The sequence below is a fragment of the Chamaea fasciata genome, unplaced genomic scaffold, assembly GCF_029207755.1.
Source record: "Chamaea fasciata isolate MVZ Bird 193981 ecotype frontalis unplaced genomic scaffold, bChaFas1.0.hap1 SCAF_5, whole genome shotgun sequence".
NCBI classification, from domain to species: domain Eukaryota; kingdom Metazoa; phylum Chordata; class Aves; order Passeriformes; family Sylviidae; genus Chamaea; species Chamaea fasciata.
In genome coordinates, this window is record NW_027094090.1 from 8144632 (window position 1) to 8432989 (window position 288358).

At 38.2% G+C, this 288358-nt stretch overlaps 2 protein-coding genes across 3 annotated transcripts; both read left to right on the forward strand.

Annotated features, from left to right (window-relative positions):
* The first annotated feature begins 35133 nt into the window (after positions 1-35133).
* On the forward strand, positions 35134-167974 carry SEMA3D (semaphorin 3D). Of its 2 annotated transcripts, XM_066182771.1 has the most exons (19): positions 35134-35308; positions 76350-76540; positions 91137-91297; positions 103542-103604; positions 105237-105356; positions 109737-109830; positions 113077-113205; positions 119144-119286; positions 131323-131437; positions 131864-131933; positions 133265-133409; positions 144287-144509; positions 147574-147662; positions 149479-149520; positions 150737-150894; positions 152923-152987; positions 155174-155313; positions 155425-155496; positions 164980-167974. In XM_066182771.1, the coding sequence occupies exons 2-19, from the start codon at positions 76426-76428 to the stop codon at positions 165391-165393; spliced, it is 2358 nt and encodes a 785-aa protein (XP_066038868.1). In that variant the 5' UTR covers positions 35134-35308; positions 76350-76425; the 3' UTR covers positions 165394-167974. The 2 variants fall into 2 exon arrangements, with proteins under 2 accessions (XP_066038868.1, XP_066038869.1); XM_066182772.1 differs by lacking the exon at positions 155425-155496.
* Positions 83274-85264, forward strand: LOC136290048 (inositol 1,4,5-trisphosphate receptor-interacting protein-like 1). The gene is made up of 2 exons (XM_066184491.1): positions 83274-83561; positions 83618-85264. The coding sequence occupies exons 1-2, from the start codon at positions 83274-83276 to the stop codon at positions 85262-85264; spliced, it is 1935 nt and encodes a 644-aa protein (XP_066040588.1).
* Positions 167975-288358: the final 120384 nt, after the last annotated feature.

Genomic DNA, 288358 nt, shown 5'->3' on the forward strand with positions numbered 1-288358 from the left:
GAACACCTCAAAAAAAGTGTGTGGGATAACCGGTGCTGATATTTTTATATGGAAAGATGTATATTAAATCAAAGTTCTCAAAGGAGAGACTGGAGAAACCTCCAACATTTCTGACATAAGATTGCCATACTCACTTGAGATCATTCTTTGTTTTATTGAACAGAGATTGAGAGTGATGAGAGGATTGCTGTGGAAGGAGAAAGACTTAAATTACTTTTTGTTGTTAGAAACAAAATTTGATCCTGTGTTTTCCAAATTCTGCATGAATTCTATTATTACTAAGTGAAAATGAAGACATTGTTTCTGTTTCTCTTTAAGGCAGACTTAAGAAACTAGTCTTTTTCTTTCCAAACTCATAAAATTTCCTGGACACAGAACTCAAGAGTGCTACCATTTCTCAAAAAAAAAAAAAAAAAAAAAAAATTACCCAGCTTTCAGAGTAAATCTTATTCTAGGATTTAATCTAACCCAAGCTAATCCAAGCTTCTCAATTTTCTCAGATGCACCACACAGTTCAGGGTCTTTTTCACACATCAGTATTTTGCCATTTATTTATTTTGAAAATTCTCTTCAGCTTCTAGTTCTTATTGTAGCTATTGATGTATGGGCTTCCTGATACAGAGACAATAATTCTTGATGGAAGGCACACAAGGATTTTTTGGGAATGCAAGAAGGGAGAAATCTGAAGAAGCCAAATCAGAGAGTTACAAAGTGTATATTGGGTAGAGGACATTTTTCTTACTGCCTGGTGAGATCACAGTCAGACTGTGTTCTGCACTGCAGACTGTGATATACCTTTTTTGAAGAAATACAACTCCCATGGTACATATTTCCTAAAGCCAAAATTGAATATACATGTAGAATTCACTTAGAGAGAAGCTGAACAAAAAAAATGACTTACAATAAGTAGGTGTTCCTAGATTAAATACTTGAATTGCTTATTTTGGAGATCACTTCTCAAAGTAACATACATGCAGGTCGTATTTTCCAAAGAGTAACAGTCTTGACCTTTGTTGGCTGGGTCATAAAATTGTTGTGGGAGGCTACTGTGCAGCACGTTCCTTAGGTGAGTGTGTTTCAATGTAGGTCAGTGGAGTCTGAGATAAAAATCTTTACTTTGGCATTTTTTAAAGGTTTGGGTTCCTCAGAAAGTCCATGAAACACCCACCCCCCAAACAAACAAACAAACAAACCAACCAGCCTGGGAAAAGGCATTGGGCATGGATTAAGAATCTCTTTTCCAACCAATTCTTTTATGAAGAGTAGAAGGGAAGGCTGGAGGCCGAGAGAGAGGGAAGCTTACTTGGGAGGAAGGGAGGCAACAGAGCTAAATGACTACTTATGAATAATCATTTCTTTTGTTGTCATGACATTTTATTGCATTTGGCACCAAATAGCTGTGTTGTTATAGGAATTTCTGTTCATGCCTCATTCAGATGGAAAAAAATAAATTAACAATTTGTTTCTAAAATAAAAAGAACGTGCAGGAGCATCTACAAGGAAAATGACCTCTTTCATTTAGTCCAGATTTAATAATGTGTAAAAGTAGGAACTTATGGTCCAGCTGGTTTGGTCAAATTTTGTTTCGTTGCACTTAGGCTTTACAGGTAGTCAAGAAAAGGAAGAAATCTGCTAGGCATGTTCAAAGCTGAAGAAACATGGATAAGATTTTAAAAGGTTGGTGTGCTTCCAGAGACTGTGTCACTCAAGTTTTTAGTTCTGGTTCTCAAATTAATTACAACAATTATCCATCCCTATCAGAATTTATCTAAAGACTCCCTGAGACTTGGACACTGGACAGACTATGTTAGGTTAGATACACAGACATGAAGAGCTCGTCAAGTGAAACCAGTGTCTGTGGAGGCTGGGGTGAAAAAACAAGATATCCCACCTCTGTCTAAACTGCACATTGTGTTTGCCTCTTTCCTGTCTTATCTCAGAGGTGGAGCTATCCAGTGCCTCCACATATTTCCTCTGAAGCTCCTAAATTGCTTTCAAAGCTGAGTGACAGCAACACTTGCACTAAAGGGAGCAGGAGTTGGGGTTTGCTGAACCAAAGTTCAGTGTCTGTGGGTGTTCTCCCAGTTAGACACTGGTGTGCCCATGGCAACTGACTTCTCATGATGTCCACTTTGTGGTGTTCTTGGATGGCTGAGAGAATGCTTTTACAGCTCTTTGCTTCGCTTGACTGAGGATGGAATGGTTCCAGTTGTGTAAACAGCTTCTGGTGCTCCTCCAGTTTTTCTCCTCACTAACCTCATGGAGATGTATTTGTTTAAGCAGGGCTTAGTAGGAGAAGAAGCTCTGCTGGATTCCTCCTCACAAACCTTCCAGTACATCTCAGGCCTGACCTACAGCATCTCTGTCAGTACAGCCTGTGACTTCTCCCTGAACAAAAAGAACCAGTCTTAACACATTAAGTCATGGTTCTGTCTAATAGCAAATTAACAGGGATAACTTAACCCATGTGACTCTTGGTAGGACTTGGGCCTCCAGAGACAACCAGTGAATATCCCAATCAACCACACAGTTGTCTATCCTTATATGAATCCCGTGAGATAACAGTTGCACAAAAAGAAATATTATCTAATTAACACATGGAGTTGGAATTTGATCTTCCATTTTCCTTTGGAATATCCCAGCTGAAACTGCACTCACATCACTACAGGATTTATGAGGATTACACAAAGTGCTTTTTCCCATACACGTGGTGAGTATGAGTTTCATCCATCAATGCAAGCTTGCATAAGCCTTGTGAATTAAGGGTTAGACATGACTTTGAAATCCTATCTCAAGTAGCAGAAAAAATGGAAAGTGCACAGAATATAACATACAATGTGTGGATATGAATTTTTTTCCCATGGATAGTTGTAATCTGTAGTTTATGAATGCTAAATTCAGGCTGGAAGGTATAACAACTTGCATAACATAGTTTTCCTTTGTTTGCTTGACAACTAAACAGCATGGGAATTTAAAAAATCATCTTTTGATATTCTGTGTTGGAGTAATAACATCTGAAAGTTACAGCTGATTTTAGAGGCTTTCTTGCCTTCGAATACCCACAGTTACAGAGAAGAGGAGTGAAAAACAGTACTTATAATCCCCTGGCTCCTAATTTTATAGCCACATCCCTAGATGCTTCCAGGAAAATGATGGAGAAGGGAAGATGCCTGAGTTCTGGTCTGATATAAATTCCTTAAGTTACATTTGTTCCTGGAGTTACGTTGTTGATGTCTTCTGAAGATATGACACACTGTAAAAAATGTATTTAACAAAAAGAATGAAAGTATTCACTGCTGACTCACAAAAATTACTCTCCTCCACAGGTACTGGAGTTGGTACAGAGTTGAACCTGAACAATCCAATCAGACAAAAAGTCCATCAACCTTTCCTATCCAGGGACTATTGTCTGAAACACATGAAAAAAAAAACCCCAAAACAGGCAGAGAAACAGTGAAAAATGAAGTGGTTTTTGTCCTTTCATGGCCTCTTAACTTTGCCAAGGTCTTATTCAGACCTTTGAAAGAAGTGGAAAATGCTGGAAGCTTTAGAGTAGAGACCATCTTTCCTTTTTCTTTCTTTCTCTTCATTAACTTTCTTCTCAAGCCATTCAGTATCCTTAAACCTTCTTCCTCCAGGAAGTAGCATAAGGAACAGAGAAAGTCCAGACAGAAAAAAAAAACCAACCCACTGTATTCCAGGGGCCATAGAGACAGGATAGACAGTAGAAGAATAAAAAATAGAAGACTATTCATGAAGAGCTGATCTTTAGAATCCTCTGGCATATCCAAAGAAGTGGAAATCATGCCAGTTCTTGGGTTCTGTTCAAAACAGTGCAAAAAAAGGGCCAGCAACATCCTCACTATCTTTAGAAGGGCTATCCTAATGCAGAAAAAGCTGCTAAAGTCAAGATCGCAAGAGAAAGAGGTTTTCAGACCAGCTTGTGTAATTTTAATGGAGACATAATTTGAAGGAGTGGTGAGTGCTGACCTGGAAAATCAGTTTCTAACTGAGATATCTAGGAGGTAGAACAAAAATCTTCAGTTAGTTTTAGCAGCTGAGCCTATAAAATGCAAATTCAATTGCTTAGAGAATTCCTAATAGTTAAAAAATATCTTGTCCTGTAGGTTAGATACTGATCAGGATGCTTTACTTGAATAATTTCTGAAAAACAAAACCCTATAAAACATGATATATTTGCTGGTAAAGAGATATTAATTGCATTTGTACCTCATTCTGTCCAGCTGGATTAAGTTCTTGCTGAGCACACAAGACAGCTTTTATTTACTTCTTGTCATGCTAAGTAAGAAGACATTTAATGCTAGAAAATAGCTTTAAAACTATATAAATCTTTGCAGCCGCAAAAGGACCCACTCAGACTGAAAATACTTGCTTTTTAAAACAAACTCGCTTTGTTAACATATTTTCAATCCAAATATTCAAAATAATGTTTAACCCCTGTTGTCTTTTCTCCTCTCTTACATGATACCCTTGTTTACTCACTGCAGTACACTTGATTTAGATACAGCTCTTCACTTTTTGCTCAATACACTGTACCTTAAGCATGGCAAAGTCTCATTAAAGCAAATAAATGTAAACTTCAGGTCACTCTCTTAGTAACTTTTTATGGCAAGAGAACTGATGCATGTCTTTCACTACGGAGTGATGTATAATAATAAAAATCCTGGGAAAGTTAAATGGACAAGCCTAGATCAGATATTCCCTCAAATATGTCATCATTCCATTAACCTGAGAAGCTCAACAGGACACTTTACATGCCAAAAATTTAATCTTTTAAAAGTGGGAGCACAGCCTAGATTTAGCCAAGTCCAGGCTTTAGAATTTAGCAACATACTACATGGCTTATAACAAGATACCTGACAGATATGGATTTTTATCTGTTCATATTTGCCATTTACAGATGTAGAATTGATATTTTATTTTGATAATTAAGTTTTCATAATGAAAATGTTTCTGGATCATATGAGTCACCTAGTTCAAATATCCTGTTGAAGAAATGTAACTCCCTAATTTAGAATATGGGAAAAAATTTGTGTCTAAAAAACTCATTAGTGCTAGAAATTTTTTAGACTATCCACAAATTGAATTACTGACTATATTTTGAAGAAAAAAACCATAATGAATTGTGATGGAAAAGGATTGATTTAGCAATTCACTCATACTTCATTAAATTAAAAAAGACAAGAGTGTGCTGTACCTGGAAACCATGTGTGTTAGAAAAGGATGCTCATTCCAACATAGTCCTCTGGCTTAGGCCTCTCTGTTTAGTTCTGTTTATCCTTGAGGTGTAACAGGTATCAGTTTCACTGTTAACTCCAAATTCAGACATTACCAGGATTCATATCATCTGTGGGAAAATTCTATTACCAAATGAGTTGGTTGCTCCACGCCTAGAAAATACTTGATTACCTGAGTTCTTGCATGCAGTGAATTCCCATTCTCTGTGTTAGCAGAGGTCCATGACAGCAGATTTCAAGTTGATTATCAGCCATCATCAGTTTTTCTCCATGAAGTCACAAATCAGTTTTTTCTGGCTGATATTAATCTGGGACATAGCTTTGAAGTAGGAGCCATGATAATACAACAATGTTCATGTTTGAATGCGAATTTAAGGAACTATTTGAAAGAACCTCACTAAAACAAATAAATGAAAAATATCGTGGGCACCTGTATGCAGTCTGAAAATTAACTACTCTGCCAGCTTCTTGCTGGATTGGCCTAAATATTCCAGTATCACCAATTGCTTTTTATATGAATATTTGGATTTCATTGTAGTGGTGTTGCAAGGTCATCTGCATAAATCTTTTTTCAAACAGTCTTCATTTAATGTGTACTTTGCTTGGTCAAGGCCTAGAAACAAAGAAGAATTCTCTAAAAATGAACAGGAATGAATTCCAAGGACAAGAAGATATCCCTCAGGAGTTTCAAAGGAACATATATTGACTAATATTATCAGGAGTTCTATAGGCTACATTAATAGTTACCATTCACAAACACTTGAAAAATCAATCACTGGCTTACATGAGACTCAAAATCTATAATATTTTCCAAGCACAGTTTTCAGAAATCTTCTATTCACTTTTTATTGCTGAAGTTGCTATGGTTTGAATTTCCAAGCTTTTCTCTGCCACAGCCTGTGAGCTGATGTTTTATCTCTGTTTAATGGAAACTGATCTTATATGAACATACAGCTTGGAGCTGAATTTTCAGAAATCTGTCAGCTATCTCCTAAATTCCAAGAATTAAAATTAGATTTCTGAGTCTTAAAATAATATGATAGACTAGGAGTTACAGAGCAGGTAAGAAACCACGTTATGGCATTTTCCTTCTGTGATTTGGAGATCCCTTGAGAGGTTCCCTTCCCAAAAGACCCAAATGTGTTGCTGTAAAACCTAAGACATGTCCTATAAAAGTCTTGCTCCGAAGAGGGGACCATACCAGTTTGTCAGGGCCCAAGAATTCATCCCTTGGGATCTTTTCATCACACCTGTGCAGTTCTTCATTTTGTGGTACAGTGAAGCTGACAGACAGCTCCACTTGCTGTGAAAGAAGAAATAAACCCCAGAGTGTGTGAGGGACCAGAGCACAGTACTGCAAGACTGATGCTTAAAAAGCTCATTATCTATGAAATGCATTGCATGTCCTTCATTAGATTGTAAGAACTGTGAATCTAAAGTTATTTTATGATGGCCTCCTTGCAACAGTCTTTTTGTATTTATTTTCTCAATAATTTCCAGGGAATTGGTATTAGACTTTCCTATAAACTGGGAGACAGGACACAGGGATAGATTACCTTGGACAAGTTTTCAAAAGAGTTGAACCTGGGCCACCACTAGACCACACACTTGTTCCTAAACCAAACAGGTGCAATTCACTCTTTGTTTCCCTTTCACAAAAATAGATCTCCTTATGATTATACTTGGAGTTTCAACTGCACTGTTACTTCCTCCCAGAGAAGACAGTAGGGTTGTAGCAGATTATTCTGCCTTTTATTTTGATCAGGCAAGTAGCTTGATTTTTTAACTGACCAGCTGTGATTTCTGAGTGGAGAAAAAACACAAAAGGTTTTTGATTAAAACCAAAATACTTACCTTTTTTGAAACACCCTACTTGGTATTTGCTTTCTACATGCAAAACCTGTTTTTCTTTTATCTCTCCAAAACATTTTGATGAAATGGATCCTAAAGCCTTACTCTTCAGCAATTGGGCCTTTAAAAACAAATTTTGGATGATATGAGTTTTTATAGCACATTTAAATATTTATTTCTTGGATTAGTGTATTTAAGGGGCCTTGAGCTGAGGGGACTTACTGCTTTTTCTAAACCACATGGGGTTCTTTTGGCATTAGAGAAGAAGCTGTTCTATGCCAGATAACTAAGGCTTATGAACAAAGCTACTTGATTTAAAAGTTCATGCACAGGTTACAGAAACACGGGTGGTTGTGAGCAGGTTTTCTTCCCCTCGCCTCTTCTAAACCCTTAAACACCTCTTTTCCCAGCAACAGTTAACTCCAGCTAAGGGGCTTAAACATGCCTGAAGAAAGCAAAATGTCTGTCCTTCTGCTCCTCCAGCAAACCTGGACACAGGTCCTGTGGTAAGCCCTCATTTACTGCCTAATTCTTTTTACAGGCAGCAGGTATTAAATGAGCTTCTTGGAGCAGCTGTTCTGGGAAACCCTGGCATGGCTGTAATTCCCCCTGGCTGAAATGCTCACAGGTATTTACTGACTCTGCTCAGCTGAAGAACCTTCAAGGCACTGGAGCCAGACTAACTCCGGGCTTCTGGTGTTAGTAGCCAAATGTAGAAACAAATCAAAATACATATCCAGGATCTGAATTTTAGGCTAAGTAGGAAAAGTGGCCAGATCAAAAAACCTCCACAGTGGGGTACCCAGGAAGGTTCTGTCTAGCTCTTGAGTCCTTTTCAAAACATGCTTTTCTTTAAAATTAATTCAACTTTTGAAATGTAGAATATGATTTCAAACTGGAATTAGAAACATATTTGCTTATGACTGAAATAGATAAATTGATGGGTTTTTTCCCCTCCAGTTTTTTGTTTAAGTTGAAACGACTTTTCAGATTTTTTTTTTTTTCCTAATTTGGTAACTCTGAAGTTTGGGGTTTTTAAAATTTTATTTATTTTTAAGAAATTTTAGAGATAAAGTATTTACTGAAAAGCCTCACCCAGCACTGGAAAATAACTTTGGAAGGAAATATAATGAAGAATGTTCTCAAAGAAAACACTGAAAAGGAACCACAAAATGTCCTACTGCAAGATGAACAAGAGTATGAAAAACAATATAGACTTCATTAGAAAGATCAATTCCTAATAATAGCATAATCTAATAATCAGGCTGACTAAGGGCTTTTTTTCTTTTAGTGAAAAGAAGGATGTAAGAAATGCTGAAGTCCTGGTTCACTGCCTTCTCTCAGACACTTAAGTTTTATATTACAGCCTCTGCTTTTTTTTTTTTTTTTTTTTTTTTTTTTTTTTTTTTTAATTTTTTATTTTTTTAATACTAGGCTACTTTAACTTCCTTATCCAGGGACTAGAGTTTTATGGATTGAACAGACAGTGTGCCAGCAGCTGAAGTTAAAATTATTCACTTCTTATATTATAGAAAAAACAGGTCATTTGGAATGGAAAGCTTTTATAGTCTCTGTAACTAAAATGGGCAAGGTGGTTCTCAACATGTTCCATCCACAGGATAACTAAGATACTTGGATTTGTCTGTCTGGTTGGGAATGAACTAGAAGCATTTCTAATAGGAGCATGGAAATGGTTGAGCTTTCAGGCAATACTGGAATGTACTGCTACCACATTAATTTACTCAATTTTATGGAATCAGATCGTAACAGAGCATGATGCTGTATATAGGAAACACACAGACACAACGAGGTTGTGAAGTAGCTTGTACAGCAAATCTCCCAGTGAAAGCTGTTTAAACACTAACATTATTTTTTCAGCCTCCCCTGCTTATTTTTCAGCACAATGTGGTATCTTTGAAGAAATATTAATGGTCAGGCTTTCTGTGCTACTGGAAGTGCTCTCTCCTGGCCATGGCTCTGTAGAGGCTGCAAGGCTAAACCACAGGACTTAGCTCTGCCATAGACAGCCACAATAAAAAACAAACCATATTTGTCTCTGTCCATGTCAGGGGGCTTGAAGCTAGATGATCTTCCAGAAAAATCTTTCAACCCAAACCTTTCCAAGATTCTATTATTCTATAACTAATACTTAGAAGTATTCAAATTACTTCCACATTATGGTGCTGCCTGGCATTTTCCCCCATTTTAATCCCTCTTTCTACTGTCTGAGTATCAGAATATAGGCACTGCACCAGATGAAGTCCAGGCCATGACCTTGCACCCAGGCATTTTTTTCCTCATTCTCCATGGATCCCATATGCCTCCACCCAGCTCTGCAACACCAGCAGCTCACAGTCATGCTGCAAGTTTCCACTCTGCAGTCTGCTTCTTTTCCTTGTTGCTTTCAAACCCTCAGCATCCAACCCCTCCAGCAGAAAGTTTTATTACTGCCTAAATGAGTCTTCTCGCTTTTCATGGCACGGAATTTTCTCCCATTTGTATCTTTTTAACAAAAGGCTTTCCAATTCTTTCTTTATGGTGTCCCCCTCTTTCACTACAGTGGCAATGACTTCAGATGCTGTATTGTCATGTTTTATTATCTCACTCCTGGGTTTCTGTGCCGAAGTCATAAGGAAAACATTACATTAAGTTGGTCCAGGTTTGATCCTCGAGAAATCCCACTGCAATGTCCATGTGATCCAAGGCTTCTCATTTAGGTACAGCTTGTCATCTTCCATCTAAACAATTCTTTAGCCAAGTTCCAGTTCTTGTATTAGTTGTCTCCAGCCCAAGAAATTTCCTGTGACCCAGTCCCAAATACTTCACTGAAGTCCGGATATTTACTGCATTTTTCCTCATGAGAAATTGAAGTGTTTTATCAAAGAGAGATTGAGTATCTTTAATAGAAACATCTGGGACAATCTGTGGTTTTGTCATAACTTCATTTGACTTCTTTGTCGTTAATGAATTTTGTTTTGAATTTATTACTCCTTTCCTTCAAAATTTTCTTCAAAATTTTCTTCAAGCCTTAAGTGATGCCATTAAGAGTATAATGGCCTTTTCTTCTCTTTTTAGAATTTTTTTTTTAACTGCAGAGAAAGACAGGATTCCCAGATAACTAGTTTGTTTTAAAAAGGAATCAATACAACAAATCTTAATGTGAAACCTTGCTGGAAAACAGGCTGTGTGATTCAGATTCCATTAGCTTCGGTGTATATCTGTTATAGGGCATTTCCAAATTTCCAATCTACATCTGGTATAAGTAAGACTAAAATGACATTATAAATTGACAAAACCCAAAAGACTACAGTTAGTGAATTTGAAGATGAAGGATTCTTGTCATATTAAATTGGAAATTGTGCAGTTAGCTATATCACAGGAGAGGTCTATAGATCACTGTCAGCAGTGATGCAAAAGATGGCATAAATTAGATGTAGGCTTTGGTGAAAATGCAAGATGAGCATAGATATTCTCTTTTTACAATACACTGTCTAAAGCCCACTTGTGGTATTTTTACTTTTGTTTACACAGATGGACCTCTGATGATTTAACTATGGAATTACTTTTGACCATCACCTCTGATGGATGCCCTAACCATGACAGGCTCTATTCTTGTAATCAGATACTTCACCTCCTTACAAATACATTACTGAAAATGATATATGTTCACAAGTATTCAGTATTAATGTAGAACCATTTCTTTTCCCTCAAAATATCCTAAATTATTTTCATAGAAAATTTCTGATTCAGGTATTTGAGCCTACTCAAAACCTTGAGGACAGATACAGATAAAACAACAGACCAGGGAGGCACCATCCAAGCCATCACAAGAGTAATTTTTATTTATTCATTTTTTTTTTTCTCCTGATGATGGCTCATCTGATCTGCTCAATGGAGCAGAGCACGTCTTGCACTGGGGAATCAGGAGCTGCAGCAAACTCTTGACTGTTTTAACTCCTGTTAAGTTGTTTGGATCCCAGAGCCTTCATTTCTGAACTGTTCATATGAAATAAGATTTGTTATAGAAGTCCATTTTAATAAAAGACAGAAAGGATTTAAGGACTCACCTTCACTGCCCTTGAAATGTGTGTGATGCCAGGTATGAGGTCACCTGGGTGGAATATATAGATACTTGGTTTCACAGGAGCCTGAACAAAACCACTGCTGCAGTGAAAATGAAATAATTATATTAATCTGCTTTATGGCAACTGGTGTTAGATTAGAGCTAATCAATTAGCCACGCAGAATACATAATAGCCACTATAATAGGACATCATACAGAGGCCGCAGATGGATTTTTGAAGAGTAACAAAGAGACTTAGACACCAGATACATTGACTTTCATTATCTCTTCACACTTTTTATAACCACAGAGCAACTCCCTTGACTGGCATACACTCAATTGGGTCAGTTGAGCTGAGTGGAACTAAAGAGATTTACAAGAGCTTACAGTCAATTCCTTACACCTTTTTTCCCCTCATCCTGCTAGCACAACTTAGCTTTACTTGCAATTTCAATCTTTTTGGACGGCCTCTACAACTTACAAGAGGAAAGTCTATGCAGAAGTAATTTACTAAAAATAAATCATTCCACTATAAAGGTTTTCGTGGTTGAATATCTCCTACCTCCCTTGCACTTGGTGATCTATGAATTTCTTCACATCTGACTATGTTGAGGAGGGGGCATTATTATTTTTGCATTTTCTCTTCGCATCAAAATATATAATTTTTAAAAACATTTTCTATGAATGCTTGCACATATGAATGGTTCTGCTGACTCTGTTATTATGTGGAAGCAAAAAATGTTGCAGAGAACCAGTCTTCTCTGAATAGCCAAAAATCCTTAAAAGTATATTATAGCCCCTTGACATAAGATTCAAAGTTCTAAAGAAGCAGCTTGAATTCCAGTGTGAGTTCCCATATTTCTCATCTAACTTTGATAATTTTAGCTGACATAACTACAATGACAGCTTGCACATTCAAATAGTTTTTATAGCCCACAAGATTGTTTTGGTTTTTTATGCTTTTTATCAAATCAAGCAAAGAGAAAGAAAAAGGATTTAAAATTATTGATTTATTTAATCTTTCCCAAAAGTCCTTTGCTATTTCTTTACATTTCAATCCATCACTAGGAAGAGTGAGAAAAGGTTTAAAAAATTGAAGGTGAAAGTCTTCATGGTAATGTACCTATCAGTTTTTATGTAGCTGTCAAAAAAGTACTGAGATGCAAAATTTCAGTATTACTCTAATAGCTTAAATGATTTTGTTATTTTTATTTTAACTCAAACACATTCTGGATTTACATATCTACCAAAAGAAAGGGAATGTCTAATATGCATTATAAGCAACAACACATAGTTGTATACATTTTTAAAAGAGGAAGGCATCTCATCCTCCAGTGTTTGATGATAGTAAGAAAACTACTGGACAGTGAAGGATTAATTCTGATGAGGACTGAATTCTTTGAACATTAAGCTGCCCCTGGTTTTTACAAAGTGGTTTGTTTTAATCGTTTTTAGCAAGTATGTCTGGATTGCTAAACATGACTTTAATTTATAATGGTATTAACACAGCAGTTTGTTGCATTGTCACTTTTGGGAAGCATAAAATGAGACATGAGAGTTACTGGATTTGCGTGTAGGCACATGGGAAAATTTCATCACAAAAAAATTCTCTTGGGACTGAACAGTTCATACTTGGATTTTTTAAATAAAACAGGACAGACACTAAATATTTCAGAAAAAATCTGTTTTATGTTGAAGCTTCTGTTGGAGGAAGAGCCTAGAGAGGGTGAATTTGAATTTAAGTTCTATGTTTGCTGTTTGTGTTGCTACAGAAAATCCCAAGTGTGCACTGGGATCCCACTGACAAACCCATATCCTCTTAGCAATCATTCTGTTTGTGAAATACTCTGACTTATATCTCCACCTTTGTGAATGGACTGAATAAATCAGGGAATTGCTTTAACTACATCATGAGTGTTGTGTGAAACTACAAATCTGATTGCAGCCTTTCCTGCAGCAGAGGGATGCATATCACAGGTGGGTCTGGCCTCGTGTTCTTGTTGCACATCTCCCTGTGGGGGTGATGACAATGTCCTCACACTCACACTGCTGGTGTGGAAGGTGGGTGTAGAACTGTTCCATGACCACCTGGACAGCCTTTCTCACCATCTTTGGATGCATCTCATGTTATCAGTGGAAAGGGAACAAAGCTTGAGGAAAGGCTGAGGGAGCTGGGCTTGTTCAGGCTGGAGGAGAGATGACTGAGACATGACCTCATCGATGTCTGTATCTGAAGGGATGAAGAGGATGGAGTCAGTCTCTCCTTAGTGGTTACAAACAATAGGACAAGAGGCAACAGGCAGAAACAGGAATGCAGAAAGTTCCACCTGAACATGACAAAGAACTTCTTTACTATGGCATCATTTCTCTGTGATAGAGACTTCCTAATATAAACCTGAATTTTATGATTTTTTTCACATTTATTTAATTCCTGTAGGCTTTTGACATCCATCACAACATGGCACAGTCCCACCACAGTTTAACTCAGCACTGTGTGAGCAGATGTTTTCCTGGGACCTGACACTGGGTAATTTTTTTGACACTGAACTCTTTCTTTCATCACAGAAAAAACCAAACAGCATTTCTCAATATTATGTGATCAGGAGTAGCAGAGATAAACTGTATGAAGTGCAGATGTGATAAAGAACCTAAAGGACAACTACTATCACAAAAGAAACTAACAAAGAACATTGGCTACCTCAATGCTTTCCTTTACACCAGCAACCTCTCCCAGAAACAGTGTTTGTTCAAACTATCCGGGGTTCTACGTCTTTATTCACGACCTCCACTTCCAGTTGCTCTGTGAGTACTTTCACTTGTCAGGAGAAGTCTGTTCTTTAGCATCATCACTCTAAAATTGCATCACAGTGGCCAAAAGAGCTGGAATCTTGGATCTTCTTCATGCTGAGAAGGAAAGTTCTGTAAAACACATGGAATGATTTTGAAGTGTGTAGCAGAGAAAAGGTAGGTGGATATTTTGGCAGTACCACCTGGATGGTGTCAGGGATAGGGCCTGGATATTCCACTCACAAAACCCCATGCCAGCTGGGTCAGCATGGCAGGCAAAGCACTCATTTCTATGGGTGTACACTCAGAATTTTTTCCAGATTGTCCTGCCTGGCAAAGAGATACTGAGTAGCATTCAGTCATAGCAAACATCCCCCTGCCATTTTCACTCCTGAGAGCCTGGCAACAGCCCTGCTGTTCCTCAGGTGAATGTGTCACACAGGTTTCTTGTGACAAATCTCCACATATGCTGCAATATGTAAACAGCAGCATTGGTTTTCTCTGGAAATGTTCAATATGCATCTGTTAATAGGATCAAATTCTCTTCACACGTTTTCCACTCTGTTTATTAATACAGTGCTCAGGCTAGTTTGGCAACAGTAGTGTTCTTGCTACTAAACAAGTACAAAACACCCTATCATTGTGAAACTTGCAGAGATGTCAGTTTGCCATGAGAATGGTTACAAAATGTTTTAGTTTGGCATTCTAGCCAAGAGCTAAACTATTATCTAACTGCTTGTTTCCTATTCCATGTTCTTGTTGAGTGCTGAGAACTTCACTGTTCTTTCCACTACAAATGAAACTCTCTCCTTCTGTAGCAGACAATTCAGTGGCAATTCTCTGTGATAAATAAAGGACGTGATCACTTATTGATTCTTATGTGCTATCTAAACTGTTGAGATGCATATTCAAAATCCTTACTTCATGTCCTATACTTCAGGATTTAGGATAATTGGGTGGTTATGTTTAAAAACTGGAAAATTTTGGATAAAATGTAGGCAAATCTAATTATTTTCTCTTTCAGAATGAGATTCAGGTCATGGACTAAACCTAAATTTGGACATTTATATGTATATCCCTACTCGTGAAATAATATGCTGAGGTTGCCACAGTAGTGGCACATGCAGATGCAGATGTGTATTAGAGCACCTCAGATAACACTAAATTTCTACATTTAAGCTACTGCTTTGAGTCCAGAGTACTAAAAAAAACCCCCAATATCCTAGAAGAGAGGCCCACATTTAATTTTAGAAAACTAATAAGCATGAAACTTGTCAGTTCAAATGAAAAAAGATTATTATGGTTAGCAAGAAGCATGAAAAACCCCCAATTACAGCTTGTTTACAGGATGGCAACACAATTTAAAAGAACATTTTAGGAAATAAGCATTGTTTCCCATTATTTTGATATTTCCATTAGCATCTGAAAATGCAGGTGTGCCAACACTGTGGTGCACTGGGACATAGCAACTCTCAGAGCATTTTAAGAACATTAAATTAAAAACACTAGGTTGAATTAGTAAAAACATGCCCTCCAATCTGTTTTGATAGTTTATTTTATAGCATTGCCAGACAACGCTATATATAGATGTCAAGCTTTTTGAGTGAAAAAGCTAACAAAGGTATGCTTCTTTCACAGAATAGTCCAGTTCCCTTTGCACACCAAAGTATGCTTTTTGTTGATGTGTGACACTGGAAAGGCAGTGAGTTGGGACACATAATCCTCTCCATGAAGACTTTCAGGCTGTAGTAATCGTCCTCACTGAATTAGATAACCCTCCCATGCTGCAGCATGACTTCTGCATTTCACAGCTTTATCTGCATTCTCCCTTTATCTGATGGAAACAGACATTTTTTACATAACAAAGCTGTTAATTAGTTCTTGAAAAGATTGATAGGGACTCATTTTGTAATAATTAGACTTAATGCCATTACTCCTGAGGCTAAGGCTGTGCTGGAACAGAGATTGACAAGCTTTGTAGTTAAACAGAGATTTAAAGGCACTCTATAAACAAACCTGTTTTATGAAGGTTTAATAGACATATGCATGCAAAAAACCTGTGCATACCAAGTGTGTTTTGCAAGAACACATTATGTGAAGGAAAAACAAATTTTCAGATGATATAGTGGAATATAATATAGTACAATAGTTGTATTTCTTACAGGCACCTGAATTTGTGGACTAAATTCTCTAGACTTTTGCATATCCAGTGCTAGAAATAAAACAATTTAGCTTTTCTGTGGAACTCCTCAAATAAACACTTTTCTAAGGCCAAGACTCTGCCTTCAAACCCCTGGGTTAAACTGTCATTTGCTTCACTGGGTTATTTGGATGACGAGCACATAACAGGAGGTATCAGTAGGTGAGTCAGAAAGAGGAGTAATGTTAAAACATAAAAATAAACCTTTAGACGCTTCCAATTTTTTTGTCAAGAATAAATGCAAGACAAGTTTTTATTTAGCACTTCTCTGAACCATTGCCTCTTCACTGGAGAAAACAGGGATTTCAGAATCACAGAATGGTTTGTGTTGGAAGTGACCTTAAAGATCATCTCATTCCAACCCCCCTGCCATGGGCAGGGACACCTTTCAGTAGACCAGGATGATCCTGGCCTCGAACACTTCCAGGATGATCCATCCACAACTTCTCTGGGCATCCTGTCATCATCATCTCAGGAGATAATTGCTTCTTAATATCTAGTCTATATCTACCCTCTTTCATCTTAAAGCCATTTCCCTTTATCCTGTCACCACATATCTGCGCCAAGGTTCTTCTAGAGTCTCTTCTTCTCCAGGCTGGACAGCCCCAGCCTTTCTTCCCAGGAGAGGTGCTCCATCCCTCTAACCATTTTCATGGCTCTCTTCTGGACCATTCCAGCAGGACCGTGTCTTTCTTGTTCTGAGAGCCCCAGAGCTGGGTGCAAAACTCCAGATGGAGTCTCACAAGAGCACCATAACTGTGAATTAAATACAGAGAAATCATGACCTCAGTATACACTTGCTAGATTAAATTTATATTACTTAAAAATAGATTCAGAGAGTAAAACCACTGTCTGAGTTTTAATCTGATAAAAATGTGTTCTTAAAAGTCTACACCAGAAGAATATATAATTAGGAATCTGGCCCAAACTTCACTGACTTAAGAGAAATAAGCATCACTGAAAGGTTTTACTGACATGACAATTTAATGTATTTCTCTACTCTGAAGGAAATAAATTTCTTTAATATTTAAAAGTATCTCTGTCTTAAATCCATCTGCAAAGTGCACATTCTGCACATTCTGCACATTCTAGATCCATTTGTCAACCTACCTCATCTGAAAAAAAATCTAGTTTTTTTAAGTTCTTTTTCCATGATTTCTGCTTACTTGCTCCTAGTCTCTGATATATTGTCTGCTTGAAAACGGCTACAAGAACGGTTTAAATCTGTAAGGCGTAATAAATACCATAAAACCAATTTCTTTCTTGGTGATACATACCTGCTACTCATACAGTTACTTAAAAACTGCAGAAAACCCCCAAAATAGAAGCAGTATGAGAAAAGGAGAACAGGGAGTGACTGCTGGCAAGTTCTCATGATACATGAGCTTCATGGTACATAGGCATGAAATACTATGCAAGATGAGTGCTCCAACAACCAAAGGGAGGTATCTATTAACATCTAACTAAACAATGGAACTTGTGAAATGTTGTGGACAATCAGATCAAAAGGCACAACTGACCAGTGTATGAAAGGAAAGGACCGTGGGAGGTTTTCTCACATGAAGACACCGCCTCAAACTTCAGGATGCCATTTTAGTTTCCAATGAAGTCTTTGGCAGGATTTGTTCAAGTGTGTTCCTGCATAAAAATACCACTTGCCTGCCTTTATTTCACTGTGATCAGCACTGTTGGAGACCAGATTCTGATACAGATGGGCCATTGGGCTCTTTCAGGACTGTTTGTTCCAAGGTCCTGTGAAGTTGTTTTTTTTTTTTACTTGGCCATGGTGTTCAATGTCTTAAATCAGAAGGTGGCTTCTTGTTCAGATAAGGTATGAAGGATGGGACTTAAGCCGGAAAAAATTCAAAAGCAGGCTTCAGATCCTGACTCCCTGGTATTTTATATGGTAGTTTAAGCCAGACTGTGAATTAAGCAGAACAAAGCCTGGGTGTGGACTCTTTGGGCAGACGTGTCCTTGGGAGCCAGACTGGACAGATGGCCACTGTGCATTGATGCCAGTGGAGGAAGCTGGTCATTTAGGAAAGTTTTCTCCTTTCCTTCCCAAACTTGCTAGCATGTGTCAAAGGGAGTAGGCCTTCTGAATTCCCATTTTTGCATCTCTGGAACAACTGGCTTGCTCTGACCACTGAACTATAATAGCTTATGGGTCCAGTGCTCCAGGATGAGCCACCTCATCTGGTGTTTGAATCTCAGTGCTATAACTGTGCTTTCAGCTTTGAAGACAAGAACAAAAAGAAAGTGTCTTGAGAGTGTGGAGGTATGAAGTAACCACATGTAACATTTCTGAAGTTAAACACATTTGTAAAGCTACAAACTGATCTCTTGCTAAAAACAGATTGCATTCTTGTACAAGCAGTATTCCCTTCTCCTTAAACTTGAGTTACAGCTGCCCCAGTCTTGACCTAATCCAGCTGTACAGAAAGTTTCTGTGTGATAAATATGACTTAACTTCAGATGTTAATAATTTCCCCTCTATTTTTTCCAAGTCTTATTTCTAACCACATATATGAACCATTCAAGCTTCAAAACTTTATACCAAAATTCTAAGAGTAGGTCATTTTATCATTAAATGAAAGCACATACTCAGATTGAAAATCTTTGCCAGGAAAGTGCCTTTGCTACTTGAAACAGGAAGAGTTTGCCTTAAATTAGTATTCACAGCAACAAAGAGTTGCCTGGGATCTGCATTAGAGATCCCAAGCCATCTTTTAGGTGCCACTGACTTTCATCAAAATGCCACCAGACACTGTAAGTAATTTAAGTGCCTAGATTAACAGATTAAGGTGTCAGTGACAAAACTACAGCATCACACTGCTTTTTCTCTTATTAATGGGCAGAAAATAACTCCTACAGGCTGAGTCCAAGTGGCTGCATCAGGCTTTTGCTCTGAAATGCCCTTCAGAGCAGACCATTTTTCTCAGCAGGGAATAAAAAGATGGACATTAGTTTCCCACATGTTATCCTTTGTGATTATTCCACATAACTCCCCATGTGACATCAAAACTGAGAAACTCCAGAGAGAAGGTTCCTGAACTGAATGTAAATCTTAGCCTGTCCTAACTCCACGTGAGAGTGGGATTTAAGCACCCCCCAGACATCTCCCAATCTTGTTTACTGGGGAAAGATAACTGAGGCCCAGGCTGACTGTCATCTATGGTGAACTGTCCAGGGGTCTTTGTTTGAAACACTGCAGTGTCTTCTGTGATGCAGAGCTGCAGGTCAGCTTAGGTTAGCTGCAGTCCACGAATTTGCAATTCTGTGTCAGGAAATGTCTGTTTTAAGGATATCCAGGAGCAAGGTGCTGAACTCATGCCTTCACCCTCCAGCATGATTTCATCCTCTTGTTTTGCCCACCTCACCTGCATGGTCTGACCCACCAGAGCTGCTTATAGCTTGTCTGACTCCGTAACAGAACAATAAGTGCAATACTGGTGTCTTCCCACACACTCCATATTTTTTAGGTTGCAAATTCCCTTCTTCTGAGATTAAAATTGATTTTGTATGAAATACTACACTATTCATTTGTGTAGCAAGTGGAATGTAATTTTCTGTACAACCTGTTCATGTTTTTGTCATAATTATCTATAAGCTTAATTAAATCATGGGGAGATGAATGTTTGAGGCTCTTCTTAAAGAAAATATGTTATCTTTCTAAATCAAACTGAAAGATTTCTTTTTAAAACTTCCTGCCAATTGGAAACACAGAGAAAGTTCTTCTAAAATTATTTTAGCAAAAGCTAGGGTCTTTTTAATAAATTTTTTCCCAAAACAGAGAAAGTTCCCTGAAATTCTGAAACTTCAATAAAAAATTAGAAGGGTCAAAACGTAGCAGCTAGCTCTCTCATTTCCCCTCACACTTTCCAGATGCCAGAGCTATTCCCACTACCCTCAAACCTCTCCCAAACACCTCCTCACAGAAATTCTCCAATCCTAAACCTGTTATTCCATCCAGAGACAGCTCCTGCTGTTACCAACCAAGTGCAAACCTGATGAGAAAAGAACTGAGCAATGCCACTAACATTGCTTGTTCTGAAAATGAAAAAATTATACTTACCTATTCAGCAAATAGAACAAGCAAAATCAATCCAAGAAATCACTTTGCAAAACATTTCACAGGGCAATTCATTCTCCTCCTTGACAGAGGAAAATGATGAAGATGATTTGCATATGAGAGCTGTTCATCACGTATAGAAATGCTGATAAAAAATGTTGTCAGCACCTTTTCATCTGAAAAAGGCTGTTTTAGCAAGAGTGAAATATTTAAATACTATGTTACACTGCTTCCAGCAGGAGATTCTTGGATCTGAAGAAAGAACATTTTATTTCTCAATGCATTAAAAAATGTCCTCTGTAAGCTGCTATGATTTTTCATCTTGCATGTTAGTTTTGGCATAGCATTTCACAGAATTTTTTAACTAGCACATATGCAATCACATAAACATAGTAATAAAAATGCAAAGAATCAGGAAACTGAATTCAGGGCTGCTCAAAGTTCTCTTCAGGTCCAGCAACACCCTTTAACACATTTAGAGCACATTTACCCTCATAAATATACCTATATACAGGAACATATACAGCTATCCTTATAATGGTAGCCAAGACTTCTACCATGGATTTTTCACCTTTCAGTTATTGCTTAAACCTTAAAATCTTCAGTTGAATTCATTTCTATCAGGTTTAAGTCATAAAAACAAACTTCCTGAAGAAGTTTATTCCACAGGGCATCAAGTCCTATAATTATAGTGATTTAAACTATATCTTTTATAGTTTTGTATATACAAAACTTCCTGCCTGATTTGCTCAGTTTCCCAAAGGTTGAAGAGCTTGCTTTGTCTTTTATCCCATAATTTTCCTACGGTTTATTTTAATTTAGTCAATATACTCAACAACTCAAGCCCTAGAGTAAAATCCCTTCACAGATTCCTTTTCATATGGAGGAATTACATGTTTTTTATGTGCATACATTTAAGCTATTCAAAAATCATCTTACAGGCTTACATTGAGAAATAGTAGTCTTTTCTTTTTCCCTTTCAAGGTAAAAAATAAACTTATCTTTTATTAGCAGTGAGCCAAGAACTTGTCCTGTTCTCATTGTGCTCACACATAATGAATATTTAAGGTTTTCAATAATAATCTTAATGAACAAGTCAGGGAATTAGTTGGCTGCATAAATGACTAGGATCAGGTCACTTTAAGGGTAAGACAATCTTAAAATTAGTGAGGCACTGGGGAGAGCTATATATAATATTTCAAAATGTATAGGTTGAGATAATCAAGAAACCTTTTTAACTCCATCTTTTGCTATAAAGAAAAGATCTTCTACTGGCTGAAAAATGACAAACCATCATATGTATTTTAATTTGTTTTGTACAATTTCACACATTATTTTATTTGGAATGAAAGACACAAGTTTGCAAGGTTTCTCAGCAAGTCTCTACTTGAATTTCTGCATTTTGGTAGCGCACAGCAGGATAAATATATGCAGTGTTTCTTTCATATGTCAAATAATGAAGACAGACAGTGGGATGGAAACATATATATCTATGAAAAATGCTTGGTGGAATTCCTTTGGTCAGGCAGGTCAGCAGCTGATAATACCTGGTTGTGATGACCATAAGGTGCATGGTGTGTTGTGTCTCTCTTTTCCTCTCACAACTGCCGAGTCCAATCAGGATTATCAATCAGGACAGTGGTTCAAGTGCCATAAAATATTTTAAAAAACTTTTGTTTGTTACATTGAATTTTTATTCTCATGAATGATGTCTTTTTATGTGACAATGTACATCAGAAATACTGAGTCTTACACACAGTGTCTGATAGTAGAAAAATAAAGTGACAAAAGGCAAAACTGAGGTGATGGTGTGGGTTTGTCTGACAAACAGAAGAAAAGCTAAGATAGGATCAAACTGGTATGGAACAAAAAAAACATTATGTCTGTGAACACTTCAGAAATGCTTTTATAGGAAGAAGTAATACGTTGTAAACACTGCTCATATTTCACAATTGATTGTCTCTGCTTATAGCTTCATGAGGGTCTGTGTAGAATTCCAGTTCCATAATGAGGACGAAAAGCCAAAGGCAAAAAAATCATCCTGGGGAAATTAATGTTTGTCAAGGTAAAAATGCTTTTGAAGTTCATGTTTTAATTTATTCTGAAAACACACCCCAAATGAACCTCAGCCAAAACCCCTCTCACTGCAAAATGTTGACACTTTTAAAGGATTTTACTGCTTTCACTTGACATGTCAAGTGGGGTCTGCCCACACCTAGCACAATTAGCCATTTTGCATTGAAACCAAGTTTCTGAAGTTATGGCTGCTATACATAGAAGACCAACATGTTTAATATACTTCAGCTGTAACCCACTCTTCCAAGGGAAAATGAGTAATTTATATTTTTATTTTAATAAATTATTTCACCACTTGTTCTTTTTTTGAGAAAACAGTCTGTATTACTTGGCCTAAGTGGTAGGAGATTGTGCAATTCACAACAGAGTTCATATTTTCAGTCCATTGCAGAGTTTCAGCACAGCTTCACCGAGGTCAGTGCCGCTGCATCAGCCAAGGATCTGCTATCAAACTGAGCTGCAAATTTAGTGTGTAACACACAGAGACAGGAAAAAAAAGGCCTATTCATAAAGAAAAAGCAGGAACAAAGGCTTGAGTCCTTAGTCAAAAAACCTCCTGTAATCAAAAAATGTTGCAGTTATTGTTAATTTTAATGGCTCACAATTCACACTTCACTAAGCCATACCAGTATTTGTTTTGGAGTGTTTTGCCATACCAGATATAGAAAATAACACAGCTTAAAAGTCATGGACAGGGCAAAGTGACATAATGAAACAAAGACATAGAGAAATCAGCAGAGCTACCTGGGATACCAAAACTACAACAAAAAGCCCTCTCTGAGAAGTCTATTGTTTTTGTCAGCAGAAAGACTTAAGATGAAAAAAGAGCGACAAATTACAAATATTTGCTTTTTTTTAAATGAAAAAGTATATTTGCTTTAATCAAAGATGAGAATCTAAAGCACCTACTTAAAATTCCTCATTCTAGTTTCAGAAATGAAAAAAGAGCACAATCATTCAAAGTAAAAAAAAAAAAAAAAAAGATATCTTCCTTTTCTCATCCTTGCTCCAGAAAATGCCACTTTTTTCAAGTGTCACAGAAAGGTGAAGATTCCTCTAAAGGACACATGCAAAATAATCTGCTAGAAGGGAAGATCTGCTTAGAAAAATATTTGCCATTTTTGAATGGTTCTGTCCCTGAAAAATGGTAGAACTGAACATTAAGTCTGCTTTTGCACATTATCTTTCAATATATTTATATAATATTTTAATGTATATGTATATATACCTCTCATATAAAACATGTTATGAAAAACGTTAGTGCCATTGTGGGGTATCAGTTCAGAAAAATACGGGAGGTTTTTGTACTACATTTTCCTTCACAAATTGGTGAGTTTATGTCTGCCAGAAGATTATCTGTTCTTTGGAGAACATATGTACTATGACAGTTGTAAATTCTATCACATTTTTCTTCTTGAGTGTTCATGGACAGGATGCTGCACTTTAAGGGAATTCTGTGAGACTAAAAATTTGAGGTCAGTGGGTCTAGATGACTGTAACTGAGTAGATATTCTACATTTAATTAACTGGCTGATCCTGAGAAAAGAATCTGCTGTTTCTCCAAACCTGAAGATGTGACTACTCGAAACTTGAAGAGTCATTCCCCAAAGTTGAGATTAGCAGTTGAAGAACCCATCCTGTGACTCATGGGATCTGAGATTCACAAGTCTTAAACCTCCCTTGTTTTTCAGGGGAGTAGTGAAATTTGTCTGGCTCTGGGAATTTTCCCTGGTGGTTTTGATCTTGCCTTAATTGCTTTGTAGACTTCGTATTTGCCTGTGTCCCTCTTTGAACTGGACTGGAATAAAGTGACATTCTGGGGTTATGGTGTTTCCTGCTTAAAAAAATAAAATCTTGAGGCCCTTTGCTGAGTGAGTGCCATGTAGAGGCCTTGGCACAGACAAAGAGGGGCTCATGGTGATTGCAGGTAGAAATTCCCACCTTCATCTCTGTCCTGCTGCTCCTTCCCACAGCTGGGCTCTTCAGTTGGTCCTTCTAAATTTGGCTGAGGTGTTCATGCATCTCCAGCGCACCTCCTTTTCACAGTTTGCTCTCCCACACATCTTCCTTCCTCACCTTTACTGCTATTTGTCACTTTCCCCATTGCAGCCTCTGCTGTAGCATAGATCTTTCAGAAATGGAGTTAAGAAAAAACTAACTCCATGCCCTAGACTGAAAAACTACAGAGTGCTAAAGACTGCATCTCTGTAATTGTTCTGGTTTTCTGGTGGTTTTTCCTGTGGATTAGGATGAAAATTTGGGTCTCCTGATTGTCTCCAGATGAAAGTAAGACATAAAATTCTGTTCCCAGAGGGATCTTCCTTTGTTATTTTTGTGCATGTTTGGTTTTGCATTGAAATATTATTATAATAACTCCTGCTACTTTTTTTTTTTTTTTTGTGTGTGTGTGTGTGTGTAGGGTTTGCAAAACCTCTCATTGTTCTATCCCAGAAATAAGTCTGACGTGCATGAGCTGCTTCTCTTGATGCACAGGACTTGATTCTGATGGCCACATATGACAGGAGTGGAACTAATGGGCATTGTCCATTACAAAAATACCATTTTGATTCATGGTTTGTATTTTGCCTTGTCAGTTGTGTGGTATCTCAAAACGAGGCTTAAATATTCTTCAGTGAGTTCCAAACTAACTGTTTTGGAATAAGAAGAATGTGTGCCTGCTTAGGCATCCAAAGATATGCCATAGAGCCATGAGCACAAGAACTCATTTCTGCTGCAAGCACCACAAAAACCGGGAGTGAGTTGCTTCAGATCACTCCAAAAACCACCTAGATCCCTGCCAAGTCTGTTTGCCTTTATAGTTTAATTCTAGAGTCAATAAACACAAAGAAAAGGCCATCAAATGAACAGTATGCATGTAATTTGCAATTAGAGCATGCAACTGGTATATCATAAAAATATGGATACAGTTATGTCTGGGCTGAATGGAAAGAACCACAAGTTTTGACAACTTGCACCTGCAATATAAATTTGCTGGATTTTTAGAAAAGTAAAATACTGCATTACGTGTACACAAAGTACATATTCCTCAGCTATGGTCCTCTTTTGAAACCGAGATCCTGAACAATGTTGCCAAAAGAAACAGCTTTTGTGCTTTCAGACAGCCAACATCTTATAAAACCAGGCAGATGAATGATGTTATGTGTAAGGGATGAATAAAAATATCAAAGACTGAAGTTCCAAACAGGCTTTGCAGGCCAAGAAAACTGTATTAAAATTCATTCCATAGAAAAATAAAAGCAAATAACATTGGGACCAACCTGGGCATTTAATTCTGCTCCAGAAGCTAAAGGTTTGTGAGTATTCCTGAGGCAGATTGATCCCTGTTTTTGCTGTGAAACTTTCTAAGGTTTTACACACATCACTACTCTGGGTTTCTTCACTGATAATAAAAGTGTGAGCCTATGGTTTATGCAAGTTCTTTGGTAAGTGGGTATCCTTATTGCTCTTTGATGTTGATAGTATTCAGGGTCATGCTCTTGTATTCTGGTTTTTGAATTTGGGATGAACCTTTTGCTATCAATGTCAGAAGACCAGATTTCATTCTACTAAAACCAGAAGAAAGATTTTAAAAAGTCAGACTGACAGCCTTCACAATTTAAATTACAGAATTGCATTAAAAATTCCCCCAACTTATGCTTGAGATAGCACCTAATAATGAGACAGTATGGATGTAATTTCTCAGTGATCTCCAAAGTTATATATCAGTGTACAATTTAAAAAAAAATTCCCTAATTTATGTTAATGAAAGAATTAAACGCAACATTAAGCAACAAAGGCACACACTACTTTTAAACTTTCTCATGCCAGTAAAACATGCAGGTGAAAATTTCCTCTCTGTTCTTCAAAGCAATTGCCAGTTCAATCTGCTTTCAGTTATTTATATGTAAAACATGATTATTAGTACCATAACTAAAGACTTCAGAAAGAATTAGATCTATTTATCAGATGTCATACAAATGCACAGAAAAATCCATTATTTTCTGGATTTTAATCAGAAACTAGCAACTGACCATCAGAGAAGATAAGAAGAAAGGCACTACAAAGAAAAACATCCCCTGTGGGTTAGTTATGGGTGAAAGTCACCTCACCTGACTTGACGTATCTGCAGATTAAAGTGCAGACAATGAACCAGTCACCATGCTCTGCCTTTGGGGGGCTTCTCCAAAGGAGAAATCATCTGACCTTTCTAGAGCAGGATCACATATTCTTTGGAGGTGCCTGTTTCCCTTCTTGGACTAATTGGGAGTCTCAGGTGACTGGATCATAATTAATGTCTTACTTTTGGCTTGTACTTGCATGGTTGATCTTTCTGCATGACCAAGGCATATCCCAAAGAGAGGAACAGAAGAGGTCACAAGCTGAAAAATAGGAAGTGAAGAAACAAAAGTGTACTTTCACCGGTATTTTTTAAATGCCTTATTTAATGAGAATATTCCTCCTTTATCTTATTTTTTGTCTTCTCTAGAAGAGGGCCGCTGTAATACAGAGGGATTCTGGCAGCAATCCTCAGTGTTACAAGATACATCTTGGAAGAATGTAGGAAGCTGGATCAGCCTATGTCCCTCGCTCACATAAGTTACAGCTCAGTTATATATTTGAGTTTTTATGGCCTTGCACATGCTTCTATTGTGACCAGCCACTTCATTTGTCTCTGTCATTCCATTTTGTTTGTGTTTTGTTATTTTCTATTGAAATACATTTTTAATCTGTTTTGGTTTTTTTATTATTTCTCAACTAAGAGCTTCACAAAGAGAACAGTGTGATTCTTTGATCCCTTATGCCATCCAAATATAGAATAGATGTAAGTATTCCCATGTAAATACTCCCAGGTAAACTCCAAAATTTTCAGGTATTTTTAGCCTGTTTAGACATAACCCAGAAATCCATAACATACATCTGGATCTGCTCTGCTTCTCAGTTTTGCCGACAATACATTAATGTCTGGTAAATAGTCTTTTGGGTCTCATGTATTCAGAGACCTTCACGTGCCAAAATAATTTGCTGTTGTACCTTTGCCTTCCAATAATCAGGATGATGAAACATACTGCTACAATGGGACTTGCTCTAACACTACCTAAAAATCTGTTATCTTGAAAATGATCATGGTTGTTAGCTATGGGAATGATTACTTCAGAGATTTATCTTCTTTCTTGTTACTTGGCTATTTCTCTTCCTCCCAGTTACTCAGCTCAGGACTGGCACTTTTTCTTATGTATCTGTTCTAGCTCAGCCTGAGGTTGAAGGTTGAACTCTGGGATCACCCACTGAAATTCCTAAGTCAAATCAGAGATAAGTGATCAAATCACAGTTTTGGCTTTAAAGTATTTCTCTACATAAATGAAGTCTTCTCATCTAACTGACATTAATGTGTAGCTGCCAAGTAGCTGAGACTGAAACAATTAGTGGATAATAATATATTATTGAATTTTGTCTAGTGATATCAATCAAAGAATATATAAGTTAAGATATTAGCTTAATTCTCTGTCTTTTTTCTGCTGCTTCCAATATAATTATTTAACTAGGAAAACATTAGGCTGATAATATTTTTCTGTGCTGAACAAAACTGTTGAAAAGCACCCAGTTTGTAGAAATTGCAGTCTTCCTTTTGAGATAAAGCTCTGGTTTATTTAAGTTTGTCAGTGACCTGAAAGTACCTGGAGCTTTACATTGACTTGGTAGATGCAGCATCTTTTCACATGTAAATACCCTTGGTGTAAATGCCTGTTTTCAAAAGCATTTTGTGAGTTCAGCAACTGCAGTGCCATGCTTCTTTTCTACAGCCTCAGGTTCTGCTCTCATTGCAATCAATGTCCCAAGTCTTTGTTTTCTGAAAGTAGAAAATTTGAAAGAGAAAATGTTAAAATCCAGCAAACCAAACCAGTCTATATTCCACATTGCAGTTCAATGTCTGCAGTTTGCTCAGACAGAAGTTATCTCTCCAAACCAAAGTATCAAATGCTGGCTCTTGAATGCACTGTGAGCCTTCCCATTTTGGGTCAAGTTACAATCTTCTCAGCTGATAGAACCACTGAATATATCAGCATTTTATATAGATGCACATGGTTTCAATGATGCTAAAGTTTTTAGATTTTTTGTTGTTATTTTTTTTTATTTTTTAAGCCCTGAAGACTGAATGGCAGCCAGGCATAGCCACATCTAGGAATGTTGCTGATGTAAACTGAATAAAATTTAGTATAAAGCTGAATAAATGATTTATACTGAAAGTAGAAATCTACAATATCAATTAATAATCTGTTAGTTTAGTTTGAATAAAATAACTTTCCATCAGACTCTGACAGTAATTTTGTTCAACAAGGAACACCAACATGTGGCAGCTCTGTTTCCAGGTTGTAATGCTGAGATGAATAGCACCTTTCATAACAGAGTCCTCAATAACCTCTGGACTTGATCCTGAAAACACTTTGTATGTAATTATGTTGGCTTCAGCTGTACTACTTCAGGGTGGGTTTCACGCATTTGACATTAGACATTTAGAAGCAGACATGGAGGCTCCCTCTGCAGTCAAGGGAGAGATATGGAAAACGCTAAGGAACAAGTTGTGTTCCTTGTCTGAAGTATTTTTAAGTTTTTTTTTAAATGATGGAGTACCTCATCACAGAGGGAGACTGGGACTGATCTCTGTTGACTGCACAAGGAGCAGCTACAATCCAAAACCTCGGTTTTATGCAATAAGCTTATTTGAAAATTTGAGTTCTTTTGTTGAGCAAAGTCTGGGGTCCTTACAGCAGTCAGCTGAGCTACTTGTGAAGAGACCCAATCAGTGCAAGATTCATCACTTTATTTAGTGCAAAGCATGTATGGGTAATGACTGATGTCTCCTGTGGCAGGAATGTGGTACTCTACAGGCCGTAGATGCTGCGGGACAATCAGACCTGGACGCAGTTTTGATGCAAATGGGAGTAGTGTGTAAGAAGAAAACATTTCATCAAATGGACCAGAACCATGATTAATGGGGTGATGGGGTCATCTCCTATAAATCTACATCTGGCCATGAGGGAAGAATGAGTTGTGCTCTCATAAAAAGTTCTATTGAATTGTAAACAAATTAAAAGAGAAAAAAAAAAATACTACTGGTGTTTCCACAACATCTCCCCACAAAATACTTTTCTAATTCAAAATGTGCTTGCTGTGGATGGTTCAGATACTCAAAATACGATGATGCAGGGAATTTGCTAAGCTTCTGGGATTTAGCTTCCATTCACTGGGATTCAGATGCCTCACTAACCTCTTTTGGCTAGGCTATGTCTTGTACAGACAAACTCAAACTTAAACTTTTGAAGTTCTCCTCCGGAGCTCTCAAAATCCACAGCTTCTATAAATATATGCCTGCCTACATCAGAAAGGGAGATCTTCAAGTTAAGAGCTCCTTTCCTTCAAACCTGTTGCAGATATTTCATGAAAGGATTTAAACAGAATACCAACGCAGAACAGAGGAAGCATGTAAACAAACCTGCTATACCAACTTTCTGTTTTCATCCTTCTGACAGTGCTGAAAATTCCCATCTTCCAGATAAATTTCATATTGACTTGGCCAGTAGCATACTGTCTTAAGCTCCTGACAACAATCTGTTCTCACTGAGGAGGCTATAACAAATTTAATGTGTAAGAGTTTAAGGGAGGCCATCTTATAATACAATCAAAATAGTTATTTATTGAGGACAGTGAACATGAGCCCACATAATGTATGCTGTAAATCACTAAGGCATGTGGTTCCATTTAACACTATTTTGCTTGAAAAGCGATCACTTAGAGGTAAGATTTGCCCTAAGTTGGGTAGGAAACAAAAATATGCAAGAATAAGTAATAAATAGGGTGTGTTTTGGACAAAGCTATCTTTTACAGCCATTTAGAGGAAAGAACATTTCTATCTATAGAACCATTGCTTGGATATTTGTCGTCTGTTAACCACAAATACATATTTTCACTGGAAAAATGCGACTTTCAGGCATTCACAAGGATTTTTTCATGCTAAGGATAAACAGAACTAGATATCCTGTGTTCTGAGATAAGAAAATACACCATTTCATGTAATAGCATTCATGTTTTATTAAAATCAGGGGGTTTTTATTCCTATTACTTCAGCCACTGCTGAGGGGAAGTGGAGTTCTCTGGACACAGCTCAGAGCTGATTTTATTCATACCCTCCCCTGCTTGGTGCTGAAGCCCATAAATCAATACAGCAGTCATTGCCATTTAGGGAGACGTGGATAATGCCTTAAAGCAATTAGTTCAGCAGCTGATTTCATCAGAAATAGAAATATCAAAGTTTAATTTATACAAAGCAGGAAAATGGGCTTCAGTCAATTTTTCATGGAAATATTAATTTCTACTCTGACTCATAAAATACATAGAACTGTAGGCTCTCAGAAGCTGATTTTCTTTCCTATCCTGGACATAAGTGGAAATGCAGCAAGCTTTTTTCTTGACATACTATTTATTTTAAAGACACTGAATTAATATCACAGACATGATCTATAGAAAAAATTTTTATTGTTCTCATCATATTTGAGCCAGGTCCCACATGTACTATACACCTGTCCAGGTCCTGGCCAGGACGTGGTTAATTTTTGCAGCAGTCAGGAGGGACATGGCCAGGACCCTGGGATTTCTGATACCACCTCAAAGCCTTGCTGAGAGATAAGGTGAGGTGTATTCCAGCCAGGGTGTTTTTTTTTTTTTGTTTTTGTTTTTGTTGTTGTTGTTGTTGTGGGTGTTTTTTTTTTTTGTTTTTTTTTTTTTTTTTTTTTTTTTTTTTTTTTTTTTCCCCCCGAGACATAAAATCAGTGTGCATTACTGTGCAGGTGTTGCATTATGATCACCAACACTGGAGTAAAGCAGATTTTCCTCTTCCCAAAATGGTGGGAGAGGGAGAGAGCAGAGTCCTTTGTCTTTCTTTGGAGACCCCCAAGGATCAGCCAAACTGCATGAGCACAGGGCAATGGACAAACTCTGGCTATTCCCATGCAGAAAGAGTGCAGGAAAAGTTCCTTTATCTCCTGATGGACTGCAAGGTGGAAATTCAATACCTTACTAGTACTACTCTTTTTCTTACTCATTCTCTTTAAAACACCTGCCTTCTATTAACTCTCTGGTATGTGTGTCTGCATGTATACATATATATACACACAGAGTCTTCTCTACACAGTCCATTAATCAATGTAGGTGCCATTACTGGAAGTGGAAATACAACTTATATCTTCAGAGAATATTGATCCAGATTCTTGGACACCATTTGATTTGAATTTGACTTTATTGCAAGTGTGGAATTCGGTCTGCCAATGTGCTTGAACATTAACTGTAGGAATTTAGTGACCGAAGCCTCCCCAGGGAAGTAGATCTGGTGGCTGAGTCACAAACACAGGCACTGGAGGCTGACTGGATGAGGTGATTTCTGTGCCCAGCTGATTGCTCCCTCTTCATCCCTACAAAGGCTTCCCCACTTCTGGATCCCTCACTGTTCATCTGGCTTTCCAGTAGATGAAGGTAAATCAGTTCTGGTCTTTAGTGGCTTTATTTATCATGTTTAACATTTTCTTGTTTTGCTGGAAGCAAATGTAGGGATGGATGGCTGGGAACAAGCAGTATAAATTGACACCTTATTTCTTGGGCTTGTAAAGAGTGGGCTCCTTTGAAAATTTTCAGAGTTGGAGATGAATTATGGGACCTTCTCATGAAGGGCCTCAGAGTCACCAAATGCATAGTGGTTCAACTTGAATCGATTGACTAGGCACAACTTAGCCCAACATTTGGAGAACAATCCCTCTCCTTATGAGATTTAAGCAACACCAATGCATTGCATCATGCTGCAGGCATTTCTGTCACTGCTTACAGAAGGAATAATAGTGCTCAGTATAAAGATAAACACTTACAGTGTGGCAGCAGGCTGCTGTCTCATGTTTCTCCTGTAGTCTTTGCTTAAGGACCATCTATTTTACCATGACATTTAATTTCACATGAAAATAGTTTTGCCTGAAACATGCCAGTTTGGCATTACAGTGTCTGGACATTGTTCACATTAATGATCAAGCAGAAAATCAAGCAAATGGTAAGTAACAAAAATAGCTGACATCTCTTCCTCATTTTAGTTATTTATCACAGATCTGCTTGGTCATTTAATTTGTGCTTGTGTTATTGCCCGATGAGAAAACAAAAATGCAGGTATCTGATGTTCAACTTCTGCTATTTCATGCGTCACTCAACTTTACAGGAAATTTGAACAGTTGCTCTGGGCACTGGGTGTGGAATTTTGCCTTAGGGAAGCCCCAGATTAGTTACTACAGAAAAAAAAAAAGAAAAAAAAGAGAGAAAAACTCCTCACTTTTGAAATTTGTGTTTAAAAGGACCTGTTGAATGCTTCTTCCATCCAATAGTCAGTGTCCTTTCTGCATGAAAAATAATGGCATCACCCTCACCATCATTATAAATCATCACATCTTCAAAACATGGGAAGGAAGCTTTCTCTTTCTGTGGAAACTTTAGACCATTTCTGTAAATTTGGCAGAAATTCCTGTTGCAGGGGGCATTTCCAACACCCTGTTAAGAGCAAACACAGTCCTGACCAAAAAGGTCACTCAAAGAGGTGGCATTAACACGGATGCTGAGACAGGTAAAATTCCTTCTGAGTCTCCCAGTAAAGCTGTACTTATCTGCTCTGGGAATTTCTGAGCCGTGGTTTAAAATACAATGCCAAGGAATGCATCGAGTGATCATTTACAATGATACTGTGCAGATGGCGAATGCCTGCTCAGCCTGTGTCCATGGCATGACCTCGTGTAACCTTGTCTGAGCGCCTTCCTAGGGAGGCACACACAAAAGCGCGCTCGTTCCCTGCTGTCTGCAGAGAAATGTCACTTTGTCAGCGTCCCTTTAGCCGACAGCCACAAGAGGGCAGGTTTTTTCCTGCTTTCCTCTACTTCATTAAGAGCTTCAATTTCACAAATTCGGTTTTATAACCACTGAATAATAAATCTTCTGCTATTTTTTCCAACCTCCTCCCCCCCAACTGCTAAAATAAAATCATTTCCAAAACATTTATTTCCCTCCCCCTACATTTCACAGTCTGTAGACTTGTTCCACAAATGAGAAAAGGAGACATTAATGATGATTTCTTTTCCACAGGAGTCTGAAACACCCCCAGAACATGAAACAAACAAAACTTTGTAGCACATTTTCTTTTTATCAGGATTCATGTTGTCAGAGTACCTCAAATCCCTATTCCATAGTTCTAATAAATGCTTGAAAAAAACCCAAAAAAACCCACAAGGATTTTACTTCCACCAACCTGCTCCTCATTTTCTATTTGTTGAGCTTCTGTTGCAGAAGGGGGTCATCAGTAGAGTGCCTGTGATTTTTAGTGAGCGGGAACAAGGTAAAGTGCAAGAATTATTCTGCAGAAATTCAAAACACAAACTGGGCTCAAATCTGCATCATACTGATCCCAATTATATTTGTATTAAGCAGTGCCATGTGGGATTAGAGCAATGGAAAGGTTTACCAGTGATAATGATAAAGTGTGGAAATCCAGTATAAAATCTCTTTTTATTTTTGAAGGCCTTAAACAGCAGAAGTCAACAGTCAACCTATCTCCAAATCGCTCTGTTTGTCCTTTGGGAATATAAAACACATGTAGGTAAGTGCAGTCTGTATTTGTGTGTGTAAAATTTATAAAAACAATGTTAGTTTGGTACTGTAGTAACAAACTGTTTAAAAACATAGGTAAAAGGTGTAAAGTTGACTATTGGTGAACCTAAAAAACTCCCCCTTTTTAGCTCCTGTCCTGTATACCCAGACCACCCATCTGAATTCTGTGTGAATGGTAGGTGAGGATGAAGTTCTGCTGAGGTGAGTTACATGGTGGAAACTCCAATACATTTTTCTGGACTTCTTTGGTTCTGCTGTTATTTTATGGGAGCAACAGTCGGGATCTGTTCCACAACTGTGACGCCAGCTGAAGGCTTTCAATCTGAGCCCTTCACTGAGGGAAGCACAGCTCTTGAAAGAACCCCAGTGTGTCTGGTCTGGAAGTGTCTGATACTGCCTGTGCCATGTGTGCAGCGGCTCTCAGCCTGTGGGCAGGAAGGCTCTTCCTCGGGCAGCCGCAGAAGGAAATATCTTGGAGAGAATGGTTTGGTGTGGGAGTGGGCTGGTCCAGGAGAGAAATTCTCCCTTAGGAAGTGGTCTGCAGCATGCGAAAGCCGGAGAACCACCAATGTAGCACATTCCGGGGACAAAACAAATAAATGCCAAGGCAGATGCGTCCCTGGCAGCTACAGCTCTGCACACAGGCAAACTCTTAAATGCGCACCAGCCCTGAGCTCCGGGCCACCTATCAGTGAGTGTAGCGAGCTGGCTTTTTACTCAAGTCAGTCTACAAGCCAGTGTCCTATAGAGGGAATTTATCATGAGAACACCGTGAACAGACCTGAGGCTGCTTTAGTCGTGAGGATGAGGAGCAGCAGCCGCGCACGGCGGTCCCAGAGATAGATCGGGATGCTCCTGTGCGAGCCCGCAGGTGTGTGATCCGGCAGTGCCGGAGAGGGCTGTGGTGCAGGCAAGGCACACGGGCTCAGGGTCCCCGAGTGGGCACATCGCCGCCACGGCGGGTGTTGGCGTGACCAGGCCGGCACTCCTCGGGAGCCGCCGTCCGGCGGACCAGCTGCGGGCGCGGCGGCGGAGCAGGGGGTGTGTGCCTGCGCCGGCTGACAGACACCCGGACACACAGGCGCACTCTCAGGCGGCAGCCCATTTGCTGGAGGGGTGTGCATGTGCGTGCGAGGGAGTGGAAAGGGGTGGCGGGATGGAGGGAGGGCGGCCGAAGGAAAGTCTGACACTCGGCGCAGAAGGAGCGAGACCCTCCGCTGCCGCCGCCGCCGGGGAGGAGCCGCCGCGCTCGCAACGCCTCCGACACCCCGGGCCGGGCCCGGCCCCGCTGCGCTCCGGCCGCTCGCCGGCCCCGGCAGGTACCGGCCGGCCCCGCGGCTCCGCGGCCGCTGCGGCACTTTCCGCCGCCGCGGAGAAGGGGTGGAGGGCGGTGTGGGAAGGTGCTTGGGGTGCCCTCTGCCTGCCCCGGACCCTCCGCTCGCCTCTGCCCCGAGCGCTGCCGGGGCTGCCCCGGCAGGAGCGGAGCGGTGCCGGCACCTGGCGGTCCCCGGGCCACCTGCCTCGCTGTCAGCGGGGAGATGGGGCTGGCTTAGGAAAGGGCTGGGATCTGCTAGGGCTGGGCTTGGGGCTGAAGGGGGAGAAGGAGTTAGTTTTTGGGAGCGGGGCGTAGGGGCTGTGAGATGGGAGAGGAGTTGGTGCGCTCAGCCCGGCACCCCTGCGCCTGCTCCTGCTCCGCAGAGGTGGCTCCGGGCTCTGGGAAGGGAGCAGGGCATGATCAGCCCATGCTGCTCAGCACAACTGTTGCTTGCTGGAGCGGTGGCAGAATTCCTTCCTTTTTACTCAGTCCTCCAGAATCGCCTTGAGCGCCGCTGCTGAGCGCGTCCATCCCTGGGAGCGCAGAGCACCTGGCTGGCCGCGGTGCTGGCTGAAGGATCATTCTCCTGCTCACGGGGACCACCTCCGCTTCACTTTGTGAAGGAACTCCCAGGGTGGAAAAGCTCCTTGTTTTGCAGCGAATATTGCAAAATGAAAGTTGTTGCTTGCAGAGGGGAAACATTCCTGAGCGCGTTAGGTAATCGGTGACGGTGCTGCGGGAGCACAAAGCAGCCACCTATGTTTCCTCAAGCAGAGCTTCACTTTGACTTGAACTGGGGCAACTTGCCCAAGAACAATAGAGATAAATGGCATCAGAAACTGAGAAAGCAGCAGTTCACGCTGTGTCTATGTTTCTGACAGAGGGCAGGAAGATGCAGGCAAGAACTTGGAAGAATTGTAGCATGTCACCTTCCCTCTTTTACTTTCAAATCTGGGGGACAGGAAAAGGGACTTGATTTGGCTGTTTACCATTTGGAGGCGTTTAATGCTAATGGCACAACCCTTCTATACTGTTTTTCAAGTCCTCATTAGTGCAATTGATGTGATTTTTCATCTTTGCCCTTTAATTAGTTTATTTAGGTTATTATGGGCTTGATCCAGAAAAGCACATCATCTACTGCAAAGTGTAAGGGCCAAAGTCTTCTGTGAAAGTTGGGTGTCTAAATAGTTTTCTAAAGAGGAATTGGGATATTTTAATCCATAATTGTAAACTTAGTGTCAAACAGAGGTATCCGAATTCTGCAGGTGCCACACCTCTTTTTCTTAAAATTTCCAAGACAAGTCCTGCTCTGAGATGTCTCATGAATTGAAGCATTTTCACCTTGATCAGGCTAAGCAGCTTGGCTTCACTTTTAGTTGAACTTTATTTTGGCTTAGACATCCAGACTAGCCTGAGATCCAGGAACTAAATTTGCTTTCCCTCCTTACGCCTGGATCGATCCAGCAGGGATTCTCAGGGTGTGGACAGCAGAACAGGCTCCCATTAGGTGCAGTGCTGAAGCACTGAGAGTTGTGCTCTAGACCAGGCAGAAGTGTTGTGAATCCTACACTGTGTGGGCTCTGCCCGTTGAGTGCTTTAGCCAGAAATGGAAATAGCAGCTTCACCAGTCTCTGCTGTGTCTGAAAATACAAGAATGACTTCTATTACAAAAGCTGGTAGGTGCTTTCAGGACAATAATCCCAAGAAGGGAGTAGTGCCTTTGAGTAGTACTGAGTAAAGTGACTAATAGGAGAAGGATATAATTTCGAGTTGTATTCCTGCCCTCAGCTTTGTCTTGGTGAGTAGCTGTGGTCAGATCCCCAGAAGACTGATACCTCTTTTTGATCCCACTACGAAGTACTGGCTCTGCCTGCTTCTTTCCACTGCAGGTTGTGCCATCAGCCAACCTTCCAAAACATTGTAATTGCTCTCATCTTACTCTGCTTCCCTTTTTTTCTTTTTTGTTTTATTGTTTTTGTTGTTTTTGTTGTTGTTTTGTTTTGTTGTTTTCTGGGAGGTGATGTTTTCACTGTAGATACCACTGTGTTCATTATGCAAATTGTGCTGCAGCCTGGACATTCTAGTGGGATTTGGCAATTGAATTAAATGAAACAAGGCCCTGGAGGAGGGGGCAAAGTTTTAATTAAGTTGGAGTGTTAAATGGAAATAGATGTTGTTCATTGGGAAAGAGCCCTTTAAAGTATTTGAGGATACTGCATCTTTTTTACTCAGAGATAAAGTAATGATAATTAAGCAGCTAGCCATGTAAACAGCAAGGTATTGAAAAGCAAAGGCAAAGGATGAAACACTCCCAACAGCACCTGTCCTTATTTTGATCCTAACAGAGGAATTATATATGCTCAGCCTCTCTCACATGTCACAAAACAAGCAGAGGAGCGAATGTCCCACACAGTCAGGATCTTTACAGTTTAATGGGCAGAAAGCTATAATCACTGAAGTCACCCTGTGAGCCTGCTGTTAGCTCAGGGTGGCCAAAATAATGATGTCTTTCTGGATTCTTTTCTAATCCCTGTTTTGCGTTTCCTCTCATTCTTTTTGCTGTTACAAGTCCAGCAGCTGTAATCTCGGATGTCACTTCATTGTGCCACTGCAGTGTAGACACGCCTGTAGTCACCTGTGGATCCAGAGAGGCTGATTCATCAGCTGGGAATCAGCTGAATTCCCAGCACATGCCAGGATTTCTTTGGCTAAAACCCCTGGTGCTGGAATTGGCCACTGAGCCACCTCTGTGCTCTTTGAGGTTTCCTCCATGAGGGAATCCTTTGGGGCTGGTTAAGGAGGCTTTCCCACCGCGCTCTCTTGGCAGGGCAGCCTGCGGGATTGCAGGACCTGTGTTTGGCCCTTTGTCTTTTTAACCCCTGGAAAGAGCCAAAGGTGTGTGCTAAATGCCATTAAATCAGACAGACGCAGGGAACGTGCCATGTGTTTGTTTTCTTTGCTTTCTGGATTTTCTCCAGCTGCAAACAAGCAACAGAGAAGCTCACAGTAAAGCCATGTGCTTGAGACATGAAGTGTAGTGGCTGTATTTATGTGTGAAGGAAATTTTGCTCCGTGGGTGTGCTATTTTTAACTTTTTTTTAGTGCTGCACCTCTGTCACACTTCTCAGCACAGTTTTCCCCTGCCCCAGCATTTCTGTCTGGGTTTTATATATTTTATAAACTTACCGATGGCAGTGAGTCATTATTTAAATAATCCCTGTACAAATCTTTAGCCCTTTTATCTTCTCCTTTCTATCCTTGTGTATTCAGGAAGGCCCCTCTCTGGTATTGTTGGTTTTTTTCCATGTTCCACGTTTTTTTTTTCACATGCTGCAGGAACATGCACGTGTTATCTGACAGTGGGTGATAGAAAAAAAGCAAAAAAGCAAAAAAGAAAAAAGAAAAAAAAGCACAGCCCTTCTATTCTGCTCTCCCCAGCTTAGATGGATCCAACGTCACATGGAGGGGATCCAAGATGAGTCAGGAAGCAGTGCTGTGGTCCAAAATTCCACTTTGCGTTACAGCTGGGAGGCAGCATTTAGCATCATGTAGATTTATTTTCTTTTAACGGGAACTGCAAAATAATTTATGGAAGTCACATAACCTAATGGGCAGAATAAATAACAGTGAGCCCAGAAGAACCTGGATTCCCATCTGGGTTGAATTGTTCACTCAATTGCCTATCAGTGTGATGGGTGTGGTAGTTTAAGCCTGGGACATTATACTGGCCTTAACTAAGTCATTGCACTTCCCCACAACGTAACTGGAAAATGTGATTAATGTTCAGAGCTCTGCTGGTACCTGAGAGTTTCCTTAATAGTTGGGAACAGACTCAGCACAGGACATTAAAGATATTTATTTTCAAACTTAATTTTCAGAATAAATCCTAAATGTCTCAGAACATACATGGCTAAAGATAAATTAATGCTTTAGGACTTATATGTGCAAGGAGACATGTAACTCATGAGGGCTTTCTGCACTGCATGAATTTCACACTGTGTGTATTACTCAGCTTTCAGTAACACTTACCCTTTTCTGTAGTTCCTTGCATATTTTTCTTCTTGTGCTGCTATAAACAGAAGAGTTGTGTTAGCTTTTTCTTATAATGTGGTCAGTTTAAAAGCAAAATAAATAACCATAATTAAACTGTTTCCAATTTAGTTGGTCAGAGAATCAGGAGACTTGCAGGAAGCAGATGTCATGCAGCAGAAGGGAGGCTAAAACCTCTGTAATATCTAAACATACTCCAGTGACGTGCTGGGTTGTTGTTGCTTTCTTATTTTTTTTCTCCAAGGGGGTAGGCAGAAGTTACCAATTTTCCTGGAACATCCTCTTCCAAAATTCCTGAAGACATTGCAGCAGCAAGTGTGATCTCATCTTGTGTCATCATAACTCACGACTAAATGCACTGGGAACAGAAAGCCTAGGATTAACTAAAATTATACAAAACTGAGGCTGTCATAAAATGAAAGACTTGGGCCTGTTCTCAGTCTGTCTGTACTTAGTGACTTCAAGAGACCTAAGCACGTGTTTAAAGATAGGCTGCTGTGTAAAATGGTCTCTTGAAAGAGTTACATTCCTAAAGTCTAAGACTAGGGTGAGATTGAGCCTTTTAAAAGTTAAACAGAGTCTTGAGGTCTGGTGTGGTCAAATAGTCCAGCTTAATCTTGGCTAGAATTTTAAAATTTTGAACAGCTAGATCTAATGGTATGTGCCTACCTAGCTTGTATTCCCCTGGAATTTATCAATGACACACTCCATATAATTGTGGTTACTTTTTGTCTGTTTAAAATCCTTTTTTGGTTTTGCAATGGGGAGACAGCAAAGAGGGAGTATGTAAAAAATTCTTTCTTAACCAAAAGCAAAAAGTTGATTTTTTCCCCTTCCACAATGAAGAATTAAAACAATGTCTGTTTCTCTCATGCTTAATGTCAGAATCTCTGCTAAAAAATAGTAAGAAGAAATATGATGAAATTTTCATATGGAACTTGTTCCCTGTAATTTTATAATGCATTTGTGTGAGGTTTTATGGAGGCTTATACTAAAAGGCTTTAGAATACTTTAATAAAGGAAAAGTGCTCATAACATCCTTGGGTATCCAGAGAGCTCCACTCTGAGAGATGGAAATAAAATAAAGGGCAATGACAAGTAGTAATAGGCTGGTTTAAGTGCAGTTCCTTTTCTCCAAGATTTACAATAAGGACTAGCTCTAACTGTCAAGTTCTCTGCACTGTCATAATCTGTAGCTTTGCAGAATGTAGCATTCTTATATCCATTCTCTTACCTTGTGAAAAAAAGGGTCCCACCTGCATATAAATTACCTTTAAATAAATCCTTTACCTAATTTCATGTGGTATTTCCTTTTATTAAGCAGGTGCTTGAAAACCTTTATTAAGATCACAAATAAATCTTCAAGGCTGCTACTATACTATGTTGTACTAATAGAGCAATAGTATGTTATATCTCTCTGAAGTTCCATTTTTGTTCAATAGAAATCAGAGAAGACATAGGAACAAATTTCTCACTTGTATTTATATGTAGTCATTAGTTACAAGCAGTAAGCCTTTTTTCATTCAGAGAAGCTTTTATTAATTTATTAGTTCAGTAACATTGGGAGGGGCCCATCAGACATCACAGAATCATAAAATGGTTTGAGTTGGAAAGGACCTTGAAGATCATCAAGTTGCAGGCCGCTGCCATGGGACTCATTTGGGATCGCCAGCAACGAGGTCTCACGGCAGACAGATATGAGTAGGGTCAGTCCTTTACTTCTAATACTTAAAATAAAAACGAAATTGTAAAAGAAATCTTTAGCTCATATTTCAGTGGCTCAGATGCCGAGGTGATCTGGAAGGCGAGTGTCCCAAGTGTGGGTCAGAGCTGTGGTGTTGCTAGTGTTCAGGAGCGTGGCTTTCTCAGGCACCTCAGTTCCACATTTCTGGGAGTGCTCCATTGTCAGACCCAACAGAAAGAGCCTGGCTTTGCAGAGTTGCTGCACCATCTTCCAGGGATAAGACTTCGTTTACTGAATCTGCCCCAATTAACATTTTGGTATCAGTGCTGATTTTCTTACTTGGTACTGAGCTACACCACTGAATTAATCACAAGGAGACCAATACTGCCTGTTCCTGAAGGAGCATACTGACCCTGGAGGTGCTGGATAGAAGGTACTGGGAGAGGTGGATCTTCTCCTCTCAGTCTGTGGGAGAACTGGGCACATGTGGAGCCCACCCCAGCCCTGCAGGCGAGGTGGGCAGAGCACCACAGGCACTGAGCAGTCACAGCTCTGGTGTGTGTGCACCCAGTGGCCCACGTGCTGTGGGCAAGGGTGGATACATGTAAAGCCTGGAAACAGCAAAAGGCAGTTTTATTCTGGTCTTTAAGGCTGAACTTGGCTGCCTGAAGAGTCAGTTAATATCATAAATCTCTGTTATTAATCTGATTTTTTTCCTAAAACTATTTTAATAGGCAAGGATGCTTTACATAACTACAGTCTGAATCATTGTGGTCAGTTGATCTGATGCCTTATACAATCTGTAATCTTGTCAGAAGTGAGGTTTCCTCAGACCTCATGAAATCCAAGGTGTTTATTTTAAGACTCAATTTATTATTTTGCAAATTGAACTCAAAGCTTTAAGGAAAAGCTGACTTGATGTAATTTTTGGAATGTCACCCCCACATAACTGAGGAAAAAGTAAGAGAATTGGTGCATCTAAGAAAGTTACCAACATTGTTCAGGTCCGGGGATCTTGTAGGTGCTCTTTCTAGATAAAAAAGTACATTTAACTGTGCTCCTCTGTGCTGTCTGTCTTTTTAAGATGAATGTCCTGTGTAATACCGTTTGCAGTGTACAGGTTTGTTTTGGAGTTACAGTTTGTGTTTAGAGTCCTCTAGTGACATCTACAAAAAAGCAGATATATTTCATCTCATAAAACTGCCTCAGCTTGAAAAAAAAGTAAAACAGATTTATGGCAAAAAGTACCTTCCCCAGTATAACATCCCAACAACCTGTGCAACTTTCAGTGAGATTAAGGGAGTTTTCAGATGGAAAGATTTTCTGTTCTTAGATAAAATAATTGTAAACTGCTTAGGCTGATTTATTAAACTCACATAGTAAAATTTATGTGAAGGGGGAAATGGGCTGATTTTCTTAAGGTATCTGTCTACAAATTCACGTGTCTGTGATTTGGTTTTTAGGTTGTTGGTTTGGTTTTTTTTTTTATTTCCCTTAAGAGTTTTGCACTACCAAGTACAGATAAATTGCTGTGCTGTCCTCAGGAGACTGAAGCTCCTGTGTCCTTTGCTTCCTGTGACTTTGCTACAGCTCATTACTTTCCTAAATGGCAACACGAGCACCATTATGAAACTCGTAACACAGACAGTTATCTCCTCAATGGTACTTAAAATCAAATCCTTCCTGCGTGGTGAAAGATGAGTTACTGTGCTTTGGCTCCTTAAGTGAGGGAATGATGGAAGGATTGGTTTTCTTCTCTGTTTGTTGCTGTTGTACATTGATGTGTAAGGATGAAGAATAAATAATGAGGCACAGAACGCACTACTGAAAGCTCCAGTGCCAATTTCTCTAGCTTTTCACAGCCTGATAGAGAAGCAGAAGGTGTGTGTACAGCAAACAGTGCTGGGACTTTGTCTCAATCCTAAACATCTGCTTTCAAAGCAAGAGAAAAAAGAAAAAAACAGAATGCAATTGTTGTCTTCCATTTAAAAGCCAAGGTGAGATTCTGTGTGGTTTATCCTTTTTTTTTTTTTTCCACTGTGCTGGGTCTGTGCTAGTGCCTGCACGTCCTGTGGCACAAGGGCTTGGTCTTTCCTAACAAGAATTGACCATCCTTTTTAGCAGTAGCAGTTCTCCAGTTGGTTTCAAGTCACAGGACAATCTGCCCCTGCTTCCAAACTCCCCTCTGAAATTTCATCTCCTTCCTACAGTTAAACTCTCTCTTGTGCTTTTGTAAAAGCTTCGGGCATAGTTTTCCTGTATCCTGTCAATTCCCAGAAATGGTCCTGACATGATGAAAATCTCTCACTCCCCAGGGGTACTCTGCTGTAGTAATCTGACATGTGGGGTGTTAAACTGTTAAAGGGAGAGAGTTCAGACAGGTTTCGGGTCTTGTGCCAGGTTTTCACGACAATGGTAGAAATTCCTTTGTGATAACATTGATATCACAGGCACAGCTGTTCTGCAGTTGGTCAGTGATGAAATATGGATAGTCATTTTCTTAGTGAAGACAGGCCTAATTTCTATTTTTATCCTAGGTTACCACCATTATTTATGGGTAATACAATCTGTTCTAGTAAATGGTGTTTAAAAAAACAACAAAAAAAAGTACTTTCCATCCTTTTGTGCTTTCCTTCCTTCCTTTCCCTACAAACAAGGTAAATGCCACAGAAGTGATGTGAGAAAAGCATTTTGGAATGTGTGTGGATTTGTTCTGTTTTATTTTCCAGGAATTCAACATGACACAATGGAAAGTGAGATTTGACATCTCCAAGATAAAGTATTAGACAATCTATAAAGTGCTGCACTCATCTTTATAAGAGAAATAGTGTGTAAGGCCAGAATGACTGGGACACAGTGGCTTTGATAACAAGCAGCATTGTTATCTTCAGTGCAAGCATCAGCAGAGATTACAGTGGTCTGTTGTGGTGGCCCTGGGGGAATCTCACAAGGCCTTGCAGTAGGCAGTGTACAATTTGTTTTCATTCTTTTCTCAGCAAAATACTGGTTTGATGCTTGGAAAGCATGACCTTGTTTAAATTGTGCTGACTCTCTTCATTCTGGTTTGAGCCACATGGGAGAAAAGATGTGAGCACAAGCAGTTAGAAAAGTTGAAAAGGTGCTGATGGAGGATGGAGAAATTAGTGATTGACAGTGAGCAAAGTTTGTTCTGAGAGACACCAAGACTCTGTGGGCCTTGTGCTCAAGATTCAGGATCCTCAGTCAATGTCTCCTGTATTCTCTCCTAGAAGATCAGTAGCTTTTTTCCAACTTGTTTTACTAGATCTCACTGATGGGATCTGGTCTGAGCTGCCCTTATATTATATTATGGAAATCTTCCCAGGCTTAGCCTGTGTGTGCCATTGCTCAGAAGGAAAACCCAGCCATGCTGTGAGGTCTGCAGCAATTGCTCGGAGCTCTTTTTGGAGATCTCAAGTTGAAGATGTGACCTCAGTCCCATGGGTGTCTTTTCTTGTGCAGCAGTCATTTCCACCTCCTGCTTTTCTGTTAGACTTTCTCAAGTCCCAAAATAGGCATTTGAGTTTTTGGCAGTGTTTGCTGCCTAAGCACTTACTCTGCATTCCCCTATAGAGATACAGTGCTGTGTGGGATTCTCTGGTGTGTGTAAAACTCTGAAGTAATTTGTTCCTCTAGTGGTTTGCATGACAGGTTGGAAACCCTGACACAGAACAAAGATGTTTCATTGTTCTGAAGCTGGGTGATTGGGCAGAACTCTCAAATATTGCTGTAGAAGATTTAACTTTTTCAGAAGATGGACAAGGCAGTTCCATGCAAAGGATGTTGCAGAATCTTGATTTATTGATATCCCCCAGAAACTCAGTCTTATTTGTACAATAAGACCTAGTCCACAAACAAGCTACTGAATTCAATGTAAGGGTAACTGTGTAAGGTTTTGGGGGTCTAGTTAATAAAAGAGGTGATGAAATACGTCTCTAATAATCAGAAGTCAGATAAACCTTTCATAATTATTTCAATATCTTTCTTGAAAGATGCATGGTACTTTACCTGTGTGTTTACTACAAGTTTTCCATACTCTGTGCTTATGGGTTCTGAAAACAGAAAATGGTTAGACTCTGATAATTCAAGGTTGATACAGGATTGTTTTGATTAGTTATGGTTCAAAGCAGCTGTCCTAGAAGGGGAGAACTTCCCTTATTTAGTACCAGAAACAGTGTTTTAATCTTGTCGTTTGCTTGAATAATATGGGGCTGACACCTCCCTCTCTACAGAAACTGGCTTTTCTCTTTCACTTTAATGAGATTATTGCTGAAAAGAAAATCTTTCCAGATGAAAGGAGTAGAGTCTGTTTTATAAATTGACCCATATTGCAACCCAGGTGCAAGTTCCAGGCAAGTCTGAGGACATGTTCAGCACTCAGCAGTTCTCCCCAAGATTATTCCAAGCAGCACATATCACCCAGTGCTGAAGCCTGCTCTGGTCTGATAAAGTTTGGGAGTCAGCTACTGTTCAACTGGAATAACTGTGCAGAGTGGTATCTTCCTCACACTGACTCTGCAGGGCCCATCACAGGGTGTCTGCCCTAAGGCTGTTGCTCAAATTAAGCAAGTTGCTTCCAAATAAAGTAAGTTGCTTCCTTCTAATACACTCTTTTGTGTGATGTGATTGCAGACCAGCCAGTGTGCTGCTAATTCACATTATACTGTGTCTGGACTCTCGTGTTGACATGCCCCAAGTATTTAAATTTTAAGGTCTTGGTCAATTACTTCTCCAAGTGCAAGAGACATGGTGTCAGTGCACTGTGCTGTGGTGCAGAGTGCTCAGAAGCTGCATACCAGAGTACAGCTCTGAAGTGAATGTAGTATTTTCACTGATTTTAGTGCTAGATCCAGCTCTGTGCTGATGTCCCTGTGTTTAATTGTATCACAGTAACACCTAAAAAATCCTGGAATTTTGGCCTCACTGTGCTCTTACTGCTAAGTTAAGATCTAAGGATAGCTTAGGGAAGACCAGTAAAAGTGAGAAGGGAGGCTTGGAGTCAGGTTTGATTTATGAGGAAGAATGAAAGACTTTGAGTGTGCACAGCTTGTTAGTTTGACAAAGAAGACGACATGACTGTAAATACTTCAAAAGTTTTATTCAAAAAACAGCAGAGGATTTGCTTGATGTTAAGGGCATTCCAAACGTTAGGACAGCAGCTCAGGAGGCCTGGGGTTAATTCTATGACATTTGTCCTTAAGGCAAGTCAATTCTGCTTAGATCCTAGCAAATTCCTTAGGGCACCCAACTGCCACTGCTTTGTCTACATCACTGAGTATTTGTCAGCTGACTGAAAAACACCTAATTTAGACAATTAACTTGCTAAATACCTTTACAGGTCTAGAACTTGGCTTCTACCTGCCTCAGCTGTATATGTCCGTAAATGAGTAAAAATGACCATTTATCACAGAAAGAGTGTGAGGATTACAGGTTTGGAAAGTATGGATGTTCAGATATTGTAACGATGCAAGTACAGTGAGTGGAAAGGCTAATTAAGATGGGATTTATTTCACTTGTCTGAAGTGTGGGATGGTCCCCTAATCTTCCTCTGTTTTCTGTGCAGGATGAGGTGCTCCCAGGGGCAATGCAGTATCTGAGCCAAGGGATGAATTAACTCAGCAGTGCCTGTCTCCAACCTCTCTGGAAGGAGTCAAGACAATGCCTGAATTTTAGATGATTGAAATTAGGCAAGATGAGTGTTGTCTTAAGAATATAAGGATGAAATAAAATCAACTCAGCTTAATTTTAAGGGGGAAAAATGTCTTTATTGAATGCGTTTGCTGAAATGTTCTTGTAAAATAATTACAGAAACCACCTCAAAGAACTTGTGTTCTCTTCTTTTTGTTTCTTGTAAAACATTCAGGAAGTCTTATATTAATATCTAACTACATGATAGAGCTCCCATTTTTTGTGTTTCCTTAAATCAGTTCTCACATAGACTAGCAACATCCCAAGGAGTGTTACTGTGCTATGTATTACTAAAAATGTTGTATCATGTACAGCCTACATGACCCATGTTACCTAACACTACACTTGAAAATCCAGTCCTTAGTAACTAAATGGGAGCTAAGCTCTTTTGGCAATCTACATCTGATGGCTCTTGCTTTCATACAACAGCCTAAGTAGTTGGAAATACTGTGTTAGCTCTAGGTGGTTGCTGTCTCCTTGAAAAGGACTGATCCTCAGAGGAAATGCAGTTTTGGACATTGTGAATTTAAAGAAAAAAATGTGGGAAAATTAAAGTTACTACAAGAAGAGTTACAAAAATTTTGAGAGCTTCTGTGGTTGCCATGTGTTAAGCAGCTGTAGGATGCTGGGGATCTGAGGGAAAGTTAGGCAGTACAGATGCATGAGGAAGACCAGGATGACCTGTCTGAGGTCTCTGCTGAGCCATGCAGTGGCACAAGTTCTCACTTCAAAGAAAGAGGAGCTTAATTAGTTTATGCTATTGTTGGTGTGACTCGTGTCAGAGTCCTTCCCCCCTTGTACTAATCACATTCATTACCCTGCAGTGACTTCATGAGCAGTTTACTCTTTTTGCTTTGCACTCTTGAAAGGAGATGGCTGCTTTCAGGATTTGTCCCTCTTGTTTTGATAGCTCCCACTTCCAGCCTCTCCAGAGCTCATCTTCACACAGCTGGAATCTGACTTCCCTCACAACTGCTTGTTGCTTCCGTACTTGCCTGTCTCTGCAGGGAATGGGAAAGTTCCTTTGCTGTTCAGCCCTTGTCCTCTGGCTCATCTAGTGATGAAGAGACAGGGATGTGTAAGCGTATCAGTCACTTCAGGGACAGGGACCTGGTGTCAGAGAGCCTGTGGGTATGATACTGGACTAGACATATGCTTGGGAATGTCCACAATGTGCTCAATTCGGAAGTGTTTGCAGGAATTTTTGTTTATTGTTTTTACTTGACCTTGCAGACCCAACACTATTGCTTTGGAAATCAGAGCTGAACAGTCCTAAGAACTTACAGAGACATTTAGGGTTTGCACAGAGGACCTAAACACAGTGGGGATTTTATCTGTGTAAAACTGTCCTGACTCTGATCAGGAGGTGAAATAACTAATTTAGGAAATGTTTTTGGGTCACAAGGCTATGAGCTTAAAAGCCCATCTTCAACCAAAGTGAGACTTAGTGAGTTAGGTGGGAAGTGCACCCATTGCTGGTTCCCTGGACAGCCTGGGCTGAAATTAAGACTTGTGTTCCTTGACACCATAAAGACTCTTGGCTGTTCCTGCTGCAGGCAATGTGTAAGGGAATAAAGACAGAGATTATGTGAATTGCACTGAGATCAGCTGCCTTCTGGGCTCCCCTGACACCCCAAAGTATAATCCTCCCGTGGGTCACTCCAAACCTGTTATTTCACACCACCCACTCTGTTCCCTAATTCAGTGGGCAGTGAAAGATGTTTTCAAATGCCCAGAGCTTCAGACAGGCAGAGGACGACTGTCTGTGAATGTTTGTCCATAGGTCACTGCAGGTTGCAAAAAAACATTATACCAAGGACAGAGATAAAACAGACAACAGTGATAGGAACTGTGCATTGCCTGTATATTGCTAAGTAGCTGTTGGGCTCTGCCTGTCACTCTTATTAACAACTGTATCACTTTCTCCTCTGACTGTTTTCTCCACCTGGTCTCCTTCAGTATGTATTTAGACTACAGGTTGCAAGGAGGAGAGGCCCTTGCATCCTATTGGATAGTATGTGCAGCACTATGGGATCCTGCCCTGGCCTCCAGGCACTGTCCCAGTGCAAATAATACATAAAAATAGATCAGCTGTGTAACATCAGTCAAGAAAACCATACAGAGACCTATCAGTGTTTTAGTATTGAATTGCTCTACTGTCTACCAGAGGGTTCCTGCACTAACTTGCTGTAATTTTCTGAATTAAAAAACACATCATACAAGGCCTTGTATCCATGGGCAGGGTGCAGGGAGCTGTAATTACTAAAATGAGGAAGTGGGCCAAAGATGACCTACAAATGTGTGGAAGAATGCAGCTTTTGTGATGTTCAGGATTTTATCTTTTTTTTTTTTTTTTTTTTTTTTTGGAGGCTTTCCGAGATTTAATAGCAAAAGAGCAGTCAAAAAATTTGGAAGTGAAGCAATCAGACCAAATTTCATCTGCAGCAGTAACTGCAGTACCTCGGGCATTTGCAAAAGTTTCTTCTCTTGTGACACAGCACCAACTTCTCATGTTGCACCAGGTAGGATTACATTAAGCAAAACAGATTAACTAAGTGATGCTGACAGCTGTTGAGGTGTGCAAGTGCAATACACAACAAAAGTGGGTAGTATTATCACCTGCCCTGGTAAAGTTCATCTGCACTCAGAGCCTCACTAGACTATTTGCTGTGTACAAAGAGCATGAGTTGAAACTGCTGAAAGAAATTAGCAAGTATGTTAAAAACCAGAGGTATACCTTAGAAATGAGGTAGGAATATTTTCATCCAGCTTGGAGTCATGGGGGTGCAGTGATTTGCTCTTGCACAGTTAGTAGTAATTAACAGTTCCTTGCAATCAGTTTGATGGGATTGTAGAGGGGAGCTTGGAAGGTGGAAATGGACAAGTCCATGGCCACTGAGGATATCTTTCTTGTGAGAGCAAAGCATTGGACCTGTAGCACCAATTCTCAGATGCTTTTCAAGACAAATTGAGAGCATTTTCAAGCCATTGATCCACTTAAATTTGAAATATCATTTTGTATAAGTCTTTTTCTATTTAAAGCATCCCTGGAGGTGCAAGTGTCAACAACCGTGTGAGTGAGACTCCTTTCTGTGTCAGACAAACTGGTGGCTCCCAGTTTCAGTTTCTTCATACATACTTCAAAGTCCTTCTGTTCTGTTCTAGAGAAGTCTTTATAAATACATGTGGGGAGGCTGAGTCTTTGGTTTCTGCAGATTCAAATAAACCTATGAAAAAGTTTCTACCATTGCTTTCAGGAAGAGTTAGGCAAATAGCAAGGAGCAAGAGAAGAGGTAAGCAGTTGTGCAGTCTCCAGTCGTATCATTCACACTCACACATTGGGAAAAGAATTCCCAGCTCATGAGTGGGCTCAAAATTAGAAGAGAAACATCCCCAAGGCTTCTGGAATAGTAAAAAGAAAAGAAGCTTCAGGAGCTCAACTCTCAAAAATTGTTAAAAAAACCCCAACAGCTGGTTGGCAGAAGGGCTGTTCTTTGACATAAAGTACTTCCTGAAATTCTTTCTTCCAAGATCCATGCTTGTTATTTTTTTTTGTTTTAGTTTTTCTTTCACATGAATTAATTAAAAAAAAAAAACAAATTAGGCATTTCATCTGAATATGACAAGAGATGCTGGCAATAATTTTGCTAATTTCTTAACTGATAAATTATTAATCCCTTCTTCTGAGCTTGGGGTGGAAGAGAACAAGAGACTTACGACATACCTTTCTTTGTCTGTAACCCTGCCATCTTAAAAGGTTATTTCCCATTTCTACTCTCATTTCATCATAAATCTTCCGTCCTCAGTCCTACAGATCCATTTCCAGCAAGCACAGCAGCACTGAATGTCAGGTGTTTATAATACATAAGCCAGTGCTGACTGCAGCTCTGATGGACTCCATGAAATGGGTCCTCTGGCAAAGGCAAGAGGTGGTGACATGTGGCATGAGGACTGTGACAAGCACTGGAGATCAGTAGTGTCCCCGTGTCAGAGTTCTGTGTGCATGGCTTTTATCCCCTGTCTTTTGACGTTGCTGTCTCATGGGAGGTGAACTAAGCAGCAGCTCGTAGGAGGACACTTGTGTGTACTGTAGTGGATATCAGCTCTCTGCTGTTTATTTCCGGTTTTGTCAAAGCTTTTCTGAAAGTGGCTTCAGTGATCACAAAAAACCAGCTGATATTTCAGCCTAACACTACCTTTAAAAAAAAAAAAGAGTTAAATTTCCAAAGAGTTCACCTGTAATTTATCTGTCCACATGCTAATGAAACCTAGAACCCCCTTCGCTTTTTGATTTCTACCTGATGGCTGTGTTAGCCAGATTCTGATGTGTAGTCACACTGTTGGAATATTTTGCAAGATTTTGCCGTGTCTTGTATTTTCCACAGGAATTACACAATGAAAGGCGGTATTTTTTAAGTGCCAAAACTTGATGGGATGTTTTTCTGACTCTGTCACTGGGTGATGGCTTTAGTGGCACATTTCCCTTGTGAGTGCAGGGACTCTGAAGCCGATCACAGGGGAGACAGATGAGTCTCATCTGTATTTGCATGTTAAACAAGGCCAGAAGACTGTGTTGGCCTCTACTGGCCTGTGGTGTTTGTTAGAGTGTTCACTGGGCTGGTTTTTGCTCTTGTCAGCGAGCACATTTCCAAACTGCCTGATTGTAGGCTGGGGGGATGTGAGGGCTCCCAGGAGACAATATGGATGAGACCACTTGGCTTTGAAGAGAATGACTGCTTAGTTGTATAGGCAGAAGCTGTGCCAGGCTGCTTTGTCTGAGTCTGCAAATAGCGTCTGGCACATTTTATTTACTGCTCCAGACTTAGACTTGGGGTCTGGAAGCTCAAGTCTAAGCAGCTCTAGGGGTGACTGTACCATATTCCTGTAATTACACAGACTTCTCTTCCACCCATCTTCTGTTTGTTTTATCTTCCTAGATGTAAGCTCATCAGGGAAGGTATTGATACTTGCTCTTTATTTGTATAGTATTTAGTACCATGTGGTCCTGACCTGCATAGATTTCAGTTTAAATAAAGGCAGTTGAATCTGCTCTTGCCTGTTTGCTTTCAGCTTGGAAAGTTTTCCCTGGCTATAATGTACTGTTAAGGAAGGAACAAAGGATAGCCTCTTAAGAACTGTAAAACCTGCCTCACTTTAGTCCTGGCTATTTAATTTTGTAGGCTTATGTCAGACCCTTAAGGTTAAAAATGTTTCTTTTCTTGTCTTGGCTTGAACAGCAAATGGAATGTTTCAAAGGAAAAAAAAAACTGAGTCCATACGAGGCAGGCCAGAGTGATGCAGCCTTGCCTGTTTTTCTTGATCTCAAACACTGTGTTAGCTGGAGCACAAAATGGTCTGGCCACCTCAGTTTCCATCCCATTTTTGGATGAAAAGTTGCTCACCAAACAGGAGCAGAGTCAGTAATTTACTTCTGAAAGGGAGGACTTTTGCTCATTTTCTTTGGAGCATAGCATTTTCTTGGTAGGAATTTTCTTCACCTCTTCCTTCTCCACGAACACCCCCAAAGCAGCAGAATAAATAATTTTGGCTTACAATGAACAAGTCTCTGAGATGATAATGAGAAGTGGTGAATAAACTTTCCCTGTCTTACTTGAGGCAGACTTGAACTCTGCTGAAGGGGCCACATGCAGCAAGGTCAGGAGTGTGATGAAGTATAAGTTTGGAAGGGGAATCTGCTGGAAAGATAGAATAACCCACTGAGTGATAAGTGCTGACAGACTGGCACCCTGGTGTTTGAAGTGCTTTTCCTTGCGGGACAAGTATGTCTCTGATCCTGTTGTATTATGGCCAGGCTCAGTCTGTTTTGAAAGCCTAAACTTTCTTCACATGGAGACTCAGAAAGATTCAGGCTGAATGTGTTTAACAGAACTCTGAATTTTGGGCCATGGTTAAACCCTAATCTTATAAATTTGATATGGCTTTCCCAAAAGGTATTTATAACAATAATCATTAACATATGTCAGTACATTTACATTATTTTTATGTGTTTACAATAATGTTTTTCTAATACTTCACCATTAAGTAACTGTTTAGTGTACTAGTTCACAGAGAATAAAAGTATTAAGTTATGATTTCAAAGGAATGATAAAACAATAACACTGGGGAAGTTCAGTCATCTTAACAAATTGGGAGCATTATTCAATCTGTCCAGGCAGGCTCTTGCACGGTTCCTGTTCTTCTCTTTTTCTTTCCTGTGGGTTTAGCTTGAGAATGCTCCCAGTATGGCCACACAGGGAGACAAACTGAAATATATGAGTGAGACCCAGGGTGGGAGGCAGAAGATTAAGTGAAATGTCCTGAGACCTTCCAGGAGAAAGCTGCTCTTCTCTTTACCCAAACCTCAGTGACAGAAGTAGTATCACAAGCTAGTTGGATGGTTTGACTAATATGAGCTCTAAAAAAACCAGTAGTGATATGTTTTCAGTTCCTTGAATCAGTTTATTTCAGTTACATTTGCAAATGTATGTATATAAAAAGAACAGAATTTCAAATTTTGTAAATGAAAAAGGTTAGGAGAAAGAAAAAGTGAGATTTTTATTTTTTTACCTTCAGTCTCTATTTTAGGACTGGGGCATGTTTCCTGTGTATCCAGGACAGCAATATTCTGCCAGTTTTTGCTGAAGACTTCTGGTACCTGATATGGCAATTCTGTTGTCTAGTCTGATTCTTTTACAACCATTGCTCACAACACTTCGATGCCTTGGAAGACAAGAGTAGGAAGGGGTGGAACCATCAATAGTATACAGGACTAATCAAGCCTCTTTTAACTTACTGAACACAGAGAGTGTATCTATGTAGATAATTGAATAAAAGTGTTATTATTTTCAGTAGTAATAATAAATCAGTAGACATGTAGATCTGTCAAGTTTCACTGATTTGTAGCCATTCCCTCCGTTGGAAACAATGAAATGTAATTGACAAGTGCTTTTATTATCAGCATCCCAAAATATCACTGTCTGCACGTCCATCCCTTCACACTCCCTAATGTGTATGCACTAGGCTACACTTCTGGATCATGCAATCATGCAGGTCAGAAAGCATGTGTTCTTCAGGGCTCCTGAGTCATTCCTGCAGAGGGTGGACACTGATTGAGAAAGACACCAAGGAAGAAGAAGCATTGTCTTGTTCTTTTTAAGTGAGCTGAGTTAAACATTCCCTTTATTTTTTCTCTGCTTCACAGTTTTACTGTAAGAGACAGGGTCACATTGTTTTCCATCACATTCATTCCAGCTGTAATTTTTGCAGCTTTTCAGTTCTTGTCCATATAGTCTTCTCAATTCACTGGTGATGAAATCCCTGTTGTGCAAACTGATGTTTTTGTTCATTTCCTCTCAAGTGAGAATACCACTACAGGAAGGAAATGTACACCTAACATTACTGACATACTTTTCTGACTTAGTGGCAGGAGGATAAGAACCTATTACACAATTATTGGAGGGATTCTTCACCTCCTACAGTAGAGTACCGTACCTCAGATATGTCTGGGGTATTTGTGACTGTTCAGCAATGGGCATTATGTAGTAATGGAGTAACTACATGTAGATTTGGAACTGGAGAAACAAAAGAAGTTGTTCTTGTAATGTTTTTTGTTGACTTTGGAAGCATTTATTTGGTCTGGGTACAGTGAAATACATAAACAATTGTCGGCATAGACCTGCCTTTTTCCTTCTTTGTAGAATCTGAACCTTAAATGGAGTAATGAGAAGGCATTGCCCAGCTCAGGTTGGTAGTTTCACTTTCCAGTGGTTACTCTTTCTCTCTGTTGGTTGTTTGTAGCTTCAAGTCACCAGGCTGCCACCTTCGATTTATCAAGTACCTGAATTGAATGGAGGTGAGTCTGAGCCTTTGTGATATTATCAAACATTTTTACACTAAAGTAACTAAAGACAGACTCTACTTTGATTCAAATTACCTGAATGATTGTTCTGTCAAAAGAACTTACAGCTGGAACTAAGACAAGAAATCGAGTATTTGTGTACAGGTGACCACAAATGTCACCAGTATTAAAGGGTCATGGTGGTCATGATCCTTTTCTACCTAATTTGGTGCCACTTCAGTGAAATCAGTGGACAAGCACCAACACACGCCTTATTGATTCCTCTCTGCATTACTCTGATAATGGAGACTTGGTTATGACTATTTACTGTAAATCACTTCTACTTCCATTAAAAATGTGAAGATATTCACAAAGTTAATTGCTGGGAAAAGAAGAAGGAAAATGAGAATGAATAATTAGATAATTGCTGTTTGCATCTGCAAGCTTTTCTAAAGTACTGAACATTGTTATTGAGGCAAAATAATTGCATTTTTATTTTATCATGTTTAAAAATTGCATGATTTCAAGAGGCTTGAAAACTGAATTCAAAGATACTGAATATGGGCAATATTATTACCATGGATAATAGTATTCGTACCAGTTTATATATGTGATCTAAGCAGACATATCTCTTGGAGAAGATAAATTAGTCTTCATTTTTTATGTCATGTGTGGGTCTTCAGATTTTATTTATCTAAATTAGATTCAGTCCAAAGCTTTCATGTTTACTTCTGCAAATTATTTGCTCAGGAGAATGAATTTACCTGATGGACACCTCTCGTGTGGTGCCACAGCTCTGTGCCTTTGCAGAGATCCAGTTCATATTTGTGAAAACAGAGTGAGGCTGTCATTGTGCAGTTGTTTAAAATAAGCTCCACACTTCACCAATGTGGTGGGTAAGATCACAGTTTACAGATCAACACGGGATTTTGGAAGGAATTCATAGGGATTCCTATGGGGCTTGACCTTGGTGACAGTGTTGTTGACATGACTCATTTTCTTCTCTGTTGCACAACGGAAATCTAAAATGCAGCCTTATTAAATAGTCTCTGATGAGGCTAAATAGTCGTTGTTGAGTTGTACAACAGTTACTACTGCTTTCAAACTTCTTTAAACTTTAAATGTCATTTATTAACAAAATTCCTATTAGGGTATTTTTTGTGCAAAGAAATGAAACAACTGTCGTAATGTGCAATTGAGAAATATTTCTAACAGGATATTATGGAATAAATTCTGTACTTCTGCTTGATGAGGAGTGTGAAAAGGGAAAAAGTAATGTGAGGGTAATTCTGTTTTTCATTCAGACACTTCTGCTTTCACAATCGATACAAAAATTATAAAAAGCTGCATAGAAACGATGTGGTTTTGCATTGTGACTGTTTATACTTCATATTTTCTAAGTATTACACAGCACAAATTTAGGCACCATTTAAACAACAAATAGATTGCTAGTTAGTGACACTGCTTTTGTTTTTTTATTCTTGTGATTATGAAAAATCACTAGCTGTATTATGAACAACAAACTTTTCAGGCCTCTAACTGATCACTGTTTTGCTGACTTCTTCCTTTTACACTAAAAAGAGAACCATGGTCTTGCATTATAAACAGAAAAAAAATTGCATATCAGATTAGTGTATTGAATGTATTCCCAGAGATATGTCTGAGAATCTATCTTGTACAGTGATAGTTTATAATTAAGCTTCTTGTTCCCTAGAGGGCCTTAGTTTTGGCTTCCAAAGAGTGAAAATGCAACATGGTAGATGTGTTGCTTTTTATTCACTTCAGATGAATGGAACAAATGTCCAGATTTGCCTAAATTACTGCCCACATGTAATCTTTAAAAATCAAAAAAAACCCAGAACAAAACAAAAAACGTAGCAGTTCGTTTATTTGAAGGAATTCTGCCAGTATTTGGAAGCAATATAAATGCATGAACTAATGATTATTTAATTATTTTAAAGCACTAGTATTGTATTTATTGGCCTGTTGTTTATGCTAAATTCAGCTCTTTTCATGATGTTTAGTCTTCCTAATACAAAACATAAACACACAGTTAATATCCTGAGGATTTTTAAAATAGATGTTGCCTTGTCAGATGTCTTTCAGAACTGACTTTGTTGGGACTATTGTGTCAGACTGTCTTTTGTTTGGGTCTTGTTCCTTTAGTCAGTTAACACAGGGTAATCACCTCAGCTATTTCCAGCTCTATTAAACCTATTTTACCAAACACAAAGTGTTCCTCCCTTCCCCTCCTTTTGCAGGTGCTTCTCACAGGGATGCTCTGCACAGTCCAGCCCAGCAGGGCTGAACAGGGCTGTCAGGTGGGTAAATCAAGATCCACAGCTTGGCTGATGGGGTCACTTGTTTTTGGAGACACTTTAGCTCAGTACCTCAGTCACTCATGAGTTCCTGGCCTTGGCTGTGGCTGATGCCACGTCTCTGTCAGAAAGGCAGCTCTGACTTCTGGTCCCCCTCAGAAAGCTCTGCTTTTGTTTTGAGTGTTCTAATTAGTGAAATTAGTGCAAAAGCATTTTACAGGCAGCATCCTGCCTGGAACCATATGTTGGACAACGCTGAGCCAGAAGATACACTCTGGATCGGGGTTAGTCTGACACACAGGAAAGATGAGAAGGGTTGTTGCAGAGTTTCGAAATTTTCTGTCCTCCAACTTGGAGATGAGGCTGGTCCAGATCCCAGTGAATGTACCCATCAGTTCATTACTTGCTTCTAGAATAGGGTCTTCAAGAGTTCAGTTGATTTTTTGGTTGTTCTTTTGCTCTTTGAGTTTTTTTTCCTCTGTTTTTGGGTATACCAGGGAGTCATACCTAGCTACTTAGCTTTCTAAATTCAACATCACTTTAGAATTAGGTGCTTAACCTGAGCACAGAGGTTTTGGGTCTCCCATGACTGAATTTGGTAGTGTCCTTGGACAAGGCAGTCTGCCAGCTGCAGGTATGCCTATTCCAATTCAGATTAGACTGTTTAGATACTGAATAATTTCAGTGTAATCTAAGTGTTCCTCTGGTTTTGAGGGAGACCCATCCCAGTCTCCATGGTGTCCCCATCTTAGTCTTGCACCAGCCCAGCTGGAGAGAGCTGATCACAGATGCCGTGATGGTTTGGGGCCTCTCTTGCAGAAACAGGGGCTGGCCTTGTTTGCTCAAGAGCCATCACCCTTCCTTGGTGCCACCTACCCTTCACCTCCCTGTTCTCAGCCCCAGCCATGCCCCAGGCCAGGGCTCAGCCTTGCAGTGGCTCATGGCAGCTTCCAGAGCAGCCCAGTCCCTGTCCTTGCTGCCTTCCTGCCCTGTCGGGGGTTCTCATGACAGATGACAGCATTGTTTCCTGGCCTGCTTTCTGGGATTTCTGGCCATGCCTCCTGTCCCAGAGTTTGGCACTTGCCCTTGCACAGCGTGCTGAACTCTCCATGACCAGCCTGAGGGGTTTCTCAGCTGTGGTGTCCTGTGGCAGGGCACAAGAATCTGCCTCCAATTAGCTCGGGAGCACAGCTCCAGACACGTGCTTGGTTCAGCAAATGCTGTTTGTTTGCTGGGTGATGATGTTTTTCTAAGCTTATGCTTTATTCATAGCATGAGTGACATTTCTGCAAGATGGGGTGATGTGTCTCTGGGTCTTAGTTCTTTTCTGCTTTTGGAATACACTTCAAACAGCGGTAGCAGTGCACATTAGATAACCCACGTATGAGTAAAATTACAGTGATAACCAGGGGTTTATGAATTAAATTGCATAAATATAGGCACTAGGTTTTGAAAACAATAGGGCTTTACTGTGATGAAAGGAATAATTTCGATGCAAGAATGGAATAGATCTTGTTTTTAAATTTAATTATATGTTACAGTTTTGCAATTTTCATTGTTGGATTACTCATGGGATTAAAATGCACACCTTTTAAAATGAAAGGTAGAAATACAGATTTTTAAACATTTCATTTCAAGGTCATTAGGTACATTATTACCTCAGATCCAAGACAATTTCATATTTACTCTGATCCTCTTTGATCTCTAACAGATAGGAAACAGCCTTCAGTAGTCTCTTTTCATAATGTTTCTTTTTCAATATTCCCATGTTTTGGACTAAATTGCTTCTATTGAAGATCTGCAGTGGCCCGAATTACCATATTTGAGCTCTGAATTTGTTGTAGCTCTCTTCCTGGTTTTTCTTTTGGCCTGTTTTCAGATTAATAATGTGAGGCTAGATAAGCTTCAGGGGAGAAAAAAAAAAAGCAGATCTATTTCATCATGTTAACCCAATAATACTATTAGGCAGCATCAAACAAAAAAGCTGTGTGTTTCTTCAGAGCCCTGAGACGAATACCTTTTCTGAAACCTGGAGATTTATATTCCTGTGGGAATGTAAGTGATATCAAGTGCATCAGATTTTGAATGCAGCTGTAGTTATCATTAACAGAGATAAGTATTTGAAGGAATTTTGGTATTTCAGCCATGATTTATTATCAAGGGTCTCTTGTGTGAAGTATGCCAACCAGAACATAGATGACCATTGATTGCTACTTTTGGCTTCATTAAAAAAACCCCAACAACCCTCTCCCCCCCAAAAAAAAAACCAAACAAACAAAACCAAACAAAAACAAACAAACAAAACAAAAAGAAAAACAAACCCCAAACTTCTTAAATGCATTGTTTTTAATATTTAAGAAATAAGTTCATAGTAACCTGGAAACTTATACTCAGGTGCTGTGAATCACAAGAGTTTCTTGTAGAACAAAGCACAACTATGGATACTGTGTGTGTCTGTATCTGAGTGTGCATGGATTACTTTTCTCTGAATCGTGCATCTTTCATATCTTTAGATTATTATGACTAGGAGAAAATTAAAACCACTTTACAATTCCTTTTACATTGACAGCCAGAATTTTGGATCATATACATGAAAAGAAATACAGAAGTTTGGCCATTTCTGAGATTCTAGAGTTCCCATATTACCAAGAAGTAGAGGTTATAACCTCTGTATTTTAACTTTCCTAATCCAGTAATATGGAATAGAAAATAAGATTTTTATATAGCATCTAAAAGCCTAGAAAATTAATAGTTTGAAGTACTGCCTTCAGCTTTCACAAATTTCATGGAGAAGTGTAGACTCATGCCACTAAAGGAGGTGTTCAATAGCTGTGTGTGATTGACCAAAGCAGTTTCATTCGATTTTCTTTTTCCTCCTTTTTTAAAAGAAAAAATTTATGCTGTGCTTTTGCCAAATACCAGTCTCAGAACTTTGCACCCTACACTCTGACAAGAGGCAGCAGTATAAAAGTGGTGGGAAGAGAGGCTTTAGCAATATATTTTCTCCTTTTACCATTCTCCCAAGACAAAACTTGGAGTCTCTCTGAAGCCATTTGCCAGCATTTACTATTAATCTCCAGCCTATGTCTATATATTAAATTCTTTTTGAATTGTATTCCGTGGTTCATGTAAATAAGTCTGCTGCCCAGCCATTGTTCATGTAAGATGCAATGCAACCAAATTGTATTGTGATTTTCCTACTGCAAAATCTCATCTTCTTTTTAAATTTACTAATATTTTATTTTTCTGAAGGCAGAGTGGATGCAGACAATGTACCTGCCAAAGTCAGAGAGACTGCAGACAGAGGTTCCAGTTTTTAAGTTTCCAGGGCTTTGTGTATACAGAGTCAGGCATTCTAACTTTGAACATGCAGATATCTTATAGCTGATTAATCTTGCAAAGACAAAACTTATATTGGCATGGAAGAAAATATAGAAATTCATTCTGTAAGGCCATGAAAGAATGTCAGTGCATTACAGCAGCTTAACAAGTTGTCATACATCAGCTGAAGCACTGTAATTGTCTGTCTATGCGCTTGAGCTTGCCCAGAGTGAGGTAAACATCCGTATGCTCCAGGGATTACTCATTGAATGAAGCATTATGTTTTACTACTGAGAAATCTCTGCAGTCCTTCCATTATTTTCTATTTAAATGACAAATTTCTTCTGCATAAGAGTAGTTTTATGTGATTTGCTGTGTGTGCATGTTGGATGTTTTTCAATTGCTCATGCAGACTGTAGACAAACACATATGTGTGTGCACACACATTTTCCCTGCTATAATTTGGTATTTCTGGCACTTTCCAATAGTAGGGTCAAAGCAAAACTGTAGCTGCCTCTGGAAAATCTTAAAAGTAGGTGTAATTGAAAAAGGCGGTGTAACTTTTCTGTTCTAAAACCTAATGAAAACTTTTTTTCAGAAAGCGAAATGATTTTCATTGTGTCAATGTTAGTTTTTGATAAAGTCATGAAACTTTTGAATATGTGTATTTTTTGAAACAATTCTGAAACTCACTAGGCAGTAACAGAAATGCCTTTACATTATCGTGATCCACTGCAGATACTAACTTAAAATGAAATTTGACTTTTGACAGATATAGTAAAAATAATGAAATCATTCTGAATTCTAAGTAAATATAACTAATTTGATCCTCCAGAATTACGGTTTATAAAACTGAATTGGAAAGTTTGTTGTTTTTCTAAAATGAAAGGAATTTTTTTGATAGGGCTTACTTTTGTAGTTCTGGGAGATGTAACCCTTTTGGATATTTCCTACCCCTCGTGATTCACTCTGTTGCTAAAGAAGTTGTGTTCTGACAGGCATTTAAATTAATGTCTATGCCCACATGAAGCACAAGTATGGAGTGCATAAAGTACAATTGTTTTAAATATTTATATTTGTCTACTGATGCACTAGAATCTCACAAAATCAAAGGAGGAATCCCTTTCATGAGCTGTAAATTTCAAGTTCTGACCTATTGACTTCATGAGAGGGAAAGTTCTCCAGTGGGAGTAAGATGTTCATCATGTCTTAACATAAAGTCCAGGAGTCAGGGAAATACCTGGCTGGAATAAACAAGCAGCTCATCCAGTCTGCCATTCTGGCACCAAGAGTGGGTAAGACCAGATGTTTAACAGAAGGCATAAATCTTCACAATTTTACTGTTCTGTATTGCAAGATGGTGTTTCTTACATCACTCACACCTTAAAGCATGAAGATTAATAGAGCTTATAACTATTTCCTCGTAGTCAATTTGTAGCATAAATCTTAAAACACATTTCTTAAATTACTCAGTAATTTTGAAAACAGAAGATTTTAAAGATACATTATCAACTGGTGCAAAAGTAAAACCCTTCACCCCGTGCTGCCTTTATTAGAGTAAAAGTTGTGGATATGAGAAAACCGGGCCATTTCAGTAAATTAAAAGTGAATTTTACTGCAGTGTGAGAGAGGCAAAAGGAAAGATGTGACAGATCTCCCCAACTGCTGGGTGCTGGGATGCCTTTTCCATCCTACCTGCCTGCAGGTATTCACCAGTTCATGTGTGGGAGCCCTTCTGCCACCAGTGTTGAGCCACTGATGTCTGTGAAACCTGAAGGGTTTGTCTTTCACTGATCTCAGCTCTGGTTTTACGCCACACATGTATTTGCTAACCTTGGCAAATACTTACTTTGTTGAATTGAACTTACTTTGTTCAAAGCTGGTCCTGGATTCTCACCAAAGATTTAGTTGTGAAATATTATATCTCATCTTGTGCAGCGACCATAGCAAGATATTTTTCTTTGGCAGCAAACACTCATTAGAACTGATGACTACCATCACCTTCTTAACTTTCTCTTGACCAATTTTCACTTAATTCTCCACTCACTCCGTGAGACAGATATGCAAAATAAAATAATGAGATAGCATGTGTAACGCAGTGAATGTTGAAACAGTTGGATGATGATCACAACTAAATCAGAATTTTCTTTTTTTTTTATTAGCAAGTGGGATCTACTTTATGGCTAATATTATGAAGGTGCTGGTGTATGAGGGGAAATTAATACATTATCAAATTGCACTTTAGGTGTTGGAAGTGGTTCATCACACGTTGGGTAGCAGACATATAAACTTGTTTACCCGATGGTGTTGCAGATGCAAGAATTCTGCAAGGGCTCAGAGGGATGCTGGACAAGTACTTGAAAGTGATATCTACTCGAGGGTTGCAAAATAGACAGGCCACAATAGGCTCAGGAAATCTCCTGAGCCGAAAATAGATGGAGAGGAGGGGGAGCACCAAGGGTAGGGAAATATCATATAAAAATGTTCTATACTTATTCTTCGTACTGTTGAAAAGAGACTAATAGACTGGATGAGCATTCTTGTCATTGCAAACATTTTTATATTCTTATAAATATATATGAATGTTGAAGGTGGAGAAAACCCAGAACTGCTTAAATTTAGAAAATCAGTGATATGTTTTGTGATCCATATTGCTAAGGAAAAAAAAATGAGAGACAACTTTAATGCTGAAAGAAGATCAAATGTCATTACTTTCTCAGTTACTGCATAGGTTTGCAGTCTTGCCTTTTTAGCTTTTATATTTCACCTGATATTACTGTGAGGAATTGATACTCATTGCTTTTGAAGTGATTTCTACTGGTAGTTCTCCAAGTACATATAGAAGGCATTTTCTGGTCTAGCTGCATATCTCCTACATCCTGCATGCTTCTTTCTAAACCTGTAGCAGAACTTAAGTTCCATAACTTGCACTGCAGTACCCATATACTATTGCTAAAGAAAAAAAACCAAAAAATTGTAGCACTATGTCTGCTAAAGAGATTGTTCTTTTCCAGAAAGAGGACCCTTATGTGCAACAATTAAAAGAGGCACAGTCAAGTTATACTTCATGAGTCAGTTTAGTGGCTCATGATACTGAAATTCACTGTGCAGATAATGCATTTATTTTAATCTTGTTTTTTTATTTGTCTCATCCTTTGGTGGGGTTGACCTTGCATGCTGGATTCTTATCTTTTTATTGTCTTGTGTTTTTTAATGTTTACACAAGAACTTCTGAGAAACAAGAGTGTGTCTGAGGTGCCTCTAAAGAAGCAGAGATGCCAGGGCTTGAGTGGGTGTTTTGAATTCACTCACTCTGCATGTCCTGACTACCAGAGCTGGGTTATAACTTGTAAAGTCACTAGAAACAGCTGACTTTCTTATCATCCAAAAAATTTAAATTTGCATCTGGCAGAATTTTTGTTGCCAAAACAGTTTAGGAAAAAAGTTACTGTTATTGCTGTTCTTAATATTTTTAGGAATTATGATGATGGTGAAAATGATAACTGTCCTTACTCCCATAATTTCTCTACTTGATATTAAGAAGACCAAAACTCTACTGCAATGTTTTTCTTTGCATATTTTAATGTTTTGACAGATAATGACCAGCTACAGACTTTTATCAGCTGTCTGAAGTTACTGCTTGCTGATCATTAGCTTGACTACAACCCATGAGCTTACAGATACTCTGAAACCATTCAAGAATAAATTCTGTAAGAAGGTATTTTTCCAGAAAGTTCACCTGTAAGAAAAAGTGCTTTTTGCATCCTCCCAGTTTATTAGTGGCGTGAGACAGTATAAATTTAACAATCATTTTCTTGGTACAAATTATTATTCACCTTTGTTCTTTTGAGGTGATATTTTCAGTGGGTTTGGTTTTTTTTTTCTTTTCTTCTTCTTCTTTTTTTTTTTTTTTTTTTTTAATTTTTTTTTTTTGGCATTAATGGCACTTCTGTCACCATTTGGCTTAGTCAATTACAGATCTCCAGAATAACAAAACTCACCGTTTGCATGTGTGTCTCTGTGTTGTTCTTGGGGTCCAGAGAAATGTGACTATTCTGCGTTTCCTAGAAAGGGAGTTGTGAGACCTCAGCCCTCATTGCACATTACACAGGAAGAATCTGTAATTAGCTCTTTCAGTGCCTCAGGAGGAGCACAAAGCAGCTGGAGTGGGACTAAGGGTCTAGACAGCTGAGCTCAGTGGGGATGGAGCATGGTCAGCACTACAGAGAAAATGTTCGATAGCTTGTCAATTCATGACCCTGAGGTCTGAGAGTCTTCCATTCCCTCAGACAAATGCTGATCCCTATTAATATGAATGGTTGAACTTCATTTGACATCAGTCAGTCTGGGGTCTGAGTGCAAGTACATTATTCCCTGTGCCATTAATGCAAGTCACATACCCCAGCAGAGCAGACAAGGGAAACAGAATTTTCAGTAGTCATTGTTATTTTGCTTTGCAGTACTGTGTGGAGGTGGTCAATAGGTTTATTCCTCATGCTTGATTATCTTCAAGATACTTGTTGCACTTTATAAAGTTCATCGGCAAATTTGTGCTTGCTTCTTAAAACTGATATGCAGTGTCATGTAACCCATTTGACTGGGTAGAAAGAAGCATGTCATGTTGAAGATAGTGACACTGATAATTAGCTGTTGGTATCTAATTCCATTTATTTTTTTCACTTCAATTCCTCCTAGAATATCTACTAAATACAGTTAGCATCAGCTTCCCCATCTGAAATAGTAGGGACACATATCCTTTGCAATGACTCAATGATGTTTGTACTAGTTACTGTATATTTTAAGTTGAGTGTATGAAAGGTACTATATAAGTTTTGAAAACTATCTTAGTGTAGTGTCTTACTCTTCTCTAGGCACAGGGATTTTGATTTGTAATTGTGGTTTAAATAGACCATAACTAAAAAACAAGGCTGAAGTTGCTTAATTGATTGTCACATACCTCATTTTAGGGGTGTTTACCATTTAGTTTGCTGAAGGACCCAAAGACTCAGATTCCTTTTGAACAGCCAATATCTAGTTTTTCTGATGATTTATTCATAGCAGTTTGGCTTTTTGCAATTCCTTGTGAGGAACTTGCCCTTCATAGGATCTGTCTTTGTAAGGTTGTTGTATAATGCATGCTCATTTGCTTAGTTATATTTGTAAGCTCCAGCTGTGCCCATCACTTGCTAAATCTGTCATTGAAGGATTTTGTTTTAAATTCTGCCTGGCTTTGTTTTCAGATGTCTCTGAATTCCTTCCTGTGTTGAGTCACAGCTGTGAAAAGAGAAATCTCCCTCTTTAATTCAAGGGGTCAGTGGTTTAAAAGCACTAAAGCCTGGTGGGGAATGGCTTAAGGAAGGTAGTTAATCATGGTGATCCCAAGGCTTCATAAACTTACACAAGGCTCATCTAACAGGAAGAGTCCTGGATATCTTCAAGCCCTGGTTTCTTTGAGGAGTAGCTGTTTTACCAGGGAGTGAAATCCTCTATGGGACAAACACCTGTGGTGGGTCTTTGCCACCTGCTTGTGGCTATGGAAACACAACTTAATCTTCTCTACCACATCTCTTTTTCTAGCTAAGCCAGCGTGGAGCCCAAATCCTTTCTAGTAGGGTTTTTTCCCCCCCCCCCACAACACTGAGAAATATTTAATGTGGTAACTACAATGGCTTCCACTTCTTGGTGCCACTGGGAGATAACAGACTGGCAGGAAGGAGTTGCTGATTGGGATAGAAAAGAGAGGTCAGCCTGGAACACACAGATGTTCTTGTGTGTTGAAGTCATTGGTGTGGTTTGGGTGTCAGAAGTTCATCCAGTGGCATTTCTCACCCAGCTTCTTCAAACTCCAGTGGGGGAATCCTGGAATAAATCCTCTTCTTGTCTCATCAGTGCGAGTAAAAGCCTTGTTACATATACCTTGTTAATAATTTTGACACTCCGTTCTGTGCTTAGTTTTCATGGAATGGGCAAACTAGGACCATGTGGGTGAAGTGTACCTGGAAGCTGTGAGATACTGAATTAAGTTATACAGCTAATGCAGTGCCTGTACCTATGCTATATGTACTCCACTTGATACAGGGGTTTATTATCTTGCTGCAGCTTTTGGACAGTTTCATAGAAGAAAAGTGATTCTGTTTTCAGTCAGATTTTAGTAGTAAAGTAGTTAATTTGTAAGCAGATTGGGTAGACACTGCCCTTATCAGAAGAGTCTTTAGGAAGATAAGATTCCTGGAGAGTAGAAAAAGTCATTGGATGGCAGTCAGGCATCTAAATTTAAGTGGAAGGGTGTTGGATGTTGAGGAAGACTTTCAGTGTGTGATTCAATTCAGTTATTAATTTGTCCATTAACTGCTAAAGGAAGTAGCAGAAAAATTAGGGTTGAAGTAGTAGGAAAATTAGGGTTGAAGGAGACATGAGGAGGTCATATGGTTTTGTTTGTATTTCAAAGGATGGATAGCTTCAGCTTTGGATCAGATTGGTTAGAGTTACGTCCAGTCAAGCTTCAAATGTCTGCGGAGATGGAGAATCCATGACATCTCTGAGCTCCTGTTCCAGTGTTGACAATCCTTGTAGGGAATTGAACCTCAGCACTTCCTCAAGATTGAGATTGCTCATCATCTTAGGGGCCAAATGACTACTGGTGAAAAGGAAATTAGAAGTGGTGTTTTATATCCTACCTTTTTAATACTGGTCTTCTGGTTATGGAAACTAACTGGTTAACCATCTAAAAATCTTTCCTTTTTCTTAGCGAAATACTGGTTCCTCCTTGCACACTGTGTCCTCACTTCGTCCTCACAAGACAAAGGAAAGTTATTGTGGTTTTAAACTAAAGTGGAAATATTTCTGTGTTGAATGGAGGAGGTGATGCCTGAATTCTTCATTTCTTTTTTCAGTATTGCTGTTTCAGCTTCCAGAAACTCTCATGATAGCACCCTTCACAAAGCAGCTTAAAAATAGATGAGCAAAACAACTATTGCACCAAATATAAATTGATTTCTGCTGTGACACAAACAGAAAGTTCTTTGAGGGTCTGGTTAGCAGCATATTGTAACCCTTGAAAATGGTAAAATTGATGCTCAGAGGACACAGGACTGTTAAAGCTTTGATAACCTGCTGTCTGAACTCACACTGGCAGCGTATTATTCCTTACACAGCTCTGTGAAGTTCTTTATAGAAAATGAAACTGTGATTGCTTGTAAATTTCTGCAGTTTGCAGAAGCACTTAAATCATGAATAAAACACTGGAAGAAGTGATACGTGAGTCGTGGATCTCTCTGCAGGAGTTACAAGTCTGTTGTCCCTGTGGAGAAGGTTGCCTGCGTGGCTAGAGTGATGTGGGTACCGGTCCTGACTGCTAGTGTGACCTTATCCAAGGCTTGTCATGCTCTGTGGTAGCATTAAAAGAAATCCAGTTAACTCATAATGACAAGGATAGAGGGTAGAGAATAGAGGCATTAAAGCTTTTAAACTGCTTGGATACTGCAATGATGAGTACCTGAGGGAAACCCATCAAGAGGAATAGGTTTGCATTGAGTCAGTGACTTGTGTAAGCTCACAAGTGGGATTTGTTATAGAGGCTCTGCTGATTCCCTGTTACACATACTCCAAATTAAAATGAAATCAAATGTTTAAAAAGTCAGGAAGAAAGCAAATGTGTTCAGCCTAACAATAAAATAACTGGGTTAATGGGCCAACAGTGATCACTGCACTGTGGTATACACGTTCATTTGTGTATCACTTTACATCTTGGCTGCACAAAATGTTGATCCAAAATTAGTTGGACAATGGATTAAAAAAAACCCCTTCTCCAATAGACTTCAAGCATAAAGTCATGAATTATTAAATCAAATTGTTGGAAGTGTAAATTAAAATCCTTCCGGCATGTCTTTCCCTATAGTGTAGTTTATACATTAAATCCCGCAGACTGTGCTGTACAGAGTTCACTGACAGTGCATCAAATAATGAGATTGATGAAAGGAATTTTCATACGTTGATGAAAGGAATTTTAGGAAAATATGCCATTGGATATACAGCAAACATATTTGATCAAAGCCCAGCTGCCATATGAAGTACACATTTTTTAACCATTGCTAAACTGTATTAGCCTGAATTCTTTTGCAAACTATGATTTGACTTTTAAACATATGACAATAAACTAAATAGTGTTGGCAGTTATGGAAACATCCTATCAGGATTTGTAAAACAGAAATAGTTTTAAAAAGTTTAATTATATTAAGATGCCAACTACAGCATGCAGTTGCCTCTACTTAACATTTGTAACATTCTATTTTTATCTGAGAGTCTCATAGACTTTAGGTACAGCTAGAGAATCTGTGAGTGCCTGCAAGCATTTAAACAAAATTACAAACTATTTAGCAATACATTAATGCTTACATGAGATAATCTACCTACAAATTTTAGCACTATAAAGCATTGGCTGTGAAATGAAATTAACTTTTTAAATATTTATGCAAATATAAATCTTTGTTCCTTTTTTTCTTTCTGCTTTGGGGAGGGTTTGTTTTTGGTTTGTTTTGGTTGAGTTTTTGATTTAGTAGGGTCTGCTGAGTTGTGATTGTGTGCATGATGTGCAGGTTGTGCCTGCACACAGAGTTGGCTGGCTGGTGGTGCCTCAGATGTGTGTATGGCTGAAATGTGTAATATATTGCTGTATAGTGTGCAATTAGTGGAGCCATACAGCACTGGGAGTTGGCTGAGGTCTGGATTGCTTGGATCAAGGACACAAGAGCCCCACCTGCTCGCATCTGTAGATGTATCCATGCAGACACTCGCTGGCTGTACCCTTTCAGAGTAGGCACTGTTATCCACAGAGCAGTAAGTCTGGATTTGATATATCGCAGATTTCACCAGAGTGCTGCACTACATTCCCATCAAGCTGGGTTTTTTACAGATGTATAAAAGTCATGGCAGGGCAAGTTCAAGTAATTCATCTATAGAATGCCCCATTGCCACTAGTTACTGGTAACGCCCAAAAATATCAGCTAGTTCAGACTTCTGGTCCCTGCTAGAGGACTGATGCTTCACTCCTGCAAATGTTGGAAGGTCTCCTATGAAAGGAAATAACAGAGAAGGGTTTTTCCATTGCAGAACACTGGCAAGAATTCCTGGAGGTGAAAAAGAGACTGTAATCCTTCCTTTGTGTTGGCCAATGTAGGTTTATGTTTCTTCCAGCAGGAGAATGGTGGTTGCAGGGTCAGTGGTTTAGGTAGCTTGACAGTGCTGCCTGAGGTTAATTCAGGCTGCAGCAAGACAAATGCAATCTGCTAGAGTTTAAATGGTCAGGCAGGTCTCCCCAAAATGAGCATTTATTTTTTCTGATGGCCATCATGACATTTTTCTGGCTTTCCAGTATTTTCTCAAGAGCAGGCCAAGGCTGTTCCACAGGCAAAGCTTCCTGCAAGTGTTGTCTCCCTGTCTCCTTCGCTCAGAGCTGAGCCAAACCACCCCAAGTACTGCAGGTGGTGACAGACATTTCAGAGGAGAATTCTCTGTCTCTCTTTGAAACCCTTTAGACGTCACAGTACTTGGCAGAAAGTGGTTTCCATCTAGTCTACCTTTTCATTAATGTTTCTAGGAATTTTCATGCTACTGCCTTTTTCTTTTCTTGGATACCAAAGTTACAAAACTCATCTTAGAATCACTTTTCATAGCGTTAGTGTTTTTTTTGGTCTGCTGGGGAAACATGCTGTACTTAAAATAATGTAACACTGAGGTTTGGCTTAGGGTTCCTTTTGATTCTTTTGTGTTGCTAAATCGTGCCTTACACTGCTTTCTTCTTTGGCTTGTGTTTGGGTTTGTTTTGGTGGGGTTTTTTTTGGTTTTTGTTTGTTTTGTTTTTTTTTTTTTTTTCTTCTTTTGATGATCAGACTTATAGGGCATTCTCATGTCCTTCTAAATAAAGAGGCTATGGAAGGCTGTTATTATGGATGTAATACCTGAAGTCATCATTCCTTCCCCAAAAGAAAACAAGAAGAAACAAGAGGAAAAAGAATCCATAAGAGATACATACACATCTAACTTTAGAGTGAAAAGCATGTTGATATTTCTGTGCAAAGATCCCAGCTGCACATCTGACTGGTGGGACTTTTTATTTATGTGCCTACCTTCTCTTGGCAATATCATTATCAGATGGCAAGCTGCTTTCCATCCCATCCTTTTTCTTGAACAATAGATACTGTGTTTGAGAAACAGTCTGTAGAATGTAAAAAGCAGTTAGTATTTTTTCTTTTTTATTTTTTCTTTGGTTTGGTTTGGTTTGTTGTGTTTTTGTTTTTTTTGTTTTGGTTTTGGGTTTTGGTTTTTTGCCTTTTTTTTTTTTTGAGGTGACACAGCGTACAAATAATTAGGGTTAGACAACGGTATTTGTTTTTTCACCAGTCTTGGATTTATGTGTTACATGTCCAAAAGATACAACGCCACAGATAAATTTCTCAGAATCACCATTTGTAATGATCCATAAAGTCTGTGTGCATGGCTGTCTATCTGTAACTTTCTGAAAAGACTACTTCTGTGTCTGTGTGAAATCTCTGGGTGTAATCCTCACTGACACTGACCGGAAAAATATCCTGGTATCTTCTGAGGATGAAGTGCTTATTTCCTATGTGTATAATTTTAGGTGCCCAACAGTAAATTTTATGGTCAGATAAGCTCTTCAGAGCAATGTGACACAGACCATCCTGTAAAGATTCTATCATTTCTGCCAGTGTTTATCTCCAAACAGGCTACATGCCTGTTAGAAGTGCTTCCCCTAGTAGATTCCCTTCAGAAAGATGCTGAAAAGTATGAAAAAGTAAACAAAATATGGGAGTTCCTTCCCTCTTCTTCTCTCATGTTTCTGTTCCTTAGTCACCATTTTTACTAGAGCTTGAGTTCAACTCAACAAAAAATCCAGTGCAATCCTCAAATATATTTTCTCTTTCTATTGGAGAGCTTTATTTATTATCAGATATCTCTCTGCAATAAAAGCAGATTTTTTGCTGACTCTTTGTTCCCTCAGTTGCATCCTCATTGTCTCTCAGACCCTTAATTTTTCTTTGCTCTATTTGCTTCTTCTCAAGTGGGAATCACAGCAGTGATTTTTCTTGCCAAGTTATTGGTGTTGAATGGATAGTATGTAAATCAGTAAAAGTTAAAGCCTTTAAGGTTTTGTGAAACTCATTGTAAGGTGGGTTATGCTTCTTATGAGTCTTTGCTAATTGTTTGGGTATTTAACAATAGTGAAGACTGCTCTATTGCAAAACCTCATCTAAACCAGGTGCACTAAACCCAGTGATTTATGCAAAACAAAATGAAAAAAAAAATCACTTACTGTAAGCTCACATAATGTTTTTTGATTGTACCATTTTCTTTTTATTCATTTATTTCTCCTGGTGTTGGGAAGTGAGGTAATGCTGAACACAATGGGGTTTGTGCAAAAAGCAGTATTTTTTTGAATCCTGAAAGAGAACATTTTCTGGACTAGAAACAGCACAAAACCTACTTAATAAGTAGGAGAACAGTGATGAATAATACTGTTTACCAGTTCTTGGATGGAGTTAGCTTTCACTGAGATTTCACAATGAAGAGAAAAGCATCTTCTGCCAAATAATAAACAGACCATCTATCTAAGGGGTACAAGAACATAGTTTCATTGTGATAAATGTCATCTTTGTTATTGCAGAACTAAGTTAAGAATGCTAAGTAAGTCTAAAGATGTAATTTTATTTTTCGTCTATTTGATTTTCTAAGTAACTAATCTGAGTCATGTATACCTATAGTTTCCCTCTTATTAACAAAGACAAGTTGATATCCAGTTCATGATTACAGTACAGTTTTGAATCACACAGTAGACAACCACCGTAATTTTTGTATGATAATTTCAAGGTGAGACATGTGTGTCTATACTTGTAGTTAAAGTAACGTGCTTTAAATTTGTGTGCATATAGATAAAGTCCAAATAATTTATTAAAGAGATGATAAAGAGATAATGTACCTTTCAATAAATTTGAATCATAGGTGTGGTAATTTTTGTTTCTTTTGGTAGCTGATTAGATTTAAATCTTTTAAAGCAATATGTTTGTTTGACATGCCGCTCATGCTGTTTTGTAGATGTTTGGAAGGGACATCTCTTGCTCTCTCTGGCTCCATAGACCAAAATAAAATAGAAAAGATCTCAAACAAGGATAGATGAGAAGAAAGAAAAACTCTTGTATCAGTGACAGAAAATTACATATTGAAGCTGCATGGCCTAGGCAACTTACTCATTAGATTTATAATGAATTTGCAAGCTTATAGGGACTAGGTTGCTCTAGCTTTTCACTTGTCACAATTTGCAACATTGCTATTAGAATCACCAAAACCGTAACACTTTATTAGAATGTAAAATTCTGAATTTTTAAAGGACCTTGGAAAAGTAGTTCTGAAAACAGGTTTTAAATTATCCTCCAATTTCATAAAGGCTTTTTTAACAGAATTAACTGAGAGCTTCATGAATGCAGTTTAAAAAGTGTGTGTTTTCAGATGGGTCACAGTCGTTTCTGCTCTGGACTTCATGACGCCAGGAGAAGTCAGAAACTACACAGTATTTGTGAATGCAAGATTTTGCATTTAGATAGGTTTGAGCTGAACGATCTGAAAAAGCTGCCATAAGCACAGAGCTCCTCACTGTCTGTGTGTTTGAGAAGGCCGAAGAGCTCTGTTTATTGCCACAAAGGGCCTGGAATAAATTATGTTTAGAAAATTGGCTCCAGGTTTTCTTGTTTCAGACAGTAGCTCTGGAGCAATCTGTTTTATAGGCTTCACTAGATGTGACCCGTTGCGGGGAGGTGACACCTCGTTTCAGGGACGTGACATCACACAAGTGCCAGGCAGCCCAGCCCCTCTCTCTGTCAGGATGGCAGGGCACCAGCAGTTCTACTTTCTTTCTTCTGGCATTTAACCCACAGCCTGTTCCGAATTTATGGGCCCCTCTGGGAGATCCTAGCAGGATGGAGCCAGGCTGCCCAGCCCCTCCTCGGCCTTGTGCCTCCCACCCCTACGTGGGGCAAATAAAAGCTCCTTTATTCCACTGGACATGCCCCTGTTTCAGTGAGGTGTATATATGGCTTCCTTCCCTGGTCGGTCTTGCAGGTGATAATTAACACAGTGCAGTGCTATTTCCTAGCTGATGCCAAGGTGGGAAGGCAGCTTTAGCCTCAGCATTTTTCTTTTCAGACTCTTTTTCCACATTTATTTTGGATCTCTTCATGGTGAGGAAGTTTTAGAATGTGTTGGTCCTTAGCTGAAGTATCAAAGAACTAAACAAACAAGTAACTTTTCCTTCTCTGACCAAATTCTTCTTAGTTTTGAGGGGAAGAAAGAATGGAGGAGTCAAATTTGCTTTTAGGTTTTATGTTTTATTTCTCCTCATGGAACTCTTTGCTTCTGTTCACAGTGTGACTGTGGGTCTTTTCAGCACAGAACACTGACATTGCATGTGTTACAGAGAGGAAGGATATTCCCTGGAGATTAATGGCAAGTTAGTTGGCCTGAAGTTCATTAACCTGAGCTAGACTGTTGGAAGGACTCTGTGTGGAAGCTGGAATTGTATTAGAGGATCATCATAAACTAAAAATACATGTGACAATCTGGCCAGATTGCAGTGAATCTAAAGACAGGACAGGGTTGGCTCGAGCTCACAGACCAGCTGCCTCCAGTGTAAACTAACTGCCTTGTGAAAGCAAATGGTTTTTCACAGACATTATTCAAATAAAAGGGAAAAGGGAAAAAAAAAAAAAAAACAGGTCCCCCCCCCAAAAAAAAAAAAAAGTAAAAAGAGGAAGGTTCCCATTAGCAAAAAAAGCCTAAATGAAAAAGTGAGGTTGTGAGCTATGGGCAAAGCCCCAAGTTTGCTGCTGATTCTCAATCAATTCAACAAATGACAGTGCATTGACACAACTGGTTTTTTAGTCAAATTTTGTCTTGATTCTTTACAGTAATTTGCATCAAGAAAATGAGCCCCAAATCCTTTGTTGAGTTCCCTGTTCGCTGCGGCCCAGACCTTCAGGCCATGACTTCTCAACATACTCACAGTGAGACTGGCTCCCTCTTAATTGCTTCTTTTTGAAGTGTGGTTTGTCACTATCATCCTGCTGAAGATGAACAGGGCTGGTGTCTCATCCTTATATACTCTTCCGCCTCCTCTTCTCCCCTTATTTTCCCCTTCTTCCCCCTAAGTAAATTTCTTAAAGGCAGTTTAACCCTGGGGTAGTCTAATCCGCATCAGTCCTTCATGGTCCACCCTCAAATGGATATGCTGGCACAGAAGAAGTGAGGGTTTTCTCTTAGGATCTCATACTGTAATAAAGGGAAGGGAAAGATGAAACAGGCATTTCATGTTTGTGTGTTTTCTCTCCTTGTAATCTCATTAACATGTACTCACACTTGGCCAAGAGTAGTGCATTCAGACACTGAATGTGAGTGTTGAAGACGGGACTGAGAAGATTAAGAAGCTCAGTGTTCTGCAGTAGGAGCAACACTTCGGGCGTTTTACAAATTGTTTCCTTCTTTTGCCATTGTGCTCTTCTTGCACACTTTGTTCTCATTTACTATTGACAGAAGGTCTGGAGGGTCAGAAAGCCCAAATTTCATCTGAGAGAGATTTCCTCTGTCAGAGAGAACTGTTTCCATCCTTTAATGAAAGGAAGGATGAATTGCCTGCATCAGGAGGTGCAGAATTGGTTCTGGGTGCTGCTGTCGCCCATAGAGTTTCCTGACCCAGTGCTGCAGGAGCTTGAATGCCAGACCAGGGACCACAAGCTGTGCTGCATCTCTCATGGGCTTGTAAGGAACCTCTCCTTTGATGTCTGCAAATGCTGGCTGACGTGGGCACTAGGATTGCTCTTTTAATCAGGCAATTTCAGTACCTTTCAGAAAAGAATTTTCATGGCAAGTCATGAGTCATTAATCTCTTGACAAACCATAACATTTCCTTACTCCTTGGTTTTACAACATTACTCAAACACTGATATTTGTCATTTCACCAGCCATCTCCCTTGACCTCTAGCATCGTGCACTTGTAAGGAGGAAGGATCTGGTCTTACAAATATTTTCATACTCTGATCTCTGTGACTTATTAACCATCAAGTTTTGCCTTCAGAACTCAAGATGCCATTTCAAATAATTTCATGTGCAAAAATGGAGTTATTGGGCAAAAGGGATCCTTAATAGCTGGGTACAAAGGACATCAGGATTCCTGTTGCTGTTTTCTTTTCAACTACTGTGCTAGCTGTGTGACCTTGAGGAAATATGTTTGCTGCAGCTTTATGGTTCTGTTTTTGCATAGGGAAAATAAGGACAGTGATAATTGCTTTCATTTGTAAAACACTTCAAGATTTATGGAATATGAATGACACTTATTAAGTGAAAAGTGCTGCAAAGCTGGCTTAGTTGCACACTGTGCTAACAAAATCTCATATCAGCCTATTGACCCCAGCCTGAAACACTCATTAAAGTTTATAGGACATTTTGGTGGATGAATTGAGGCAGTTATTCTGCTGGAAATATCATACTGAAAGCTCTTTTAAATCCATCATCCACATTGACTTTTTTTTTTTTTCCTGTTAAAACTAAACACAACTGCTTGTTCTACCCAATTTTCTTGGTTTATTTATGAAAGTTTTGATGGATATATACTCATTGTTAACTCTGCTTGTACCCCCATGGCATCTGAGACATTACTGTTCATTCTAGTCATAGCATAAACATACAATAGTTGTTGTACTGAGATAAAAAGAGTTATAAAACATTTAAATATCCAATGAACTGGTACGGACTAACAAGTTGCGTGGTCACTTTTGAGAGGCAAATGTTCTTTTTGTGGATACTGCATTAATTTAATTTGTGCTTTAACTTTAGCTATGCTCGACACTGGTGTTTGAAAAGTTTACATACTTTTCCAATGTCAAAATGTGCAAATTTAGTATTACAGAAACAAAACATTTATACTTGTACTAGAGGAAAACATACTTTTGCAGCAAAGAAATTAAATGAGCTGCTCTTTAAAGATAGGTCTGGCTTGCTTACAGAATTATTATTTATGCAGTAATGCAGGTCTACTGAAAATGCAGATATTTTCCTTTTTTTCTTCCAGATAAAACTTGGGTTGTTTGAAAAGTGAGGAGATACTTCACCGTAGTGCAAAAGAAGATACAGAAGAAGAGAGCAGAATGAGAGCTTTGCAAATGCCACATGCCTGCAGCCTGCTGTCTTTAGTGATGTTGTTCCTTCCAGTCACTGGAACGTCAAAACAAAATATCCCAAGACTGAAGCTTTCCTATAAAGGTAAACTTTTCACTATTTTTTCTGATTCTGCTACTTTTGTTTTGATGTGATGTTGCCAGGAGTTCATTTGTATTACTTACCAGGAAAGCAAAACACTCTCCCAGAAAAATATTATAGAAGCCTTAAGGATGGATGAATTCTGCCTAGGGACAGTATTATATTCCGGGGTTTTTTTTGTTGAATAGGGCCACATGTTCCTGAAATATAACTGTCTTCTTAAACTATTATTTCTATTTGCTCCAAGTGGATGTTAACAGAATACATAAATTAGAGGGGTGTGGTACTTCAAACACTCTGAGGCCCATGGGAGACATTTCCATGTGGCTGCTGGGGATGATGTGAGACATGGAGGACATTAACACCTTACTAGAGCATCAGAGAAAGTCTAGAGAGCTACCTCAAGTGTTTCAAGGCGACTGACATTTATTTTTGTAATTCTTTTTCTATCACTAAGTTGGTATGATAAGGTCTTTACATGTGTTTTTCTTTCTCCTTCCCTCTTTAGATCAAAAAAGCGTGTTTCTCTGTGGAATTCCTTAGTCTTGTGTGTAGTTCTTGTTGAGGATGGTACTGTCCGAAGGGTTTCAACACAGACATATTTATGTATCATTGGACAATTTTTTAAAGAAGGTAGATTTCATGTTGCTTTGAATGTACAGTACACCTTCACAAGCACAGAGATGTGTCACTGATGTTGTCTTCTTTAGCTAAAGCAAATGCTCTCCAGTTAGTTATGTTTCAACTATGTCAGCACCCTGCCCTTATGGGAGCTATTTCTGCTCTGTTTTTCAAACTTATGTCTTCCTATGCGTTGCAGAATTGCACTCAGGATGGTGTGATGGGACAGGCTGTAAAGCCTTCATCGGGGCTTATGATATGTTTATCATGAGTTTAACACCCAGAGGAATTTATTGAGGAAGCAGAATGACATGCTATTTATTTACAAGCTTCTCGTTTGCTAGATTTGCATGCTACTGTGCATGCGATTCCACTGTGTATAGATGTGTTTGTGCGAGAGAGATGGAGGAAGCAAGATCAAGGGATCTTGACAACATTTTTATAAATTCAGGAAACAGTTGCACTCACTGAAGCCAATGAATACAGAAACTGAAAGACCTGACATGAGTTATGAAAGTTAGCAGTAAAACCCTCCTAACATACAGCCAGCCTTCTCACAGTTTGGCCTTTTGAGATAATTCCCAAAAGCAGCATATACCATATGGCAATGGCATTTATTGTGGATTTGACACTCACAATTAGTGAATTCCTCTCAACTTCAAAAGCAGATCGCCTTTGGCAAAATACTGATGGATGCATTTGGCAGGTAAAGAGGGGGAGAAAGAAAAATTATTGAGGTCAACACGGGGAAAAAAGAAATGGCTAAAATCTTAGTTTAAAATAGTGGCAAAGACCTGCTGGGAGTGGTTTGGAAAATGCCTGAGCTCGTTTCAAAAGACAGTGAGCAGATGATTGATATCTAGGCCCTGACCCAAACTTTTATTAGCAACTTTATAAACCTTTCAGTTTGGCTTGAGGGATACCGTTTCCTGTCCAAACTTATCCACCTATATCCCTGTAGGGTGGGAAATCAACAAGAGAGACAGATGCAAAATAGCACATAAATCTTAATTCGGAGAGCTGTGATGGAACTGAAAACCCAGAAGAAAGAGAATTCTGATAATTTATTGTGCCTTGTCCAACTTGTTTTGGGGGGTGGAAGGTGTATATTTTTCCACATGGGACAAGAAAAAATTTACTGCTGCTTTTTCACACTTATGTATTATAAATGATTCCAGTATGGCTTATCATAATTAAACCATATTTTTTTGTTGATAACAGGATGTCAGATATACTGAATATTTAATAAAGTTGTCAGAATTAAGTCTACCTTCCTTCCCCCAAGTGTTTCAGACAAAATAACTCCACGGTTTCTGCAAGTAAGATGTAAGAGAAATGAACTCTCTTGCCAGTTCTCATAAAATTGTTAGTCATGTCACTGACAAGTCCTGGCATCTCTGTTCTTTGGAATTAAGACTTGAAATATTGTGAGGAGGAGTATAGAGGGTTTTTTCCCTTCTTTATGGAAAACAGACAAAAACTGGGCATATAAGGCATTTCTAAAACCCTGGTCATGCATGTGTCTCTCAGCTGCATCAGTGAGTGGTGGATGGGGGAAGAGGGAGAGGGTGGGGTAGTTAAAGATGTGTCTATAACTGCAGTAGTGCTTCAATAAACCACAGCATGTCACAGCTCTTTTGTGTTCAGACAGCAATTAAAATTTTAGACCTTCTCTTAATGGCATTTATAGGTTTTCATCTTCTCTGGGTTTTCATCTTAAGCAGTGGGAATCTATTCTGGAGATGTTAAGATATTCCAGTGAGTGATGTGGGGATCAATGCAATGTCATATGATGGATTTCCTTTATTGTTTGCCGCAGTCTAAAAACGTGTTCTAAAAAATTGTGTGCATATAAAACTAAAACTGCACATGATTCAATTGAAATATGTTGTAATACTGAATGAAAGTTGTGTATTCTCCACTGGTGTAAATATAGTACACTATGATCTTTAATCACATATCTCATCCTTTATTCCCATATTTTCCCTGATCCATTAGTTGAAAAATTCTCTTCTTCACTTAGACTTAACTTCTAGGGATTGGTTCCTGTCATTACTATCCCAGAAATTTTCACTGCTCTTGTGATGTTTTTAGGGTGCTCTCACTGCATAGACCTTACTTAATCTGTATATCTTAGATACTTCTACAAGTCTGAGGTGCTTTTATTATTATGTTACAGCTTTAATACATGGAGGAAGTAACAAAATGTCTTCTAATAGAAGATTGCCATCTTTAGAAAACCAGGGGATGATTTTTGAGTAATATTCCATATTTTAATACTCTTTGTCTAGCACTGCTTTCAGCCTAAGAGAAACAGTGTGTATTAATCACTCATTTTCATGTAGCTGGAGATAACCTGTGATCTTACCCAAACTGCAGAACTCAAGCACAGAAGTGACGTTCAGCTTCCCTCGGCAGCACATCCTCCTTGTCTTCTGCCTCATTTAATATCCTCATTCCAACCTCAAGAGCAGATGCAGAAGGTTTTCATATACCAGTCTCATTCACTACTGTCATTTTCAGGACAGCATCAGTTTTGTTAATAAAGAATGGAAGGGTCTCTGTCCAAATTCATACCTGTTTAATTCATACAGTGTAGACAGTCTATTATTTCTGTCTATCTTCTGAATAATCTTTTTTAATTCATTGAGAGGTACTTCTATGCATTTTTTCTGAGTGTTTCTCTAGGTTCTACTTTATAGGGAAAAGTAGAGAATAGCCAAACCAGAAGGTTGATTGTCTTCTAAGGAAAAGAAAAAATAATAAACTTTTTTCAATTTGTGGCTATCCTAAAATTTCCCTGCAGAAATGCATATTCCTAATTGCAGATTTAACCCTATTGATTTGATTTACTTTGCTGCTTTTCATGGACATCTTAGTAAGTGTAGTTTTTGCTCTCAGTGAATGCATTTATTTTACAGAAGTGTGCATCCTGGTTTATTGTCTGAGGGGGGTGCCCCAGCTCAGATTTGGACATTGTCACCCGTGATATCCACAAACATATATCATTCCCCTGTAGGAATGTGACCATGCCTCAGAGCAAGCCGTGAGGTCTTGTGACACAGTACATAGGAAAAAGAACAACTGAAGGCAACCTTTGGCTTTTAAAACAGGATTTACTTAGCATCGTTAAAAACAACTATGGCAGTAATTTAAATCTAATAAACAAGAGCATTATTCTAAGCTGATTTGTTTTTCTCCACATTGAATGAACTAAGATGCAGTTTCCCACTGAAGTCATGGCAAGAGTTTGGCCACTGAATTAAATTGAAGCAAGATCAAATTCACACTCCTCACTTTTTTCTTCTTACATAAGTAAACTAAAGACAGGCAGTTCTTTCTCCTCTGCTGAAGGATGACAGTGCTAAATCATCAGCTCCACATGGAAATTAGCAGTGTTTAAGGGTTTTTTAGTTTCATGCAGTGTTATGCAAGCAGAGTTTTCTTCCCCCTAAGAGTGATCTATTCTTTAAACATGGTAAAAGAGCAAACAGAGAACATTTTGGTGCCAGGAATTCTTCTGAAAATTTGACTGGATGAGTGCACTTGCTTAGTGTTCAAAAATGGTCCTTTGAACATGCTACTTTACAGTGTCAGGCATTCTGTTGTCTACATTGTCCTTGCTTTAAACCTGTTTCATTTTATAACTGATGAGATGCTTAACTATTGCATCAGAGCAGTTAGTTTGTTAAGTTTCAGTACAGTTGGCTTATTTCCATGTAATGCATCATTTAATTATACATATAAAACATAGTTAAAATTGTACAGCTCCTTGAGCCTCACTTAAACTGTCTGTGACACTGCAGTAATCCCAGTACCCTGATGGGGTGTTGCAAAGGTATGACTGGTTGGAATGTGGTAAACTGGTGATGTGTAAGAGAGCCTAGAAATGAGTTTGCATTTTGCAGCTGTGCTTGCTCTGCTGGAGGAGGAAGTAAAACCAAAAAGAAAAACCTGCTCTTGTGGTAGTATCAGCAGCTGTAAATCTGAATGCTTATGAAAATCAAGGAAAATGTCTTGAGTGAGGAAGTGGTGTTTTTCCCTTGTTGTTACTGAATTAATTTTTGATGGTTTGTTATTTCTCAGAAAAATCTATCTTGGATTCCTTTGCGGAAAAACTTGAAGTGTTTATGTGAGAGTGAAGATCCTAGTACTGGATGATTGTATAGTTATGCAAAAGACGTTGCCTGTTTTGTCTCAAAAATGCTTTCTGGAGGCAGTGATCATTGAGACTTAAAATACACCATAGCTTGAAGATGGATGGGCACTGCTGTCCATGCGAGGAAGGTCTCTTATATATGTAGCAAACTAAATATAAATTGGAAGGCATTTAGTAATGGGAAAACCATCAAATTCCTTACAGACTTTTTTTCCTTTTTAAGCTAGTGAACTTGAAGGTCAGATCCAACTATATGTTGCATTTTCTGTCATATAATTATCATATATATAATGTCCTGGAGAGCAGCCTCCAGCCACTGACATCAACAGTTTACATAGCAGTTGAACTAAGAATAACCTTGGAGAACTGACCCGTATCAACCTCTTAACAGTGTAAACTGCAGCTCACAACAACTTTTGTTTTTTCATGGTCACAGAAGGGCCTCAGTTGGATAAAAGAAGAATTGTGTTTGAAAAATACAAAACTATTCTGCTGAATGTTCACTTCATTAAATCTTGGAAGATGAGAGGAAACGAAACTGAAAGAGTGATACCTGGCAAGGAATTTTTGCTCCCTTGTAAAAAGAAGGATGGGACAACATCAAAAACAGCTTCCCTAGAAGAATGTGGGGAAGGTACATGATAAGTGGCAACAGCTCGGAAGAGGGTTCAAAACTCTTCCTTTGACAACTTATTTATTGACATCTGTTAAGCAAATCCAATTCAGAGCAGTTTCAGAAATCCCAACATTGTTCTCCTTCTGCTCACTAATGGGAGGGCATGATCTACCTGACATCAGTATCTGTTTAGCAGTGGACATCTGTGGTCACTATGCAGGTAATCGAGTCACACCCTGTTTCCCTTCCCTCCCTCCCAATTTCTGAAGTTCCATTTATAGATGAGTTCCCCAAAGAAGGACTAGGGAGCATAATCTCTCCTGTACTCACAGTCCATTGGAGATGAATAAAAAAAGAGATAGCAGAAAGAGACAGAAGTTCCTTTATCAGTAAGAGAGATTGGCTAACTGTTTAAGGGAGACAGTTTTGAAGATGCTGGGAGTGGCAAAGGTAGATCTTTGCACAAATTTGAAAAAACAGACATTCTACTTTCTGAAAAAAACCTGGCTATGCCAGAGTTTTGCAGTGCTGAACCATAGAGTTTGAGAGCTAAGAGGTTATTGAAGACACCAAAACCTTTTAATTAACTTAATTGGCCTTTTTAGGATGGTATTAAATCTTCCTGTGCATCATCCAAGCAAACTGGATTTCTTTGAGGAAGATTTCTCACTAAATCTGTAAAAAAAAATTAGCCTACATCCTGCCCCAAAAGTAATAAGGATAAATACTACTAATAAGAAATTTCTCCCTCCAGTGTTTCATAAAAGCCTTAATTGAGAACCATCCATGGGTCATGTCACCAAAATTTAGATTTGAAAAGGGTTTTGTGGGAGGCAGCTTGTGCCTGCTTTGTAAAGGGAAGCTCTGGGGTTGCCCGGTTCCCCAGTGACGGGTGTGCACTTGGTGCCCGTTGGGTCTCGGGGTGCCCAGGGCCATGATGAGCTCCCCGAGCTGGGCTGGGGATGGCGGGTGGGGCCGGCCTGTGATGCGCTCTGGGTTCTGTGACATCATGGGGGCCGTGTCACAATGGGGGCAGCTCTAAAAGGCCCCGGCGGGTGCCGCTGCCCCAGTCGAGCTTGGGCAAGCGGTGAGTGCACACGCAGAGAGGGGACAGGGCTGCAGGAGGGCTGGGGCAGGAGCGCCGGCACCCGGGGCCTGTGTTCCGCCCCCGCATCCAGGGCCCAGCCCCTGGGAGCGCCTTGCTCAGGCCCAGGTGCTTGTGGGGGCAGCGGTGCAGGCCTTGCCGCCTGCCAGCTGCCGGGGCCCTGTCCTTCCTGCCCCCCACGGTCTGTCTCCATTCCGGCCCCACTGAAGCCCTTCTGTGTGTCCTCCTGCAGACCATGGCTTTCTTGTCCTTGGTCTTGGTGCTCATGCAAAGCCTGATCCAGTACCCGTGGCCAGCTGGCGACGGGCTGGATGAGGCCACGTACTGGCGCATGCAGGAGCGTCAGGAGCTGTTGAAGCGCCGGATGGCTCGGCTGCTGCAGGAGCTGGAGCAGGGGCCCCCGGGGCAGCACGACCAGGCCTGGGGAGCCTGGCCCTTTGGTGCTCTGCAGCACTGGCCATTCTGGCTGCTTGCTGGAGTCCTGCTCCTCTGGGGACTGTGGTTAACCACAAGAGGAGGAGCCGTAAAGCCAGCAACAGCAGCAAGGACCAGATCTCCTGCGAGACCTTGGGAGATTAGAGAGGAAAAGAAGAGGAAGAAGAGAGTGTGGAGTCAAAGGAAGGTGGCAAAAACATTGATATGACTGTGGAGGTAGAGGACAGCAGCACTGGAAATGACAGAGAAGGCAGTCCTGTGGCCGCAAAGGAAGTTGAAGGTGACGGTGATGGGAAGGTGCAGGAAAGCAGTGATGCCAGTTGTCAGAGAAGCAGTGATTCGGCTGGGCAGGAGGATAGCAGTGGTCATGGGAGTGAGGTAGACCCTAGTGGTTTTGCTGCAAGTGAGGAAGGAAAGAAGGGAATGATCAAAGAAGATGACAGTGATAGAAACAAGGGTGAAGAACAGGATGGCGTAAATGTGGAGGGAAAGAAGATTGAGGCTAGAAAAGGAGACAAACAAGGTAATATGGCTGCCAGTGAAAAAGAAGACAGTGATGGAGGCAAGGAAGAAAGGGGCAGTGGTGACATTGAAGACAGAGACACGCCACACATTGGGAATAGGCCAGGCATCCTTTTAGTGGACTGTGTCCAGTGGCCTGTGGAGGAGCTGGAGAGGGGTTGCTCAGTGTCAGCTGAGCTGATGGAGAGCTTGAGGCACGTCTTTGTGGACAGCGTCAGCAACAGCTTCTACCCGGTGCCTCAAGAAGCCATCGGGGTGGGCAGCGCCTTTGAGGGTTGGAGTCCCCGTGAGTGGGATGGGGTGTACCGTGTGCTGGTGCCGCTGAGTCCCCCACCAGGGCACGCCTTCCACCTGGAGCTGAACAGTGCAGGGCAGATGGCAGCCAGGAGCTTCAGGGTCCATGTGGAGTGGGTGTGCACGTGCCAGATGGAGCAGCTGGGCCAGGAGCTGCTGTGCTTCCTGCACCACTCGCAGAAGGAGCTGCGGCGGAAGCATCAGCGCAGCCTCCTAAGGACACTCTGCACTGGCTCCTACCTGGACGTGGAGAAAACCTCCCACTGGTTCTCCCAGCTGGTGAGATCCTTGTGGCTGCATGTGCCTCAGTCATCCTCATGGCACTTGGTGTTTCAGCCCTGCGGCCGCTCCTGCCAATTCCAGCTGAGTGATGGCAAGGAGAGCCTGAGGGTGGAGATGCTCTTTGGGGTGCACCAAGGGGACTCAGACATCTTTGTGGTCAGCCAGCCCTCAGAGGCCCAGAGAGGCGGCTCCAGCATTCTTGGGAGCAGCCAGCCTGCCAAGGCCAACGTCATGGCAAGCACAGCGTGGCCTGAGACATACGCTGTGGCCGAGGCAAAATTCTTCCGGCACATCGCCAGGCAGGTGCCCTGTGAGAGCTTGCACCTGAAATGCCTGCAGGTCTTCACCTGCATCCTGAGGGGCACAGGTTTTTCCAGCTCTGTCTGGAAGACCGTGGTCACGCACTTGCTGACCACCGTACTGCTGTCCCAGTGGCACAGGAAGGAATTTGCACGGGGGCTGTGGGACATCATGGCGTACCTGGGCTGCTGCCTGCAGCTGAAACGCCTGGAGCACTTTGTGCTAGGCAACGAGAGGCTTCCTGCAGAGATCAGCTTGCCACCGGCAATGAGAAAGGTTGAGCCGCTCAACCGCTTTGAGCACCTGGCCCGAGATGCAGCTGCCCACAGAGAGGCCATGCAGGCTTATGGTCAGCTGCAGTTTCGCCTCTGGGAGCTGCTCTCCAGCCAGTGAGAGGAGTTCCCTTCACAGAGCTGGGCTGGGGGCGCTCACAGCCTATGGCAGCCACGTGAACATTGCATCATAGTTGCCTTTGTCACTGGCAATCCTGAAGCTGTTTTCCTGCTTCTGTACAAGGAAGGAAGGAAGGAAGATGTTGCAGCACATGGATGCATGAATTCCTTGTGCAGACACATCAGAGAGTTGCCTTGCCCTTCACCTCCCAGTTACAACGTTTTTGCCTAAGTGGATGCAACAGAAATTGGCTCCACCTGCACATCCTCCCAGAAGACAGTGAAGCTGGTAGAGGTTGCGTGGAACGCCTGGACGACAGAAACGTTTCCTGTTAGGGACTTAATGTAGTTTTTTAGTTAGGCATAGCTTTAATGGTTTGGTAGGATGTAGTTGGTAGTAGATGCACTTTACCATAGGAGAATAGGTAGTCGAAGTTTTCATAGTGAGACTAGTTCATTAACGTTCCTTGCAGAGGCCTTTTAGTGCTGTCAGTGTGTTGTTGGTGAATTAAGGTGAATGAGACAATTGTGGGTTGTTGTTCGGCGGCGTTGTTCAGGCTGGGTTTGTGTTCGGAGTTTGGGTTTTTAAATTTGTGCTGAGTGACCACCAGGGCGGAGCTGAGAGGGGATAGCAGGAGGGAGCTTGGGCCGGAGGAGTGACATCATGGAGAACTGGATTGGCTCAGCGCAGCAGCCAATCACTCCATGGGGTTGAAAAAGGATTGGACAGAGATGCGCCTTTGGGTTGGACCAGTCAGGACCCCTGGATGGGAGCCAATTAGAAGAGAGATGATTTGGATCCACCTGGAGGCTATAAAAGGACTCCTCCGTGGAGAGGCGGGGTCCTCCAGGGGTGCTCCAGACCAAAGGAAGGGGCCCCTAGCATGCAGGCTGTCTCTCTTTTTTTTTTTTTACCCAAGTCTGCTTTGTTGCTGGCAACCTTGGGCTTACCCCAGGTCCCTGTTCGCAGTTGTTGTTTTCTTCAATAAAAAACCATTAAACCTAATCACAGAGACTGGCTTCTCTTTTTTAAGTGTATAACTGTTTTGCAAAGTTAGCCTTAGTTTAGGGAATTGAACTGCCTTACTGTAGTTGCTTGTCTGCTTTTCAGTAATATTTGGATAGCTCTGTTTGAAATATTAATAGAAGGAGACAAGTTTCTCAAATTGCCTGAAATGTGTCGTTCTTTGTATTTAACCCTCTGTATCTTAGGGAATGGCCTTCCTATACCCCTTCTCATAATAATGATTTTTTTGCAAATTGAGATGTTGGATATTTTATCTCTGCTGTCACTTAAGCATTCCCATAGAAATGCTTGAAAGTTGAATTGAAAATGCCCTGAAGTGCCTGAAATTTTTCAACAGAGTACTCATGAGTTTTTTAGGAATCTTTGGATAAGTGTTCTTTACATAGTCATTTTTATATGCTCCTGACATAAAATTCAGTCCTAAAAGTTGAAAAGAGAAGTCCCTGACTGTAATACCTATGGTTTAATACATAGTTCTTTTTTTGGCTTTTCATAACTGAGGTTTTGACACAAAGTTGTGACAACAAAAAGTCATTTTTTTTTCTATTCCTGGTTATCTGTATCCCTTTGGGGAGTCTCTGCTGTGCTATGGCTATTAAATCTTCCACCAGGCTTAATAGATCTAATTGCAATGAGAACCACATAGCACGTACTGCTTTGTTCGTCATAAGATGCAGCTAAACAAACATAATTTAATTCTTGCAATACATAGTAGAGATTAGTAGTAGTTTGGAAGTATTTATTCTCTTTGCCTTTGTATCAATACATCTGGGGTTAACTGGTCAATTTTAAACTCAGAATACCTTAGGAATTGGATACATTTTTGTAGTCATGTCATAAATACTTTTCTTTATCTCAGAAGTTTGGTTGAGAATTTCTGCAATGCCCATGTAAATCTTCATGTGTTTCTCCAACACGAGAAAGGACTTGCTCCTACCTAAAGAAAAGTGATGAGTCCTTTGTTCTTTGCTGTGTATTAAAATTATAGAGCCTTTAATTTCAGAGTCCTTCAAAGGTGTCATTAGGTTTAACTGTTTGGAAAGAGGTTGAGATATTCCCTTTATGCTAATTAGTTGTAGGTTGTTATTAAAAAAAGTCTGTAACTGGTCACAGAGGGAATTCTGAGTCTCAGCCAAGGTGGTTCCACATTGCCGCATTCTTACATCATGCTGGAGTTGAGGAATGGTAGCGTGGTCACCACAGACGTGACTTGATGCTAAGAAGTCTAAATATGTTTTTTAAATGCAAATACATATTATCAGAACAGAATGACATTTTTACTTTTGAAGGCTTTTTGCTGTTGCTCTGCTGCTGGAGATTTTTTAAGTAAGCAATGATCATGCTGTCGTAAGCCAAGCCCACTGAGATACTGTGCTAAACGAATAAAATGTAGTCACTATTCCAGCTTCTACTACTCAGCAGTGAAATATTAACCCAGCAGGGGAGTTAGCTTATTTAATCACCAGGCTGGGAAAAAAAACTGTTTAATTTTGAGGGAAACAGCAAATAGAGACTCTAACACTGAGTGCTGAACATGTTCTCAGGAAAGACCATCCCTGTAACTAACTTTGTTACTGTGCCTTGTGAGAATGCTGGTTCTGTGTTAGCCAGCTTACAGAGATGCAGTGATTCAAATCGACAGCTTGCTCTAAACTTGAAAATCATTGGGAAATGTGCTTTTCACAGTAAATTTTTCCAGTCTAATATCCTTGGTGATAGTAAATATGTCTCACTGTGAAGGGAAATTTCAATGCCTAAGGTTGGATTGTGTTGTTTTATGGAATGAGAACGATGATTAATTTGGCTGCAATTTAATCAGCCCTCTGTTAATGCTTACTTGTGAAATTTTATTAGGTCATGTTACAGTTATAATCCTACCAGTACTCATGCTCATAGTCCTATTTCCAAGCTGTTTTCAATAGTAAATAACTGACCAAACCTGATTCTTCACTGCTTTGCATCAGTAAGAAAGGAGTGTGCAGTGTTGTCATTTCAATCTGGGGTATTCTACAGATGTTTTCCTTATGATGTAGTAAAATAAATGATTGTATAAGGCATCAGACAGGGCTCATTCTCACTTGGGCATTTCAGTCATGAGGCAGCATCTTCCCCCACTATTGTAGCTGTTCTAGGTGGGGATTTTTACTGAGAAATTCTAGAACTGTTAAAGAGTAGATGACAAATGTCCATTTGGAATGGTTGGTTCAGAGATCGTTCCTTTCAAATGAGAAAGAAATGGGAAGTAGAGAGCAGTCTCAATCATCATCCTTCATGTATGTGGAGAATCAAATCCACATATTTTTGCAACTGACACGCTTGTCAAGGCCCATGCTTTTCATGCCTCTAAGTAGGGAAAGTTCTTTGGAGTACTTGCACAAGTATGTAATTTATTCTTCCTTAGATCAAATTCCTGCAGCTGCAGATGGGAAGGAATTTTCCCTCATATTCTGTATGTCAGTTACCTGTGTCCTGCAGGTGAGGACTGAGGTTTTTATAGTACCATGTTACCTATAAGCTGCTCCTAAATGATCTTGCTGGCAATTAATAAACAGATCTTTTAAAGTGTTACTAGTTTGTCTTCACAAAAACTATGTGAGAAAGGACAGTGCTGGTATATAGCAGTGTAGTGCCCAGCATTGCAAATAGTTTTTCTGTTAGAAGCAGGATTTTTTTTTTCCAAAGTACTGCCAAATAAATCTCACTTAGGGGAATAGGAGTGGCAGTGCATGATAATTTGTTTTCAGATTGTACCTTTACAACACCCTGCACTGAGCCAGACAAATGCACACAAACTTAAATAGAAGTGACTGAGCCAGAAAGTAGTTGTCATAATTACATTCCAGTTAGATTAATAATTATAAAATATTTTTCCTCACAGGATACTGTTTATTAGCTAACACCAGAACTTAGTCTTTTCTTGCCATGGTTTTTGAAAGACCTTGGAGAAAAATGTTTGGGTGGGTTTTTTTTTTCCCTTTAGTTCATTCAATACTTTTTCTCCAAAACACTGGCCCTAATTTTCATCATGATCAGGATGTGCAAATAACTTTTGCAGTAAGTCTGGCTTTTCTAGCAGGAAAGCTACATTGTCCATCCAGTGCCAGGAAGGTGGAAATACCCTTAATTTTATGTTCAGTAAAATACAGGATTTGCCTTTCTGTCTGATGATTTCCAAATAGTTTAGCTTGGAGAGTTTGCTTGTGGAAGAACTGATGCACATATTTATTTTCTTTTCCCCAGTGTAATGACTGCCCAACAAGACTTAACTATCCTGTACTCTTTTCTATATGTTGTTTGTATTCTCATCCAGAATTACGTCCACAGAGTATTCATTTGGCAGAATGTTACAGAATTTTATAGTCCTTTAGATTTTTTGCAGCATTATAGATCTTTCATTAGTTTCACAGAGCATCATTTTTTTTCCTTAATTACCTTTTAAAAGAGATTTGAAGCTACTGTTAATTCACAGTAAAACTCTAGTGTCAAAATTTTGATTCTAATAGGGATTTTAGAGATTTTGCTACTGGATGTTCCCCTTACTATACCATCCTCATTGAATTGGAATAAATTATCTTTGAAGATCCCTTGATTGGCTGGAGAAACAGGCCCATGTAAACCATGTGAAGTTCAACAAGGCCAAGTGCAAGATTCTACACCTGGGTCAGGGCAATCCTTGATACCAACACAGACTGGATGATGAATAGGTTGTGTGAAGAATAGGTTGAGTGCAGCCCTGCAGACAAGGACTTGGGGATACTAGTGAATGAAAAAATGGATATGAGCCAGCAATGTGTGCTCACAGCGTGCAAAGCCAGCTGTACCCTGGGCTGTACTACAAGAAGTGTGTTCAGCAGGTAAAGGGAGGGGTTTCTGCCTGTACAGTCTGCTCTGGTGAGACCCACCTGCAGTCCTACACTCAGTTCTGGGGCACCCAGTTCAAGAAAGACATGGACCTTGAAATGAACCATGAGAAGAGCCCTGATAATGGTCAGAGGGCTGTAACACCTTCCACATGAGGACAGGCCGAGAGGCTTGGAGTTTTTCTGCCCAGAGAAAAGGCTCTGAGGAGACGTTATTGATGTTTTTCAATAGATAAAGGGGGCTGTAAAAAATATGAGCAAGGGCTTTTTACTAAAGCCTTTAGTAACAGGGCAAGGGGCAATAGTTTTAAACTGAAAGAGAGTAGAAAGAAACTGGATATAAGAAAGACATTTTCTGTTATGAGAGTGGTGGGAAGCTGGCACAGGTTGCCCAGAGAAGTTGTGGATACCCCATCTGTAGACGTGTTGAAGGCTATGTTAGGTGGGGCTTTGACCAAGCTGACCCTACTCATACTGAGGGAGTTGAACTGGATGATCTTCAAATGTCCCTACCCACTATTTCCTCGTCCTAATTACTCTTGGCTGGCATTGACCTTCTTTGCTGCTTTATATTTGGAGCACCAAATATGGTGAGGTATTGATCCTTGAGCATGTGTATCCATGAGTATGATAATATAAACACAGTTTTCTTAGAATGAAGGAAAGATATAGCACACATTTTGCAAAGATCTGTCTTCTGTGGTTTCTGATTTATGTTGAACTTCTGATTCTTTTATGCTATACAGATAATTTATTAGAAAAAATTATATAGAAAAATATTTTGTGAAAGAAATATTACCCAATTTGGATGTAAAGACACCCCGAGAGAACCCCAAAGTTAACAGGAACTTTATTATGACTCTGGAAAGACATGCTCCAAAACTGCGCTTATCTCACTGCTATACTCCATGCATATATTTATAAAAGACACTGATGAGTCATATATAAACATTTTGATTATAACGATTTTCTTCGTTTTCCCACAGACTTGCTGCTTTCAAACAGCTGCATCCCATTCCTGGGCTCAGCAGAGGGGCTTGATTTTCGAACCCTGCTGCTAGATGAGGAGAGGGGCCGGCTGCTAGTCGGGGCAAAGGACCACATCTTCCAGCTCAACTTGGTTGATGTAAACAAAAATGTGAAAAAGGTCAGTGCATTTTCCACAGATTTAATCTCCTAAGTTAAATTTTGTTAAATTCTTTTGTTTGTATTGTGTTTTTATTTATTTATTTCTTCACTGGGTAACTGCAGATTTCGTTGTGCATTGCAATTTACCAAAATTTTATAATACCACATCCCACAGTTATACATACTATCTTTCATCAATTGAATTTCTCACATGATATGATCTCCTGTGTGACTGATGACCTGCAAGAGATCAGCTATATGGAAGAGCCCTGCAGTGCATGAAAATAGCATCAAAATATCAGCAAACAGGAAAAATGTAGCTCAGAGTGTTCACTTCTCAACTCCTCTGGTCATGGTTACCTTCCTCATTCAAAAGCATTTGGAAGGAAATAACTGAAGACAGCTCTTTCATTGCTTCCTGGCATCAGTGGGATTGCTTTACTGTAATACTGAACAGAACAGAGGCAATTTGGATGGTTTAAATTATAGTAAAATGTAAGTGGCAATTTTAGCATTTCTGTTAATATCTAGAATTACTAGTGATAGGAAAAGCTTCCACTGGGATCTGCTGTAGTCCCTTGCCCATGCCCGGTGACAATGTGTTAACTTGAGATAATAAGATGACAATTTAGCTTTCAATATTTCTAGCAGACATGGTGAACTGGAGCTTTTGTAAGCACAGTTGACTGCTATGAGTGAAAACCAGATGCTTGCACAGGAACACATGAAAACTGGTTTCCTGCTTCTTCCAGATATGAAGAAAATTTGAATTCTCAGCTGTGTTTGGTATTTTCTTTAGGCACAGAAGGGGGTTTTAAATTACTGCATTCTGCTGCCAGCTCTGAAGAGGTAACTGACCCTGAATTTAATGTGATTGCAGGCAGGGGCTGAACAGGTGGAACAAGAGACTGTTTTGCCCACATGTTTGAGAGCAACACTTGCTATCATTATGTATAGAAGAGATACAGTACCAGGTGGAATATCTTGTTCCTCATCTTGACTTCAGCAATGCTGCACATGCCAGTTTTTGTAAAACTCAGATTCTGAGTATTTCAGGAAATTTCTTTTTGCGATGCTTTGTCAAGCACTTACCTTGGCTTCAGTCATCTCAGTAATTGACTCAAAATCCACCACCCCCTCAGGATATTGCATTAATAACAGCACTGCTAATTATAATTGCAAATATTCTGACTACAAATTGATTTTTGGTGTGGGCTTTCTGTAGAAAATAGGTTTTGTTTGTGTGGAAAGCAGACTTCTGTTTCTGTGGGATGCTGCTTGCCTCCTGAGAGATGCTGAGTGCTGTCACCTGCCATTATGTTCAGTGGGGCTTTATGAGCCCAGACCCTGCTGGAGGTGGCGCACCCTGCATGAGCCACCCCTCAGTCCAAGCTGGTGACATTTTCCCTTTGGCCAAACCACCACTGATCATTATAACCTTGTGCTTCCCAAGAGGAGCAGAACACAGACACAGCCAGGAGAGCTAACCTGCAATCAGACAGTGGTATAGATGTTACAGAGAAAAGACTTTGTATTGGAAGGAAAATTTGCGTTTCCTAAGATGAATAGAGAATGTATTGCTTACATACCTGTGGTAACCGGAAAGGAGGGAATAAAATTCCTAACCACTTGCATATCTAGACTAAATATGTGTGCAGGTTCAGATACTTCTTTTCATAGTAAATCAATAGTTTAACTATTCAGATAATATTTAACTTTTCAGAAAAAAAAACACATGAGGCAAATTATATTTAACTGGGAAGAACTGACTGAGAAGCCTTGCAGGGGATCCTGGTGTGATGATTTCCAAGGCCTCCATGGGCATAAAACAACTTTATAAATGTATCTCCTTGCAGAAATGCCCAGGTAACACAAGACAATGTCACACAAGTGTTTCTCTTTAATTCCACTGTGCTGGGCTGGTTGAATCTTGTCATTGGAGGGAAGAGATGAGGTGAAGGAAGTTGCCTGAGGAACTGTGTATAAATCTCAGTCACTGAGGAGGATGCTAGGGGATACTCTACAGTAGCAGTGAAGTGTCAGAAAGTAGCATTTGCCGGTGCTGTGTTTAGACTGACCCTAGTTTGGGTTGGCACCGGGCCAGGCGGCTCTCTTCCAGGCTTTCCCAGCGTGAGGAAACCACACATGTTGGGACTACAAGGGTCTGAAGTGCATCCTTTGTACTCCTCTGGAGTACAAGTCGTCTGGAAAAAATAATCTGCTTACACATAGCCTCTAAAATGAGTAGAAATTGATTAGAATATTAAGTTTCTGCCCATAAATGGTGTATTTAGTAATGACTTTGAGGAAGGAGTGTTAAAAGCAAGCTGAGGGGGTGAGAGAGGTATAACAGCTTTGAGACTAGAATGCAAGATTGTGCATAGTTTAGGGTTTCCTTTCTTTAAAACAAAGCTGAGCATGAACTTTAGAATGCTCTGTGCTGGCTAGATTCATCTTATTTTAATAAAGCTCTCAATTTCAGATATTTGTTTTGTTAGGAGCTACTGATACCTCCAAAAGCCAAGTCAGAATCCCCAATAATTTGTTCTCATATGTGGATATAATTACTTGGCAAGATTATCTTTTAGCTCTATATTAAGACATTTCTGGAATAGTATTCAAAGAAACATCCAAAGCATTGTATCCTGCTCCCTTCTCTAATGTATACATATTTATAATTAAATAACTTCCTTTTTGAAGCCTATTTATTTACCTAAATTAGTTAATTTGACTTACATATATTAAGTTATGGCTTTATTTCCTGGTGTATTTTTCCTTATGAAATAAATCAATAGTTCTGCTGGAGTCCCAGTTTCTTGAATCATTGTAGTTTTTATTCAATTTATTGTGTAATAGGTTGAAAACTTCCTTAGCTGGCAGCTTGAAAAAAATCTGTCCGGTTTCCAGTGCTTGCAAACCTCATTATAGAACAACAGTAAGTACCACAGTGTAATAAGCAAGTCGTCCAGAATGACAGGCAAATGCAGAAAGCTAAAGTGATTATAGTCAATAAATATATGTAGTTTAGCAATGGATAATCATCTTTCTGTAGCAGGGATATATTTTCTCTGAAGTTTTGCTGTACAGAAGCCGTTAGCTCCTGTTGCTGGAGTGGCATTATAAAGTGCCACAGTCTTTATCTGAAAGATCCTCACATACCTGACAAATTCTGCAAGCTATTTGCAAGCTGGAAGAATTGTGATTTCTTCCTATGAGTAAAATAAAGATGGTCAGCAAAAGAAAGCAGATCTACTGAAGGCCTCTGTGCTGTTACCACCAGAAGTGCTGTATAAAACAAAAGGATGTTTAATAGCATGGGAGGCTGGAAAGCTGGAGAAGGAACACCAGGCTCTGGGATCCTGCTGGAAACAGTACTTTACTACATCAAATTTTCTTGTGAATTTGTGTAAAGCCTTTTCTATTTTACTCCTAAAGCTAAATAAATACGGAACACAACATGTTTTCAGCTGGGTAAGCAGTGGGTAAATATCTGCAATGCAGTGGTGCCCCTTTCTGTGGCTGTGCTAACAGTGCACACGGGGTTACGTGTCAGCGCCATTATCACGGTGTGATCCACGGCATGACCCGCCCAGCTCCGAAGGAATAGGAATGCTATCAAGGCCTGACAAGCTTTTGAAAAGCTGCCAACCTGCAGGGCTGTCAGTGCTAGAAGACACAGCCCCATGTGGGCCAAATAGATAAACATGTCAGATCCCCAATAGCAGCTTTTGAAACAAGTTGTTTTCATCTGTCCCAGCGTGCACTGGCTCTGGGTCACAAATTATCATCGCTTGGAGCATCCTCAGTTTGTAGTTGCTGCTGTTTTTCTGGCATGTGCAGCTGTCTTGTGACATCCTTGATTGCCCACTTGTATTGACTATTATCTGTATTTTACAGGGAAAAATATACATATGCATAAATATATATTTATCTGCTGGATAAGTGCTTGTGAAATAGCTGCACATAATTTTTGTTTCTATAACTACAGTGCTTGCCAACAGTTCAAGTGGGCTTGTATTTCAGCACTATTTGCAGTGTGACCCACCCATCTCTGCAGGAAGGGGAACATATATGCAAATACAGATGCATATTTATGTAAAATAGCACCCTCGAGATACAGGAGCAGAATTTTACATTCATTGCTCTGAGAAACTTTCTGTCAGTCTATATAAGCGTGGTCTCAATTAGGAATGAGCCCAGTGGGAGTTTAGCCAGTACTGAAAGGAAGCTTTGGTTCTTGCCATCAGGGCTGAGCCTCAGGAATACACAGAGTCTGAGGTGTTTATTGCAGCCTTGAAACACAGTAATACCAAGATTGCTCCTTCTTAAAAAATATGTGCTGCTTATTCTGTTGCTCAAAGGAAGTTAGCTTCCTTCCTGTCAGCAAAACTGCAGACAGTCTGAGAGTGAAGCTTTCTTGACCTGTCAGAAGAAAATGTTTGCCAGGAAACATAATTGAAGGCTAAAGAGTCATGTGGAAACCACTGGAGATACTTAAACTTATAGAAGTGGGGAATCAGGACTGAGATAATCTAGGATAAACCCAGTGCAACTTCAGGTTAGGGTCTTCCAGAGACAGAGGTTCTTGCTAGCCCTTGGAGGGGTTTTACTGCTGAGATATTTACTCTATAAAGTTGTTTGACAGGCTTAAATTTAGGCACCTGTGTAGACAAAGTGAGAGCTTTTGAAAAATGTTTACAGACACAAAACAACAGATGGAGCAAGACGTGAAGAAAGCAGTGTGAATCCAGAATGACAGCAGTCCTAGGTGGAAGAGAGTGTCTCTGTTATTTCCTTTTGCATTGTTGCCATAAATTATGTTTCCGTAAACATCCACTGTCATTTTTGTATTTTACCCATGTGTTTAGCTATGAAGAATGGCTAGTATCCTGCTCTCTGAAAACATTTGCTTGTATTGGTCATTGGCTTTTTCAAAGGTAGGATTTGTTTTTAGTCTGAAGTGATAAACATGTCAGCAGCAATGCTGTTTACCCTAAAAATCCTGGTCTATGGTTTCCTTTTAGGAGACACAGACAGTAGTCAGAAGTCTGCTGTGGTTACGTTGTGGAAAATGAAGTGTAGAAGCACTGAAGTCTTTCAAGATTTAATCCAGTGTAAATGAAATCAGCATCTGCTCTGTTTTCTTTAAGCTTTCGCGTGTGCTCATAACATACGCATGAAAATGCACTTTTCAGAAAACCCTTGAGTCTGGAAGTATTGGCTGCTGCTTAAGTTGTGCTGGAAATCACAGTTTTAAGAGGAGAACTGGGGCATGTGGAGAGGTCACTTTCACAGATGAAATTTTAAAGCCCATTTGGTTCTAATATGAGGATTCACTCTAACAGCCACCTGCCAAATTTAAGCTACCAAAAATCTTATGAATGTATCTTCCAAATACACAACCTCTATTTTCTCTGAGTTCCAGTGCATTTTACTCAGTTTGACAGCACCATGGAAATAAAGAATGCCATACATTGACACTGGCTTTCTTGATGTGTTGTAAATCACTTTGAAACAAGCCTCATATTCTCTCTTTCCCCCTTCCTGTTACGTCAGATTATATCTATCAGAGATCCAATTTTCTGTTATTATGAAATAATTGGAGATGGCAATTGTGGTCAGTTTATTTCCTAGATGTGTGTTGCAGGTTTGGGATATAGTACCACAGGTGAAAATCTGTGGCAGATGTAAACAAGATTAAGGATACATTCTTGGCTTTTAAGGGTCTCTTAAGTATTTCTGGGAGTTAGGTAAACCTTGATGAAACTGCTATAAAGAAAGCCAGATGAGAAAACTCTAAGGACAGCCTGGTTAATTTTCAAATACAGGGAGAAATTTAGGTGAGAAACTTAGATGTGTCAGCTTCCTTTGCTTGCTGATGACTTTAAAATACTGGATTCCATAGTACAGCAGTTACAGTGAGAATTACTTACAAGACCTGCTTGGGGTCACCTTCCTGTTAGAATTTGTGTGTGAGAACAATCTTACCAGTTCCCCAAGCTGTGAACTTACATACTGCCCACATCAATGCAGCAGATGTGAGATATTTAGAGAATAACTGGTATATGAATATGGTATGCTAAAATCAGATCATTGCCCCATTAATTAGTGCAGTTGGTTATAACATGGTGCTAATAATGTCAGGGTCACTGGTTCAGTCCCTGTTCAGGCCATTCATTTAAGAGTTGAACTCGATGATCCTTGTGGTCCTTTCCAACTCAGAAGATTCTGTGATTCTGTGATAAATGTAACACTCTTTGTTTTCCATGAAATAATACAGAGAATGCATTAAATTCTTTCCAGCGTTTTCTAGGAAATTCAGTAAATTTTTAATGCTGGCAGTAATTTTCAGTGAAGTGACCTGGGGTCAGTGTACAGCAGTGACAAATGTCCTAGTTCTCAGGATGCAATCCATGAACACCCACTGTTACTGCATTGGGGCATGACATTTGTGATATTGTCTTATGCAGCAGGATGACATTCTTATTGGCTCACTATCATATGTTTTCTCAGTGCTCCTTGATCTTACTGTTTTTCTTTGCTTTTGATTTTTGAGCTATGAATTAAAAGTTCTTCAGAAAATCAAGAAAAGAATATTAAAAGAAAAAAAGAAAGTCGCATTATTGTCATTTTACTGGTGGGAAAATTGAGACCTGACTGTCACATAGAGTAAGGCAATAACAGAACTAGGATTAGACTGTCTCCTGGTTTACTTCAGTCTGTTTGACTCATGTTGCTCTCTTTACTGTACTCATTTTATGGTCCCATTGAACTACGTCATGAGTCCTTTCTTTTTTTTTTTTTTTTTCCACACATGGGGGTAGTTTTTCATGGAGAAGAGTTTCTCCGAGGGAGTATATTGCATATGCCAGCATGACAAGGGGTTTACAACTCAATCTGGCTTTGTTCTTTGGAAACTGCAGTTGGGACTGTCATATGGGGAATTTACCCATACCAGTGAGCCTAAGCTTCTGATTTATGGTGTGCATGCTTCACAAAGCCTTAATAAGACATTCTGATGCCCAGAAAGCTGTAATTTTATTGCATACCTTCCCTCAAGCATCAGTATGATGAATACCTAGTACAAAGAATGAAACAAGGGAAGAAAGCTGGCCTTCTCTTGCTGCATCAAGCAGCTGTTTAGAATCTGTATTTCCATCTAAATGCTTTTATCACCTCTTATTCCTTCAAAACAGGAAGGGAGCAATCCCTTTCTTCACAGCCCCCAGATTCAGTGTGTGAGTGTTTTGAGACATGCCATTCAGCTGGTGTCCTTCCCTCCTGGTAGGGACACACCCTGCTGGTGCTCCCTGCACCACTGACAGGGCACTTTGGGCTGTCTGGTGCCAGAGGCTGCACTGATAGAGAAGTGCTGGAGCACGTGCACAGCATCAGGCATGGGAGAGGCTCCAGTGAGCTCCCCAGGGCTGCTCAAAGCTGACAGCCTCAATGGGACACTCAAGTGCTTGCTGCTGGCATGAGCATGGCTCTCTTGGGGACTTGAAATTGGAGTCACGTTGGTCAGTTGGTCTCACTCCCTGCTATCAGCACCACCTACATCATGAAGCAGTTATTCCTTTAATAACCCAGTCCAAAGCTGCTGTAAGTGGCCCTTTGGGATACTTCATGCAACTTCTTCAGGAATGTTGTTGCTGTGGAACAGATCCTTGTTTCTCCAGTGTTTCAGATTTAATTTTTGTTAAAATCAACAAAATTAAAAGCAGTTATTCCCATTTCCTCTGACTGTTTAAAATTCGAGTCTTCAGAGCCCTTTGATTCTTCCTGCATAATTTAACTCCACTTGTATTAGTGATGCTTCCCAACTTTCTGTCACCTGCATGGGTTGTGACAAGAGTTCTGGGTTTTTACCAAGGCTGCTGAAGGGGTACATGAAATAGGATGAGCTCTGACACTGTTTCTTGAGGAACTTCACGAGTAACTTTCTACCTCAAGTTCTTTACTTAGCAGACCATTTTCTTTTCTTTGCTTCTTCTAGTGCCTGTTTTTTACAGCTGAGCTAAATAAGTTTCCATGTGACAATTTAGTAAATACCTAGATGGAGCCATTACAAAGAGCAGCTCTAGCACCTTAATGTAATACAGCTGGGTTGTTAAAGTACAATATTGGAGTGGACTAATGTCTGTTTACCAAGTTATATTGTCTTCTCTACCACACTCAATTGTCATTGGAAACTTGTGTTATTTCTTCCCTAACAAAAAACTTGTTTTGAAACCTTTCAAACAGATGAAGTATGACCAATGGGTTTTTAAATTGTTTAGGTAGCTTATGATCTTCCTCTTTTGTATTGTGACAATATATAGCATTTTCCACTCATTTTATGAAGTCCTTCACCATTCTAGTTTTAGAAGCCTAATTAGAAGTGATTCTTGAAAACGCTGTACTTTCACACAACTTTTTTTTTTTGTAATGAGACTTCACTATTTTATTTTTGAGCATCCCATCTCCTAAGGATTTATAGTCTGAAGTGTTAGCTTAGGAACAAAATCTGATAGAGAAAGACAGATACTGAAAAATGAGTAAAATGCCAGCATTACTAGTTCGTGACAGATGGCAGCTGAAATTAAGCTCTTAGAGGTGGATCCAGGTATTATTTATATATATATATATAGCATCCATGTACCAATTAACATATATAAAACACATTTTTTAAAGTTTTTGCTTGCCTTTTCATTTCTTTCTTATAAAAATGCATAGAGGACAGGAAAATGTTACTTTTAGAAATCTGCTGCTCCTGATCTGGAAAAGACCTTTGTGGTTTTGAATGTTTGGTTTTAATCAGAAATCAATTTCCAGCTACCCTTTAAAGTGATATCTTATCTATCCTACGCTTATGTATTGCTTAATTTCATACTCCTGGGAGGTTTTCTTTCTCTCTGATAGAAGAGAGCTTATTAACTTTCATTTATTAGGAGAATTTAATTTCTTTCCTGTTGCTAAATTTAAGAAAATATTTGAAGAATGATTTAAAAGTTAGTGGTAAGGTTGTTGTTTTTTTTTTTTTTAATTGGGCAATAGAAGATAAAATCTGAAAATCATGACAGTAGCCGACCTTTGGAATTTTGATATGGTTATTTTGAAAGGAAAATAAACTGAAGATTAAGAAAAGAAAAGAATCCTATTTAAGTATATAGTTAGTTCACGTATTTCAATTAGTTGCATTCTTGCCTTAAATTCAGTAACTCCACTAAGCTATTCTAAGATTTCTCCAGACATTTCAGATACAGATGCAACTATAAAATATATTAAATATATAACTTGTACTGTTTGTATCACAAAACGATTATAACTTAAGTCAGTGTTGTTACGACCTTTAATATACAGTGCCTGGCTATCTGGTTTTTGTTCCCATTCCTTGAAGTTTCTACTTATTGAGGAGTTTGGGAAAAAATAATTTGTTAATATGCTGTTACCATTGCGAACAGAGCATGTAAATAGAAAAAAAAAGAAAAAAATAAAAAAATTATCAATTTCAAAGCTTCAAACCATTTAAAAGCTCAATTATTTTAAACCTAGAAGAAAGTACAGGAGCATACAGTTTTTTTTGGTACATTGTAAAACTGAGTAACTCATCAGAATAAAAAATAATAGTAAAACTTAATTTCACCCCCTACAGAAAAGTCAGTACAGATGTGTAACATTACTTGTGTCAGTGTTTGAGAGAACCAGACCTGTGGTACTGTTACACAGTATGTCCTGTAATAAAAAATGAAGTTAATGCTTTCTTGCTCAGCACATCGACTCATTATTTATTATGCAATTTTCTTGATCTATTACAATTTATAACTGACAGTTTCTGGGAACCTCTCATTTCTCATGTGGAAAGCAAATAAATATCACTTTTACTCCCCCATATATAATTGCAAATTGATTTTCAAGTTGGATCACTTAGCTTCACTTTTCATTGTCTAATGTGGCCTTACATAATGCTAAATACTGAGCCTGTTGAGTAACTAGAGAGTAAAACAATTGATTTTTTAATATAATTGTCTGTGGTCAATTATCATAGAAGCAGGGGTGTGTGTATTTCAGCCTTGTAGGACAAACACTAATTCCCATGAAGGAGTCTGTAGAAGAATTGAGGGTAAGTCAAGTCCATTAATACTTCTGATGCCTTGAAACAGATGTCTCTGTTTTTAACTCCTCCAGTTCTTCTGTATAGTTGGCAGAGAGAGCTGGGCATTTTCAAAAGCCTACAAAGGGACATCTTGTCTGCCTAATTGAATAACTGAACTTCGACTAAAAATCTCCCAAGCCCCTTGAAGACCTCTAGGCTTCCCTGTAAATGATTCAGGGATCTTCGGCAGAATTGGGAATTAAAGTTTCTGTACAAGAGAACTGACAGCTCAGACAAATCTCCTTGGCCAGGTGTGTTTGGAGATCCATGATCTTACATTCCTCTGTCTGTTCCTTCTCAGTTTTTCTTCACTGGTAGCTTTTCATCAACTTCTCTTCTTAAATTTAACCTGTGTTGCCATCGAGACTCATCCCACTCTGCCCAGGCAGGGACCAGACTGGACCTACCTTCAGCCCTTCATGATATTCCCACTACTTTGCTCTGTGCTTCCTGGCACTGTGCACTGTGCCACCCACACCCTGGCATGGCTGATTTCAGTTTGCGTTTTCACACCTGGGTGCTATGACCATATCATTCTGAGAAAATGCTCTGGGAAAGTAAATTTGTGCTCTGGTGCTGCAGTGCTGTTACACACTGTCTTATCTCTGACTCCATGTAAATATTGTTGTAGAGGGTTAAGGTTTAAGTAACTTAGACTACATTATAGCTCTACTAAGAGGTTTTTATCAGAAAGGTAATTAAATTCACTTGAGTGGAAATTAATTTCCTTGCAGAAATCAAATACATCCATTTTCATGGGAAAAGAAAGAGGAAGAAGTAAAACCAAAGGTGTTTTCAGATTGAAAGAAACAGTGACTGTAGGTTTTGGGAAGTGATAAATGTACTTGACACAGGACACTGTTTTTTTGCTTTCCTTACCTGTGTGGGACTGAGCCTGTGTATGTCAAACCACATCCTGCAAGATGCTAGCAGCTGGGTGAAAGGGAATACGACAGAAGTCAACTCCTCTTTTGTGCCATTGAGTGTGCATGCTTCCCTGATGATGTTTTTATTTCTAATAATTCTTCATTCTGATATATTTGCTATTTAAGATTTTGTAAAGCATGATTAGAGACTACTATAAAGCACATTAGTGACTGCTAATGACCTGCTGGCTGGTGCCTGGGACTTGAAGCAATGTATTAATCAATATTTGCTTAAAAATTAGTGTGATTTGTGGTGGTTTTACTGTTAGTTATGAGAAATAACAATAGTGTTGTCTTGTCGAAATTAGAAGTACAAAATATCCATTTTTATCGGTGTGGCTGTAGAAGAATTTGTATTTAGCTTCTATTTTAAGTTTAATAGAATCAAACATGTACTCAATCATATCCAGTTTTGACTGCTCAATTTAAATCAGTGAGGCAGAACCTGAACTGTTGCTCATTGATATTTCTTCACTAACATAATTTGAATTACAGTAACTGATAATATTTTGTCATCTGGATTCATCTATATCAAAACCTATTTTATAGATTTCTTCAGGGCAGATTAAAAAAGAGAAACAGTATCAATATTCAATGCCAGTTATCTAAGGTCCATGATTCTAATCTAAACTTCTCTTTCATTTTCTTAGTAAACTCACTTAATGTTGATGGGTGACATTTTTAAACCATGCACTGTTGATTTCTGTCAAATATTCTTTTTGGTCTACAAATTTCCCTTGAGCGATCCTTAGTTTTTTGAACTTAATTCTTTTCATTTGAAAATTGGCAGAAAGGGCTAAGTATTTTTTTATAACAGTCATGCCAAGTCCACTGGCCCAAATTCTTCACAAATGTAATTTGCCTGGCTTTACAACCAGTTTTGTTTCCAGATGATTTGGCTCATCATAACTTTGAGGGAAACACATAATGGTGACAAGGTGCCCTGGGCAGATTAACTGAATGCTTTTTAAAAGTACATGTAGCCAATGAAAAAATAAACAAAGATCGGGGGGTTGATTTAAAACCTCTTAACTTTTTGTAATGGAATCATGTATTTGAAGTCATGTTCATTTCAATTTACAGGCAAGGTCCATCAACATGCACAAATCTGTTTTAACTGTTTATTCATGGAATAATTAATCTACAGTTACTGGACAGTTTATAATCCTCATAATCTTTGTCTTATTTTAACTATGTTACAGATTTACTGGCCTGCAGCGAAAGAAAAGGTAGAATTATGCAAATTAGCTGGGAAAGATGCCCATGTAAGTATGATGTATATCTTTTTATTATTGTTGAGAATTATGAATATCTGTGCATTTGTTACTATAGGCAAAAAATGCATTAGGAAGCTCTTGTTACACTTCTTCTGCACTAATGTCCTCAGTGTTTTTTCTTGATTATAAAAATTTCTATTTCTGTTGTTTTTTAAATACTAATACTTAAAAAAAACCCCCAGTATTGCGGGTAGAAATCATGCTAGGTTTTTCTTTTATGTAATAAATGCAGCTGAGATATAAATGGACTTTCCTCAGAAATGTTTATCAGTCAAAACACCCATGAAATCCCTTTTTTTTGTATTAAAATGCTTCTTTTTTCTTGGGAATGTCCTGAATGTAACTTCATTATAATTCATTAAAGAAACAGAGTAGTAGAGCAGTGTACAAATGAACTTAACTTGCAGACAGCTTCAGTTAGGGTTAAATGAAAATCTCAGACTCAATGGCTTTTCCGTGGGACCACAAATTTTCTTTAGGAAGTATATTTAAGGTACATACGTGTATACAATACAACTTTTATATGTTTTGGGTACCGCAGATTACATCATGTGTCTAGACCCCACTATAAATGTATGCATTTCCTGGCTGTAAAATAAATTTCTTCCTTTTCTCTCCAAAAAATCTCCTAGTGTCTATCTAGCATGTTGGTTACCAAGGTAGATTGCAGCTCAGAACACTCTCAGCCCTCTGCATGAAGAATTTCAACTTCTTATTCTAACTTGTTGCTACCATTATCTTTACAGCAGTCAAAACCTAATCAACACCTTTTCTGAGCACTGGGAATATTCTTTACTGGTGTATATGGAAGATTTGTACTGTTCTGTTTCTATACTAAGAGAAGGAAAGGGTCCTGGCAGGAAAGTACTTGTTCTGGATTCTCACTTAAGTGTAAGGTGATGTCTAGAACGTATGAAGAGATCTTAATGTATTCCCTCTGAAGTACTTGTTTTGTGTTTCTGTATTAATTTCATTTCGGGGAAAGCTAGAGCAAGCCTTTTACTCCAGCCCATGGATCATCCTTGGAGCATGTAGCAGCTGCCTGTGCTTACCAGCAAGGACCAAGCCCAGCTAGAGCCAGGACAGCCCAGTGGACTCAGAAATGACCAAATAAAAGTCACCAGTAAGATGTGGTTGGTGCAGAGACAAAGCATACCCTTTGAAGTGCGTTGAAGCCTTTCAACCCACCACAGTTACGTTAATCATGTAATCTTTGGTGTTAAAGCATGTGCAGCACCTTCAGCTGGGAAGCAAAGGCAGGAGGACTGGTAGCCAGACGAACCCAGTGGTTCTGTGACCTCTGCCCAATTGTTGATAGGTGCTGTTGGCTACAACACAGGCTGAATAGATACACTCTAAACCGTGCTGTGAGCACACAGCTTCTTGTGGCTGTAAGCATTACAGCAGAATTAGGTTTGCAAGTCTGATTGATGAACTGCCTGGTAGATAGCTACTGTCAAATTGTAGTTGTCACAGCTTTGAACTACTTTGTAAACAGTCTCTGCTACAGTAGTTTTGAGTTTAAGTACACCAGTGCTATGGCTGTAACTTTGTAGAATGTGTAATGTGGAAAAAAAGAATAAACATGGAAAGTAACCCTTATCTTTCTTTTCCCAACAGACAGAATGTGCCAATTTTATCCGTGTTCTTCAGCCATACAACCGGACCCATGTTTATGTCTGTGGCACAGGAGCATTTCACCCTCTCTGTGGATACATTGAACTTGGAACTCACAAAGAGGTAATTTAACTTTCTCACTAGTCTGACATGTCAAGGAATAGCCCTCATCTTGTTTAGCATTCATCATAGATTGGAAAATACTATGTGAGTGTGTAAAAAATGACCTGACAGCAGCTTGCATAAATAACGGGGTAAATGGTGGATTCTGCGGGTCAGACAGGAACTCTGGTTCTCACATTTGGTATGTGCATATCGCTTTTGAACAAAGCACTTTCCTCAGGCTTAATACACAAAGTTCTTTGGAATGACACTTTGATGTGATTAACTAAGTAAAGAGAACATCTAACCCAGATGTCTTCCTTTCTAGTAAGTCATCTCTGCACATGCTTTCCTTACGCGCATACATTCAGAGTTCAAGATGAAGCTTGTAGTTCTATCCTTTAATGTACATATACCCTTGGTCCACAGATGGATTCCTATGCCTTGTGCACGAGAGAAATAAACACTTTGAAAAGGGTCTCTGAGCCTGAGTGCAGGGACAGCGTCTCAGGACTTTGCCATGTGTTGCAGTCTGGTCACTAAGGAGGTGTTGGGTGTTCTCCATCGCTAGTGGCATATTCCTGAGCTGAAGTTAGCAGCTGATTGGTCTTCATTTGCTGGTGACAAAGAAATCTCTATTCTAAGTGGTAAATGTTTGAGACGTAACCCCCACAACAGAAGAATTTTGGTGTTGTGTCAAGCAGCCACTTAGTACACAAGTCTCTTTTTCACTCCTATGTGTATCACACCTTGGCTATATTTATCCCACTGGCACTGTTCTCAGACAGTGTTGAGATGTGACCTGTCTGGCTGCTTGCCTATGGTGCAGGCTTCCTATGCTGCTAAAGAAATAGCTTTCTCTTTTCTTCAAGGCTGGGTAAAATTCTAGAATATAAGAAATGACATCTAAATGACATTACTAAATGGAATAACCTGAAACAGAATGAGAATCATAGAATGGTTTGGGTGGAAAAGGCCCTTGAAAATCATCCAGTTCCAACTTCCCCTGCCATGGGCAGGGACACCTTCCACTAGACCAGGTTGCTCAAAGCCCCATCTTGCCTGGCCTTGAACACTTTCAGGGATGTAGCATCCACAACTTCCTTGGGTAACCTGTGCTGTTGCCTCACCACCCTCACAGGGAATAATTTCTTCCCAATATCTAATCTAAACCTACCCTATTTCATTTTAAATTATTCCACCTTGTTCTATCACTGATACATGGAATCAAGGGAAGATCCTCATGGAAGTAAAAAAAGGTATTAATGCTTGCCTAGACTGAGATTCATCATTATGTACCCCGCAGTCTGTGGGCTGGATGACCAACCCAGTGTGGCTGCCTGTGCAACAGAAAACTGAAGCTCTGAGGAATCTATACAGTGGTGCTCTTTGCCTAATAAACCATATTAATGCTCCTGGTATTGTCTGGTATATGGCGTATAATTTGGCTTACAGTGAAATAATTCTGTAGACTTCTTTGCTTTGCACTTTAAATATTCTGGTTGAAGCAGCTGAAATTTTAGATCCCTTGTATCATGCTGATTTCTTAGCTGAATGATCAAATACACAGCTGAATGGAACAGAACAGCTCTCAGCAAGAGAATAAGTAAGGCTCTGGTTTACCTCTGGGTCATTAGCAAGATTCCTTATTCAGTCTACCATTGCCCTACTTAATTCCATCTACTTCATTTGTGAAGGTTGTTTTCATTCAGTCTACCATTGCCCTACTTAATTTCATCTACTTCATTTGTGAAGGTTGTTTTCACCAGACCTTATGAAATTATGGATTTGGTCTGACTGTTCAGTCCGGCAGCCAGTCTAGACAAGGGGTCTGTCTCAGTTAGACATGACCAATTACCTTGTGAGAGGAAATGGAAGAAGAATCCTGGTATTGTATTTCCTAATCCCCTCACTGTCCCCCAGTCCTGCCTCTCCTACATTCCTCCTGGTTGCTCAGCTGCAGTGGTAGGTTGGACAGTGTTCAGCACTGCTCCAGCCTCTTCTGACAGAGCAGCTCTTCTACAGCCTCCTACGGAGGTATTAGCCTTGAATGGCATCAGGCATAATTTTCCCTTTCCTTCTTGGAGGCTCAAACACCCTTCAGCCACCATCCTTCCACTGCCTCTCCGGATGAATGGGACAAGGCAGGAGGGTGCTGAGGATAGGCCCAGTGATGTGAGTTTGACAGCCGGTTGAAAATGTCTCCTTGTAGGAACTGAAGCCAGGAAATCCATTCTCTTAGAATTTTTTCTTTTTTCCCTCCCTCACCTTTTTCAATTTTTTTTTTTTTAATTTAAATCTCTAGGTTATAATAAGATAATGAATGTCTGGTAATTAGCAACCTCTCCAGGAGTATGTGGGATGCCTGGGAGAGCCAAGCTCTGAGATAGCCTCGTGGAGGCTGTGAAGCCAGGCAGTGCTCTGCTCACCTTTGAAGGCTGCTGGTGGATCTGCACAGTGCTCTCGGCCAGTGCCAGTGCTGTGAAAACGGAGAGGAAAACAATGTGGATCAGGTGACTCAAAACCACAGCAGACACTGCTTTTGAAGCGGTACAAATCCCCAATGGGATTACACAATTAAAGGGGATTAAAGTCCTTGTCTTGTTATTGCTCGAGTCACTGCCAAAACTTCTCTTGGCTGGTGAAGAAGAGGCTTGGCTGGGTTGGTGCTGTTAGCCACAGCTCTCCAAGGGATGCTCTTTTCTTTGAAAGCTTTGCCCGAAGTGAAACAGGAGGTTAATTCTGTGTGAATGCCTGGTAGTGTCCATTAGTTTGTCTGGGGGAAGTCTGAAATACTTGATGTTGATCTATAACTCCCTTGGTCCCCTGAGTACTGCTGGGCTTGCAGATAGCCTCTTCAAATGTGAGAAGGCAAGGGTTCTCTGAGCAGCTCAGGGTTGCACATCCTAGAACAAATGGGACAGCAGCATTGTCAGAAAAAATGCCTAATTTTTAGGTTTTCTTGGCCTTGCTGTGCTCACTTCAGTAGCCTGAGAATTTGCTTTCCCTGATATTCCACAGGTTTGGGAAGGTAACAAGTTCTTTTGCTGATTAAATCCCGCTTTGTACGAGCTAGGATTGCTGGAGGAAATTGAATTTATGTTCCCAGATTGGAATTGATTTTTCTTTTCTCTTAAGGAGCTTAATTATTCAATATCCTGGGCTTTTGTCTTCTGAGCCTAGAGAGTTCAAGAGGCATCTCAATAACGTAGAAAGGTTTGGTCATTTATAATCTGATGTGCATTAAGGATGAATTGAATTAATGTGTTGTGAAGTCTAATCCTATGTGGCTATCTTTGGACATGCTTGTCATTTGTACTCTTCTGGCCTCTTGCAAGGCAGAGATATGAAATAATTAAAATAATTGAAATCACTTCACCTATTTTTAGTAGTTTAAATCATGGAGATGTTTAGATTTTTTTTTTTTAAACTAGCTTCCAAATTTTTGTCTCTATAATACATTGATTAGATTTCTGAGTATTAGTGGGATTTTAAATATCACTGTAGGTGAAAGCATGTTAAAGGAAAATATGTTAAAAGCACTTCTGTAGGCAATCTCCCCTCTCTTAATGGCAGCACAATTCTGAAGATGAAGTCTCCATACCTGCAGAGAGTTCACTTTACTCCTATGAGCTATCAATTTGCCTTCAGCAGGACTCACTATGGATTTCAGGTTAACTGTACTTTCAGGAAACCATTGAAAGGGGCAAGTAAAAGAATTTTTTTTGGCAATTCAAAGCCATGATAAAGCTTCAAATGGATGCCTACAAGAATCGAGTTGTTGACTGCCCACTGAAAACATTGGCAATAATTTTTAAATAACTTATTTTCTTTATCTTCCTTTGTGCCCTTGTTCTGTGGCCCAGGAATTAATCATACTGTATTTGGAAACTACAAGGAAGAAACTATTCTGATATCTCTTGTATCTTTAGCCTTGTTAAAAATAATAAGAGAGAGCATATGCTGCTTTCATTTTAAAGGGTCTGAACTGTGTCTGTTGTGAACATTATTCAGCAGTCCCTGGAGAAATTTCAGAGTCAGCCAGAATCCCTTCAGGGTCTCCTGTTGCAACACAGTCTATCAGCACTTTCCCAAATAGAAGCCAGTGCCTTTTAAGTACAATCCAGCTTTTAATTGGAGTAGAAATGAACAATGCATCTCTTCTTTTCTGAAAATAATTGTATTTTTTTTAAGATTTGTGTTTCACTATAGAGTGACCAGGATACAGTAAAACACTGAGTGAAAAAATCCATATAGAAAACAGACACAGAGTGTAAACATCAATGCTGAGATGACAGCTGCATGATACAACACACCTTCGCTTTGTTCATTAACAGAACAGGCTAAAGTGAGTTTTTCTCAGTAGCCACACCAGGATAATGAATTTGTGTTCATTCTCAGGAAATGGCATTCCGTTTGGACACCCAGAACCTGGAGTCTGGCAGGTTGAAATGCCCATTCGATCCCCAGCAGCCGTTTGCTTCAGTGATGGCAGGTAAGGAGCCACCAGAGCCAGGGGCTCCCCTGTGAGGGCTCTGTCACTGCTGCAGCTCCTCTGCTCATGTTCCCAGTGCTGGTTTGTGCTCTCAGAGCTGGGGAAGCCTTCAGGCTGCAGACACCAGAGAGCTGGAAGGGCAGCAATGCAAACAGAGGCGTTAGAATGGCTGTGAGGCTTCTGTCAGCTGGGCAGGAAGGCAGTTTCACCCTCACCCAGTCATTGCTCCTTTAAGAGGACAACAGAAAAACCCACATGGACAGAGAGTGTTTGAAGCCCTTGTGGGCCTCTTTCTGCAATTATCAATATGTTCTGCCCTTTGAAGTCTGCTGACATGCACTATTTCCATAAATACGTTTCTGAGGTTTCTATTTACTCGAGTGGCCACTTCTGAAGCTGGGAACCGAGGAACAAGATAGTGCACTCTGCCTGCTGCGTGCATCACAGCACTGTGTGGTCTGACATTTGGGGCTGAGGAATGTCAGCTTGACCTCCGGATTTCAAATCACTATAAGAGCTACTTTTGTCATGGTTTGGTTCATAGCTTTGGACAATTTTCATTTAACTTGTCCATCGAGCATATGAATACAAGATAAGAGTGAAGCACCATGACAGTTTCATTTACAGCAAAAGAGTAGTGGTGACAATGCTTTGAAGTGTCGGTCACTCTGTGTTATAAAAAGAATATGACTAATGTTCAGTCTTTATTCTCAGATAATAAGATAGATGATTTGTGATTTTGACCCTACAGATGGGGCAGGACTTCCTTTATTAAAAACAATAGATTAAAGCCTGTGCTTATTCTTCTCAGAGACCCCTAGTACTCTTTAATGACCATGAAGTCTATTTTTAAAATGGGGTTCCAGAAACTTTAACTTTTTTTTTACTTTTTTTTTTTTTAATGCAAGCAGTAGAACTCTGTGATTTATTAGAGCATTGCCTAATTTCAGTAGCACTCTCATTCTTTGACTGTTCTATTAAATCTTGTGAAATGAAGAAGCTGCTGTCTTTTAGCTACCTATAAGCCACATGAACTTTGCTACATAACAGTTTTTGAGCTAGATAAAATTAATGGTCAGGGTATTCTAGTGTCCCTTTTTTGACTGTGGCTGCTGTCAAGTGCTTCACAATAACATACACGGAGCTCTGTAAAGAGTTACAGGCCTGACCAGAGAATGTGGTTTTGGTCTGTCTTTGGATGCTTACCTTATTCTCAAGTGAACTAGGAGAGCAGTATAGTTCATGCGTAAGATGCTGCCCTGGAGCTCAGGTGAGATCATTTCCCATCTCTGCCACTAATGAGCAGAGTAACCTTGGCATGTCACTTCTCTCTATCTACTTTTGTTTATCTGCCAAATGGCAATAAAGATTACTAATAACCTTCAAACACTTCAAATCACTTTTTTTTCAGTTATACATACATTTATGAGCTAAGTAATACCTAACTATATTTTCACCCATATATGTAGGTTAATGCAACAGAGTAATTTTCATTCTTTGTCGAAATAAGTAATCTGAGTACTACATGACATATCACTTCAAGTAAATCCCATGGATAAATTTAAAAAACTAGTTTTTTTGACTGAAAAATGACCTGCTCATCATCCATCCTCTATTAAAAATTACCACTCACCAAAACTGTTTGGGACATAACAGGAACTTGAAATGAGAGATACCAAATGCCAAGAGAAGTGTTGAAAATGCCTTGTCAGCAGAGCCTAGGGCAAGGATGGAGAATTTCTGTTGGCCCTTCAGATGTATCGATCACCGAGTGCCTGTCAGTTAGCAAAAACCAATTACCCTGCCCATTCCTCATTATGACAAATACCCTTCAGAATGCACTATTGTTTCTTTACAAAGGCAACATGCTGTCTGAAAGATGTGCTTTCCACAACTGTCATGGAAATAATACAGAAGTAACAATAGTAATGAGGTAAAAAGAAAGATGATAGATCTTTTTTTGACAAATAAAGTGCTTGTGGATCATGGGTTGTGGGTTGGTTTGTTGATTTTTTTTTCCCCTTGATCTTATTTTTTTAAGTGCATTTACATCTTTCGTAAATGAAAGCACAAACATCAGTGTTGAATGGTATTTATTCTGCATTCACTCTCAACAAAGACTTCTCTCTAAAAGATCTTGTGAAATGTTTCAACCCAGGAATATCGGAAAACCTGGATAAGGAACTTTTGGAAGGGGATTTTTATGTATCATACATAATTTCTATAAGATTATAATTTATGAACATGAACTTTTTGTTTTTATGAATTCTTGGGATTTATTTCTGCAAGTTATTAAACAAAAAAAAACCAACCAAACAAAAAAACCCCTCTTCCAACCAATAAAGCTTGTTATTTTACAGAAAAAAAGAGTATTTAAAATTTACTATATGGTAAAAAAAAAAAAAAAAAAGTTCACAGTGGTACTGTTTCTTTGCTTCTTTTTGAAAAAGCACTGAGATCTGAAGGGAAACAGAAAATACTGTGCATTTCTTAGCATTTTCATTGCCCGCAAAAGGGGCAGAAGAGCAGATAGTGACTGAGATTGCAGTAAGCTCACAGCACAGTGTAGTCTCCTTGTGAGGCAAATTTTGGCTGCCTTATTCAAGCAAGATGTGTCATTTATTGTAGTGAAACCTCTCTGTGTTAAAATGATAATGATTTGTGTCTGTAGCCATATTCCTGCCATTAACACAAATTCCCTGAATTTGTGCCTGAATTCCTCTTTGTGAATTGAGCATTGGATGGAGATCCTTGCTGTGGGAATGGGCCAAGCTGCAACATTCCAGTGGGGAAGCATCCTTCCTGTTTTTCCTAGCTCAGGAGCAGCAAAACGATGGCAATCCTGGGACACAGGAGATGGCTGGAATGGACAGGTGGCCATGTCCTCACTATGGCTCCCTGGTGCATGGGACAGGGTGTTCGGATTAAATTGACCTTTCTACCCTTAAGAGCCAAGTACCCATTAAAGCCTAGGAAATTTACTTTTCTGAGTGCCTAAAAGATCTGAAAATTAGGCTTTGACTGTGTTCCTTCTCAGACATGTAATTGCAAGTATCACTCTCATTTAAATGTAAGTAAATTCACAGAGCCAAAAAACCCATTAAAATATGACCCAATAATATTTTAAAGCATTAAATTATTTTACAGACCAATTCAACACAGGTGTTGTTCACCCAACAAAATATAAACAGCTTTAATTTTTTTTGTGCCACAGCTGTAGGAACCGTATTTCTTTTTCCTTTGCAGATGAGTATCTTTATGCTGGAACAGCTTCTGATTTCCTTGGCAAAGACACTGCTCTGACACGGTCTCTGGGCCCTTCTCATGACCACCATTACATCAGAACTGACATTTCTGAACATTACTGGCTTACTGGTAAGATCCCAAACATATGCTGTTGTTATTTGCATTGTCCCTGCCTCTCTGCAGTTAATAGCTCCTTCCTTATATAAATATATGTCCAGCAACTATAAATATAGATATTGTATCATGGAGTCTTTGGATTACGTAGGCTATTTTAGAAAAGCTCAGTGGAACAGAAGTGCACTTGAGAAAAGTCACAGAGGTGAAAATGCTAATTAAGGGAAGGGTGGGAGCATAAAACCTAATCATAGTTTCTGTCTTTGATCTGTATATCTGTGTATAATCCTACAACTGAAATAATATCTTGACTTAAATGCTTCTATATCCAGTTTTGTTGGGATAATTGTTTAAACTGTTTTTTCCAATCACTTCTTAGAAGCTCTTCCGTATAGCATATTGAAACAACAGACTAGAAATCCCACATTTTTTGGTAGGAGGTATTTTTTTTTTCCTTTTCCTTTTTTTGGGGGAAAAATACCCTTTGTTGCTGTGAGGATCATTTTAAAACCACTAAGGGCACACTAAAATAGCTTCCCAAGGAAAACACTGGTTTTCCTTGCCCGTTAAAAAAGCATTGTGAGCTAGTAAACCCTCTAAAAAACTGGCTGCATTTGCACCCAGCCAGTCTCAAACCACACACAGAGTAACATGGAAAACTTCACTCACAAGCTAACCCTTCTCAATTAAAGCATCCTCCTTTTAGCTATCAACTGTCTTTAAAGATGTGGCAACACTGGCCCTGGCTCAGGATGCCTGTGTAACTATTATGGGTGCAGTGTAAAACCAGGGCCTGCTGACCACAGGGTTAAGTTGTCTTCCCAGCAGACAGCTTCTAAAAAGGATAATTTTGCCTCTTAACTCTTTGAGACCTCAACAGGGGGAAATGTTCTTTGTTTTTCCTTAATAATTTTTCCCTACCCCTTCTCTTCCTTCTTTGATATTGTTGCCTTAAATTTCTATCTAGATGTAACTCCAGAATTTCTGCTGTGAGATGAGGAGAAAAAGAAAACGCCACATAAAAGTCACCTTTAAAGTTTACTGTTCCAAATAGGAGATAGAAGAGTCTCACACACATAAAAGTCACCTTTAAAGTTTACTGTTCCAAATAGGAGATAGAAGAGTCTCACACTTGACTCTGCTGACCTATCCCACTTTCATTTCCTGTGCTGAAAATCTTTCTTGTCTCACCTCTCCTATCTTGTCTCTCTCGTTTCCACACACCCCTTGTGCAGTGCAAAGCAGAAATGGACTGTGATATGGCACAGGATGGGTTCTTCCAGCAGTCAGTTCTCTAATTCTAATTAGCCATGCTGCTGCATATCCAGTTTTATCACTGATGACCTGCAGATGCTCCGCATGGAAAGGTAGCTGGGTAGCTGCTTTCCTAAGGGATGCAATAATAAGCTAAAAACAAAGATTTACTGCGGTTTGGCCCTGAGGAGCGCCTGGTGTTATCATTAGTATAGATCCACACTGGTGAGCATTACAGCGTTCAGTTCCCAGTCCAAAAGAACTTGTAGCTTAAAAATACAGTTCCAAACATTTCTTCCTCTTACTATTGTTTCTTCCTGAGCAATTTGAGGCAAGGGAACAGTACAAGAGAACAGAATAAACTGTAGGTTCGAGAAATGTTTAGATGTTGTAGTGGCAGGGGGCGTGTCTATATTATAGTGCCTTTCCTCTCTCATTTAGAGTGATTCCTGATTTATTCTGTTTTCACTTAAAACGTCTGTATTTGTGAAACTTTTTTAAGGAGAACAGTATATTAATATGTCTGGGTCTGAAAAACAGCTTTAGTGTGCTACACCCTGAGGTGAAAATTGCCCCACACTATATAAACACTGAAGACCCTATATATTCTTCAGGTTTACCTTGTTTCCAGCCATATAAAAACCTACAGCCACAATTCTGTCTAAGACTTCACAAACACAATCCAGTCAGTGTTATACTAAGTGTAATAGACATAAACTAGGTGCTTTTAATATTTTGAAACAGTCCTTTTAAGGTTGGAGAAAATTTTAAATGCGACTTGAAATGACGGCATCATTTCTGCAATAAGCCATAGAGTGGCCAATATATTTCTAGTTTATTGTGTAATGTTACCAATTACGTACTTTTGTGCTTGCAGCCGATATTGGTATAAAGAAAATATTTACTTGATTTCTGGTTTAAAACTCCAATCTCATCTGAATCCCCTCTTCCCTAAATCTACTGCCCATTTACCATGTGTGTGTTAGACCTCCAGGAAAAGTTGCACATACTTGAATAAGTGTACAATTGGAAATAAATTATTACCATGCATGACTCATGTTTTACTTAGGATAAGCATAAAATGTACAGCTTGTTTTCTTCCAGAGGGCCAAGGAAGTTTTGCCGTAATGCACCCTAATATTTTTAAAGTTTAGTCTTACTCTGTTTCTGGAACCAAAATTATCCTTCCTTGAGGGAAGGGAGGTAAAGACAAAGCATGAGGGAAAAATGCGTGGGATACCTTCCAGTTCCTCGCAGGGCATCTCTATCTTGACTAATTAAGACGTGTCCTAATCTCAGTTAGTGAATTGCAGCTCTACAGAGGGGGAAAGGAGGAAGGCAGCTAATCTTTCCCATGACTCAGGCTCACAGTGCTCATCCTCCCGCGAGGGTGGCCCTGGAGCAGAGGGGAGCAGGGCTGGGCAGTCAGGCATTCCCACAGCTGCTTACTGGAGCTGCCTCACCCGGGGAAGAGGCACGTGGGGCTGGTGGCCCCTCTCCAGATGGCCAAGCCACCCATTGAAACCAGAGTCTGCCCCGTGCCAGCCCCGTGGGCAGAGCAGAGCACCCCGCCAGCCCTACACACAGGCATCCACTGAACAGCTGCACATTCCTCCCTCCTTCTCAGGAAGAGAAGGCCATAGCTGGAACGAGGGCTTCCTTGAATTGCATTCATCTCCTTTTTTTTTTTTTTTTTTTTCTTTTTTTTTTCACTTTTCACTTTTTTCATAGCAATTTAGTCGTCTTTTCCAGGGCAAAGTCTTGGAAGCAATGAGTTCTTTATATCCTGCGAACTTTGGATGGGATTTAGTTCCCTTAGCTCTAAAAGGCAAAAGCTAGCATCCTGTCTGAGCTCAGTCCTTTCTCTTCCCTCTGTAATTTACTGAGAGAGGTGACACTTCCAGAGGGTGACTCACCCCGCCTATTGTAGGAATCTGTCTTGAAATAGGATTATTCATTGTCACTTTGTCCCTCCCTGAGAGAGGACCTGACTGAGGATGGGTTAGGAGCTTGACTTGTAGGTGGTTATGGTAAATGACGTAAGCACTGTCCTTTGTATTCTGTCATGCCATGTATTTCTGGCAGCCCAACCACACAGAGGTGCTGCTTCCCATTTTTTTTTTTTTTTCGGGTTGCTTTTTCAGTTCTTTGTCTTCTGGGACAGACATTCCTTTGTGGTTCTCTTTTTCTGAGCCTAAGTTCTCCGTAGGTTTCACTGCCAAAAATCACTGCTGGTTTCAGAAGGGGGTGATGGCCAACAGGTAACCAACAGCCAAGCAGTGAAGGACCAGCTGTATCAGCTTTTTCACATGAAAAATGAACATGAAAAAAAGCACATGTAACACGTGTACCACCTATTGTGAGAGCTCATGATGCCTTTAATCCCTGAGTTGGTTACATACAAGCTAGCCATGAACTTAATATGTGGGAAAATCTTCTGCTGAAGCAAATAGTGGGGGGATAGCTTTGTCTATGGGAAAACAAACTGTAGTTTAAAATCATCATCATTAGTTTTTTCTCCCATGCAAAGAATCCAGAAGCCTTGTTCACAGTTAGTTTAAATGCACTTGTATATGTTGGATACATGGGTTAGAAAAGATGAGACAAAGATCTCAATTGCAGAACATTTTGTGCTTTTGAGATCATAATTCCTTCCATTTAATTATTTTCACTTTGTCTTCATATCTATTACAATGCATTTCTGTTTGGATTTAACTTTCAACTTCAGTGTTTTCAAATGTGATTTAAAATTGTTAAATATTTTTGTTCCCTTAATTCATTAGAAATTCTTATAAATCTGTTCCTGGATTTGGTATTGAGACGTTTATTTTTGAATTTGGCTTGCCAGGGAGAGCAATGAAGTTTAATCTTCAACCCCCCATACATTCAGTGTTTTGTTCTGTGAATGGGGATTAAGAAAAAAAAATGATGTGACTTTCAAAAACATGGTATAGAAGAATTTCACAGGTTTCCTCTTAAATGGCTATTTTGCTAACCACATATTTAAGAAACCATGCTGGAAGCATATTTATGTATTTATTCATGCTTAGAGATCTAATCTTCAAAGTAGCCTTACAGCCCCTGAGGTGTAATTGAATATTTTCCTCCAGCTCAAGAAATCCTAACTTAAATTTATAGATCTTGATGCCTGCATCATTTCATTTTTTTTTTGCTGACACCATTCTCCAGTGTCAGAAGGGTTTAAAATGGAGGCAGCACTGTGGCTATTTTCACCCATAAATTTATTCTTCTGTCACAAAGGTGCGCACTGAGCAGTTAAACACATCCCATTTTGTCTCAGGCCCTTTGTCTCGGACTGCAAACTTTTGAATCAAGGACTCTTTTTTTTCTCTGTGTACTGTAGAGTTCATGGTGAAAATTCCTCAAGGCTAATATAAAGTAACAATCATTATGAAAAGGACAAAGGCATGAAGATATATTGAAAGCTGATAATAGTATTCCCCCATATAAACAGTGTACTCTGTTTGCTCTGCATTCTTACACCACCCTTCTTACTGCCTTCTACTGCAGCCTACCTGATACTGGGGGGCAAAGACTGTGTATTTTATTGCTGAAAGAATGTATTTTAGAGTCAAGGGTCTCTTTGCACTGTATTTGTATAGCCACTTCTGTTTAAAGAAAAACATCATTGATCCAAGTGCCCTCAGAAGAGCTCATCTATTTTAGCACACTGGCGAATGTCTGAAAAATCACTGCCCCAAGTAGCTGGTTCACTCCTGCAAAGCAGGGTTGTTGCCTGCTCTGCGGCGGTCACGGACTCTTGAATTTCTTCAGTTTCTGATTTTGGTGCAAAATTTAAAGGAAAAAAAACAAACAAACAAACAAAAAACCCCAACACTGAAAACAAAATCTCTTAACCAGGTAGCAGGTAGAGCGAAGTTGGAGACCAGGGATGGGGGAGCTTGGGAGCAGTGAAGAACATCTTGCCCAGTAATCATGCCTGTAAGATGCAGGTAGACACCCACGCTTGCCCTGGGAGCAACCAGGAATAGTGTAATGGCCCAGCATGCCACGCCAAGGCTTTTTTTTGCAAAAAGCTGATTGAAATAACCCAAACAAACCGTTATATTGATACAGCCAATCTGTTTTCAAGCACAAGGAGCTGAGTTCTTAAGACTGACCAACCAGTTTTGGAGTTGGCTGTGCTAAGTGGGGTATCCCAGCGTGGCTCTCTGTTGGATTTGGGCAGATATAGTCAGTAAGATTGCTGTGTCACAGATACATGGGAAACATTCTTTTGCAGGCTATCTCTAGTAAACAGTAGTATATTTCTGTATTCTTAACTGCTGCCATGAGTAATTAAATTAATTTAAATTCTACCAGTTGATTTCAGAACCATTGCTTTGTTTTGGTGGCAAGAGCAGTAAGGTAGATTTGTGTAGGCAATACTTTGTACTGGGAGTTACTCTGTTTCTAAACAGAGAATGGTAACCAGTGCTGCATACTTTTGCTGATGGTAGTAAGATCTATACACAAAAACATCAGCCTGAGAGTAAATACTTCAGACTCCATGGTGGTTTCCACTTGGAGTTGGTAAGAAACTTGCTGCTATATATCTGTATAATATTTTTATTTCACTGGAAGATGGAACGTAAATGCAGAGGTTAACAGCAAGTACTAAGGCTTTTCTTCAGATTTTTAACTCCCCCTTTTTCTTTTTTTTTTTTTTAATTTCTAGGAGCAAAATTCATTGGAACTTTCCCTATCCCAGATACCTATAACCCAGATGATGATAAAATCTACTTCTTCTTTCGAGAAATATCACAAGATAGTGGCACATCTGACAAGACAATCCTTTCCAGAGTTGGGAGAGTTTGTAAGGTGAGGACTCTATCTTTTTGATAAAAAACTAAGCAAGTTTGGTTTATTTCTGTGAGAAATGTGTTTTCCCCTTTGTTACCCAGTGAGCCATTGCAGTAATTTTTCTGAACATAGATTACTAATGCCATCTGAAATTTACTTGTCAAAAAACAGACTTGATTTTGAAGGTGCACCTCTTTTAACAAGCTAATATATTTATAAATTGTAATCCTGTGTCCAAACAGTAAAGTATCGACCTTCAATGCAACAATGTTGTGCTTTGTTTCATGAGCTTCCAGTGAGGGTGGATGAGTCAAAGTACACAAGATGGGAAGGTATTTGGGGTTTTGTGGAAAGTGCCCAATGCTGCATGGACATACAAACCCATTCCTTCAGCTTGGCTCTGTACGCCGTTCCTGAGCATTAGTGAGAACTGGGGTCAGTCATTTGTTTCTGCACATTCCTGATAACCTGCTGGGGTGAGGGGAGGCTAAGAAAGTGTACAGGTTCTTAGCTACACCCACATTTGCCTGGAGGTTTCCTCCCTTGGGAAGAAGAGCAATCCTTGACCCGCTGACCAGGAGGAACCAGACCCTGGGTCTCCTGCAATGTAAAAAGTTCATTTGGCTGGTGCCTGATCTCCTTTAAATGATTACTCCTTCACTTTCTTCTTCCTTCTGCTTGGGTTTGCCCCTTATGAAAAATGGTATATACAGACTCAGGCTTTCGTGAGCTGCAGTCTTCTTGGAGAAGCATCTCTTTCAAGGGCAGAAGCCTTCTCAAAGGATGAGAAGAGAAGATCCGTTCCTGTACATGAAGACAGCAGTCAGCAGCCTGATGGTTTTGTTTTACTGAGGTCTCTACCCACAGTGACAGAAGGGTCTGTAGACTTCAAACACACACTCTATCTGTTCCCTTGTCCCCTAGGACATTCTGTTCCTGTACTCTGTAGTAACAAAAGCAGTGAGTAGAAGTTCTCCCACCCTGTCCTTGCATCCTCAGGAATCACTGGTAAAAGTCGGGAGAGTGGAACTTGAAAGCTGCCTTCACGTTGGTGACATAGTCAACATAAGCTTTGAGCAAACATTTATCTCGTGATAAAATAGATAGCAGCAACACCACAGCAGTCACACAAGTAGGTACATTTCTATGATTTTGTTCAGAAGCTTTAAGTGACTTGCTATTTCTGAGCAGTGTGACTCTGCTGGCAGTTTCTTGAGAAATTTGAAAATCAATTGAAAAAAAGCATTTGTGATTTGCAGTAAGATGTGTGTGGGAGAAGGGCACTCATTCAGCTGTGGACACAGACTGAAAAACAGAGTGGACAAGTGTATGGATGTGTAAATCTACAGCTGCTCTGCAGTCCAGCAAACTCCCATCTCCAACTGAGATTTCAGTGGCCGCAGCCATTTCACACTTCTGTCCTTGACCTAAAGTGTTAAGAAAACATAACATTCATTCATAAATCAGTTCTCTAGTAGGTTTTTAGCCAGACAAAAGAATGGATAATCTTTAGCTGGATATTTCACAGCAAAGTGATTAATGACAGAATGGAAATGCAAACATTTATGATTTGTTGCTAACATGGCATTTGCTGATTATGAGAAAGCACTTAATGCATTAGGAGAAATTGATAGACAACATTTTCAAGCCAAGGCACATGAGAGAGTATAGTAAACTAAGATATATTGGCTAGAGACAACCAGCATCCTTTACCTAGAGAAAAAGGGAGATAAGCTATCATAATAAAAGCAAATGTATTGTAAGGAAATCCTAATGACTGTCTATAATCATACCTCAAACGAGAATGAATTTGTAGAGTAATCATGTTAACGGGAAAAATGTCATGAATTTTATTTTTAGTAGTCAAACCAAAACAATGAAAACTGATAAGCAAGGTGATTATTCTTAATAGTTCTACACTGTCTTCTTTATTTACTGAGCACTTCCCACTGGTTGCAGAATTCTCTTGATAATCCAGACTCCTGCTTTTTATGATATTTGTCTTAATTACCAACAAATTAAAAAAATACTTCGCTAATTATTGTAATAAAAGAAGAATTATTATGGGCATTTAATATAAATTAAATATGCAAATAGACTTGTGAGCATGTCTGTCTGTATTCATGGACTGAGATATTTTGGATCCGTGCTGTGGTATGAAACATCTGCTGTGCTTAATTGTCTCTGACATGGGAACAATACTTTGCAACAATTGATAACAATTTCTGCTGTCTCATTAATGTGATCTGTACTGCTCAAAGTTAAGTCATTGCCTTCTTTCTCTCTTAAGCAGAGAATAACAGTAAATGGGAGGAGCTCAGCAACTTCTGAAAGAGTTTGCTTGGTGTAAACAGGTTTTTTTTTCTACTGGAACTCAATTGCTCTCTACCTCACCATGCCTTAGGGCTTCTGTCCATTAATGCCAGAAACACATGCTGAACTTAGAACAGACTTTGTTTTTAATAAGAAACTCAGTCAATGCAGCCTATTCTTTGGCTAATTTTCAAGGGTTCAACAATGTGGTCTCTCAGTGATCCCCTCCCTTAGGGAAAATCTTCTCTGGAAAGCATTCTGCTTTCCCAGCTACTTTCAGACCCAGAGGACTGCAGTGCTTTTGCTGGCAGCTCTTTGCCAGAGTCCAACAGCTGTCACTTGTCCTGTTCACCAGACCGTCCGCACCCAGTGCCCTGCAGCCAGTGCTGCAGCTCTGCACAGCCCTCACCCGGGTTTGCATCATCTGTTCTGTGTCACTGAGGTGTCACTGGCAATGCAGAGGAAGTGCTTTCAACAGTCACTTTCAGAACCAGTTGTGTCTTTTATCATGGCAAATGGCATTTCCTGGTTTTGGTTTGAGTGAGGCAGAAAAGGTGGCATTGCCCTGTCTGCAATACCTGATACTTCTTATGGTGCGTTCATGCTTACATAAATGGCATTGTTTGGGGTTATTGGTTTTCTTTTCATGTAAGACCATAACCAAAAAGAAAAATTACTATTGAGGATTAGCCAGCAAAATTTATTTCTTTTTTAAAATGCATGCAGTTACACATATGTCTATTAAATGATCACACAAACCTTAGCTTCTTAAGAGCATAGATCCACTTATTTTTTATTTCTAGAAACACAAGCATAAGCTTTTAGAGCTACACTGTCTTCAAGCCCACAATGCTGAACCACTTTGCATCGGATAAAGACTGGACACAGTCATTACACATTGAGGAAGATTTTGAAAAAAAATACAACTCCAGCATCCATACTCTGTGCCCTATGCAGTCCAGTAACAAGTCAGCTGCATTTTTTGTACATATTCACCACTAAATGATGGCAGAATTGTAATTCTGTTTATCGACAACCTCATATATGTACAAGTATAGCCCTAGAAAAGACCCAGTTTTCCCTCCTACTTTCCCCATTTAAATAAAGGGAGAAATAAAAATCTAACATAAAGGAGTCACAGAAAAGGTTTTGAAGGGGGAGGAAAGTTTTTGGAGCTTTTGTTTGTTATCTGTATAGAAACACATCTTTTCATAGTTACAAACTCATCCTATTGGAATGAAGTGGAAATTAGCCAAAAGCAGTAGTCTCTCTGCTGCAGTGTAAAAATCCTGTTTATTATTACAGTGGTTTGCATTTGCTGTGTTACAAGCTTCTCTTTAATGGTTTTGGTGATGTATTGCAAAAGTTAAAGCATGCAGTCTTAGAGGCTGGTTTCCGAGACCTCAACTGCCAAGAAATCAGACTTCAGCCCCTGATGATTTCCCATATTTCCCAAAGTGTTTGGTATCCAGAAGCAGCCTTTGTTCTGGTGGGAACAAGTGAGCTCTTTGTCTTTTTCTTTTCTTTCTTCTTCTTCTTTTTTTTTTTTTTTTTTTTTTTTTTTTTAAATACTGTTCCACCCCTAAATATACCAAGCTGTACCTGGGGAAAAGAATACTGCAATTAGGCACAGCCCTCTTGGTTAAACTGTACTTCCTAAGCACAGTGGAATGTAATCATTTTAAGAGCTCTTGAGTCGAGAGCCCTGGACACACCCTGCATTCCACCTTTGGGTAATGTAATTTATTTCCAAAGCCATGACCATCAGCAGAGTTCAAGGCTGTGACCTTGCCTCCTGTCTGGTGCTTAAAGCAATTTGTATTCCCAGAATGGCAGGAGGGAGCAGCTCCTCTGCAGCTCCAATCCAGAGTCTCCGGTGGGCTTTGCCACAGGGCTGCTTGTATGTAGAAGTTAAGAAATGTTTTTCTTGTCCTGGATGTAGTCTAGCCATGCCTTTACTGTGACTACGGATAGCTGGCCCATTATTATACCAGTATTGATATTTCTGTACTGGGTATATAATTGATGTGTCTCCAAAGCCCTTGGAGCTGTCCTGGCAGTGTCCTGCTTTCCTGTTCAGCTGAATAGCCGTGTTCACATGTTCTCAGCAGGGCTAATTAGCCAGGGCTCAGAGCCATGCTCGTGCAGCTATCCTGCTTCCAGTTCTGGAGGCAACTCATTCCAGACGAGATTTAACTTCCTGTTTGTTACATGCTTACATACTTCCTTTGTCACCAGAATATTGCCCAGCCACAACTCCAGCCATGGGATTTTTTTTTTATTTTTTTATTTCTCAATAATAATGATTAAGAACCCTCTGAAAAAGTCATCCCTAGAACAACCTTGGCCCTCATTTGCCCACTGAGTGTCTTTGCAGCTGTGAGTCTTTTGGCAACCAACTCCTCTTGGACTTCCAAATTTGATATTTGCACATTATGTGCCATTTGAAAATTTTCAAATTGTGTAGAAAAGCAGATGCTCATCATGATGATTTCATTTTTAAGGGCTGATGTTTGGAGACAGACCAGTTCCATAGAGTATCTGCTTCTAACTGTGATGGATTAAGAGATATAACATCAGGCTTTGTCAGGTCTTTGGGTCCAGCTTTCCTTATTGGCAAAAGTTATATAAGTATAGAAAGTTTAGTAAATTTCTGTCCTCCCTCATGGGTGTGTTTCAATAATTGGTGTTTTGAGGGGGGAAATCATGATTTACAGATGAGGCAAAAATATGTAGGATATGCTTATATGTAAAGAGGTGTGACTGAATTTTACTGAGCCTCAGGGAAAGTGAGAAAGAAGTTGCAGTGTCAAAATCTTTAAAAACTGGATTATGGAAATGCAGCTGCACAACCTCTGAAGCAAACTTGGGAAGCCATTCTAGTTGCCAGAGAGACTCATTGCATAAGACACTCCCAGCACACCTTGGCTCAGAAGTGGAAGCCTCTCGAGTTAATTGGAGTGAAGTTCCTATGGCTAAATCCAAAGTCCCTGACTTGTGAGTGCTTTGGCTCAGATGTTCAAGTATCTGTAAGAGTAGCAAATAATGACTTTCTGATTCTGAAGTTTCCTCACATGATAGAATTATCTTCCTGTCATTTTTTCCTGTCAGTACATTTACTATAAAAATGTACCATGGTTTGCAGTTTTGCTATTGTTGATTGAGTACAGTGTTGTAAATGCAGATGTTTCAGAATACCAGATTCTAAGGAACTCCCTAAGGTGATAACCTACCTTTTTCTTTGGTCTCATGCCTTTCCCAGATCTCAACCTGTGCTTATCAATGCTTTGGTCACAATATCTCATGTGAGTGACTTCAGGCACTTGTATATATCCAAGTGAGGAAACTAATTATCACTCATTTCCTTCCTTCAGTAAAGGCAGATAACTAGTTTTTGGAGGAAGATCCAACCATCTTCAACCCAAATCACTCTCTGAAGGACATATTTTTCATTGACTATAAAAGGAGCTCTGCCCTACTGAGTCCCTGAAGCCTGGAATTCAAGACATTCTGATTTAAGAATGTGAAATTCTGAATGGCAAATTCAAGCTTATTTGTTCATAAAGAAATGACTTTATCCCGGTTCTGGGTCTCATACTCCTCCAGATTCACAGGGCTGTCAATCTGTTCAAATCATATACATTCTGATCTCCTGTTTGACATTAATTGCATGATCTATCTAATTGCATGCCTGTAGCTTCATTAGCAAAAATGGTGCCTTTCATAAGCTGAAGGTTTTGTTCTTTTTTTATATCCTTCTTGCTTATGTATGTCATATAATTTATAGTATGTGTATTATTTTAGTAAATTTAGATGAGAGGCAGATAAAAGCAAGTCAAACACACTGGAATAAACCCTTGACAGTTTATACTCAAAATTTTAAGTAGATTTTCCTGAGAATCCCATAACATATTTTATTTCTTCAGCCATAGGACTTTGCTAACTTCAGATCCCCACTGAAGTTAGAATGAACAGCTTAATGGTGGATGTAGTGGAGTACATTTCATTTGTGACAGCCTTTGTACTGTTTAGGGGAATATTCTTAATACTAGCACACCTGCTGGAGATAATCTGAGCAGGATTGCTGCGTGGCCTTAAGGTAAAATGGTGCTTAATTTTATTCTTTTATTTTTCCCAAACCATCCTTGTCATTACCTGAGCCAGTTAGTTTCTGGATTTGGGGTATTTTTTCATGATATGTTTAGTAACAGTCCAGAATTTTTCTTTGCTGTGTAGTTAAATTTTCCAGTCTGGATCCCATCCAAAGATAATTTGGTAGAGACTTCTGGGTGTGATGTTTAAATACTTTCCAAAATAAAAATTAACATTTTCCATAGTGAACCAAACAGTTATGCATGCTCAGTGTGAGTACTTTCTGAATGAAATAAAAATAAAAGCCTGGTTGAGGAGCAGGAACTAAACAGTCACTATCTCATTGTCAGATGGGAACTGCAGATACTGAGGAGAAGTAACTTGCCCACGTTTACTTGATGTATCCATAGGAGAGCAGTCGAAGTTCTAAAGTCTCATGTGCCTTCTTTGTCTTGTTGATATTGCAAGTGTGCTTTTATTCTCTCTCAAGTCACTCAGTCGCGTGTAGCCTGATGTTTTCACCTATAGCCTGATGAAATCAAGAGAGGAATCTTCATCTACATTAGTATGGTTTGGACAAGAAATTTTGCACCTGAATTCCTGAAGGAGCAAATTTAATTTTCCTGTGATAGGTTGGCACCTAACAGAGTTGAGTAGGGACAGAGTATGTAAAGTAAAGCAAAATAATTATAGAAAGAACTGTGAACCTGAAGACAGAAGTTGAAAGGAGACTGTTGGCTGTTTGTCCATTTATAAAATCAGCTGCAAGGTTGGAGGTTTTTTCCTCTGTAATATTAGGCTTTGCCTCAGGGGATGCCATTTGTTTGTGGTAGCTTTGTCACATAGCTAAGCTTCAGTAAGAGAAAGGCTCCAGGGCCTTTTGCAGTTTCAGCACTTTTCCTCTCTGTTCTCCAACATCTCCCTTTATTCAGGCCAGGAATTCTCTTTGGATAGTCCTTTTGCACATCTTGCCAGTGGCTGTAATTAATAACCTACTTCTAGAAATTCCACTCATTGTCTTTTTTCTTTTTTCTTCCTTTTTTTTTTTTTTTAATTCCTTTTAGAGGCTGTTCAGGGTAATTACTGTCTTTAAATTTTTATGAATCACAGTGTTTGACATCTTTGATGTAGACTGATTTTCAGATAACTGCACTTTTTGTTCTAATGTTCAATTTGTCACTGTTACTTACAAGCAAATAAGAGATTTAAATCCTCAAAGATGCAGATGTTCTTTAGTTTCGGTACCATCTGTTTTCCTGCCTACTGAATTCCAAGACTAACATTTGTTCATTGTAATGAAGATACATTTATATAGTATATAAGATACAACAGAATAGGAAATAGATACAACAGAAAGTCTTTAATATAAGTTGATTTTTAAATCACTTGATCATAGAGCAGTATCTTTTCTGATGACTTTTGTTTTCATGTGAACTTATCTTTAGCTAGATGGTTTGAAAATTCTGTTGTTTTGCTTAATTGCACATAAATTGCGGATCAGAAAACTGAAATTTCCATGGCAGACTCCCAAGAGAGGTGCATGATAAAACCTTAAATTACTTCACAAAATTTACACTGTGCCATTTAAACAGCAGTCTTCCTAAATGTCAGAAAGCCATATAATTACCCATGCTCATGGAAGTGGGATATCTGATGTTTGAATTCTCAGTCTAATTTGGTAGAAACCTGATTTCTCACTCCAGCAAATTGTTTTTTGCAACCAGCTTGTTGAAAAGGGATGAAATTTTAGGATTTCTGTAAATAAGAGTCTGCCTGATTTATTAAAGTTATATTGGATTACTTTCCCATTTATCTAAGTAATTTTTAGTTATAGTTTTTTGCGATATTTTGGGGTAATATTTCCTCAACAGGTGACAGATTGAACAGCCCCCCTTCTAGTTGGTAATTATCTACATTTCTAACTCAGGCAAGAACAAGTAACCAAGATTTTACAGGCTCTTCTTTCTGTTAAAAAGAAGGTATTTCAGGCAGAAGTGTTGGTATTTGTTACAGCTTTTGAGATTACAAAGCCAAAGCAGTAAGTGCTAATTAAACCTTTATTTATATTCAAAATGAAATATGCATTCCTAAGTGCCTTCATCTGTCCAGTAACAAAGTTTATAGTAAACACAGCTAATCCAGTGTGCTTAGAAGTGATATTTAGGGAGATAAGATTTCAGATACTCAAGGCTGATTGGCTGTTAAAAGATTAGCCATATTTTTGGAATGAAAGGTTTGTTCATGCTGCATTCCCCTTCTCTCAACACTTAAATTTATCTTGTCTCCTTGTCCAATCTCCCTGAAATATTTAGAGTTCTTTGTATTCAGACCATATCTCTTGTCAAAAACCATTTCAGTACATCCAGTTAATTACTTAAACAGGCTTGAGGCAAACCTTTGCTTGTTATAAATCAGCTGAATAGGCTTCTTAGGACTCCACGACTTTGTGTTTAATCCTTACTTCTGTCCACCTGTGCACTAACTGGACTTTGCTTTGGTGATTTTCACTCTTCCATGCATTTCTTCTAATCCACTGACTGCCCAGCCTGTACGTCCTACTTTATTTATGTCCTGCTCTACAGCCAGCTCGCAGCATTTGAGCACATCAGTGATTCATTCCAGACTGCTGCTATTAAATAATCTGTTTGGCAAAAGAGACTGTCTTCTTTCTATAGCGGCCCAGTCTAAAAAATATCTTGGGCCGGTATTTCCTTTGTGCAGCCTCTCAGAGGCCAATAATCAGGAATGATGAGGGTCCAAGGAATCTTCACCAGAGCGGGCAGATAAGACATAAAGTGACTGAGTGCACATCAATGTGGTCTGAAGGAAAGGAGAACAACTGCATGTTCTCCAGCACCTGAAGCCTCAAGATGAGTCAAAGACTGGCTTAATGTGCACCAAAAATAGTATGAGGAAGGAAGGAAGGGGTGCCCTTTCTTAAAAAAATATACATTTACAGAGCTTAGCAAGATAAATACTACTTGAGACTCGAGGAGCAAAGACATACCTTTACTGTTTAGAGTTTCTGATCCTCTTTGGTCTGAGCTGAACTAATTCTGTATGTAGATAAAATTATCATGGCCTTTGTCAGTTGCTGAACTTTCTCAGTCAATCTCAATGAATCCTGGGCACATTGTAGGAAAGGAAAGACACTGAATTAATCAGATATGACATTTGAAATTGAAGAGTTCTATATGGCTACTAATCAAAAAAAATCCCCCAAAAGCCCCAAAACCACAAACAAAAATATCTTCCAAGTAAAATGTGCTTTTTTTTTTTTTTTCATTCAGCCATGACAGTAGGAAGAAGCATGTTGAAGGATATGTCAGCATATTATATGTGCAACTGCCTAAATCAGTGAAAGGTCTTTTCAGTCTCTCTGCACCATAAATTTGTCACTCCCTGGCTTCAGAAGGACTTGGTAGCTGTTGGAATGCTGACTGGTCACTGAATCCCCTTTGTTCCATTATAAACTGTACAGTGTTACTTTGGCAGCTTTTGGATATGTAAAACACACCTAGTGAATGTCTGTTCTAATGTCTCTTAAATTCAAATAACATGGTTAACATCATGTCCTGGCTTTAGAACAACCAAATATGGATACATCTTAAATCCATATATTTTATACTTTAATGCACATAGCACTTGCTAAGATTGCTTTCTTTGAGCACAGTGTTTAGTTCTCTAGCAACTCAGTGGAACTACTGATGTATTTAAAATAGGCACTTGTGAAAATGCTGTGGTGGATCACAAATTAAGGTTGGCAAAACACAAGTACATATCTTTTCATCTCATGCAGAAGCTGAATGCTGCAGTGACAGGAGTAGGAACTAGACAAGGGTCCTTCTTCTCTTCCAGCCCCATCACTTGCTCCACACTTTCTTCCTGTTTTCTGATTTTAGTCAGGTAGTTAGAGACATCTCCTGTGATGCTGCACTGCATCCACCAGAAATCAAAGTGGAAGCCCTGCAATGTGAGATTTGCTTAACTAATCTGAATTGCCAGAGGAAGGAAAAGCTTAACACTCCTTTCTTTTTAAGACTCTTTGCATCTTTGTAGTTGTTTGGTTTCAGCTGCACCACAAAGTCTGTTTGCTCTGCCTTTGAACAGAACACACACATGCAGAGGTTTTTTTTTTTTTGCTATTGGCTTCAGGCTGCTAATTTTGACACCTTTGTAATAAATCTGTTGGGTAGATGCAAAGCTTCAGACTTGGCAGAACCTCAGGAAATCAAGAAACGAGGCAGCAATTCTTGTAAGAGCGGGAGTTCCAGAGGCCATATATTAACAGGAATCATTTCCAACTGAGCTAATCTATTTGAAAGTATCAGGTACATGAAAAGGGAAAGTGGTTAAAGTGCATTGCCAGAGAAGTGTTACTCCTTGTGAAGTGATTTCAGAACTTAAAGCCATCTCTCTGAATGCCTTTAGTATGATACAGCCCTGAAGGGCCAAATACTGTCTGTGGGGCTGACGTGTAATTCCCACCACCCAGTGTTTCTTACTGTGACTGGTTCTATGCCTTCAGATTGCCAACTGAATTAACTAAAAAGTAATTTCTTTTAATGGATCTGAAGGGGCTGAATATGGCTAAATTTGTGGTCCTTAAACTTACAGCGCAGATCCCCTAAGCTTCACAGTTTATAACTGAGAGAGGCAGGCACCTTTCTCGGATCATTCAGAACCTACAGCTGGGAGACTACTGCTGATGATATTTCTTTTAAGTGTTTCAATTCTTGGTTCCTGCTGGTATATCATTGCCCTTGCCATTTTTAGCATGAAGCGTTCTGGGGCCCAAATAGCTTTGCAGAACCTAAATAGTTCTGCTGTTTGGAACCAGCAGGATCCTTCATGTAGTCTGTGGAAGAAGTATATGAGCAAACTCCTAGTTTGGCTTCTTAAAATTTAAATCTTCTGAAATCCGCTATCCATACACCTCTGCTGATCTAAGTCAGTAGAAGGTCACTTACCCTTCAGATGCGTAGTTCCAAATTTCAAGTGACCCTTTATAGATTTTTTATTTTTCCAGTCACTAAAGGAAATTTCGGCAAGTATGCTTATGTTTTGGAAACCCATAATAAAATAAATGAAAAAAATCCGTGTTGTGGGAGGATAGACTGATATTTCTGTAACAATGATGATTAGAATAATATGACTGGTTTTGCCTGGAATGCATTTTTCTCTTTACCGTGTACACAAAGAAAACAGTGCAGTATTTACATTGTAAGCTGCTGATGAATATAGTTCTCCTTTTTTGCAAAATCTAGCCAAAATGTTCTGTTCTATTGCTTGGTTTGTTTAGAATGTTAAAGTGCAACTGATTGTAAAAATTAGCCTCATAGGGAGCAAGAAATCATGTGGTATAGACATTCCAGTTAAAAAGCTGGTGAAGGAACTTTGCAATCAGTTTTGGGTATCAGGAAATTTGAATTGCCCACTCTGAGCTGATAAGCAATTACAGAAACTACTTAGAAAAAGGCTGTCCTACAGTGTTTTAGGAAAAGGAAAATTTAAAAAGAAAGATTTTTATGTTGTTGTAGTTAGAACCAGCTGTGGAATCAGACAGAAGATGCACAGAAGATACTGTGCTGTCATGTGTTAAAGCCCTTACTTTTTTAATATTCAAGAATTTCATTTTATTTTTGTTAGAATGATATGGGAGGCCAGAGAAGCCTAATAAACAAGTGGACAACTTTTCTGAAAGCCAGGCTTGTGTGTTCCATACCTGGTCCTGAAGGGGCAGACACTCATTTCGATGAGCTCCGTAAGTTGGTTTATCTTTAATGCTCTATTTTTACATCAGTAATACCTGCTTTTGTTGGATTTTTTTCCCCTCTGGTTTATAGAAGCACTGTGTCTTGTTTTGATTTTACTCCTCTTCCAAACAGGACTAGTAATACCTCTGACTTTGATCTGAAGTCCCTGATTATAACTGACATTAATCTGGTTGAAATTACAACATTTTTCCCTTTCCCTCCAAAAGCTGGAAAGTAAAAATCTGATTTCATATAAAACCCAGACTATCTGCAAATGAACATTTCAGAATACTACTACAAATTCATGTGGCAGAAATTAAAATTCCAACAAAAATAAAACCTTGTTACATTTTTACAAATTCCCAAATTACAGTTGGTAAATATAGAAATAATCAATGAATGTTTAATCCCCAAATATATTTTTCTCATTGCAGAAGATATATTCTTACTTTCTACACGAGATGAGAGGAACCCACTTGTGTATGGAGTCTTCACTACAACAAGGTACTTGTTGGGATCATGTTTGACCCTGGAAACAAATGATGAAGATCTTACTCAGGACTTTTATGCTTTTGTATATACTCAGGTCTTCTAGACTAGATCCTGATTCCTGAGAGCAGTTAGGAACTGCTGGAATAAGTGTCCAGTGTAAGGGCTGTAGTCATTGAGGACAATATTTTTTAGAACTGGAAATAATAAATTACGTTCCTAAACCTTTGTGTGACTAACTTTTGAGAGCAATTTTAAAAAGTAATGTAAATGTAACAGTTAAAAGCAGACGGGGTTATTTCAACCTCATCCAGCTGAATTTGTAAATTTCTATCATATTTATTGAGCAGCTAGTAGTTGCTATTTTAGGCAAATTATTGTTGTGAAGCCTCATTTCTGTAAGCAACACTTTGACATCTGCTATTTCTTAGTATCAAAATTACTCTCTAAACTGGTAGTTCAGTGATTTCATAGTACAAAGGTAATGAAAGGGTAACCCAGTTTTATCTCAGGGGGATGTACTAATTAATTAATGACCTTTCAGATCAATAGTGAGGTGCTCTCTATAGAATTGTCAGAAGGAAGAAAAAAATTCTATCTTTTGTCTCTAGAACCTTTGAATTAAATGTAAATAATGACTGGCCAAATGCTGACCAGTATGAGTACAATGAGGAATCGCAAAGGCACTCCTTAATTCAGAAGCAGTTACCACAATTGCCCTCTAGAATACATAACCATGGAAAATACTTAAAATTGAACCACGGAAAATACTTAAAATACTTAAAATACTTAAAGTGAAATGGTTTGTGAAGCAACTAAAGTATGTGCTACTCAGCAACCTGGTGTGGTGTTCTTTGGAAAACTGAAATGGTTTAGATTTTTTTAGACAAATACATTAAAAAAGGGAAAATGCATAAAAATTAAATAAGTGTGTATATCTTGGGATTTCTTGTCTTCTCAATGAAACTTGTAATTCTCAGGGACCTTACCTATATCACTAATATATGGACTTCCAGATATGAACACTACGTAAATGAGTGTCCTTCACTTGGATAAAATTCTAATTGAAAGATCTAGTAAATGATACCTAGAAGCTGTTAGCCACTAGAAAAATATGACACTCTATCAAGTAGCCCCAAAGGCCAAACCAGGTTTCAACCAAGCAAAGTTTAGATCTGTAATAACAGTGACATTTAATATCTGTGCTCACAAGACCTGAACACATTGATGTTTAGCAGCATATCCGCTACCAGGTGTAGGATTGATCCCAACCCTGTCATGCTCTGAAATCCTCTAACTCCCTGGCACTGCAGGGGTGTTACCCATGGATGCATCTTTCCTTGCAGCTCGGTGTTCAAGGGCTCTGCAGTGTGTGTGTACAGCATGGCCGAGATCAGGGCCGTGTTCAACGGCCCCTACGCGCACAAGGAGAGCGCAGATCACCGCTGGGTGCAGTACGAGGGACGCATCCCTTACCCCAGGCCTGGCACAGTAGGTCTCTCCTTTATTACACACCTCTCTTTTTAATCAAAAGCAGGCATGCTTCACATCCTTCCCCAGCTGGTAATTTTTATTTTCTGCTCAGGATGTTTCAAATTATCCTCTCAACTCTTCCCCTTCTGTTGACTACCTATCCTGTAGGTATATAAATATACATTTTTCCATGCCTCTGAGATAATATTATGTCCAGACTGTTTCCTGATTGTCTCTTGTATTGTGGTCTCCCACTGCACAGCTATATTTCTCTCTGTTAGGAATCACCTCTAAGGCATCAATGCTTCATAAAACCCAAAGGTATTTCTGTATAATGTGTTAAGTTATCATGAAGTTTTTTATTTGTAATTCTGTTATCTTCGTATCTGTGAAAATCATTGAGATGCTGTCGTTAATTCTGTTGTGTGTATTTGTGCATGTGTTTTGTTTCGAATTAAAATAAGGAGGTAATTGCTGGACGTTTTATGTGATAAAAAGTAGGTAACAGGAAGAAAAGAGAAATTTGGTATCTGAAAATATTTTAACTTTTAACCCCAGTTTCTTAGACTTCAGCTGTAACAGGCCAAAATGAGGAGGGAAACTTCAAAAAACTCATTTAAGTTTTCTTTTTCCACTTCTGTGACAGTATTAAATTTGGAAAAGCACAGGTGAACATTCCAGATGAGGAAGAAATGGTATTCTCAGAAAACACATCAACTTTAAAAACAGCATCACAACTTTAAGCAACTGTTTGTACATAAAATGTAACAGAGCAACAATTTTATCTGGAGTAACTCTTCATTCTCATGGTCAGGTATTCAGTGAACAGGTATTAAGCAGCCAGCCATGAGCTGTCATGTTGCCCTAGAGGCCATCTGGCCATTTCTGCACCATTTCTCTGACCTCAGTGCTGGTGTAACCTTTTCCTCAAGCCACGTTAACTAGTTAATTCAGTTCATCTTTTCACACATTTCCTTGTACCTCTGTGTTTTTTTCTTCATCATTCCACGGGACTGAACTGTGTGGTTTGGTGCTGTTTGTTGCACATGGTAGTCCCAGGGCTGGGCAGGTCAGGCCCCAGGTGCTGATTCCTTCTCTCAGCTGAGGATGAGCCTCAGAGCAGCTCTCTCCCCAAAGACCAGGACAGCTCAGAGACTGATTTGGCCTGCCAGGATCTGCCCTGATGGAGCAAATCTCAACTCATTTGGACAATTTAGGCATTGCCAGGTTATGCATCTCTCTGTCATGCAAAACACTTAGTGCCCCCAAAAAGAAGATTAATTTTTTTTTTTTTTTGTGTGTGTGTGTGCAACTTCCACGGCTGGTTAAAAAGATCAGATGAATTTAATTTTAGCTACACAAATGGTGCCAGCAAGAACAATAGCTGGTCCCATGGCATCTAAAGAGATTAAAATAACTCTCTTGAAAAACTCAGAGTGCCCCATAAGGATGAACACTTTGCACAGATAGACGGGTCATAAGCTCATTGCATTTTTGAGTGTATTAGCCATCACATGGTTGAGCTGGGATTTGCAAGGAAGGAAACATGCCATGCTGAAGCATGTCAGTGCTGATCTTTATCACTGATTTGAATATCCATGGTTTCAAATTTTGTAAAAGTTGGAAAAGTTTAAAGATATTTTCTGTAAGCCAGCCCTTAGCTCTCCAACTGCTTCCTTCAAGCTCTTTAACTGCTTCCTGGTAACAGCTGTGAGAAAATAATATCTTAGATGTCCTCCAAACCTTCATAGTCGATGGATTTCTGTAGGAGTTTATCTGACCAAGGACTGAGGAGGGAAGTGGATTTACTGAGAAAAGCTGTCAGAAGAAAGGTATCTATCATATTTGCTATGTAGATTAGGTAAACGTATTGCTACATAGATTTTTATCTGTTCTCTTAGTGAGCTGGACTTCAAAATACTTCAGGCTCAGTAGTTTGATGTAGGGTATCCAAATAAGTAGAATTAATCCATGCTCTTGGCTTGTGACGGGCTATGCCAAACTTGGATATGAATGGGTTTAGGATGGGATCTGGAAAAACAGTACTGTGCTAAAAAGCAACGAAAAGAAGCAGCATGAACCTTGAAGAGCACTACAGTTTGAATGCTGAAATTCTTTTCCTCAAAAATTAATTTCATCATTTTTTGCCAGCTGTGAGGTGGTTCAGGAATGCTCAGAACAAAACCAAAGAGGGATAATCTACCCTTTTTTAAGTTACTAGAAACATTTTTAAAATTTAAGCTCCTTGTAAGTGTTGCCTACAGTTGGCAAAGCTAACACTGCTTTGATTCTATATTTCCTATATTTTAAGTTACTGCCAAAGTCTAAAAATGGCTATTCTAGGAAATGTATTTCTTTTGGTGGTTGGCTTTGAGAAATGCATTGACTTCCTTTCAGCATTTATACAGAAGCAGAAGACTGCATACCCTAATTTAACTTTCTGCTCTGCTGCCTTTATCTCTTAAGTAAATAAGGCTGCTCACTATAGAGACTGTGACTACTTTGATTTTGAAATTTTGACAGAATGCTTCCTGTGGCAATTTGTGTGTGAGATAAACTCCCAACATGACCATGATATCATGCCTTCGCAATGCTGAGTGGGGAGCAGCAGCAGCAGCCCCTCTCTGCTCATGTCCCTGAGCTGTGGCAGGCTCTGCCTGCCCTCTGCCGTCATCAGAACACCCCTGGACATGGTGACAAGGGACCTCTGGCAGGCCTCACGCCACTGACACTGCAGAACACTCAGCTCTTTAACTTCTCTCTGTGGTACTAAAGTGCAAGTGGAAATAATGGGAATTAAACAGTCAAGGCTTCAAATCTATTTCCATTTGGAAGCTGAAAATAAGAAGAGACAGAAAAAAAAGCATGAAACAGGCAGCCCCGACACAAAGGACGAGTTGAAAACCAAGGGAGCTTTTGCTCTATCTGCTTTAGTAGTTTAAAAAATTGGACTTGAATGTCTGCAGCTGTGCCCAGATAACAAATCCAGTTTTCTTCCAGTCTCTTAGGGTTTCAGTCAGGAAATTATCCATTAATAAAGAAACCAGGGAGGACTTCCTTTAAAGTGTGTTCTGCATTCTGAAGCAGTTTTCATAATACCCTCCCAGAAATCAAAGGCTGCATTTGAACAAGATTTTCAGTGAATTAGGGGGAAGAAAACTTTCTAGTTTATTTACTGAGCTGTAACAATTTCAGTATCACAGCAGCTCATAGTGCCTATTTGGAAATTCTGATGGGGTGCACACGAGTCATACTCATTTCATTGACGGCAAGTAATTGTCATTAAGGTCAGATTTTTAGAGGAATGTCAGTGTTTAAAGATGCAGGTTAACACTCAGTCTGATCTACTGCAGAACACAGGACTGTTAAATGCTAGCCAATGTTGTTTTTCTCTAGGGGAGTGGTTTCTCCCTTCTGACCCCCTGGAGTTTCCTCACCACATAGAATGACCCTTCCTTCCTTCTCTGATCCTATTGGCTATGGTCCAACTACCTTTTCCCTGAGTAGGGGGCTGTATAATGCCTCACCCTTGCCAAGGCAAGAGCAAATGCTTTAAGTGGTCTAGATATCTTACTGATCTGATTTGTCAAAAGATCAAAACAAACATCTGAATGAGCAAAGTAAGAATCTGGAGTCTGAGTCACTTAGCTACAAGAAGAAGCAGCCCAGCAAATTGCTCTTGTCCATTTGAAGAGTTCAGTGTCTGATCTCTTTCTTCTCCAGATCTGAATACAGTCCTGGGCTCTTGAATTCTTTGCGTTGTCTTTTTATTAAATGAGTTCCCTTACAACCCCTCAGATTCTCCTGTAATCATGGAATCTTGGAATCATAGAATCAACTGAGTTGGAAGAGACCCATCTTTATGATGGAGTGCAACTCCTGGCACTGTGCAGGACACCCAAAAGTCACAACATGTACATGAGAACATTGTCCAAACGCTTCTTGAGCTCTGTCAGGCTGATGCTGTGACCAGTTCTTTGGGGAACCTGTTCCAGTGCCCAACCAGCCTTTGTGTGAACAACCTTTTCTAATATGCAGCCTAAACCTCCCCTGACTCAGCTTCATCTTTCTTCATCTTTTTCTCTCTCAGTTGCTTTCTCTTCCTTTCTTCAGTGAAACCCCACTTCCTTTATTTCTTCTGGTATTCCAATGTGCAGGCTGACCAAGATGTGGTGTTGATCCCATTGGGACTTGGCTGTGCCACAGAGAAACACTGCCTGCCAAAAAGCCTCCCTTGTCCTCCCTTCTGATTAGTTTTGCTGCTTAAATAAGCTTGTTCATGAAACATTTAAGGTTGCACAGGTTTCCCTTGTTATTTTTAGACTTATCTTCCCATTTCACTTATCTTTTATGGGACAGACTGCATTCTTTGCTTCTCCAATTCCTCTCTCCTTTGATCTCCCTACTGTAAAATGGGGCAGCTTAATTAAGTGAAATGTTTCAGTTTATGGTTTTGTTTTCCTCAGAAAGCCTCCTACACCTCCTGTTACTTACCAACCTGTTTTCCCCAACATGAATCACCTTCCAGCTCGTAACAGCCTCCTGCAGTGCTGCAAACTTTGTCACCTTTCCTTATGGCAGAGGTCAGCAGGGAATTGCAAATTGCCACCTGCAAAGTCAAGTTCACTCATCCAGCTGGTCTCAGCTCAGTTAGCCTCAGATTAATGCTCAATTTTCTCAGCTTTTTCTATCAACAGCACAGGTGTGTTAAATGGAAAAGCAATACAAAGCGCTCAAGAAAAACACAAGAACAAATCTTGCACAAGCAGTGGGATACAACCATTAAATAAATAATAGGGGACTTAATTTTTTTTTTGTGCTTTTTGTTGTAGGGGAAAAGTGAGTTTGATTCCATTTAAAATTGATGCTGTTTTTCTCCTACAAACCTGATTTGTTCCCCTCACCCCAGCCCTCTTCCAAGCTCACTGAGTAGCTTCAAGGTTATTATGAAAGTCTCCCTACTGATTGTTCAGTCCTCTTGGCACAACTCACTCATCTTGTAGACAGCATTAAGGGTTTTTGTAGACATTGTAGACAAATACAAAGTGGATTGTGCAGTCTGATCTGTCTGGGTCTCTCAGGATCCCAAGTTCCACCTTCAGTGCGTTGGCTGTGTTGGAGGTCCCCATTTAACACAAAAGTGAGAGGATGAAGGTAGTTCCTCTATTTTGTCTGCTTTTTGCTTGATGAATCAGTGATAAGACAGTTTATTTAGAGCCCGGAAGACTTTACACTTACTAGTTTTGGCTAAGATGAGAGGTAATTAACCTATGAAAAGTAAAACACCTTCGACAGGAAGGAGCAAGGAGTTCTCAGGACAAGGGACACCTCCTCAAGGAGGGAAGCCCAGACTAAGACATGTAATTCCCTGATATGGGAGAGGTTTAAGAAATATTTCACTCTTTCATGTTTCATACTGGGTACTTCCAGTACTCACAAGAGTGATTTGCTGGCATGGTTCTCAGTTGTCCTTGTGAAATCCATAAAAAATTCCCAGCCTGGACATTACAAAAGCAAACAGATGCCTACTTCACTCAATATGTTTGATCTACCCTACCCAGTGGGTGCTTGAGTCTCAGTGTTAAGTGGGTCTCAGGATACATGTGACAAGACACTTTTAAACTGAGATTTTCAACACACTGGTAATAGAAACCCTTTTGAAGTTTCCAGGGAACAACATTCTCTTTTCAGTTTTTCAGTAGACATAAGCACTGCTGAACTACAGATGCATCATTAATGAAAAGGGTATGTCTTTACATACCTTATAGCTAGATTCCCAAATAATTGCCACAATTTTAATAGGTGTTAGATCCAGCAGCTCTTACTGGATGGTGTGAAGCACTATCCAGTTTGGCAAATTGGAGGTTTATTTAGGAGCCCAATTTCTGGCACCAGCTTTTGAGAAACTTGGCCGTGTTTCCCACATAATGTTAACACAGTCACACTGTATGTCTCAGCATTGTGTGAGATCCACACATCCAGCACTCTGCTAAGCTGCAAATTTAATAAGACAAGTGAAAATAGGAGAAAAGCTTACATATGTGTGGTGGTGTTAATTTAGTGTGTATTGGCTTTTATTTGAGAAAGATTAGCCTTAATTCACCACCGTGAGACCACATTTGGAAACAAATAACAGGTGAGAGAATAGAAGGCATCTTTGTAGATCACCTGGGATCAGGACTTAGTCCAGACTGATTATTGTCAAACTGAGCTCACACAGAAGGCATTTCAATAAATTTAAGTAGCTATTGATTCTTCAAAAGGTTTATCCCACAGAATTTATACAGCAGTTGAATAGAGATGCCTTTAGCACTTCCAGCTCTTTCTGCTGGGTTTGGGCATTTTTGTTTGTTTGTTTTGGGTGGTTGTCGTGTTTTGTTTTGACCTTCATTTCTTGAACCATATATTTTTATAAAGTTGTCATTCATGGCAGCAAAGGCCTAAGCAACCGCTGAGGAACAGATTATATGTTGAACAAACTTCTTGCAAAATTCTTATCTAGTAGTACTAATTTGACTGATTTAATGTGATTAATTTTGTTTGATATCAGCTATCTAGAAGAAAAGCATCAAATCTGAGCTGCCTGTTTAGAATTCTCTGTCAGAAAGAGAAAGATGGGCACCCCTTACGTGTAGTTCACATGCAGCCAAGATAAGAATCTAGGTCAGGTGAGATGAATCCCACCCTATAACAAAAGCTGAAGGTGCTGAAAGAGCACAGTGATAGTGGTGTGAGAACTCTTATGAGGCCAGATTCTCTTGTAGTCCACATGAAACAGCTCTGCCAACCTATTCCTGTGACATTTGATATAAAAACCAGTATCTTATTGTCCCCAGTGGGAGATGTCACATATCTGAGACAGCATCTGGTGCTGATGATGTGAATAAATGAACTGTGAACTGGGCAGAGAACACCGGTACTGCTGTCATGAGACCTGCAACAGGATGTGAACTCACATTTTCAGACATGAAAGGTTGTTTCATTCACCCACCTGACCATCCTACATCCTACTGATTGCTAGGAAAGGAAGCACAAGCCTACAGGAATTTTTCCGCAGTGATGGGTGGACACAGCTTTAAAAAACTGCCTGAGAACTTTGCCAAAGGGTGGCCAAAATTACTTTCTCATTCCCCTGTTCCATCCATCATGCCACAGTGAGTGATACCTCTGGAAATAACTCCCTTGGCCAAGCATAACAGTCACACTTGCCCAGCTGTTCTTGGTGGTCATGCTGTCTTAGGATAGGGTTCAAAGCCCAGTGAAATAATTGGAAAAGGCCCTGTTGACTGAAGCAGATCTCAGGATCAAACCCTTAGTCCCTATTTCTACCTTAGGGATTACTGTTACAGTTCTATAGTTCCTTATTGTCAGAAATTTTATCTCAGTGTTTTTTAACAAGTGATGTCGCTGCTCTCATCTTCCTCTGATGATGGCTTTTTGGCAAAAATCTAGGAGGTCTTTAGGACTGAAGGGACTACTCCCATCTTTCACATAGAAATGGGCTTCTGGAATTGAGTTGGTAATAGGTGAGCAGTCAGCACATTTTCAGTAAATGCAGATGGTCACTCTGAGTAATGAGTGAGAATATGAATCGAAGAAAAGGGACATAAGGGAAAAATCGAAAGGTTTCCCCTCATGGCGGACCACAGTCTGATTTTCCCCACAGAAAAGGGGAAAATCAACCTGTGGTCTGCCATGAGGGGGAAGAGAGTTACGGCATGGTTGGGAAGTTGAAGAAGAGCATTTATTTCTCATCCTTTATAAAATAAATTAATGTAAAACTCTGATTCAAAGACAATTAAAGTTATCACATGTTTATTTATCCCAAAAAACTTCTGTTCGTCACTGCTAAAGGAAACATACTTTTTTAATCCCAAAGTCTATTTTTGGTCCCAAAGTCAATATTTCTTTGTGAAATTATTTGAAATTATTCTACTGATATTGTTATCTTCAAAAGCCAAGCTCTGAATACAGCCCACCTCAAGGATGTAACTTTGCAGAGACTTTGTGAAAGCACAGCAGAAAACCAGAATGTGGGAGATGATACACAGCAAGCCAGAGGGTAAAGTTCTTACAGGACTGTGACACAAAGCCCCTAAGGGATAGCTCCCTGCAATATGTATTTCCAGTGGAACTGATTTTTTTTTCTAACTGAATTTTCCTTTTCTTCTTTCTTATTTTTATTCAACTGTATCTTCAAGAAATGTCTTTTGAGTGGTTATCACAGGACAATACAATCTGTTTTTTTCTTTTTCTTGTCTGTTCTTTCACAGCCATAAATCAAAGTGTACAATGAAACAAAAATGACTAAATGGAATAAATGGAATTTATCTTAATTCAAATTGGCAAAGGTTTGCTGTCCATGGGGAAAGTGTCAAGAGCTATTAGGTGGTCCAGGGGCTCAAGATGTTTTTTCAGTAAACTATTTCAGATCCATTATGAAGATGGGGATGCAGAGGCTTAACTCACAGATTGAAACAACACTAAGCAAGTGGACACTCTTACAAAGTCTGTTAGCTCTCTAGATAGCCATCAAATTCAGTTCAAGCAAGGAATGGAAATAGGCTGCAGACTCTTAAATCACTGGGGCTGTAGGTCTGTTAACTAAAATCAGAGGTCAGGTTCAAGGCAGACCACTAGTGATCCTTTTGTTTGATGTTAAGATGGGCTTTGCCGTAGTTTAGGTGTGGTCCAAGTGGCACCTTTCCCGTGGCAGTGCTGTGGCAGTGTTTGGGGTCTAAGGTAGGCCAGGAACTGACCCCAACAGAAATGTCAGATATGGCCATAGATGTGGGTGTGTAACATCAGCTGGTCTGGGCTTTGCTGGTCTGTTTCGTTTCTGAATATACAGGTAGTATCAGATACTTCCGTGAAGCTTTTCCCTCAGGCAGAAATTTGCCTTTAGTTGCTATTCTACCTTACATAGTGGAAGAAATCCTAACCACAAGCCCTTAACTGTCACCATAGATTCAACACATGTCAAACTGGATAGTTGGGAATGTGAGCTAAAGTCTTATCTGTCAAAAATTGTAATGAAGGAGGACTTTAGAGTAACTTCACCACAAATCTTAACTTTCTCTTGATAGAACACGAAGGTATTACTGGATCACATTTCTTTCTTCACAGGCTGTGTTAGAGCTCCACCTGGCAGTAAACACAGGGATTACTTTGTCAAAAACTATTAAAAAAGAAGCAATGAATAATTCATATGTGAAAGGTTGTCACCAACTGGACTAATGTGTCCACTTCATCTTATCCAGAATTTTAGTTCCCCAGTAACACATCTAGATGTCTCCAAATTCAAAACAGAAGTTTTCTCAGGCTTGGATTCGAGACTAATTGTAAAAGAAGGAACAGAAAAGAGATGCAAACAGCTGTGAGAAAGCAAGCAGAGACAGGTGATGAGAGATTATGGGTCACCAAAATGAACCACCTTGCACATTTGTACTTGGGCTTACCCCGAAAGGCACAAAAGGGAAAAATCTGATGGACGTTGAAGAGGTAGGTTTGTGGGTGGTCTTCAGGGAAGATGTGTTGGAACCAACTTTGTGTAAGCTAAGGAAACAGGTGGAGTGACCAGTTTGTCAGTGGGGGTCTAATAGAGATGGGAGAGAACCTCAGCATGGGGAAGTGTCTGAAGGACCAGAACAGGATGAGGCTGTGCTTTTAAAAGCTAGAGAAAAGGAGGCTGCAGCAGCTGAAAAGAGTGTCAGCTCAGTGAATGAGTCAATTTTGAGAAATAATGAGCCACAGGGATTGTCTGGCATCTGAAGAAAATACCTTTTTTATAGAAAAAAATACGGGTGATGTGTAGCAAGTACAGTTCACTGAAAATGAATTGATTTCAGGCCATATACAGGGAAAAGCTATGGCCTCTGATTTCGGGCCAAAGGCAGAAACTCGGGGAGAAATTCAGGTATGGAAAGAGGAACAGAAGCACTAAAAGTAGAAAAACCTTGAGATGCTGCACTCAAAGTACATGCGCTCCTCCCGCAGCAGCCACGGGAGGGCAGCCCCGGCTTGCTGATGGCAGCCCCTGCTCTGGGACCTGCTCTGCAGATTTAACTGTGCTACCTGCTGTGCCCTGAAGTGAATCCTACAGAGCACGACAGGTCTTTCCTCTGGTCTCCCTCTCCTTGTCTGTGTAAAATACCAAACGTGGTATTGGCTGTGAGTGTGTCAGGGAACAAGGAGGCAGAATTCTCTGCACCCATACTGAGCCCATAATAGGAATTTCTCTGGTTTTAAAGCAATTCTCTCGAAAAACGAGGTCTTGGTGGCCAAGTGGTGCTTTGGGACAAGAAGAAACACTGAAAAACATGATTCTTTTGTTGGATTATATTCTTTTCTGACCCAGAGATGTGGCAACAGAGAGATGTTTTAAAAATTTTTATTCCATTTTCAGTCTCGTGAAGGGTGAGACAATACAGATGTTACAGTTCACGCCATCACAGTCAGAAGCCAACTCTTTCCTAATTACAATATACTTTAAGTATTTCTTGGCCTATCACCTTTTACTGCACAATGCCATTGATGCCTTAAAGCCAGTCATCTAAAGTCACCCCTCGTGGGTCTTACTACAATGCAGTTTTCATAGTTCTATTTCTCCAAAGTATCTAGCTTTATTTGCAAGGCCATGATTTGAAACTTGTTTCTGGTTCCATTTCTCTCTCAGCAATGTCTGTCTTATTCCATGGCATTTCTAAGTCAGCATTTTCTATTTCGATGTTTGCATGCAGATACATACTGTGTGAGACTTCTGTCAGGCTTTGAAAATTCTCAGCAAATCCATTTCCCACAATTACTGTCTTTACAAATGTTATTATGGAAAACTTGACTTCTACTTGTACTTCTTTCCTAAAATTCCCCTCACCTTCTTGTTCTCTCTCATTCAGTGTCCAAGCAAGACCTACGATCCACTCATTAAGTCTACCAGAGACTTCCCTGATGAGGTAATTAGCTTCATCAGGCGGCACCCCCTGATGTACAAGTCGGTTTACCCGGTGACGGGAGCCCCGGTGTTCACGCGGATCAACGTGGACTATCGCCTCACTCAGATTGTGGTGGACCATGTCATGGCAGAGGATGGGCAGTATGATGTCATTTTCCTAGGAACAGGTATGAGGGAGAGCTTCCAGTGTCATTCTGCCCAAACCCCATCCTTTCAGAGCACCTTTAGTCCAGTAGGTGCTGAGTAAATCTGAATAAAACCCTAGATTAACATCTTTTTTTCCTATGCATACAGCTCATACAGCTTCAGGAATCATATAGGTGCTCCTGGTTCTGGTCCAGATCTCCATGCAAGTGCTTAAATTAAATTAATTTGTTAGTTCAAGATATTACTGCTGTTGGGATTTTAGTGTCTTCTGCTGCCTAGGTGATAAACCATTTAGGGGTCAGAGTACCTGAACCTTCTTACCCTCCAAGTACTACTCAGTACCTGTCTTTACATTACATGGTAGTCTCACTTCCTGCTGAAAGCACATCAATAAAACCATTAAGAGAAATTACCTTGATAGCTTCAAGGAGTACTTCCTATTATTGGTAGTGACATGGTGCTTCAGCATTTTATCTCAGGAAATGCTGAACAGTTACAAAGGATACCAAATTGAGCCGAAGGCAACAATTCCACTCAACTAATTTTAAAGGTATAAATTAGCAACCAATAATAGCTGCAGTGATAGCTCCAAACGTGACAGCCAGGATTGAACAGAGAGAGGTTAAGCTATTCTGTCAGGGAAAAAAACTGCTTTGCCATTTTTCTATGGATAATTATGTATCTATTTACATTTTTATAATAGATAAATGCCTTAAGGAAAATTCCTGGTTTTCCCACAGTAATTAAATTTAGAATCACTGGATGAATCACCCTACAGCAAGGTATGCTAAGGAATATGAATACACCTATTCATAACATTTCTGAAGTAATAATCTACCACATTACTCCACTGGGGTTTTTTGTTCTTACTCCATAATTCAACATTCTCTCACTCTCATTCTGTATAGGCCTTATAAAGCACTTTTCAATGGTAGATGTAAGTGCTCTAGTAAGGAGGTCATTGCCATTATCCCCATCTCAGAGATGGTGAAACTGAGGTGTACATAGAGGTGGCAAGGTTTATCCAAGTGCAGTGGATGAGCTACTGCCATGAGCTGCAGGGAAATTAAGATTTCAGTTTGAATCCTACCTCAGTGCTATTGGATTGCCCAGCATTTTATCTGGCCTATGAGCAAATTTTGTCATATAGCATGATTTGTTACGTGTGGATATTCTGAAGTAATTTGAGGATAGGAGTGAATTGTCAGAGAGCATCATCTCTTGTAACATGTGGGTTGTCTCAGCCTTGAAGAGTTTTCAATCTGTGTTATCCCACTCAGGAGTCTAGAGATAGTCTGTCTCTCAGAACTTTTATGTCTTCAAGCAGAATTGGTTTCACAACCTTTGTCTTCCAAAACAAGACAATGTCACAGACCCTCTGTGATCCCAAGTTAGTACAGTGGTGTCAGAAAAAAAAGCACGATTTCATTAAAAAAGATCATTAAAGTGTTGTTTTCTCCCCTGCTGGCTGAGAAGGCTGGGGATGAGCTTTAGGCATGATGATGAAAAATGCTTGTTGCTTTCTGAGAGCAATATTAACATGGTCAACAGAGTAAAAGGAACTTATTCCCAAAGTGTATGATGCCCAGGATTTGGGAGTGCTTACTGCAACTTACTTACCTTCTCAGACAGTTGAATTTCAAATTGCTTTTTCTCACTCAGAAAAGTGAGTTCACTTGTAAAAATGTACAAAATATTCTTTTAGTGGCTGTAGAGGCTGCTTTCAGATGTTTTCTGTTCTCCATTTTAAAGTTTTTCATAGAATTAAAATTATATTGAGAGACCAGCAGTTGAATACTCTGAGCTTAACTGTTCCTACCTGCCACTAAGACCAACACTTGAAGTCTAAGTAGTCAGGTTTAGAGGTGTCAAGGCCAGCAAGTACCATGCAGTCACTAGATGGCACTCCACAATATGCAGACATTTATTTTTCTGCAGTGCCTTCCTTAAAAGTGAGTTTTCTTTTCTGTAAGTGCATGGTTTTGTTCTGTTTTATCTTCTAAACTCATTGTAAGGAAAGAAACGAGCTCAAAGATAAAATTTAAATTATATAGAGAGACTGAGTAAGGATATAACAAATAACTCAGGAGATCTGAGCAGCAGCAGATCAGTAGCTTATTATATGTTTGAATGTACACCACCAACTTGTGCATGTGCAGGCTTTGGCAATTATGTCAAACAAACTCTGAAAAAAAAGCTCTAATTCATATGGCAAACCGTAATAATTTGGCTTTGATTGGTAATATGAACTTCAGTAGTTTGGGAAAAGAAGAATGAAAATCTCATTCTTTCCCTTATAGTGTATTATTTTGCATTATTTCAGTGCTGTGTGTAGAGCTTAGGACTAAGCTGCACTGTGTCATTCCCACATCCCAGCACCCAACTTGCTTTGCCAGAGCAATTTTTGAGTTCTTTTTAAGGCCATTCAAGGTTCACTAATGTGTAATGGTCTGACATGAAATGAGCAGCTATTTTTTTCACCAAGCAGGAATTCAGATTAAAACTGATGAATAGATTTAACTTTAAAAATTTCTCTAGATGACTCCAAAGAAGTAATTATGCTGAATTAAGGGGTCCTTTTTTTTAAAGAAAAATCCTTGTATAAAAAAATTTTAAAAGTGCATTGCCCAACTCCTTGCATTAAAATGAAGCTTACTTCTGATTAAGGAGCTATACTGGAAGCAAATGGATTCTATAAAAAATAGGTAATATTTTTCTGCCAATTTAGTCCCTTGAGCTGACTCTCTCTGGGGTCAGATGGACGCCAGTTCTAGCTCAGAAATGTGCAGAAACTTGTAGCTGGCAACATGGATATGCTGGTCTGTGTTTGTGTGTTTGTGTAGCAGGAGAGCTGAACCATGGCAGGAGCAGCCTGTGACTGTGTTGGCTCAGCCATTCAGTGAAACCATAAATGCACTGTATGGAGAGAGCTCTGCAGGCAGCAGTGGATGCAGTGGGGATAGATGTGGTAGGAAAGGAACATCCCTCATGGATTAGCTTTATCTACAGGGCAGGAGATGGCGTGGCCCATCCATATTGAAACATACCCGTGGGTTTTATTTACATGAGGCGCATTTGTTTCAGATGTAGGCACAGTCCTGAAGGTTGTGAGTATCACAAAGGAGAAGTGGACCAAGGAGGAGGTGGTCCTGGAAGAGCTGCAGATATTCAAGGTAAGCATTAATAGTCACAACATCAATTAAATATTATTTAGGGGACTTTGTGGCCCAAACTGGCTTTGTCTGTCTGGTTGTTTGTTTACTGGAACTCATTCACGTTTCCAGAGGGACACTATGTAAATTTTTAAATGCCTTGGTATTCTTTGGGCAAGTCAATTGAAAAACGTCCAAAACCAAGCAGACCGTGATTTTTCAAACTCGTAGAAAGTCTCATTTAGCCTGCTTTGTTCTAGTTTAAAATCTTATCATGAGCCCATATTTTTTTATTATTTATACATATTAAACCAGTAGTATTGTATTTTTAATGTCAAATTTTCTATGGCCCAATTGACATTGGCAGTTGGGTACAATCATGTTTTTTAAAGGACAAGCACACAGAATTCCGTGGGTGCAGAGAAATCCTTTATAATAGCAACATTGGGAGTTGGAAATGTAAGAAAAATAAAAAGTAAGATAGTTTGATTATCAGTATGCTTTAATATATTGATGAAGGCTGACCCGGTATTTTTGACCATTTTGATTTGGTTATTCTGTAACTGGAACCCTGCTAACACCAATGACTTCTTCATAAATACAGCTTGTAAAAAGCCCAAGATTCTTTTTGTTGCACAGCCACAATTTCTGATTAACTTCAGTGCTGGTAAAGGAGCTGACATCAACATACTTTTACATCAGAAAAATGGAAACCTTTTTCTTCCCTATTGATTTTCTTTTCCATTTTTTAGTTTCTTCTTAGTTCTTTGTATTCTCACTTTGCTTTCTTCTCATACTGCACAGCTCTTCTTCAGTTTTCACTTTGCTTTTCCATCAAAGTTCATCTGCATCCATGGCATTTTGATTACTTTCTCACACATCCTCTCCCCTATGTGCTGTACAGCCCAAATTGTTGACCACACTGAAGAAATTAATTTAGGACTTTTCCAGGTGTAGGCACAGGATCATTAACAATTATTTCAAAGAGTTCATATCTTCATGAATTTTTGACATGTCATGTGTATGATGAAACTTTGATTTAAAGGATCTCTATGTCTTCTGCCCACTGTCTCGGGCACCAATTATAAATATCACTATAAAATACTAAGACTGCTCAGTGGCCTGCCAAATAATGAGCAGTTCCAGTATGTGCACCAATTTGCTGCATTCTTAAAACATAACGTCAAGGGAAAATGTGCTATATCATATTTAAAACAAAAAAGCGGTCATTTTTTTTCTACTCAGCAGACATTCCTTCACATTTTTATTGGTAACATTTATAACTGCTACCTCTATGTTTTTGAATCCAGAAAATTGAAGGGGTAATGGCTGAAAAAATATGCTTTGTTTCCTCAAGCTGCATTAATATTAAACAATAGGCTTAGATTAATCTTCTGTTGGGCGATAGATAATACTCTGAGCTCTGCGCTGTTCTTAAATCAGTCACAGGCAAAAATTTCACTGTCTCTCATAGCCATGAAATACAGCCTGGTGCAGAGATCTGCCTATGTATCCCTTAAATGGCAACTAAGCCTTTCAAATAGTGCTTAATATGAACTAAAGTTGATGTGAAGGCTCATTGCCTAGGATGGGGTAGATAGCAAACTCTGGGAATTAAAGCTAATTCCCTCCTTCTAGCTGGGGAAATTTATGGGAGTTTTTTTTGGAAGCATGAATTTCTTGATTTTCTGGTTTTGTTGGGGTTTTTTTCATATTTGTTTAAGCCATGCAAATGAAACTGTAACTTTATTTGCTTATTGTATGTTAGGTTTTGCTCTCTTTTTCACTAAGAGCAGGCAATTTGTAAACTAAAACACCTTGTTATTTTATTTTTTAGCATCCTTCAGTTATCTCAACCATGGAGATTTCTCAGAAACAGGTAATCATAATCTTGTTTAACTACTGGAGGATATGGAGTACACTGAACACCTATTTTCAGGAGATGCCTGTTGCTTGGTGGCCAAGCTTTCCATGGGTGGCTCTTAAAATGTAACTGGAAGGAAGGAGATATGTTTGAAATTGTTTGCCTGCCTAATTCCTATTTGCTTACAAACAGTAATTTGTGTACCCAGGCTGGTAATTATTCAGAGAAACAAGCCTTTAGTCATATGGTAGTGGGATTTGTAAGTGAAGCCAATGCACATTCTTTTTCCAGCCTCCAGAAATACTTGTCTCTTTACAATCCAGTAATAAATTGTTATTACTATTTTTGTTTTTATTTTTATTAGTAGTCAGGAGAGATCAGGGCCTCTCTCTGCTAAAATTCGTGTGCACACAAGCAGTCCCCCTCCTCTAAAACTGCAGCCTGAGTCTGGGTGGTCCAACCCTGGCAGCACAGGGGCCGGTCCCAGTGCAGTATCTCCTGATGGGAAACGGTTTTATGGCAGCCCCAAACTCTGTGATGGCTCCGTGCATGTTCAGGAGGCAGCATGACACCAGAGCCACCCCTCCCTGACCCGCAGAAGTGGCCAGAGCAGCTCTGGCACAGCACGGCTCACACGGGAGGAGGTATTTTGCCTTTCAGGCACGCACAGCACAGCTGGGTCCCATCTCCCATGAAAAAAGGTGGCAGGCCAGATGGAAGTGTTGCATGAGCCAACTCCAACTTGGACCACCCTTGGCTCCACAGGCAATCCACTCACCCTTTGGGGAGAGGATAGTAACATTATCCCCGTCCTACCTCAGGATCAGAACCAGAACATGAATTATTCACACAAGGTCACCCCTAGTTCCCAGATCGTTAACATCATGACTATTCAGCCCCGTGTTTTTAAACACGTTATTAAGCCATTGTTTCCATGGTTTGCTTCTGATCTTTTACTGCAGCACACATCTAAAGGTGTGAGGGTGTTGAGTGCTGGTGTCTTTCCAGGACTCAGTCCCCTTTCCTCTCTGCTGTGTTGCTGGAATGGATGGGCACTGGCCAGTTCACATTGAGCCCTGAGAAACATTTTACACTAAAGGAGAAATTATTCCGTTGTTTTACAAAATCTGGGATAAGGTTAAAAGTCTGCAATGTGGCACTGAAGAAGGGAACTTTTTACACTGGCTACTTGAAGAACACTCCTAATTAATTCGCTTTGCCTGATTTGCAGCAACATTTGTACATCGGTTCCAGGGATGGATTGGTTCAGCTCTCTCTGCACAGATGTCACACGTATGGGAAGGCTTGTGCAGACTGCTGCCTTGCCAGAGACCCATACTGTGCCTGGGATGGAAACTCTTGTTCCAGATATGCCCCCACTTCTAAAAGGTAAGAAAAAAACACACTGGGTTGTAAAAGATCTTGCTGCTTGCAAGAATTTTAGATGTTCCAATTCATAACTTGTTGCCTTTTTACTTAGCATATCATTTGCCTTAAAATGTGATCATACTCTGGCCATGTTTCACATTTCTGCTCAAAGAGCTGTGAAGACAACATAGCTTTGTTTAAGTGTGTGTGACAGTAACTTGGCTACTGCAACTAACATCATAAATCCATCACTTTCCTTTTTTATGCTGAATACTTTAAGGCACAAGATGCTCAGATGGAGGTCCAGGTTGTGGCTGACTCTGCCCAAGAGGCAAGAGCCTCTCTTAAGTTTCTGACTTTTTCGTAGTAGTTAGAAAGCAGAGTTTAACATAGCATCCCAGAGTGGTCAGTGATAAAATATATTTAATCCCCTGACCTAACCCAAGAGTTGTATTTGTGGTCTATCCATGAGAGGGAGACAGAGATTTAAGTACTATGATTTGACCACATTGGCAGCAGTCTTTCCACAGTGAAAGAAGCTTCATCTGAATTTTCTGTACCCACCAGCCAGGACAGCACCTTGGATCTGGATGGAGGGAGAGCACACTGCAGGGTCTAGCAGTGCAATGTCTAAGCTGCTGGATGTGTCTCCTGAAGTTTTTGGCTGATTTAGCTGGAACCAGAGTCCTTCACAGCCTCTTGATTCTGCTTTGGAAAAAAGTCCTCCTGACTGTAATTCTTGCAGTGGGGTTGCAGTTTGAACTCAGGCTCTGGAATGGCACTTTCTACCTTAGGGGTCACAGGGCTGGGTCCTGAGCCATTGAAGTTAATGACTCATAAGTTATCATGTCGTGGTGTCAAGAAACTTTATGTGTTCTCCCTCATAGCCAAAGCAAACTAAGTTCAGAGAAGCATAAATGAAAGGAGAAAAGCAAGTGTTCAGGCTCACTGCAGAGTTAGTGACACGTGAGGCTTGCTGAAGTCTGGGGTGGACTGGAACACGGAGATCAATGGTCCGTGCTTTTTAACAGATGTGCAGTTTGGAGGGAAGGCCAAAAATGTGTGTCTCCAAAACAAAGGATGGGTGACTGGCCCTGAGAATCCTGCAGCGGATCAGTCACTTCAATGTTTTCCTTCTGTGCTGAAGGCTGTGCTTCCAGCATGTCTACAGCTTTTGCTTAGTGGACAGATCAGCCTTGGCTACCTGCTCTCCTTCCAAGGCGTTGCTCTGCACACGGGAGGTCCCGCTGCTGCTGCTGCTTGTGAGGAAAGAACCAGTTCTTTCCTGGGTTTCCAATTCTTCCACTGAAAAGTCAAAAAAGTTTCCATTTTTTTCATAGCTCTTGTGAGATAAATGCAGTCATACACAGAGCAAGAGTTTACTTTCTTTTTAGTGCTATTACACTAAAATGACAGTAATCATGGTGAGTTCATGTAACACATCCAGAGATTGGCGGGAAAGTTAGTAGATCATCTCAGACCATTGCCTTATGTTTTTTCAGTCCACAAAGATGAAAGATAACCAGATTTGTCAATTGTTTGTTAACAAACTAAAATTCATGCTCTTCTTTCTTCATTTTAGTAATTGGTTTATTAGTCAGTATTACCTTGGGCTAATAGTGAGCTTTATTTTGAATATCACCTGTTGAACTTCAGATTTTTTCATGATCTACAACATGAAATGTTTTTAGATATTTGCAACGCAGTCCACCCCACCAGGAGACCCGTGCTCCTAAAGCAAGTTTAGACACTCTTTCTATCGCTGCATTACACACTCTTTATTTTAGGCAGATATTTTTCTCTCACTTTTTTTTCTTCCTCCTCCCAGTGGTTTTCCCAAATCACAGGCTCCTCTCTTGATGTGTACTGTACAAATCTCTCTAAGCCACATGCTGCTTTGAGGGTGAGACTGGTTTTAGTAAATACTGTAATTGTCAGCAGTAGAATGGGAGCAATGCAAGTCTACATCTGCCAAGCTGCTCTGTATTTTGTTGTTGCATTCCAGCAATTATGTCTCAAGTGTTACAAGTTTGCATGCTCTTCCCATAGGCGAGCCAGAAGGCAGGATGTCAAGTATGGAGACCCAGTTGCGCAGTGCTGGGATGTGGAAGACAGTGAGTATTTTTCACCTTTTTTGTTCTTTTGTTGGTTAGGCAACAGATTATGCTGTGAGGGTCTTTATCTCCAAAAACTTGCTGAGCTCAACAGAACAGTTGCCTTTGCCACACTTTATATCCGTTGCCCCTCCCACAGTTAAATTTTCAGAACTGGAGCTGGTAAGGGACAGCCAGCGTGGGATGTCACCCTTATAGGCAACCCTCCCCAGCACTCACACCTGGCAGGGTGATAGGCCCCTGACACCAGAACATCACACATCCCTTAAAGTAGCTAATGGGATGTGCATGGTGTTCCATCCAGAAACAGGGCAGCAAATCCCACAAGGAAGCTTGCAGGGTTGGGTGGGGAACATGCCATCTCTCCTCTGCCACTTGACACAGGCCCCAAGGCTGAGCTGCAGCTGCCAAACCAGCCCCTTCCCCTTCCCCTTCCCACAGCTACTTAAATACTCCTGTTATTAACAAGAGCCTACCCCCTTCTCCCTGCCTGCTTCCCCCTCCCTTTCCCACACCCTCTTTTCAGATGCCAAAGGGTCTGGCTGCTCCTCTGGCATCTGCAGCCCTTCTCTCTCAGCGAGCACTGTCAGTATGAAACCCTGCGGTTACACAGCAATCTCTGTGGCAGCATAAAATAAATGAATAGCATTCAAACCCAAGCGTGGCTTTGTCTGGGGTTTTTCTAGCTGCTTATTAAAGTGAACAATCTAGACAAAACAGTATTGATTGTATCACTATGTTGAGCACTGGCTTTGGGACAAGCCATCCCTTCCCGTTGATCTCCGGTTATTCCGTGCCGCTGAGGTGCTGGGTGCCTGCTGCAGACCGCAGTGGGAGGCAGGGCAGAAATCAGAGCTGCTTGCCACAGGATCAAAGCCTTAAGTCTGTTGCACAGTCTAGAGGGCTCTGACTGTACATGTGTGCTTGCAGACATAGTTAAAAAGCCAGGGTAAGATCTCATTTCCATCAAAGTCAATGACAAAACTCCTGTTCATCCCAAGGGCAAAAATTTCCTTGCTTGCTGCTTGCCATGGCTCTCCAAACACTGATATCTGAGACTGTGCAAAGCTCAAGGTTATAGAAACCCTAGCAGAAGGGCTGGCAGTGTCACATTTTCCTGGAAGGATAAAGAGATACTGGAAGAGTTAGCTTTATTAGACAAATCTACAGTCTCGTAGCACAGGAATTGGTATTAATTCTTTGCCCTGTCACAGTGCCACCAATAGCGGTTTTATCCCCCTGGGAGTGACTCCTGTGTGCTGTAAACCCATGAAGCTGACCTTTGTCACTCCAGGCTCTTGACTTATTTAGATCTTTGTGACAATTAGTGTAGTCCCCAAACTTATTTAAATTCAGTACTCTGCTGTGTGAGGTTCTCTCCCAGAGACTTTGTTGGCTGAATGAAGTTGTTTGGCTCTACCAAAATCTTAGTGGCAAAGGGCAGTAATGCAGAGAGCTTTCTATAGATCTCATACAGGTACTTGTTATATTGAAAGCATGATCCAAAATGGTTTTAATTTTGATGTGGAGCTAACTTTTGATTCAGGAGACACCAGTGCTTTCACCTTCCTTTCTGTTATTCACAGGGCATCAGAAACAACTTCAGTCTCTTGCTAGGATAGATAAGACACAGAAAAGACAGACTAGAAAGAAAAATGACGATGCAGAGATTAGAAATTACTTGCTCAGATTGCAGAAGACCAAGAAAGGATTTCAGATCTCGTCACGGCTCCTTCAGTGTTTGTTCTGAAACATACTACAGAGCACTTCAAATTACACTGAAGGGAGGCAAACTTCAGTTTACTTAAGCCCTGTGACTCCTTTGGGTGAACAAACCAGACCATACAATCTAACTTCAGCAGGTTTAGCTCAGGTTTAGTAGTTGCATTACTTAAAGGAAAAATACATGTCAGATTTTAAATCCCTCATAGGTGGAAGCCCAAACTTCAAAATGGAGCAAGCTCATGATACAGGTTTTATTGACCTCCTTAAAAACCAGTTGCACTGAAGGAAGGTTAGCAGCCACCTCTAAATCCTCATAGTTATAGTTTAAGCTAAAAGTTAAGTTTCCTTTTGCGTTTTTATAATTCACTCGCTCTTCTAGCATCTGTTCTGAATCACACTGTTTTCCCATTGCTTTAAAAAGCAGGTCAGGGTTAATCTCCTGTACCGTGTTTGCTTTGCAGGCAATAGTCATGAAACTGCTGATGAAAAGGTGATTTTTGGCATTGAATTTAATTCAACTTTTCTGGAATGTACTCCTAAGTCTCAGCAAGCCTCTATTAGGTGGTATGTGCAGCGCTCTGGAGAAGAACATCGAGAAGAGGTAAGTTATAATCACCAAGGCAGGTTTCCTCCATAGAGAATTCAGCTGAGCATTGAGGGGCAGGAGTTACTGGGACTAGTCGATGTTTTACTTTTCCCTGCCTCACCTTAGGTATCACACAGCGTTCTGCTGTCACCATTTGGGGCATGCAGTGGGGAAGAGAGAAGCCACTTGCACTGTATCGTAAGCAGATTTTGATATTTATTTTGACTTACCTGCTCATCCTATTAAAAAAAATTAAAAGGGAGATAACATATATCAGTGATAAAAAATGAAAGCTCTTTTGTCTGATAATTACCACATCTGCCTCTGTAGGTAAAAGTATGATCAAAATGTTTCAATAAAATCTCAGTTCTATTTAATGTCTTGATTGCTTTCCCTTCCCATGTTAAGCAGTGTAGCTAAGAATTGTGTGTATGGTTTGCTGCTTCTCTCCATCTCTCCCCAGAGGGGGAATGGTCTGTGTGGTTAAGAGGCTTTTTATTTGCTTTTTTCTTGTTAGTGGAGTCTGAGATTTTTGCTTTAATGGCACTCTGCATTGATGCAGAGAATTCAGGTTAAGGATTGCTCTGTGCATCTGGTGCAGAAAGCAGTGAGATTTGTGATGGTCCTTAATTCCTTTGGGATGCAGCTTTGAGGTCCTCACTCATGGAGAAGCTCTGGAGAAGCCTCCATGTTGCTGCAAACCCCCTGCACAATTTCCTGGTGATTCCTCTTTGAGCTAGTGACAAAGGGGCTCTCCAACATGACTGAAAGGTCAATGTACTGGGACTGCTTTGGACTGGGTTTGTGAGTGAGTTTCAAACCTCAGGAGTTTTCATAGCCTTTCTCTTACATGAGTGATTTTGTGTCTGAGGCCAAGTCCTGCTGTGATGGCAACCATGGCAACAGGGAAGGAGAAGGGAAATTAACTGCTCTTTCAAAGGATCTGGTCCCAGGTGCTAGATATGCTTTTTTGTTAAGTATTCATCCAAGACAAAAAGTAGTTTAATTGACAGGAGCTATCAAACATACAACTGGTCTTCCACTCTCAGTGATAATTCATCCTACAAGACTTCCTGAGTGCAGAGAATGTGCTGATCCTTTCCAAAGGCTGGGGAGATGCAGGCCAGGGCAGGTGTCCATGAGAGAATCACCTCTGGGTGAGATGTGCCTCATGGTAGTCACCCCAAAGTTGCAACCCCAATTATGTCTTGGCCCAGGAAGCCAGAGTTAGGGGATACTTCTGATTTTCTACCAGGTAAGACAAAAACCTACAAGGCTGTGTATTGACTGTAACACTCCAGTACTTTTCATTTATCCTCCCTTCTTTTACCCATGTTTTGGATTGACAAAACTTTTTCCTCTGCTGGGGAAAAAGAAAGCTTAATTAATTTTTATACAGGTGCATTAATATCAGAAGAAAGAGATTATTACTTTGAAATACTACCTGTAACCCCCATTATAGCCCATATGTGGGAGAAAAAAGCCTTCTGATCAGATGTCTAAGTATCCTCTCAGCCACAGGAAGCTGAAGTGCACATCCAGCTGAAATTGTATAGGCATTTAAAGACCTACAGTCATTCTTTTTACTGAAATGGAGTTACCTTTACTCTCCAGTACAGGAGTCTCTGTGCTCACCTTCCCTAAGGTAGCAGTTTGTAAATGCACTCACATATTTGATCAGGGGAACAAGTAAAGTGCTTTCTTAATTCTTACTGTGTGTTTAAGACTAGTTTTAGAGTAAATTCAAGCAGATAGTTAGTAGGTTTCTTACTTGAGGGGAGAGGGGGTGTATGTTCTTGTTTTTCTTGTGTGTGGTTTTCTATTTTTTCTGAATGAGAACTTATGTCAAGTTTTGAGAAGACCTCAGTCAGTTCGAAAATAGTGTATTACAACTATACCATTAACTACAAACTTTGCATCAATGAGCCAGTTCCCTGTGAAGAATGCAATATTTCTATATCATAAAAGATTACACTTTCAAGACTTAAAAGCGTCTTTTGAAGGTCTGCTTTTGAGTCTATCTGTGTCAATTTAAGGAAAAAATATATTATCAGTTGATTTTCTCATAAATCACAGGTTCTGCTAGGCCTCTGAAGGTCGTGGAACCAAGTTCAAGCAGTCTTTCTTCTTTGACTGTAGAACAAACTGCAGGTTGAACCAACTTTCGAGCAAATTTACGGCATGCTAAGGTGTATAGCATAGCCTAAATTAAGGCTATACTCTTTCTTCACATACTTTGTATTTCCAAAAGGTTTGTTGTGGCAGTTTCCTGGCTCCTCCTATTTGTTCTGAGCCAAATGCTACTTACCCAGGCCTGGTGATGTCCAGCACAGCAGGACTGCCCAGCATGCCAAGGATGTGCCCATTGGGAGGGAGTTAGGAAATGTGTGCACATGTGTGGTGGCATTAGAAGCCCCAGCAAGCACACAAAATTCATCTTTGCACATTAACAGCAATGTTTACTGGGTTTGCTCTGTGTAAACAGTCTGACATCTGTTTGCATGAGAAAAGTAAATCTTTCCTAAAAGACTGGATTAACCTCTGAGGCAAATTTAGTAGAAAATTTGAAGGAGAAGTTTGCACAGATTTCCTGCAATACGAATGTTAAAAGTAGGCAAAGAGCTTTTTGCCACATGTGCCTAAAGCCACAGCAGTGTCTCTGTGATCTAGTTTTGGTAAAAATCAGCTCTTGGGGTGATTTGGGGTTTTTTTTTTGGTTGGGGTTTCAGAGGGATTTTTGTGGGTTTTTTTTGGTTTGGTTTGGTTTGGTTTGGTTTTTTTTTTTTTTTTTTTTTTTCAGTGTGGTGATAAAAGCCTATAGAAATGCATGTGCACACATTGCTGATTAGAGGATCAGGTCACTTAAAGACAGTGTATAGATGTAAGTTTTATTTGAAGCTTGCTGCAATTTCTAGTATTTTGACCCAGCTTAGTTTCAAAATCCTAAGAAACTGAACTCCCGAACAAACTCAGTTTTCATATATTACATTAGTAGATATCATTTTTAGAAGAAACAAAAAATGAAGCTTTTTGTGTACTTTTTAAGACAACTATATTCATGTAGACATTACATGTTTTCAAATGCATGAAGTTAAATTCTTAATTCTATTTATGGATCCCTAAATGATTGACTAGATCTGTAGAGATGCTGAACAATCATTCCTCCTATTTGATAGAATAAGGGGTGAAATGGTTAAAAATGTTAGTCCCTTGATAATTTGCAGACCCAGAAATCGATGTTACCAGGTCTTCTAACTTGACATACAAGTGAAAATGAGTTCATCAGTATGAAAACCTGATTGGACACCTTCCTAAAAAATCCAAAGATCAGAGTAATTGACTTCCTTTTCAAAGTACTTCAATTTGACAAAAATACCGTATGTGATAGAAACAGCGTAGTCATATTTAATGTATAGCTTGATCTTTGCTCAACCAATGCATTACCATAACTTTTCCCATTACAATTATATTTTCTGCTCTCTCTGTCTCCCTTCCTGCAGCAGATTTCTCAAATAACACTGTGCATTCTTTTAGTGCGTGTCTTAGCAGTGTAACTTATTGTGATGACGATACCATGCTTTGCAAATGACTCCATGCACCTGGAACTTAGGTTACGGACTTTTAGTTCCAGGGGTGGAACTGTAATGTCTCAGCAAGTCTTTAAACTTGGCTTTACGAAGAGATGGCTTTGCACTGTCCCAGACATGCACTGCAGCTTCCTGAGGGAAGGGAAAGGGCAAAATCCAGACTAGATGGGAAGCATTTGGCCCAGCAGGATGTCCCCGACATTTCACCCTTAAGGTCATGGTTCAGAATGTGATTTCCAGGCAGAGCAACCTGTGGGGAGGGACAGGATCTCCTGTGGTACAGAAGCTGTCACCAGGTCATTTTGCTGCCAGTGGGAGTACATTTCCCTGTAGTTTAGGTCTGGTTTAAGGTCAGGAGTCAAATATCTAGTGCTTTTGTGGTTAGTGTTGCTCACGCAATTGATCATGTTTGTTCCTGTGCATGCAGCGTTAGTCACTGGGATGATGGAGAGTGTTTCAGTGCCTGGAGTTCATAAAAAACTCTGGGGACGTCATCTGTTCATACTGTCTTAAACTGTTGAAGCTCTTTGAAGCTTTAACCAGATACTAGTGATTTCTCAAAAAAGTGCTGTGTTTTTTTATGTATGTAATAAGTGTAAGACTGCAAAAAGCAAATATGTGGGTCCCTACAAAGGCATTAGTTTTAGTGCCTCGTGGCTGTGAAAAGCATCAGCCCCTCTGCTTTAGGTGCACTTCACCCTGAGTCTCCTGTGGTTCCTGATCTGCCAAGCTGCCACCTCAGCAGCAGGGGATAGAACAAACCATATGGTCTAAAGTGACAGAATAGGTGCAGATCACTTCTAACTTTCTTCTTTCTGCTCTGCTCATACCTGGTGGTGAAAATAAATCCAGGAAAATGCATGGGAGCATTCCAATTTCTCCTTCAGCATTTCTCACCCTTTCCACATTTCTACCCAAAGCCCAGACTGTGTTTTCCTGATGGACCAAACTTAAGGACCATCTGATACTTTGGTATCAATACCAAGATACAAGAGCTGGATTCCCTTTTGGGCAGGACAGTTTTCAAGGCACAACACTGTGACCTAGCTCCCCCATCAGAGCAGGGAGATGTTGTTTCATTCCATATTTTAGGCATATTTTTCAGTTTATCCAAGACAAAAGTTTCCATATCTCTTTACATCTGGAGGTTTTTGCGTCATGATGGCAACTTCCTGTGTTACAAACATCTGGTCTAGCAGAATCTAAGTAAAAAGGCCACAGATTCAGTGCCAGCCCTGAAATTTAAGAATTGGGTGATGTCTGAGTAAGGCAGAGGACACACAGCAAGGACTGAATTTCCAGTAGTACCTTCTGTCAGGGGAGTGTAATCCAGTGTTTGAATCTTTAGGTCAATGAGAAAGAAGGTCAAGAGAGTAAGGAAAAAGAAAAAAAAAAAGAATAATTCTGCAGCCTTCGGACTACTTATAGTTCACACGCCTTCATTCTTTTATTTTATTATATAACTTATTGCCCTTTTTTTTTCTAATGCCTTCAGTGTCTAAAGTAAAACTAATATTTTTGACAATTTCATGGGGAAAGAAGAGAAGTAATCTAAACTGAGTGACATTTCTAATTTGATTTGGATATATTGGAGGAGTGATAGGAATGGAGGAGTTTAAAGTTTAGTCTCAGAGTAAGAAGTTCACTTCACCTTGAAACTAATGGGAATCATGCATTTCCATAATGGCTTTGTACCAGCAATGCAACATGTTCTTCATTTTTCTGAGGCTGTTGGTAAATAAAAAAAAGATGTTTAAAAAAATTAACTCTACAGCTGTGTTGTAGCTAAACTATTATTTTCCCATACAAGAGAAACAATCATGTATAACAATAATGTCAGAAAGACCCTAGAGTGATCTTTATTTCCAGTCAAATGATGAGAATGAAAAAGAGAACAATAGAAGAATAAAGATGAATGTGAATTCTCTGCAAATGTTCTTCATTTTCCTTTCTCCCTCTCTCAATTTGTTCAGGGGTTGCAGCTAACCCATGATTATTCCAGCCTTACCTCTAGCATTTTTTCACATGTTGATTAATGAGGAAAGGCAGGCTTTGAAGCCACTTTCTTCTCCCAGACAGGTGCAGTGTTTTAACTGTGAAAGAGTTGACATGTGAATTATTTGTAAAGAGGGAGCTATCTAAACACGTCATTAGCAAAGGATAAAAAGCATTGACCTAACCTGGCCACAGCACTTTCAAATCCTGTTCTCCAGCTTACTGATTGTTTAAAGATTTGCCATCTTTATTGGTAATACTTTTTTTTCCCCCCATTGTTAAATTCAGGTTGTGAAAGTCAAGTGTTAAATTTGCATGGGGATCTTTTCCCTTTGTCATACATTGCCAGTATCTATGGCATGTGCTGTAATTCAGGTAATGTAATTTTTGGAAAGCTTATGTGCTTCTCATGAAGGATGAAAGTAAAATTTGTTGATACAATCTCGTCAAAAATCTGCTCCCACTTCACTCAGAAGAGAAAGCTATTGGTAATCAATTGCATCATTTTTTGTGATGTTTGTTTCCTGTGGAACAAAACTATGTCTCTCGTGTTAAAGTTTTATTGTATGCTCAAATTTAAGGACATGTCAGAAAACTTTTATGAATTTAAAATTTTGTACTTGTGAATTGTTAAATCCTGTTTAGAAATATTTTAGAAGAGTTACTGATTTTGACATGGTGGGGGGTGAAACATTGAATCTACAGTTGAACAAAACAAAATTTCTTTTATCTAAGTAGTCTTTTCACTTTCCTCAAAATTTAATAAAATACATTTTATGTCTATAGGTCAGGAACCAAAGACCACACTAAACATTCAAGTGAAAGGTTAAAGATGTACTACCAAGTAATGAAATGCCAGGTGTTTATGAAACTCCAGAGCCCTGTGGGGAGGAAAGCAGAGAGGAAAGACAGGAGGAGTTCTGAACCTATGGGTAAAACAACATAAACAGGATACCAAGAAGAGAACTGAGGGGGGAACGCAGTAATGAAGTGTTGCTCAATAGGTGTGAAATCGGAGCTATAATTTTATCCTGCCAGAGCATAAGAAAGGAATGAACAATGAAGGCACAGAGTAGGACGTGACAGTCACCCTAAATCAATGTCCAAGGTTAACACAGGACACTGTGTAGGAGCACTGCCTCATTAAAAATAGGAGTCACGATGGGCTGAGGTTAAGGGACATAACCAATTTAGACTTCTACCTTTCTCTGCAGTGTCCCAAGTGGGGGGGGGCAGCTCCATCAGTTAACACATTTATGACTAAAAAGTGATGGCTGTTACACAAATGGCAAATAGTTATGAGTAGCAGGGTGCTGGACTTGGGGGTCCAACGATCTTTTCAAGTCTGATTCTGCCATTATTCTGCCTTTCTTTCACTGAAAAGTGGCAAAGCCCTAGAGAGGACACTTTGGACTGGCACCCAGCCAGCCAGAAGAGCCAGCTGGAGCCCTTCCAAATGTGGGAGGTGCACAGCTGTCAAGACGCTCTAGACTACAATACTGGCAGAGCCACCGGCAGGCAGATGCTACTGCTGTGATTGCATCAAGCCCCAAGCTCAAAGACATCAGTCCTGTTTTCACTCAGACCATGTGGGAACTTGGTCTTTGCACAGTGCCTTATGAAACCCAAATGTCTGGAAGTTAGCTGCTGCTTCTTCCCATGCTTTTCCCTCTGTTTCACAAACTTGGATCTTCATGTTGACATGAAGCCTGGGCAGAAGAAAGGGATTTCCTTGTCGTGTTGCAAAAGCCAGGCCTCCACCCACTTCCACCTGGCCCCTGCTCCTGCTACTCTCTATGGAGCACAGCACCATAAGGAAACACCTGTCCTAGACATATTTCTGCCTACAGCTCCTTATTTGTGGATTCTTTTGTACATTTTATGCTCCTGTTTTTACTGTAAAAAAGGAGCATCTACTTGGAGTGAAATGTCACTAGCTGATCCAATTGAGGACTAGTGCCCTGGGCTGTGGGTTCTGCAAAAGAGGAACGGCCTTTTCTAGTTTGTCACCCTGTTATCTTCTGTGCACGTGCTTGTGGCTTGACCATAGTATCTCTGGTTTAAACTCGGTGTGGTAAATCAGAAGTAGCTTGTACTCATGTAGCACCTGTTGTCAGGACAATCGATTTTCCAGGAATTTCCTGAAATTTGTATCATTTCACCCTCTGGGTACTGAGTAGACATGCTTATATACAGTTTACAAACAATGAAACCAAAGCTTCCAGCACCAACAACTGGTACTTGGCCAGAAAAACAGGCAACCAGTGCTACAATCTGACCTGCTTTTGTAACAGTTGATTTCTTGTGTCTGCTGCTCTTGTGTCAGTGGTAGTACACAGGCCTATATACATCCATCCATACAACTTGCCTACATACCTATCTAATCCATATGTTACTGAAGACTGTTACAGCTAAAGCAGTGGGAAACAAAAGTCTCTGTCTCTGGTTGTATTATATTTATGTGTATTGTTTTTTCTGGTGATCTCAATATGGTCTTTCAAACTTTTTTTAATGATTTCAAAGTCATTGTCATAGAAACTTAGAAAAGGGTAAAGCTAAAAGCCCTGGAAGGTCATCTCATCCATCTCCTTGCTCCAAGAGACTCTATTAGGATAAAGTACTAGTGAGTTAGAATCACAACAGATGGAGAATCATATGTATGTATAAATTTTTTCCCATGGAGTAGCAGAGAGAATCGTGTGCAGATTTTTTACATAAAGAAACAGTGTGTAGCTTACCCACTGTGAATAAATCTAATTTAGTCATCTTTATGCCTCCCTGATCTTCATCCTCTGAAGTTTGCTGGAGGGTCAGATGAGCACGCTGGGAAATTTTGCAGATTCTGTGTTTGTTCTTTCTGCCCCCCGACTCCCCCTTCTCAAATCCACTACCCAGCCTTGCGCTGAAGGTTTCCCCCTTGGCAGTGATGCCACCAGCAGAGCCGAGGCTGCCTCCAACAGCCATCCAGGTCTGTGGGTGCCGGCCGTGCTGCAGCCTCTGTGTGGCAGCAGAACACAGCACGCCCGGGAGGGAACAGCTTGGGACAAACCAGCGTCATTTTCAAAGGAAATGCTGGTGTTAGATGTCAGGAGTTAGGGCTGTGCTTTCTACTTCCACCTCTGCTACTAATCTTCATATGGTCTTTGGGAAATCACTTACCTTCTGTGTTTCCCAGATGAAAAAATACTTAGGTGCCCAGTGTCCCATCCTTTTTTTTGTTTGTTTGTTTGGTTTTGGTTTGGGTTTTTTTTGAGGGAGGGACGCTATTTTTTGGTTTAGGTTATTTTAGAAGTAAATTTCAGATTACCAGATACGTAACTTACCTGACAGTGTTACTAGTCTAAGATACACTTTACTTTTAACATGTGAAACTCTGCATTTTTTAAAATATCTCTATTCATAAATGAAATTACACCTCCATGCTGTCAGACTTCAGCTCTCACTTCCAATCCTATTATTTTGTTTGGTGTTTTGGGTTCTTTTTTATTCTTATTTTTCTCTCAGTTATTCTCCACAGATCTTAGCAATAAAAGAGCAGTACTTTGTTGTATCCATCCAGCCTTATTGCCTGCTTTTAATCACATCTCAGTGAGTCAAAGCCAGGATCAACTTCCTTTTGTAAAACTTGGTTGAAGGAGATCAGAAACACAGCATTTCACTGTAAAAATCAGTAGTAGTATTCATATTCATTGTAACAGGGCCTCAGAACTGCAGATATGCACAAGCCTTCTGGTATTTTGGGTGCATTACAGATACCTCAAAAAAAGCAGTTAAAAAATGAATGGGATTTATGGCAGTAAATAGCTCCCCTTCCTTGGAGAATGCAGCCTCACTCACTGCACTGTGGTGTGGTGAGTGTTGCTGTCTGTCCTGTCAGCTGTACAGCATGTGTCTTTTGCTACTGCATGCTGAGTGTCCGTGATCCAGATGTTGCAGACTCAGGCCTTGAAGGAGCTGCTGGTATCTGTCCCAGCTGCACCGTGGGGATGGGACATGCCATGTGCCAGCCAGGCCTTGTCTCCACCTCAGCACAGCACTGACACACATCTCATTTTGACAATGAGCCTCACCGGTGTTCTTTTCTTGTCCAACCCCACAGCTGAAGGCTGATGAAAGGATCATTAAAACGGAGCATGGGCTGCTGATCCGCAGCTTGCAGAGGAGGGACGCGGGAGCCTATTTTTGCAAAGCCCAGGAGCACACCTTCATCCACACCATCGCCAAGCTGAATTTAAATGTCATTGAGAACGGACAGATGGAAAGCACTCAGAAAACTGAGGACGAGGAGGGCCGGGTGAGGGATTTGCTGACGGAGTCCCGGCTGAGGTACAAGGACTACATCCAGCTCGTCAGCAGCCCCAGCTTTAGCCTGGATGAGTACTGTGAACAGATGTGGCACCGCGAGAAGCGGCGGCAACGGAACAAAGGTGGTGCCAAATGGAAGCATGTGCAGGAGATGAAAAAGAAGCGAAACCGAAGGCACCATGAGCCAGCCAGGCCACCGTCGACGTAGTTTGTAAATGCTATTTAAAGAAAAGACATTTTCCATAAAAAAAAAAAAAAAATACTGTGTTCTGGTTTTGTGCATCTTGCCTATGAATTAGTATTGCTTCTTCTTGAAATCAGAAAACTTACCATCACTATTAATCTGTGTGAAAATGTACAGTGGGATTCAATGCCAAATGAGATGTTCCTTATTGGAGTGCCACAAACCAGGCAATACTTTCAAATGCATTCATTAAAAAAGAAAAAGTGTACACTTTTAGCTAATTTCTGGGTAGCCTTAGACTGTCTGAGCTGTGTTCTTTATTTCCTGCATACTTTTCACATAGGATTTAGTGTTTGTGTTCCTGTATTAACATTTGCTGCCACATTCCACCCCAGAGGTGGCTACATTTCAGGGGAAGGCAGATGTACTTCCAGTTCTTTGGCATCTTTCTGAATAAGAAGCATGATAGAAATGCGTGACAGATCTGCAAAAATACCCACTAATTTACCCACCGGGCCTGTCTACAGGCACATGGGTGGGTTTTGCTAGCACCGAGAGGCACAGCAAAAAATCAAATTAAGTTTTGGCTTAGGGACAGCATTCATTCTCCCCATAAAAAAGAGAAAGCATAATCATAGTTTAAGAGAGGGGAATTATCGAGCGTTACTCGTTAGTGTTTGAGTAGCCACCAGTTTTCCGTCCATCTGCTGAAATGAAATGTTGACTCTAATTGAAATTGCCACCGAGATGCTTGGGAGTAAATTTCCTAAGTGGTCCATGGGAGGTATGTGCACAAATCCTATTAACAAATAATGGGACTCCTGCCTGCACCTCTTCTGTGTCTCTAAAGGTTTGACTCGGACTGTTTATCTGGCCCTTTGTTTGCTTTGTTTTATGCAGAGGAAAAGAAAATTAAAAGACAACAACAAGGCTAAAATGAAAGACGATGAGGGAAATATGTAGTGGCTGAGACCAGTGCTCTTGACACAGAGCTGACATTCCTCAGATGTGTGTATTCTTTGGGATTTTTTCTCAAAGGTCTTATGTATTTTTAAGTTGAAAATTTTCATTGTTGGTATTAATACTGTTATTATAATTAAATAAGAGATGTCCACATGTAAATAAAACTTGTAAGTTAGAAATTTGCTGTATACCATAATTTCATTTGTAAAGTATTCCTTGTTCCTTGGTTTATATTTTGGGTTTAATAATGTAAATTTTTACACGTAAGCAAGAAATACTGGCCTCATCCTTGTCTGTTTTATATCAATATTATTCAATTGTTTTTATTCCTGATATGCAGCAACAAACACAAGCTCAAAATCAGGTCTGCTGTCTTCTCTCGTGAGTCACAGCCCCCCTCTCCTCTCTTCCATCTAACCTCCCTCCGTTTTGACTTTCACGCCTTTTTGAGTGTGAAATGACAAATTAGCCACTTCCTCACATGGAAGACAGCTTTGATGGATACCAAAATGACAGACTTTACTTGTTTCTCATGCATTCTACAGATCTTGAGAGCAAAGTCTGTGGGAAACCCGTGCAATTGATGTACACCTCGTTAAGGGACCAAAACTGTTGGCTCTGAAGCCCTTGCCCATGCTGATGTTTGTGTGCGCATTCAGTCTAAAATTGTGAAGGTCCAATTTGCATCGTTGTTCATTTCCTCTCTGTTGAAAGTCGGATATGGCAAAGTGTTTGTCAGATTTCAGAAAGGAATCTCAGCTTACCCACATTTCTTGTAAAACCCGAAAGCTGCGTTTGCATGTGTTGTACAAAAGCCAGCGATACCATATGTCATTAATTTTAGATGCTTTTTTAATAGGAGATGTATGAGTTAATTAGGAGATATTAGATAGCATGCGTACAATGCTTTGATAGTGTAAAGCACTGAGTGCTAAATATTATAAAACACATCTGTGGGGAGGAGGGAATTTCTCAGCACAGGACCTTTAATCAGCAGAAAGACTGATGCTGAAGATACTAACCAGTCATACAGAACTTTGAGAACATGCAGAGAACTTTTTGGCATTTTTGCTGCGAAATAATGTAGACCAGGCATTTCACAAGAGGCTCATCAATTTGGGTACCTTGATTTTAAGACCAATTAAGACTACTTAGGGAAGGTATGGGGGGTATTAAACTACTAAATATAAAGTGCAGGGATACTTAATATTCCTGGCTGGAAGATTGTGCTGTCACCATACAGAACCTGCCTAGTTATTCCTTATTAGATTTTTATCAGTCCACAAAGTCCCATTTGTCCTGCTTGGGTATTAAGGAAATGAGTGGAACCACACTAAGGCTATGGAATGGCAGGTGGCCTGGATTCCCAGGCAATGGCATAGGATCCACTCTTCTCATCAGTGGTGATATGGTACTTCAATTTGCCTACTTCATAAAAAAGCAAAGCTGGGTCTTTTTTCTTGCTTTTTCTCCTCCATGAAAACTAAATCATCTGACTTACATTTGGGTATGATTGGGGGTTTGTATTCTACAAGTGAGCTCCCCCCCCACAACTGACTTTAGTAGAATTCTGGGATAAGGGTCTCAGTACTGGGAACATTAGTTTTAAATGGTTGAATTAAAATGTTACTGCTCTTAAAAACTACTTTCATTTCTTTTATTTCAAATGTTCTTGCAATGAGATTCTTCTTAAAGAAATGACCTCATCAGTCTGGGGTACAGTGGTAGCATAAAACCCCAAGTGAGATATAAGACCTCTTCCATCATGGGAAATAAATTCAATATCCTCCAAACCAGTGTGTTGCATTGGGTTCATGCCACCCCAGGGAACATATTTAATAATCCCACATAGATAACATTCTGTGGTTTGATACACTAGGTAAAATGAATGCTGTAGCTGGCCGGGGTAGCACATCTCATACGGTGCAGGTAATACACATACAAGGAAACCAGAAGACCTTGGAGACGAAGGAATGAGAGGGATAGACTGAGACAGGGTTTTGTTAGACAGGACTCAGCAATGCAAACCCAGGAACAGGAACTAGAGGAACAGTGGGCCTTTTCCACAATCCGCAGTCCCAGAAGGAGGTTCAGAAGATGAGCTAGACCAGAAACCGTAACAGAGGAGTATCCTCCACTTTTCAAAGAAGTTTCATCTTTTCTGTTATTTAGAGGCTCAACTTGAAGTCTGGTTAAATTTCAGTTCGATGACCTGGGGGTCAGCTGGGCTGCTGTGAGCTGTACTATGAGCCACAACAGGCCCATAGTTAAAATGAAATTGAACCCTGCCTCTTTCAAGAGCACCATAAAAGTTTAAATTGAATGAATTCTTGGTGCCGAGTGGGAAGAAAGTTGCCTCCACATTAATAGCTGTTGCTTTGAAACAGATCCCTCAGTGCATTGATCCAAATGTCATGAGGTTCACCAAGGCCAAGTGCCAGGCCCTGCGCTTTGGCCACAAAAAAACCCTGTGCAGTGCTCCACGTGGTAGAGGAGTTGGAAAATGGCCCAGTGGAAAAGGACCTGGGCGTGCTGGTCACTGTGGCTGAACATGAAGCCAGCATGTCCCCAGGTGGCCAAGGAGGCCAATGGCACCAGGCTTGGATCAGGAGTAGTGTGTCCACCAGGAGCAGGGAGGTCATTCTTCCCCTGTACTCGGCACTGGTGAGGCCACACCTCGAATGTTGTGTCCACTTCTGGCCCCCCCAGTTTGAAAGGGACAAGGAGATACTGGAGTGTGTCCAGCAAAGAGTAAGGCTTGTGGAATGACTAGAGAACATCTTTCTTTGCTGGGGAATGAATGAGGGAGCTGGGAGTGTTTAGTCTTGAGGAGACTCATGGGGACCTCATCACTCTCCACAGCTCATGAAAGGAGGGTGTGGTGAGGTGTGGGCCAGCCTTTTCTGCTGTGCCTGCAGTGAGAGGATGAGAGGAAATGGCCTTAAGCTGAGACAGGGGCGATTCAAATTATATATTAGAAAAAACATTTTTTCTGCCTGGGTGGTCACACGTTGGAATGGGCTTCCTAGAGCCGTGGTGGAGTCACCATCCCTGGAGGTGTTTAAGAGGCACCTGGATCTGGCCCTGGGTGTGTGGCTTAGTGGTTCAAGGGTTACAGGGTGCTGGGCTGACAGCTGAACTAAATAGTCTGAAAGGTCTCTGCCAATTTTATGGTTCTATGATTCCAATCTTTGCTTCTATGTTATATATTTATTTGAATATACATTCAGCAGGGATTTCAGTTATTAATACATTATCTTTTTGTTCAACAAAACCTTTCTATTGACCGTACTTCAGCAACAGGTCAGTGCTCGACCAGACCAAAGTGGTTTCACACAGATTCTTAGAATAACCAACACAATGTGGGCTGTATTGTAAAAATGCTGAAAACTGATATAAGCTTTAAAGCCCAACAGGGCTCTAAACTTTGCAGCAGTCTTGCAGTCAGTTAAAATAAAACAGAAAATGGGATTAGCAGAAAAAGGAATAAAGTATTAACACTTACTCTGATAAACTGGTTTTGTTACTGGAAACCATTCCAACAACAGGTGTGAATGTGTGTTCATGCCATAAGCAAATACTTTCCCCTCTAAGCAGTTAAGCTGCTTGAGGTATCTAAGAACATGAGTGTTTTCCAGTTCACATGTAGATTTTGTCCCCAGTTCTTATGTCATTCATAATGAAGTAATTAGGCTAAATGCAACAGATAACCCCTAGTTCACAGACTTTTGAGATCAGAAGATCCCTACAGTTCAAATGGAATGAACTTCTTATTCAAACTATTACGGGTATTGATCTTCATTTAACATTTCAGATAATGAATAATTGTTTGTTATCATTACTCGTGGATCATGTAATCAGACTGTGTCCCATAATAATGTCTCAATATTTAATAACAGCTAATGGAAATTGAGTTTGCTGACATTGTTTCATACGAGCATATGAGTACAGGAGTGCATATACAAATACCTTATTTTCTATTTATTTTGTAACAGAGGTTAATTTGCAAAAAGCAAATGTGATTTCAAGAGTCAAGGTTCATCTCAGCCTCCATTGACAACAGAGATTAAAATCTTTCAGGAACTGAACTGAAGCCCAAGTACTCTATAATCTATAGTCTGGTACTCAAATCCCAAATCTAAGTGTTGCTCTGTGGAGTATATTGGCCTGGTTCTTTTTGCACACAGTTATAGATGAGACATGGAGGTCTAAGGAATTACATCTACATGAATGGAAAATTAAGCCCACATGTCTTTCTAATATATTCTGTTACATTTTATACACTTTAAATGGTCTCTCTTGCAATATTTTACCATAGTGTTGCTAATGTTACCCTGAACTAGGCTGCTGTCATTAGCTGGAGTGTGACATTCTTTGCAGTTGTAATCCAGATTTCAAGCTTTGTAAAGTTCATTACAGTAGAAAAAATGAAGTCATGTGAAAAAAGTTTAATTATTAACTCTACAAAACAGATTTATAAGATTTTGTTTCCATATATCAAAATAATGGTTATACTAAAATGTGTGAGAAACACCAGTATGTGTTTTCCTTTTCTGTGCAGGTAAGGATACATGACAAATTGTAGTCTTGGGGTCTCACTTGCCAATGTGTGTCTGAAACAGCTGGTATGACAGCTGTGGAAAGACTAATTTTTTACTTGCTTGATCTTTTATTTTCCCAGTAAACCCATTGTCTCCTGCCTTTCAGACTCTGGTCTAGCAGATAACCCCACTTTTACATGGAGGAGGACTTTGGAATCAAGTGTTTTGTGACGTATAAGCACCCCTACACAGTCGTGGTATCACAGTCTGCCTTCAGGTAAAGACTTTCCTTAGCATTAACTTTAGCGTTCGGTTGCAGATGCAAACCAAACACTGTGAGGTAAATTGGAGACCAGATGGAGTTTTTGTTCACAAAGAAAATTTTGGGGACTGTTCCTGAGAGGTCTCCTTTCTCTTTTTGCTCTTGTGATTGCTGTGTAAAATTTAAAATTAAACTATTGTGTGGTTAAAAGTGTAAGATTTTCCACATGATATAAAAAAAAAAAAAGCCCGAACAGAAGAACGTTTCCAGGTGATTGGTTGTTTATTTTAATATGGACTGCTCGTCCAATGTCAATGCATTAGTTCAGATAGAACAAGCCAAGAAAATAATGTGTCCAAACAGATGGCTGTGACACCTGTAAGGACCCCAGACACATCTCAGCTTTCGTGGTATTTCATATTCTTCTCCCTTCCCTCTGTGGTTTAGAAGTGCTTTGACTGGATTTTGGGAAATTTTTGGGAGGCGCTGGAGTGATTTTTGTCAGTTTGATTTTTTTGGGAGGGCTTATTTTGGTAGTCTGGGATTTTCAGACTTTTCGGGTTTTTTAGTTGGTTAGGTTTTGTTTGCTTTTTGTGTGTATGTGTGTGTTCGGTTTGCTTTTTGTGTTCTTTTTTGTTCTTTAATGTTTTGTGTTTTGTGTTCTGTTTTGTTCTTTAATGTTATTTCTCCTACTAAAAAGAACCACACCCAAGGCCAGATGCTTTCTGGTGCTGTAATATATGACAAAGCAGTAAGAGGAACAGAAGGCTTAGCAGGTATTTAGGTATAGAGACAGCAGAGTCTATTTTCACGACAAAAAAAATTTAAATGACTATGGTGAGACTTCAGAGGCCATAATGCACTTCCCTGGCCTAAGCTGAAACTGCAGTTAGACTTATGGAAGGTGTATTTTTTAATCTATGATTTTTTTCTTAAAATATTTTTTAAATCTGCCCTTCCAAACCTTTCTTTGCAAAAGAAATGCAAGCCGAACAAACCAAAAAATCTCCAGAAGCCCAAAGAGAAATCAGCATCAGAGGTTTTTAATATCCTTCTTCAGAGACTTAATATAACTTTCTTCCAGAGGCTTTTTGTAGAAATTAGTTGTAATAATCAATACCGCCTGTGAACATGTCTTGGCTGTAAAAACTGAATGCAAAGCATATGAGTATATGAAAATACAAATTAAAAAAATGGAAAAATACTATTTCCAAGTATGTAGATTATTTTTTGGTTCTGATGATGATGCATCTCTATTCCATCTTCTCCAGTGACTGTCTCAGAATGTCACTTGGCTGGGAAGAAAGGAAGACATTGTAAAAGCATATTATCTCCAAATTATACATTCCAAAATGAAAAGTCACATTAAATGGACTGACTGTAAAGATTAGGATTAATATCTCACTTTTGACTGAGAAAGACTGTGTTTTCTCTTAAAGTGAAATTTATCACTCTGCCCAGCACAGGAATTGTATGCCACTGGGTTTCTTTTATAATTTCTAAGGCATGAGTGGTTCTCAGGTTGATTTTGAGAGTTAAAGTGGTTTTCACTCTGTAATTCAATTATTTATAAAGCAATAAGACTGAAATATCTATTTGTACATGCTGTAGCTCTTTGATTTGATATTATTACAGAAGTACAGCTTAAATAATCTACATTTTTGCCAGGCCTGCTGGCTTATTACATATTTCAGTTTTATATGCAAAGGTAACTGAAACAAATGTATATTGCGTTAGTACTATAATAAAGAGAAAAACCTGAGGTTCTCCCTCTTTTTTTAAACCCATGCAAAACCACAGCATAAAACATAAGAGTTTGGAGAAACAAAGTCCACAGCATGCTAGGAAACAGCAAGGGTGTTAAGGCAAGGTTCAGTAATCTGAGGTGTCTTTCCTAGAAGTCTTTCCTGACTGAGGACTGACTGAGATCCACCACTCCACTGAGAATGTGCTTAAGGCCAACAGAGTGAGTTTACAGACACTTAGAGAAGCTATGGGCTGCACAGTGTTTGATGCAGAGCAATACACAATAGGTAGCTCTATGCTTGCTAATTTCAATTTGATAATAGCATTTTAATGTATGCATTGCTTGACGATTAGCAACAACCATTTTCCTTAAAGTCTACTCTGACACTGTGCTTTAAAGTTATCTTCAAGCCAAATTGATCACCCATCCATCTTGGGCTGTCTCTGGAGTACTTTTGGCTCTGGAGTGTGATTGTCTCCCTCCACATGTTTTCAGGATTGGGGTAACTGGGTGTGAGGAAGTTTTGTTCATTTTTCTAGTCAGGCATTGCTGCATCTGTCCACAGTTACGGGGAGAAAGTAAATTTTTGAGAACAAAAATATCTCTAGGCAGGAAAATAAATAGGCTGACTGGTCCACCTCCTGTTCTAGCCTCCGGCACAGCACCCTGTGTTTCTGGGGATTTATGGAAGGTTAAAGAGGCTAATTTGTTAACAGACGGTCAGCATGTTATTTCCAAGGACAGCCGCATCGCTGCTCTCAAGGATGCCTGTTTCTCAGTCCCACGCTGTGTCCATTAGACCACTGTGCTCCTGACCCTTTGCTGGGAAAGGTCTCAGGGCACTGCTGTCCTGAAAGCTGATGCCAAATCCCAACTGCGGCAGTAGCATTCTGCTCACCTAAATTCCACCTGCAGTTGCAATTGGATACGGCATTCTTCATTTCCAAGCCTGAACTCTTGTTTCTGTGTTACCATGCACTGCTAAACAGCTGCTGTGCTCCCCCTCTCCCTCCCCTGTGCTCCCCCACTCCCTCCCCGCAGGTGGCTGCAGTTGATAATGTCTCATGTAGGATCAATCTTGGTTCCATTGAAGTAAGTGGGAATTCTGCCAATGTGTCCCAGATCTGGCTCTGCATCCAGCTGGTAAAGCACTTCCAGCTCCTGCAGGAGAAGAGGTGCTCTGCACAGCCTGGCTGATTAGCCACGTTCATTAGCAGAGGCGGGTGTCAGAGGGAGAGAAAGAACGAGAGAAATCCTTCAGCTTCCTTCTAACACCACAGGCTCAGTAAGAGCTTAAATGCAGCACTGCATTGTGTGCGGTCAAGGAAACAAAAGCTAATTAAACTGAAATCTGTCATTTTCTCTGTAAGAGTTTAGCAGGGTCAGATTTCAAGACAATTAGTGATGAGTTTCAGGAAGATGCACACAAGCTCTTCTGTAGCTACTCAGAAACATTTGCAGTGCTGATTGGCTTCCTGAGCTCCCCCTGCTCCACGTTTTTTCCACTTGTTATGCCTCTTTTCAGGCCCTTGGAATCCAGGAGGGCTGTTAGCTGAGGAAATCTGTGCCTAAAGTAAGAGCTGTGAGGTAAAATCTGGCCCTTCATGATTCAAATGGCGGGAAGTGTTCTGGGACGTGCTCACACACAAAGTCCATGTGTACTGTGAAAGCAAGCTAACAGGCTGTTCATAATCATTTATATTTCTGCAGTGTAAAACATAGTTCAGGGGATACTTAGGGGTTCATATATTTTGCACCACTTCGTCCAGATAGTTACTGTGCAGAGTAACAGGGGATAGTGTTGCAGAATGAGAGAATCTGCAGTTCCCAAGCACATTTCTGCAGGAATGCTCATCAAATACTGAACAAAAATGTACACTAGCTTAGACAGGACAATTTATGAATTGCTAATATACTGTATCTCCCTCCCTGGTTTTGCTTTAAATTCTTTATAACAATTTGTAACTGAATATATAAACGGAAAAAGTTAGCAAGCAGTTTTAAGAGTTGCTAGATGAAACTGAAGTGTTGTTAGGACAGGAAATGACAAATTTTGAATCTTTGGCCAAAGTTTGATTCTTTCCCTTGCAATAAAAGTGTTAATGGCTATCCTTCTTAACATCTTCCAGTGTTGCAATTACATTTCATTACAATTACATCTTTCAGTGTTAGGTGCATTTCCACATGAAGGAAGGGAGCAAGCTGCTTCTTCTCTGCTTCTCTCATGGTTAGGTTGGGTTCTTAACTTTCTCCCAAAAAAACTCGGTTGCTGCTTTTTCCTTCATGAAGTAAACAACCATAAACACTCAGTGTTTGGTCTGTATCTACTAACACATACTAGACTTGCTTGTCTCTGTGGATGGATCAATGTCAGGGATTTCAAGTTGAGCACAGGTGTGAGCATGTGCAACACTGAAACTGTTGTTTTAGCTTTGTAAATTGACAGCTTGGGCGCATAGGAGGCTTTTAAAAACACTCACATGAGAATCATTGTAATTAAGCTTTATTAGTTAAGAAAACACAATGTTTTTTTATTAAATAAAAGTAATATACATTTTGGGTGATGCTGCCATACAGGAAAGATGGGTAGCAGAATGAAATTGTTTCTGTCCTTTAAGAAAAAGCCCTCAGATGTCAACAGCGTAGGTAAACTGCTCCATTTCCCAAAGCACAGCAGTGGATTGAAGATTTTAGAAGAAAACTTTTCCAGATTAGTAATAGGAAAGTTGAGGGAAACACTGATAATTCTCCTTTAATGAAGAGAAGACTAGAAATTCCCTGTTTCTTAATCTGATGTAAGTCAGATATTTGCTACCAGGTCAGCAAATCGTAATTGTATTCTCATGGAATGTACTTTTAGTAAAGTATGTTGCATGAAGCAGGCTGTGCTGGTTTCAGCTGAGGCATATTGCACCTTTCACTTCATATTATTTTTTTTGTTCAAAATAGTAGGAGAACAGGAACAGGCAACAATCAACCCACATCTGCATATTGTTTTCTTTGTATCTTTCCCTTCCACCTGGTAAGGTTGTTTTTTTTTTTTTTTTTTTTTTTTTTTTTTTTTTTTTTTTTTTGTTGTTGTTGTTTTTTTTGTGGGTTTTTTTTTTTTTACTTCTTGTATTTTTCGCTTGCTTTTTTCTGAGGAGATGTCATATTTTCACTTGGGATACATTTCAGTGGGCATTCTTGATCATAGGACTTAAAATACATTGAATAGGGTAACAATGTTTTCACTTAATACTGCCTAAGCTCCATTTTTTAGAGGTGTCTTTATCTCAGGAATTCATCATTCACTTGTTGCATACTTCATCTTCCCTCCTTTTCCATGTCACTAAAATGGCCTGTGAAGGTCCTGTTTGTCAAATGAAAACACTCCGGAATGTGACTGTTAGGAAGCACATGCTCTTTTACGCACCGATGCAACCCCATTCTGTTCCTATTAAAAGAATTTTTTCATCATGAGTGTTCTTGTCTTTTTCTCGACTCACAACACTAAAACTTCTGGGTTTTATTTTCTAGCTTTTGTAGTTTGTAATATATGTTCTGCTTTTGTTTAGACTGGAAGGAGACCTTTTTTATTCATAACAGAATGTAGGATTACATTCATGTATAGAAGTTATTTGAAAGAGGAAAACAGTACTAAGAAACTGACAAAATTTCAGGCATAATACGAGGAGCTTGTTTTATGCAATGTGCAACCAGTTGGTTAAATGAAGCGACAGGAACTCAAAGACCAGGAAGGTATGTGTGGAAGGCAGCTGCATGTCTCATACTATGTTACATTGTGTCATGCACCATGGTTTTTAAAAGATCAATCTTTTCATTGGCATAATACATTTAATCACAAATCTGAACTTTGAGTGAGGCACAAATATAAATAATTACAATAACAGGAGCAGTTTTAGGAACATAGTGACAGCAATATATGTGTTAGGAAAGTTGGGAAGATTTAAGATTTAGTGTTCTTGGACAGTGATTTGATGTATGATACTTGCAGGAGAGAGAAATCCAAACTCTGGACCCTTGATCACAGATTTTGGGGAACAATAAGAGACAATATGCAAAGCACTTTTAATGACAGATCCTAAAATAGATTAGGACAAGGTATGTCCTAAATTAGCTGAGTGACTAGGACTGTGTTGTAATGAGTGCCATAAGCATTACTGTTTCAAGGGTGACAGAACAGATAAAAAATTTTGCTCTGAAATGAAAATTATGGATTTTTTTTTTCTTTTCTGTTGATAAAGAACTAGTGGAAATTATAATATGTTTTCTGGTTTGTATTATTTGGGGGAAAGTACATCTGTGAATGTGCCAAGTGTCTGTTCAAAATAAGAAATAAGATATACAGATGTTGAGTATTTGGCCTGTGTCTTTGTAGATATTTTTGCAGAAGCCCATTATTTAAAAGGAAAAAGTAAAAATCTTTCAAAGCCTTTTCTGAAATGCTGTTTTATAGACCATACACAAGGATCTTATTTTATTACAAAAGATATTCTATCAAAGGCTATTGGCAAAAACCATCATTATCTGGCTGTGTCATTTGTAGCTTTACTTCCTATTGAAATATGGGATCCATCTGCTCACTGATCACAGGATAACAGCTGCCATTCCCACTTGCTTATCATAAGTGATATATCTGAAAGTACCAGAAATGTGATGGAGTACAATCTCAACCCCTGGTCAGTTTCTGAAATCATTCATAGTTAGCTTAATTTAGGCCAGGCTGATATGCCTCCAGCATATTGACTGAAGTCCAGCCTCAGTAAATTCAGTTTGATTCACTTGAAATTTCCAAGGCATGTCTAAAATTCCCATACTCCTTTTTTTTTTTTTTTTTTTTGGTAATAGCCTATTTGCATTGATTCTCCATTCTGGTGCTGTATTGCTACATGTGAATCTGGCCCGTGTTTTATCTTACTGCTGTGCTGTAAAGGCTGCTTTGTTTAACCTTAAAATGAGTGTGTCACAGAGTTTGAAGAATCATAGCTATGAAATCTGGCACACTAAGCCCCGAATCCATCACTGAACAGCTATACGGAAGTTGGTCGCCGACTAAAAGGATTTGAATGTCACTAAAAAGTGTAAGTTATTTCTCTGTTGCCACGTTGATCTGTTTTCAAATTCCAAGATGACTGTAATATAACATTTTCTTAATTAGAAAACTTTATTAAGAGTTTGGCTTAATATGGAATATGGAGTCAGCACCAAAAATCCGGTCCTTTGAACTCTGATTGGTAGGGGTGATATAGTACACAGCCAGAATTCAAGCTGCAAGAAGGAGTTTCCCAATCCCTGGTCTGATTCACAGGTTATCTGAAACTTCATCCTGTAAATGGATCTCATTCAAAAGCCATTAACTCTCTGTTCCTCTCCCCAACCACTTTTCCAACCTTATAAATATCCTAAACTCCCAAAATTTAAAATGGTGCTTTGGAGCTTTGAAGAATCTTTTGGATGTACCTGCCACCAGATTTGCTTCTGTTCACTGCTATCAATGTAGATTTATCTGCTCTGCTTAGCCAAAATGGTTATTCAAAATTATTTTCACTCAAAAACCTTCTACTGATGAACCCACACCTGAGGTGCCAGTGAATATTATCTGTGCATGAGTGACACAGAAACCTGCTGAGAATGGCCATGTGCTGCTGCCTCTGGTTCCCTGTTAACTGCACACAAGCAATGATCTCTCAAACTCCATACCAAAGTTGCCTAAATCACATGTTGAGGACAAATGACTAAAGAAATGTCCTTTTATTATTCAAAATTCCTTCCAAATTAATTGTTTGAAGTGATTCAAGAGAGCTTGCAATATATAATACACCTGGAATCCCTATCAGCTAAGAGAACATTCTTCTTCCACCTTAAGGCAGTATGTATCAGCAAAGTACAGAATTATTTGTGCTACTGAGAGATTGCTGCTTGATGCATTTATTTAACACATAATGCAGCACATGGGCATGATCATAAATCCATTTTACTTGAAAATGGAAAAAAAGCCCCAGAGCTGCACATCTATTCCATGTGACTTGACCAAAGACGCACTTGGACTGCATAACTTTAGAATCCCATTTTGCTGTCTGACCTGTGCTAATAGGACTCTATTAAGTCAGTTGTCTTCTTGAAATCTTTTGACCTTTCCATGATTAGTTACAAGATGATGTAAGTGGCATTGAAGAAATGGGTTATAAGTCACAATCTGACATTATTCCTCACTAAGAAGCTTCTGCATCAGAAAATAGTTCAAATGAGGCTGCTTCTCTCCTATAGTAGCATTGGAAAAGGCTTGGGCAAATTTCTGCTGTACTTAAACATAGAGTTAATATTGTTACTTCACACACTGTAGATACATCCAATTTTAGTTCAAGAGCTTCAAGCTGAACCATTTAGCCAGAAAACGTTTTAAAAAATAATTTCCTGCCAATTACTTAAAAATATTTGCTAACAATTTAAATTTGTGAGTCATCCTATAGAAGAATTTTTAAAAGTGGTGTGTTTCATTATTTCATTGTTTTAAATGTCAAGAAGTCTAAAAATCAAATATCTTCCGTGTTGCCTGGGATGAGCTGGGGAAGAAAATGATGAAAATTAGGCTTTCATTTGCTGATCAAAATGTAGCTTTCTCTGAAGCACATTTTTATGTGTTTGTTTATTTTTTTCCTAAAAGCAGTGATTTAGTACTGAACACAGAATATTTCTATTTGCTTTGGAGTGCAAGAATAGGAATCCAGTGGAATGATTTGTTGATTTACATAAAGACATTTCCACAAACTGTGAATTCAGTGCTTCCAGGGAATCTGACTTCAAAGAAAAGATTTTCAGAACCATGGCATTAAGAAATTGCTAGCATGATCATGGGGATTTGACAGAAATACTTTCCTTTTTCTTATTTCCAGCTAGAAAAACATGGCTAAGCATCATTCCAACTCTTTGTGGAAACAGATGGTTTGTGATAGCGAAAGACTATTTCAGACTGAAATATGCTCACTTTTTCCCTTATCATTCTTATCATTTTTTCCAACTGTCCTTCATTATAGTAATTTGTGTGCATATTTTCTATGGAGTCTTCTTTCAAAAACATAACCCAGACCTTTAACATTTTCTATGCTTCTGTGCTGAATCAAATCTAACCTGGGTCAGCAAAGGAAAGATGCTTGTATTTTCTGTGTGTGCGTTTTGCCACCCTGTTCATATCATTTTAAAAATCTAGTTAAATCCATACAGGCTGGTTTCATTTGTGCATTTAACCTCTGCAAAGGTAAGACCAATAAAGATTATATCCAACTGTCACTGTGTTAGATCAAAATCTCGGGCTAAACATATGGTACAGAAAGGTTTGAGTGTATAACCCTGGTATCTGGATTTGTGGCGTAGAATTTCTGCTCTTACTTGGTAAAAGATGTGACTGTCAACAGTGCAATTTTCTCAGCTTATGTAGCTGTGAGTCTGGCATGGTGGTAAATCTGTAAATATTATAAATAGAAGACCAGGCTCTTTCCAAATGTCCACCAGTTACAGTGAATAATTTAGTAATTAGACATGTCTTTCTCCAATATAGAACAATGTCACTAATTCCTACTATCCTTGCAGGATAAATGGTGGCTGACAGAAGAAGCCTTTTTGTTGTTTTTTTTTTTTTCTATAGGATAGTATGGAATTGTAAAGTGCATTTCTAATGAGTTCCTTTTACTAAACCCCTCAGCTTCTGGAGAAGAACAATATCATGGTGAGTGGCTAATCAGTTTAGTATGGCAATTCCTATGAGAATAAAAATCTCCCTTGACTGAGTTATACAAAAAATTTTAAAAATAAATCTTCAGAGGACACTTTTAAATTTATTTAAATATCCTCCTTTCTTCTGCCTTCTTTACCAAAATCCAGCACTTTGGCTATAATGACAATAAAACAGAAAAAAACAAGAAATGGATCAGGTAAAAACATGGAAGCAGAAGAAAGGCAAAAAATATTTTTTGCTCAAGGTTTTTTTCTTTTTTCCTATGCAGGATTGCATCCTGGATTTCTGCTCTCTAGTAAGTTTCTTGAGTGGGGATGAAATGGGGGAGAGAGAAAATACTAGAACTCAGTAAGGTACTCAGAAATACAGTATTTCAGAGGAACAAATGGAAAATTCTGATTACCAGAAGGAGTAAAATTTAACATTCATTATATTTATGTGTCATAAATAGCAAAATCTTTCCATTAAGGATATATGCATGGCTTTTCAGGCTGATTTTTATAACAAGGGAAAGCTGTTTAGTCGAGGATAGTTAATCTCACTCACAGATTTTTTTTTTATAGATCCCAGGCAGGGGATTTTTTCATAATTCATGTTATTAATGTAGATTCCATCTTCCACTGTGAACTTATACTAAGCTGAGTAACTATTTAGATAACCCTCAAAGGCAATATTTTCCTGCAGACATTTGACTATTGTGGAATGAATCATTAAAGCAATTTACTTTAGCAAAAAGAAAAAAAATTAAAGACTATTTCTGAAAGAGAAGAAGTTTTCATTCCCATGCTGTTTCAGAATTTATTTGCCTATTATGATTCCATAATAACTTAAATGGTCCCATTCCATTCCTGATTCATCCAATAACTTCTTTGAAAGTTGGAAAGCTAATTGCAAAAGTGATTATTTATAACATCTGAGTGCTTTATTCAGGGGGCCCATTAAATGCATAAACACTGGGGACAGAGAAAGGTTACAACTGTTTTAATGAAAAGAAACATATGAAAGTTTTATACAAATATCACTCCTATACTTGTCCAGATTTTAAATAAAAACTTCTAAGGAAAATAATGTTCTCCTTCAGAGTATCCAGCATGTTCGATTCTAACCAAACCTGATTATTTTACTCCCAATATAGCTATTCCACTTTACTTGAAATTGTTGTTGTCAAGATTTTCTTGTGGTATTCCTAAAATCAAATGTCTTCTTAAAGCCATGATGTTCTGTGAAGTAGTGAGAATTTCAACTTGTACTTTAAAAAAAAAGAGAAGGGCCTCGAAACACACTACTTCATCTTCAAGTTATTTTTGTTTGGTTTGTGGTTTGGCCTTCTGTTTTTAAAGAATCATAGTGCTAGTGCTGGTAAATCAATGTGGTGACTGTCTGGGATCAGAATATTTTATATTTGCACTGTTACCAATCTGCTTTTAGATGACTATGGCACCTCTGAGGGCCAGCAGGACAAATGACATTCTACACCATCTGCTGTTCCCTTGGACAGACTGGATCATCCAGAAGTATTTTATTTATCACAGCCATGATTCATTTTTGAAATGATGAACTGTTAACTATGATGGGTTTTACTTTCATATGTTTCATTTTTTCATGGTGTTTAAAAAATCAAACCAAAACAACCCTTAGGTTCTCATGCCAATTGTTCACAAAGAGATAGGCAACACTTTTGATTATTCTTTTGTTGTTAAAGTGTGATATTTTGTTAAAACAGAAAAACCTTGCTATTCAGTTTCAAATTATTTCAGTTTTAGTTTCTCAAAAGATGATTTTGTATGGAAACATGGGGGTTTTTTTGAGAAAAGAAAGCAGAAGTCTGTTAAACCCTCCTTTCTTTCTGCATATTGGTCTTATGGGTTAATGCACAATGACACTGAGGAGAGATGAGACCTCAGTTTAATCCATCTGCAACTGACAGATTTTGCATGTGTGCAGAGCCAAAAAGATGGTTTGGAAATCTGAATATTTCATATCCTATGCCCTATGTGCACATTCAGTTCACACTAACATTTGAAATCATCTTCTGGGACAAGGTCATAAAGATTTAATTTCCAAAGTGTTGTTTCATACAACTTGGAGTTTTGCAGCTTCTGTGAAGCATTGTTTTCCTTTCTAATATAGAATAAACTGTCGTGAACAGTATCACGAGAGACAATTTCAATCTCCCATATAGACCCAATCCTGAATATTTTCCACCCCCACTGGAATAAATTATATTTTGGGTATTCAGTGACTCTAGGGTATTTTTATGGTGAATTAATATTTTCCTAATAGATACAAACTTGCTAGTGCAGTTTACTACATTTTTTCTTCAATTTTACTAGCACTCTAATTTTTATATCACTTGCTGTTCTAACCCATGGCATTCTCTCTTCTTTCTTTTGTTTCCCAGCCTTTGGACAATACACAACCTGAGACATTGTATGAGCCAGTCATTATTTTATTTTGCAGTACCAGGCTCTGTTGTGCCAATAGATGGGAATGGGGGGCATGTGAGTACAGTGAGGGAATAGAAACTTCTGTGGATGGGCTGGGGAGGACAAGGACGTTGCCTGAGGACAAAGACAAGGACATCCTTGAGATTGTGAGGCAACTGATCCTTTCAGCACATCTAAGTGTTTTATGCTACATCCCTCAGGCTACATCTGACAAATAGTCAAGACTATGGCATGTAATGCCAGTATGATCAAAACAGGAATCCACATCTGGAATGTAGATGGCCTCCTGCAGAGTTAGGTAGCCCAGACATCTGTATCAGGATACATCCTGGAGCAAAAACATACCCTTACATAGGGAACAGTGCAATGTCTTGACCTTGGAAACATTCATTATGGTTGGAGAGGGATTTTTTTAAACAGTGTGTTCTTACCAACCCTAATTTTTAGTTGATGGGTAGGCAATGGGATAGATTGTGTTTGATGTGGGGAAGGGGAAACTATGGCAGAACTCTCCTCTGAGCTCCTCCTGGGAGACCAGAAATGAATTGCATGTGAGCGATGTTAGTTACTCAATGAATAATTGGAAGGGCTTCAGATACTGCAGTGATGAGAGCACTGTAAGAACCCATGGAGAGTGTAATCATGAAGGTAACAAAAGATGGGGGGGGTGGTGTTCAGCTTCAGAGCAACATGCCAACAATATGATATAAGATGTTTAACTGGCTAAATTATCAACAGATCAAACTGAGCGATGCTGAGACATAATGTCATCCTTCAAACTGCAGATTTGGGACTGAATTTGCACTTAACAGTTTGAGACTCTTCCCACTGAAGTCTGTGGCAAGCTGCCAGCTGACCTCAGTGGGGAATAGACTTAGATCAGAAGCTACTGTGCAAGTAGAATTCACAAAGTGCTGAATCGATGCATTAGAAATAAAACTCATGGTTTTCATGCCAGAGAAAAAGGAGAAGGGCAGGGAGAAACCCACAAATATCTAGACCAAAAGACAAATGTCAACATGCAATCTAGGATGGAGAGTCAGGGGCACCAGGTAGTTGCAGAAGATAAGGTAATGAAAGACAGACTAGAGAAAGAGACTGAAACCAGCATCAACATCTACTTCTAAGAGAAGGTTCAGGTTCTCCAGCCAGTCAAGTGGCACAGCAAAGATGTTCTGGCTGCTGACAGTAGAAATGTGGGGCTGGAGCAGCCCTGAAGAGGAGAGGTTCAATGGAGTATTGAAAGCAATTGTACTTATTTCTATTAGTGTGGGCATGATTGAGAATTAAAGAAAACCTGATTTGGAGGGGAACACTTTACTCTTGTGGACACTGGGGTTGACCACAATAATCTGATGCAAATTCTGAATGAAAGATCTGCCAACCTGAAAGGAAGGATAGAGCAAGGCAGGTTTGAAAGCAACAATAATACTGAAAAAAACACTAGTATAAAAACAAAGGCATAATTCCTTTTTTTTAAGGAAGAAAAAATGCTAATGTAAAAGAAAGCTCCTGCACTGATGTCAGCTAATGCTGTGACCTGCACTTGCGGGAAATCAGCAATGATAGAAACAACCTCAGTGCTCTGACCAAACAACAAATGACATATAACGTGATTTGATTGAACAGTTTAAATTAAAATGTCACATTACCGACAACCTATGCTTCTCTGAATGAATGCATTAGGAAATTGTCACAATGGATCTGCCTTGGAACATGGCACAACAAATGGAAATCACCACAAATGGAAATCACCAAGGGCACTGCCATTGTTGTCACTAATTCCAGGCATTAACTTCTCGGCTTTGATGTGTGTTTGAGCTCTTCAGCCTCTTAGCTTCCATTTCCTACAAGTGCCCAAGCATTCCTAAAAGCAGCTTTTCATGGAAATCTCCCTGGTATGTGTGATCACTGGAGCAGGATCACCCATCACTGGAGCATGTAATGGGAATGCCAGAGCTGGTGGTGATCCACACTGTCCCTGCTGGGACACCAGGATGCCACAAGCTCTGGCAGCATGATTGTGACAGCTCTATTTTCTTCATTATGAGGGCCAAAGTCTTTGGTCTGGGTCTCCTCTTTCATCAGAAGTGGGGTAGCATAGAATTTTGCCTACATAGAAACCACATGTTCCTACTGAGCTATTTTTATTAGCAACCAAAATTACTAGCTGTTTGTGTTGTTACTTTTGAACTTTGTTTTAGAAGAAAGTTTGTCAGCATTTTTGATACAGAAGATTGAAAAAATATGGTGACTTCAATTTAAAAGCAATTAGTTCATAAGGAATGCTTAATTTCTAAGGTATACACTTACATAAGGTAAGATGTCCACATACTTACTTCCCTTTTGTTAACATATACATCTGAAATCAAATGTCTCAGTGACTTGAAAAATAAAAGTTTTTCTTTGAAACAAATGCTTTTATGTTTTTAATGCTTCATTTTCAATACTATTTTTTTTGTTACTTAGAACAGCACAAATCTGTAATATGCCTTAATTAGAAAAATATTTTAAATTCTTTTTCTACCTGAATTTAGGTGTGACAAGCAATAGCAGAATCCTCATTAACAGAGTTTGTTCTATAGAGGTGAACTAAACCCTACAAGCTTCAAATTTGTCTGTGACTGGCTTAAATGGACCGAATGGTCTTTTTGCCATTTATCAGTTTTTATGGGGAAAAAAGCATGGTTGGCTCTTCTACATTTTGGATGAGCTAATGTCAGTTGAAACTGAGGCAAATTTCTATAGGTTTTGGAATATCAAATCTGTCTTTATAAATCTGAATACAGAAGCGTGATGGACATCTATAAGAACAGCAGATAACAAGAGAAAGGATCAGAGGCTTAACCAATTGCTCCCTGATTTCAAACTGAGAAGCAGCAGAAATAATCATTTTGGCATCAGACAGGAAAAGTCAAAGGTCGGGATTTAATGCCATCACAAAAGGATTCTTCAAATAAGCCAAGCAGGTGCTTACTAAAGCATGATTATTTGTTGTGTTTAGGTATTCAGAGAAAAGCATGATGTGAATGGGAATGCAAGGTCTCTGTGTAAAAACAGGGAGAACTGTCTTATCTGGAAAACCTTTCCCATAATCATTTTTTACTTGAACAATCCCATAGAATGTTGGTGAGCAGGCTTCTCCTCTTTCCTACTTTTCTTCTTCTCAGCTAATAAGACTTGCATTTAAAGGATTTTCCTTTTCAAAATGAAATACAAGCCAGTGTTCTATTTCTCTGAAAGCTGGATGTGTTGTTGAACATGAAGCACAAAATTGCTCAAGTTCCAGCTTGTCAGATCAGAAACAATGTCTTAGTTTTTGTTCCAGCACAGAACACCAAATGTGACTCCAATTGCCAAGGATGTTCTGCAGTGGAACAGCAGCAAAACTCTTGGCAGCACTGATATCACCCAACACAAGAAGGTGCCTATTTGTGCAGTCCTGTTTCTTATCAGTCAACACATCAGTGCCAAGTTGAATGGAATCTTGGATGAAGTTCCTGGATGTACAGATCTGTGCTTTGGATGCTGGTTTTCACAGAACCTCAGAATCTCAGCTGTTAACTCCCCAGTGTGAACGAAGAGTCACCTTTTGTAAGTCCTCTAAATATCCACATTCTATCGATGGTTGAAATGTGATCTTTCTACATCTGCTTAATTCAAAAACCTATCACACGTTCCTCAACAGCTCCTAACATATTTGTCTGTCAGACTACTGGGAGAAATAGAACAGAAGGGAGGAAATGAACGGTTCATGCGGTACAATTCATCTGTGTCTGATATCAGTCCTCCTTCTGGCTTTTGAATAAAAATAAAGCAGTCCTAGAGATATGCCATTGCTTGAGGGTTAGGGGTAATGAGAAAGCTGATGTATCTCAGGTTATAAATGGTTGGAGTATTAAACATCAAATCTGATACTGAAACACTGTTGTTCAGTGATGAAACTTTGCATATGAATTCCTTATGCAGTTATCCCTCATTCCACAGGGTGCTTAGGGTGGAGGGGTGGGATTGGAGTAACCTCAGACTGCTTCTGCAGGACAGGCTAAATGTTTGAGGTCAGAGTAAAAAGCTTAGCTCAAGCTGTTGATTGTATCTTCAGAGTTCACTTGATTCCCTTCCCTGGCCTTACAACACAAATTAATGTGTGTATGTATATGCAAACTGTATAATCAGCTGGAGGTTTCAGAGGTTGAATGTTTTGCCAGGTCTTGAGGAATGCCTCAAGTCCATTGCTCCTTCAAATTCTAATGCCATCAGAGGCAATAAAACAAATTCCCTGTACAGGTAATAGGAGCAAAATACATGCTCAGGATCGCTCAACATGGAGTGCATTGAAAGCCAAGCGATTAGGATGGGAGAAAACAAGACTATAGAGACAGCAATTGGAAAGATAAATGGAATGTGAGACTGCTACAGGTAGTATTGACCATGCCATCAATCTTGTCCTCAAACTTTTTACAAATTGCAATTAGGGATATAAACTCGTAGATCCTTGAGAAGATCTTCTTTCTGTGATGTCCATGTGGAGCCCATCCTTGAGTATATACAAGTTTTCCATTTCTATTTTTTGATTTTTTTTTCCTCTATCTTGGCTTCATCTTCCTCCCCACACAATCACCTTACAGTTTATTTAGCACATTGTGCAAACCAAGGGATGAATCCCCAGAGGAACTTGAACACCTGCTGCTTCTGTTGACACTAGCTGGAGGGTTTAAATGTTCTGTTAATAAAGTTCCTAATGGTTTCTAAAATTATCAAATAAAGTAACAACTTCCCATTTGAAGTAAGCAAGGAAGTTTCTTGATCCCTTTCCATGGCTCACTGTGTTGCCTATTTAAGACATCCAAGTTGGAGCTGCTGGATTCTATTGCATGAAATGAGTCATTGGGGTGAGGTATTTAATAGCAGAGGAACTGTTTTAACAGAATAGATCAAAAATCCATCTTACCCAGCATCTTGTCTCAATTCAGAATACTTCAGAAGAAGGTGTTAAATCCACTTAGTGCATGTGATATTATACAACAGGGGATATTTCTTCCTTATCCCATCTGGTGATCAATTTATACCCTGAGGCTTATGGATTGAATTCAGATTGGAATTATTCAATACTTTCATTTTCAAGATCCAGAAAGAGTATATTTCTAAATGCTGCTACATCTGACTGCCAGACACAGCAAGTCTGTAGTTTCAAGCAAATATCCTGTAGCATTTTGTTAAAACAAACCACAAAAAAACCAAACAAAACCCAAAACAAACAACAAACAAACAAACAAACAAAAAAAAACCCCAAAACCCACCCACACACACACGAAAAGTAAGCAAAAACAAAAAAACAAGCAGGGAAACAATAAAAAACAAAACATACCATCAAAAAAAATCCATCCTCAAGGCAGAAATAAGATCATGGAGGAAAATAGTCTAATAACATTTTAATCTAAATTTTTACTGATTTCTTCAATTATATTTGAATCACACTCCTCCCCCAACTACTCTAAAATATGCTTTTGTTTGAGTAATTCCAGGATTAACTTCCAATCACTTCAAGCTAAAGCTCTGAATCATGCTCTTTTAACTAATGTTGTGACATTGTGAAATCACACGTTTCCACTACTTGAAAGAAGAATGAAGGTTAAATGTCAATGAAGTTGTTCCACTTATTGGGTGGAATCAGGACATTCAATGTTTTTTGTTTCTTTTTTCTCCTCATAATTCTCGGGCCAAAAATTCAGCAGTCTGTAGTAGTTGAGGGTGCAACCTGCTCTAAGGTCTTCCTTCCTTTGTTCCTTGTTGTTAAGGATTTCAAAGGATTGGAAGGATGATTGTGATCTAGTTCCATTCAATTCAGTTCATGGTTCTCAGGTCCCAACATCACTTTTGAAAAGACTACTCATCAGTTTATCCAGAAGGGTGTGCTCCCAAACTGCACTTCAGTCTTCATTTTTACACATTACTGCAAATGCTTTTCCTAAGAGTGGGCTCTAAAACACTGTCCCAACCCACAGGAAATTCTGACATTTTGACATTTGTTTTCCTTCTGAATTGTTACATCGACATATCAAACAGTTTGAAACTTTATGTCAAACAAGCTGCTGAAATATTTCTGTTCTGACCTTATTAAAATGTTTTAAGGGAGATGGTGTTTTAAAGGTTATTTAGCCAGATAAAGCAAGCATTCAGACGTGATCCTCAAAAAGAAAAGTTGTTGATAAAATTGTCATGTTCCTATGAAATTTTCAAGCTCATCTAATCAATGTTTTTCCTAGAAAACTGTTCCTTCAGGAAAATAATAATGCCTACCTCTTCTGTAGCTGATCACTGTAGTTTTGGACTGTCAGACTTTGAAGAACAAGAGTAAATTTATATTGCTATTGTCATGAATGTTCTTACGTGATCTGTATTTTAGAATACAGGTCACTTGAAATTTGACTAATCAATAATAAATCTGAATAATCACTTCAAGTAATATAGACAGGACTTGGTTATTCTTGCTTAACTGTTTCATAAAGTAGCAGTGTTGGTGATATCCAGTGTGGTTTGCAACTAAAAAGTATTTTGCATTTATCTGAATTGTTGAAATGTTAGTCCAAATTCCACTGAAAAAGAAACTATGCCAAAATGTAAAACTAGCTGAAAGGCTAGTTGCAGAAGGTGTTTTTTTTTTTTATTTTAAGACTTCTATTCTGTGTGAGGTAATGCATTTGCCTCATCCCATTACAACCTCCATGGCATCACTAGAAATTAGGGAAGTATGAAAAGATGTGATTTGTTCTCAAGTGCTACAGTTAGGTTTTAATAAACATGTAAAAAGTATTTGTGGTCCCACTGCAATGAAAAAAAGAATGACACAAATGGGAGAATTTTGCCCTCCAGAACTAAGTACCATGATGGTGGGTATTAAAGGAGGCAGAATATTTAGGAGCAATCAGCACAGGGCTAACATAACCTGCTGAAAGCAAAACAAGCAGGTGTGACCATAATCTCTTGTGTCCTGTCCAAATAGCAAAGTGTCAAAACTGAAAAACACGGTCTCTGTGTCTCCAAATTTCCCTGACTCAAAGTTTATCTTTACATTTTAGCAGTAATTTAGAACAAGCCTTCTAAAATTGCAGTGCAATTTCTTGCAGGGGAATAAGTTACAGATGATGTGTTACACACTAGGGCATTCCCACATGGGGTTAAATGATACCCTCCGTGGCACCCACTTATGCCAGGTGCAGTTGGTGCTGTCCAAAAACGCAGACTGCTTGCCAGCAGGCATTCCTGGTCATTCAAGTCTGGGCAGAATTGCACATCACAGAGAGGACACATGCTTTGATTTATGTCTGAGGTACTCTTATTCTCCATTACTCACACGCCTTAGTAGCAAAACACTGCATGAGCACAAGTGTTGGAGGATGGAACTCGTTTACTGCACAGTCCAATGGGGAAGCATCAGGTTTTCTGGGCTGATATTTAGTACTTGAACAATGTAAAATCTTGTGTCAAAGCCAGGGAACAGGAATGACTGTCAACTGCTGTCGTTTTTGCTCGAGCTTCCAGGCCCTTTCTGTAATTGGATATATTTTGTGCAGGATACACTTGATACTCCATACATATCACCTCTGTTTAAATAGATGTAATGCAGGAGAGAAGGCAGAGAGCCTAGGTATTTTGGCCAGTCTTGAAATCAAATGTTCAGCTAAAAGTCTTCCTTATATATATATATATATATATTTGAGAAGGTTGAAAGTCAAATAGCTGATACATTCCTGGGGACTGCTGAGTCAGTTGGAATGTTACTGAGTTATGTTCTTGAGTCTAGTGAATTAGGAGATGTGGATTAATGGCACCCTAGGATCTTTAAGGACTGATTTCCAGCTAAAAGTTTATAGCTGTATCTGCTGATTCAGCTTAAAGAAAGTTTTCTGGTTTGAGTCTCAGAGTAAGATATTTAAATATGCATTTTAAATTAATTCAATTAAGAGTCTTCTGCTTCCCTGTGACTTTAAACTTGCAAGGTGGGACCTTTAAATTATAAAGCAAAAGGGAGATCAGATCTAATCCCTTTGCTGTCTTACTGTCTAAAGTTGTCCTTTAAGTTTGTACCAGTCTGCTCAAACCTTAAACAACTTAAATATTTTTAACAATATTCTTACTGCAGTATATTTTTATATATCTGCACTCTACCATAGAGTACATTTAAAAAAAAAATTAAAAAGTAAGCTCAATCATTTCTGGAGAAGATATTTGATACTTAACATGAGTTATTGACTCTTATAAAATCTATAAAACACTGCTGTATTCTTTTGCTTTCTGAAACTTCTGTGGTCACAGCAAAGCTTTAGCTGTATATATAGCTTCTAACTGAACTACTAGTGGAACAGGGGCAGAGAAAAACTGAGATTAAATTTACCATAAGTCCAATTGTGAATCAAAGACAAAAGCAGAGCTAAAAAAGTGTTTGAGACAAAATCCATGAAATAAGGAGAATTTACACCACTTCAAAATCAGACTCTTAATCTACTTCAGTAAATAGTGCAAAGTTTGCTGCCTTTGGTCTCACATTACAATCACATTTTTCTTCCTATCTAATTTGCCATTATGATTAATTCTTAGTGGTTCTGTTATTGATGTTAACTATTTATTAAGCATAAATAGATCTTCAGTGAATTCCAGGAAGGGACTGCTGAAACTCACTTTTAGTGTAGTGAAGTGGTATTTTCTTGTTTTCTTGCTTTCCTGAGTTTTTTCACTTTTTCCAATAGTTTTACTGTATCTATCTATCTATCTATCTATCTATCTATCTATCTATCTATCTATCTAATCTGAATGAGAATTCATTACATGATGGTTAAGCTTTTCATTTCTGAAATAAATAAGATAGAAAGAAAGAAAGAAGAGGAAGGAAAAGAGAGAAAGCACCACAATGTTACGATGGTCATTCAGGCTTCCTACTTAATTACTTAGAAGTAAATATACAAACTAAGCCTGCTTTATGCTTTAAATACCTATGAAAAATATTATAACTGCCACAATGGTCATAAAATTCTTTTGTCATTATGTGGGAAGTGTGGGGAAAGACAATGGAAAAGGTAAGAGAGAACTGCAGAGAAAGACTGAGACACAGTTCTTACTTTCTAATAAGCCTCACAAATCACTTAATATCCTATAAACAATGGTCACACCTTGGACTCCCATTGAGCCCCCTCAGCACTGATATTGCCAGAGCGACACTTCTTATGCCTTTATTAACCCGACATTTTATGATCTGTTAGTCAGGGACACACAATTGCCTCACAGGCCATAACCACACCACCTGCCCAAGCATCTGAAAACCAAACTATCCAAGTGCAGAACAGGACCTGTGCTGCCTGCAGTGGGGATCCCAGCATCCTGGAACAGCCAGCAGAGCAGGAATAGCCTCAGCTGCTCAAGTGGTGCACACTTGTGGTTGGCTGGCACAGGGCTTGGAGGAAGAATGAGCAACCCCCGGGTTCAGACAGTTGCAAATTATCTGAAGGGAATAAGGGTGTGAATTTGTTATGTGATCATGTAATGGAAGAGCCTCTCACGATACAAATGTGCAAGCCACAGGGTCAAGGTTGTGAATACTAAGCCCAAATCCCTGTTTCACTGTAGCTTTTGGCTCAGTAAAAATAAACTGAAAGTTCAAATGAGTCCTCTCATTTAAAGCTCAGGAGGGATAGCTTTGATATCCTGAATATTCTAGCCACCAACCAGTTCTGTAAAGGATTATGTTCTAGCTTTGAATGCCTCTGTCCCACCTCTCCTTTCTCAGATACTCCAGCTATTGCAGAGATGTTGAATGAATTGCTAGAAGACAAGTTACAGGAAACAGCTTCTTGGCAGCCACCATACATTGGAAAAATCCTATCTGCTGTCCCCCCCCCCCTTTTTTTTTAATTTAATTTAATTTTATTTTATTTTATTTTATTTTATTTTATTTGTGTAAGCGTCATCTGAAATAGCATCATGGTTCTATTATACAGGATAATTTTAATTAATGTTGTGAATGTGAGGCACACTTCTTCCATATTCCTTTTTTTAGACACAGGTATTGATGAAAGGCCAGAGAACATGGGCAGAAAAGCTGAACAAAGTCCACCATTGGTGTTTGTGTTGTACAAAAATGCAAGCCCGCTGCTCCAGCCATGGTTTATAATGGTGTATAACTGGTGAGACAAGCCTGTGCTAACATCTGAAGCAGAAGAAAGCTGGACTCTGATCTCCCCAACTCTGCATGTCCCTGAGAAGTCAGTGTCTGAGAGCAGGGATTGGTGCTTCCTGCTGGCAGCGCAGCCTGCCCCAGGAACAACAGCCTGAAGACAGAGGAGTGACCTTGTATCACCCTTCATCTGGAATGAGAAGCAGCCTGGCACCAACCTTGCAATCTGAGAGCTTGTTTGCTCCATGAAACTGTTCCAGCAAATCTGCTCACAAGCTGCGGTGTGTTTCCTGCTCTCAGCATGGGTCCTTCCTTACCTGTCCCTATTCTGCCCAGAATGCCCAATGACAATCTGTATAATGCAGAAATTTCACAGTCATTATTTCTTGTGGATGAAACCAGAATGATTTTTAACAGAACCACGGTTTAGTTGATGTTATTTCCTGGTTTAGAAGTTACAAGCATGTGAAGAAGACAAAGGTTTTCAAGCAGTAATATTTTGAATAGTTTTTAGTGGAAACACCTCTGCCCTGTAACCAAAAAAATGAGTTCATTTAGTTTCTGTCTTTTTGAGAATTCCTTACCTGCCTTCAATTACTAAAACACTCTGAAGGAAATCCTGGTCTTTCCTAAAGCTGTTAGGAGCCCTACCCTGGACTCCTCCAGGGCCAGGATTCCACCCTCTTCCTCACATTCTTACTTTGGCCTCCAAGCTTTGTAGCTGAGAAATTCATAACTGAATTGCTCATCTCAGCCCAGAGGCCATGGCTGCTGACCCTACTTTTACACAGCTGGAGTGGAATACAAGGACATTTCAGGAAATTTCGTCTGCCAGGAGGTGCTTTCTGCCACACTATCACCTTAACAACTGCAGGGGAGTGAGTACATAATGTGCTTGACATTAGCACCTGTTTTTATAACGCTCCAGTTAAATACCAGAGGGCAAGACTACTGGATTTTATTCAAAATACTGTTTTACCCTCAAACCAGATTGTTTCCCAGAAAATGATGGAGAAGGAAATGAATTCCCAAAGAGAGTCAGCCTCTTTAATCTGCTGGTGTGATTGCTTGTGAAAAACTACTGATTGCACATTGAAGTTGAAATTAGTCGTGTTTAAATGTCACTGATTGGAATACCTGATTCTGTAAACCTAGATGAAGGAAAGATTGACAAAATATTCTAATCAGGAAAGCAGAGCATTGCATTAACTTAATATTCTAATGTGCTTTATGAATTATACAAAGGATAATTAATTCAACTCTAAACCAAATCAGTAGTGACACAGTGGATTTTTTAGTTCTTACTTTAGTGCCTACTTAAAAGTCTGTGTGGCAATGGTAAAATCCCTCTTCAGTTCCTCATGTTAAGATATACAAACCAGCTAATTCCTTTAGTGCAAAAACAAACTTTTGCATGAAGCATTGCAAGAAGCATCCTCATCTCAGAGCAGTCAATCAAGGACTGGCTCCTGGACCTATAACCAGAAAAAGGAGTTATGATCATGTGGTTCTGTTGTTCACTTTACTAACAAATTGCCCTGCAAAGTCCACCATGTCCAGCCCAAGCCCATGTCTTTCTTGTCATACCTTATATTTAGTGTTCTGGTATCTTTGCCACAATCCTAGGGAGATTTTTCCAGTGGCAAATAACCTTAGTGTTTGTACTGTATCCTAGTGTCTGGTCTTTGTATTACGGCATTCATGTAGTTGCCTTATAAATAGAATACCTTAATTTAAAGCTCTGATTGCATTGATAATTATGGATCACAGTAACACATAGGTTTTCCAGTTATCAAGTTGGATAGGCCTTGCATTCCTAATGCTGTTTCAGTTTCAAATTGCAATGAAAGAACCTTCACCACTCCATAACTGTTCTGTAAGCAAAAGTTTTGATACATCTATGCTAGTGAGATTGTTTATGTCCCATGTTCTTCCCACCATTAAATAACAGAAATACAGCAAAGTCACCTTACTGCCCATCTTTTCTTTTAGTTTTTTAAATGTTAGTCTTAAATTATCTTTTGTATATGTGACATTTCTGCATGATAGAGCAGAAAAAGATGAGATCGAAATCTAATTTATTCCTTGCTAAAACCTGTGGCATGAGTGATAGGGCACTAACCCTAGGATTTTTATGAATGGTCAAAGTGCACCTCCTCCCCACTTACAAATGTCTCTGAATTCACAGCTGTTGATGGTTGTGTGCTTGTCTACATAGCCTGTCATGTGTGATTTTTTTAGATTTTCCTTTCTTATTTTTTCAAGTCAAATGCAACACTAAGAAGCTACCATACCTGTACAGGTGAAAAGAAACACATAATTTTGGTATCATAGATGAATAAAGGTGATATAAGATGACCCTCTTCTTTGTCTGGCCAGGTTCATCCAGTCCTTTGATTAAAATATCACAGAGAATTAAACTGTCAAGGAGTTCAGCAGAAAGGGTATGATTTGTTGCCTCTTCATTACTTCACATAACTCTTAAGATGACTGTTGGCTTAAATACAGGTGTTTGTGGTTATCAATCACATTGGAAAATAAACCTCCAGGCCAGTTTTCACTGGTTTGTTGATGGGGTGAGCACATCTGCCTGCAGCCACCAGTTCACAAGCACATGTAATTCAGAAGAAACAGTTGCTATTGTCTATGTTGGAGCATTAAAATTACAAGCATTTGCACTGTTGGAAAGGTTTATGGGCAGAGGAGAGAAGGTCAGCAAATAATTTCCCAGAGAAAGCACTTTATTGGCATTTTTAATATTTCTGGGCTTTTTCTAAGGTATATAGTTCTTTATTTTCTATCTCAGAGATTTGTAATCCACCCCAGAAAGTTAAACAATACCTTAGATATGGAACAATATTGGAGAGAATAGCATGCTGGTACCTGAAACAGGGAAACTTGATTTCTGCTCCTGTAGGAGGAATACCTATAAGTCAGAGAGCAGGGAACAAAGTTTAGGTCTCCACTTTGCCCAATGTCTCTCCAATCACTCTTGTTCACTGGATCATGAGTAGTTTTTTAAGGAGTGGAACAAAGGCAGTATTTTTCACCTGAAACACAGTTTCACAGCTCTTATCTGGGTGAGTGAGAGGTATGGATTTGAAATTAATTACTTTTGAGAGAAGATGAGCTGTGAACACAGGTTTTATGACTCCCCCTGAATTATCTGGACAGGAAGATAATGTATAGAAGAGAATACATTGTGCTTTAAGAAACTGACAACTTAGGTGTCCAGCCCCAAGAGACAAATCCAAATTGAACTCTGACATGAGCATAGAATATGAGTTTCCTTAGGAGGCTCTGATGGTCTCTTTCTAAATGTCTCTGTTCTGGTTGGTGCTCTCAGGTGGCTTTTGCACTTACCTTGAGGAGCACTGTACACAAAACTCAAATATCTAACCAAAGTCTTGATGCAGACTGCATCATGGGCACACACTTAGAACTTAAGTATTGGACCAATAAATGTAGTTATCTGAAGTTAAGCATTTTATCAACACATGTAGAATCCCTAACTTCCTTGCAGATTCACATTTTAACTTTATTTCTCAATTTTAACATTAATTTCTGAAAATTTCTGGGCATCTAGAGCTCTTAAGATTATCAGGGGAGAGAGGCAGCTCTGGGGGACAGCGCCTCATCCTAGGATAGCTGTGCTATGCCAGAGTCACTTCCTTAAGGAAATTCTTCCTGTTTAAACTAGGCTTCTTCCTGTTTATGTATTTTTGGTTGTTTTCATTATTATCATCCTTATTCTTATTTTTTAAGATTACCACTGGTAGGAAAAATCTTTTTCTGTTGACTAGAGCAGCATAAATGATCAGTTTAGACTAAATACCTAATTTTTGGTAGGTGGGATCAGTTAACTGAATCCTTCATGACTTACTTTCCCATCTGTAAAATTAACACTATTCTCTGCCTCACCAGGAGGCCGTAAAGCTAAATAGAAGTTTGAGAAGTGTTCAAAAATTGAGGTTGTGTATGATCTATGAACACAGAAGTCAGCAGGAATTTTGCTACTGACTGATTTGTGCCAGGATTTAGTGTGAATAATTTAACTTTTATTTGGAGGAAGCTTTTATTGTTGGTTTTTTTTTTTTTTTTTTTTTTTTTTTTTTTTTTTTTTTATGTTCTGGTATACATGCAACAGGTAAAAAAGTCAGTATTTGATGGCTTTCAGAAAAGCAGGCTTTCTAAAGCAGGCTGCTTACTAAAGACAATAATAGAACACTAAATAACAAAGAAGGCTTAAGTAACCCCTTGACCATGTCGCCTGTATTATGTTTTATAACATTTTTAAGTATGATCACTTTTGCAGATGTTGGGTGTGTGGTTCTCACATGGGGACTTCAGCTATTTAGAGATGTATGGATGTATATAGCATATTGTTCCCCTGAATGTCAGCTACTGCAAGACTAGGTGCACACAACTGGAGAAAAAAATGTTTCACCATTTATACAGGAGTGTGATAAATTCAGAGAAGAGTTTTGGTCTTGATAATCTCAAAACAATAACAGCCTTAAAACCATTCTTGTATTTCCTTAAGCAGTAAACGTGCAGAGCGGACATGGTTGTGTTCTGTCTAATATCATCAGAGGCTGGAGCAGTTCCCAGTCCCTACATCGTGCTGTGTGCTCAGATGCATTCCAGCTCCATACCAGTGGGAGAACACCCATTTTTCTCCCCTACCTTGTGCCTAGGCAGAGGAATGGGCCAGCAAAGCCCTTGTGGCATGCTAAAATGTTGGTTGGCCAATGGAATATGGACCCAGACTTTTGCTTCAGAGGTTGTTTTCTTTGTAATGAAAGTCAAGATTTTGCAGACAAATTGGGTACTGTTGAATGATGGCGACTGATGACTTCTCAAGGAAATTTCCTGTCAGCCTTTCTCCTAAGTTTCTGGAGAACCTGAAAACAAATATGTATTTAAAAAAACAGGGCATATGAAAATATCTCCCTATGTAGATTTAGTTATGCATTCAGTGTGTAAAACCAGACTCTGCTGAGCTGTAGGAATGTCCTGTCCAGAAGCTCTTTCTATGGCTAAGGTAGTGTTTATTCTCTGCACTTGAAGGATGATATCTTACCAAGAATATGTGTCCTACACACGAAGCCTTGCAAGTTTTCTAGAGGTAGTTTAAAAATTAATTTTGCATTTTAGCAGGCAATTTAAATTGTCTGGTGAAATAATATAAGACTACCTTACAAGATGATCAAAAAAGCAAAATGTTCCTTTTACATTGAAACATTTCCCGAAAGGCTTTGTGAGATAAAATGTCACTTTCACAAAGAGGAAAAGAAAATAAATATTTATATTTTTCCAAATATAGAGAAATTGCTTGTCTCCCTACAAAACTCAGCAGAACTGAAGGAATTTAAAAGGCAAACTCCTCTCCTTCTGGAGTTCCAGAAAAAGCATAATTCCCAGCTGACTACAGTTTGTCAGGTCTGACCTCCAAGCTTTTGAATGCTGTGTGTTTTGAAGCCCTCACCATCCACAAGAGAAAGCCTGGCAGAAGGAGAAGTGTGGGTTGCTAAGGGAGTTCTATGGTAAAAAAAAAACAAAAAAAACCCAAAAAAAACCAAAAAAAAAAACAACCACATGCTTTCTGTGAGTGAGAGGGTAACCCCTAAATCACACACTGGAGTGGGGCCAAATTTCAGCTACTTATGGGTCAGTAGAACAGAATTACACTGGCAGCTTTAGAGAAACCTCTGGTACTTGAGTGGCTATGAAGTGGAAATAGCACTAATTTAAGGATTGACAAGCTTTTATCTTTAACCTCTTGTTTACTGTTGCAGTGAGTCCAAAACTTATCCAAGCTGAAAGATGACCTTGATGTAAAACATATGTAGTTATTGGAGGATGATGGTCAGTATCACCATGATAGGAACCCCTATACATGACTCCGTGAAGTATTAAACCTGGCTGAGCTGTTCAAGCTGAGCCCATTTGCCTGGAGTACCCAGAAGTTCTTTGTTCAACAATAAATTAAGTAAATATTTCTGTAATTGCCTATGCCTGTCATGTGAAAGCCTCTAATCCCCTGCACCCTTCTTTTGCAGAGCATTCCCCTTTTTCCAGACATACTGAATGTCTGCAATGCAGAACTGGAGAACATTCCCAGTGTTATGTGTGAGCCTTAGATACATCTCCACTCTGCTTCTTACAGTGCAGGAATATATTCTGAAGTGCCTATGGCTTGTGATGTTTTGTAAACTGAAAAATTCTTTTTTAATGTGGTAAGGCTAGCCTAGTTGAATTTTTATGCTGACATCTGTCAGTGACATGAGTCTAGACTGTCTGGTAGCCATCCATTATGCATACATGTTGGTAATAATAAAAAATGATCTGTGTGTTTGGCCCAGGAATGAATGCACATATGGAGTCTGTGGGCTTAAACCTCGGTCTTATGTAGTCTGAAAAGAAAGAACAATTCAAATATTCATGAAGATTCTCTAAGCTTTCCAATGTTGCTGTGGGAGAGCATAATTTTTGTTAAGATAAAAAAACCAAACAGAAATATTGGATGTGAAAAACTATTTTAAATGGTATTTTATTCCTTTCATGTCATATTCCTAGAGAGTTGTTTATCCTAAGGCAGCTCCCTTCTTTCTGTAACCCTATAATGATTTTGGACTTTCAACCAGGTTTAAATAGTAGCCACTATCCTAGTAATTTAAAAGAAATGGTGCCACAATACATAGATCAGGGCAAAAGAATTGTGCAATTACTCAACAAAGAGTAGGATCCTCTTTTTACTTAGTGGAAAACTGATTTAAAAACTGTCTGGTTCACATCAAAATATCGTCCACAAAACTGATTCATTCTACTTTCTAAATTAAACAAAACTAAGGGGGTTGGGATTTTTTTCTTTTTCTTTTTTTTTTTTTTCTTTTTACAATGTCTAAGCTGCTCACATAGAATGTTTTACAATGGTGATCAAATCTGATGCCCAGAAAAAGCTGTGGGAATTGAGGCCCATGAAATCTTGTTTCAACTGCTTTTATACTTGCTGTCGGAGATGGATATCATTCTCAAAAGGAGAAGGGCGTTACTTTGGCTCCGAGTGTATTGCTGATCCCTCCCTTGTGTGTTTGCCTCAGGAGAAGCAAGAATAATTGTACAGCTTAGCTCTCAACCAGTGATCAGTAAAACCATTTATTGGTCACCCCTCTATAGGCAGTAACAGTGCAGTTTGGGAGCCTGTTAAAGTAGGACTTTCCCAAACTGGAAAAAAAGGGGCAGTTATCTGCCCCAAGACCCTCATTATTGTGCTTTTTAATAATTAAATAGCTTGTTGGAGCTTTCAATCACTATCCTCTAGCACTCTGTTTGGACTCCAGATGGTGGAAGTAAAGGTAATAATTCAACAGTTTCAAGGAAGGAATGAGGCATTGGGCTGGTCATAGATCTAGCTGCTCTGGACAGCTCAGGTGTTCACCAGCAACTTGCAGCCAGCACTTGAAATTAGGTAACAGAGTAAATAACTAAAAGCAGGAGATGCAAGACCTCTTTGCATTATTTAGGGCTTGTGACACATACTAAGTACTTTTTTTCTCTAAAAGTAGGCCACTGAAATCATAAGGTCTCTTACTGGAGCATAGTATTACTTCTTGTGAAGAGGAGTCTGAGTCATATGGTTGAATTTTTGATTGCTTCCAATAAAAAGAAATTATCCAAGTTCTCTGATCATTCTATTCAAAGCCCTATATTCCATAAAGAGGATTAGCAATGTTTTTTATGTTAAATTAAATATTTTAGTTTTGTGTTTATGTTTTCTTACAGGGATGTTGCTCTTCTACACTGGCTGCCATAACTTTTGCCTAGTTTTCTTTTTTTGAGTTGACATTGGATACCTTTTCTGATTCTCATGAAAAAGCTGTAGAACTGTTCTAAAAGTAATTTTTTAAAAGTATAACATAGAAATATAGTGCAAATAGCTGTGATTGCACAACCTGAGTCAATTGCACGTACTCTGCTGGCAGAAACTCCCAAGGAAGGTTGTGTTATAGAAATGCAATAGGTAAGCCACCTCTGAGGATGTGGGCTTTTCTAGCAAATTCACTGAGAATTGTGTCTTGGAACCTGGGAATGTTTACATTTAAAGAAAGTGCTGTGGTCACTGTCAACAAAACTTAGAGCAGCAGTCACTGTGTGAAGCAGCACAAAGGAAGCAGCCAGATAACCCTGAAACACACTGCCTAGCCCAGATGGGTGGTCTTGTAGGTTGTTGCTTGGTTTGCCCTTTCTGTTTACATCACTTGGTTATTTTTTCCATTAGGGAAGACCTTCAGATGCGGGGCTGATTGGTGTGTTTTCTTAGTTTGGTGCACATTCATCATGTTCTAAATATTGATACTGAAGCTAGGGTCCTGTGTCACTGAAATGCGGGTTATTCACAGCATCAATAAAGGATATTTTTGTTACCAGACTGAGTGGATTTGGTTGTCTTTGACAAGCCTTTAGGTTTCACTGCTATGGCCATCACTGTGTGAGACAAATTTTTATGTGAAGGACCTAGTTTTTAAGATACTGGCACAGTCAGAGTGAATGCGCTGTGCACAGAGTTGAGAGAGAAACACCTTTTTTGCCCCTCAATCTGAAATCTCTTTCATCTGTTTCATGCTACTGCAGATTTCATGGAGGCTTTGGGGAACAAAAAGACTACAGCTCACATCCTACGGCAGACAGCAACATAGGACAACACACACACACATTCACTCATCTAACATTACATTTAGGAAAGATTGCTTCCAGCTTGGACCCCTAAATGCTTCCATTGGGAGACAGAAGATACTCCATTTGTGTAGCATGAGAATTTGGTGTATTTGCAACTACTGTCTATGGAGATAAAATACAAGCTGAAGGTCCGAATGGGTCTTGGATATACTTACAGAATAAACACTGAACCATATGTCTGAAAAAAGCAGCAAAACATCACTGTACTGGAAGAGAAATCAGGCAAGGAAAATATGACAAATCTGAGTCTCAGTTCTATAGCGGATGTTGCCTGGTGAACTATATTTCATTTAAAATTAGGATACCATGCAGATAAATGCAAAGATAGAATTTTACCTCTAAAAAAATGTTCACATGAAGAAGCTGAGAGATTTGGGCATGTTAAACTGCAGAATAAATAACAAAGAAACCTATCTTTTAGGAACTTTAAGGTTCAGCTTTCACTATTTTCAGCTGGAATATCTGGCTATTGATTGAGGAACAGACTCATTGTGAGTACCAGGGCAAGGAGGGGACCAGTTAGTATTACTGGACTTGCCAAGTGCAAAGATGTCACTTATCAGAGAGCAAAGAGGGAACAGAATTTTTTTAACTGGTCTTAACAGTTAAAATTTTTTTTTTTTTGTATGAAATGTCAATTCCTTTAAAAAAAAGTGTGTAAACATTTCAGCCAGTGATCACCACTTTTTTTTCTTCAAATCCAGTGGCAAAATTTCTCATTAAGTGAAAAATCATTTCATGTTGAAAGATTTTCCTATTGAACATACCACATTGTATAAAATTTGCTCTTTCTTGGTATGTGTAAATAAATATATATATATATATAAAGAAAGTTTAGATTTGCAAAAATTTTTAAAAAACAGTTTTCTGAATGGAAAAATCCACATGAGGGAATGTGATATCAAATAAAGGCCTACAACCAAGGTTTAGAAAAAGGCAGAAAGAAAGGATGCAGACAAGCTTTTTGTTAAGAGTTCAAATGCTGGACTGGAGCCTTAGTTTGGGTGTTTTGTCTGAATCAGTTCACTTGTCACTAATTCATTTCCGTATAGTGAAAAAATGAATACATTTGCTTTTGAGTCCTGGTATGGTCAATATGTGATCATTCTTGTTGATAAATGGACTCTCAAAACTGAAGTGAAGAAGTTATAAGTAAGAGCTGAGTGTTTAAGAATTCAAATAAATAATTTGTCAGGAAACTGTAACCATCTGTCAGTTCCCTGCACTGTTAGGCTTTTCCTTCTTTTTTCCCAGGCCACTAGAGAAGATGGCCAAACTGCCTAAATCAAATAAGGAACATACCTTTTAGGCTTTTGATCAAAACAAGTGAGAAGATGATCAGTCTCATAAAGGAAAAAAAAAATTAAGATCATGAAAGGATTACTTAGATTGTCAAAATGAATCACACATTTACACTATAAAATGGAAGCCAAAAGCACATTCCTGAGTTATTCTATGTCAACAGCCATTTTAGCTGGCATGAAACTTATTCTCTATTTCTATTTCACAATCTGTTTGAAAGAACTAAGGCCAACATGGAAATGATAGGTGTTTGATATGAAACAGCTATTTGAAAATACTGGTATCTTGTTAAAAATATCCTGACTTTCCAAGGTGTAAAGTTGCATGAGAAACCACTCAATCTCTGGCTCCTTTAGAATTTAGATGCCATGTGCTGCTGGGAAACTACGTATACCCCTGACAGGTTGGGGCTGATTCTCCACCTTCACAGATTTATAAAATCATTAAACTTGCAAAGTACTTCTAAGAGCATTGAGCACAGCCATTAACCCAGCACTGCCGAGTCCACCACTGAATCATTTCTCCAAGTACCACATCTAAGTGTTTTTTTAAACACTTCCAGGGAAGGTGATTCCATCATTCCGTGGCCAGTCTGCTCCAATGGCTGACCACCTTTTCTGTGAAGAAATTTTTCTTACTATCCACTCTAAACTTTCAGTAGTCCTACCTGGGGGAATTTCCTGAGGGAATCAGGTTTTACCTGGGAGAAAAGACCTATCCCTGTCTTTTCACTCACAGAAATGATAAAACAATCCATGACATAAATAGCCAGTGCAGACAAGTTCAGCTTTATTGGTGTTAACTCAAATACCAGAAGCAGCATTATTACCAAAACCCAGGGCACAGCATTCTGCATAGGGCTGTCTCTCCCACAAGTGGACTTTGCTACCCAGAGTAGGATCAGTCTCATCTACTACAGACACCCACATCTCCTCCTCAGGCACCCCTCTTGGGTCAAGGTCATGTGAGAGGAGAGAAATATGCTCTTTTAGGGACTAATTCATCTGCTTCATTGTAAACATCTATTTTCAGAAGGAATCAGGGAATTCTACACTTAGGGAATGCACTGGGTTTTCTTAAGCCTTACACTAAATACACTCTGTGATGATTCAGTGAACAGGGAATCAGTCTTGCCTGTAGGAATTCACTCATCTAAGGAAAAGGCTGCTAATTACAGTCAGTCACTGTTACAATTAGAAGTTTCTTGAATAAAAATGGTGGTTGATCTATTATTTTTCTGCTTTCATGGTTTCTTCTTTTTTTTCCAGTCAGATCTACAAAATTACCTATATGCTGGATATTTCCCCAGCAATGAACAATGGCTGGCCAGTTAAAAAAAATCAGAGTTGCCAGAGACAAGACAGTAATTACAGACTTTGTGTGGTCTCCTCTGCTTGGCACATACTCAGACTCCCTAAAGACATGAAGCTGCTATTTGTAATATTGCAGACTTCTAGTGCTCTACAATCTTTACCATTCTTAATGTAAGCATGAGATGTTCTTAGATTTTCAGCATTTTAAAGTCTTTTTAGCAATAATATAATGACTTTTGCAGTAATTTTTCAAGGTATAGATGAATGTGTTGCCTGATTTTTGAGTCTTTGATGTTTATGATCAAGAAGGAGGGAAAATTATCTCTTCCTCCTTTTTCTCTATTTCCTTCTCAATGAAAAGTGAGTTAATTGCATACCCCTGGTTTAGGAGCAGCCAAACTGACTGACCAACAATTATAATGAGAAATGAAATAAAATCACAAGAACTGGAAAGACTGTTTTCCACAATACAACAATTCCATAGTAAGAAATCAAAAAAATACAAGGATTTTCTGAAATCTTTGCTTTGCTGTGAAGAACTTGAATATGCTAATGGAAATTATGTGCAGAACTTTCTTGTGATCCATCTGTTAGAATACTTTCAGCACAGTCTTAATGTTCATTAGGAAGCCATAAATAGAAAGAATAGTGCAGAGCTAGCTATTTAGCTTAGAACATTTTAAGTAAAATATTTATTCTAATTGTCTCCTCTAGCTTGTTGAAATGAGATAGGTGTTTGAAGATACAGGTATAATGTATTTTGGAGCCTCTGCCAGTTAGACCATTAAGATCTTCAAAAAGCACAGTGTGGGATAATGCATGGCTCAAGGACCAGTCTAACTAAAATGGAGAAAAATTTTAAGTTGGCATCTTGACTGCCCATGATTTTACTCAGAAGTATTTCAATGCTGAGGAAAGAGGTTTGCTTTATCCTTTCTGAGCTTCAGGGCATCACATCAGAGAAAATCACCCCATACCTATTTAATTTGCATTCTGACTCTGAGATCATTGTATATGGACACCTTTTGATCCTATAAATAATGACTTCACTTTCAAATGTGCCATTTCCAAACATTGACACAACCATTATTTTTCATGATCTGCTATTGTGATGAAATATTGTCCAGTGCTGGCCTAAATCCCATGGATAGGAAAATATTATGAATTTCTAGGCTGGCTAAAAAAAATAAATATAGGAAAAGAGAAAGAGTTTGTGGAAATCTATGTGGAATTAGTCCAAGTTCTTATACCAGGCAATACTTAAACAGCTTAAAATATGGCAAAATATGAGATACAGAAGATTTTACTATACAGTATGCATCAGGTACTTGCCTTGTGTAGCAGGTTGTGTAACTCCATTGAAAGGATCTTGATCGTCCTGTGAGAGCACATTTTAGAAACATTTATGGATTTTAAGGAAAAACAAGTTATTTAGTTGCCAAACAGATGTATTGACTGAGATGAAAATTCTTGACTCTCCCTCAAGCTTCACGTGCAATGTAGGGAAAATTCAGAAAATAATGTTACTGTTCTTGGGGTTTTTTTCTCTTCAAATCTTGACTTTCCCATGGCTGTAGCTGCGTAAACACTTCAGTATTGCACTTAAAAACCAGGTGTGGGAGTGCTGGTGTCCCTGAGATCTAGCCAAACTCTTCTGTCCTCACAGGGTAGAAAATTAATCCAGGGTCATGGACATGCCTAATGGCTGCAGTGGTTCAGTCTCTAGATTTAATTTTTCAACATTTAAAAAAATATTCTGTCCTTTCATTTTCCTATCTATATTTTGTTCTGACTTTTCTAGTAAGAGAGAATAGATGTTCTGATTGATTTGCAAAGGGCCTTTGGGTACCTTTCTTACTTAAATATTGTTGCTAAAATTCTACACATTACTAAAAATTGGTGTAAAAATCTGTTCAGGGACAGGTTAAATATGGTAGATTTTCTTCAATTGTGACTATTGAAAAACAGTACAAAAGATGTCTGCTGAACTACTCAAAAACCACTCTGCAAACAATGGCTACATAGACAGCTATTTGCTAGTAAATTCTGAATTGTGCACCCTTTTGTCTATTATTTTGTTATCAATGTCTAAAAAAGTGTGGGTTTGTTAGGGCATAGCAAGATTCTAGTGCATTGACATGGAGAAACATCACAATTTCTGTTTCCTTTTAGTACGCTAGTGATGTCTGCCCGACAATCAGAGATGAGCAAAAATTGCAAAACCTTGAACTGGTGTGTTCTTAGTCATGTAGTATCTGAGGAGTTCCATCGCCAACATTTCTCCACCGCCAGTCTCCCCTGAAGATTTTCTCTCTCTCCTGGAGACATCATTAACATTCTCTGCACAGTTCAGCAACTCTACAAACCTTGTGCAGCAGTGTGGAATTGCCACATCCCTGATAGCTGATCATTAGGTCAGCTCTGCATCAGACTGGAACTGTATCTGCTCCTTCCTCAGAGGCAGGTGAAGTGATATTTCATAGAGAGGAAGGAAGGAAAGGAAGGAAAGGAAGGAAAGGAAGGAAGGAAAGGAAGGAAGGAAAGGAAGGAAGGAAAGGAAGGAAGGAAAGGAAGGAAAGGAAGGAAAGGAAGGAAAAGAAGGAAGGAAAGGAAAGGAAGGAAGGAAAGGAAGGAAAGGAAGGAAGGAAAGGAAGGAAGGAAAGGAAGGAAAGGAAGGAAAGGAAGGAAAAGAAGGAAGGAAGGAAGGAAGGAAGGAAGGAAGGAAGGAAGGAAGGAAGGAAGGAAGGAAGGAAGGAAGGAAGGAAGGAAGGAAGGAAGGAAGGAAGGAAGGAAGGAAGGAAGGAAGGAAGGAAGGAAGGAAGGAAGGAAGGAAGGGAGGGAGGGAGGGAGGGAGGGAGGGAGGGAGGGAGGGAGGAAGGAAGGAAGGAAGGAAGGAAGGAAGGAAGGAAGGAAGGAAGGAAGGAAGGAAGGAAGGAAGGAAGGAAGGAAGGAAGGAAGGAAGGAAGGAAGGAAGGAAGGAAGGAAGGAAGGAAGGAAGGAAGGAAGGAAGGAAGGAAGGAAGGAAGGAAGGAAGGAAGGAAGGAAGGAAGGAAGGAAGGAAGGAAGGAAGGAAGGAGCAGCACCACTTGGGAGAAGTAGTATTCCATGAAGTTCCCAGTCCTATCTGGAGAGCTGAGTCATGTTGAAGTCAGGAACAGTGTGAGTCCTTCCTGTCAGTGCTACTGAATGCCTGAAAAAAAGTCAGTGTTCACCTGCCAGTACACAGTCTCCTCTACCAGAACACACACCTTCCACTGCTGCTGCAGAAATTATCCCCTTGTAGACTTGATTAATGCATTTCTCCATTTTCAGAAAGGAAGTTTCACAAACCAAGAAAGCCAATATTTGTTTGAAGCACAACAGCAGGCTCTGCTTAGCAACCTGCTATCCTGAACACACCACCAGGATTTTCTTGTCTGACCATGCTGATCACAGGGATATATTTAGGACCTGCCTCATGAGGTTTTCATGTACACATACAAACCAATAGCTGATTTGGTGATTTGATTAATGATTATAATTTTCACAGAAAATTAATTGGATCTAAGGTACACATGAATGTTTGTACTTTTCCAAAATAGAGACTATAATCTCTGGAGGAAAAAAGGCAAGAAGAAACTGAGGAAGTTTCCAAAGGAACATGGGAAAACTCTCATATGATGGAAGAGACAGGTTGTAACAAGAGGTGTTGCTTCACCTCAGAGCATTCTGCCTAGCTACAGGACACTCCTTTGGGGTTCATGTCCTTCTGCCCTCTGGAAAAATACCTAATCCCTGTCTGCCCCCTAGCACGAGAAGTATAACTGTAAAATGATTAGCAAGGTGTGCAATAGGAAGTGGTGCTGGCCAGGAGGAGGCAGTGGATGTACCTCACTGCTGAGTGGGTCTGGCCCAGGCAGGAGCAGTCTGGGAGAGAAGATGTGTGTGCTGCTCACCCCCTGAGAGAGCACGGCTGCAGGCCTCATCACTTTTGCAACAAAGCAGTGAAATTCCCCCATTTAATTTATGGCTTGTCTGTTCTACAGGCAACACTGGAGAGGAGGATTAGCCCAAGGTAGCTGTAAAGGAACCAATTCATGCATGAGACAGCATGGCCACAGCAGGATGCAACTCAGAGGTATGAGCTTTGCTTCTCAGGACTGCATAACAGCCTCCAGCTTGTTTAAAACCCAGTTTGGGGCTCTCTAAATTATTCTTCAGAAAAAGCATATTTTCCTTTTTTCTTGAGTTTTTTTTTTTTTCAAGCAAACTTAAAAAAAAATAAGAAAAAGGCCAAACAAATGAGTCAAACCATGTTCTCTAGACTGGAAAGACAGGAAATAAGAAAGAGAGATTTATGGGTTTTAATTTTTAAATCTTGGGTGGTGCTCAAAACCTGCACTGATGGGACCATACTAGTAGCTAGATAGAGACAGTAAATATCAGGAGAATCAATGGTAAATCTCATTCATGTTTTTATTGGGTGAAATCCTGAGTTTATATAGCTGAATTACATGCCAAAAAAATTCAAAGTTGTGTGTCCAGAAATAAGTGCCTATATCCATGTGGGAATCAGTGAGAACTGTGAATTCTCAGTACCTCTGAAAATTGCTTTCACATAGATACAATTTATAGGGCTACCTTCAGACATCAGGCTTTGAAAAAAAAATTGGCCAGGATTCTTACCTATTTATTGTTTCCTGGGCCAAAAAGAGTGATGAAAGTAGCTGGGTTTTTCTATTATCATTTCCATATGCATTATATTTATAAGAATATTTATGCAAGGAATGTTACAGAAATTCCATGCTTTGTTTCCTTTGTGAAAGATACCTTCTTCATAAGAAACACATTATGCTTGGTCAAATATTTCTCTCTATGGGAGGATTAGATCCACAGTACTGCAGGGTTCTCATTTATCAGGAGCACTTACTTTATCACCTGGCTTTTATTAAAAAAAAAAAAGAAACAGATCTATTCTGTTTGGACAGCCACTGTACACTGGATTTAGGAGATTAAGGTTTACTCTAGAAAAGTGTTATTGTGAGATATGATATGAATAGCATGACATCATTTCTGGCAATACAGTATCAGTGAGTGAAAGGGAAAAAACCTGACATGCAGACAACTTTCTGATAAGAGGCAAGAGTTCTATACTCTTTTCAAAATTTACTATGTTTTAAGATTGTGTGTGTTATATACCAGTCTAGAAATGAGAATAGACAAAACAGCAATAAATTCTTCTGGGGCATTATTTGAAAATATATTGAAGTTTCTAACTGTGAGAGAAAGTGGAGTTTAGGGGAGATTAATGAGGAGCCAGTGGGTTTGGTTACATTTTCTTACTTACCAGAAAGCTAAGGATTACCAACTTTTACTTTAAAACTTTGTATGGAGACAGTACTTTAGATTTTAAAGCAACATCCATTATATGTCTTTTTTTGACAACCTGCATGACCTTTTAATAACTTGCATGACATAATGGGAAGACATATTTACTCAAAAAATTATAATTCGTTATAGTAACGGAATTCTTCCCCAAAAGAGGACAAACTTTTATTACATCATTTTGGTTATTGCACTCAATAGGTCAATTTGTATGAAACAAGTAAATATGAATGACCTATAAAAAAGTGTATTTAGTTGTACAAGATTTTATTCCAGGTAACAAAATTTTGGTTTACTTGCTTTTGTTTTTGCGATAAAATTTTTAGAACACATTTTCCCTACTTTTAAAACCATCTAGAATGACTTCAGAAACATGTGTCAGAATATTATCTGGTTTGTCAGTAGTAAATTCCCTGCCAGATCTGGTTTTTTATATTCACTGGATTCAAGGTGAATAAAAAAGTGCTATAAACTTTTCTATTGTAATGTTATTGCATGGTTTTAGAAACAGGAGCAGTGAGTGCATATAAGGAAAAAAATAAATATATATATACTTTTTCCTGAGCTTTTGGACTGGACATATACCAAAATTTAAAGAGCTGAGAGTTATTATTGGTTCTAATGCTGGTAGCTCAGAGGTGTAGTGGGCACACAGAGATATTATACCCCAGAAAGTCTTTAGCAGAAAGACTAAAGATATGAGACTTAATGTCTTCAAGTTCAGACAGCCTAGTTTTGCCAAATTAATAATTTCAATGTCTTAATTACTAGGTCACATTGCTGAGTAAAGATGCTGAGTTTTTGTTGAGTTTGTGTTATGTTCATAGATTTTGGTACTAAAATTAGATTTATGAGTCTTTAGTGTACCCTCTAAATAAAGTTTCCTTAACAATAATACATTCTTTGCCATCTTTGAGTTTAATGGCAGCCACGTAGATGCCTCTAAATTGTAAATATTCTTACAAGAAAGAAGTCATGGATATAACTCCATTTTTCCAGTTTAGTTGTAACCTATTAATTATATAATTTCCGTATCAAGTTATTCTCAAAATTATATATTAAAATTTATATCTTAAAATTAAATGTGTCCTATGGTCTATTTATCATTTTATTCAGCCTGTATTTTAACAATCTTTGACAACTTCCTTACATTCCTAGGATTAGTTTATATATTGCTTTGTCTTATGTTAATATTTGCAATCCTTTCTGTTATGTCAATTAACTGCCAGGACATCTATCTAGACATAGTGTACTGAAGTATAATAAAGAAAAGAAAAATACTTCAAGATGCTAACAAATTATAACCATGCCCAGATATAAACCAGATGTATGAGTGATAAACACAGAGATACAAAATTGTCACCACCCTTCAAAATCACAATTTTAAATGTCTCCACCTTTGACCCGTGGCAATAAGCTTTACTGAGGCATGAGATGGAAAGCTATCCTTGCATTTTCTTGTACTGAATTTTCGAAAACTTTTTGTTGTTTCCTTGCTTTTTCCTTTGTTGCTTCTTTAGTAGGCTACATCTCTCAGACATCCCTAAAAACAACCCAACAAGCATGGGGAAAAAGAAGTGGCTAATGGAGCTGCGGTTGCCTGTTAGCAGTGCTCAGTGCAAACATGTGCTTTGGGTTAGGAAATGGAGAAATGCTCTCACTACCACACAACCTTCTTCCTTCACTCACTACTTCACAGCTGTGTTTAGTGCTGGAGAATAAATGTGCTGATATAAACCAAGAGCACACGTAGGCCAAATGCATTTTATCCATGCTGTGTAGTAACAGCACTGTGCCTGAACAGACCTCCAACTGATTAATTTCTAAAGAAACTTTTGTCACCTTTGATTTAGAAATCATGGAAACACATTGACTTTTCTTTAGCAATCTTAAGACAGTATATATATAATTTTAGAAGAGATTACTTTTTCTTTTTAATCTCTCTGAAGCAGTTTTTGTGAAAAGTGAAGTCAGGCAGTATTATCCATATTTCAGGGATTTTTAAATAACTGAAAAATGAAAGCAGATTCTCTAAATCAAGACTGGTTAATGTTTTGACTTCCTTTTACCTCAAAGATTCATTTCAGTATAGTGGCATTCAGCCTATACCTAGTGTGCTCCTGGTGTTCCAAGGAGAACTCACAGAGGTTTAGAAGAGGTGACTAAGGAGAGCAAAACCAGTTCTCAAAGGGCTCATACTTCAGCTGTCGTTACTGGGGGTTTAGTCAAAAAGGATGTCAAAGCTTTAGTTCAATGACAACCAGGAGTCTTCAGGTTTCTGTTTAGCAGGATGGAGACTCAGCCTAACCTTCTGACCCTTTAGGCTGTGAGACTTGGCTGTGCTTCACATGACCTTGGACCAAATTTCAAGCATCACAGTTCATATATCTATAAGGAAATCATGAAATAGACTCATCCAATATAGGTTTTCTCCAAAGTGAGAAAACAATAAAAGCTCTTATTTTCCTATCAGAGTTTAGTAATGGGATGGTCTGGTTGTACTTTTGAATGCATCTGTGGAGGATCAGCATCAATATAAAAGCTGTGAAGAAAAAAAAATATAATCAAAACAAAGAACCCTACTGTGAACTGAAGACAATATGATTAAAGATGTGTCATTCATCTAGTCAGTGCTATAAATAAATAGAGTACAATATAATTCTCTGAAGATAAAAAAGCAGATCACAATTTTCCTTGAAAAAATTAGTGTTGGTTCAACTTTTTGTTGCTGGAAGAAGTCAAATCCCAAATTGTGCTTTGAATTTTGTAGAAAATCAGTCCATTTAAGTCTCAGTCTAACAGTGAGTATGTTTTTAATGCAATGCAAAGAAAAAAAGAAACCATTGACAATATCCAGGGGAAATTGCTAAGTACTAGCCAAACATGTTATTAGCCAGTCACATTTAAAGGAAGTAACTGATTTTGGACAGGAGGTACTGAAAGGCCAGGAGGGAGTCCCCTTTCTTATTCCTGGTATCATATAGGAGCATTTATATTTAGAGCCTAAATCCATGAGAGGCAAAGGGAGCATTTCAGATTCATGACTCACCTTAGCATTTCTTATTTAAATACGCATTGCTCTGCAGGCATTGTACCCTGCTTTATTTACCAGCAGAGACATCACCATAGTGCCTGGTGCCTCGAAGTCTGGATGGAGTGTCAAATTTAAGCTGGAACTCCTGAACTGAATCTAGATGCTGTCAGCATCAAGAGGCTGCAACACAGGCATTGCATATCAAAGACAGAATTAGCTGTCATTTAAAAAATCAACAAAAATGCCACAGTTTTTAATCCTTTAAAGGATGGCTGTATCATTTCACCCAGGGCAGGCTGCACATATCTATTGTTCCAAGGATATTATGTAAACTGCCAAAGCCCCCATAACACCAGGGATAGTTAAACGTGTAAACAGAAATAATTCTATATTTAAACATTATAGTTCTTCTGGTTGTTAAACTATCATTAGGACAGGATGGAAGCTGGTTTACAAGCTTCACTGTTGTATTTCTACGCTGTGGGTGGTAGAAGCCAAGCCATGTTAAGACAATAAAATTTCTTTGTCAAATATACTGTAGATGACTGTTTATACATAGCAAGATTTGCCTCTCACCTCCTGAACCTTCAGGATAGAGCATGGGTGAAATGGATATGTTGTTTTTAGTTGCTGTAGCAGCCTGGAAAGTTAGGACTTGAATCTGCTGACATGGCTGTGGTTATTTGCCAGTTCTTTCCCTCTGTTGGAGAATTAGCCCTACCTTCTGCCTGACTTCAAAAGACATGCTGGAAGATGTCTCTTTTAATGCTGAAGAATGAAAACATAAAAACGTTTGAGCCTACATTGACTTACAGGTGCTCTAATCTCTAAAAATAGTATCAGTTATTGAGGAAATCATCTCTTGTGTGAAAGAAGTTAGAAACCTACTGAAAATACTCCGTGTGATGACAGCATTTGACACATTTCTGTGGTCCCCAAATAGAAGTCATATTTACCATATAATTCACGCTTCAATGGAAAGCAGTATGGATTGATATATATTGACAAAATTTAATCATATTAGTGGGCCATTAGGTCTAAAATCCAACAAAATTTAAGCTGTCATAAATCAATGCTTAGTAGGCTGAAACCCTCAAAAGAAGTGGGGTCCCAAATCTGCAGAAGGTTCAACCATTTAATCATCATTTAAAGCAGTTGTTTTTAAATGAGAATCAAACCAATATCCTTGTGGATTTGGTCCAAACAACCTTCACAGTGAGTTGCAGCAGCAGAATCTCAAATTCACAGAGGTGTTCCTTCCTTGTGATGTGCCATCCTTGCAGAGTTGCCTTTTAAGACCATTGATGAAAAGGTAAACATCAAATTTGCCCACAGCATCAAAGTTGTGTGCCTTGATTCTTGATTCCTTCTCCTTTAGTCATGCAGCCTAGCAGAATATGGGAAACAGGACTAGGGAAATTTCTCCCAAGGAAAGAGGATTGCAATTAAGTTTTGAAAGTGCAGGCCAGGATGTTTATTTTAAAACAAATTATCTACCCACCACTTTACTCCATAATAGCTTGGTGTTTAGTGTCCTTATCCAGCACTGAGACAAGGGACTGATGCCCTCCTGACCAAATCCATGTAAAATGTGCTGACGCTTAAGGGTTGTTCTGAATAGGGATATTCTGCAGGGCCCCTCTCTGGGTGGAGTGCTCTGCAGTAAGGACTATGGGATTTGTGATGTCAGAAGAACAGCTAAGAGGTCACTGACATAGGAAAAAGCAGTCCTGGACACTTGCTTCTACTCAAGCATTTATCTCTGCTCTTTTCTTTCCCTCAAATCCCCTCAATCCTTGATAACTGTGTAATGCAAAATAGCAGTAAAAATTAGTTTTAAAGCATTTGGGGACATTATGGTATTTCTGGGTCTAGCTGCTGAATTCAATGGACAAATGTGGAAGTTCTCTTTTTTGAGTTATTTTTTAATTGAAAAACAAGAAATAGAGTTGTATTTGAATTAACTTTTTGGGAAAACTTGTAATAAATCATATTTATTTGTCTCATAGGCATAATTCTTCTTCCTTGATATGAACAGTATTATTCAGACAGACTTGTATTTAAAATAATGTTTGCAGTACAGTGCATTTCATTTCAGTGCTTTTTTTTTTTTTTGATAGATTTAAATATAAAACTGACATAATTCAAATTTAGATTCTAACCTAGCAAATTCAATCCTTGGAAAGCTTTTGTGATCTATTCAAGCCTACTTATAAACGGCAAATATCCATTCCACTGCTTTATCTAGGATAACCATATATAAATACCATCATTAAATAAAATATAAAAAAAAAAGAAAGAAGAGCTAGGTCTTGAAAACAGCACATCATCTCCTTTCCTAATACCTATATTGGAAGACACACATAGTCACTGAATCAAGACACAGTGTCTTTCAAACAAATACTTCATATCTGGTTTTGATGTAATCTTTTGAAAATGTTGAGATTTTTCTGAAAAATCAACTTATTTCTCACATGAAGTAAGAACTCAGGTCAGGGCTTACTGAAATGAAACATAAATTTGAGTATTTGTGAGCTGATGCGTGCAATTAAATGAAGCTTTTTATCTGTTTTCAGCTTTGTCATGATGTATTTTCAGTTGCATCAAATTTATGACCTGATCATATGTCAACAGTTCAGTATTGTAATTTCTATTTATGGAATTCATTATCTCAGAAAGTTCAACACATGTAGGATCAGATTGCTCTCATTTTAACACTGCATTGTTAAAACTTTTAAACAGAGTTGAAAGAAAATTACATCATGTTCAGTCTTTGAATGATCTTCTTTGTCATTTCCATCTTAGCTTTCTGAATAATTTATTCATTACATCTAGTCAGTCTTATCTGATGTACAATAGCAAGTTTTAGTTGTTGAAAACATTACCAGGTTCTCAGCTATTGATATGTAGATGTCTGTTTAGACAGGTTAAAATCTTCAACATTTGCACTCATTTGAAACTGATTTTTGTGTCATGAATTTTTTATTTGGTTGGTTGAGGTAATTTATTTTTTTTTTTGAGAAGAGGTGTTGGAAGGGGTCTTCTGAATGCTTTTATAAAAGAAAAGTAGAATGAAAAGGTGGTTGTCAAATGACCTACCAACCTATCTGATTGATCTCAGCATAACTTGTTGACTCTGCAGTGTACAAAGGGGTACTGCTCCATTAATTTGTAGTAAATCTAACACATCTAAAAGATAACTTCAACAGGCTGCAGGCCTGCAGTCTCTGTGAGGAGAAGATGGAGTTCCACTGCAACAGTCAGCTGATCCCAGTGAGCTCCAATGGACTCAGCAGAGCACAATTGAGGCCCCTGGACAAAAAGGGAAAACGTATTTTGGTAAAAACAAAACAAAGCAAAACAAAAAACAAAAACAAAAACAGAAAAAAAAACACAAAAAAAAAACCCAAAAAACCCCCCAAAAACCCACCAAAACCCACCACAGGCAGGAGAAGTAAAAAGAGTGAGAAAAAGCAGAGGGAACATCATGGTCAGAGGAGGTGGTGCCCCACGGCATCAGTGGAGGTTTCCATCATGGTCCACGAAGAACCCCACACGGCAGCACTTGGATGATCCCTGAAGGACTGGAGCCCACGGATAAGCAGAAGAACAAGTAGAAGAAAACTTTATATACTGACCATAACCTCTGTTTCTTGTTACCCTGTTCAGAGGGGCTGAGAGAATGCAAGAAGGGAGTGAAATTGAGACTAGGAAAAGGACAAGGAAAGATACTGGTTCAATGCTTGTCTTTTTATTACCTATCTATTTTAATTGCCAAAAAAGTCAATTTTCCCCAAATCAATCTCTTTTGCCTTGACAGTAACTGGTAAATGACCTCCCTATCTTTATCTCAATTAATGCATTTGCTCTTCCGTGTTCTTCCCATCTTCTGCCTGCTCCTGCTGAAGGAGAAAGTGAGTGAGCAGCTGCTTGGGAGTGTGTTAGCCAGAGTTGACCCAGCATGTGCAGGAAAAGATGACTCACTTTTATGCATAGTCAGCATCTGAGAGGTGAAAATGTAAGTCTGATGTAACTGAAAGATGTTGTGGAGTTGGAGACACTGTGGCAAGATTAATATCAATAACAGTGGAAAGTCTCAGATTATAAAAAAGCTTTGCTCCTACAGAAATGTATTTGCTTAATATTTCAGTGCTTATCACCAGAACAGTAATTTGTCAAAGTTGGAAGCACACTAATAAAACAGAGCTCCAGAAAATTCAGTCTTATTCCCAGCTGTGCCAGGGAACTGTTTTAGCAACTTGGAAAAATCTCTTCATTCTACTTTCAAACAGAGTTTTCTGACAGTAGTCAGACTGCTTTAGACCAATGCTTAAAAATTCTAAAGAAAAACAAGTCAAGCTTTCATACATGGAAGTGTAGCGATGTTATAAGCTAAATACAGGTTGTTATGCCTCTGATTCCCCTCCAAGACTGTCTGTTTAGTCTATTTGGCTTATATACCCTTGAGGAGGAGTTGCCTGTATAGTGTTTAGAACAATGATATTTAATCCAACTGCATTACTACACACAGTTTTAAAAATAGGAATGGTTTCAAAGAGGCCATTTACAAACCCATTTGCAGAATGCTACACATGAGCATAAACTTTTATGGGACTTGAGCCTCCCAATGCCTGAAAAGGCAACATAAAATGAGCAAAATTTGGAATGGCTAGACCGAGGTTATCTGGAAGCTGGTTCTGTGCTGAAGCAAGGACAAGCATGTTTTATAATGAACGAAAAAATAGGGTCTAGGGTCTATCTTGAATTGTTAGTGACATGAATGTTTTTATAACTCACAGGTTTGTGATTCTGCAGAATCATATGGAGGTTTATAATTGTGTTTGCTTTTCAAACACATAACAAAAGCCTGTGAAGCACCACTTTCATTATGGAGTTTAAGGTAAATTCCATTAGGATCCAACATGGATCAAGTCATCCACACGACTTTTCAATTAACACACCTCTGCAGGCTCAGACACCTTTGAAAATGAAGTTTGAATAGGGTTTATCACCACTTTATAGTTTCCGTTAACATACTGTCACTGATTAGTCCTAGAAGCTTGATTAACTGGTAATTTCCATTTGCTTATATTTAACTCAGCTGTTATATTTTTAAAGTTTTACTGCTGAAGAAAAGTTGATTCTGAGGCATAGCATTTACTGAAAGTTATTCCATCTTTGATTTCTGTCACTTGGTTACACAGAGTTGCGTAGCAGAAATCATCCACTTTAGAGAGGCGTGCCTTATAACTTCAGGAAGATAAGATTCCATTTAAGTCAGGAATTATGATCCTGTGCATTTTTTCCTTAGCCTGAATGCAACCTCTGATAAGCCTTTATCAGGAGAGGTGTGGCTGATTTGATTGTGAGCTGGGCAGACCATGAGGGATTCACCCGTGAGGCGAGAAGTGTGGCACTGCTGGTAACAGGCTTCTGCATGGAAGTATTGTTCCCTGTGTGTCAGAGGTGAAAACAAATCTTGTGCTGAGAAATATAAACCAGATTTCCTTTTGTTGGCCTGAGGATAGGAAGGGGAGACAAGAAGAGAGAAGGGGAATACTGTAAATTGAGTCTGAAGTGAACTTTCCACAATAAGGCTACTATATGAGCTAGTATACACTCCCTGAGGGTGAAATTCACTCTTCTGTACTGGGATAACATGTAACTGGGGTTGAATTTAAAATCTCTTTTGAAGAGTTTAGGGCAGCTAAACAGTTCTGTTCATGCAATCCAGCAGCTAGTAGCCCTTCCTTTTCTCTCTGGGCCTGATTTACAATGTCGAATCCCCATGTGCTTGACAGCCACCATTCAAGGCAGAAAACTCAGCACAATAAGAACTAGAAAAAAAACCTTAAGCTCTATAGCTTGATCCAATACCGAATCTTTATTTCCTTAGATGTTACAAAACTACGTTCTTTGTGAAAAGTGAAGTGGGGTTGCAGAGTTTGCTTTCCCAGAAAAATCTATTGGCGTTTTCGAAGACCAAAAAAATGGAAAAGGCACAACTAAAAACCTAGTAACACAAAAGCAGAATAAGAAGGAGAAGGGAAGAAAATTTCTATCATTCATTAATGTATGCATTAAATTCTGTCTCTTTTAGTAGAACCCCCACTAGAATCAGTTGTGTGGGATCAGTATGACAGACAAAAGAATTTGGTCAAGTATTTATTTTTGTGCCCATTTTTTCATTACAGTGAGCCATTAGAGACATTTTTTTTTTTTTAACAGAAAAAAAATTAAAAGTTTCTTAAATAGTGGAATTTATGTATGCTTTTCCAACACTGTTAAAATAAATAAACTTTTCCAACAATGTTAAAATAAAAAGGTTTCTGTGTCACCCCTTGAGTAAGAGTTTTATTTAGTTTTTATTGGGTCTGATTCTAAAACATAAATGACAATTTCTAATAGCAATACAGATTTCTACGAGGCAATATTAATCAGCCTGAATAAGAAGATCCAAAATCTGCATCTTTAAGTCATCCAATGTAAGACACTATGATCTGAACTGTAGTATAAATCCTTAAATTAGGTCTAAAAAGTATTAGCTTCCTTTCATTGCTTTCCTAGTATTTGTAATTCATTATCTATTCTTCTTGAAAAGGGCTAATGGATGTTTTAAATTCCTTTAACATCAAACCTGCAATTTGAGAAATAAATGCTAGTGGGTGGAATGATACTTAATGCTTCCTTCCTCCTCCCAAGGTGTTAACATACTTCTACCTAGATGGTCACATAATGTCTTTATTTCTTGCTTTTCTTATTTTATCTCTTCCTCCTGAGTTGTGCAGCCTCTCATCCTCTTGTCATTTTCTTTGAATTTATTACATAATTGAAGAGAAGTTCTCCTGCTTTGTAGCTGCTGTTTGCTCTTCCCTTCATTTTTTCAGACAGCTCAATTCCAGAATGCAGGTGTGTGTGTTTTTCATTTTCCTTATCTCCCTTTTCACAGTAAGATTAATGAGAGAATTGCTTAGAGAGGTTTTCCAGGTAACCAAGTAGTTGCTAAAAGGGAAGAACAAATATTTTAATTCAATTGTCTATTATTTAATGTCACAATACCATTCAGCTGCAACAACTGCCATCAAGACATTATTTTTCTAGAAGATGAGCCTGTGTTTGATGTGAAACTACCTTTTGTCATAGTGAATCAACTCTCTTTTAAACTAAGCTGTTTTGGACCTTCCTAACCTCAAGAAAACCCCTAAGGTCTTGCTAAAAATTATGTCAAGTGATTTGTACTACTGCTCTATTTCTCATCCCACTGAGACTTTTACTTGCTATATATATATATATATATATATATATATATATATATATACACACTCACTACATTGTTCTGGCCTGTTAGTGATTTCTTATTTATCCTGGATTTAAAGATACAAAAAAGAAAATAGTTGCATAAACAACACCAAATCAAGGTAGTTCCCTCCTGAAGAAGATAAAGATGATATAGGAGAACATTCTCTGTTTTCTTCCAGGCTCTGTTTTAGGCTAATCTCCCTGACCTCTCTGCCCTTTTTTTCTTTTTCTTAATGCAGTGACTAATCACCCACTGAATGCATCCAGCCAGTACACTCAGAAAACCAAACCCCTAAACTTGCAGAGCACCTTTATTGTAAAATAAATGCACATTCACCTATTGGAGGTGGATAAAGCCCAAAGCAAGCTGAGTACCCACATCCTACAACAGTGATATAACCTCACCTTGCTAAAGAGAAGCAAAACTCTCATTGCCATTTTCTGCATGTCTGGCTGTGAGAGAAATGATGCTGCTACTGTCCTGTGCTTTCTGCTTGGTGCTGTTGATGCAGCATGGGTTTTCTTTGTGCACAAGTATTTAAGCAGTTTAGGAAATACATCTGTAAGGTCAAATATCTGAGCAGTTAAACTAATCTTTCAGTTCTGTTGTAGTGCTTTTTGGTAATTTAGGTTGTTTTGGGGAAGAAAAGAGCTATTTTTTTTCTGATATGATTTAGACATATTTCCTCAAGGCATCTTATATTTTGAAGGCATAAATTATGTTCATTCTTTTCAGTAGTCTGGTGAACACTTAAATGACAGCATTAAACTTTTTGCTGCTGATTCACACTCAGTAAATGATTCTGAGTATCCCCAAATTGATGTCCAAAACTTCTACTGCACCACTGGGTGTTTTCCATGAGAAAATTCTAAAATCTTTTTGCATGTGTGGCAGAGTTTCAGGTGTTTAATTTAATATCACTACCACAATCACCTTAGTTCTCGGGTATATTTATTTCTTAAAATTTTAATTTTAAAATCACAAATTTGCTGTCAAATTTCTAGTACATTGGGGTCTGTCTAAATGAATTGAAACTTTCTGTATAACAGTTTGCTCATAGATGCCTACTCATTTGTATAATTTTTTTTATATTTACTCATAATTTATGCAGAACATTTTAAATAAAAATCCCATATACTTAAAGGTTGTTCTGAATGATTTTGTGAAGCAGATGCCTTAGGACTACTAAAGAAATCTAATTTACCATTAGTTACTGGAGTATTCTAAGGAAATTTTCAAATTCATTGTGATTCTATTTTGTATTAAAAATGTCTAAGTTATTCACTTGCAATAACTGGAATTTTTTTCCTGTATCTTTAACTACTTCCTTTTATAGAGTAATTGGAAATTTTAAAAGGTTAACAATAGCAGACACTAAAAATTGTTTTAGAGATTAAAATATCAATTAGAGATGTATGTGTAAGAGCTGGAAACAGTTTTTCAGGTGCTGTATGAATCCTGTTTCTTCTTTTCATTCCTTAAGGGTTTGCTGGCAGACTTATCTCTGGATATGCAGCCTTTGTCTAATAGCCATTTTATAACCTAGGCAAGACATTATTGTAATTAACTTAAAATTTAAGGCTGAAAGAAGAGTATTGTTTTTATGAAGAGCCCAAGAATCAAAGTAACTGATCTTAAAATACAATGGTTTTCAAACACTGAGTTATGCTAAATAGTGTGCTGTGAGAATGATACAGGACTCATTCTGACTGCCCAGAGAGAATTAATACTGAGAACCTGACCCTTTGTGATGTTGATTATTTGGAGCTGGGGAAACCAGCTGAAAGGATATAGCTGCAATTTAATGCCATTAGCCTGCCATACCAAGTCATTGGATAATTGTAGACCTTGCAAGACACTGCTCTCGTGGTGTTGATATGCTTTGGCCTTTGGGAGCACTGACTGAAGACGGGTGATGAGAGTGAAATAGATTCAGATAAAATTAGAGACAACCGGGCAAATAGATGTGGATTTTCTCATTTTAGCACAAACAAAACCTGGCTTTGGTGAAATGGAATCTGGCTGTAATATGGAAAAGCTACTTATCTCAACTCCCTCTGGAATATGCAACAAACGTATGGAATAAGCTTGAGATTTAACCTCTCTACTCAAGTTCATATGACAGATTCATTATTTTCTGCATTAGAGAGAGAATATCAAGGTCGAAATCTCCATTCTGATTAGCTGGCAAATGTGCACTCTTCTAGCACAGAGCATGTATTCATGTACAACCACTTTGCTGTATTTGAACATCAATTTATTTCATTCCTGTTGAGGAAGTATCATAGTATAATTTTACAAGGATGAAAGGCCTCAATTTAATTTCTGGTACTAAAATTCTGAACTCTTGTTTATCACCCAAACCTCCCACAAAGCGTATGTTGATCTAACTGCTGTAGTTCTGGTTTAGTCAGCGATTACACCAGCTTTGATTCACACATTCTATCTCCATGCATTTGTTTATCTAAGGATGGAATAATCCAAACTTTATCAGAGTGCATACTTAATTTGATAGTGTAGATGGAAACCACTGGGGTAGTTACATATGCACAGCTCTAGCTGAGTTAATGGAAGGTGTGATTTGGAAATAAAAGCAAATTAAATCTGGGTAGGTATTCAAACTTTACAATTATTTATACAGGACTATAAAAAGGAATAGCAATTCCCCCTGCAACCCAGAAGATTTAACTTGCCTAAGTGCTTTTAAGAATCTGTGTCCAAGTCATTAATGGATTTTATTTATGTAACACATTATGAATTGCCTAGAGTCAATTAATGATGATGTATTGAGATGATAGCAACATACAAAATGCTCAGTGTTAAAGAACAAAATCACATTCTTATGATAATCAGAAATTATACCTTGCTGCTTTTTTCTTTTCCAGATCATTGCATCAGAGAGAATAGATTTCACAAAGAACCAGAATCAGGGTTTGGCCTGATTTTGTCATGAGGCGTGGTAGCATTATTTCATTCAATGTGCTAATCATTTGAATTCAGAATCAAAGAGGATGGTGTAGAATCATTGATTCATTTGGGTTGGAAAATGACCTTTCAGGTCATCTAGTCCAACCTAGAAGCACAGTAAACTCTTGTGGTAAATTTTAAAGTACAGATAGATACCAGAAAGATACTTTTGGTTACACTTGTTTAATTAAAGTTAATAGTGATCAAAAGTTTCATTCTATTATTTCAACTCAGAATAAAAGTTAAGATTTTAGTCTCATTTGCATTAGGCTTAGTGCCTTCAGCAGCAAATGGTATAGATCATTAGTTGGTAATGTCATATATTGTATTAAATGTTCTAGTACAAAAATATTTCTTGTAAGGTGGAATTTTGTATGGAAAGAATTGTAGGAAGCTCCTTCTTTAAGTTGATGTTGATAGTCTAGGATGCAAAAAGAAAAAATGGTAAATTCAGCCCAATTTCTTACAACAAGAAATTGAAGATGACTGTATAGAAAGATAGGGGTTTTTTTTGTTTTTTTTTTAATGGACAGGCACACATAAACATACTCATTGACCCAGACATTTTTTTAAAAACCCACCTTAAAAATATTAAAAATAAATAAAAATAATAAAAATATAGGTGATGCCTGGAACCATCTACATCTTTCCAAAAGTTGTGAACTCTAGCTGACGGTCATGGATTTCTGTCAGAGAAGTCATCAACAGCCTGTAGCAAACCACGAGATGCTACATCTGGCAGTTGACTACAGTTCACTGTCCTGTCAGAAGCACTCTCAGCTAATATAGTTATGACCAAACTTTAGCCCTGTGAAAAACACTCTAAAATGATGATGGCCACAAGCTGGGAGACTACAAAGGGAGAGATCATTTAATAGTTTACATATTTTCCATGGTATTTTTTTGTTTCTTTGATGGTCCAATGACCCTTAAGACACTGATTGGAACCCTAAATTGATTTAAACATTTTCAATGCTTTTAACTGATAGTCATCTTTTGGGGGGAAATTTCTTTCTATGCAGCATATTTTTCAGTTTCTATTGGATCCTAAACACCGGTTTTGAGTTCTTTGCTTTTTAAAAACATGCATGTGGAATTTCTGTCTGTTCAAAAATTCTTCTTGTACACAAGCCCTTGAAAAATAACTCAAATCCACTCAAACTCTTGAGACAGACCATAAAAACAAGGTTTATGAATAGATTCATAATAATATTTGGAGCACAGGGAAAATATTTTGTTTCATATTGAGCCTGCTCATAATTTATTCCATGTAAAGTCTGTTTCTCCAGAAGACATTCCTGATTATTTACTTAGAACTAGAAGGACCGGTGTTTGTACATTGTGATTTCATTTGCTTTGTAATTTCGTTATCTCATTCTGTGCCATCCTGTGTGTTTATTTTGTTAATTTTTTTGGACATTGTTCCATCAATGTAGAACAGACTGCTAGTTTTACTTTTGCATCAGTTGTTTTTTACTATATTCCTTTTACAGTTGAAGCTATAGATGTTAAGACTCTGAAACTTTCTATATCAGCATAAAAATATGGATAGATTATTCTCTAGCCCTGAGACCAAGCTGCATCAAAATACTTCCATCAATACTAAGAAAAATTCTCATTATCTTAAGGAACTTGGCTGTAAAACACCAACTAGAAATATTGCATTTTCTTGTTGTGTTCTGAGCTATGCTCAGGAGACATTTGGAACATTTCTAATTTTTCCATGTCAAGTTTGAAAATTTAACAGTATGAATGATGGAGGTTCTCAGTGCTTGGAAATGTTTGTTCGTACCATTTAATTTATCAGTAGAGTTTTAGCTTTGGAGATATTAAGAGGACTGCATTTCAGGGGTCTACAACATGTAAGTAGGAAAAACAATGCTGTGCAGTACTCAGTGTGCATGAAACTCCTAAAAGAAAAGAGTTTACAATTGCCTTCAAAAACCTTCATGGGAGCATGTATAGTAAAATTTTGCAAATTTGAATAGTTACTAAATTATTAAGGAGGTTTTCCTTACCTCAATTTCTTTGTTTTCCGGATGCACTATATCTTAACTTCATGTAGTTCTTCTGAACACAAAAAATCAATTGCTTTGCTATAGATATGTAGAAAATCTAAAGTTTTTTACATGATTTTTAAGCTTTTTCTTGTTTCTCTTTCAAAATCTTGGACTACCACCTTAATTTTTCAATTTTCATATTTGAATGTAAAACCTCAAATCTAAGCTTGGTCAAATCGAAAGGGTTTCTTCTGATGTTGACTTAGATCTGTGATTCTCTAATTATTTTCTTCTAAATAAATTTTTTTTTTTAGAAATCAGAAATTATATCCCATTGCAAAACAAAAGGGCATTTAGATTTTACACCATTTTAAAATTTTTTGTTCTTTTTGGGGAAAAAAAAAAAACAACCAAAAAATAAAAAACAAACAAAAAAACCCCCCCAAAAAAACCCAACTCAGGGACATGAATTTTACATAAGCATTATAGATCAAAAGCTTATTGTTATAGACACTTCTCCAAAACCCAGATATGAACACTTGAAAGGAATTTAACAATAAACCTTTGCATTTCCTTCACAAAACATGATTTTATTTTTTTTATTAAAGGGTTATGCTGTTTTTATACTCTCTTCTCTTTATTTGTGACACACATAGACATCTGTAAAAGGTCTGGCATTAAATTCTTTCCTTCTGAAGCCAAATACAAAAGTCCTCAGCAAGACTGGGCTTTATATCTTACCAGACTTCAAAACGTTACCTTATGACTTTAAAATGAGTTCCTATAATTGTTTGTGATTTTCTGCTTCTCTTCACTCTTACTGCAAGGAAAGATGTAAGGAGAACTTTGCTTAGATATGACTGTAAAAAGAGGAGCATCAGCCATGAAGGTTATTGAGGATACATATAAAACTCCTGTACATTGTGCTAGACCAGTACCTGTCTACAATAGTTAATATCTTAATAAATTAATTCATATACATGAATGTGAAATACTTTTCTTTAAAAAATTAGCTTATTTTATACAACCAATAAGGTTCATAAATTTTCATCTTCAGTTTTGAATTTCCTTCAGATGACAGCACTAAATTAATATAGAAAAAGGTGTGTAGATCTAGATGTAAGAATGGGGTTTTTTTTATGGAAAGGAAAAGAATAGTATACCTGGCGTTTCTTATGAGCTATTCTAAAACAATTAAAACTTTATTTCTAATTCCAAAGTCACGATTATTAATTCTAACTTTACAAAAGTGAATTATTGTTCATCATTTTATTGTTACTGCTTTTTATGTGTTTCATCACAGTGCCATTGCCAATTATATAAATTCAGAACAAATAAAACCTCTCACATCACCATATATTAAATCTAAATGTACAGTAAATATAAATAGTACTTAATAAGACAGTAAATTTGGGTTCACACTATATTAATGACTGAAAGACATCCTGGTAATGATTGAGAAGTTGCAGCACATAATCTCCTTTGCCCACTTCAGCCCAAAGACTTTTTCTGTCCTTGGAAGGTACTCTGAGGTACCAAGATTCTCATGAACTCTGGGAAACCTTTCCGAATAGAACAGAGAATGGGCTAAAGTCTCACGGGGTCAGCAAACACAATATGGACATTTTTAGAACATTTAGTAAAAAGAAAGTAATTTCAGGGTAAAATTAAAAGATTAGTGTATGTACTGAGTCCTTAATGCCATGGCTCATAGTAAAAAAGGTAGAGATGTCAAAGACTTTTGCATTGTCCCTGGGCTTTAATGGTTTTCTCTATAAAAATCTATTCTTCCAATAGATCTCTGATGAGGTGGTACCACAATCAGATGCACAGAGTAATTATTTCTCTCTCTGGACTCCAGAATGTAGGATGAATATGATGATTAGGTTTTTCTACTTTCATATTCTGTTGCAATTTTGACACCTGTGTTACCCTTCATTGTCCTAAAATTACATGTTTTTGTTGGTGGTGGTTTTTTTTTCTTTTTTCCCTGAATCAGGGAAATGACCCTGATATTTTTTCAATAGCTTGATGAACGGCAGTATCACTCACTCCCTGGCCAAGTTATAGGGAAATTGCTTGTACAATGTTACTGATGATATTTCCTTTTGTCTTATTCCTTTATCCCACTTAAATGCTGAATACACGAGATCTGGAAGTAATGCATTAAATTTGGCCACTCAAGCTTGATGGACTTGGAAGTATCCTAATCCAAATGGAGTTATAGTCCATTGTAAATCATAGATATCTTGAGAAAGAGGAGAAATGTGTAAAATTCATAGAAGACATGAGTTATAGCACAGTTATCTTCATAAAATCAAGTCCTCTTGAGTATATTTTTTGCATTATTTCAGTGTGAAAGCAACACTACCCCCATCTAATCTCAAATGCCTGCAGTTATGTTTCAGTTTTATTGCTATTTCTCACCAATCACAAGAGAAGAAAGTGAAACTTTGATGGGGTCAAGAAGTGAGAACTATATTCAAATTGAAAGCAATAGCCTATGAATGAGCCATAGTGAATTTAGATGCACAATTAAAATATATATGTAGTTATTTTCAGTATAACTATTATCCAGTTTTAACATTTTAGCAACTGCTGTAGTGTGAGTGTGTATATATATATACACATATATGTATGTATGTTTATATATATATAAATACATATAAATGTGGCTTGGACTAAATCATAAACCTACTGCATAAATTTACCTGAGTTGAAACTACATTGTTGAATATGAGTTTTCTGACCTTGATTTGCTAGATTTAGGGTGTCTAAAATTCTAGATGGACTGACTTCATGCCTCCTCGACTGGATTATGACCAGGTAAGAAAATGTAGAACAAAAATAATCAGATTCCATCACATCTGTTTCACAAGGGAAAAGTTACACCTATTGATGCTCGTGTGATTTTATCACACTATTTAAGTGTTTAATAAAGCTGTTTAAACTAAAATTTACTTCACTGTATGTATCATGCTATGTTGAAATAATATGGGGGCATTGCTGTCTGGATTGACTTCATTGTATAGGTGAGAAAATGTTACAGGGTAGAGTCACAAAGAATTTATCTTAAAATTTGGCAGAAATTCCACAAGCAAAGGATGCAGTGGTCCCCAGAAGATGTTGAATTCTCAGCATTCATGTAATTTTAGAGAATTATTACTCCCTTAAACTATTAGGGAAGGTTATTAACTCAGATCTCATGAATTTCAGCTCTATTTTTTTAGTTTTTAGAGAGTGATTCTTTCATTCATAGTCACAGAAGGGTAAATAAAAGTCAGAAAAAATGTGATCAACTGTACAAAAAGAATTTAATTCCCTGCATTGAATTGTCCTCTCATGCCTTGAAGAACATATATAAACAGACAAATATGTGTCATAGCATATGGTTTTTTCCATATAGTAAAGATAAGGTAGTAATGATTTTATTTCCATTTTGAAGACGGACTCACTAAACCTATAGGACAGAAAAAGAGTCACTATGATTATCCAATGCCTCTTTCCTTTCAGTATTCTGTAAGCTTTTCTTGTTCACTGATTTTTCTTTCTTTAAAAAATCAAAGCTTTTCAAAAATACTATTGTACTCATTCTTTCTTTTTTTCCATGTGTTTGCCCTGTTGGCAACATTGTTCTATTAATTAACCTTTACCAACCTTTCACAGATCTCTTTTCTAAACTTAAACACCAAATAAGAGAACTGTTCATGGAACATTTAAGGGAGAACTGACTGAAACAAAAGCTTGACATTGTTTTCAGTAATGAATAATACACTGGAGTATTCAACTGAACTTGAGGAGATTTAAAGCACATTCTAAGCTGTGTTACCAAGACATAGTGAAATGCTTTGCTTTAGCAGCTGTTGTTTACACCTGAAGCTATTGCACAAATCCAGGATCTCATCAGTTTGGGGGTTTTCTCCTATAATTTTCTTAATTTCTTCGTTTTTTTCCTTCTGAGAAATGAGGCTTTTATAAATTAACTCAGCGGGTGCACATTTGACCCCAATTTTTGAATGTGTTCCCTGGGTCAAGTGCTTTTGTGTGTGAGCATGGAGTCACTCACTCCACCCTGAGGCAACCAGACTACCATGCATTTAACATACCATCAACACGTTTCTAATCATAAATATTTTTCTTCATGTTTAATCTAGGCAAAAAAAAAACATGCTAAATACAATTGCAGGCAATTACACTTTATTTTCTAGCCTCTGATTATCATGTTAAACTATGTAATGAATAATAAAATACAAATTAAAAATTTGTAGAATATCTGGTATGTGGGTGCTTCAACATACTTAAGTGAAAAGTTATTTTACTCTGAAAAACCCAATGAATCTTACCCCCTGATCTTTATGTAAATTTAAGAATGATATTCTTATATCTGTACATCTTTGTCTTCCCCACTTTGTCTTATCAGCATGGCTGGGAGTTTTGCTTCCTCAACCTAAGTGCCAACATATGGTTGTGTTCTGTAACATGAACTCATAGCTCAATCTATGAACTCCATTCCTTGGTCTTCACCTTTGGGACATCAGTAGGTGGTAATCTTAGCAACCTGGATGTGACATCACCATTGTGGCATTTTCATTGACACAGCTCTGCTATAGAGACCCTTTTGCCCCCCAAGTATAATTCCTGAAGAATTAGCCTCTCATTACAAAACATTAAATCTCTTGTCACTCAATCCTGTAGGTTGATGGAAGCATAGGATATGCTGTGGGGGTGAAAAGTTCCCCTAAGAGTTAAAATTGGCACTTCCCTGCTTGGTGATACAGACTCTGGATGGGTGGTCCCTCTGGATCTCCTTTCAATGACACGTTCACAGGTAGACAGCAGCTATAGACAGGATTAGAAAGCTTGAATTCAACAACTCCCAAATTTTATGAGATTTGAAGAGCCAGCTGTATTATTCTTATGCTCTTATAGGTTGGCAAGGTGAAAGAATTGCATTTGATAAGAGAGTAGTTCTTTATTTATTATTTTAGAATATCTAAGGAAAGCTTCCCTCCTGGGTGGTTTGGCTTTTCCTAACTTAAATTTCTAGTCAATGTTTGAGTTGCCCCTTCTATCCTTCTTGTGGTGATTTAGGTTTGGTGAAATCTAAACAATGTGTTTCATATTTCTTATATTCCAAGAGGGACTTTCAGGGCAAGGCTGAAAGAAAGCAGTGCTTTTGGTTAACATCTCCCATGAAGGCAATATATCTACAATAATTGTCCTGGGAAAAGCAAGCCAAAGAAATTTGCTCAGCTGTAGACTGACTGAAGAGCTCAAAAATGTGATAAATGGTTTACCTTATCTGAGTACTGAATAATGTCAACCTGCATACAGCAGCTTTGATGGTCTTGCAAATTGTTATCACATTCAGGTAAAGAAGAAAGTTCTTCTAGGAATGTAAATTTAAGAAATGTTCCCTCTCCCTACAAAACATTAGGGATTAGGGTTGAATACTAAGAAACAATTGTGTTATAAATTCCTTCTGGAATTAAAAAATTATAAAAGAAGTTTAAAAATTTCAATAAATATTTTTGTCTATGTTTTAAAGCACTAAACAATAAAATAGGGGCAAGATAATTAACACAGAAATTATCAGAGAGAGGTGAGACAACAGATGCAATGCTTTGTTCATGGTATCATCAGGAGATGGTAATTTAGGGCAGCAGTTCAGACAGTGCTCAAGGATTTTTCAGAAATCCTAGTACAAAGTCATTGTTATTTCATGATTTGAAGTAAGCCACAAATTTTGAAAGACATAAATTACTTACTTTTGCATTTGACTGGCAAACTCTAATGACAGATTAAAAAAACAATCCCACATTTTTGAAATCTGTTTTTACAGACATATTTTATTTAAACTGTGTTTAAAGTCTGCAGTAAATCGCCACAGAAGCTGAAGAGAAATAAGAATCCCAGTTTAAATCAAGTAATCAGAGGATCCAATAACTAAATGACTGTGTCATGGGTGGGTTGACTTTGACTATATCAACAGTATTTAAATGCAGAATTTATTAAAAAAAATTGAAAGAGATATTTATTAACCTTAAAGGATATAAAATAACCTGATAAGCTGCATTCAGTTTTTTAACCCTGATTCCTGAAGTGGAAGGGCACTCTTTATTGACTTGCAGTTTAAATTAGAAGGTCATACAGATCACAGAATCCAACCCCCTCCAATACCTCCTGCAAAGAACCCAAATAAACATATACACCCCTATATTTCCAGGTTCTATTGCCCATTGGCCACCCCTGTTGGAAACAGTCTTTGGAAGAAATTAATCCCCTTGAGGTATCATGATCATTTTTCAAGCACAGCCACTTGTTCTCTCTGGAGGCTCTTTGATTCACTTCCAGCCCATCAGCTACAGATGTAAGGCACCTTTTCAAAGCCTGTATCAGCAAAATTCTTCCCCTGGCTTTTCACCTACTAATTGCAAGCAGGGAGCAAGTTCTCCTTTTTCAAACAAAGCCACAATTTTTAGATCTTCCCTCAGTGTAACTATGGCTGCAGAGCCCTATACTGCATAAATTGTGAGTGTGATAATGTGACACTTTCATCTTAGCTTGAAATAGCATCTGTCTGCTGCAACATCTTTGAAATCTTGATTGATAAAGGATTTAGACCTGGTTTTAATTATCATCTTATGTACTTGGCAAAGGTTAATATTTTGCATAGGAAAAAAAAAAAAGCTATAATTCCTGGATTTAAAGCAAGAACTCCAGAAGTTTGATTAACTATGACTTTCAATGCTAGAAAAAAAACTTAAACTTTTGAAACGAATAATTTTACTTTTTTTTTCTTTTTTTACACGTGGGAGGTTCTTTCCATGGCTTATTCAGTTTAGAAACAGAGGTTATTAGTGGTATGAAAATAGGAACAAAAATAGTTCTATGATAAACACAAAAATTTTTGTTTGAAATGTATTTCAAATTCATTAATGACCTAAAGTCATGGTCCTAAAGTTAAAGGAATTACACTAGCTCTCATTTGGCCATATTTTTCTGGTAATTCTAACTTGATCAGTCCTAAGCATAGAGAAAATCAAAGAAAGTTGTAGACTCACTTTTGTTTCTTCAACTGCTGCCAATTATAGGAAACAGACAATTAAATCTTACTGTGTCATATTAATGCTGGTCATGTCCTAAAATATAGCTTCACATGATAAAATTCTTTTATTTTAACTTTCAACAGGCCTTAAGTGTTAGGGTTTGGCCTTTTTTTTAGTATGATTATTTTTTGCCAGATGGATCTAGATCAAATACCTATATATGGCCTGGATGGGTATTGCATAGCATTAGTATTTTACAGAAATAACAAACCATAAGTAAGAAAATAAAAGTTTCTATGACAGAAATGTAATTTTCATAGAGTTGCAAAATCACACACCGAGTTAATTTTACTGTACAAACATTTTTTTAAAAGTTTATAAAAATCATGTGCCATGCTTTTAAAATGCTTCTTGACTTCTTATGGCTAAGAGGACTAATAAAGGAAGTGACTGATGTTGAATTCATAGTTTTCAGTTGTGGGTATTTTGTTTTCGGGTTTTCTTTTTGTGGTTTGGTTTGGGTTTTTTCTTTGTTTGTTGTAGTTTGGTTTTGTGGGTTTTTTTGGGGATTTTTTTTGGGGGGGGGTTGGTTTTGTTGTTTTTTGTTTGGCCTTCTTTTTGTTTGTTTGTTTTATTTTGATCAATATATCTCAATATTCAAAGTCATCATCCAGACAACGTGGTTTTCATAATCCCTATCCCTAATCTTCAAAAGGAAGCAAATGGGAGTTAAATGGAAGTAGATGCTACTATCATCTTCCCAGTCTCAGCAAAGAGCAAGGAACAATTTGACACAAAAATGAGGTACCTTTTATTCTGTAAAGATGATCTGTCTTCATTTGGAAAGATTTCTAAGAGTTTAATGTGATCAAATTGGAATCATCACCAAATTGCTGGTATAAACAAAAATTAATTGCTACAATGTGGAATGGGTGGAAGTTCTACTTCTTACACAATTTAGTGTGTAACCCAATGTCTTTACTCCAAACCTTCAAACTGACTTGCACAAGGGAATGATGTCAGAGGCTATGGACTATTTTTAGATGATTACAGTAGGAATGTTTGTGATCTATTTGTTAAAGGGCTGTGTATGTACTAGGGTTACTTTATTCTAAACATGGAAAAAGCTTTTTAATTGAGAAAATATCAAAGTTTGTCAGATGCTTTTTTAACTCATCAGAACATACAAAACAGACGTTCACTGTGGAAATTATCAAGTCTTTGTGGTGTGGAACACTGAGTTGACAAAATCTTTGGTTTCCAGATTTAGCTTACTTCCTTTTTTGTGAGTGTCTGAGATTTCTAGATGGGTAAACTCATATAATTCAGTGATTTCAATTCTTTAGCTTTTGATTTTCATTAATCCATCTTGTGTGGTATCAGACAAAACATACCCATAGAGTAAGTTTTTGTTTTATTTAAAATGTTGGGGTTTTTTTTGTTTTGTTTTTTTCACAGAGGATGTCCTTGGCTGGATGACAGTTTATTTGAACTGTCTTAACTATTGCATTAATAAACAGTGCTACTTGGAGATCATGGCAATATGCTTTGCATTTTAATTCCCTGGTTTTGTATTATTGGGACATGTAATGAAAACAGTATATGGGGCTGGATTTTAAGCATTTATTTTTAACTACTGTTTATGGCTCCAAATTCATTCCTTGTGTAAGATGTGCCTAGAAAGGCAATGAATATGGATGAGATTGACCCATGTTCCTATATTTTCACGTAATTTCTGCAAAAGACAGTTGTCTGTGCTGGTCTCTGTGGGGGAACTCTTTCACATGTTAACTTTGAAAGAGGATTAAAGAGATGATATAATAGTTTTTCTAACTCTAGTTCAATGATACTTTATGATGTGATTATGAAGTGAGCTGCCAAAAGATAAATAAAAAAAGATGAGCTTTTAAAGTAATGGCTCTTGTTCATATATTTTTTCAAAGGATACAGAAAAAGAAATCACATCACTCCATACATACACATTAGTTCAAGAGAACACAAGTGTATCTTAAATGCTGAAGGAGTTTTAGATTCTATTACCGTGTTTGTTGTGGATATGTTCTTTGTCTTAACTTACATTTTTCCAAATACTAGGGCAAGAAAAGTCTCTCTCATATATCAACATCTGTTCACTGCACATAAAGAGTTTTTCATCCATGACCTATTAAATAATGATTTTTTTTATCCATAGAATGTGGTGATAAATGGTTAAAGTCTGGGGAATGGGGGCCTAATTAGGACAAAACCCAAACACAGGTAAAAAGGAGCACAGTTTGATTGGTTTTCACTGTGATTTGTTTTTAATTTTTGAAGATTCTCCTCCATACTCCCTCTTAAATGTTGAATCATTTTCTGTGAAGCGTCTTTCATTAGTCCAGCTTCCTCTCAGGTTAGGTGCCACCGTTCTAAATGTGAGCTGCTAATGCAGAGAAAAATGATCATTCCAATTGTGTGGTCTTCTGCAACCTCTGCTGTGAGGCCAATAAACCTGAAAAAAGCATTTGCAAAAATGCGCTGCAAAACACTCCCCCAAAGCCACTGGTGCCAGCTAAAAAGACATTTTTTAGTCTCACAGATAAAGAAAACCACTTAAGAAATGAAAGGTTTAGTTCACTGGTTTTGTGCTAGCTAAATCTTGGCTCTAATGCTGAATATTTTAACATTGGTCTGAGCAATAGAAAGACATTTGACACTTAAACTTCCATAGAAGAGCTATTTCAGTGATGAAACTATTTTGTTTATTGCACCATATGAAAAACATATGGAAATAGCTCTTCAGGAAAATTACAATAAACAAAAGATCTTCATGTCACCAATAATTCTTTGCTATATTGTGAAAGTAGAACCACTCCACAATTATCATAGGCTTGCAAAATTCCTAAAAAGTAATCTGTAGTTATAATAAAGTCGGCTTGTGTGATGATGTCGTGCAATGTGGTCTAATTACAGCTAGAATAAACAAAATAATGGTTAATCCTCACAAAATGTCCAACAGTTTATAGACTTTGGCTTCAGTTTTGCATTCTGAAAGAGCAGAAGCTTTCAACAAAGTCTAATGCTGCTGCATTTGCCCACAATTATCTTCTACCCCAGTGTATATACAGTGACCTACTTTCTGCAGTAAAACAGCTTCTGCTGGCAGAGCCTGCACTTGGAGGATGTTCTGCCTTTTATGGGCACAAGTAACAATTTTTATGTGACTCATGAGGAGAAAGTAGAATAGAGAGTTCCTGCCTTGTGTTTTTTTCTCTCTGGTTTTCCTGGATTGACAAACCAACACTTCACGGAAGTTGTCCTTGGACAACAGGCATAGTACCACTGATACAGGTGAAATCTTCCATAACCACATCCAGAGATGAGTAAGGGTTCACAGGAGGAAAGATGCATTTGAAATGCTTTTTATTACTTATTTAGTTTATGTTTCTGTGTGGGGCTCATTTTTGTTTGTTTTATTTTGAATTTTAGGGGGTGATTTTATATTATTCTTCTTCTGAGAGGTTCTTCTGGTCAGACACGCAATGGAAAAATGGTAAAAGACATACAATTAGCCTTTTGAATGCCATACCTCATCTCTGGATTTCATTAGGTAATAGATTTTAATGTGCAGTGGTTTATATTGTTTTAAATTAATAGAATTTAATGTTAAAAAGAGTGTACTTTTACTCCATAACATACGCTTAGAACACAAATAATGCATTACATCTGAAGATTTGCCATCCCCTAGTATTTTTGATTACCTCAATCACTAGTAGCTTACTTTTAATAATAGAAATATTTGAGAAAACCAAGATGTAATAACTAACAAATGTAGATTTCTTTTCATTCCTACTTACAAAGTAGTTAGAATTCATTCAAGCCATCTATAGTTACAAGGATAGTATGTAAGATTATCCATCCTGTCAGTATGTTGGCACAAAAGAATATGTTCAGAATATAATGAGCTTAGTAATTTTGATGATAAGCAGCTGGTGTTTTTTTGCCATCAATAAAATAAGAAGTATCATAGGGAAAACAAATGTGAAAAGAAGGAAAAACTAAATGAGAAAATGAAAATGAAGAGTTGAATTAATTTTTTTAATGTATGTATGTTCATTTTATCATATCTTTTAAGTGGTTTATACCCTGAGTGTTGAGAAAGCAGCACTTTTAACAGATTCTATGACCTCTTCAAAAATAATTTGTAGTTATCACTGAGGTCTATTCTTATTATAACATCAATAGGTACAAGCTTACAAGTACAAAGAATTTTATGTTCTTGTACCATTTTCATAATTTTTCATCCTTTCCCAACGTAATATGATTTTCATTTGTTGGATCTTGGGTTAAGATTAAAGACTGATCCTCTGAGGGACCTGAAGAAGACTTAGCCATTATGCTCACCACATGCAAAAGAAATTATAAATAAGAAAACAGACCAAAACAGATTAGAAAAGGGTAAAAAGCCAAGAAAATGGATGAAGTTCTTCCTCACCAAAACAAAGCAATATAAAAAGCCCCATCTTATTTCCTGAATAATAGCAGAGAGGTTTTCAGGTATTTGTAGAAGAAACTGTTGTATTCAAGAAGGTTATGAAAAAACATGGGTCCCCCAGAAACCTAAGAAGTTTCATATATAATATAAATATTTTTAGTTATTAAGATAAATAGGGGTAAAGTACATGTAATTGAAAAATTATGCAAATAGAAATCTGTGTAAGACAGCAGACTGGAACTGTTGAAAGAGAATAATCATGTGCTGTTTAAAAATAGTGATGTTGTAAACACCAAAATGGTAATACAAGTATAGCAAAATAGAATGATAGGAAATTAAGATGCATATATTTATTCAGGCACTGGCCATTGAAAGGATATTTTATGATGAATGTTGGTTTACTTGAAAAAATAATAAGTAATGGAATAGTAATAATTTCTGATTTTAGTGCAGTGGGGTTTTGTGTTTTAATACTAATTTAACAAAATTATCTAGAACGAGAGTAAGCTCCCTCAGGAACTGAATTTTTAGCTGAAGTTGCTTAGCAAACCTACAGATCAGATCCTGAGTAAGGAAATAGGTCGTAATCCTATAATTATACATGAACACAGCCTTTTTTTACATGTGGTGGGAGTCCCAACTTATTTTAGCAATTTAAAATTTATCTTCTGATAGCACCTTGGGAACCTTTTATGGTCAGTAATGGAGCCAAAATCCAAAGTATCTCAGTCCTCACTCTGCTGTATTCTCATTAGTGTTCATGATTTACTCTGGCTGTAGTTTGCAGCAGAGAGGAGCTGAGATAGTGTACCATTAAGGAAAATAATTAACGTGTACTTTTTTAGCTTGTCAGGGATATGTCTCATGAATACATGAAGAGATTCCTTCCACCACATGTAACCTCCTCATCTTTCATGACCTCTCTACAGCTTTGAACAGAAACCAGTACTTAGATGATTTAAGGAGTGTGAGGGGGAGATGGAAAAAGAACTACTACTGTAAATATAACTCAAAAAGTCACGACAAATTGGGAAGTTTAATAATTCTGTGGCTTCAGAAGATGATGTTCTGTCTGGCAAAAAGCTTTGTGAGAAGAAAGCTGTTACCACGTAACTTGTGGTAATGCCTTCCACTCAATATAGAGTTTTTTTTTGCTTGTTTGTTGGGGTTTTGGGGTTTTTGGGGGAGGATGTGGTGTTGAAATCAGTTAGTTTTTGTTTTGCTTTTTTTTTTTTCCCCAAAGATTATGTGGACAATATTCATAGGCTGTCCTGCCTAAAGGCAGATGTCATTCTAGTGCAAAACAAAGCTGGCCCAGACAATGGGAACACTCTTCCGAAATAAAATGTTGGCTTCAGCTGCAGGTTAGCTAAGTTTTCACAGGGTTCATGGAACATTGATGAATCAGCTCAAGGCCTTGGTTTAAGTGCACATTAACCACAGCAGGGACACTGCCTTTACTCCTTGCAAAGGTACCTTTAACCGTTAAAAAACGAGATTTATATGGAGCTAAGGAAGTTTCCCTCTACACATGACACTGACCAATGTGACATTTCCTCCCAATCACTTCCCAGAGAAATGCCTGCACTTCTACATGCTGGTCTTATCATCATCGCTAGGTCAATCATTCGTATTTTGAAGAGTTACAGCGGATGACTAAGTTCTGTGGGTCTGAATCCTATTTTCTGATGCTGTTATTTTCTGATTTAACCTTCTATGAAAAAGTATATTGATGGTAAACATAAGATGCTTATGGTAGACTATTTTTGAAATTACCACAAATTTATTCACTCTACAAATGTTTTTTTTTAATTTGTACAAAAAAAGAAAATATTGTATACTTTATCAAAAATAGATTTCGCTCAATTATGGGAATAGGATTATTCAGCTAAGGAAATGTGATTAATTGTATTGATTGATTTGACCTATTTACATGAAGTAAAACTTGCAAGACTGGAACAATATCCTGAAGATTGTCAGACATAGCTGCTCTGAATGCTGTTTTTTTGCTACCATGAAGGGATGGAGGCAATTGAATCTTGCCCAGGGTGTCAGCATGATGGTGACTGATCCAGTGCACAGCCATTTCTACAAAAGAATCCAATAAAACCCTTCCTTGATCTAGCTCATAATTAGATGCATGGACTCCTTTGCACTGCAGACATTAGCAAGGATAATTAAATGGTCTATTTTGCTACTGTCACTCCTGCTACAGAACTAAAAAGTAACCTTAGAGTTCACATGCAGCAGTGTCTCTTTCCTCATTATTGCAAATGAGTGTAGTCACAAAGCTGATAATTTTACTTACACATGTGCTTGCATGCATTACCCTATTGGTGTCATTACTGGGTGTACAGGAGGGGAGATGCATGATCAAAGCAAAGGAATCAGTAACTTGCTCGGAGTTATTTATGGTCTTTGAAACAAGACACTGTACTTCGAACAGATTTTTGTGGAAACAAGAAAAGCCATTTTAAAAAGTGCATAGTAGAGGGTAGAAAGATGAGTTATCTTTCTCAGTTTACCATTAAAATAATTTTAATCTCTGTAAAACCAAGAAATATAATACAGTTAAGCTTTGGATGTTGCTGACTGAAACAGAAAATTTCAGCTAAAATTCAAGTTACTGATCCTAACCTTTGGGACTAAATCTACCCACAGATAACAGTTTAAAGGAATACAAGCTTTCAAATTTCAGATGTCTGTAAAACTTTAATAAACCTAGAGTGCATGGTGACACGCAGTCTAACCACAGTTTAGCCCATCATGCCTTAGGATAAAAAAAAAAAAAAATAAAAAATAAAAAAAAATTTACCTGAACCTGGAGGAGAACACACTTGCCACAGATTTTGAACTATTAACAGTAACCATGACCTAGAATGAATCATACTCCTTATGTACTTTTATGGTGTTTTTTCCTAATTGAAATTGCATGCTTCAGTAACCTAAATTAACATACATTTTCTAAATACAGGTTAACGTAATTTCATCCCTGGAAGGTGAACTAGGATAATTCTACAAAATAATATATGCAGGCACAGATGAAACATGTACCAAAGAAACCTCTGTGTGCCCCTTGTTATCTAATGAGGTCCTAAGGAATGAAGGTATACCTTTGAGTCTTTCACTGGTTGTAACTAGTATAAATGTAACAGGTTGAGCCTATAGCAGCATCTAATTCTTATATTTTAAATCAGTTGTGAATTTATTTTCACATGTTTCTTCAAAACATCTGTAACTTTCAAGTATTTTTTTTATATGTGACTTGACAACAAATGCTATTAAAAGGCTTTGTTTGAAGAGCTCTTCTCTAAACTAATGTTTTAACTCCTTGGTTCATTTTGCTGTGATGTACTTCTCCACCCATGCTAAGAATTGTACCTCTGGAAGGAAAATAAAATTGCACATGTGTTTCATACTACATGAAACTGTTCAACAGCATGGTACATATAAACTAAAAGTCCTCTACTGCATGTGATAGCTGATAATTCATAAAGGGACTAATGATGTTTTTTTTACATACCTGGAAATTAAAAAATCAAAGATTTAGGCTTGAAAAATGCATCTTAACTTATGCCAGTTATACAAGACTGGATAAATCATGTATTTACTTAATCAGAAAATGGGACAAGTATTTAAAATGCAAAGTTAGCTGTCTAGGTTCAAGCCAAATTAAAACCAGCAAGCAAAGGACAACAAATCCTAAGAAAAGGGTATCTTAATATCAATATCGGGTAAGTAGATAAATAAGTTTGAAGAAAACATTCTTCTGAGTTTGTAGAAAATTAACTTGGAAAAAAAAATATGTCATTCTGATTCATTGTGGCAGAAGGCAGAGAGAACCGGAGAGTACCAGAGAAGAGGATAAGGAAAAAGATTTTCTCTATTGCTTGTAATGGCCTTTAGAAATCTACTGGGAACAATTTTGTTTTCTTAAACTAACTGCACTAAACTGCCTGACTGCAATCCTGACCTATCATCATAGTAACAGATAATGTCATAACACAGATCCATCACAATTTATTATCTAAATATATTACATATCTTTTACTCTTTTCTTGCAGTGTACTCCAGCAGTCTGAAGCTGCTTCTGACGACAGTTCTGGAAAATGAAAAAGTCATGGAATGTGTGGGAACCAAGAGCCTGGGACACTACTAAACTGTCATAACTTGAAAACTGTGTCATCCGTGAAATAACACATGCCCCAGTTAATATTGCACTATTTAGATTAGAACATAAACTGTAGCACATGGAAATTTCTTCCTATGCACTGTGTGTCAGTGCCTAGGATTAAAGCTGGAGGCTCAACTCTCCAAGTCTGGGACTACAAACCTCAAAATCCCACTCAGACATCACTTACCTCTCCTCTTCAATTTAAAGAACTGATTTATTCTTACACTGAGGTTCTACCATTGCTTAAAGTTCCTTCTCTGTTCAATTCAGAAACTGGATAGCCCACAGTGCTTACCTTGTGCTTTTATTTTAATTATTTCCTTTTTTTGTTGTTTGACTAAATAAAATGTGAATCGAAGACTATGGAGTTCTGAATAGGAAATCAGAGTCTGTAAATACTGTAATGTGGATGTAGTGAAGCAACTGGTAATAACTATATATTATCAGGGGAGTCTAATGATAGCTTGAGCAGGAGTTAGAAGCAGAAAAATCAGTTTTGTATTCTTATCACCAGCCACTACTTTGTTTGTGTCTCTGCAGAGGCACAATTTTTCACAGGAACCAAGTTATAAAATGGAGATTAGAGCACCATTCCACTTTTGAGAAAGTCTGTGAGGTCAAAAAGACAAAAAATTTGCAAGTAGTTTGGAAGGTGACACCTCAGGTCAAGATTGTGCATCATGCAATCTTAGATGTTTAGAAGGCAGCCTGATTTTAAGTACTTCTCATTGTCAGGCCTTAAGGTAAAGTTTTCAACAGATAATTATGGCAGAAATTGCCCAGCTCTTTCTTATTCTGAGACTGAGAATTAGAATCATGTGGAGACCAGAAGATACCTTCAGGAAAGGATTTTGAGGCATTAAAATGTGTATCACTGGGAATCAGAATTATCCCACAGGAATGCTGGTGCTGTTTGGGAAGAATAATAAGAAGGGATTATTGTCTTTATGTTTTCTGGTTGAGAAGTTCTCTGTTATCAGATTTCATCAGGAAAGTATGTCTAATCACTGATCATGTCACTGCTTAACTTTCAATTTTGGAAACTAAATTTGTCTTCCGATTTTTAATTTTTTTTTCCTCAGTAAGGGATGTTCTTCAGTCCTTTAATCATATTCCTGGATTTCTCTGAGCCATTTATAATTTTTCATCATCTTTCTTTAAACACATAATTGGACACAATAATCTAGCTCTTACGGCTTCATTGCCAGTACAGATGTAACCTACTCTCTTCACATATACTTGGCATTTTCTCTACTAAAACTTTCAAGGACTTTTGTATTCCACAATGAAAACTCATGTTCAAGTAATTATCCATGCTGACCTCTAAGTCTCTCAATATTTCTCTCATTCCTTAGAATTCCCAATCCTGAAGAATGACTTATATTCCTTATTCATAATTATGTTCTTTTCGCTTGGCAGTGTTGAAATTCACATCCTTTTCCCACAGTGTGTTTACCAAGAAACTGACTTTATTCTTCATATGGGAAATAGTGTTTTTTGCTGCTACTGATTCTCTTGATCTTTATGTCATTAGAAAACTTTATAATAACCTATTTACATTGTCTTTTCTCAAGTGATTAATTAAAAAGGTTAAATAGTATGTATTCAAGATTTAGAATCTACAGGCTGACATTAAAATTACTACTTTATGACAGTAATGTTTATTTAAAAAAATATTTAGTTTGTCTTAATATTTTAAATGTGTAATACTGTCAGTTACCAACATGTATCATCATATATGTTTCCTACTTTTTTTGCTAAATATTTATCACTATAAGATCTTCCTCTTTTTTATCATAATTATTAGTTAATTAACTGATGCTCTCAGCTTCCTTCCATGTCTGTTGTAGCTAGCAGAGCCTTCTTCCTCAGCAGAAATTTTGACATTTTGGGCACTTCAGGAATTCCCAATTATCTGTCACACTTAATTACTTTCTCCCAATAGGCTTTGCTCATAATTGTTATCATGTTCATGAAGCTAGCTTATAAAATTTAAATGAACTGTAAATATGGTGGAGGTTGGGATGCTTCAGACATAATTGACTCCTTATGTCTTCTACTCCACAGCTGATAATTTTTGCCCTGAGATTAATGTAGGGCATGTGAAGACAATGTACATTGGTTGTCACATTTTTTTTCAGATAAAATTTTATAATTTTATTAACTGTGAAAGTATTGAAGGGCTCCTTGCATTTGACTTCCAACATGTGCCAGTAAGAATTGAAATCCCTGACATAAATGCATCTTGTTCAACCTACACACAATGTATTGGTCTTCAGGAAGTTGGTCATCCCATTCTTAAGTGTGATTTGGTGATCTGCAGCTACACATTTCCCACTTTATTCATTTACCATTTGGTAATTCCAAATTGGTAAAGTTCGTTTCACAATGCCGCTAACTTTGAAAAAGTTCCAATTATTTTTAACATATTGTATCTTTCCCTTCTTTTTTTCCCCATCAATGTCTTCCTCTATAGGTTATAATCATCAATGGAAAGACTCCAGTAATGTGAATTTTATACCATAATTTCATTCAGGAATGAGTGAGACATTACAACGTAAATTCAGTAATTTTTAAGTAGGTCAACCTCATCTCAGACATGAGAAATTCCATTTTCACTTGTTTATAACCTAGACAGAAATTAAATAGCTTCTCCTTTGTGTCCATCTGAGGCTTGGTGGTGCAGGATCCTTGTTTCACGGTTTCTTATTTCATAGTTCTAAGCACATAGGTGTATATTTATTTTTTTTCACCTCTTCTCTTTCTTCTTATGTTTATCCCTCCTGGCTACTTTAGCCATACCATTCATGGAAGATTGATTCCTGGAAGGTCTAACAAGAGCACATCCTTCTTTTACAGTACAAGGAGGTTATAACTTCTTCTGATCCTTGACTCCTTCTGCTCATGACATGGGATGAATCTCTGGGAAATGCTTTAATGCTTTTCTCCTTCAATCCCCTTGGAGTCTCCAGAGTCTTTTGCAATTAGTCATGTATCATGCTATCATTTTTAGCCATGGTCATGCTTTTAGGACCATTTTAACCTGCAAGACCTTTTCCTGGCTACCTCCAAAGCAAACTGGAGTAATTCCAGTCTTTTGATTGCATCTTCTGTCATTCTTTTGTTGGTCAGTTCATCACAGTGTGCTTATTATCTTCTTTGCAGGACAAAATACCAGTGTTGGGTGTTTCCTTTCCTTGGGTCGTTGAAGACCTTTCTGTGTCCTTTAAAAACAACTTCATGTCAGTTTGTAACCCCCAGATTCCAGTGGTAGAGAAGGTCTACAAAGTTCTACCTTCAAGGTAAAATATAGTGCATTCTTTGATGCTGTTTTGGTGAGGCCAAGAGACACAGGTTTAGTGGTGAAATAGTAACTACTAATTGAGTGATGCCTATTCAAAACAATATGTGAGGTGAGTTCCATGGTAAAAATAAAAGTGACAGGAAATCCAGACGTAACTGTATAAGAGTAAAATTCAGGAAAATGTGGGTTATACTAAAGACTGACAAGCACATACATGAATAAATAGTACTTTTAGGATCAAATTAAGATAATCTCACTTCTTCAGTTTTAAATTCTGTATTCCCTTGTTTAATAACACTAGTGGTACTAAACTGTAGATTTATTTTTTAAATAAAAATTTAACATAGTTATTAAAATAAGCGGTTGTCATAGTGGTATAGCTTTAATCAGGGTCACACCTGGTAATTTTCTTCTAGAATCATTCTACTTCTGTGGAGGGGATCAAAAGTATGAAAAGTACTAACCACCTTGAGATCATTAAAACAAAAAAAAGGAGAAAGAAATTAAATATTTTCACACACGAACAATTCTCTGTAGACTGCAGAACTCCTTTTCACCATATAGAGTCTCTAAGGCCTAGCATTTCATATCCTTTTCTTTCATTTTTGTATGGCTAAAACAGTGCATTGCACTAGAGAATACCCTGTGATTTATCATTGCTGGTTTAATCAGGGAACTGCTTTTTCAGAAAAACTGTTTGCCTGAAATGCTGTCCCTGATGTACTATTTAGTTAGATTGGAAAAACAGTGGCAGATTCTGTGGCCCTTTTCTGGTTAAAAACCTGATAATTTTCCATTTCTTTGTAAGTCCTTTTCTAATAAATCTCTGTGTCTGCTTCTCACATTACTTGCCTGCTTAACATTTTGTCCTAGAAGGAGGTTTAATTAGCTGAGGAGCTAACAAGCTGAATAGATGCCTAAACACTCAACTATTAAAAGTTATTCTAACAATATTGAATTTTACAGCCAATTCCAGAATGCTCTCTAAAAGTAGGCTTGCCATGCCCAGTCTTTCCTGAAAATGCAGGGGTTGAAGAAGAAGATGACGTTTAAAGGTACAGGTTTTTAATGCTTTCATTTTGTTCCATAGATAAATAAATATCAATGGTTTCACATTTTTTCACAATCTTGGTACATGCTCTGTCACCTTCTTAGCCAGCTACTGACTATATAAAGTCAACAAACTTTTTCTGGTTTATGTTGTTTTTCATTTTGTCCAAATTTGACCTGCTGATCCACACCCACCAAAGTCTTACACTGAACATAGTCCTGAATTCCCTTTTCCTCAAAGGAGTATCAAGTGAGTTAAACTTTCCATATAGTCTTCTTTCTCTAAAATTCAAAATCCCTTACGAACACATAAGTTTTTCTACTTTTACTGCTGTAAGCGCTTACAAAAATTTTAAATGGCTGAGCAAGCATTGGCCCTAAAGTTATTGGTGATTTAAATGGTGTAAAGGAAAGTTTGGAGGATTTCCCCTACTGCTTTTGAGCTGCATCTTGGTTCTGCAGGCTGGCTTAGTAACAAGAAAATTGATGTGATCCTCTAGGTAATGAAGCTTTTAAGCCAAATTGTTAACTACTGAAGTCTGGGGAACAACTTGTGAAGTCAAATAAACTCAGCTGTCTCCCAATCACATCCAAATTCCTGCTTTCACTGGGACTGACTTTGTTGTTAGAATTTAAATCAGTCCTTCTTTCCTAGCCCAGCTTTTAAAGATTTCTTTCAAACTGGTGTAAGTCCCTTATGTAGATATTTTTCATAAGTTTTAACTCTTGACTAAATTGGTTTAGTTTGAGGCAGTAAATTAGGAAATTAAATTGGTTAAAGGAATAAAAAACTCTTTTAAATAGATTTTCATATGGAATTTCCTGTAAAGTTGGACATTAAGCTATTAGAGAGCATCCAAAGGAAGGTCCTGGTGACAGTGAAGGGTCTGGAGGGGAAGCTTTAGGAAGAGCAGCTGAAATCACTTGGTTTGTTCATCCTGGAGGAGATGACCAGAGACCTCATGGTGATTTTCAACATCCCCATGAGGGAAAGTGGAGGAACAGGGTCAGGAGTCAGACTTGATGATCCTGATGGGTCCCATCCAACTCAGAATATTCTATGATTCTATGAAATCTAGCTTAAAATGATCCAGCTCTTGCTGAATGAACAACAGCTAAATGAGGTGTAACTTTGTGGCACCTAGGCTTAGTCACATATGTGAATGATTTAGGATCATGATGAAAAACACTTGAATTTACTATTATTTTTGTTTTAGACAGTCCAGAAAATACAGAAAATATGCATCAAGTCAGAAGCACAAAACATGTGCGAGATCTTTCATGCTGTGTTGAATAGAAAACAAGCACTAATATCAGGCAGTGTGGCTTTCCCCAAACCTCCAGTAGCATGTCTGCCACCCAAATTGAAAAAATGTGTGTGGTGATATCATTTTAGACAGCAATACTTTGCCTGTAAAGCATTACTGCCTGGGAATTGATTTCAATGATACAAATAAAAGAAGTTATAATAATAGTAAATTAAGGGGGGATTTTAATTTTTATAGGAAAGTGTCTCAGAGATGCTTAAGTCTCCTGTGTCATCTCCTTCATTAATTTTCAGTGAAACAGTTTTTCTTGACTATGAATTACTCTTATCAGCAAATTAAGCTGTTACGAACAAATGGCAAAGGTGCACAGAAAGGAACATAAACCCAAGAAAATAAGAGTTTGATCATCTGTCATTATAAGAGGTGGTTGAAACTGGTCTAAAGTAAAAATAGTTTATTTTTTTAAGTAAAAAAAAGTCACAACTTTATAAATGGATAAAAAAATCTTCTGAATTATGTGGAGGGGTGTTGCACTGAAATTCTGACTGGAAATTAAAGTACGAAAATATTTTGTAGGACTAAGTTCAGATAGAGATGGCACTCACCAATCTAAACAGAATTACACCTGATCTGAAAACAGTGACCAGAAATTATCAGCAAAATATTTTGTAAGCACATTGATTATTATAAGATTTTAGTATTATACACAAGAGGAAACTTATATTTTTCTTAACACAGAGTTCCCTGAAAGGCTAAGTATCCTCACTGTTCTATTACAAATAGAATGAACCTTAGACATCAGAGTGAAATAATTAGGAAACTTCTTTTCTTCTCTGGGCTTTGGGTTTTCATTTCAGTATCATTGTTCCCATTGACACTACACTGAGGAATGTTGTGAGACCTCAATGAGCTGTGAATCTGGTGCACCAATTCTAATACCCTAAAAGCATATTCTTCGCATTAACCTCCATAATCCCCTCTGAATAGTTTTTTTTTTTTTTTTTAGCCTTTGCCTCCTACACATTCCCTATATGCTCCAGCAGCATCAGAAATACACCACTTGTCAAAGTGATCTGTCAGAGTAATGCTAATGCAATCATGGACTAATAATTTTAGATTGATACAAGTAACACTGTTTACTAGAAGTCTTCATTGAAAAACAAAGTGGGAAAGAAAAGAAAGAAAAGAAGGGTAGTTAGTTAATATGATACAAATGGGTGATGATAAGTTCCTTCCTAGCCTACATACAGTTCTGCTCCTTGTCAGAGAAAGTACTTTCCACAAGGTCCCTCACCTGGCTTTGCTGGCATCTCACTTTCTTGGAGGATGTGTGGGAGTTGCTGTCCTGTTTTCTGCAGAGGAACTCAACATAGGTGTTAAATTTTGTCTCCATGGACAAAACTGCTAAGCATTTTATGCCTTAGAGTTGTGCCTCAATAGGAAAAAAATAATTCAAAAATCTACCAAGAAGAATGATCTAATGCACTTGTAATATTGTTTGTTTTCTCTTCTGATCTTGTTTACTGTTATTCAAATCCTATGGGGCACTGGGTGACTCAGACTCCAGGGAAGTATGCATGAGTTTCTCACCTACTCTTTAATGCAGCAAAGTAAAAGTGATCTTTTTGCCTTGTGTTCTCATTTCTCTCACTTCCCATTTCTCTTTCTCACTCATTTAATTTCCTCCTGCTTCTTTCAGCTTGATAGGGCATGACTGACTGGGAAGTATACATGAAGAGTGGACATGGGGTGCTGAATGTCCAGTGCATAGATCACTGCATGTCAGTGAGCAAAACTCACTTCTGCACGTGAACAAAATCTTAGCACAACAGAAATTATGCAGCAGACATCCTTTTAAATAGATTTGTCATGTTGATAAAAACATTTAAATATACCCAAACTATATTTCAACAAGAAAAACATATGGTTTTATAGTCTTAATGTAATACTGAAATACAACTTCTGTGCTTTTATTGTGACTCAGTTCAGTTCTGCAATTCCTGCTAATGTTATGTAGTTATGTGTTGTTAATTTTTAGTGTGCTTCCAGCTGTAGTCACTCTCACATAAAAAGTCAACTGCTACAAAGCTGGCATGCTTCTGCTGTTAGTATTATGAATCCTAACACACTCCACATGGACTACTCCCATGCCATTGTCAAATATTTGTTCACATCAGAGCTGTGTGTTTAATTATTTTTCCAGTACATCCATAAAGCTTGAAAAGGAATCCTTCTGGAATGAAGTGGTGTGAGTTTTTCATTGCTATCACCAAATCAAACAACTTCTGGCTCAGATCCTGTACTTAGACAAAAAAAAAAATCATCTAATTTGAGAAAAAAAAGGAACCCATTTGAGTATATTTAACAAAAGAAAAAGTAGTTGGTGGACTTACATAAAACTCACAAAATAACTATACTTTCAAGTTACAAAATAACTTATATTTGTACCTTTTCCCTATGCTTATGGAACATCCTGCTCCGCTTCAGGAATTTTAAATCTAAGTATGAGAATGTTCTCAATCATCCTGCTTTATATCTGAGATTGAGCTATTTTAGGTCTTTTTTGTTTAAATTATTTCATTTTATGTAAACTACTTGGATATTCTCTAAATCTGAGACTGTATATCACATCCCTAGGATAAGTACCCTAAATACTGTGCTGCAGATGGATTATCTCAAAGTCCTGTTTTGTGGTTCAGAGAACATCCGAATGTTCTGTATGGATGAACTGAGGTAAACAGCTAAAAAGTGTTACCCAAGGCAGTCTTGAGAGTTAAGAGTTCAGATGACTCCTCTTACATAGATATTAAATCTGTAATTGGTATTTTTGCAGTCTGTTTTAGCACTTTGGCATCAATTCCTCTTAGTGGGAAGGTATTCAGATTATGCATGGAAATCTGCTGACTTTGGTGTCCACCTGAAATACAGGAAACCAGGTTTCCACTCTATATTTCAACTATGAAGAAGTGTCAGCACAAAAAGTTGAAACTGACTTTTCTCCTCTAGTGTAGAACCCATATCTCATCCCTGTGTACATTGTCTTTTTTCCCCTCATATGGTTTGCAAAGTTGTACAGCAATGTCATGGAGAACTGACAACTCACAGGCTCCATTCTTGCTCATGAATCCTCCTATTAAACCCTTGAAACAACTATGAAATGGTTTCTTTTTTTCAAATTTAGAGACACAACCCTGAAAGTTTACACTCTTTCTCCACAATTTCACTACAGAAATCCATGTGGACTTAATCTTATCTGGCCATGGGGAATAAAGGGGATGATACAGTGTACTTCTTCTTTTTTGTAGGTTCTCGTAAAAGTAAGCACTGTGTCAAATGTTTGAAAAACTTGGGATACAATCCTTTTTTAACCTATATTGGTGCAGATTTGGAATCACTTTGCTGGAATTTCAATGTCAGAAATGTGCCTATAAATTTCTCCAAGTGCCTGAAAAAGTATGTTGCTTAAGAAAGAAAAATACAGTCTAGTCAACTAATCCTCCACTGTTTTCTCCTCTAAAAGAATTCTTTGTTTGCCTATGTTATAGTAATAATTTAGGTAACATGCAGAAATATTCTTAGACTGTTGAACATGACAGTCGCTATTTTCAAGCTCTTAGAATATTTCTTGGGATTATTTTAGAAATTCCACTCAGAGAATTTCCAGGCGTGTTCAGAAGCTGGAACTTCTTGTGGACTAATTTCAATAGTTTGCATAGACCCGGCCTTTTTTAGAGGGGGAGACATGAGTGAACACAGATAGAAGCTATTCTGGGTCATGCAACCTCCGCTTCAAAAATGATTCCAGAGTGTTTACTTCATTAACTAAATGAACATCATAAGGTCACATTCTATGTTCAGAAGTCTGTTAAAAATTTCCCTTCCTTCAGTGTCAGAAAAATGGAAAAGAAAAAACAAAACAAAAGTAGCCCTCAAAAGTTTGGTGTGCATCATGTATTTTCTAACGAAAATTGGTGGAGGTTTTATAACTGCGTGGCAAGCAATAATTCTTTATATTTACACAAAAAACAGCATTTGCAAAGCAATTTACATCACAGCACATCTTATGGTCAGCTTGTGTTGCTGCCTGCAGAGGTCTGAGAGTCTTGACACTTCCACAGGCGTCACGTTGGTGTCTGAAAGACAGAACAAACCCTCTCACAATGATCTCATGGGTGAGTTTCAGTAAATGTGGATGTTCATGTCTAAAGGATAACAGTTCCTTGTCTTATCATTGTATGAGAGAAATTTAGGAGAAATATGTACGAAGGTGTTTAATTTATTCTAGTTTGCCACCTTCTGTTGGGTTTCCTTACAGCCTTCCACTGATAAAGCAATAGGGGGAAGTGAAGGGAAGGACACTGACAGAGGTGTTAACAGAAACACTTCTGTAATGCTACAGCCCTACAAAAACACATGAACAGCACATGTTCCATTCATCTGTTCCCTTTAACACTGTACTATCAGAGAAGAAGTCTTAATTTTGTGTTAAAAGAACAGCTTTGCTTATATCAGCCAGAAGAGGAAGTTGATGTATTTTTAGGAATAAAGTTGAATTTTGATTCCCACAAGATGAATATAAAATATCTGTCTGGATATTAAATGTCTGATTTGCAGGGATAGAAAGGAAACAGGACTCATGATCCATTGAAAAAGTGAGTGTTTTCCTGTTGAGGAAAGGGTTGCCCCTGCACTGCCAGAGCATCAGCAAACTTCAACACTGCCTGGTCATTCCTCCTGTTCTCACAAAAATGCTGTAGCTATGGGAATACATCATTTTGTGATTACAAGACTCTGCCATTGTGGCCTTGGCTTAAGGTACAGATGCCTTTTATAGAGAGGGTAGGAGTTTTATCTATGATCTTTTCTGATACTGGTCATGCTACAGATAATTCTGAAAATTGGAGCAGTGATAAAATCATAGTGATCTTTTTGAAACAATATGAATGTGTTTGAGTAATGGTTTTTAATCCTTCTCGGAGTATCAAAGCTCAGGACAGCAAAAAATTGAAACAAATGGCATATATTTGAAAAATGTGTATTCAAGATTCATTAAAATGATCTAAAATTCTGAGTATGCAGTTCCAGTTGACTTAATTGGGAACTTAACCCTAACCTTAAACTGCTTCATATTTCATTGCTGTTGTTTTTGCCTTTAAAGGGGGTCCTGCCCAAGCCCTCAGTGCCTCTAAACCCCCACCAAAAAATAAAATAAAAAAGTGATGGACCAAGTCAAATAGCTGTAGTTACAACACAAAATACTAGAGTGCAATGACTTTCCCTATTGCAAGATTGTATTTGTTTTTATGCTATTTTTGACAAGGTAATAAATGCTTCTAAGCTCTTTCTAAAATTAGTAAAATTGCAGGATTATAAATGAATGTGAAACAATGGTGCTGAGAGATCTTTGCAGTTTTTTCTCTTTATGGCCTTTATCAACCTCCAGTTTTCCAGGTCATATTGGAATGCCAAAAATGAACTGAACTGTTCCCTTTTGTACTTTATTTCCACTTATCTTTTCATATAGTACTTAATTCTCCCTTGAAAGCCAAAAAATTCCAGATGACAGACAGAAGACATGGATATTAATACAGATCATTCCTAAGACAACTGATTGGGGTACATTTTTAGCCAGTCCTAATGAAAGCCATGGCAGTTTCAAATAGAGATCTATGTTTATACAATAATTTATGGTTCTAATAATGCCACTTATATGAATAACATGTTTCTTATAAACTGGATAATAAACTATATGCTAAGACCATAGCAGGCCGATGGCACATTAGTTCCTGCATTTTTAATCAAATGTGACTCTAGGGACCAGGAACTACAATCCTGATTTTTACATCCTTTCATGGCTGGGCAGGGGGTGGGGGAGGGAAATCAAATATTGCTTAGCCTGAAAGCTCACTGAACCTTTCATTTCTACCTCCTTGCATCACAGGAAGGAGAATATAAAGGAACTGTCATTTAAAAATGAATGACCTTTGTATTGAAGCAATAAAAGCAAAGTTCCTCCGAATCCTTCCAGATGAAAGATGCTGTATAAAAGTAGGATTGTTAGTGGTGGTCTGTAGTTGCAGTGACACTGCTCAGTTATGAGCTATAGACAAACTGAGGAGGGATTTAGAATATTTGTGAACTAGCTTGCCACAAGCATTTTTGGATATTATTGCTTTGCAGATCCAAACATATTAAATCCATTAATAAATTCTTTAGAAAATCTTTCTGGAATATAATTACACTGAAATTTATTTATTATTCTATAAGTCCATGTGTATCTGGAAGAAAAAAAAACATGAATCATTAAGAAAAGGAACACATGTTTTGTGGAAGTTTTTATATGGAAATGAAGAAATACTCTGTCCTATCTTACTGCTCTGAAGCAGTTGTAATTCCAGTCCTAAGCTGTATTTTTGCAAACTTAAACTGACATAAATCATTTAGCTATAAAGTTTAATATCTTTTCTTTACAGATTGTTTACTGAAAAAACATAATTAACTCATTTTCCTATTGTTTCACAAAGCTCATTGAAAAGAGTTTGATTGAACTGATAAAACAAACTTCAGGAAAACCTTGATTCTGATGAAGATTCATTTAAAAGAGGAAGGAGAAAAAAATACTGCTTTTGCAGTATTGTAGTAGTGTTTTGGTTTAGATAGAGAGGTATCTGCCAGGGAAGACTGGAGTTTCCCTTAGAATGTAAGCCCCTCTCCCTTTTCCAAATTATTATAAATTTGCAAATAAAGGCTGTCAGGCAAAGATTTTGGGAATAGGTATAGCAGTTCTTTACTAGGGATATGAAAAATATACAAATGTTGTAGTACAGAAGAATAAGCAAGCGAACAAACAAACAAACAAGAAATCCTAGAAAACCCTGACAGAGTCAGAAATACAACCTGACACCCCGTTGGTCAAGGTGTTGGAAACAATCCAAAAGTAAGCCCTCCTGGAGTGGCACATGTGGTCCTGTTGGAAGCAGAGACGGTCCTTGTGGAGTCAAGGGTCCACAGATGAGTCCAGTTTTCCTTTGGGAGTCCCATAGGAACATTGGATGTCTGGTGACACTTGTGGCTCCATTTCATCTAGGTCGAGATGGTTTGGCTCCTCCTCCCTGGGTAGAGCATCTCACAATAGGATGATATAATGTGTCATGTCATTGGTGAGCTTCAATGGCTAGGAAAATGTGACTGTAGTGCATATTGCTTCTAGAAATTTCTTGCCTGACCTCTTAATGACATCTCATTGCAGTTCATGGGAGCTCACAGTTTCTGCAAGGTAGAGAGTTCTTCAGAAAGAGTCAAAAATTGACTTTGCTTTTTCTTAAAAAATGGAAAATGTGTTTTGCGCTTTTTTTCACATCTTATTGAAAACCATTTTATTTCTTAATCAGTTGCTGACTATGTAAGAATTCCTAAAAATTCCCAAACTACTGAGGGTAATCTGTCATCCTCCATCTAAACAGCTTTCTGAGCATCTGAGTTTTTTTGATCAGGATTGTCTCTTGGAGTCTCATGATTTTACATCAGAATCAGCAATGTAATTGTTGGAATTGTTATTTCGTTGTTACTTGATTAAATTGTCCATTTCTATCTGGCAAGTAACTTGTGCAGTTCTGTAGGTTGGTATCTTCTGAGCTCTCATACCCCACATAGGCATAATTCAGTTAATTTTTATTCTTTTCCATCTAGATACCTGCTATTCTTTCCCAGCATCTTTCTTCTGCTCCATTACCCAAGCAACACGATGAAATCTGCATTGAGACAATAAAGTCAATTGGTCAGAAAATGGCTCTTGGTTTGCATAATGCTGCAGGTAAGACCAGAATATTTAATTACAGGATTGTCAAAGTGCCGTACTAGAAGGACAGGAAAACACAAAAAGAAAAAAAAAAACTGTTTTAAAATTTTAAACTTAAATAAGTTTAAATATTACCTCTCAGCTTCCATTTTCTCTTCAATCTTCTTAAACCAATACATTTCACCATAGTTCATTCATGACTGTTTCAGACATTTTTGCAAGAGTAAATAGTATCCCTATAGCTGAGATAATCATGTCAGCAAACAAAGTATATTATTGCATAAATTAGAAAAGATAATTTAGGGTAAATGGTAGTTCAGAAATCGGGAAATTTTCTGTTTCAGCAGGATGCCATAAAGTAGGTTGTAGTTTACAGACTGAAGCAAGGCCAAACACGTGGGTTTGGATTGAATTCATGCACCAATAATTGTCATCCTATGTTACTGAAAACTCCTTGACTGGAGATAATCAGTGATTTGCCATTATTTTTCTTCTCTTTTTTGTGTGACACATCATTACTGGAAGCCTGTTCCCTTTGCCTCATAATTCAGATTCTTGGCACACCATGTTGAATTTATGGTTAAGGGTAGTGCAAATCATTCACAGCTGTCTTTTGGTTAGGTGTTCTCTGGGCTTAAAAATGAAAATCTTGGTGCTGCTTCAACCCAAAACTGAGAACTCCAAGTCTCTGACTTGGACATGCCAATTTTCATACCCAATTTTCTTCTTTCTTTACTATTTTGGATGTGTGGCAGACACTTTGCAGGCAGTGTTGTCCAAACACTGATGCCTAGAGCCAAACTGTGTCTGAATTAGTAGCCAACAGATATTGTCCCAATGGGAACATTAGTTTAATTTTCCACTATTGTATTCTTTCTTCAACAATATAGACTTTAATTTCCAGTCAAGGTAATAACCATAACAAAAGATTTGAATTAATGGTATTTAAATTTTGGAACAGTGCAGTTGCAATGATTAGTTTTAAACCTTTTAATCCATTTTGAAATTTGTCTGAGCTTCACTTGCAGCATTTATCCAAATAGATGATTCCTTTTTTCCCCTTGTGTTGGCAAATTGTGAGCTCTATTTCTAAGCAGAGATATGATAATACAGCATCCACTTACCATCTATGAATCAATATTTTGACATCTGTCTGGGTGTTGAAAAGTCCATTTGGACTTACATATCCAGGATATTTTGTTAGGCCTTATTAAGCACATTCCAGCTTGTCCTTTCTCTGATGTACAGTGGAGCTGTTGGTTCCCCATTTCTCTGCTGAGATCCAACACCAGAAGCAGTAAAGTTGTGGATCATTTGGCAAGAACCCACAGCATGCAGGATGCCAGCTGAGCATAGCCAGCCTGGACTGTGGCTACAGCTATTAAGAAATAAAACCTGCCTAGGGGCTGGCTCTGTCAGGTCTGTGCCTGCTGCCAAATCTGAACTAGTAGCAATCTGAATGGAGATATATAGCTAATATCTACGGCCTTGACATGCTTCAGGAAATGCAAAGGAAATTGCATGAGGCCAGAAATGACTTCTCAGTCAATGAAATGAGGTCCCATGTTCACTGTTTCTTGGTGGCTCCTGGTCAAGCTTGCTCAGATTACATTTTAAAGGACAGGCTGAGTGGTTTTGTGGGTTGTATTTTAAGCTCTCTGCTCTACCAGCATCATCTGTGGTGTAAAAGTCAACTTGTTGTCTCTCTGGGTCTCATATCTTCTGGAGTTATGAAGATTCTTGGGCTGAAATTTCATTGTTTGAGGCTTCTGTGTCAGAAGAAAAGTCTGGCTTGTACATTGTTTTTAGAGAATCTCTGAAAAGTTTGCATTCTGGGGGACTTCTGTGCAATTTGAGAATGGTGAAATATCTTGGCTTTTGAACACTTTGTTGATTAACCTAAATTAACAAGGTTCCTTCCAGGCATCATTCAGGAACCTAAATGAGAGCAGTATATGCTGTCTGAAGAATTGATTACCAAGTCATTTGGTTTGCAAAGCAACTCCTACAGAAACAGATTGAATTATAGTAAATGTGTTTTTAAGCTCTTCTACTCACAAAACCCATTATAGTCAGAGAAAAAATTTATTGACAGCACGATTTTTTTTTTGTGCGCGATTTATAAAAAAGACAAATTTCAATTCCAGAAGAAAACAGTGCCTTTGTATATAAAGTGAGGAGAAAGATGTTTATCACTCTAGGACCATGTCTATTAACTTTCTCAAGGGTACCTTTTATCATGGCTTTTCAGTACCTGCATTCGAACCAAATAAATCACATGAAAAATTTCTAAGATGGAAAAGTTATTCCAGTGTTCCCTCTCTGTCTTCCTAGTTTGCATCAAGGATGGCTCATGCTTCAGTGGATTTCTTATTGAACTCTTCAGTTGGTAGTTGCCATGATTTAGAAAGCCATCCTTTTATTTAACAAAGCACATTTCAAGTACGCTACGGTCTTCAAGATCGTTATTAAAGACATTGACATCCTGCTTTTCTTTCTCAGCAGATTGCTGACCTCTTAATGCCTGACAAGCTCTTTTGCTTTCACGGGTATGAGCATCTTGCTTTAGACCATAAAGTGTAAAATATTCTAAACAGATGGACACAGCAGTACAACGGTCTATTGAAGTCCAAAATTATTTAAGATACTTGAGATTTAATCTTACTCATCTGCATTCGAAAGTATTTCCCAATTTAATCAAAAGTTCTCTTTATTCAAAATCCAGTAAAAAGAAAGATAATCTGGCTGCCATTAGTCTAGGCAATCTACAGATAATTCAACTTACAGAAATTAATGAAAGAGAAGGAAATAATAAATTTGTAAACAAATTAAAACTCAGTACCAAAGAAAAACGCAGAACTAGTTAGAACAAAAAAGACATGCATCAAAATATAATTTTAAGGTAAAACATTAACAGAAGTTTTTTTGATTGAAAATAGCTTTAGGAATTTGCAGAGCAGTCATTAACATAGTGAAGAGTCTATTTAATTTGTAAGAAAAAAAAGTCACTATATCTTTCTCATAACATAATTTATTCATAGAAAATAGGTTATGGTGTATATATGACAAAGAGGTGACACTGTTTACCAATCCACCAGAGACTCAACATATCATATCCCCATTTAGAACTTTGGCCAAGAGGTCAAGGAGGTCTACTAAGTATTGTAGACTCAGGATCTCATGCTGCTTTTCCTTGTAAGTGCAAGTCAGAGCACTGTAAAGAAACAAGCAAACATTCAAAAGCAAACAAACAAAAACAAAAAAAAAAAAAAGGAAGAAAGAAAGAAAGAAAATAAGGAGGGGGGGAAGAAGGACAGCTTTGAAGCACTTTCATCCCCATGTGGATCTGGACCACTCTTAGAAAATTATCTTTTCAGGCAGCACTCTTACACAAAGCAGATGGATAAACAAACTGTTAAGTCATGAAAAAGGATGAGAAGGTATATCAGCAAACTTCTTTAATCATCAGAGTTGAAATTAATTCCCCAATAATCTGAGATGAAAGAGGACACAAAAAAATTATATTCTTTTCCCTTTGTTTCTTGTTAAAATCTTGATAGGCATGTCATTACTTCTACCTGCTTGCAACTGGAACTGAGGATTGGCAGTGAAAATTCAGTGAAACTTTGGAAAGAAGTATTGCAATTCTTTCAGAATTTAGATGAAATCAGCATGGGGTTTTAACATTTACATTTTCATAAATCCCAACAGCAATTTATATATTTATTTTATATTGAACAAATAATTTCAAGTTCTCAACACTATTCCCAAAAAGAAGAGGAATAATCAATGGTGCCCTCAATGAAAAAAATATTTTGGGACTATTGAAAAAAACCGGCTTTTTAAAATAGTGTGCTGGCCCAATCCTCAGCTGATTCATGGTGTTTTACTGCTGCCATAAATATAGTAGTGCAAAACAGAAAAGTTCAAAGAACAGCTGCATATTTGTGCTCTGATCCAGTGATGGGACAAAGGCAGTCAACAATCAAAGCAAATGAAGGATGGTTAGTGTGTTCTGCAGGAGTGGCTCACATTCTTGAAGCATCAGTCTTCAAATAAATTACTGTGATAAACCTGTAACAGGGACCCTCCTTAACAGTTACATCTCTCTGAACAGCAGAGAGAATGCAGAGCATTAAGATAACAAATGTATCACATTAAAGTTTCAGAATCAATAACATTTTTAAGATGTTATCAAACAAATCATTCAGTGTTGGAAGTAACAGCCTCAGCCTTATGCAGAAAAAAACTGTAGCAGCCTCAGTGTCTCTGCAGAAACAGTTCTGACTTGCAGAACCAAAATTCCCATTGTTCCTTAGGTTTTATATTGCACTATAGTGAGAAGATGCTCAATAGGAACTAAAATTAGTTGCAGATTGACTTACAAGGAAGAAAATATACATATAAGTGCTATAATAAGCCTTTTCTGCTTTGTGGAATAAAGCAGTCTTCCAAGTGTGGAATGCAGGTCTTTCTGCTTGGTGCTCTTAAGGGAAGGAGATACTTCCGTGGCAAGGTTGGATGGGTCACTGGAATGCTGAAGTGTGGGTGACACGTGCCATCACTGTCTACCAGCTGCAAAGATCCAATATTGTCAGATTAGTGAAGCATTCACTTCAGTCCTAGGAAGGAAAACCCTTTCCAGCTGCTGGAATGAACTGATTGAATAAGATTAATTAGAAGCAGAGAACAGTGTCAGTTTCCTGAGACAGAGACAGCTTAGCTGTTCTTAAGATGAGATTATGTCCTTGTCTGAATGAATTAGAGGTCTACATGGAAACGCATGAAAGACTAAATTTGTGTACAGCGCAAAAAAAACCCCTACAAACAGTGTGTGTATTCATTTGGGGTGGGATCCAGTTCTCGATTTAGACACCTAACTGGAGACATCTCACGTTCCTCAGGGATGTCTCCATATACGGCCAAAATGTCTAAGTTCCCTTTGTAGTCAGTGCAGACTCATTGGTGTGCTTAGAATCTGAAGAACAATAATGCTGTGAAAATCCAGTTTCTACCCTTGCAGTCAACATTTCTCCACTATTCAGCACGCAAACTTCATCTCTTTCATTAAAAAGGTAGCAGCTACTGTAGTATTAGACTGTCTCTCGCTGTTCTTTTTTTAACAGAAAAACAATGACATTTAAAAAATAATAATAAAAAAAAGTCCTGTATGCTTGTCACTGTAGGACACAAAAGAAAGATGAAAGACTCCAAATATTTCAGAAGCAAAGAGCATAGAAAAAAGGTTTTTATTGTCTAATTCTTACTACCTTTTATAAGGTGTTCCAATACAGACTTAACATGATTGGTGAATAGGAACGACACCTCTCTAATCCCTTTGGTTAAACTAGAGAAACAGCAAAACACCACCTGGAGAAAGATTGTTTTGAGGAAGGATAGTTTGCCAGGATTATTTTGAGAAGAAGTTTTCTTGAGAAGTTTTTCCTTGGGAAAAAGTTAGCAGCTGCTAGCAGGCTAAAATCTCTCAGACACAAAAATATCAGGCCCACATATGCTTATCTGAAATTTTACCTGTAATCAGGAAAACCATGATAGTATGTGGAAAACTCCAAGCAATTATTTGCTAATTAATGATTGTAACAGAAAAGAAATCCATCCTTGCTTTATCTTCTTTCTTTCCCTTCCACTTTCCCACCTTCCTTTCTCCCTTTTATCCTTCCATTCACAGTTCATTCTTTCACTTCTTTGGAAAAAGACAAAAAACATGTTTGTCTAGAACTCAGTTTTCAGTAGTCTGGTAATATTTCTGCAATTTTACCATCTTAATGCTATTGAAAAGGCCTTTATCTGATTAGAGAATCAGGATAATGCCATGCAAAATAGTTAAATTGACTAATTCACTCACTGACTGGAAAGAGGTAGCAGTGATATTCCTTGTCCAAGGGTTGGTACACAGGAAGCAGGGCAAAATACAGCACCTGAGAAAAACATTTGGAGGAGCAGAACGGTTCTGTACTAAAATTTCAAAAGTGGATAAATTCCCTTTTTTTTTTTTTTTTTTTTTTTTTTTTCTAGGCTGGAGAATAAGAAGCTAATAAATTTTAGAAGCTAAAATTAGAATCCATTCTGTTCCTCAGGTACAGTACTAGAAACAGATGTTTTATCCTGGCCATTGATTCACACTCCTGATGGCATGTCATTTTCCTCACCTTTGAAATGGAGATAGTGAAACTCTCTCACCCCATGTAGTCCAATTTTAATTGAAATGAGAAATCTTTTGATGTGTTTACTATTGCTGTTTCAAACATTAAAAAAAAAAGCAACATTTAATTTTTTCTCGTGTTTCTCAAATCTAATACTTATAGATACTTTGGTGTTGAATAAATAAAAAATGGATAAATGTAAAAAGTCAAATTCACAAACTTCAGTCCTCTCCCTTTTCCCCTGGGCAGTATCACTAACTTTTGATCAGAAAATAGACACTTACTGTTTCTTATTATAAAGGAATATAACTTTTACTTGACAGTAAAGAATGAGATTTAGAAAATTGCAGTCTCTCAAAAGTCTGTGTTAATTTTCTTAATTGAATTTTGTCTCACTTTAAAGGTTACAATGTCTCTTTATTTACAGAACAGCTTATTCATTCAGCTCTTTTTTTTTTCCTCTTGAGCTTGTCAGAAGCTGTTAATGTTGATTTATTTTGACATTTTGCCCAGACTGCATCAAACCACAAACCTGAGAATAGAATGTGGCCATTAACAATTTAATAACCTGTTGCAATACTTATTTTTTTTTCACATCAGTAATGTCACACTTGATAATGGTACATTTTTTACCTTTACTGAATGAGATGAGACTATTTTCTTTACATGCCATGATTTTTAAATGTGCTTCAGAACCATAACTAGCCAGAGGTTGAATTTTTGAGTCCTGGCCCGTTGGAAATGTCAGAATCCATAAGTATACTTGAGCTGAGATATAACTGAAAGGCGAAAGTTTTGCCTGAGAAGTAGACATGAAACTCCTGATTCAATGTAGTAGATAAGCACAGGCATAATCTGGATAATATGAATGCCTTTGACATCACTGGAAATGCTTTCACACATAAGCTTGGGGTATGATAACATAGTTGAATATACAACTTCTATTCATGTCTTAGTCTTGATAAAAGTCATTAAGGCCTTTAGAACTATTTCATTGATTTCAGTGATCTTTTGCTCTTCTACTGTAATTGTAAATATGAAAAGTTTGTATGGAACAAAGTTTTTAGAACAGTTCCCACTATCAGTGTGCTGCAGTAGCTTTTGGCTGTAATGATAAGTATCTCAGGCAAGAGATACTTATAGATTATCATGGCTAAGATAAAGTGCATGTTATTTCTAATGGTAAATTTGCCAAAAATGTTGAAGACAACATGAATATTTTCAAAATATTTTGCGCTTGGAGAGTGCATGGGTGGAGCAGAAATATCTGTAGAGGCTGTCCAATATTTTATCAGTGCTTCATATAATCATGCAGAAGCAGACAATTTTGTAGCTTTCTTCTGCCTTTGGAGTGTGTTTTTTCCCTGATGATACTTATGGGAAACTCTTACAGACCATTGGTAGTCCAGCACAGCCTGTTGTGCCCAAACGTAATCCAGTGATCACAGTCCATTCTCCAAATATTGAAACTGATGCAGTCTGAAGGAGCTCCTGTCTCTGCATTGTTTCAAATCCATTTCCATAGACTAACATCTGATCTTGGTTATACCTCTATAAATTCACAATAACCCAATTGGTTTTCATGGAATTCTTGCTAGTTTATATTGGTCTCAGTGCATGCTTTGGCCACACTAGAAGTAAATCTACAAATTCTTCTCCATTTAAAGCTGGGAAAAGCTTTAAATACAGCTTTTTAGGTACACTTAAAAATTTTCACTCCTTTCTAATCACTGGCTCTTAGTGTGATGCTGACTGCTACACAAAAGTATGTCATGATATCCCTGTTTTCTCTAACTACATATTTGTTCCTTTGCAACTTTTTGTTATTCATGCTGGTTGATAATCTACTTGTTGTTTTTTTGGTTTCTTTTTGGATATCAATATTAAAAATATATTTTCTTTTATTCTGCTGAGTGGGCATCCTTCTTATACAAAGGAATCTCATTTCTTGTAAAGAGTGTAAAGATGTAAAGAGTGCAAATATTTCTACAGAGAAATAAGTTTTCTTTCTTTCCTAGAAGAAACTAGGAAAAAAACCCTGCCGACCTGAGAGTTTATATTACAATGCATTGTCTATTTAGAACCCTTGTTTAAGCTTTCAAAATGGAATAATTTTTTACTTTTATTTTATTGTCAGTTTGTTCTTTCATATTTTTGTTCTTATTTTTGGTGGAATTTTGTGAAATCCTCTGTAGAGAATCTCTGCAACGTTCATTGGAGGATCATTATCTTAGATGTGAGAAATGAAGAAGGGCATGTTGGTTTCAAAATTTCCTTGGGTTTTACAGACCTGCACTCTTGTGGACTGGCATCACTGCTGAAATTCTTGCTCTATTTATTTGCAATCAGTCTTTGTAGGGGTAGTTAGTGTAGAAGTAAACAGTAGAATAAACTCTCCCAAGAGGTTAAATAACTTTAGACTATATTATTTAAACAACTAAAGATGAAGATCATAATTTCTTTCAGTAACTTTCTCTCAAATTGATGTGTTGACCGGCAAAATACTCATTTCAATTTGTGAAAAAACATTACTGGCTCCTGCCACAACAATCTTTTTATTAGGGAACACTTCCAGAACTTCTGGAATGAGATGTTAAGATGAGATTGCATGAGTATGTCTCTGTGTTTATACTAAAAAACAGCTATAGATAGAAGCTTAAACTCACAACGGAAAATAACAGATTAAAATTAGATTAAAATTCTACCATTCACTTCTTCAATCACAATTTTCCCACCTTGTGAAAATCTTATCAAAATTTGCCCCCAAATGCCTTAAAGTGTAGAGCATAGCTCAAATCAGCTGAGAAAGCGATGAAGCTTCAGTTTACAGATATTTCTTTTCTTTGTTTGTTAGTTTTATGGTGGTGGTTTTTTCCCATGTTCTCCTCTTAGATTCAATGTGATTTGCCTTGAATTCCTGTTTCAAAAAAATCTTATTCAGCATGCAGGTGCTGTAAACATTTGGATGATGTGCCTGGAAAGGCATTCAAGAATTCACAGCGCAGTTCCTGTGTTTTAGTACCATTGTATTTGTTGTTCAGTATGAGCCCCTTCAATAACTCTTCACAAATTTGAACCTTATTTTACAACTCCATTTTGTCTGAGAGACCCTGGATCCCATTCAGGGCTGTAGCATAGTTGATGGCTGCTGCAGGACCAATAAAATACGATGCGCGCTTTAGATGTGTTACTCCAACAGCGCATTCCTTCAGGATTTAGCAAATTTGTCCATTGTTTTACAGCTCAGTTTTGTGTGACACACAGGGCCTTGGCCTGGAATGGGATGAACATTCTCGGACTGCTTTTTGGATTTGTATAGCTCTGCCTTTATAGCACCTTGATGAGATTATAGAGATGCTGTAATCTGATGTCAAGAGAGATTTTTGTGTCAGTTGAGAAACAGTAACACCTCAAGAACATTAGGAAAAATAGACAACATGATGTATTTCCTCTCCTATAAACCGTGACATCGAGAGTTGCCATTAGTATTCCCTAATATGCAACAAAGTTAAAGGTTATCATCTTCTGCAGATTTAATGGATTGCATTAGAATTACAACAAATGACCCTTGCAGCTCCTTTAAACTTGATCGATCACAATGTAATTGTCAAGGCAGGGTAGCAATTAATTTTCATTAGTCAGGGAAGTCATTAATGCTTGCTGTTAGGGAAAATGACTATTAGATTGGAATGGAGGGGATTCAATCATTTTTTACAATTAAAAATATTGGCCTAATCTGCTGGTTCCATATGTGCAGAAGAATCATTGTGGCTCTTTTACCATGCGCTGTCCTTGCTGTGATGCACTGCTTCCAACAAAGAGTGGCGTACATCCCTTTTCATATCAAAAGGAGAGGCATTTATTACCAAATTTCTACTGGGAATATTATTTTTAAAGAATGCTCCATCAATATTTTTTTTTCTTTTGCCTTTACAGAAACGTTGGAATTTAATGCCGTGGTGAAATGCATGCTTCCTCAAGTCAAAGTGCTATTTGCTTTTCCTTTGACATTTGGGGCTTTTTTACTGAATAAGACATAGGAGTTGAAAGATCCCAGGATCATTCAGCTGCCTTGATAAATCCTAAATTGCTTGGCAATGACGATTAGCTGTGATGCAGCCACTTAACATCATGGGTGATAGAACAGTGCTCTTCATTCATGGAGTACAATTCATCTCAGAACTTAAAAATATTTTTTCAAACTCTACCTTCAGTAAGTCCTAGTCAAATATGGAAGTCAAATTGAAACAGAAAATCAAACACCTTACTCTCCAAGATGAAATTTTTGTTGATGCTTAGTCTTGTCCAATTTCACTTTAATAAATTGGTACTATTTTACCATATCCACAATGTCAGGATGCATTTTGCTATGGTGTTTTTGTGATTCTAAAAGCACTATGTCTTTCAAAGCATCATCTTTTATACCTCTGCAAATGTGTTTCATGGAGCATTTTTAGAAATAATTTGAGTAGAAGAAAAACAGAGCTGTCTAGGCATCATGCAGTCCCTCTGAGACTAAATTTCACCTGCATTTTTGGTACCTAAAGAAAAGCTCATTGGGGTTTTTTTAGTACATACTTCTGTTCTTTGTAAAATTATGCTAAAAGGCAGTATTATTTGAATGGTTTCATAAAATTGCCTATCTCAGTTTAGGTCAATAAATTAAGTGAACATGACATAGCTCTAAAGGCTTTCAAAAACACTTTATGCTTTTCCTTGAGTAAAGGAATTTAGGCATTGCAATGAGTAACTCACTTAAGATTTATGTGCTTAAAACTTACAAAATTTGAGTAAATTGGCTCTTATCATGATGACTAAAATATATTGAAGAAGATATATTAATATTACTTATTATACTGAGAAGGACTTAGAAAATGTAAAGCCAAGCATGAAAGGGCAATGTTCTCAAATGAAACCTAAGGGAATATGCATAGGGTAAAACTAAGTTTTTAGACTTCAGAAGTTCTCTAAGCTTTTGGACGGCTACCGAGTAACTAAAATTGCATTTATTTCAGACATGGACAAGTTGACTTTGATAGTGGTTTATTTTTTGTGTAAAAAGTATGTGAAATTAAGTACTTAGATTCTTCTGTAAATGCCTCTAAGAACCTTATTTTCACCTTTACCAATCTAAAATGGGTTTCAGATAATTTAATTCAATGTACAAATAGGTTTTTCCATAGTCAGTGAAGGCAAAGTGCTGTGCAGGAGTTCATCTGGAATTCATCTGATTTATTTTGATGTCAATGCCACGTAGAGGTAACTGGTATCCCAAAATCGTCCCATCGTTTCTCTGCTAATTTGAAAGGAAACTGGATTGACTATCTCAAACCTAGATGTCTATATCATGTGTGTAAACATATATTAACAGCCCCTCTATGGTGTTTATAAATCTGACCTTTCGTTATTCAGGAACCTGAATCAATTTCAAAAGCTACCAAACACAAAGTCACTTAAAAGTCCTTGAAGTGATTTACTTGATTCAAGCTTCAAAGTCATTTTTGAAAAGGTTCCCCTTTGCTAAAAACTATTTGCTTTCTCACTTGGAGGATTTTTTATAGCACTTTCATTGCATAGAGTATATTGTTCTGCCGTTTGATGAATTGCCTCTTTTATAAAACAAAAATATGTTCAAGATGTGATACTCTATTCCTGTTTTTAGGTATGTGGCAATCTAGGTGCTCCACTTTTAGAAGAATATTTTCAAAGTTAGGATGTAAATCAAAGGTCTTTCTAGTGTTCAGTGATGGTCAGCATTCAGCATTTCCCTTATACAATGAAGTTCACCAGTTTGGAATGTTGAATATTTGAGAAACTGAGGGTCCTGACGTCATTAAAAGCTCTACTCATACATTTTACGACTAGCCATTTAACTTTAGAAAATGACACTTCTACTCCTTGAGCTGGTGCTTTACTGAAAGCTGCCAAATAGTAACTGGTACAGCCAAATGGTCACGAAAAAGAAAATAATTGGGATGAGTAGGACTGTGTTCTTTGGAATTGTTGGAGTGTTCAAATGGCTTCAGGTTCCTCACTTTGTTATATCCTTCAGTTTGAATATGTTTCTGTTACCAGAATGCTTACTGTAAGTCAGACTTCTTCCTAGCATTTATCTGTCACTCAGAAATGATTTCTCAAATCATTATGCATATTTTGCTTTAAACATTTGTGGTTTCTAAGGAAAAAAATCGGGGAATGAAATCTGGCATTTCATTCAATGTATTATATGGTATGCATTAATGGCAAGGCAGTACCTTGTAATCAAAAGATTCTGTGGGAGATGGTGTGGGCAGACTTTTTGACTGGATAAATCCTTTTCTATTATTTTATTCTTTTCATGAGATGAAACACATATAAGCTGCCATAAATCATATTTCATAATATTAAAAAAAGGAGTAAGTCCTTTGCCATCTCACTTTTTTTTTACTTTCATTGTTCTTATTTTTTTTCTGTTTAAATACTTAATTTTTGCACTACTTAACTATTTAACTCTCTTTACAGAATCACCATCAAAACCCCAGGTCTTTGCTATTGTTTTTAATCTGATTAAAGGTATTATTCTTGCTTATTAATTCTCTTTAAACAGTGATATCATTTGAAATTAAAAGCCACAAGCTGTAGGTCCTTGGACACTTGCTACAGAAAATCTTGAAGAGAGACCCTACTTGTTGCTCTTTTCTATTTTCTAAAGGTAGGAAAAGCTTAGGGATAGAACTAGGTCAAAGCCTTCGGTGTTTTTCAGAAGCAGAGTGTTGCACAGTCCTCCTGGGTTAGACAGAAATGTAGAGACATAATCTGGGGATCAGCCACAAGATGCAGGACAGTGCTGTGTGCTTGATGGTTAACCTTACCAAAGTTCATGTTAAATGAGCAGAAAGTTAACTCCCAAAACCTGTAGTACTCTTCTGGTAGATGGGTGTATAGATGTACGGAAGCATCTAAAACAAAAGTCTGCCTTTTCAGGAATTGGTAAAGTCTTTTGAGCAGAAGCTCTGGCACATGGGTTCTTTTCCTCATTAATACTCAAAATCCTTAAGTATCAAGGTTGCACTCAGACACTTCTAGACCAACAAAAGAAGCACAAAATGTGAATGAATGTAATGAATCTACGTTATCATTGCTAATGTGTAGTCTAAATTTCCAAATTATTTAGCTCACTATTTGGCACTATTTAATCTGTTTTAAACAGACAATTTCATAGAGCTGTAGAGTTATAGAGTGGTTTGGGTTTAAAGGGTTCTTCAAAGTCCAGCTCCTTTGCCATGTGCGGGGTCATCATTCCTTGGATCAGGCTGTTCAAAGCCCCATCCAACCTGACCTTGAACACTTCCAGGGATAGAACATCCACAACTTCTTTGGGTAACCTGTTCCAGGGTCTCAATACCCTGACTGTAAAAAATAATTCTTTCTTATATCCCATCTAAATGTACCTTCCTCAGTTTAAAACAGTTGCTCCTTGTCCTGTGACTATGGGGCAGAAAGTGAGTTATTGACTTTTTCCTACTAAATTTGCCTCACTTTTTTTCAGTGTTTCAGTCCAGGAAATAAAAGACATAGAAGTCAAGTCATATGAAGAAATAGCTTCTCTCTTTCTTCTGGCATACCTTCATAGAATTTCCATCAATTATATGTTATATAAAATCAAGTGTTAAAGTTTGATCAGGTGCATCTCTTCATTTGACACCTACCAAATATGTTTGGGCCATTTTGAATTAATATTGGAGGGAAAGAAAATTAAAAACCTTAAATTTGGATCAGAATTTTATTTCTGGAACATTAACTCTTCTTCCATTGTCACAAGAAGCCATCCATCTCATTTTCCATTCCTCTTAAAAACCTAGGAATAGAAGTGATGTATCAATATTGTAATTACTCCAGTTTACTTTGAAAATATTTAAATATTCCTTTCATTGCTGCATAGACTTGGTTATTTAGTTGCCATTGAAATTCAAAGAAAGTTAAAGAAGCTACAATTGAAAATAGATCATTAATGAGAAACTTTGAGTCAGTTTGATTTCTTCTTAAAATGTCTCACTTTCCTAATAATTGCTGCTGCTCAGACCTTCTAAAGAAAGGATATTGAAGGTGGGGTTTGCATCATATTGCAGAAGTCTGTTTCTTCACAGATCTGCTCTACCTATATTTTCTTCTGGTGGGGTCTACTTTTAAGGGGGTTGACTGTGGCTGAAACTTAGGATTTTCTCTCCTGTGTACTCAGAAATATTAATAAAGGAAAACTGTAATTTAAAGAGTTGCAAAGCAGAATAGGATGTCTATACAACTTTGATTTGGGCCCTGTTTTACATAGGCAGTGTTATTCTTTGTTTGAATGTTTACCTACTATTTTTCTGCATAACTTAGAGCTGTGATCTTGAATTAAAAGCTGTAGTGTAACTATTTTTTCTTCATCATCTTCACTTCTCACACAGCTTTTTCCAGAGATTCGTGTATGATACTTTTTTCTGTCATTTTTTAATGCTTCAAAAACATTACTTTTCTTAGAGAACCTTTGAGCCAAGAGAATGATGTTTTGCATATGTTTTAGATCAGAAGGGTGAGGATGAAGAGATTAAAAGTCGAAAAAATTTCTAACATATAATGAAAAATTTGAGATGTACATGGCCTAATTTTTCCAAATATATGACAGCAAGGAATTAAAAAAAAAAAATTAAATCTCCTCAATTTACTTTGCAATTTTCAAGCTTATTACTTCTTCAAATTCTACTCCCTGGTCTTACAAGGATCTTTCAGCAAATGGAGAATACGGTGCTAGTGAGTACCAGCTGTAAGTCTGAGGTGAAGCATTTACTTACACATACCTTTGTGGCAGAATAAAAGATGCAATTAATTATAAGAGGTGGTATCCAGCTCCCTTTTCCTCTCTGGCTGGCTGCTCTTTCTTTGTATATGTGTGTACATTCATAATTTACCAGAGTTAAGCGCACTTCTTTGCAAGAGTAAATGTATTAAATCTATGTACATGATGAGAAAAATTTTCAGACTCTTCCTGGAGAAGCTTAGGAATATTACTTTGTTTAGATAGATAGTCAGAGTTAATATATATAGTGTTGAAAGCAGATTCAAGAAATTAATTTTACCCATAGGACTGAAAGCTGTGAATAAGAGGCAGAAGAGAAAAAGCAAGGAAGGGGCTGAACTGCTGAACCCCACCTGTCCTGTATAAGTTCATATTGAAACACCCCCTAAACACCTGTTCCCTGCTGCAGGGTGAGATCACCTGGGAGCCCAGTTTCATATTTGGTCTCATTTCATAAAGGGTTTGTGACTCTAGGTCACAAAGATTCCTGTAAATTCAGGCTGTGGGTACCTTTTTCTTCAGATAGAAATGGGTTTATTTTCCTTGCCAAATTCTCTTCCTTCTATTTTAACAGAAGAGGTGTTTATGCAATTGAATAATTTAGGCTGAAGATCATCTAGTCCTAGTCCCTACTCAAAGCAGGGTTAAGATCCCGGTTAATCAGATCACTCCTGCCCTCATTCAGCAAAATTCTGACTAACTCCAAAGGGGGAGATTCCACAGATATTTTGTGCAGCTTGTGCCATATACAGTCTTCACAGATGCATTAAAATAATGTTTTTTAAAGGAATTAAATGCCTTGGTTATTACAAAAACTGATTTCAACTACAGATGCAATGTGTTCAACAATTTACGGTAATGAAAATTTAGAAATTATTATATTATGAACAAGAGATTACTTCCTTTTTTAATTTATTTTCAGTGAAAAGGAAAATAAAAGTCCTTTTCAAAGTATATTAAAAAAATTAAAATACTGTTTCTCTTTGTTAAAAGCTTCTAGCACAGCCTTGAATATAAGTGTAGTGAATGTTTTTAAACCCCCAAGACAGTGAGCTAAGGTTTTTAAAGGATTAAGTTTGAGTAGAGGCTGGCGCTATGGAGGAATGTCATCCAGATGCTTTGCTTCATATTCACTGCATGCAGACCCATTCTTTGGAGCATCGGATGTGAAAGGTTAGCCACATAGGTCTGAAAATATTACTTTTTTCTTATTTTTTAAGTATTGTTGGTCATAATTTGCATTTGAAAACCTTTCCTGATTGGTGAAAGCATTTGTGAAAATAATCTCATATTGGAATAGGTTTCTGTTTTCAATGTGTGTTTTTATAATGTTTTTAAACATCTTATTTCCCAAGGAGATATCCCCAAAACGTTGTCAAAAAAATTTGTTGTGGCAGCTTGTTTCCCATAGTTGTTTATGTCTCATGGTTTCATTTATTTCTTAGACCATGAAACAACTTGTCTTCATGGTCTGCCCAGCTTGTCCCCATGTCCGATACTTGTGCATTAGCAGCTTATAGTTGCTATTAATTTTTAGACACAATTTCTTTCAAACAAGGCACTAGAAAATTATTGCTACTTACGGCACATTTACTGCATTAAATGTTAAAGAGCTGTGCAAAAGAACTTTGCTTAAGGATTAAACAATCTGTGACCCAGGGGATAAGGGATCCTCACCTGTCAATAAGGCTTATTACTACTTATACCAGCTGAGCCTGAGTGTTTAAGTACCTTCCAGTGAAAGTGACTTTTACTTGGTGGGAGCTGAAATGAGGATTTCTCTGGCCCTTAAAGTTATATTTTACAATGAAGATTTCATAGGGAATGGTTATTTTCTTAGTCTTTATGCCTGTTAAATCACACTTTATGCAAAAATAAAGTAGAATCCCTTGTAAAGGTATTTTTTCAGCATGAACTACTGCTTTCGTTGCAACCGTAGTACTGCAGGATGATGAATGGGACAGGGAATTGATTCATGTAGCTGTGACTGGGAGAGAACATAGCCCTGTGGTCCACAAACTCATTTTTCTATTAAAGTCTCATCTATTCTAGAACTGTAGGTTTAGTTAACTGCATAAATCAGAGACTCCTTGTATCACTCACTCTCAACTTCCTTTCCATTTTGAACTACAGGCCACTGCAAATTCTTTTCAACTTTCAAGGGTACTTTCTTTCTTCCCCATTTCCATCAATTTTCTCTCTACTTTAATAAGTCAGAGCTGCCTTTTCACACTTGCATTGGTACATGAGTTGATTTCCACCTAGAAGAGGGCTCTGGGAGCACTTGGGAACTCCCCAAGACCTCACACTATCTATGCACACACCTGGCTCCCCTGCCTGTTTCCTTGTAAAAACACCAGGAGCTGATGCTAGGACATCCCTTGGCCTGGATGCAGCTAAGGTGATAGAGGTAGAGGGATGCCCACACCACAGGTAGGGGAAAAGAGTACCTCCCTTGCAGCCCATAGCTGTAACTTGTCTCTGAAACATGAGATTTTGAGGTTGCCATTATTTTCAAACTGCGCAGGGAGGATTCACAATATGAATTAATGGTCTTAATCAAGTTTTTGTGTGTTAGGATGCAAAATCACAGAGGCAGCTGCAGCTGCTGATAATGCTAACCAGTCTAAAACCTTTTGTTATCTTAATTTTTGTCTGATTTTCTCCAAAATTGAAAGATAACAATAAAGAAATGACATTTTAAATGTGAACCATTGTTTCTTTTTGTGTTCTCTCGATAGGCTTCTTTTATTCTTTTTGTTAAAACCACCAGATCTTGTGCACTCACAGTCAGCAGAGCAGTAACCTTTCAAAACGTTTAGACTGATGTTGGGTAACTTGTTCTTTCTCCTTAAACACTGGAAAAATACACATTAATGCTCTCAAAGGAGGTTATTTATTATTCCAGTGGTGTAAATGAGGGCAGGATTTGGCCCACAGGCAATAAAAGAGGAGTAGAGCATGTAATTCTTCACGCCATTGTGAGGAAAACTCTGTCCAACAACAGTAAATTATCTGAAATTCTTTCAGGATATATGAATGACTCCATGGTCAGAGAAAGCTTGTGAGGTTTAAAGCATAAAAATGACAACTACAAATAAAGGTGGAAAACCTCTCATCCCCATGGAAATGATAAAAAACATGACATTCCCGAGGCACTGGTGTCTTTGGAAAATGCATTGCCTGGCTGACTAGAGGAAAGGGAGAGAGGAAAGGAAACCCATCATCCTACTTAAGGCTTTGTCTTTCCAAATTTTAATGACCTTGAATAAAAGGACAGTTTTCTCTGGGAATATCCATCCTATAAGGACAAGTGTTTACTGAGTTTGTAAAACCATCAATCAACAACTACATGCATGTGTATTTTATTTTACAACTAAGTTTGCCTAAGTATTTAACAAATGGTCAAAATACAGAGAATATCCATATTGTTTGTTCTGTAAGCTGCAAGGTAAGAACAAAGATGAAGCAGTGCATATAGCTGATCCTGAGATTGTTAACCTTTCTAGAAAAATACTTGCTGTACTCTGGACATTCTCAGTATCTTAGTAGTGTTAGCCTGGTTGCTTTTATGTTAACATTACTCCACTTCATTGGCATAGTAATGCCCACTGTAGATAACGTGATAAAATAACTTCTCAAAATATGTGTCTTAGGAAGGAAAAATCTGCAATCCATGTTTTGATTTGGTATATTCCAAAAGCTTTGGCACCATTGCAGCAACAATTTAGAGGGTGAAATCAAAATCCATAAACACTGTGTAAACTGTTCCATAATCTGAACATGCAGACTAATGCTGTGTTGAGTTTAAATGCATTATGATGCTATGGATATGCCACTTCTTGCCATCTCATTATGCCAGAATGAAATTCCAACCTTGCAACAAACTCTGCTTGAGTTCAAGTCGAACGCAGGGAAGAATTTTGTCAGTGATTTGCCACTGTTGCAGTAACAGAAGTGACATGTTAGTTTTTAAATCAAACCAAAGTCACACACACAAAAAAAAAGTTAAAAACACTAATAAGTGAGATAATTTTTGTAGATGAACAATAATCGGAGACAGACTCTCAGTTAAACTTAGTCTATCTTATTTGGTCACAGATGGTCTAAGCTGACTCCGTAGTCACTCTGCAACCCACACCAGGGATCTGTGTTCAGCACCTCATGGAAAAGGACAACTGACTTGATTTAAAACTCTGAACCATAGATGTTCACATGCCATGCCAGCATAACTTTTGACTCCTTACAAAACCACGGACTATGGTCCACTGAGCCTATGACGGGCTGTGATGATAGCTGCTGTGAGGTAGGTCAGATGTTAAGGAACTAATAAAATGACACAGCAGGTTCACGTTAGTCTAGTCCCCATTTCAGCATACATAATTTTTCAACCATTTGTCATGTACTTATTCTCAGGATAGAAATTGTATAAAATTGTGTTGCTTCCTTACTAAAATGTCCTTGTCTTTTTTGCACAGATTCCTTTTACGATATAATATTCATAAACATTTATATGTACATATCTGAGAAAAACATCTTAGATATAAGAAGTAATGTTTTTCTGTAAGAATGTTTTTAAAAATGAGTGGAACTGAATTTTTATTCAGAGTTTAGTCTCAAACAGTAGAGTGACTATAACAAGAATAAACTCTTTTTCTCAGATTTGGAGATTTTTTACTTTCCTCTTCTTAACTGATCATTGTATAAAAATGATTCAAGCGCAGAAACCAGCAGGAGATATCAACTGTTTTCGGTCTGCCATCTGAAAACTTTACTACAGGTGTCTCCTTTTCCTTTTTCTTTGTTCTACTCCCCAAGGTAAAGCTCTCTTCTTTACTGGGAAAGGCAATATTTTGAAAAGTAGAAAATTAATTTTAATGTTAGCTTAAACATATTGGTTTAAAAATACTGGATGAAAATTAGTGACAGATTCATACTGTGCAAATACTTTTTTATATTCATTATCTTTTGATTTAGACTTCAAGAAAATGCTGGAAGGCATTATCATTATACTGACATGCTGATTCAGAAAACAAGTAAAACACAGAGAAGCAGTATATGATGCACCAGCTATAAGTAACATGCTTTTAATTTTGTGTTATTATCCTTGAAAGTCTTCTAAACACAGAGGGTCCCTGTGGGATATTTATCACTGTTTAAGACATCTCACTTAGTTCTTTTTCTTTACAGAAAGGCATTGGGGTGAGAATTCCAAGTGGCAGTGGGTTTTCCTCTGAGCTGCACCAGAATAGTTTAATGCATCAGTCTTTCTATTAAGTGCATATAATTCAAATTTAATTTTCACTAACATATCACACTGAAGTTACTGTTTAGCTAGTGCACAATATTCCCTGAAATACTGAAATTTCTGGAGAAATCTGTTTAGCCAGTGCAAACCAAAATTATCAGTGTTATAATTATTTCTCTTAAAATTGAATGCAAGATAGCAATTTCATGCAGTGGGAATATTGTAATGCTGAAGTCCTTTTTTATTTATATCAAAGATGAACTTTCTGACTGATTTTTTGGATAATATTTTAGACAAATATATATGTTGGCCAAGTAATTAGCTTATCACACCGAAATTCTTATTAAAACAGACTGCTCTTTTGATTCATCTGGTATAAATACTATGGCTAAAACGACAGAGGTCATAAGTTTGAATATTAGAACAACTTCTAATTTTGTATGCCTCTTAAATTATTTTATAATGTAAATCCAGAATAAATACAAGAAATGATTTCTAATTTCAATATTATGCCAAGAATAATATTGCAACTAGTTGCTAGTACAGAAAGAAAAACTATTATAAAGGTATTACTTAAAAAAAGGATAAAAATTACAAAAGATAAGTTTCAATGATGCAAAAAAAGTAAAATTATGTATTAAAGTAATTTTGTAAAATTTCATGTAATGGAGAAAATATAATAATATAATAAAAATATTAGAATATATGTTATAGCAAAATAGATCTATAAATACATCTAGAAATACATTTATAATAGCATGATCTATTTTTATCTCCTAGCTGGAGACAATTGCTGTGTTGAAAAATGTATAAATTAGCCATGTAAGAGGCTGAAGAAAGAAAACACTGTCTTCAGTTTCTAGACACAGCACAAAGAAAAACAAAAACTGACTGCCAGGTTTCCAGGTGCTTACACAGAACACAGACAGGAAATCAACAGGGAACTGCATTTATCCAGGTAGTTTGTCAAATCCCACATGACCACAATATATCCATAAATGAAAGCAAGTTGCTTAACTTCCTGCAGAAATCTATGTCAGAGGTGGGCGCTTTGTTCCAGCTACCAGAACGTGATGCTGGTGTCTTTGTAGGACAAGTACCCACTATGCTGACATGATTCCAAAGAAAAATGATTTCTCTGCTATGAGCACTCTGGTTTACAATGAAGGTTAAGTTTTGTAGATGGATAAAAGTCAAAACAGTCCATAAGCATATCAATCATGGAATCAGAGCTTCAAATAGTGCTACTTGTGCACACCCAGGGAAGGAACCTCCCCCATACGTTTTTCTTCTGGGTATTGACTGATAATGTGATATCTCTGGTCTCACATGCCATGATTAGACAGGCTTTACTCTTTAAGCACTTTAACTTCAGAAGCTTAGTGCATTATCTGCAAAAGCTATTTTGAAATAGACCTAATTTAAAAGGATAGGTTTTAGGAAGGAAATAGGAAGGAGGTGTCTTCAGGAGGAGGTCTGAATCCTTGACTTCAGAGTCAAGCATTAATTTATTTTTTCAAATGCATTATTGTTCTTGAAGACTCTATATCAAATAAAGAGTCTTTCACACTCTGCTGCTGAAGTTTATGGCTCAAAAGAAACCATCCCCAGGCTGTAACACAGTCCATATGGCTGGCTGTTTGAAGTGTGCTTAGTGCTCCATTAGGGATTCTCGATTTGTACTTCTCAATCTGATTTCGATAAGACACAGGTTTCCTTTAGTGGCCTGACCTGGTACAAACACATAATAGATTAATTCTATAATAAATTATGGTGGCAGTAAAGCTTTCTGGACCATTTTGCCTTTTAAGTAACAATTTTTTTTTTATGTACTCTTATAAAGCTGAACCAATGTTTCATTTGTAGCTCACTTTATGTATATACAGAACTACTTGAATCTTGGGAATGTAATTTTGTGCTGTGTGCATTACCTCTGAGTGTATTCCATTTTATTGTGTTTCTGGAGCTACTGACATGTTGAGGAATACTAAGAGGTTTATGAAACAACGTTTTGCCTAGAAATGCGTTGAACTGCTTTTCAGGAAGCTCCAGCTGGTTTTTATCTTAATGGTGACATAACAACATTATTTCTATTTTAAAATTCTATATGCAAAACTGCATTTCCATAAAGTCCATTATTATCTTCCACTTGTGTTGTATGCGGTGTTTTTACATGGTACTGTTATTTTCAACCACCAAGTTTATTGTAGATTTATTATATATTTAGCACATTCCATAATTCTGCTTCCATTTCTAAACTCTCTGGTACAGATAGAGTAAAAGATGGTATTTTAGGCACTGCTGCTAGTCAGAGTAGAGAGCCCCAGTGTGCTTGCTGTCCTTGTCTAGGAGCCTTCTAGATATTTCAAGGGAGGGCTCCTAGAGATAAGGGACAGGATGCGAGAAAATCACTGTAGAGGTTTTATGTATCTTGCTAATTGGTGACAAAGGGTGCTAATCTGTCAGCTTTTATCACCCTTCCTTTTCAGGCTCATGAGCTCCACGATATCTCTCCTCTTATAGACACCCAGACCCACCTCCTTACTTTACCTCAGGCCTTCTCACAACTGATTATGATGGCAAGGTAGGAAAGGAAGAGGCTGGGAAGCCTTTGCAAGCCACTAAAGGGTGAATCTTAACCAGAAGTAATGCACAAAATATGCAACACACAAAGTTTTGGTGCTCTTTTCTCTGTTTCTTTTTGGTCTCACACCCTGGAAGACACACCTGTGAAGGTGCTGTGTGATAAGATCATTCCACAAAAACCTCAAAAAGCACCAACTATGAAGATAAAAAATCCCACTGACCCAGGCAGTGTTCTTGGTAGGAGGAAAATGCTGAGATGAGCATCTATTGTTTCATTAGCTGTCTGCCTAGATTTATCTGCACACATCAGAGATTCATCTACACCTTGCATGTAAGGATGCCAAGAGATGAAAAAGTGCGGAATGAATAAAAGGGAGAGGTGAACACTTTGGGTTCTGTGGGAGGACACAGAAAATGTAGATATAGAGGAAGCTGAGATGAAACCTGAAGAAATAGGAGAATGATCTCAACTACAGACAGAGTATTTCAGGGGCACATGGTATGAAACTTTAGGCTCCCCGTAAGCAAGGAGAAGTAGAGACTAAGGATTAAAAGAAAAAAGATGCATAAATAAGAAAAGGGAAGGAAAGAAAAGACATAGCTTATTAAAATCAGCAAATCAAAGAAAAAAATATAAGATTATATATAAGAGTAAAGGAATAAAACCTACCAGGTCACAAGGATCCTGCAGAATTAATTGGAAAGGACTGATATCAAATAATAAATATTTTAGTTTACTTATAATGAGCATGAGAGACAGGGGTACATAAGCTTTTTATTGTTAGAGAGGAATAACATAACAAAAACCCAAGTACAAAACTTACCAGTTTTCCAATGAAAATTCATAAAAAAGAAGAAAAACGTTGCTGCATTAAAAACAATTAGCATTTAAAATTAATTTAACCTTAATAGCAAGATAAAGTTAATCTTTTAATAATCAGCTGGAATTATCTCTTTCCCAGATGGATATTCTTTTTGTTAATTGCCCAATGGCTTTCAGAAAACATTGACTTTTCTTATTAAGTAACATTTCTTTCTTATTTGATCTTTAAAAAAAGCCTCAGTTATGACAACAAACACAAAGACAATGGCTAGCAGTAATAAAGAAGGATTTTTGTGGATCACTTAGTAAACCCATGCAGGTAAAAGAAGGCTGAGAATATTCCTTTCCAAGTCCTCATCTTAAAAAATGTCATTTCGTGCATGAGCGCTCATAACGAACCCATTGATAGTATAGGGTAAAAATGATTTCTAAGGTAGCGAGGCTGGGGGGAGGGGGGCAAACACCTGTGTTACTGCAGCTAGGAAATTTTGCTCATGTTATTGTTTTAACCAAATCAAGTACAACTTTGCCTAGGTAATGAATCAAGGAGGGCAGGGGATAAGTATGATTCTTAGTGGAACACAGAGGCCTTGGAAATAAGATTAGATGTCCTCTACTGAGGTTGGGTGAAACTGTACCTAATCATTATATGATGACATGATTGTCAATTGTTTTATAATCAAATACGATTATTATCTTACACCAGAATCATGAGAATCGATTGTTACAAATTCACGCTCGGGTAAAATCAATGGAACAATGAGATTTAATAATTAACATGTATACTTATGTAACAACAATGTATAAAACCTAGTCCATTTTGAGCAACTGGTGGGTCTGGATTTGGATTGCCTGTGTACCCCCAGTTCCCAGAGCTCTCAAATTGAAAACACCACATGGTCATCTGCCATGATTATGTGTTTTTCCTATGCTAACACCATGGTATTTATCCTAGTACAAAGATTCAGGCAGAGGCAAAAAAAAAAAGCTTGCATAACTCTTTTAAAATTTCCACTATATAAAATAACCCAAAATCCAGCCCAGATGCACTACTCATCATCTCCAGTATAGATGAATACTGTTATTACTTGCACTGATTAGATTAAATTGATTTACTTTTCAAAGTAACTAAATGTATATATTTATAGTTCTAAATAGATATAACTGCATAGATACTTTAGATACTTTTCCCAAGTTTCATGCACTTAGGGATCTTTGCCAGTTAATTCCAAACTTCAACAGAGCTGTCTGATGATTCAGCATCTACTGTGGAAAATTACTTTTCATCATCCAGATTCTCACCTTTGTCCATAGGCCCTCTCTTTGAGGTGACTTTGCCTTGTGCCTGGAAAGTTACCAAGTGCAAGAAAAGAATTCCCTTGAACAGGATAGTGAAAAATAGAAATTCTTCCATTAATTTGATTTTTGAGTGTCAGATACTGAGGTGGGCAAATCTTACAAGTGCTTTCAAAAATTTAATTTCCTTATCTTGAAAGTATGAGATCAAGGCAACACAGTAAGATACTTTTTACTAAAATAAAGATCCATTAAATATGTGGGGTAGTTAAACACTATACTAGCTAAGTGTTTTTACCACTCGAAACAGTCAAAATTATCATTACAATGGACTTCCTGACATGGTACATGAGACAAGGGAATTTGTGAAATAGTTCTCACCTCCTACATGCAAGTAATTATTTCTGTATATTGAAGATATCACAGCCTGATTCAATTCTGCCAAAAATGAGCAGCCAGTGAAGCTTCTCACTTTGACCAGGTATATCAGACAGGGCCTAAAATTGTTGCCATAATTGCAAACCAGTTTCATCTAGAAGAACAGAAGAAATCAGGTTTTGCACATTTGTGTTACTAGTTTTGTTTCGATCTTTTCTCTCCTATGAAGGTAAAATGGACTTTGAAAGAAATCGCACATTTCAATTCAAAGAGGTCCTAAACTAAAAACCCCTTTCAGTTCATATATGTTTCCAAAACTGAAGTATTGATTTTCTCTTTGTTTCAGTTTGGGTTCAAAAGTACATATTAACTGAATGAAACCATCTACTGTTAAATTATTTCCTCTAAGGTATTCCAGACAATAATTGCAATGGTTGGGAAGGGGTGTTTAATTTTTGAGCACAAAAATTTTTGTATCTTAAAGCTTCCTGGGTGATGTCATATTTGTTCCTTCTATCTTTTAAGATGTGTGTCAGCACTCCATTTTTGCACGAAGTTTATTCTAGAATTTCCTTCCTCCCTCAGAGAGAAGTAAGATAAAGAGTGTCTGAAGTAGGATAATTTTGATCATCTCAATATCAGAAGATGCTTTGGAGAATGCAACTGCAAGCTAAAACTGAAAGCATTTTAAAGATGTTTTCTTTGAAACTTTTTGATTTGGAACTGATTTTAATACCCAAACAGTTTTTCTGGGTGACAAGATAACCATTGTAGGCACAATCCTTCTGATTAGAACCAGCCTCCGTAACTGCATCTTCCCCTGGGAGCAATGGAGGAAACTCACCTAACAGGCAAATTTTGAGCCATAACTCTCATTTATGGATCAGGCTTAAAGATTGTCCTTATCTCTCAGCTGGCTCCATACCAGCTCAGAAATAGATTCACTAATCAGAAATAGTATGTGTCTTAGAAAGCCAAAGTCATTACAGTGAACTTTGCTGAGTCTACAGCTGGGAATAGCAATGTCACATAGGACAGAGTATCTTCAGGCTGTTGACTGAATAAATGGGTACAAAAATAATGGCTACATATTCCTGGAGTTTCCTTGGACAAGTAAATTAAAATGAATATTTTTTCCTGCACAAATAGTCATATTTGTTATCGTGTTTCTAGACAAATTGCTACTAACTAAAATTTTAAACATTAGAAATATATGCCTTTTTAATGTCCTGGTTTATAAATCTTCATGGCTTTTTAAACCCAGGATTATTTAAAGAAGTTTTCCATTAAAAAGAAGGTGAAATACAAACTTGTAAGTGATTTGAGGAGGGGAGAAATGAGGGGTAGAATTTTCATCTACTCAGAAACCTGGTCACAGGTATGGTTCTTAAAATTAATTCATAATCACGATTATTTCATAATCAACATAAATCTTATCCATCCATTTGCACTGAGCTGTGTTGAAATGTGAAGCTTTCCTGAACTCATTGCTTTAATATTATCATTATATTAATTGGCCAAAATTTTGGTCTGTTTTATACTTCAGTTGAGACCACCAGAAATAGTGGAGGCTTGTAATAGTATTGTAAATGACAGAGTTTATTCTAATCTGTTTTGGTTCTCTTTTCCTAAACTGCGTTTGGCATCACCCGGTAATGATGAAAGAATCTGGAAAATTACTTTTACATTTTGATGATTATTTCGCAGTTTAGCTGGATCTTAGAATTCTTTGTTTAAAGGAAATGCGGATGAACTACTGAGCAGAATAGAGTATTTAGTACATGTTTTTCAAGGAAACTCTGAAAAGAGAACATTTAAAAAATGGCTGAATAGTGAAGATTACCTTTGGAGAAAATGAATCGAACTAGTATCTTAGGCCAGCCTCGCCCTGCAAAATCAGTAATATCCAGTGACATACTTGGAGAAGTCCTTATTTCCCACTGCAGTGATTGACTTCAGTAATAGCTGTGGGTTCTATACATGTTTTCAAAATCAAGAGCATAAACACTTTAGGCCTGGAGCTAAGTCCTAGAATTCAACTTGGGTATCTCAATGACAGAAAGAAATATTTTGCAGAGCTTTCTTTTTCTGATGTTTATAGAATCCTGTCCTTGAGCCTCACAAAAGGAAGTGATCACAAAATGTCGTCAAGTATAAAAATATGAAGTATTTTTATGCCTTTTCTTGTAAGTATAAGCAGAAAATTAAAAGAAAGCTAACCAGAAAAAAAAGGAATACATTACTAACGGATCTATGAAATTCAAATTTCAACTTTAATTATAATATATGATGAGGAAGTTTTCAAGATGTAAGTACAAGTAAAATCAGGTTAGATTATAAGTCCATCTAGGCCAGTACCTGTTTTCATTAATGTCTAATTCACAGGTGCCTACAGGAGAATACAGTATTTATCCCGAAAAGCCACACAGCTTTAAGCAAGTTTTGCATCAGGAACTCCTTAGCCAACAATTGTCTTATGCCAAAAGCCATTTTATGTACATTTTAATGCAATGGAGAGTGACTCCAGAATTTCCTCATCCTTTTTTCTATAGACTTCTGTCACACTAGGTTTTGCCTTACTTGTTGTATTTTACTTTATTTAGTTCTTTCTATCAAATGTTCTTCTAATCTGCTTTCTGTCTTTCCAGGAGAAGGGAACTTAGGAGTTACTTTGATTTATATTCAGGATTTCTCTTTGGTTATTCTCTATCTCTTCCCTAATAACATCAATATTTTTTGCCTACTTCTGATCACTGAGACCTTATTTTCATAAAATACATATCATACATCTAAGATCTTGCCCCTGGGGGACAGGAGACCATTACTTTATTAGCAAGGTCAGAATTGTTTTTCTCATGTGCACCACTAATAACTTGGTCCATCCATCTGCAATGAATTTTTTCTGCCATTCTAATGTTCAGTCACTTTCTCTAGTAAGGATCTCATGCAGTTCTGCTCCACAGACTTTTGTCTTTACTGCCCTGAATAATTCAGAACCATCAGCAAACTTTATCATCTCAGCAGTTCCTTCTTTCTACACATAGTTTCTGAATTTATGCAAACCACAAGGAAAGGCACAAATTTTCATGCATAAATCAACCTGCAGTTTTTTATTCATTACAAAAACTGACCAATCATTCTGCTTTATATTTTAATTAATTATAGAGCTACGTGAGAATTTTCCATTTTATATTATTTTAGCTTTCTATGCCGTACAAGCATTGCTGAAGTGCTTTTTTTTTTTTTTTAAAGTTTCTGAAATCCATGTAACACACAAAGCAAATACGTTTTGCTGTTGCAACTTGTAATTGTCAAGGAAATGGGAAATTTGGCCAAACTTTGTCAGCTCATAAAAAATGGTATAACAAATTTTTTTTGATAGTCAAACCCTTTTTATGGTCTGGCATTCAGAAATCCCCTGATACTTAGATCCTGGAAAAGAGATAGAAGCACCTAATCTGATGGAGACAAGAAGAAAATTTGCCAAGAGCATAATCTCTTGAGACTGTATAATGAGAGTAGGAAGGTTCTGGGAAGGTCGTCAATAATGAGTTAAGAATGAAAGAGTTGCTTCAAGAATGCTGCAGAGGTCACAACAAATTATTCTCAGAGAGCAAAAAAGTAAGTTTGAGAGCTAGCAATACATTTTCAGAAGAGCAAGCAAAGATCAGAATTACACTGGTGAAAAAACAGAAAAGGTAAAAAATAACACCTCAGAATACAGTAAAGGAAGTTGTTAAGTACAATAGAAGGACAGGGACTTGGCAGAAGAAGATAGAACACAGTGGGTTGAAGAAAATAGGGAACTAAGAAATTTACTAGGGAATAAATGACTAAATGTGAGGGCAATCAGCTCTGCAACAAGTAAGGTAATTAAACATTGAACAAGCAAGAGTGGTAATTTAAAGTATTTGAAATCAATTACACAATTAAGCAGTTGATAATGAGGCAATTTAGGGAAAATGGAACTTGGGACTATAGAAATAGCTGGTTCTAATCAGACAGTTACTTATATTGGAATCCAAGAGGAGCAAGACACTTAGCAGGTAATAATCTCTAAAGGGGAACAGGGAATGAAGTCAATACATGGTACCTATGCCCTCAGTGCTGCACAGCCCTATAAAGGGTGAGTCCCAGGAGAGGGCAGTGGTGCTCCATAAAGACCATAACATGATGGTGGCCTAGGGTTTTAGTGACTGGTTTGTTGCCCTTCCTAAGCAAGAACTTCCTACATAAGACTGGAGAGAGGAACAAGGTGCAGCAGGGTCATATTTAAACCTTGGTTCTCATGGAGTTGCAAGGCTCTCCTCTAACACAGGAGTTAAAATATTTAAGCTTTCTATCCTTTGATTTATCTTTATTTTTGAGGGGTGGAACTTTGAAACGCAGTGAGTATTGGGCCTCCATAACCACAGTAGTGCTTATCTCACTTCTCCTGGTGCTTGTCTAAAGAGACTTGATACAAAATGACTTGCAGCGTTTGGTCTTCACAGGAGAAATGGTTCACTGGGATTCCTGGGGTCCCATTATAAGTTATAGCAGCTGTAATTTCAGCCACTTTATGGAGCAGTCCATTTGTGTCTGCTCCAGTTCCTAATGCTACCAGCCAGCCTGTAAAATGATCCTAATCTATTACATTTAAGTCATTTGAGTCATCTTTTTGAAGATTGTTGAGTGTGGAGATACCCATAAGGAAACAATGTAAGTTTTCCATACACCGCATATGTTATATGTCTGGTGAAATGTACTGCACACGTTTTAAAAAGTGACAGTATTAAAAAACTGACAACTTTTCATGACCTTTTGTATTATAATGTATTTTAAACATATGGTAGGATTCTGTTCTTCTCATGGATGTGTCAGATACAGTATGAATATTTCATGAATTGCATGTGCATGCGAAAAAAAAGTACAAGAAACAAGACATTCAAGAAAACACATTAGCCTTTTACATTTAAAGTGGGAAAATAGCTACTGGTTAACTATATTGTATTGAATATTTATAGACGAACAGTGACTATTTATTGAGAAGCAGTGAAAATCAAGAGGAAAACAGTAAAACCAAAATTATGGTGCATTGACATTCTTTTCTTTTTGCTCTAGTTTTAAAATAAAAGCTCTTTAAATATGACTTATGTACCTTGATCTTCATACCTGTCAGTTTCCATACTCAATGAAATTTAAGAGTAATTGCAATTAGATATTTCTCATATCTCAAAGTATTTTATGCATATACTAGGGGATTCCCTCTACTAGACATACAGCAACGAACTGTTAGAATGTGTTCTCTTGTCAATGTTGATGTATAGAACCTATTTCCTACATTTTGCCTTTCCAGCTACATATTATTTAATGCCCAACAAGTCTTAGTTAGGCTGCTTATATTGAAAAGAGAGAAGCAGAATGCAGTTTTCTACACTAAGGAGTACTGATTTTTGATGTCAAATTTTCTTCAGATTAATATGCAAATAATTTGACTGAGTTTTTGGAGGAAGTGTTACTGCAGAATTCATGATTTGGAAAACACCCTAAAGAGAATTCAGATCTCAGTGGTTCTCATGCTCCTTTTGAAGCTAGTTTTCTCAAATTCTCTAACATTTAATTTTAATATACTACTTGACTTGTTTTACGAATCTAGAGAATAGAAAATGTTGATTTTTTTTAAATTAAAAAATATGAACAATTTTTTTGACACAGGTAAGTATTTTGAGATTCATGTAACAGTGTCAATTTGTATTGGGTTTGAATGGCAAGGTTTGGGAGGGTGGGATGGTAGCTGCAGGGGAGGTTTCTGTGAGAAGATGCCAGAAACTTTCCCCATGTTTGAGGGAGCCAGTGCCAGAGGGCTTGAGACTAGTCCACCGCTGGCCAAGGCTGAGCCCATCAGCAACAGAGAGAGAACCTCTGGGACAACATAAGGGGGAAAAAAACCCAGATAACAACACAGCAGTTACAACCAGAGGGAGAAGAGAGAACATGTAAGAGAAACAGCCCTGCGGACCCAGGTCAGTGCAGAAGGAGGGTGAGGAGGTGCTACAGGAACCAAAGCAGAGATTCCTCTGCAGGTGGTGAAGGTTAGAGGCTGTAATACATAGTACAGGAGAGAATGAGTGACCTACCAGGGTAAGAGAAAGCTGATGGGGAATGTATTTGGTTCAAGGAACATCAAAAGCCCAGTTAGATTCAGTCAGCAGAAAGTCATCTGTGTCAGAGAAAATCTAAACTCAGCAGGATGAAAGTGGGAATCACCTGATCCTACTGGGATTTTAAACTTCTTTTCTTGTACTGGAGACAATGACTTCCAGAGCTTCCTCAAACCCAGTTCCTGCTGTGGTTCCAGGGCTCTATGAGCAAATTGCAGAAATTTTTATCTCTATAATTTCTCTCCCATGGTGTCTGAAAGCATGTGGATGGAAACACAGACTGATGCAGTCTTACAAACAGCAAGGTATAAATTGTTGTAAGTATGGTGTTCATGCTGGGTGGAATTTTCTCTAAAGATAATAATAAAAAGGTGTCAAAACAATTGAGTAATTTCAAACTTTAATAATACATTAGCTGTTAATAATGAAAAAAATATCATTCTTTTTAGTCCAAGAGGTGTAGTTATTGATTCCAGATGGGTTCTTTGCAAATTTCTCAACACCTAGAATACTTAATGGACAAATCACACTGGAAAATCCATGTTTGGCTATAAAATAGACAAAAAGCCCTGCAAAAGTTAGTTGTAATTCCTCAGTGTTTACAAACAATGAAACTTTGGACACATTACATCCTTATGTTTATTCTTCCACCTCTAGTGCATGTAGCTTGTGTGCATTTTCAGAAAACACCTGCCATTTTTGGAAGTTCTAACACAGAAGACATAATTTATAATCCTTGAAAACTACTTTTAAAAAAGCATTTTACTTTTTTTAACTCCTGTAGTATAAATGTATGTTACCTTTTATCTTGCCAGTTCAAGCAGCAAGATGACCGCTGCTGCTAATTAGAGCCCATTGATAATTCTTTTGGAATTTATTTTCCACTTGTAACTGAAATATAACTTCTATTAGCTTTACACTCTTTATGCTTTCGCTTCAACTTCTCTGTTACGGCAGTCTTTAATTTTCACAAATTTAATCAGTTTTCCATTACTATTTTAATTACTATAATACAGTAAGACTGTGACAAGGACTACAGATGTATTTTGTTAATCATAGCAGGTTTTTTAGTAATGGTTTTTAGTGACTAGCTGCATTTGAATTTATCACATAATGTGGTTTATTTTTGTAGAGAATATTTGAAAAGTCTGGCTATTTCAATTATGTGGATTTTCCAGCTCTGTATTATTCAAGGCTGTATCTTGAATGATTTTTGGTAATTTTTTAATTTGTGTGATGTAAACCAAGCAGTGTTAATGAAATACACTGATATATGCAGAAAATATAAGACCTTGTAAAACTGCATAGAGAATGGAAAAGTTCACAGAGAGCTTGAAGAGCATCTCTGAGAAGTACTTGGAAATCACAGTCTGAAAGAAATAATAGACTAAAAAAAATAGTATCTCTAAGGTAGTCACAAAACTCTTAATAATGCTGATGAGGTAAACACATGAATAGCATAGCTGTGGAATGAAAAAAAAGATAAATGCCCTGACTAAAGACTGTTGGTTTTCTTACCCAGAGAGAATCATAATGACTGGGAAGCCACAGAAATTTGTCACAGGTAAAACTCCAGGAGCACATCAGTTGAGTTGGTGAGACCTTCCCTGATTCAGCACAGAGGAGTGAAGAGGTTTTGTCCTGGTTTTGTCTGAGACAGTTAGTTTTCTTCCTGGTAGCTGGCACAGTGCTATAGTTTGGATTAAGGATGAGAATAATGCTAATATCTCACTGATGCTTTGGCTGTTGCTGAGCAGAGCTTACCATAGGTCAAGGACTTTTCAGCTTCTCATGGCTGCTTTGCAGGGTTTTTTTCTCCCAGGTTATTCCCTTCCAGAACCAGGTATTTAGAATGCTATCAACTGCAGAGGAAGATACCTGAGAGAAGCTAAATTTCTGCTCTGCAAAGAGAGAAGCAGAAAATATGTTTTTAAAAGTATTTCTTTCCCAATGGCGACAGTTTTTCTAAAGTAATCCTAAATTGAAGTGATTTCAATAGAACAGTGTTTAAAATAAGAAAACACAGCTTATATGCAAGTTGTTTTCAATGATTTTCACAGGAGACACTCTTGGCAAGGAAAGCAGTATTCAGGGGAGCTGCTCAGAAAAATCCTGCCTTATCCTACTTAGGCATCTTATATATTTTCCTTCCTTGATCTGAACATCTAAATGCTCATCCCACCCAGTGTTCAGCCAGGCCAGATCCAAGTACCTAATTCTGTGTATCAGCCCAGCTCTCTGTGTGAATTCTGATCTCCCTTGAGAGATCCATGCTCACTCTGCAGAGCAAGAGCAAGTACAGTAACTTTTCAATTTCCTCAGTAATAGCTCGACTTCCTCTAGACCTAAGTAATATCTCAAATTTCCTTTGGACTATTCAGTGTAAACTCACAAGTTCATTGTTACTCCTTTCTTAATTAAGGGTTACCATTGTGGAGGGAATTACCTCATGTTATGGACATCCCTTTTTAATCTCTTCTCAGAGTGTGCATGGGACTGAAGCTATGTAATCCTTTGGCTGGAACTGTGAGGAGAGC

Coding starts and splice junctions, on each gene's coding strand:
- SEMA3D (XM_066182771.1), top strand. CDS start 76,426: ATGAGAGCTTTGCAAATGCCACATGCCTGCAGCCTGCTGTCTTTAGTG. Junction 152,988..155,173: donor GTGCTGGGATGTGGAAGACA/GTGAGTATTTTT, acceptor TTTGCTTTGCAG/GCAATAGTCATGAAACTGCT. Junction 155,314..155,424: donor GAGAAGAACATCGAGAAGAG/GTAAGTTATAAT, acceptor GCCTCACCTTAG/GTATCACACAGCGTTCTGCT.
- LOC136290048 (XM_066184491.1), top strand. CDS start 83,274: ATGGCTTTCTTGTCCTTGGTCTTGGTGCTCATGCAAAGCCTGATCCAG. Junction 83,562..83,617: donor TAACCACAAGAGGAGGAGCC/GTAAAGCCAGCA, acceptor TTGGGAGATTAG/AGAGGAAAAGAAGAGGAAGA.